At 42.4% G+C, this 259952-nt stretch overlaps 2 protein-coding genes across 2 annotated transcripts; one reads left to right on the top strand and one right to left on the bottom strand.

The window, feature by feature from the left end:
• Window positions 1–6888: 6888 nt before the first annotated feature.
• MRPS33 (mitochondrial ribosomal protein S33) lies at window positions 6889–9324 on the bottom strand. Its single transcript, XM_010218578.2, has 2 exons — window positions 9064–9324; window positions 6889–7174 (listed from the first exon to the last, which is right to left on the bottom strand). The coding sequence occupies exons 1-2, from the start codon at window positions 9276–9278 to the stop codon at window positions 7069–7071; spliced, it is 321 nt and encodes a 106-aa protein (XP_010216880.1). The 5' UTR covers window positions 9279–9324; the 3' UTR covers window positions 6889–7068.
• A 17347-nt stretch (window positions 9325–26671) lies between these two features.
• Window positions 26672–236506, top strand: TMEM178B (transmembrane protein 178B). Its single transcript, XM_088521648.1, has 4 exons — window positions 26672–27182; window positions 87587–87700; window positions 218351–218488; window positions 235964–236506. Exons 1-4 carry the CDS (start codon window positions 26801–26803, stop codon window positions 236212–236214), a joined length of 885 nt encoding a protein of 294 aa, XP_088377774.1. The 5' UTR covers window positions 26672–26800; the 3' UTR covers window positions 236215–236506.
• The last annotated feature ends 23446 nt before the right edge of the window (window positions 236507–259952 follow it).

Here is a 259952-nt window from a genome sequence, read left to right as displayed (position 1 = left end):
ATTAAATACTGCCCTAACTGTTTTTGTGGGAGGGGACTGGGCATTACCCTTCCACTTCATCTCCTCTTGTGGATGGCGCATTGACCCTCTTCTCATCGTGTTTCATCCTCAAAATCATCTGGTGTAGCAGATCGTTATATAAAAAGGTACCAAATCAAAGAGAGTCTTGCTTCTTTCAAAGATTAAACAAAATGTTATGTTAGCATACTATAAACTATGTTGTCTGGAAGTTATCTGCATTCTCTCTCTCTCTCTATTATTTTTACACTTCCTTGCTAAACATTTCCCTAAATCTGTCCTTGCCTTTCCAGCTTCTGTGCTACAGATTTCAAGATGAGCACACATCCCATCAGAGCCTTACAGGGAAACACTCACTTTCCTTAGCAGGCCTCAAATTTAAGAGGGCTAATATAATGCTAAGCAAGCTGGGGGAAGATCTGTGTCACATGAGCAAGTTCTTTCTTATGCTTGGAAACCCATCTGTGATTCCCACAGGGAAAAATAAAAAAAAATAATAAAAAAGGGAAGAAACCCAGGAGAGGAGGATGTGCTTTGTGCCTGAGCATCCCACCGTGTGGTAAAATTTCCTCAGACCGCGACAAGCCCGTCACTAGGAAGGTACAACCAGCCCAGCTTATGGGCAGACATAATTCCGGGGCAATACCCCACTCTGCTGGAATTTTGACAGTTGTTCTTCAGGGGTACATGGAGTAGGAAGTGTGGTCTTTTTAAATGAATGCTTATATTATAATACATGCATGTACGTCTTATTTGTGTGTTTAAGCATCAGTGTCTCATGCTGGCAGAGCCAGGATCACAGTATCCATCCTTGTCTTCCAGGCCTCGCAGCCGTGCTCCTTCCCAAGGGGCAGCCGGCCCGCCTGGCCCCTGCGGCAGGGCAGCTCTGAGCCCCATCACTGTATCCGCAGCCTCCCCTGAGCAGGCAGGTGGCCAAAGGCAACTCTCTGATGCAGTGTTCAGTGACCTTCAAAGTCTTTTGATGCTATGGACTGCTTGAAGCTTGCACTTATGCTAAAGGCCCTTGGACGTGACTATCCTTTTCTAATATGATATGACTCTCTCTCTAGAAGACACATTTGTTTTGGTAAATGAACACAACTGCTATTATTCCCCACTGGGAGAGGTCTGTGGGGCTCCAGTGTAGATCTCAGTTTTATCTTGTTTTTGAGTGGTTAGCGTGCTTAGTCAATGTCCAGCTCTCTATCCTCAGAGGGCATTAATATTGATTAATAAACTTGATTACACTATGAGAAAAAAAAATGAGCTTGAAACTGCGCAGAGATAGTTCACACCACTGACTGTATTGGTGTCAGAACAACAGGGCACTCTTGGAAAATATCACCATAAATAGGCAGAATGACTAGGTGGAAAAGCAGAAAAGGCCAAAGAGGCCAGAAGAGGCCAAAGAACTGTACTTTCTAGCTGTCAGTGGTAATGAGTGATCAGTGATAACTTCCTAGCTGTCAGTTGTGAGGTTCCCCAGCCTAATTATTACCTTGTGTTTTAAGCTGTTCATTTCAAAAGGATTTGTGAAGTTTAGAACTTGAGAACAGCACTCCTATACAACAAACTTGCGCCAAAGCAGAGACAAGACAGAGCGCCAAGAAATAACCACTGCCCTCTGCCTCGCAGTGCCTAGGCAGCAATAACGTCCCGCCGCGGCGCGGCAGGCGCTGCCTGCCCGAGTGACACTCACGCCGCCCCCGTCGCTGCCGGCTCTCCGAGCTGAACGTGCCGCTCTCAGCCAGCAGCTGAGCGCTGCATGTGCACAAAGCTCCCGTGCCCACAGACTGCACGTAACGCTAAGGAATAGCTGCTCAAACAGGAGCCAGGCCTGGTTTCTTTCATTAGGAAGCCAACGCAGACTCTGACATCTCAGAGAGGAAGAACATGATTATAAAGTATATAATAATCTTGTCTGTAAACTCGCTAGCTGCATCCTGAATTCCTACTCTCATGCTTTCCGGATGATCTCTGTCACTGCTTCCTGATCCCTTGGGAATATTCTGGTGCTACCAAGGCTGTCACACACGGCCCTGGTAGCCTGCAGTTTGAACCTTGGCTACGATGGCTGCCAGCAGTAAGTAAGAAAGCACCCCCAGAGCTCAGTACAGCCCCTGTCAGCATCATCAGCCCTCATCACAAGTGGATGAAGCTCTTCAAGCCATCTGCGATCCTCTAGTCAGTGGACTGCAATACCTGCTTCCAGCATAGCCTAACATGATCCCAGCAAGAGACATATTTTTGTTAATACCTAAGCATGCACTCCACACCCACTGTTCCTACCTGCACTCTTAAATTTGACCTAGCGCACCACTGTCAACAGCTCTGCTGGAGATGTTCTGCCCTGGCTGAGCTCACCATGGAGCCGCTCTGCTGAGAAGGGGCCACACACAGCTGTGTTGTGGACAAGCGCAGACAACGCATGTGGGAGAGGGGCCTGAGGGACACTGAGTATCACCAGGGAAGCTCCTACTGCGTAGCAGGAGACACAAGTCGTCTATGGAGATGTTGTCTCATTGTTCCGGTCCCAAAGACACTGCTTCTCAGTAAGAGGATTCAGTCTCTTTCCTCAGACCACGCATTCAAAGATAAATCAAGATAGACCAGTGGTGAGGTTCCTGAAGATCTGAACATGGCTTTGCTGAGTTTCTTGATTTGTATCACGTCGATCACTTGGATTTTAAAGCTGTATCAGTATTACATATTTGCATTTCAATCTTTAAGAAAAGGAGGATATGCAGCCATGCTTCTCACCACTTTAAACACCCTATAGCCATGCTCCGTTCTTACCGAGCCTTCTCAGGCTAATTCTTTTGGGGACTCTTTTCTACGCATATATCTATATGACTATTACACTTGAGGGAAAGGACAAGGAGATGTGAAGGAGAGAAAAGGATTAAAAGGTCTTCATGCCGCCCCAACTGTGTAGGCTCTGAAAGAGCCATTCTAAGGATCGGTCCCTACATATCATTTAATTCTTACCTCCAGAATTTATGACCAGGCTATTGTTTTCATTTCTACTTCCTCCTACATAATGCTCTCCCCTCGCCCCTCTTTTTTTTTTTTTTTTTTTATTAGAATCCTTGAGTTTTCCATTGCTGTTTGGGCATTTAGTGGAAGTTGTTTAAAGAAATGAAACTGCCTCTAAAAGAAGTTAAGCAGGACAAGTTTCTGCTCTCAAACATGCCTCAGTATCAAGATCACACACAGAGAGTCTCCTTGAAGATTTTTGTCTCCAGTACCCACTTCCAAGAGATCGTGTAAGTGCCACAGTAGAACAGTCACACAGAGCAATGGAGTTGAAAGAAATTTTAAAGAAATTAATGACATCCCTATAGCACCTGTTTTCTTTGGATATTATTCTTGCTGTTTTGAAAGCAAGAAAAAATACAAAATAGCCTTTCCCTCACCAAAGCACAGCCTTTCAAATCCACAGCTTTCAAATGAAGCTTTTCCAAGACATGTAGACATTGTTGATCATTATTTTTTAAGATGTTAAAATGGCCTTCAAACTCAGCCATAGAGGACTGCATATATAAAATCTCAAAAACATCTACAGTTAGAAAGATTTACTGATCCATTTCCTTTTTAGTTTCCACTCGAATCCAGGTACACCTAGCATTTGAGGTCTCTAACATCTGAAACAGAACAGGGAATAAAATAACTTACCGCAGGTTATTTCAAACGTTAATAATGTCATCAACTGTTTTATGAATGCAGCTTTCTGAAATAAAGCTCTGAAATACAGAGCAGCACAAGTCCTGCTACAGCCAAACTAAGCTGCTCTTTACACCAGGTTCTCCTGGGGTAAATCCACATCCTAAAAGCAGTTTACCTTCATGCCACTACTCATAAGTGATCATCACTCCACTTTTACTCTTGAGGAAGCACAAGCAAGATAAAGTATTTGTCTAAAATCATAGAGCAAGTCAATAATAGGTGCATTCTGCAGACCTCTGTAAACTTGGTGCCTTGCTCTAATAAACAAAATAGAATAAAACTTTTTCCACGTTGAGAAACTTGTTTTTTTTCAGGTTAATACTTTCCTGAGTATTTATATTTTATTTATATTTATATTTTAACACACTGGAGTATTTACCAGAAATACTCCTAATTATTTCTTCCCCCCAAATATGAATTCAGCCCAGTATCTATTAGTTTGTTAAACAACAGAGCATAGCATAATGCACTGTTACAGAGAGGGAAAGAAGTTAAGTGCCCATTTTCCCCTCTGCCTCAATTATGGAGTGGAGAAAAGCTGTATTTCCAGCAAGCAATGAGTTTTTCTAACACTAAAATGAACTCAAAACTGGCTGCATCTTCATTAGCTGAGGGTGAAAGGAAGCGAAGGGGAAGAAGTTATTCTGAGCAGGTATAATTCTAGAGGCGGAGTACTAATGCGAAAAAGATCATGGACAGTTAGATGAGGCAATATTGATCACACTGGTATTACATTAATAAAAGTTATAATTTTTCTTTAAAGTTACTTTGCCTCATCTCCTTTGCTTTTGTAAATACTGCAGAGAAAAGATGAAAGCCCCAAATTTGTTATCCTTGTCTGTTTTACACTTGCTTACTTCTCAAGAACTTCCACCAATTTCTCTTCTCTTCTTCTGTATTTTTTGGATATACTGCTGTAAGTGTCTCCCCAAAGTACATTCCCAGGGTGATGCTTTGATTCCAGGGCAGGTTTACTCTTTCAGGATATAGACAAAGAGGATCAATATAGATGAAGGCGAACAGGCCTCATCATTTTGATGACAGGAACATGTCAAAATCCGTATATAGCCAGGTGTCTCAGAACAAATAAAGTACAGAACCCTAAGTCTGAGTTGTCTAACATTTCACTTCTGAGCCCATATCTGTGCCTAGCACAGTAGGACACGTTTCAAGAAACAGAATACCTGTGGAGTTCACTGCCTTCAGTAAGCTCTGCGGCTGCTGTCCTTCTGCAGGAGGCTAAACGTGGACTCAGAAACATAACCGTGGCCAGTGCTATGTTCTATATATTGCTACACATACAAACAGGTCTATCCACACGACAAAGTTTAAGCTCATATGTATTTACTGAAACAGACCTTAAGCCACTTCTTGATCCACGCACACTTTCTCACTCTTGCTTGTTTGTAATGGTAAGGCTTGAAGTGTTTCCCAGGAACAAGAAAGATGCTTTTGATTTTTCCTCTTTAAATTGCAGTGAAATACTTTTATTGATCTTTGGTTTAATTTTAGAGGACAGCAAGTTGTGCTGGACAACTACAGACACCAGCCTGTCTACAGTAACTGCTGCAGTGATTCTACTGTAGCATTTCTGAATCAGTTTTAGCTCCACCGAACCAACTTATCTGACAACTCTATCTGCTCACAGCCATAGTGAGAAACAAAACGCCAGGCAGGAGCATCCCTCCTCCTCAGGCAATAGCCTCTGCTAGTCGGAGCCTGGGCCATGCCGCTCCCTCCTTGCTCCTCTTCCCAGCAGGAACACCTGTGGCCCAGGACCCCACATGCTCTGTACACTTCCCAGCACATCACGCTCACAACATTAAAACACCACAAGGACATTCCTGTGGGGTTGAGACAAAGTAGGAAGTTTCTAAAAGCATTTAAAATTAGAATGAAAAATTTACCATTACAGGACAGAGCAGCTGTGTATTTCACCAGCTCCTACGGCATTCAGGTGATTGTGGCAAGAACTTGGGCACTCCTCACAACACCAACACTGGAGATCCTCTAAATCCATCTCTCACAGAGCTTAGAAAATCTGGTATCAATAATCATTCAGCAAAGGGTATTGAGCAGGGATTACATAGCTCACCAGAAACACCATTACCAAGCACCTCCCGAGTTAATGGACATGGTGAAATAAAGCTGTTGAGCTGCTATGAATTAGTGTATATCTACTGATTTCAATGATCATACAGAACCCTTCAAATAACTCACGTAACAAGCTTGGTGTAGAAATAGCAGCAGCAGTTTGGTATCGGTACCTATTTCAGGATTCCTCTGTATGTGGTACCAAGCCTACCCCAAGCTAACTGTGCAAACACTCTGCTCCAGCCACTCTGCCTTCACGCCCACGAGCCTCTTCCCCTTAGGTAACAGAGGTGCAGTTTCAGAGCACATACGAGTGAGGTGCAGGCCTGGCCAGGCACCACGGCAGTCACATCCTGCGCTTCCTGTTCCCCAACAGGGACTCACGCTACATTACATGATACATTTACGTCATCACTGATCCTAAGGACACTGGAAGAGCCTAGCTCTAAAACCAAATACTGAATACCAGTGATACACAGGTCCTCACCTTAGGAAATACTTCATACACATCCTCCAGGCAATTAAATTGTATTTAAAAATCTTTTTACCATTGTACACTTAATTATTGTATTTTAATTAGCAGGAGTTACCTGGAAAACAGTTTGAGCCTGTATTCCAGCTTCCTCTGTTCCAATACCTAATTATTCAGGGCACAATACAACTTCTCTGGGCAAGAAATGAGTCATAAAGTGTTGTCCAGTGCAAAAGCAGAACACCTGCTTCTAACAGTAACACTAAGGCTAGCTGGAGTGAAATTCAGTACAAAGAGGCAAGAAGGCAACAACAGCACGAGAAAACCTTTTTTATATCACCATACACAAAGCAGTATTGATACTAATGTAAGGAAGTAGAACAGAGACTAAAAAAGAAACCTAATTTTGGCAAAAAAAAAAAAAAAAAAAAAAAGAGGATCAAGAAAAAAATAGATGGGGCAATGTATGCAACAAAAAATACATGATCGCTTTTATTTTTTGCTATTGTTGTTGCAACTTGAGAGGGCTCTCATGACAAACCAACATGCTGCAATGTACAGAGTATTTAGAAACTCACAAAGCAATAAAACCACATAGATCCAAGTGCACTCCCAAGGTAGAATCCATCATTTTACAGTGTTTCTCCACCTCCCACACACAGCTCACATGCAAAGCCCTCTCCAGCTGGGAACAGACAGCCTGAGTTACAGCTCTTCCCAGCATCTGCAGAGCAGTTCATTATTTTGTTGAAGTGACGTTATTTCTTCTTGAGAGCTCTCTTTCCTTCTCCCTTTTTTGGTTTTTCCTTCCCACGGAGCTTTTTCAACCGTTTCATCTCCTCTTTAAAGTCTTCATGCTCATCTCTAGATAAATAAGAAAGATTGGTAGGAAAACATTATTTCTTGACTTACCTACACGTGAAAGGTTCTTTGAACTGTATAACAATGAAAAAAAAAATCATCCTTTGCCTAACAGTAAAGCCCATATTGAACCTCACAGTATCCAGTGTTGCTGCTAACAATAATTGTGGACAGAATAATTTGCTCAGTACTTTCAGAATTAACAAGGTTGCTCTTTTCAGCAAATGTCAGGTATGCACATATATACGCATATTTTTTGCATTGTATTTATCGATCCATTGTGTTTAAATGAGCAGGAAAAATACAAGAAAAAAAAAAAAAACAGCAAGAGACAAGACAGAGAATTTCCCCCTTCTCATCTCTCTCAGCAGTCTGGCAATAGCGCATTGTGTTTCTGTGCTCAGTACCAAGTTCAAGTCATTGCCCCTTGTGGAGAGGGGCCCGCTGAGCTGTAACTGCAGCGCATGACTCTGCTCTCAGGTGACCACAGGAACGAAGCATGGAGACAGCCTCACCTACTTGTAGAATCTTAACGGAATAAGTCTAAGATGGAGAGGAGGATGAAGGGGCTGGAGGAGGCTCGATGATTTTCAAATAAATTCTATTTATAATCTGACCCTACACTTTTCAGCCCAAAGTTATTTTTAGAAAGTCATGTAACGGCATCCTAAGATGGCCTAAGATTGCTGCACTGCTATTTTTAAAACAGAGCTTTTGTAAAGAAGAAACAAAAAGCTCATAAGTTATCATCAGACTTTTTTTTTTAGCCTTCATTACATATTCCTGAACAGCAAAGCTGATCCACTACAAGCTCTCCGTACACAGAGCAGCTAGAAGAGGAATCTGAGGAGATTAAGAAGGGAAGAAGAAGAAAGAATATTATCAAGTAGGTGAGACTTTTTTGTGCCAATAGGCAGCTGTTCTAGGAAGTATTTGCATGCCCACCTAAACCAAGAACATCCCAGATGAACAGTCATCTGAAGCGTTATGAGACCTGCAAAAGAAACTGATCTGTTTTGACTTTACAGAGTTACCAGCCTTGCTTTTCAGGGATTTCTTCAGTGCCTGATAATTTCTGTATCACCCAAACCTACACCTCATTTGCTTTTAGTTTATTTGAAAGGCTTAAATAACCTCCAGCCTAACACACAGACTTTCTTTCTCTTCTGCATTTCAGTATTAATTGTCCAGTGATTCATGCATAAAGGGTCAGATCATCTTAATGCAATTTCTTTGTTAAGGTAATGTTACCTTTCCATCACACATTGATTTAATATTCTCAAAACTACAGACCCCTTTCTTGATGAAAAACTCTTTCCTCTTCCCTATAATGCTGGAATAAGTACTGCTTCTCAGGTAACTGACTGCCCACAATTACCACTGCAGTTTTTCTTACATAAAGGTCTATTCGTTCAAACAAATCCAAAGAAAAGTGACTTAGCGGTTGCTTATTTTGGTCATCTTGTCCTCAATGCAACAGTCAGTTGTATAGTTCCATTTCGTATTATGGATTGAACCTTTCCCATAAAGGTCTATTCGTTCAAACAAATCCAAAGAAAAGTGACTTAGCGGTTGCTTATTTTGGTCATCTTGTCCTCAATGCAACAGTCAGTTGTATAGTTCCATTTCGTATTATGGATTGAACCTTTCCCATAAAGGTCTATTCGTTCAAACAAATCCAAAGAAAAGTGACTTAGCGGTTGCTTATTTTGGTCATCTTGTCCTCTATGCAACAGTCAGTTGTATAGTTCCATTTCGTATTATGGATTGAACCTTTTCCAGTGTTTCCTCTTCTCTTTACGGAAGCAAAAACCCCCAAAACTGTAAGTTATCTCACATCCCTCCCCTCTCCCCACTCCAGTCCTGCTCCATCCCGCGAACCCAGTCATCACCTGTAAAGGCCAAAGTAGCGGAGTTTCTTCATGAGGGCATAGTAGGTGTTGTGAGGAGGATACCAGTTGTAGACCTCCTTCCGCTTGGCCAAAGGCTGCTCACTGAATAACTTCACTACTTTCATAGATTTACTGTCAGTTGGTCTGGCCACTTCTCCAAATATCTGAGCACTCAAACGGGCCATTCGTAGCGCGTAGCTGGAGACACCGGACATTTCCCAAGACAGATCTTCTGTGCACACACATAGACCTTCCTACAAATGGAAAAAAAACCACCACAACTTTTTAAGACAAATGAGTATTCCAAATTTTCCCAGGCTTAAGGCAATCAAAACAATTCATGGTACAAGGATCACGTGTTTGAAGTCCTACAGTCCTTGCATGAAATTGATCTAATTCTTAATACATAATCCTGCATATAAAGAATATATTTACACTAACCTACGTACAATTAGAGGCTTAACTAGAACAGTACAGGAAGCCATATGAACTAAAAAAATCTACACCAAATGGCATCTTATTATTGCTAGCTCATTAGTGGCTCCCACATAGCTTGCTCAAAACTGGCTTTGCACTCCAGTCACATAAATGACTGCAATATGAACTTTGCCAAAAAATAGGGCCTGCTGTCAAAGTCCTCTGGCTTCTTTACATGATCTTCACGGGCATGAGATAGACACCACTCAGCTATGCTGGGCAGGCGACCTGCAGATTTTGCTCATGAAAATTTCTTATCCTATTTTAAATATTTTATAAATGGAGGAGGCTTTCTTTCAGAGCTTTATTCATCTAGGGAAAAAAAAAAGGCTTGTTAACTGTATAAAGAAACAAAATAAAAGCAACAGTCTGTATCTCTGATGTTGGTTTTCAGCTCCCTGCCAAAAACTAGATGTGCCCAGTTCTGCTCCCTTAGCTAGCTCCACTGGGGAAGCCAGTGTAAGGAGAGAAGTAAAATCCTTTTCCACGAAAGATCCCTGCACAGGAGGGTCAGTAGTCTCCATCTTATGGATGCAATGGGCAAGGATAAGATCCACATAACCCTTTAAGTATTTTAGGCATTATGTTGCCTGTACTATGCCTGTTCAAATAAGTCACAAATCTTCCAACACAGTAAGTGAGGTTCTTTCACGTGCACCACTTATTTAAATATTAAAATTCTTGTTTTTGTAAGTATTGCACAGCTCATTCCAGAAACCCACAGCTGAATAAAGATGAGCATGAAATATTAAAGAGTATGGAGCAGGGATAAATATAATCAACAGGACACAGCTCAGTCAATTTTAGTAAGATAACAGGAACCCTGTAGTTTAGTAACATGAATCTGCAGTATTCATAACCTCACTTGTGTACTTCTATCCACTGGAGCCCTTTATGTACAACTGTCTACGCTAATTTACTTGTTAGCTGTTAGTAAAGCATTAGAAAAACAGAAAGAAAATCAAGTCTGAGAAAAATACAATTGTTCTGGGTGAAAGACAGTAACAGAGCAACAAAGGGAGGGCAAGGGATCACAAGATCTCAAGTTGCAGCAACAGGCCTAGTGTGAGGGGACAGAAGCTCTTAAATGATTCCAGAGAAGCTTCAGCTAGAGCACTCACTGTAAGGGAAGGATAAATCAACCTTGCTAAGTAAATTGCAAAACTGACAGTCCGAACCCCTCCACTGAGAGAAAAAGCAGTAAGTTTCCTCCATAACTTTTCAGCACAACATTGCAGCCAACCCTAACACAAAGTGTGCCTCTGTTACAGCCTTACAACAAGGGCGCCTTTAGCTCCTAGATGATGTAAACCAGCGCTCTCAGGGACCAGCTCTCCACCCTGAAGTGCCTAAGGGAACCCCATAAATAGCCCAATCCAAGGCTGGAGACCTCAGCTAACCCTTATCCACCTAAGGATATTTGAGAAATTAGAAGGGTGAAGACTGGAAGCTCCCAAGTGGCAGAGCTACGGAAAGCTTGTTTTACAACACCTAAGGCTCTGCAGAGGCTACCAGACAGGTTTCACACCGGGCACTTACAGCAGGGATATTATCAGAAGGCTATATCAGTAATCAGCGCACCTAAAAGCAAAAACCCCCCTCAGTGCGTCTTCCTCAGCCACCATCTAGTCCTTACTACTACTCAAAATCTGGTTCTCAACTCTTAGGCTGTATTTCTTTGTTCACTTCCGTTCAGACACAATGGCTTCTCTCAGCCCGTGTCTCTCTCAGCCCGCAGAACAACCCTCCTTCCCATCTGCACAGTTACTGGTGATTCTCCCGCAGCCAAACGGGCATAAGCAGCCTGGCCTAGGCCCGGGGAAGAGCGAGGGAGGGCGCCGAGGCACTGCCCTCCGCCAGGCCCCGGCTCCTCCAGCTCCGCCGCGGCACGGGGCGCCCCCAGCTCGGGGGACGCGGCGAGCGGCGCTCACGGACACTGCGCACGAGCTCGAGATCCCCCCGCACACACCGGCCCCGGGGAACCTCGTCCCGCGCCGCTCCGCGGCCCGACGCAACGGCAACGGCAACGGCAACGGCTACGGCTACGGCTACGGCAACGGCTACGGCGCCCGCTGCAGCGCATGCGCCCGCCTGAGGCGTCGCGGCGGTGACGCGGCGGCCGCGGAGGGGCGGGGCGGTGGCGGCCGTTGGCGGGGATTGCGCGGCGCCGCCAGGGGGTCTTTTCCACCCCGTCCCACTAGTCGGTTATAAGTGCGGTGCTTGGTGGCTCTCCCCGTTCCCGATAGTGTTTTTTTTTTTTTTTTTCCTGTCTCTTTTTCTGCCTCAGGTGGTCTGGCAGGCAGTAATAAGCGCGGGACTTGGTGGTGACCCCAGTTCCTGCAAACTTTCCGCGATGCCTTTTCTGCTCCTGCTGGTCCATCAGTCAGTTATAGGTGCAGTGCTTGGTGGTGATCCCCACTCCTGCTGAATTTCTGTGGGGTGGCCTTCTGCTCACGGCCTGTGCCTCTCCAGGCCAGCCCCACTGTTCACATGCCCACCTTGCACTCTCCATTTCGATCCTGTCATGCTGAATGACAATTTTTCAGTGGCTTAGAGCCCCTACTTCCCACCTGTCTGTGTGACCTGTTGCTTCTTCACTGTACTTACATTCCTTTTTTTGATACTCTGCAGCGTTTTGTCTAGGTGGTCCCAAACAGTATCAGTCTCTTGCCATCATCTCACAGCTACTTAGTCTGCCTACCTCCCTTGTAACCACTTGTGACAGTCTGTCAGCTAGTTCTAAGCCCACTTAATATGTCCTTTTCTGATGCTACATTATGCTAATTTTTAATCAGTGTCAGGAGGTACTAAATCAGACTCTGTGCAAACATCTGAGTAAATTACAATTATGTGATTACATTTATAAACCAAACGAGTAATGTCATCAAAGAATGAAATTGAGTTTGTCTGACGAGATCTATTTTCCAAAAAATAAGCTTACTGGCTAGCTTTATACATGTTGTTATTCCTCAGCCCTTCCTTGATTTAATTTCCTGTCACCTGGCTGTTGATCCCCCTGATGACCTAGAGACGCCAGATCATCTCATTTGCCCTTTTTGAACATTGGCATAATCTTCTATTATTTCCTTCATTTTCCAAGATTTATTAAAAATTAACAGCTTACCCAAGATCTCCTTAGCCAGCTCTCCAAGGACTGTTGCACGGAAGTTCCGTTGGCATCCTAATTGAAAAGTCTTTATTCTAGATGTTGCGTACCATCTTTGTTAGTTACTAAGGAACTGGAAAGCACTTCCTCATTACTAGATAATAAAGCGCCTCAATATCAAACAGAGAATGCTAACATTTCTGCCACTTCTGTACCCTTTTTTCTATGCAGTAGTAGGATCTTTCCTGCTCTTAATATACTTACCTCCCTCCCTTACAGTCCATGGTTGGTAGTCTTCATTTCTTATAACATTTTTCCCATATTTTTGCCTTTCCGTATTTTTAACTTTGGATCGTTTCTATTCACCTTACCGCTGAGCCATAATTGTCGCATCTTTAGCCAAAATGGTCCTTTTTTAAATTATGAAATCATAGCTTTTAGGCTATGTAGGGAACTCATAAGAATTCACAAATATTTCTCTCTCTATTTTTGTGTCGTTCTTTTCTCATCTAGGAGAGGGGAGAGACTTTCTGAAGCATCTCTGTGTATATGTGTTGGGACTGTCCTTTTTGGCTCTTAATTATTGTAATCAGGTTGTGATTGCTAGTTGCTAAGCAATCAGCATTTTCCTGTCCCATGATTAAATTGTTTGACATTATGAATTACAAAATACCTTTCCTGTATAGCCTGGAATAACTTCTGTCCCAGAAAATAAGTTTTGGAAACTACAAGGAGACCTGGCTGCTGGCTATATGGGTTTTTTCTCTTACAGCTCTTTTTGTGCATTAGAGGAATGACTAGTCTGACTAATGACCGGTAGCCACCTCTGCTCCATCCCGCCCCTCCTGAATTGGATTAATCAGGATAAGTTACTGTCTCTTCATCTCTAAAACAATGATGTGTTTTAATGTGGAACATTACCGTCTCACATTTTTAAATTGCCTTTTTTTTTTTCTTAAAAGGATTATGGCAGAATATTTTAATTTTCCAATTTGGTGAATTGCCCTGACTGTTTCAGTAATGTTAATTAGATCTCATTTCTCCTCTGCAGTGAAAATGTTCGGTTCTTGCATGTTACTGAGACTCAGAGATTTGGCATGCAAACCATTGAAAAATGTCCCTTTGGGTATGCATTGGCCTAGAAATGGACCCGAGAGCATGGTCTTCATGCCATTTCTGTTTCATGCAGCATTAGCACCTTGGTTTCTGTTTGTCTAAAATTGCTCTGCTCTGTTTCAAGTAAGAGGCATTGAACGGATTAGGTTAATGTAAGAATTATGGCTGTTCATAAATGCAGCAGTAGTCAAAGTGGCTCTGAATCACTGGGAAGCAGTCGCCATGCAAAGATTTTATTTTCAGAGATCACATGTTGTTGCCTCTGGCCTGCAAGCAAGAAAATAAACAAACAAGAACCAAAACCTGAAACATAACTGTCCATGTAGCAACTCCAACATGGCTTTTTTTTTTGCTTGGAAGTAGGCACACATATCTCATAGTTATAACTGTAGCAGGAGAGAGGAGGCCATGGCTGCTATGTTCCACTTGTTCATCCCTGGCTACCTTCGCACTAATGCAGAAAGATGGGATGGTTATTGAGATAGGATGTACAAAAAGTTAGACCTCCAGTTCCTGGAGCTAGAGGTATGTAGAGCGCTGTGCACAGTCACCTGTCTAATCAGGCCTTTGGCATGTTACTTATGGGGAACCTGGAAATGTATTTGTGGAGTCTTTGGGACAAATAAAATGAACGGCCTTGCTCTGAGCTTTTCACAGTCTAAGTTAGATTTCACACGATCAGGGGTGATAATAACTGGGAATGGAAAGAGGCAGCAGAGACTGACAATAGGCAAAGGATCTGTGATAAGCTGAATTTTATATATGTTCTTTAGAGCCTCCTGAGCTTTTTGTTCTAAATAGAGTGAAGAGTTTGGACATGTCAGCAATTATTTAGAATATCAGTGGCAGACAATTGAGGAAAAGAAGTGAAACCTTGGAAAAGAGTTAAAAGAGAGGGGAATGGCATGGAATTGAGAAACAAAGTAGGCATGTGGACTGCTGTGATGGGAAGAGATTGAGGGAGCAAAGACACATGCAAGGAGCACCTGCAGAGCAGCAAGCAGAGGAACACAATCCCTAACATTTTCTTACAATAAATGTTGATATTAGGGAACAAGATAGTCTTCATCTGAGTCAAGAAGGATCTTTTGTGCATGTGATAAAACTGCTTTGGCTGTCTTCTCCTATGTGTTTAGAATATATTTCTTACTCATTTTTAGATGATCATGATTAATCTATGAACTTCAATTGCGTTTTGTTACCCAGCAATTCATGCTGAGCCATGCATATGTCTAGCGGTGCAAATCCCTCTGGAGACAATGTGTTGTATTAAGAGGTTGACAGACTTTGGGTGGGCATTTGAAGGATATTCTGACTTTAAAATAACTCATCAAACCAGTGCCTCGGAGTGAAATCCACAAAGATGCAGCTATTAAATACTGCCACTCCAGCTATCTAACGCTGGAAACTCTTGGGAGAGAGATGCAGCATAAAAAAAAATAGAAATTATTTTCAAAGCCAGTTTGTGTCTTGAGCTCATTGCTTTCCCAGACAGTGGGGCACCTGAGGCCACTTTCTTGCCTCCTGGGCAAAGAGAGCAAGTGCTCTTCGTCTCTCTCCCTCTCCCCCGGTGCCCTCTCACTGATGCTTGCGATGGTATTGACAGTTCTCCAGAGGAGCTGCAGCATGACCATTTTTAATGGAAGATGAGCTGTTCTGCATAGCAGGGGGTGTATAAGGCTGAACAGGCAAGCGACGGGGGGGATGCAGTAAATCTGCACTCATCTACATGTTTGTCACTTACGCTGACTGATTTGTACTTCAACAGTAGGCCAGAATAAACTATCAGTAATAGATCTGAAATATTTAAGGCTGAAGAGAAGGAGTATTTCTGTGTGGTTAGATCAAGGGACTAGGAACAAGGATTGTTAAAGCTATTTGTAGCTCTGTTGCTCTTTCACTGGATGACCTTAAGTAAGTTAATTAACCTATATGCCATTTTACCGCTCTGTAAACTGGGGATAATAATGTCTCCTTCAGAAAGGGGTTGTGAGGAATAATTTGACTAGTAGAAAATGCTTCAGCTTCCCCTAGTGAAAAACATTCTACATGGAATATTAGTGCTACCTTATGAACAATATACATCGTATGCAGTGAAACTTTTAAGGACAACAGTAACAAAGGCACATCATGATGGCTGAAAAAAAGAATGCAGAGGGAAGGGGGATAAAAAGAAAAAAAAAATAAAATGATGGAATCAACTGAAAAGAGAAGAAATAATGGAGACATCTGGCTCACTGCTGATAAAAACTCTTGTGGTTTCTCTCCAATCCTCCTTTGCAGAACCCATCTGAAAGGACATCCATCAAGGTTTTCAAACTAAGGAAAAACAGCTGTCCATCTCTAGCTCTGTTTAACCAAGTGTAAGAAAAAGGAGTGAATAAAAAGTGTTCTAGGAATAAAATTATCAGAAAGGTAATAATCAAAGGAAAATACAGGGAGGTTAGGCAGTTTGTCTGAGTATCTCTTTATGGATTCTAAGGTGGTCTACTCTTAGCAAGCTGCTGTCTTGAATTTACATCTCTTGGCCTTAGCCTGTGGGCCCCCATGTTGGCATCTCTGGTGCGTCCTAGTGCCTACGTCTTCTCACCGTTCTCCTGTTTTAGAAACAATTCTCAATTCCCTTGAGAACTTTTGCTTTGAGTTGAGGGTTTTCTGCTCCAGTCCTGGAGGGGCCTTTACTATGCAGGGCCATGCGATGGGTGTAAGGCACAGACCACAATCTTACACAGCGCTCTAGACCACCACTGCTCTTTGCTTCAGAATTTGACTGTCTAGAGAGACATAATCAACCTCACGTGCATTTCTCAGCCTCGGTTTCTTCAGCCTTTAGAAGTATTCTTTGGTGTGGATTCAAATTTGCCGTTTAAATTTTATGCCTGTTAGTACTGAAATCCTTTTTCTGCTTTTGTCTTCCCTCGGAAATGTTATTGCTTAGTCCCTTTTCCTGCAAACAAGCAAGAGAATTATCTTTTCCCAGGTCAATCTCTTTAAGGTACCTACTGTGCAGAGCATGGTCATTAAGGCTTAGCATTCTTCTTTTTCTCCTGTTTGGTGGGTACATGCAAGAGGCCTATGCTAGAGCAAGAGAAGTAAATGTAGGTCTTCCATAGGCAGCAGTTCTCACACAAGTTGCGAAATGACTACTTTGTGCATGACCGATGCTCCAAATAATTGCCAAATGTAGATTACACTCTTCATTTCCTTGCTCTATAGTCTGCACAGGCTTCCAGAGGCACTGATATCTTCCCTTGCCAGTTGCTTGTCCTAAGTGGTTGAGGCTCCATCCCGCTTTGTCAATGGTCTGGTTACATTCAGCGCTAACACTGTATTCGAAGCATGGCTAAGTTTGCTGCTGTCTCTTAGAGAGTCCTCCTGCCTGGCTGGCTTACTGGAAGTGCAGAAGATGTGTCCTTCTTTCCTCAGTTAAACCGATGAGCTGATCTTTGAAATCCTGCTGCATCCTGCCTGGCTGCCATGGCCCCAGTCTGCCCCACTAATGGGTCGGTTCTGCTATGAAGAGCTTGGGAAATCTAAACTGTTGCTGTAAAGCATGCAAAGGTGCCCAGCTTCTGAAAGGTGCTCTAGAACAGAGACATCAAGCTGTAGGTTTCTTCAAATGCTTCATTTTCTGTGTCAGCCTTAGTGGTATGATATATTGGATTGTAATTTTCAATGAAAAATAACAATGGCATGAGAGACTAACTGCTGTTGTGATCTCAGCTCAGTGCTGACAGAAGAAAAAGAATCATTAAGGAGCTTCTCTCAACTTGTAGAAAGGCAGCACTAGTAGCGATTCTGCTTAAATTTATAGATTTTCTTTCTTCCTCTTTCCTTCATTCATTGTTAAAACTAACCAACCAATAATGATTGCATGGAAACTAGGTCTCCTTGCTTAGGAATTCATCTTTTCCTGCTGCTTATTTCCCACCTGGAGCTATAATCTTCTCATTGCAATCTAATCACTTCCTCAACAACCAGTTGTGATATGCCAGTGTTCAAATATTAGGTTGAAAATAAATTGCAGAAACAGATGAATTCTGAAGAACCAAGGCCTTTATTTTCATACAAAATATTTGTAATAAGGAGCTAAATGCAAAGCTGCTGGGAATAGCAGCCAACATGTCTAAATGTCATCCGCTTTTACTCATATGTGCGCTCACACACGTGCTCACACACACACATGAGTATTTACACCTTTTTTTGATTTTAAGTGAATTTACTCATCTAGGACTTCACAGGCAAATGAACTTCATGAAGATCTAAGTCTTGTTTCAGAGCCATGTTCCAAAGTGGAAGAATGTTTTTAGAAAATATGATTTTTCTAGGCAGGTACTATTTTTGGCTTTGCTTATTGTTTTCTTTCCAATCCCTCATGTGATGATTTTTCCTAATTTTCTGTGAATTCTGTTTTTAACTAATCCTTCTTATTCTTTTTTTGACTAACCAAAGAAACAAATTGAATTGGCAACTGGGAGCTGGCATACCACATTGGAAATGTGATGCATTCACTACCAGAAAAGCACGTTAGACTATATCTCTGTTTCTGAGTGGATTAGTTAACAAAACACTGTTGGTATAACCCAAGTCCAGAAGTCTCCATGGGAATGAACAAAGTGTTCTGAAATCTGTCAGTAACTTAATGGAGGTTGTGCAATGTGACCTGACACCTCTACCAAAATAACTGAACTACAGATGCACCTTTGTGTAACTAAATATTGATGTACTACAGCAAAGTATGAATTATTCAGGCCTTAATATATTGCCAATCTATGTAATAGATGTAGCTTTAAGAATAAAAGTACTTCTTACAAAATATACTCATTACTGGCAGCCAAGATGTCTGAGATTTGCTTCTGAGTCAGTATGCTTTGGCCCTAATATCTCATCTCTCCCATCCTGCATTTTTCTTGCTAGTTCTATAAAAAACTAGCAGGATTTATGAATTTTAATGAAAAAAAAGTATCTCCTGTTTTCTACTGAGCCCAATGATGGTGATGATGGAGAACCATCTTTTTCTATATCTGGCTTTGAGCAGCTGCAAAACCTTCCTGCTATTCAACTCTTTCATTCAAAGCAATGTCACCTTCATCACTGCAGTAGGCATTATTTATTTATTTATATATCTATTTTCCTGCAGCAGGATTTAGGATAGGAGACTGAGCAATGTAGCCATAAGGTAAAGTTGGGCAAACAGAGGTGCTTACACAGTGTGGTTTGCTGTAAACAGTCTTTCTAGCAAGGTATATGGGGAAAACAGATCCATGGGAAGGAGTTCATGCAGAAACCTTGTTCAGTTCAGGGGAGAAAAAGCTGTAGAATAGGAAGCTGTTGAGTTGTAAGCTACCATGTTGGCAAGACAATAAGCAGGAAGCATAAAATCTTTGTGCTATGGCCACTGAGAACAGCTCCCCTAGAATGAATCTCTCCCTGTGAAACGAAGGGCCTAAGATGTATTTTCTATTAGAGGGAGATGAATGCAGAAGAGCCATGGGAGCTAAAGATGGCTTGTGTCCTTTGACTGGGTTGTCTTGTAGCCCAGCAGAATTCCTTTCAACAGAGCCTTAGACATGTGCAATTTAGGCCTTTTCAATCTTTTCTTGTTGCTCCTCTGACTCTGGAAGAGCTTGAATATTTACTTACACAGGCCTCAGCAAGAGAGGGAGGGACAAGTCTGACTTTTCAGCGCCTCTTCAGTACTCATCTGTGAGCATGTGGCACATTTAGCTCCTATCACCTGGTTGAAAAAGGTAAAACTTATGGTGACACCCTTAAAAGTAGAGTGATAGGTTCCAAATTACTATGCAGTTTGCCACAGTTTCCATGAATATTCAGTCTGAGTATGGCTGGTACTACAGTAATATCTTCAGTTGACTAAATTTAACCAGCAGACTTTGTTTTCAGCAGCTTTTAACTTTGGGCTGACAATTCCTAAGTATGGTTCCTGCTTTGAGATGAAATTTGGGGGAAAATTTAATTATTATTTACATAAGAAAAGTTCATTCTTGTTTTGCCTGTGTTTAAAAATATTCTTAGATATGTTGTGAAGAGAAGCAGGAATTATCAAACACAGTTAGCTGGGTGCACAATGTAGCCTTAGGTGGTCCCCAGTGTTGTGCTTTTGGCAGGTGACAGATAAATAATAAGGAGTATAAGTTTTCACAGGAAGCTGCAATTTTAGTGGAAAGCCTCTAGTGAATTTTGGGGGATATACTGAGGTGCCTGTGTGAGATAATTTAGTTTTGGCCATTCCCTCAGGTTTTTTGAAGAAGATGATGTAGGGCCTGTTCACCTGCATGTGTTTCAGCTTTTTGCCTAGCAATTCATTTCCTTCCAAAGCAATTCTGTTCTCTTGGTGCTACACTCCATTGAGCTCCTGGCCCCCTGATTAATTCTTAGTTCATCTAGGCTTCTCCTTCTTCGCAGCTTTAAATCAGTAAATCAAGACATTAAGAAAATCACAAAATAAAAATTGCTTGTGAATTGCCATTCGTGTGTTGGGTTTATGAAGTAAGATCCATGATCATATCCTTTTTCTTACGCAAACCCTGTTTCCGTTCATGGTAGATGAAAGATAAAACAGTGCAGTCCTGAGATGGTGTACATTTAGTGCAGAATTTGGAAGCTGTTTACTAAGCCTAGCAGTGAAGTACGGGCAGAAGGAAAAAACATGCTCACACGATCAAGGCAGCTGAATGCCTTCTCAGAACATTTTCCCCTTCTTTGCCACAGCTGCTGTTGTGAAGCTGTGCAGATACAAAAAGCAGGATTTTACCAGCTGGTGCCAGTGTGGTCCCTATTTTCTGTGTGTCCAGTTTCAATCACTCAAGGTCTAATTTGTAGAAATACTGAAAACTGCATCCAGTCCAAGGCACCTGATGACTGCCCTCGGAGGAAGGAAAGCTCCCAATGCTCAAAACGTTCCAGTTATAAGCGTCATAAATTGAGTAAATATACTGGCATGTTTAAAATACTGTTTTTTTTTTTATCTTTGTTCCTCAGCAGGGAGCTGTGAAGATAAGTTCATTGATGTTTGTTAAAAAAAAAAAAAAGCCCCTCAAAAACCACAGTGAGAACACCACCATAGAAAAGCCCATGAGGAAATTAATCACTCTGTATTCAACATGAGATCTGGATGCTCTGCAGTTTAGTACATGCACCACACATTGGATGATAGGGGCAGAAGAGAATTTGAACAGCGGTCATTAAAGGAGCAACATTCATCCTTTGCCTTGGAAAAGACAGGAGGCCCATGGGAAAAAAAAAAAAGAAAAGATGGAAATAAAGATTGTATCTTAGCGTATACGCGCAAGGGAGGGATGCATTAATGTTGCACGGGTGGTCTTAAATCTATAATTCACCAACTTGCTTAGCTTTGCGATTGTGATCCAGGTAGGTTTTGTAGGGATACAGCAAAGGAAGGCCCCTGTAGGGGTTGGCGAGGGGACAGGGAGACGTGGAGCGCATGTGTGCAGCTAGACCCTTGGTGTGCACAGCTGGAGGTTAAGGTGTGCATGGTTGTGTGGCATATCTGTGTGTGTGTGTGCATGGCTAGTGTGTGCAGCTGCCTGGTGCTTCTTCTGAAAGTGCCCTTCTCTTGCAAAAGCAGAAGGAGCATTAGCAAGTCCCTAAGATGCCCCGTTTTTGTATGAGGGACTTTCACATGGATTTCTTTGGTCCGGATCTTCCTTTATGGATCCTCTGCTTCGTTCTGAATCACTTGAGCAATCCAAAATCAGTCCGAACTTCTTGGCCGAGCCCCTGGGGTGGTTTGTGGGAGGTGTCCGGAGATGCTTCTACGGGTAGGCAGCCTCTTTTCACCAGCCCGTTAGCTGTGTGCCTGCCGCGGTGAGGATTCATCCATGCCGGTGTCCAAGGTGCATGTGAAAGATAAAAAAGTATTAGTAGCTATAATTTGTTATATCTGTGTTTGGTTTGATCACTGTCTTGTGTTTGAAATCCTGTAATTAGAGCAGCGCGCTGCCTCCAGGGTCACTGCTGCGCCGAGTAATGCAACACCAGTAGGAGCTCTCTTGGCTTCGGGAAGAGCTACATTACAGAGAACGAAGGCTGGAACCCGGGTAAATTAAACAGCACCTCTTGGGAAATGAAGAGCACAAAGAGAGGAGGGAAATACCAAGGATCGTCTCTCCCTGACGAAGAGACAGAATCAGCGGCAGAGATGCCTGGAAATGGGAAGAGCCTGGTGCTGTGCGATCCCCTCCCCCACTAGGTGGCACTGAGCTCTCTTTCTTTACAAGAAAAAAAAATATGGTGGAGGTCATTTTAATGTGGAAAAAAAATGAAGAAAAACAAATTGTGGCTGGTCCTCCAGGAAGTCTGCTTGGCTCCTCCTTGCCGCCCTGCACCCCCCAGCATGTGCCTCAGCACCAGCCCTCGGTGCCCACGTTCGGCATCGGGCCAGGGGGGCTCGAGGATGCCAAGGCAGCTCAAAGGGTCCGTCGAGGAAATGGAGATGAGCCCGGTGCTCTCTGGAAGGTAACGTGTGAGGTGAGGTCTAGCAGGCAAAGCTGCTGCCTTGGCGCAACGCACGTCTCCGTGACGGAGGCGCTGGGCTCTGCTCGGCTGCCCGGTGCCTTTGGCACGCTGCGCCCAGGTGGCTCTGGCTTCCCCTCTGAAATCATAAATTCCCTCCCAGAAATTGTAGCACACAGAGAGGAGAGCCTCAGCTTGCATTTTAGTCTTCTACTCCATGTGCGTGTTCGGCTCCCAGTCCTTTTAAGAGCAGTGAATTAGCTCCCTTCCCCAAGACCCCCTCGCTTCGCTGTAGGCAAACGTTTCAGCACAGCATGCTGAAGTGCATGCTTTATTCATTCACTTATTTTTATATATATTTATTTTAATGTCTTTCTGCCAGAGAGCCACAGTGACTGCTTTTCTTCCCCCCTGTGGTGACACGGGGGTGGGGTGGGAGGAAACGAATTTAATAATGATCTGTTTGCGCTGGGAAGGGGCTGCCTATGCTAATCCCGGGAAGAGACAGAGGCGAGGATCCTAACGCCTGCTGCGAGCAATGGGCTGCCCCTCCTGGAAGGAGCCGGGTGCTGGCGATGATGAGGGAGAAAACGCTTAATTCTGCCAGTTGAAGCGGCGCTCCTCTGAAACCTGACGCGTCCTCCTGCATTTATGCATTTAAGGTGACTTGCGGGAGGATATGGCTTGCTATCTGCCTGAGCTACAAATGCAAGCAGGAAAATAGAAATGCATAGAGACTGCCACAGAGATGCCTTTTCTGAGAAAAAGGTAAAACCTGGATGTGCCTGGCTTCAGCCCCCGCTCAGGAATGACAGCAGGGAACAAGTGTCACTTCCCACAGTGCCAAAGTCCCCCTGCCATCCTAGGAGCGTGACAGAAAAAACCCTGGCACCTGGATCTCACCGGGTCCAACAATATCTTGTTTTTTTGTTGTTGTTGTTGTTTTTTTTGGCTATATTAGATGGCCATTCTACTATGGAATTAGAAAAGAGATGTAGACACTATAGTCTTACAGCATATCACTGTCCCCTGGCACATCTTTGTCCAACAACACCAGAAAAACAGATCTGGTAGCTGGATCCTCCATTTTGCCTTTCCCCTCAATTTTCCCATTCTTAAGTCTAAATGGTGGATAAGGTGGCAGATCCTCATGCACATGACCTCCTCACAGCCTCACAAAGGAGCAAGACAAACATTAAACCCTGCTTGGTTCCTGCTTTTTGTTGACTGGACAATCCCCTCAGTGCCAAAAATATGACTGGTGAAGTTTGCCTTGCTCCCTGTTCTCATCCTCTGACTTCAGGCTTGAAGATAAAAACTGGCAAAGGAAATGAGATGCGCTCATATCTCTGGACGGGAGCAACATAAAAGACCTATTCACGATCTTTTCTTTGTAGAGTCCAGCAGCTTGTTGACCACAAACCTTTAAATTTGGCCATGAACAGGTAAACCCCAGACAGATAACCAATGTGCCTGTGCCAAGCCCGCTACAAAATTGAATTCTTTTTCTACCTGTGCTTAACTGTTTTCTAAAAAATGTAGATTCTTAAAAATTTACCTTTTATATGAACAACAAAAGGAGTTTACTGTGAAAAAAAAAACTTTATCTAGTTGTTTCAATAAAACAACTTAATCTGGAGCTTTTTAGATTCTGTTAAGTTTTCATAACATTGACATTTTGCAAGATGTCAATGATCACCATATCCAGGATTTCATTGATCAAATTTCTTTTCAGCTGCTTAATCACGTTGGGGCAGGGGATAGACTGTCTAGTACATATAAAGACATATATGTCTTAACGGGAGAAATGCTCCTTCCTAGCTGAAAATCCCAAATTACTTGGGAGCTGAATTGGCCAGGTAAAATATAAGGAGATGTGTCACCCCGTTTGATGGTACAGTTCGGTTTGGCTTGGGGCCAAAAACTGATAGGATCCAGCAGTGTGATTTTTTTTCTGATGCACCTGTACCACTCCACAAGCAAATCTAGGTAATATTTTTGATACATGAAGAGCTCCTCTCTCTGCCATCTGTCCTCTCCACTGTAGCCAATACAATTATGTGGCTGGGGTTAAAGCTGCTGGAGTCCCTGTACTATGAATCTTTGGGCCAAGAAACATCTCCAACCCAGGACTTTCAGCATAGGCAGTAGGTATTTTCTGTGTAGAAGACACATTGGGACTCTGGGGCCAAAAGTTGGTAGGATCCACTGTGGATGGAGATTTTTGCAACACTCCTTCCTGGAGATATTTTAGGCTGTTTTTTTTTTTGGTGCAGCAGTTGTGCCTGTGTTGTTTCCTATTCATGCTGTGGTCTGTGGTGCGTGAGCGCCAAATACTACATGGGGCTAGTTAGATCCCTCTGCCTTCTCCCTGGTACTGTGGTACCAGCATGTGCTGAGATCCTGAGTTTTCTGATGCAAGGAAAATGATTATGCTGATTTCCCTGTTAAACAACTGCATTCGGAGACCAGGAGTCTTTTATTTTCTGGATCCTTCAGCATCCATGTTTTTTCTTTTCTTTCTTTTCTTTCTTTCTTTCTTTCTTTTTTTTTTTTTCTTTTTCCAAGCTCATGCATTGTGTTATGTGGCTGGGTGGGATTTTTTTGATGCAGTAAGAAGCAGCTATAGTTGTTCTGGATTTAGGTGACAGAATGTGAGAGACTGTGACAAGAAAAAAAATCATCAGGATCCAGTTAGATCCAGGTTTTACCATTTTCCCCTTTTAAGAAAGTAAGACTTCGACATTTCCTGTCTGTGAAGTGGTGCAGTTTATCTTTAAGGAGGCTAGAGAAATAAGAAATGAGTCTCACGTTGCATGGGTGACATCACTGGCTTTTGGCTCAGTGCTCTGTATTCTCTGTCTGTAGGCTTTAGCCAAGGCTGCAGGGCTCAGTGTTTGAACAAGGAAAGATTCCCAGGTGTACAGAAGATTGGATACGCTCTTATATGGGTTAAAAAATGGTGAAATGAGATTTTTAAAGCTTGCGGACCCCAGCTCGCCTTCTGTTGCTCTTGATCGCCACAAGATGGGTGAGTTATTCCAATTAGAGAGAAAGGGAGTGGAAATTTAAGGAGAGAAAAAAATGTCTGAATATAAATCTGCTGATGCTGGGGATAGGATTCACATGAAGCTGCTGAGCTAAAAATCTCAGCTGCGATGTGGAGATCAGGCCATATGGCAGAGAATGACCGAAAGCTGTTGACAACCGTTAGGGGCTGCTTTCCTCTCCCCCTGTAAGGTGTGTAGCTCTTTTTTTGTGTGTGTGTGCTGTTAGTTTGTTTTGGTTCGATTTCCTCCGACCTCCCCTCCCCATTCCTTAGCATCCTTTCAATCAGCCATAGCTCTGCCTGCCTGCCTTCATCTTGCAGATGGCTAACGTGCCTGCGTGTTAGGAAAGCTGTGCACAACACACTGAAGCGTCCGTGAAGAAGGAAGCCCTTCAGATAGCGGCGGAAGGGGGCGGAAAAGCCATGCCGGGGCTCAGGACTGCTTCCAGTGCTGCCTAGCGGGAGGCGCGCGGTCCGCGGCGGCTCCGGCGTCAGCTCCGGCTCCTTCCAGTGCCCGCTGGGACCAGGGAGGCTGCTGCGCTGCTGGAGGTGGGAGAGCCCAACCGCTGCCCCGTGAGCGATTCGGGGCTCGCGAGCCCGGGCTGCTCGAGGGAGGGGAGCGCTACGTTACGTTGCCTTGATGACAGCGCAGACAACGTCGCGAACCGAGTGAATGGCAAGGCTGGCAGGGAGAAGCCGAGGTGTTTTGGACAGCAAGATGTCAGTGACTGTGAGCAAAGTCTGCTGAGGGGGGACCCGCGCCCGCCTGAATTTCCCATTGCAGCCGGGGAGGTTGTGTGTTAGCCACGATCTCAAACGGCAGCGGCAACAACAACAGATTGCTCCCCCTCGTGCTCCCTCCCCTTCGACCCTGCTGTAAGCCCAAGCAAACGACTGTCCAGATGATGCTCGCGGTGAGCGGCTGACAAAGAACAGGCAATCCCAGACTCTTGCCACCGGGATAGTTGGCTTGAAGATTTCTCAACGTCCAACTTTTCTGTCCTGTGATGCTGCTGTGAACCTGCTCTCCAAAAGCTATCGCGTCTGTTGTTCCCGAGCTGGCCAGATGGGAAGAGATTAATGGACTGATCAAACAGCCGTAGCCTTCGCGTCTCTGGCGGGGGGTCTCACTTCAGTGCGCGGAGCCGCGTGGGCAGTGGAGCAGGACACCCCTGAGGAGGAGCTTCCCCGAGCCCGTCCCGACCCCACGCAGGGCCGCGTTTCTCCTCGCCAGGTCTCGGCCCCAAAGAAGGAGGCAGATGAGACGCCAGGACTGCCTCCAGGACAGAACTTTGTAGCGCTCGCGTGTCCCTCGGCAGCGTGGATGTGAGCCGCAGGAGTCGTGGATGTTTGAGGCCGCGGGAGTTGTGGATGTTTGAGGCAAACTCCATCAAGTGACACCAAGCAGCTGCCCCGGAGGTTTTCGCGTGGTCTCACGTCGAAGGGCTTTGTCCGTGGTGAGGATGTCCATGGTGTTTCTGTGAAGCTGAGGTATGGCTGCCGGAAGGTTACTGCTCTATGCTGGCCTCTCTTTAGCTTTGTGTGCCCTGGGCATGCTGGCCGTAGCAATCTGCTCTGACCACTGGTATGAAACTGATGCCAGGAAGCACAGGGAGAGGTGCAAGAGCATCACCGGTAAGAGAAACGATCCTGGCTTCATTTATAACTCCAACAACAACCTGCCTCTCAGGGCCAGCAGGTCTAGGTTGGACCGCTGGGAAGGGAAACTCCTCTTGGCAAGAAACAGGAGGCAGATCTTTGCCATGAGTCCGGTCGATGAGTGCAACAGACAGTACAATTCCACCAACATGGGGCTCTGGAGAAAGTGCCACCGACACGGATTCGACCAAGAGCTGGAGGAGCTGATTGCCAAAGGTAAGGGCTGCTTTTACCGAAGGGACACGCCAGGCCCGGCGGAGGCGCCGGGGCTGAGCAGAGCCGTGCGCGCCCGCAGACGGGGGCTGGTGTTGTAGCCAAGTCCCTCTCCTTGCGTTGGGGGACCGGGCTGGGCTGTGTGCTGCTTCCCAAACTGGTGCCAACGCAGTCTCCCATGGGATCTCTGCTGCTGCCACTTGGGGCTTGGGGTTTGGGTGAGAGGAGAAGCACCCCAGAATGTCTCTTTCATGTCTCTGTTTCTCCAAGCTTATTATAGTCTGTCCATCACCATGGTTTCAGGATGTTTTCCGCACTGATGTGAAGAGTCTTAATAAAGCAAACGATCAAATTTGTTCTAATGAAAAAGAAAAATTAGATTTTTTTTTAGCTTGACCCTGCTGATTCAGCCAATATATTGTCTCACTGGAGGTTACCTATGTCTGTATTTCATCGTTCCCTTAGCAAATGCCCCAGCAGTCCTGAATTACACCATTTGCAGTGTTCACATGCAGGCTGCTTCTTTCCTCAAATGGAGAGTAAACAAAGGGAAATGCTAAAAAGCAGGAGGGAACCCAGCTTGCTGTGTATGCAGAGACACATTTTAGAATATTTTTGATGTCTACAAAACATTACATGAATTTATCAGGAGTGTTAAAAAGGAATCATTTTCTCTCAGGGTGGAGATGCATCTCTGCCTGAAGCATCATTGTGCTATTCTTTCTCTTGCCTTTTGGTCCTTCTTTTCTTCCTCAAGATGACAATTAAAGAAGATGGTCAGTTTGCCTCAAATATTTTTTTAACCTAAAGTACAGGAAGAATATGCACAAAACCTCACGTAAAAAAATATATCGCAAGATGACAAGGGTTTCAGTAAAAGATGACAGCATCTTTGCTGCCCACATCATGGTTACTCCATACAACAAAATAACATTTTCCTCCCATGGTTCTTCTATTGCATTTAGATGATTCCCTAGCATTTTTTTTTCTGCCACAGTGAAATCACTGCTTCTAACACTGGGTTATCTTTAAAAATACTTGTTTTCTAAATGTATTCTCTGCCCCAAAGTCCCCTGATAACCTGCGTTAGTTCCTGCTTCAGAAATTGCATGCAGAATCACTGCTAAAGTCTAATTATTCTCAAGGGAGATGCTTTCACATGGGATTGCCGATGTATAGTTGAGTCTGAATGTTTTAGAAGTGAGCAGCAGAGGTTAGAGGTGCTGGATAGACCTAAGCTGCAATAACATGAAAGTGGTGCCGTGGGAGCCCCTTTCCCTTGGATCACTAGTTTGGATCTGGCCTGTGTTCCGAGTAACTATTAGTGTCCAGCTGCTGTTTCGCGACCTATGTGAAATGAACCAGTGGCTTCGGTGGCACGTGTAGCGGACAAGCGAACGTGCCCAGAGGCTGCCAGCGTGCGGGCGCCTCGCTGGGGTCCCGGAGCCCCGGGAGGGCTCTCGTGCAGTGGCCTCAGCGCCCTGGGAGCGCTCTGGAGTGCCCAGGTGAGGCTGGACCGCGCAGGGGAGGCCAGGCCGCGCAGCCACGTGCGCCTTGTGTGCTTTGGGCATAAACAAAGAAGCTCAACCTTGGCAGCGGACAAACATCTGAGCAGAGCTCACCTCTGGGACACGGAGTTGTAATTATCAGAGAGGCTTTTCTTCCTGCAGCGGGCGTGAGGGGCTCCGGCTGCCCGCCTGCTCCCGGCTTCAGGAGCGTCCGCTTCTCCTACTGGGAGCGGGTGAAATCGCCTGGCTCTGGGAGACGTGTGAGCACGATGCTTGGAGCGTTAGCGACAGTGAAAACGTGGGACCTCAAACCCAGGCAGCTAAGTGCAGGAGATGGTCTGCAAAAGACCCTGTTTTAATCTGAGCGTGTGCGTGCCAGTGTGCGCATGTGTGCACGTATGGTGGGCCGAGTCTGGATACACACGAGGGGACATGGAGCAGGTAGCGAGGGTCGCGTTGCTGAGCTCAGGTACGGGGTGCCTTCCTGCAGACATATTTCTGGACATATGTGTGTGCAGATGGCCACACAGCCACTTCTCAGTGTTGCTGCCCCAGAGGCAGAGGTGCAACTTGTGCACGTACAGGAGGTACGTGCAAATACCAATGTGCACAACTGCTTGCCACTGGTTTACAAAAACACATGTTAAATTCTTACCTGACTGTTTGCTTCTTTAGAGGTTTTTGGTGCACATTGGACAAACTTTTAAACTACACCTTGCAGGAAATGTTAAAGGAGAAAGATTCTTAATGGTAAATGCCACATTACAGTTCATTTGGTTGTTTGTTTTGGAGTGAGAATCTAGCTATACTGTAACTCTCAGCCATGATGAAGAGTCGCACATTAATATTAATCCCGTTGAGCTGTGTTTTTTTGCACCTCCAGATTAAAGCATAGAAAAGCAAATATAATGGCAATATAGTAATATAGAGCTTTGATTTGTTCAGAAGTGAAATTGGAGATAGCAGTACCGTAGGATTACCCATCCATTTTATAGAAACAGTTAGATAAAAAAGACTGAATTTTTTTCCAAAAAGAATGAATGAGTTTTTGCAAAAAAGTATTGTAAAATAATCATCAATTAAAATTCCTTGTGTGCTGGAGCTGTTGAATTAGGAATTTGATATGTGTGCATAAGAGCTAGCTTTACGTGGGTAATCAACCAGTTTCCACCTGAGGAGCAGATATTAACCTGCTTCTTTATGATGCACAGTTGACCAGGGAAAGTAGATTTGCCTTTGCTGTCAGCTGTAGAAAACAGCTGTGAGTTCAAACTGAAGCCTTTAAGTCCATTTTAACAGGACCACATCCCTCTTCTGGGTTTTATCCAACTGGAGACATGGCGGGGGGATAGTAATGGCAAGGGAAGGCATCTGGACAAAGCACGTCCTGGGCAAATGAGAAGAACTATGAATGTACCGTACCTGCGGTAATTAGATACCCCAAGGGGGTAAATATTCCTGCCCAGATGAAATTTCTTCCTGCTTAAAATAAGAGCTCCAGGGCAAGTATCATTAAAAAGACCTATCTTGAGGATGTCTTTGGAACATGGGCCTTTATCCTCGAACTCCTGCCAGCTGTTAATTTAATTTGAGACACCTCTTCCGGAACTGGATAAAGTGATACAGGTTCTGGCCCTAGATATTGCATATAATACTATATGTAACTGAATGTAATACTGCTAAGCTTTTTTCTTTTTTTCTTTTTTTTTTTCTTAAGCTAGATAGGATCTAAGTGATCCCTTTATTTTTGGACAGATCTACATTTTTCCCTAGGCAAAAACTTTCAATCCTGGGAACGGTAGATTTGTCTATGAAAAAATAACAAAACATAGTCATTAAGAGCCCAACTGCCTTTGCAAATATCCTGCAGTTATTGTGATTATGAACTGTGCTGAAATTAATGCAAGCCGCAGGCCATGCACTGTTGCAGGATCAGGCCTTATGATACTTTGCAATATTATGATAACAGTGATTTTAAAAGACAGTTATATTTCCAAAGATTCTGGGTCATTTCCTTAATTTTGTGTCTGTATTTCTTATTTTACTTTCTGGCCAGTACATCAAAACCTATGTTTGATTTTGCTAGAAAAGTTGGACATCTCTTACTTCAGCTTTCTTATTGATAGATATTACAAATACTAATGCATATAAAACTGCTTCTCTTCTTTAAAATTCTTGTATACGTTTTCTTAAATTCCAATAGAATCAAGGTGAAAATTTGAAAATTATACCATTAGATAAATAGAAAATGAATTAACACAGGCTTCACAATTAGGCATATTCAGGAAGAAGCAGGCAGACATACAACACCAGAGGCCTGAAGAATATTCTACAACTGCATTAAAATCAGGCAGTTAATTTGTTTGCTTTGTTATGATAAATGAAAGAAAATCAGAAAGAGGAATTACGGACAATTACTGGAGTCAATCATGCAACCCAGGACCCAGTCTTGCTAGCTTTTCCTCACCTGGATAATTCGTATTCCTGTGAATGGGCTAACTGGGTGGAAGTGAAAAAGGACCAAGGAGAAGGAGCTTAAAAGGTGGTTTGCTGGTCCTACCTTGGTGTTTGATCAAGTCTGTTAACATTGCTGGACCGGAGATGTTCACCAGAAATTGACTCTCGATCCCCAAAGCCCTGAACTGTCAGGAAACACTCGCTGTGCTCCTGATCAGCACAGGACCACGCTCCTTCCTGATCAGAGGTGGCTGTATGGTCTCCTTGATGAAGTAAATAGCTCTGCTGCTTAGTGCCCTTTGAATATACCCATCCCTACACGCTGCTAGAACTACTGTTTGTTGCTTTGTGCGACATTTCTAGCAAAAGCAGGTCTTCCCTCACCCTACCAAAAGAAAGAGGTACCACCACTAAGCACGTAGGGACTCAAAATACAGACCAGTACCAGTTTGCAGTGGTGAAAAGGAAGAGTTTATTTTCTGTTTCTGCAATCATCAGCTCCCCACTCCTTGTATGGGACTCACAGTGCCCCAAGAAGAGAAGTGCAACCCACCGAGTCAGCATCCATGTTGCTCAGACGATCTCCAGCACTAGCAGGAAGAGAAGCAGGAAAGGAGAAAAAAAAAATGAAAAAGGAAGGGATTGCATCATTTAATTATAAAGATACTATGAAGAATTTAATATGTAGAAGTTGCACAATAACCAGAGACCATTCCATTTAGACAATTGCTACTCAGAGGACCTTTCATCTCGATTTTGGAAGACTGCCAATGAAACCTGTCTGGGCTGGGTTCTACTGCCTGCCACTGGAATCCAGTTATTTAAAAAAAAAATTGCAAGGACCTTACTATTTCAGTCGCCCTCTTACCTCCTTTCTTCTCCCAAGATCCATGGAAGTAATAGAAAATCCTATTTTCTAAACATCATACTGTGAGTATATTTAGCCCATGCCACAAATGAAAAGAAAAGGAAATCTAATTCCCATACATCCTACCTCTGCGCCAAGTAATATGCAAGATTTCTGGGATGAAAGCACTCTCTGTTTAGATTTGTCAGATGCATGGCGCAATTGAGCAAAAAAGGCTTAACAAAACTACTCCAGCCGTCACTGGGGATTATTTATACGCAATTGGAAAAGTCTGGAGAGAGGCTACTTGCAGCTAGTTGTAGGAGCAAAAAGATTTATTTCCCTAAAAATGCTTGGAACACCTTACAATTATGTAGAACTGGCTTTTTAAATGCAATGGTTTTGCCATGTAAATAAAGACAGCCATTTTTTCATGCATTTTCCATAATTTTAGAGAATCCAAGTGCTTGTTTGTGTGTTTGAGATCCCCACCATTATGCAATGCACTCATAAAAAGGGCTTTACTGAAGGCTTGATTCTGATCATAGTGAAGTCAATGGTAAATGTTTTATTGAACATGGTGATGCAGCAGGTTCAGGCCTTTAGTTTTTCCTCTGAGGTTAAAATAGTCCCCGTAGAGAAGGACCAGCACAAGGCCTGTGCTCCACTCTGTCACAGCTAAGTTCTACTGGAAGGATTAAGTGCAATGTAAACAGTAGATAGACTTTAAATCAAGCCTTCTGCTAACAAGGTGTTTAGCCCTGCCCACCCTCAGTGACATTATTGTCCTCACTCCATCAGTGTAGATCAGAAGTCAAATAACTGCATGTTTCCGAGATACAGCGAAGACATTCTTTTCTTCAGAGATTTTCTGGTTCCCAAATCACTTAATTGAGGAAATCACTGGTGTCTCATGGATGTGAGTTCAAGGGGGATTTGGCCCATCCTTTTTTAAATAAGCAATTGTAATATTTTAATTGCATCAAACTTTAATGGCAATTCATTAAAAAGTATCTTTAAGAACCTGACACGTTCCTCTGACACATCTGAGATAATTAGTTCTATAATATATATATTCTAAAAATACTAAGAAGATGTATGTAATTTAACAGAGCTGCAACTGTTTTTAATCATGCTGTTTTAAAGGGCAAATTTCAATCAAGCTGTTGGCTTTCAAGCAAAATTGCCATGAAGACAAATGGAAATTTTGCTTGAGTAAAAATGATGGGATCGTGCCCTTCTCAACAGTAACTGGTATTTGCAGAGCTGCCTGCAAGACTGCATGCTTAATTCCTGGTCATTTAGTTGAGCATCCAAATCCTTTTAGAAATCGAAATATTGTTTTCTTTTCTGCTTCCTTTCTTTAAAATCTTTGTTAAATATATGGAAGAATTAATTTGAGCTCAGTTGTGTTCCATTTTCTGTAAAAATAAAGATATGTAAAGGAAGATTATTTATTTAAATAATTATGATCTGAACAGTTTTGTCATCTCCAGCAATGAAAATCCAAATTAATATTGCTTTTTCTCATTGAAAAAAAAATCTCTGTGCACTCAGAGTAAGTGGTGAACAGTTCCAGAATGGAAGGATTCATTAACTGTTGCATTGCCAGAAAATGTAGAGTAAAACTCCGTGTTTTGTAGATTCTGAAAAAATAATGATAATCATTTCTAATGTAAATTATCTAATGGCTCATTGCTAATTCAGTGTAGTTGGAACTTTTGAGTACATATTTGTCTCTCTAAGAGGAAAAGAAAGAAAATAGATGGTATTTTTCAGTTCTTAAGGCATAAATAAATAAATAATGTGTATTCCAATATCCAAATACCCTGAACAGGCCATTCAGAATAGAATCCACTTCAAAGAAAATAAAATTAACCAGTATATTTTCTTTGTACAAGAGAAATCAAACCATAAAATGGAAATTTGCCCATTTTATTTCTCATAAAGCCTAATTCCTCTGCAAATAAATATTCAGATCTGCCCAGCTGGGCCTGCTGAAATCATAATCCTTTGTAGACAGCTACCAAAATAGAAAAAAAAAAAAAGTTAGGGCAGGACTTGCAAAGCCAGAATTCAGTCCAAGTTCTGCCCTAGTCCTTCTGTATGACCTTAAATAAGTGACTTAGTCTCTTGTACCTTAGCTCAGTATCAGTATAGTAGGGATTTTGTTTATTATTATTAACACCAGTTATTGTTGTATCATAGGATTTACGAGCCTTAACCATGGGTCACTAATCCATGGATCACCTTGCTAGAACAAGTACAAATGCAGAACAAAAATGTCCCTGTCCTTTTGACATATTGTTGAACTAAATATTGGAGTGTAATGCAGCCTAATGAGAGAATACAAGGAGATGACACGAAGATTATTTTCAGCATGACTGACAGTAGTTTTAGGATACCAGCAGTCTGACCACGCTTCATAAGCACCATCAAACGGGAGATTCCTAGAAGATTTGGGGAAAAGCATAATGAATAAGAGGTGCCGATGTTTACAGGATGGTCTTCCAAAGACTGAGGGATGACATAGGCAAAATCATTGCCTGTGTCTGTCTGCTTAAAAACTGAATAAGTAGGTGGATGAGGATTGGCTTCTGTGGTTGAGTGGAGGAAGAAGTTGACATTTCTTTAATGAAGACAAGTAGATTATGCTAATGAGATAGAGACTGGGGCGGCAGTCTAAGGCTGCAAGGAGAAATGGCATGGTTAAAGTGACAGGTTAGGAAAATGATCTGTCTATCATCATCCATTCGGGATGCAAGGAGGGCAAGATCATATTTGTCAAGGTCAGAGAAGAGAATATTGTAATAAGAAAGACATGAGATGATGAGAGTCTGGGTGGAGAAAAGTCTGCTAACTTTAGACAGCATCTGGAGCTAAGGAGCTAAGGGCATAGTGAGAAACAAGGTTTTGACCAGAAAAATAAAGGTAGTTGCCTGTGATGATCAAGAGAGGAATTACTGAGGGAGACTTACTGTAAAGAATGAGGGACCAGAATACTGGAAACTCTATTTTAGCAAAGATAAACTCAATTTGATATCTGTATGTCTAAGAAATAATACCAGAAAGACAGCTCAAGTATAGGTACAGATATCAGGAGACAAATTTCTTTTAGAGAAATGAACCTGCGAGCTGCTTCACGGAGGTAGTAGTTGAATCGCTGTTTGCTGTTTACTGAGTAGTAAAGTATAGAATGAGAAAAGCCTCATGATCCTCACCAAAGGATGGCAAAGTGGGGAGAAGAAAAGTATCCTTTGGAGGACATGCAGAAGCAGCAGATTCAAAGGTAGAGAGATGGCAGTAATGTCGTGGCAACTGAGAAAAGCTACTGAAGGTAGCTGGCTTGCCACAGCAGGTGAGATGAGAATATTCAGGGTATATTGAGATTCATTTAGTATGTAGATAGAGACTTTGTCAGGAGCAATTTCAGTGGAAGGAGCTGCGCTAGCTTGGGAAGCTTATATAATAACTGGTGGGGGGCTCCAGACTACGTTTGTACCTGGTGCGTACAGAGAGATTTGTGATGAAACGGCATTGAGAAAAAGGAATGCTATTTAAAGAGGAAAATTAGTGCTTTAAGATAGAAGGATGGTTTAAGATGTGAATATTTTAAGATGAGAAGTGCAAGGATGTTTGTGTTATGAGAGCAACGACACAGTTGGGAGCGAGAGGTTGAGGAGAGGAGAGGACATCAGGGCTGGAGATGGGGTAAGATTGGCTCAGCGGCAAATGAAAGAAGTGAAGGGAGAGCACTGCCTAGGAGAGTTTTTTGTCTGTGGCAGAGAAGAACAGGAAAGGAGTTGTAGGAGGGGAAGAGGAAACAGAAGGCAAAGCTATTGGAAGAGGAGGTTGTAGTTAGTCAAATTTCTCATGGAAGAATGGGCTGGAATCCAGTGTAACAGCTGAAGTGGGGGCTGAGGAGGTGGGAGGGCCTGAGGACCGAGCCAAACGTGACAGAGAGGTGACTGCGTGAGCCTGCAAATTATCTGCACTGAGCTGGGGTAGCACAACTAGGGAAAGAGCAGAACCGAATCAGCGACTTGGCGCGGAAAGCTAGCGAGGGGCAGCAAGGCTCCACGTGGAGGTGCTGCACGGAGGGAGAGGTGGCCAGGGGTGGCTGGTGCTGGCCCTGCGGACTGCAAGCAGCAGGAAGCCCTGGGGTGGCTGAGGGACTCCAGGGGACCGTGGTGGCTGCTGCGTGTGCTGAGAGTCCCCGTGCTGGCCCCTTAGAGAGGATTTAACAGAAGGGCACAAAAACATGAGCTGAAGGCTGAGCTAGGTGACTACCATGGACTGTCATCTTTCCCTGCCTTCACACACTGAATCCACACTGGACAACTTCATGGAGGTGCCAGCGTGCTTCCTTCCAGCAAAAGTGCTTTGAACGATTGCACTACGATCTCACATTGAACCCATGGAACCACTGGTGCAAATAAACAAAAATTAACCACAAATTCAGGCTATTAAAGCAATGTGGTCGCTCAAATAAATGTCAGGCAAATCAGAGCGTCCTGGGCCAGGAGTAACCCCTTACTCTGGGGTTACTGGCACATGCAAAGTGCTGCCGTTCTGGGCTCGCAGTGTGATTTGGCCTCAGCAAGTGTCCTGCTATCTTTTGTACCCATCTCTGTTTGATGCCAGGGAAGGTGTAACCCCAACAGGAACATGCTGCGGTAGCTGAATGTGCTCTGGGGGGCTGCAGGAACAGCAGGTTTATGAATCATCTGGGTGATGCATAAAAGTGACAGCTGAATCGGAGCCCGGAGTGTCTCCCCAGTATTCCCAGCTGCTTTCCCTGGCAGCCATCCTCAGCCATCCTGCACTAGGTATGGATAGAAAAGTCAGCTTTCCTGTATTATTCTGTGTGGTGGTTCTCATTGTGGTAGATATTCTAGATACTTCTAGATATTTAATCACAGAGGACTTCCAGAGAGTGAAATTTTCCCTGCTGTACAGGGGGGAAATGAGATGTGAAGAGCCAGTGATTGGCCATGAGTCATCATGAGTCACAGATGAATCAAGAGATAAGTATTCAAGCGACCATTAGCAGATCCCCAACTTGAAGGTAGGGATCTGAAAAATCTGATCTCCCAAAATCTGAATTAGTAGCCTAACTACTTTAGTTTCCTCCCTCCCATAATTACAGTCAGTACTTATAGTAGTTATTTTTTTAGCAATGACATAAACTTTGACTTTGAAAGTTTTGCTTTTCCCACTTTGCCAGAATGGGACACAGAGGACATTTGCTCAACAATGGAAACACATCCACCGGGCCGAAAGTTCGCACTGGAAAGAAATTTCACATTGTTAGTCCCTGACTATGTGAGCTGGTATTTTGTTTTAAATTTCGTCCTTTTTCTATGCATGAGCCCCCAGTATTTCCCAGTTTTTCTTCTATGTTATTCCATAACATTTAAAGAAGTGAAAGGGAGATATGTTTTACTGATCAGAGACGCAAAAGTAACCAGCTAACAAGAACAGGAGAAACAGAAAAAAATTCAAATAGCTTAATGGCCTTAAATTGGAGAGCTGGATAATTTCCATCTCAGAGTACTCAGAGATGTGGTATGTGACATTGCAAGTCCAGTAAAAAAGATTTTCAATAAATCTATCTAATTAGGGTGCTGCATTAGGAATGAAAAGTAGCAAATCTATATTTAAAGGGGAAAAAGTTGTCTTGCTGCAGAGAACCTTTTAGTTTGATCATAATAATGCTGAACAGAGTTTTAAAAAGTTTTAAAGGAAAGAATAATTAAATGCACGGGGAAAAATGAGATATACATGCAATATGTGTTTTTCTACAGGGAGTGTGCCAAATTACCTAGATATATTTTGCTAGGAAGGTAATTGGTTTCCTATGCAAGGGAAGTGCAGTGGACCTAAATTATTGGGATTTTGGTTAAGGATTTTAAGCTCTACCCCTGAGGAAATTAGAATGTTAAGGCAATTAGTATGCAATTTACTGTGTATTTGAGCAACTGGCCAAAGGAAGGCAACAAATGTTGAAAGAGAAGGTATCAAGATGAAGGAGGGTCAACAACAGAGTTCACAAAGTACGGGACCAGACGTTTTAATGGGGCTGATACTGGGGCATGGTCTGTAAGAAGAGGTGATAGCTCTTATTTTGGCTGTGTGTGAACAGAAGGATTGAACTAATGACATTTCCTGCTGCCACAAAGTACAGCATCACCAAAAGAAAGGAGGACTGGAATGTGACATCAGAAGAACTGAGGACTGAAGAATAGAAAAGGGGTAAAATGTAATGCAATATAGCAGAGCTTGCAGTTAGGGACTAACAAACTATGTGAAATTTATTTGCAATGTGGAACTTTAGTGCTGTTGGATATGCCTGTATTGTTGAACAGATACCCTTTGTGTTGCATCCTGCGGTTCTGCTCCCTGGGCACCCAGACCATGGGAAGTTTTGAGTTCAAATAGCTTCCTTCCTGCCCAGGTATGGCAGCACATTTCTCTTCAAGGTGGGAATAGTGTATTCCTGTGTGTCACCCCAATGTGCAGCTGAGATCTGATCACAGAATACACCTCACTGCGTGTCCAATAGGGTGCCCCTGTCCTGAAATGTAGATACTGAGTGAAAGAGCCGCCATGGTGATCTGGCCATGAAAGGGCCAAGTGTGACTGAAGAACAGAACTGGCCAGATATTTCAAGTAGGGAGACGGAAATCCCAAAATTGTGGCACAAGGTGTTAATGAAACTGCCTCCATTTATAATCTCTGCTACGCTGAGAAAGATGAATTCAAGCCAAAGCAGAAAGAGAGTGAGGTTACTAGCGTGAGAATGAGAATAAAAATCTATTTTATAAATATGACTATTATCCAGAAAAAAATCAGGGCAAGCACAGGAGATGGAGAAGGTGTGTTTAAACTAAAAACACCACAAGCATGAAGAATACTCTGTGAGGACCATGGATAAATGTAGTCTGGAAGCTGGGCTGAAATGAGATTCTGGAAGGAGAAATCAAGGCACAGTACCTCTAAGATGAAGATGGGCTTATTTAGGAGAAGAGATTATATGATATAGTTGCCAAAAAAAAAAAGGCAAGAACATTTTCCTGCAACAAAATGAATATAGAGAGTTCTGTAAGTGCTGTGTCCCCACGAGGGTACTGTTGCAGCTATTTTTACTATTAATTCCTCCTTATCCCCAAATAAGAACATATTAAGCTCTGTCCCAGTCAGGATCTGATGGAAGGAGTGTTCACCACTAGAATATGGTCCGGTAGGAGAGAGGGAACCTGATACAAATCCAGCTCCTCCATCCCATCTGCTTTGCCTCGTTCATGTAGATCTGAACGGCACCTCGTTTCTCTGCAGGGACACCCCACATGTCCATGAAGGGCTGGGGATCAGGACTGTATGCACTTGATGCATATCTATCCTATCTGTACACATAATGCAGTTAACAGAGTCTTTGTTTCCTGGCTTCCTGCTCTTTTCATTTCTTAGTGCCTTAGCTGAACAGTAGTCCCGTTAAATTCTCCACCATCTGAATTCATAAGCCACGAAAATGAACAGTCTTTCACTTCTTTATTAAATAGTTTATATAAAATAAAATAGAAGCTATGGTATTTTCTTACTATATTTAAACATGCAGGATTGCTGGCAGCAACAGAATTATGCTCTTATTTGCACATATTTAAATTACCATGAGATGTGTATTTCAGTTCACAAAATGTTCAGCCATTTGGCTGGTGATGCTGCGTTGGTTTCATTATAGTAGAGAGGATTTTGTTGCAGGATACATGTGTTTATGAGATCTAAAAAAGATGACTTCTGGTTTTGTCCACTTGTGGAGCACGGCAACCGACCAAAATTCTCACAACAGTCTTGGGGAAAGGTCTTACAGGGGACACAAAGGCTCCACAGCAATAAAGCTAGGAGACCATCATCTGGAAAAGCCTATCAGGATGCAGTTCAGAAAAGGTGGAAGTCTGGCTCCATCTGTTAGTACTGGGAGAAGACAAGCTGGGATGCTGTGTGTGTCTGGAGTAATGGTGCGGGAGAGGGGAGTCCTTGCTTGAAATACTGAGTACCAAAGCTGGCCTCTGTGTTACCGAAAGAAACTATTTCCTAGCTTTGCAGCTGAGCAGCTGAAGAATGAGGATCGTATCTAAAGCTGATCAGATATGGAACTTTTGGTTTTTGTCTTTGCTGAGGAATGAAAATGATCTTAAGAAGAGCATCCCCAGTTCTGTACCTGGAGAACCGGAGAGGGTGGTGGCAAAGCCTGAAGGAGGGAGACCAGCGCTTGTTGGTGTTGCCTCTGCAGGTGTGTTGCATCCAGCTGTGGGAGCAGCTGGATGAGATGTCCTCTGCCAGTGAGCTGAGCTGTGTGAACGGGGGACAGCTCCTTTTTAGAAGCCTTGCATTCATGACAGAGGGTTACTGTACTTAGCCAGTGTGTACTGAGAAGCATTTGGAAAAAAGGAGGGAGAAACATGGTTCTTCTTCATGGTTCATATTTGTGGACTGTATGTCCTTTTTTTTTTTTTTTTTGTGAAAAAAAATCTTTGGTATCCAAGAGGAAAGAGAAATCCTTCATACCTGGGCACCTTGAGGACCCTCCAGCTCTCAAATGTAGCTCATTGATTCTGGTGGGATTTGAGGTAGTCACAAGCTCCCACGGGTGGCATGGATTCTGCAGGGATGGAGGCATGGAGGCATTACAGCACTGCATGGCATTAAGTGCTCCATAAGGTCAGTGTTTTCCAGTGAAGGAACTGGCCACAGAATGGGTGTTTGCAGTGTCTCAGCCTCAGGACTTGGAAACATCTGTTTGAGGAGGGCAATTTTTTTCAAATCTGGGAGAGATGTTTTTATCTCAGAGGTTTCATGGAGAAAAAGTGGAGCCACTTTTTTAAATGTCTTGAAGTGAAAGAGGGAGAGACTACTTGCATGTCAGAGTGGAGGAGAGATGAGCATCCACACAAGGTTTGGCTTCATGCTGAGAGGCAGGGATGGCTTCTTTCTTCCTCCTCAAACTTTCTCTCTTGTCTTCCAGCCAGAATTGTCCTTACTGCTCTCCCTCTCACAGTCTGTGCTCCACCAAAACCCAGTGGCACATCTTTCCTGCTCTCGTTCATCATTTGCTGTGACACAGCAGCTAATTGCCATTGACTTCAAATGAAGAAGCAACAACAGGGAGGGAGAAACCCATTAGTAGCAAAGTCTTATTTTCTTGTGCGTATCTGTAGGAACAGAAATACACAGAGAGAGATGAGAAGGAAGCATGTAAATAACCTTAGATAAGCAGAATTTATCTTAGCAGGGAGTTGCCCATGGTACTGAGATATTGGCAAGTCTTTGGGCCCAAGCTCAGCTTCCCTGAATGTCAGTTATGCTTTGAACCAAGGGGTTGTGATGTCCCAGCTGCACTGCAGAGTGGCATTGGGCAGACTTACTATGCTTAAATTGGATTATAGTTTTTGGCACTTACAGCATTAAGATGATTTGAAGGATATGTCTTCTATAAGGTTTCTCATTCCTTTGAATTTTGTTCATTTCATTTGAGAAGTTTCTGGATTTGCATTTTGAGTGTATAAGAAGGCCTGACTGCTGTGGTGAGATGGTTCATTATGTCTGTTACACTGAAAACCTGGTTGTCATCTTTGGCACCTGATTTCAGCACTCGTGTCCCTTCATTATGGGCTGAGACTGTTCGTGTGGCTCCTGAGAATGTTTCTCATCTTTAGGGTCCACATTTTCTAATTAGATCCAGCTGTCTAGCTCTCAGAGGGTGTAAACTGGCCAATTTATATCCATTCTGGTGGATGGTTCTAACTCTTAAGGGTCAGATATGAACACTTCTCCGTTCATTTCAGCATTCTGTTTCCAATTTCACTTTCTTGACTTTGAATTAGTGAAAAAACATGGTTTTGGTTTATATTAAAACTGCAGTTTAAGTTGCTTACTCCCCTGAGAGCAGGAGCATACCACCCTGCATTACATCAGAAGAGTTCTGGTCAACTTGAAGTTTTGGTAGTGAACTGGGGGAAGTTCATGGAGCCTGTTGTGTATGTCCTTGACCCTGTTGATGGACAGTATCATAAACAACGCTATCAGGGTCCACACAGTACTGCCTGTGTGGTGCAATTTCACAGCTGTTGCCTTTATCACAGAAACTACCCCTTAAGGCAGGTCAGTGCTCCTGAGTTGAAGCTTTCATGTGAGAAAGTTTTGCTATCCATCATTGTTATGACAATGACCTTCAAGGTAGACATCACAGTTTAGACATCTGCTGTAGACATATTTGAACCAGAGCGTAGAGGGAACATGTAAGAAATTGGATGTGGATGGAATAAATAGGTTAAGAGTCCTCTCTGCAGTCATTAGTTGTCTATCACCATCAGGCTGTTTCCTTTCAAAGGCTAGTACTAATTATTTTACCTTTGTTTCTAAGGGCCTGGGACCTGCAAAGTGACTCCTCTAGCATTTCAGTATATTGATATAAAGAATATGGAGATAATTTTCACATGAAACAAAAGACCCAGATGATACCTATCACAGATGCCAACCTCATTTCAAAGGATTTGGGAAGGCCATGATGTTTGTTTGATGCTCTTCTGTTCATACATTGTCTTTGTAGCTTTTTCATCTACTAATTGATGCATAGCTGTCTACACTGGTCTTTCAGCCATGTTCTAGTTTTATGATAGTTACTGTATTTTGTTTACTCATGCTTAACACAATTTCCATTAAAGGTTTAGAAAGGTAAAACATGGGTACATTTGTAGCTTTCACAGCTTTAGAGGTAACGTTATTGAAGTGAGCCAAGGGAAAACAGAGATGTGGTGTCTCACTGAAGACTCAGGCAGCCTGAAAGAAAAATGTATTGGCAAGGTCATCACTGAAATCTGCCGTTCATCTCACTGGAGCATCACAGTTAAAGCCAGACGTGACAATTCAGATTCAGTGATGAAGGGGGGTCACTGTGGGAATGAAACCACTGGGACTGAAAGCTTGGAGCTGTGGAGAAAAGAAAATGGAACAAAAAATTAGATGAGACTAACAAAGACAGAAGGGGAATAAAAGAGGAGGAAGAACATCATCAGTGAGCAAGGGCTGGAAGGGATGCAGATTTTTTCTTGAGATATGAAGGCAAAGATTTGGTCTTGAGTAAGTAATGAGATTATAGTGGGTACCTAAAGACAATGTTTCCTCTTTGGTTCTTAGCAAATTGTTGCACTGACAGCATGTTCATGGAACATGAGGGGAAGACCTCAGCTGTAGCCTTGCCTTTGAACCACATTTGTCCTGAGATTTTCTGTCAATTATGTTTTTGGGTGCTGCAAACATCCTTACTTTAGTATGGGCAGGGGAACAGTAGATATTTTTGCAAAGCTGTGAGCAACCTTGGGAATCTTTAAAGGGTCATTTGACCTGCTATTTATGTTCATGTGGAGCCTCCTTCAGAGCGAGTCTTCCAGCAGAGCATTTCTGATCAAGATTTCCTCCAGAAACCGAAGCAAGAACCAGAGTCCTTTGGAAAGCCCTTCATATAAATATCTTGTTTAGTTAGTCTAATAAAGGTATTACTAACAGCCCTGCTTTGAGGATTTATTGGGGGATTTCACTAAGACAGTGTTAGCAGTGGAATTATAGTCATTCTCTGGTAAGACCTTGTCAATGCGAGAGAAAATAACGTTGATCCAATCAGAGATATTTTACAGGATCAATGTAATATTCTTCTGCATAATCACAACTGAAGGATTATGGACCTGTACTGGGAGTGACAGAGGATCACTTGACAGATCACAGCCTCATCTGTTCTCATTGTTTTAACTGTTAAAGGATAGGCATTTCTTTGAAGTTTGCATATATCTTAAATAAACCAGAGCTTCTTCAGGCAACAGGCATTATTTACAGTCTATTGCTTTTAAACAATATTTTGAGCTACATGCATTTTTCAAAACGGAACTACAGTCTCATACTGAAGCGTCTTGGTATGACCTTGAGACAAGTCCCCCTGAAATCCAGGAAGAATATGTACAAGAAAAGGGAGAGGAAGCCCTGAGGGGGGCAGGGAGGAGGAGAAAATAAATCAATACACAGCATGAGCCGTATAGCCCAAACATCATAAGGGACCCTGAAAATGTTTGCGTAATTGAGCTTTTGGATAAACCAACAATTCCTCCAAGGAGATATGAGTGTTGCAGATCATTGTCAATTCAGGAGGCTCAAGAGTGTGCTATAGTCTGTTGGGAAAAATGTATAATAAAACAAGACTTTCTATTGGTTACATTAGTATCTTTGCATTTGTCAAGATTCCGGTAATGCCCCTGCTGCCTTAATGGCAGTTTTGTTGCACGTTGTGGAGATCAGGCCCTAATTCTTTTACTTTGCTGTGCTTATCCAGATACTCCCTCCTATTTCAGTGAGACTCGTTCTACTGAGGAAGAGGAGCAGTATGCTAGATAGCTTTACCACGTCTGACTGACTGTGTCCTTTGGATTTGCACATATATCTCAGTGAACAATAAAAAGGGAAAATTGTGGCCAAGCCAGGGAGCAATGGCTCAGCCCAGCTGATAATATCAAAGGCTGTTCAAACTCCAATCTTGTGGTTTCAGATGGCTCCAACTCCAAGGCTGCAGAAGTTATCCGGAGAAGAAAAAACAGCTGTTACATTTAAAATTAGGTGGCACGCAGCTCTGGTGAAAATACAGCAGGGATCAATCTGGTTCCCTTGGAGATGGGGAAGAGGAGACTTTATGATCTTAAAGGGCTTTTCCAACCATAGCGATTCTGATTCTAAGATAACTAGCCAGGTCCCTCCTGCCATCAGAGGTAGGATATAGCTTTCATCAAGCACACAGCTTTGCAGACCGTGGCTCGCGCTGGGCATCTCTATGGAGAAGTGAGAGGATGCAAGAGTCTGTGGGCATTAAACTCCTTCAGAAGAGCTCAGGTCAGAGGGCAAGTGTCCCCCAGCCCATGCTTACCATGGTCTTGCACCAAGAAGAAAGGGAAGAGGTTGCTGGGCCAGCATTGCCTGCATTCTCAGGACTACGAGCGGGTGACAGCCTCTGCGCAGCAATTAACCCAGCAAAGTCTCCCCTATGTCCTAGAAGCCTTGAGTTTGTCAGTGTAGATCTCCAGCCATCATTATAGGCCTTTTTATTTCAGCAAGAGCTGTGGGAACTTGCTGGACCCAGTTTGGGCTGCTTGGTGCCTCCTGCATGTGCAGCGACCCCCATAATGCTGCATCAGAGGTGGCCTTGCTGCTTGCGTGAGAGGCACCCCTGTGTTGGTGGGAGCAGTTTCAGGCAAGACAGGACAGACAGGCTTCCAAAATCCTTAATTCAGAGTAATCACGGTGCCTTTTCTTTTTCTTTTTTTTCTTTTTTTTTTTTTTTTTTTGCTACCTGGAATAATCAGTGATCAGATTGCTTCTTCAAAATGCAGCATTGAGAAGTAATCTGTTAGAGTAATCATTTACTGTATCAGCTCTAGCCACTAAAGCCCTTGGATGTATTTATATCCTCATAATTCATCGCTGCCTGTCAGTTGTTCTGTTGGTGAGCCTGTAGAAAATCCATATTAAAGGAACATTGAGGGTCTGACTTAGACCCAGAAAAGCATGGAAAATCAGAATAAATCCATGTTGATAGTCTGATCTTTGTTGCATAGTTCAGGGTGGACTGTTATCCTGATTTTCTCTCTTAACTCTCAGTCTCCTGGCTCTGGTGAGCATCCTTGGATGGTTGATGCTTCTGGACTGTGCATATTTCCATCTTAGTGGATACACAGGCATACAATGTATATGCCAGTATAATTTGCATTTTAAAGTAGCCTTAAATAAGCTCGCATGTCGGCAGCTGGGCATTCAGAGGATTATGTCCCTGGGAGATAGCCCAGGGCAAAGTGCTAAAGATCACATATAGTTTTTACTCTTTTCTTTCTCAAGCAAAAATGCTTTTAAGTCAGGAGAAAAAAAGTCAGCCTTACTGAAGTTGGAAGCAAATATTCCTTTGACTTCAATGGGACAAGGATTTTGCCAAGCATTAGTTTTGCTTTTGAAAGGACTCAGTGAAAAAGAGGAGGAAGGCCTTCTGGACTCTGCCTCCCAAGGGCTTCCGAATCACTCCTTCTTGCACAGGTTCATGGCCCTGTGAAATATTTCCCTGAGTTGAGCAGAAGGCTCGCCTAGAGAAAATGACCTACGTACAAGGCAAGTGACATGTAACGTTCCCTGTTAACTTTATATTTGTTTGTATAAAAAAAGCATGTCAACAGTTCACTCTTGTCCAGTTCCACTTGCCTATTTGGCTGGGATATGCATTCTTTTCCTGAAGAGGAAGGAAATGCTCTTCATTTTTATTCTTCACTATGCTCCTGACAAGTGACTTGATTTTGTAGCTCAACTGATAAATTTTCAGGTCTGCCTTTTGAGGTTGTTATTCTCAACCACTTCCCCCAAAAGTCCAAGGAAAAATAGTTGGAGGCTTTATATCAATTTCTATAGCCACCATTACAAATGAAAATGTTGTCTTTCCTTAAACTGTCTCATATGCCTCTAATATCTCTATTTCTGTAGAACGTTTTTCTCCTGTGAAAGCTGCAAATGATCATGTTCACTTGCAGACAGTGTCACAAATAAATAACACAGATCTTCCTTGATGCACTCCGTGTCGACCAAATCATTTCTGTCATCTTATGCTTGTTACTTTTTCTTCCCAGAAGGATTTGTAATCATTACGAGTCGCCTTGTATTTTAACTTGTACCTAAGCAAGCGAAGGCAAGTGCAAGGCTTTGGTAACAGCACAGTTCCCTGCAGCGGGCCCTACCACTGTCACTGCACAGGTAGGGTTGGGCCTTCCTGTTGACAGCTTTTTGGGGGAATTGATTCTCCATGCCGCGACGTTGGCTAGGGAAGCATACCATGATGGTCATGTCACGGAGATTTTTATGCCATCCCATCACAGCTATGTCTCTGCAAGACACCCATGTCTCTGCAAGAAAATGCACATCAGAGCTTATCCGGAAGAGAGGTATCATTATGATTCTCATGTATGCGTTATTAATTACCCCACTGAGACACCGATAGTGTTGTTCGTGCTATGATCTCTACAGCTTCCCTTCCCTCCTTCTTAAAGCCCCACTGGAATGTTATGATTTACTTTAAGCTGCTCCTGGTGCCCAGGTTTGAGAACTCCCATTCCAGGCAGCCAAAGTTGGCCACGTCCGCGCGCGCGGCCCTGCTGTTCTGTGGGCTTGTTCGGCAAAATGGCCGATGCGGGAACGCGGAGTGTAAATCAGGGAGAAGAGCGCTTAATTGAAGCTTTATCAACTGCCTGCAGAGGCTGACCTCCGAGCAGGAGGATGAGCCGCCGTTTGCAGGGGAGGGAGCCAGCAGCTTTCACTGATGACTAAGCCCGTGTGCTCGGGAAGGATTTACTTACAAAAGTCGCCTGCTTTACCCATGGGTGGCAGAGCACTGCATAGCTAGGGGTGGCTGGAATCATTCCCTTTAACTCATTTAAATCACACTTTGACAGCTCTATAGTTGCGTATGCAGGATTTAAATTAAAGCCAGGCCACTGGGTGCGTGGTTCGGCGCTGGGCTGGCGGCACGGTGGGGATGTCAGCGCGTAGGGCGACGCTGCGGCGCATCCCGGCCCACGTGACGTTTGTTCTCTGGGGCTCGGCGTGGAAACAGCAGATCGGGATCGTTTCTGTTTTGCGCCATCACCTCTCTGTCCTGTAGGTCTGTAACTGCATAGATGGAGACAGACAAATAAAAAATATTTCTAGGTATTTGCCTTTTTATAGCACTGAGCTATGCAAGTGTACTAAAGCAAATGAAGTCCTGAAGATTGAAGGCAAAAGGGGAAGTTCCAAATACCTACTGGAACTTACTGACAACATTTTACCTCATGCCTGCAAAAAAGCTGTGGTGCCAGATAAGAAAAAGAAGAGTATATTGTTTAAAACCACAAACACTTAGCTATGAAGGAAAATGAATATTGTGAGTGTGCATGTTCTCGGGTATGGTTAGAAGAAAGGTCAACACACTGAAACACAGAAAAAATGGAAACAAGGAACTGTAAAAAATAACTAGAAGACAAGCTCAAGATGGGAAAACTAGAGCTAATATGGGAAAGGTTTTGTAAGTCTATTAAGAAAAAGAAATTTGAAGTATATTATTACTGCATACTCTATAATAGGAAAGTATATTAATGATAGAAATACTAACAATAGTATTTGTCATTTGCCAAATGGAATGATAGAAAAATTAATAACATGGAAATCAAAGATAAGCTTAATAATTATTTTTATTCTGGATTTGGAAAAAAAAAGCTAGATCAGTTATTCTTACCATATGCTGACAACAAAGCAGAGTTAATAAAGTCAGTTATTTTAATTTAGTGAATCTGAATAATTTGTTACCCAGTGTTTTCAAAGAGCTGGCTAAGGAAATTTCCAGAGCTGATTCATATTAATGGTGATTTTCAAATGTTCTTAGGATTCTGAGGAAATACAAAAGAACTGAGAGAAAACTGATATTATTCAAACGCTTCAAAAGTATAAATATATCAACCCTAGAAAAATAATAACTACTGATATATGATTTGATTAATAAAGAATTAAAAGCAGGTATGCTAACTAATGCTAATCAACATGGATTTATAACAATAGACCTTGTTGAACTAATTTTTGTTGATAAAGGTCCTATTGTCAATCAAATATTCTCTGTCTTCTCTTAGGTACTTGATACCACATGCCATTTTGATTAATAAGCTTCAGAAATCAACATGACATGCATTAAATGGATTAATGGATTGGTTTCTAGCAGGCATTTATACAGGGTTTATTGTATGTGAGAGGTTAGGGTTAGACAAGCTGAATTCAAACCATATATAGGGCTAACCATTTCAGGGGGGAAAGCATTAACCCATGGAAAAACTTGTTCTCTGCTGGGGTGAATTCTCTACTGAAAGCTCTTTGAAAGAATAGATTGTATCTTTCCAGAATAGACAAATTCAGACACTTCTTTGGTGTTTGCTGCACATCTGAGTGAATAACCATAGATCTCCTTCTGAGTTTCTAGTTTATGATTTAACATTATGCAGAAGTTGTAGGTGAGTGCCTGATGCCAGGAGTTTAGACTTAGTGTCCAAGGGTTCTTCTGACTTGTCCAAACATACATCAAAACTTGTATTTTAGGTGCGTCGACATGTAAAGCCATTAACACGTCTACTTTAAAGCACATATTTTTTCCGCAGTTTTGATAACTGGTGGCACAACAGTGCAATAATTTGGGTGCACTCTTACCAGTGGGTCATATTCTGCTGCTATACTGGTATCAAACCAAGAGTGTTTTATTAACTTTAGCAGCATCATGCTGATTTTACTGCAGAGGAGCTCATGCCGAGTTTACCCTGGCAAGCCAGCACTCTCATTTCTCCCACAAGAGGAGACGTGGTGGGAGATGACAGAAGCAAGGAAGAATTTGTAAGAAAGACAGTGAGGAACAACAGGCATTTGAATACATAGTAGAAAATCAGCAAGTAGCATGACAAAAACTAGAAGCAATGGAAATGTGAAAACTTCATTTTAAACCATATTTTTGTGTACGTAAAAAGAAAAGGTTTGGATTTTTTTTTCCTATGCAAAAGAAGAGATATATTAGGAAAAAAAAAGTCAGAAGGGAGAAAGAGCATGTAAATAAAGAATGGGGAGATAAAAAAAGAGAAGAAAAACATGTTTGTAGGCTTTGTGACCTTCTGTTACACTTACTGAATTATTTATTCCGATATTTGCTGGTATCTTCCTGCCGGCCATTTAGTGTCACGATATAAATAAGAGCAGAACACCGTTGCCGCTGCTACTGGAGGGATTTTGATGTTGAGCTGCAGTGATGCACCTCCCCCCAGCACCCTGCCATTAGGCGATTATGAATTATATGCCGAGTGCCTCTAATAACTAAAGGAAAAGGGCTGCTCAGCACATTTGGAATGTAAATCCCATTTTTTCTCTTTTGTAGGTCATGAAATGCAGCCCTCTTCTAAACCCCTGTGCTCAGATCACGAGCTCCCGCTGTACACAAATTCCTCAGCCCATCCTCTGCAAGGGTGACATTTCACCCAGCGTTGAACCCCTCAGCATCCTGCAGGCTGGAGATAAGATTGCGGTTGTTATTTTTAACACCGGCGTGCTACATCACGTCCCTTAAAAATTCTTATGTAGACGTTATACCATGTGGGAAAGCAGACTATTGATAAGACGGGGATCAATACAGTATTTCAATTAAAAAGCAAGAACTTTGTTTATGCTTTTCACTAGCATGCAGACAGTCACAGAATGTGATTTCCGGGGAATCAGCACTTACTAGCCAAAACTTCAAAAATCCTTACACTTCTCAAGCGACCTGTAAAATTGTTTGCAGGGGAAGGTCTGTCAGGCCCCATCTCTGCCTACTGAGGTGTTGCATCTTCTCCCTTTAGTCCTTCTTGGCAGAGACAGGTCCCAGGCTGCGGCAGGAGGAGCTGTCAGCCTCTGGAGATGGTAGTGTTGGGCCTGTGCTTTGTGAGGAGTGACAGGAGAGAAGAATCAACTTCATTTTCAAACACGGATTATCTCAATTCTTTGCTTTATGATTGGGGGCATTCAGTTATAATGCAAATGGGCATTGTATGTATTGTATGTATTGCATGTATCTTGCAGCTGGGTATTTGTTGACTTTATGGTGCATGCAGTTCAGACTTCACACTTCATTTTGGAAGAGAGAGCAGGAAGGGAAGTAGTGCAAAAAAGGAAACATAAGTTAAAATGACTTAGGTTTTTTGCTGGAGATGTGCTTTTGGGAGAGGCAAGATTTTCCCCTGTGAAGAACTACACTTTTCTACACCACCTAAATCTCTCTTAAACCCTTAAAATACAGTTCTGAGGCTTACATGGTGCTGAGGTCTTCATGCTGGCCAGTTTCACCTTATCACGTTTACTCAAAATATTTGCAAGCCAGCAGAGAGTCACACTGCTGACATCCCAGGATAAGCTCAAAGATATTTCCTTGCTTTCAAATTAAGTTTTCTCTGCCAGTCACCCTGCTACCTCCCTTATCACCACTGGAGAAATGGCTGTCCTAAGGGACTCAAAATGGGCTATGGAGTCCCTCACCCGTAGGTTTTAATTTGACCTTGCTCACATTGCTAGTGACCAAATGTTATTACCGTAAGTGGCTTATGTGAAATGTATTGGTCTCAGACAATTATTAGCAGACAGTTGTCTGCATCACCAAACCACCATCCCAAATGGTGCTTTTTTGGGAAGTCTCAAGCAGCGCCAGGGTCAGTGCCGGTGGACTGAAACCTCAGCAAAAGTGCAGAGAACGGGCTTGAAGCTTGTGCTTATGTACGTTCAAAGGAAAGAAAATAACACAAGCTGTAAAATAGCTGCAAAAGCTATTTCAGCCCTGCATACATTAGAGCAGTCTCTGGGGCTGCTCTAAGTTGCACATGGGATGGCTGTGCTCCTCAGGGAGCCTCCAACCTCAGAAGACACCGAAGTGACCTGACGCCTTTCCAGCAGCCCCTGTCTCTACCTTTGCTGGTGTGGGGTGCAGATCAGGAGCCTTGACTGTGCACAGCACATCAGCCTTGACCTGTAGTCAAGCCTGTAGGCTCAGCATCGGTCCCTGCAGGCTACCACACTGCAGGCAAATAGAGCTGTTCTCTGGCAGCCCTTTCCAAGCCATAGAGCACCGTCACTCATGGTATTACTATAAAGAGGAACTTGGCCTGGTCGGGGAACAGGTGGGGAGAGAAGTAGGCCCAGAGCCATGGCCCGTGGGGAGGGAGGGTAGCCGGGTTCTTGTGCTTGAAGCTACAGGCAGCAGATTTACAGTCTAGGAAAGACTGGCAAAAATTGATCTGGAAAGCCAAAATATCACTTTTTTTTTTTTTTTTGAGAACCAAAGCACTGAAAGTAGAAATTCAGTTTGGATCAGCTGGAAGCTTCTGTCTTGGTAACCAAGATATTTCATTTTGATTTTGCTGTATTTATTCATTTATCCTGCTAAGAACATATTGTGCAGTGCCTGCTGCTAAATCCCCTGAGCGCTCCCTCCTCCAGCACTCCCTCCTCCCCAAGCCCAGGCAGTTGCACAGTGCCTGACACGTCTCTGTGCACGGCTATAGGGAAAGAGCAGTGGAAAGTGCCAAAACCTTAATCTTCTTGGAGGCTGACCCTTCGTCATTGCTTAAGCACCTCATTATAGTTTTCCTTTGCTCTGTGCCCGTGCTCTGGCAACTTCTGCAATTTTGTGTGTTAAAAGGTTGGATCCTGAAGTCAGGTAGCCCCATGCGAGCAGCTCTGTGCAGTGGCCTGTGAGCTCTTCATCTGAGGGACTGAGGGGTGCTGGTCACCTTGGGTGGCTCCACATGCTAGAAAACACCAGGCAGGCACAGGGCTCTGCTGCTCTTGCTGAGCGAGTTTTCAGAGTGCAGCTGTCTTCATTCCACCTGAACTTGGGTTCTGCAGTGACATATTTGTCCATGACAAATGGACAGGCTGCCCAGAGAGGTTGTGGAGTCTCCTTCTCTGGAGATCTTCAAAACCCGCTTGGATGCAGTCCTGTGCCACGTGCTCTAGGTGACCCTGCGTGTGCAGGGGGGTTGGACTAGATGACCTCTAGAGGTCCCTTCCAGCCTTAAGCATTCTGTGATTCTACGATTCTATGACCACCAGCACAAAGGTAGCTGCAGAGGGGGGTGGTACAGTGGCAGGGAGGCTTGCTGAAAGGGTCTGAAAGGGATTTTCCAAGCACATAACAGGAGCTGAAACAGAGTCTCTGAGCTGAACTCAGTGGCAGTAGGGCACAGATACACCCGGGGAGCATGTAGGAGCTGGAGCTTAAGCCAATGGTGCCTTTAGTGAGAGAAGGGTTTCAGCAAGCTGGAGGGATACAGGGAGCTGGTGAAGATGCTGCCTGTTTACAGTAAGCTCTGCTAATACAAGAAATAAGCGGCTTCCACCTTCCAGAAACACAACCTGAATAAAGCAGGTGAACCTCAAAGTGTTAATATTCACATCATGTTGATAATGTGCAGCAGATGTCTGGGAGCAGGCATCCAACTCTGGAAGAAGTAGCATGGTAAGGAAGGTTGCTGTCTCTAAGTATAAGATCTGAACAGAAAAAGAATTGCTGAGGCATTCTGGTTTCCTTATCTTACCAAGCAACTCAGGATATCTTGTCTGCAATCCCATAAAAATCTTGAATCAGAGCTAGAGATGTGTCCAGATAACTTGACTCCTAGTCTTAGGCTTTAGCTACAAAAACAACCGTCCTTCCTCGGTATTCTGAGTAATGATCCACTCAGACAAGAAATACAGAATCTTGTCTCCAGTGTTATAAATCTCAATAAAGGCTCATGTCAATGTAATGAGACATATAGAAAAGCAAACTATGACGTCTCTATTGACATAGGTGAATTACTGGCATTGCAGACCAGGTCAAAATATCTTTTCTTAACATGTAGATTTACCAGATTGGGGGAGAATCAAATATTCTTTTGATTTTTTTTTGTCAAATATTGTGCATATAGAATGAGAAAGGATGGAGGGAAACAAAGGGGTGAAAAAGTAATTGACTATTTTCCCCATTGTGGGAATAATGACAGTTTTTAACATTAAATTAAGCTTTCATGTTTTTAAGGATTTTTTTTTTAAGAAAAGATCAGCCCCACTAAAAATAATAAAAATATTAAAAGTCAGAACCTTTAATTACGATTTGATAGAAGCAATGTTTATCAATCTTGAATGAAATTTTCTGCCTTGACATTTTCAGAATAACTTTAAATTTTTTATTTGATTTTACCAAATTTCATTTTTCCTGATATTTGCATTTAGCCAGCTGTTATTATTGGATCATTCCTTACTAAAACAGTATCTTTACTTTTGCTGGCTTGGTCTTCCAAACTTTATTTTACATTAATTTTCCTTGTGGTTGAGAATTTATATTTTGGCTGTGAAAAAAAGGTAAAAATAATTTGAAAATTGAGTGCGTTACATTTTCATAATACTTTGCTATGAGCCTGTAAATATTTCATCCCACTTTGGTTCATCTAAAACATTCTCCAGCTCATTGACTCCTGCAGTGGGTCATGTAAACATCTTGACCTCTCTCTACTCCACTTAAAAACCCTATAAATAAATTTTAATGGTTTCTCTCCTCTACTGCTGTACCTTGTGTCACAGCTAACAATGTCACTGAAGAAAACTTGCAATTATCTCTTCTTTCTTTTCTTTTGCTTTCTTTTTCCTTTTGGCTGTAACTCATAAATTGCAAAGACAAGAAAATGCAAAAGGAAGGTCTTCATTCAAGTAAAGATAGGAGGCAGCTGCAGACAGAAAAGTGACTTTGGAAAAAATGACATCGCCAGGTTCCATATTTATTCTCTTCAGCAGTATCCAGATCAAATTTACTTAGTCTTCAAGGTGATGTTGCTAACCAGCCAGCCCTTAAACTCAACTTGGAATCTGAAAGTCAAGCTGTGTCCTTTCTGGCTCATGCATAATCATCCTTAATAAAGTTTCTACAGACGGGATTTAGCTGACAAGTTGATGTTTGCTATACACAGGACAAAAAAGATTAATCCAAGGCATTCATCCATAGCTAGGCTGACTCTTCATCATTAATTGGTTAAACACTTGCTATCTATAAAGCAAGCCAGAGCAGCATGATCCCGAGACAGCTGCAGAACAGTTCTCCTAAGATGGAGTCATTTTTAAGTCATGCTTTCCCCTACCACTACTGCACAGCGAACACCGTTCCAAGCTCCTTGGCGTGTGCATTTGTGTATCTAATGTACGTGAGTGACAGACTGACACAGTCTGTGACAGAAACTGTGCGATCTGTGCGGCAAGCTGCCATCTTCTGTCTCTTTGGGGTGAGGTAAGGACACAGCTTTGAGATCTCACCTCTCTTTTAATGAGTGTTAAGTCTTGCCTTAAATGTTATTTGAATCCACTTGTCATGTACTTAGCACACTTAGCAGTTGGGGAGGAGGAGGGAGCAGGGCTGGCGAAGCGTAACTGGATTGCTCTCTGCTTGGGGGATGCCGTGGTCCTTCCCCTTATCACACTCAACTTCTTTGCTTTCCTGGTGAAGGGATGAAGGCAACTGCAAGAAACCACAGGAGTTGTGTGGTGGGACTTAAAAGAGTAGTGATCCACACAATGTAGGGTAGGAAGTCCATCACACTTAGGGGAATCATTGCTTTGCAACTACAGCCCTAGAGTAGGACAATGGTGGCTGGTCTCTGCTCCCTCATCTGCTGTTAGACATCCCTTGGAGGCAGCTTCTCCTCCCTGAGAGTCCATTTACCCACCTGGGATTGGAGATGGAGATGCCTCCCTTGTAGGTCACTTGGAAATCTTCTAATAAAGAGTGCTTTATTAAAGCAAAGGGCATTTGCAATCTCTGTACTCTTTGTGTTGCTTGGTTTCTGATGGGAGGAATATGAGACCTTGCTGGATTCTCCTGCAGGGGTGCAGCTGAGGTTTACCCCGCTAGCAATGGCTTTTGGCTCTTGCCTTCAAATCCCATTGTCCGTCTGGGGCTCCTGTGTCTTTTTGGAAGCTGCCATGGCTTCCTTTGAATCACATCAGTGAATGACACCCGGTCTGTGCTGCTCATGGCAGCGTGCACCGTCTGCAGCCTGCGACGTGACAGTCTGGGATGGGGAAGCCTTTCTTCTCTGTCTCCTTACTCCTCTTCTTCCTGCTCCTTTCATTTTGCCTTTCTCTGCTCACTTCCTCTCTGCCCTTTCTCCTAGTCCTGTTTTTATTATCACTCTCACCCCTTCAAGTTAGCCAGCTATTTAACCCAGCCTTCATCCTCTGCCCATTTTGCATTGACCCTGTCACTATGCAAGCAGCACAGCGTGACTCGCAAGGGTCCCTATATTTGAAGTGCTAGAGATCTGGTGGTAAGCATCATATGGATGCTGTGATGAAAAACAAGTTTGTAAGAGATCAGCAAAGGATCATACCAATGAAAGGAGGGAAAACACACAACTCCCTCCAGTGCTTTGTCCTTGCATGTACGGGGTTACTGCAAGAAGGGCCACAAACCCAGAGTGGCACGTGACATTTAAACCAGATGAGAAGTGGAAGGCTTTTACAACTGTATGTCTTGGGTCAGGATGCAAATACCCTGCAGGTGCAAGTCTTTTAGTCCTGGAAAAGGAGCTGAGGAAAACATCCACCAGCAGACAGATAGTCGAGTGGAAGTAGAGGTCAAAAAGGCTGCTAGGGAACAGGTGGGTAAAACTGCAGCCCTTTCCAGTGGGGCCCTGCAGCCTCCAGCACCTCCACCTCAAGGAAAGAAAACCGTGTCAGTTCTGGCCTTGCACAACAATAACATTCAGGTAAACCAGTTTCTCAGGGAGCTTTGAGCCCCCGAGGGCAGCTGGCAAGTGCCAGCTATGAGCCCTTATTGCAAAGTGAGGTGGGGAAACTTTTAAAGCAGCTTGGAGGATCCTCTTCTCCATCCTCTGATTTGCACTCCATGGAGCTGGTGTGACTTCAAGTCCCCCATTTCAGCATGGTTTCCTCACTGCCTAATGGATTTCCTGACAGTCTCTCAGCAGGGCTTTGTACCAGGTGTCTCCCTACGAAGTCCCCTGTGGTGACTTCATTCCCCATGGAAACGCAGCTGTATTTGCTTTGAGGCTATACGGGCTCTACACAACAGCAGGTGCTGTTCCATCGTGGTCTCAGGACTTTGCAACTCTGGGATTTGCTATCCTGTGGCATTTTCCGTGCACACAGTAACTAAACAAGGATTTGGCAAAATGATTTTTTTCTTCGGGGACAAAATAGTGTGGAGACTTTGAAAAATAAGACAAAGTTTTATTTCCTGATTATTATAGTGTATTCTGATGCAGCTTCTATTGAGATTTTTTTGAGCCTGTGAGCTCTGTATCTGTCTACTTATGGAAAAAACATGATAAAAAAATTATTTGAAACTCATACCACTCAGAAGGGAAAAGGGCTGAAGGTGATCTTTAAGACTCAGGTTAGGACATTACATGTTAATTTGTAAAGCAGCATGCCTGCAAGAAGAGTGACAGCGTGGTTTTGAGATGTGATACGGTGCTCCGATATATACAGCTCAAGGTGGTAATAAATTAATTTTATATAGTTCTGAGGTATTCACACCTAAAACCATCATGTTCAGTTTTGTACACTTCACTATGAGCATCTCAACAAATTGAAAGCTGTTCAAAGAGCAACAAAACATATCAGGATGGCTTCAGAATTAATTTATGTGGAAAGATTTTAAGTACTAAATATGGCTAAGATGATTAAGGTAGAGATGTGCTAACAGACTACAAATATTTGGAGGGTGTTAATGCTAATAGAAGATGAACTTATGTGATTCAAAAGAGTAGATCATGAGAAATGACACACAAGGAAGTCACAAATTATCCTGAACACTACAAAGAATTCCTGCTGTTGATATACTTAGTACAAATTTTCTCTTTGAGTTATGCTGTCAGTAAAGTATCTGTAGAGCTGGGTAACAGGTCCTTAAGACCTCTGTAATACTGGGCAAAACTTTAGAGACTATACTGAAAGAGGTGGACTAGAGATTATCTATTCAGGTGTCAGGGAGAATTTACATCTACCACATTTTTTTCTGCACTATGAATTTCTTTTTGACAAGTTCTGCCAGATGAAAATAAGCCAAAGTAAAATGTTGACTGTCAGGAGATTATAAAGAAAGTGTAATGCCAATAATTTATATTAAGGAAAGTCACAGAAGCAAAGGTAGCCTTCCTCATTGGTATCATCAAAGAAGCCCTCTTATGCCAAAACACTTGTAGAAGCTTGTTATCCTTTTCACATTTGTGAACTCTTGGCCTGATAGAACAAGATGGTCACAAATATTTAAAATACCATCTTGAGGAAAGCATCGTTTGTTTAACCTGCTCTCTTATAGCCCAGCACATCTAATTTGCATATTAATTTAATGCTACATGGTTATAACTTCCATACTCTGTTCCCAGTGACTATACACACTTCAGAAATCTTGCTTACACAGAACAGTCTTGCAAATATTTTATTTAAATATCTAGTCTAAACACATTACAATCCAACAGGCTAACACATCATCAGCCAGTATTGCCTTATTACACAGCTAACAAGAAGAGATGTTTTCTTCTTCCTTAAAGGTGCAACTTTTTCTGTTGCACCACTTAGCTACCCCCATGACTGCCTATACCTCACAGAGGCTCTTTTCCATTCTACCTGCAGCATTACCTATAACAGACACCCTCCTATGCTCAATGGTGAGAGTAGTGTGCTCAGACCTGCGGGTCATGCAGCGCTGCAGAGCCTGTGGTGCTCCTCCTCAGTACCCAAAGGCTTCATGCAGACACTGTCGCTCACATGTCTTGGCTCCAAGTGGTTGCATGCATTTGTGTTTCTAGGCAGAGAAGGACTGAAACATCTAGTTTGGCTTTGCACGCTGACATCTTAATAAAATTCCTTTTGTTTTTTATTTTTCCCTCCTCTAAATGAATTCAGATTGCTCTTATCCTGTTAGCCTGAAGCAGTACAGAGGCCCATTTACACCAGAATGCAGCCCTTGGAGCCAGGACTGACCTTAGCTACCTTCCCCAAGGCTTGCTAAGTATTTTTGGAGAGCCTTTTCAGTGAGGGTGAAAGGTTTCTGGAGAGCTGTGAAAGAAGGTGAGAACAAAATGCCAAGGAGATAAGCGTAAAGTTTCTTCTGCTGAACTTACTTTTCTTAGAGGTTTTGATGGACTGAAACAAGGGAGAGACAAACACACCTCTACTCTGAGGTTTGTCGCATCTTCTGAGTTTTTGGGCACTTCTATCTTGCTTTTGCTTAACTTAATTTATTTTAGTTGCTGTTTACTAGCAAGGGAAAAAGATACATAAGGCCCTAGATGTTAATTGCTTCTGTCAAGTGAACCTTGTAAATAATCCTGAGAAAATTTATGGCTGGATTTGTTTGCCTTTATTAGTTTGAGGGTTTTCTTCAGGGAGAAATAAAACCCCACAACACATTTCCCTACAGTTTGGCTGCCAAAGGGCTCAATCCTGACCCTTTGAGCTTGCCACTGCACCAAGCTGCAGTAAGAAGCCTGGGCTGAGCCTCACCATAGCAGGATCATGGCCACCTCCACCTCCCATGGCAGGGAGCTGAAAGGACATCACCCAGCACTGCTCCTCAGCACCTTTCCAGAGCAGTATCCCAAATATTAAACCCACTCCTACAAAGTGCTGCTTGGCAGGGGGCTGCCTTGAGTGAGCCATGTGATGAGGTTGAATTGATTTGCTAGTAGATGTTCGCTGTAGGAACAATCTTACCTGTGTGGGATGATGAGCAGGAGTGTACTCAGCTGCAGCTGAAGTATGAGTTTTGCATGGCTCTAGCAATCTCAGTGGCCAGTCAGGAAGGCCCAGGAAGCAGCTTGAAATCCTGGTTAAACATAACCCAGGAGTCTCCAGCAAAGTCACCCCCAAGCTAGCAGGGCAGAATAAGGCAGGCCTTGAACAGTGAGGGATCTTGTATAGCTTTCAGTAACACTGTACTCCAGGTTTTTCTACTCTGTAGTAGTACTTCACCACGTCCACACCCACCGTGTACATCTAGGCTGTGGGCAGCTGAGTCCAATCAGATTGATACAGCCAGTAAATAAGTCACTGATGGCCAGCTGTGGTGAGGATATGGAGTTGCGTTTGTTAAGGTTGGGAAGCAAGGCTTTGAGTAGGATTTGTCAAAAGAGAGAACAATTTAGGGAATTAAACTTTGGGGACTATCTAATCCTCTTCTAATTTTGAGGAGACTAGTCAAACAGTAAGCCTATATCTTGGTTTACAGACTGATCTCTACCCTTATCAAAACATTCTATCTAACACAATGCTTGTTGCTGCCAATTGGAAACTGCCAGCGTGACTAGCACCTGCAGCAGCTCCTCCTCCCTCTTTAGTATATGTCTCTGCTCTTTTTGAAGGGGAAAAAAAAACCCCTGCTTTTCATGTAAAGCTCAAAAATTGACTATTTATATCAAGAGATTTTTTCTACATTAGCAAAATGACTCAAATCAAGCCAAAACACATATGATCTCACATCTCATCCCATCCAAGCAAAGCCTTCAAAGCAGAGAAAATCAACTAAGAGCAAAGCCATGTGTCTTAGTGTCTCTGTGAGACTTTTGCATTTTGAGAAGATGCATGAGGTTTTCATTTCCACCACCAAAAAGCCAAATGTATCCTAATGTCGCCAAGCTTGCATTCAACAAAGAAGCCTTTGATCTATCAAAGGACCATGATCTGACTGTGGTACCTCTATGTTATGAAGTTATTCTGTCTGTGTTGTTGTCTGATAATGACGCATGATTACTGCAAAATTCTCTAGTGAAGCCGCTGCATGAACAGTGAGGAGAAGTGTTTTGTGTACTGCTAGTCTACACTTATTTATGATAAGCAAGCAAGGAATTCATTAACACTATTAACAATGGTCCTAATTGGGGAAAATGGTTTGGAGAAAGCAAATTTCATTGACTTTTGCAGGTTATGTTATCATGTTATATTGTGCTATGTTCTTTTAATGTCTCTTTTTCTGGACTGGAGCCTTTAGTGTGAGGCTGGTGATGGGGCAGTGTGGGAGAAAAGAGGGTAAAAGTTTCCAAACAAATTTAGCAGTCTGTGCTACTTTGTCATCTTTGCCTTCCTTCAGCTTTGTGGTGTTCTTCATGCATTCTTCTTATCCGTATTTAGGCCTTTAACCAGTAAATACTTCTGCTTACTATTTAATACTTTTACATAGTCTTTTTTACTAGCATGTCACACTACTTATTGGAATGGTTCTTTAAAAATTTACTGGCTGGTCAAAGGAGCTCTACCTTGCTGAAATATAATTTTTCCGTTTATTACTTGTTCAGCAGTGCTGTATGTGTCAGCTTGCAGTTCCTAAAGTAATGGTTTTCTACCAGTGCTCTAGTGACTAATTCTAAGGGTCTGTGAAAGGTAATGATAAAAGCAAGGCTATTGTCTTTAGGCTTAAATTCATTATCTGGGCAGCCCGTACCTCTATTTGAGAAGCTTTATAGGTCCATGAGCTTAAATAGGTTGAAAACCACAACTCTGCCATTTTTCTTGCCTTCTGATGCTCTTACATTATCCAGGGAGTAACAGATAGCAAGAGCGGTAAGTCGGTCGCATGTTTCTGGAGCCAACTACCACCAGGAAGCTACTAATGGTAGATGCTTAATTGAATTGGCATTGTATGTATTATTAATGAAAATATTAAATGAACACTATGATAATACATATCATTGTGTGAGGGATTTTGGGGATCACTGGTATTTCATGCTAAATGTTCTAGAGAGAAATATTATAAGTGATGCAGGTACTAGCAAGGCCATTATTTTTTATGCAGGATGTATTAACGTTTTAATTATTAAGGTTTTAAAGTTTTTTTTTGTCTGTGTGCATTACCTGACAATGTTCACTCTGAATGTGCAGAAATTGTGAACGCAGCTCCAAATTTTTGAGATCTGAAAAAAATCACAAAGCCAACAATAAATATATATACACTTACATATGATTATTAACCCCTGGCAATATATTTAGGATATATTTTCAGCATTTGCTCCATGAGTATGATTGCTTAATTTCTGGAGCTGAGCCTGTCAAAATAAAGTCTAAATACTGTGAGCAGTAGTGGTAAAACCTAAAAAAAAAAAAAAAAAGAGTGGCAGAAAATCTAAAAACTGCTCTGCAGTTGTAGCTTGCTGCTCTTTAAGGATTATACTTCTGTCCCAAATATATTTTTACCTGGGATATACTGTTGGGATTGGCAGGAGCATCATTTACACTGCAGGAGCTGCCTTTAGAAAATAATGTAGCAAAGCCTATTCTGAAGAGTTAGGGAACAACCTGCTTTTGTATTTCATGAATGTAAATCTTGCCTATATCCAAAAGATCAGCCTGAGGCCTGTGTGTCTCCTAGAGCTTTATTTTGGAGGTTAAAATTTATTTCAAATGACATATAGTCCCTGGGATGGCAGCTTGCATGGAGGGTGAGAGGGGACATTATTAAGAAATTGCAGTAAAGTGAAGAGCTGTAAAATTTGTCTAGACAGAAGAAGGGAGAGACAAAAATAGAACCTTGAAACATGGGCAGGAAGGAACAAAAGATGGTGCTTGGGAAAATGCAAATGACTGCTTATACATTCAAAGCTAAAACATCAGGAAAGTGTTACCTAATAGTAAAGGAAAACTTTGAGGACAGACACCTGGAGTAAGAGAGGCTGAAAAATGGGAAATTGTACAACAATAGTCCCCCTTTCCAGGGAGTTCAAGATAAGTCCATTTTCTATTGTCTTTCAGTAACATGAAATTTCAGTAACATCTTCATGTACTCTTAAAGTTATTTCAATTGAAATTTCTGATTTTCTAATTGTTGAATTGAAAGTTTCAAAAAATGCCTCCATATTAGTATAAAGACAGTCATGGAAATGGGCACAAATGAAAAACGTGGAGAACTTTTGGGATCTGAAGAAAGTTGGTAGGTGTGTTGTGGTGCTGGTGTGTCTACCTGGTGCTTCTGGAAGGGGATGATCCCTGGTTTGTGATACATCACTACTCACATTTGTTGGTGAAGATGGTAAGAGGTGTTTTCAAGTCTACGCCAGAGTCCTTACAGTAGCCTTATTTTTTTTGTTTCAGGCCAGGGCTCTGTAATGTTCTCATTGCTGGTCAATAGAGTCCTCTCTAGGAATAATTCCTTTTAGTGAAAAATATTGAATGGTTGTAATCCAACTGGACAGATATTAAACTGATAGAATTTTGAAATGGAGCGTAGGTGTAGAAACAGGCACAGCATCAGAGCACCCCAAAACTATTGATGGCGATTGTCTGATTGCATAAAAGTATTCCAGTCTTGGAGCTATGTGATCAGAATAATAGTGGAGGGAAGGCAACATTGAAAATCAAGATGCTGAGAAAACTGGCTTAGGAGTAAAAATTTTTCAATATCTGGTGGCTGATAGACAATGAGATACGAACTGCCAGATCTACTTAATATCCCAAACCCAGCTTAAATCAGTAATTAGGAAATGTCAGACCTTAAAGTTCTCCATGGCTCTAGTTATTGAGGCAAGTTATTTACAGAAATGCATAGAAAGTAATTAATAATGAACTAAATATAAAAATTTTAGTTCAATATGGAACAGAATTGACTGTACTGATAAGCTGTGGAATTTGATTTTTGAGATAAATGGTAAACCCCAACTGCCTGAAGCTTTTAATTTGTGAAACTGTGTGAAACTCTGCTGCAGAAGATAGCTTTATATGTTTTTCCAAAACTCCAGAAGTGGAGTGTAGCAGCAGTCTGACAGGAGAAGAGGAGCACATGGCCGATTTTGCGCAACCCCCAACACTTGATGCAGAGTTTGTTGTGTGATCTTTGGGGTACCAGAAAGGCAGCAGCTTCTGAATAAATGCATATTTCCCAAATCTTGGAGTACTGTTGAGAAAACAAAAGTAAGAAACAGCGTCTATTTGTGAATATGAGAAAAATTATGTTTAAATTTGTGTGGTTTTATTTATTTATTTTAAATATTGCTGCAGCATAAGGATACGTGGAGAGACAGATTACAGCTTATATCTTGCCTGCTTCACTGAGTATAGGGAAGAAAAAAAGCAAGTTTCAAAGTGTGACTTAAGTTGTAAATACCAAATCTTGAATTTGAAGATAGATGATGTATTTTCTCTTCGCTGGTGGGGTGACTCCTGTGGCTAAATGTGAGCTGCAAACACACTCTTAAGAATGGATGCTGTATTTATTAGCCATTTAAACTGAGTGAGTTACATAAGGTGAAGGTTCATTACATAAGTTACACCATGAATTGCAAATGGCTTGCTTAGTTGTGGAAGTCATAGTTAAAAATATTTGTAGGCTAAGTGTTAGTGGAAACATTAATGATCATTTTGAATAATGAATAAATTTAAGGTTTTAGCCATCTGTTAGCAGACAACTAACAAAAGAAGAAAGGAAGAACTTGTCAAAGTTCTGTAAATTACTCGCTCTGCTCCTGATTACTGATTTAAACAGGGTGTGGGCTATTGAGTAAATCAGCAGTTCATATCTCATTGTCTAAATCCTGAGACATCTAGTCTTATAAATATTTTTTGTATCTGTATAATAACAATAAAAATAAATAGATGAATAAGGCTTGATGAAAACACACATGCATGCATACTCATGCATACAAATGAGTGCTAAAACTTGTTTATTTTCTTACCTGATTTCCTTGAGTATTTAGACAATAGTGCTATGCAGATAATTCTCCATAAAAATGCTGCTCTTTCTTTTTTTCCATACTGGGGGCGGTGGTCATTTCGGCAAACAGTACTTTCGCTGAGAAATGACTGGATAAAATTGTGTCTTTTTTTTTTTTTCTTCTTAGTAACTTCTAGTTTTTCCAATAGAATAGCTCATTCTTGTTCTGGACCAGAATTAGTTCTATTATATAGATGAGCGCTGTTTCTAATTAATTTCTGCTAATATGATTATGTTCAATAAAAATCTCACCTTCACTACAATGATGCGTAAAAATGACTTAAATATAAACCATCCTTTGAGTCCTTTCTGGTGGGGGGGGACATTGTATAAGATGTATTTAGTGGAAGTAAGGTGCTACAATGCCAAGGGTCCCTTTCCTGTTTTGCTGCAATGTGGTTGACTCAAATAGTAAAGCTGTAGTTCTGTGATCCTGAGGCTGGTTCTGCTCCATAGCTCTGGGGCTGGCTGTGCGCTTCCTTCCTCCACGCCAGCCTGCAGGAACTCATTCGAGGGACTGAGAGTCACTGTGGCAATAGCCTGTAGTCTGCCTCAGCTGCTTAGTAAGCTTTGAGTTACACTTTTATAGATGCTTAGGTCTTCCTTCTTTTCTTCCGGCTGAAACTTTTGGGATGATTGACAAATGCAGGAATGCAATGGGCCAAAGTATGATTTCTACAAGAAAAATAACTCTTGTGGGCCTGGGATGGCCCATAGTAAGTTGGTTCTGTGTCAACAGAGCAGCATAAAGTTGTCCTAATGTGAAATGGTCTCTACTTCTGTGTCTCTGATCACCAGTTTGATGTAGTTCTCAAATAGTTAAGTATCTTGCAGTTAAACTCTGGTAATTAATGAATGTTTGTCATTCTGGGGATGTTCCAAGGGAAGATATCTAATGTGCTTTATGGAGTAACAGGGCAAGATAGAGAAAATTAATTGTTTCTGTAATTGTTGGGTAGCTTCTCAGGAATGCGAGTTGCGTATTCCTGTGCACTGTGCACAGAGCATGGTACAATTGCTCATATTTTCATCTGAAGTGACTGAGGAACAGTTGCCCAAGCTGGCGGAGGGGTGTCCTCTCCAGGACCTGACTCCCTGTGAAAAACCTGTCGTGTTGGCACATCCGTGAGCCATTTCTGCTTTGAAAGGTGGAAATGGTCTTTGTGTTACTCAGAATTCAGAGCCAATGAAGCAATAGAAATATGGAGCAATGGAAATACTGAAAAGTGTGTATGTCAAAAATGTGTTGGGGGGGGGGGGAGGGGGAACAAGAAATAGAAGAGATTGGCCTTAGGGATGGGTGAGTGAATCCTCCTCATTCTTATAAACATTTGCTGCCAATCAGGGACCCTAAATCAGATCCACACAGAACTTGGACCCTGACTGTTACCTTGGATGAGATGGGCATGGAGATGGTGCAGAGCCAGTTCATCAGTGTGGCTCAAAGACCATCTGCACTACCCAGCTACCAAACGTAATTTTCCAAAATTCAGTCTGCACTGCAGTATTTTTAGAGTATTAGAGGGTAAGAAACATTAAATCGGTCAAATGTAGTGATTTTACTTCTAGGTGCTCTCTAATCACACCCGTGAATTCAGTTCCAAAATAAAATGATTTGTAAGTCTTCTTTTTTGGAACTGATACGGTTCCCACCCATCTTAACTAATTTATCTTACCCATTGTAAGAGAATTCAATTTCCCTTAATGTTGGCATTCCCTTCTGTCCTCTCTTGTAGTATTTTGCCTAGCTTTCATCTGAATGGAAACAAATCTTTAAAAAAAAATCAATACATTAAGCTAATGCAAATACATGAAACAGAATCACCGTTCCAGATCTATAACAGAGTGAAGGGAGAAGAAATTCATTACTAGGCAAAGTAATGTTAGGAGCATTTTTCACCTTTCAGGAGAAAATACTAATTAAAATATTATTTTGTGCTTTTCTCTACAAGGCAGTCTAACTGTAATGGCTGAACTGGACTAATGGTCTTCTGTGGTGGGAAAGGGTGGAAATGCGGGAATGAATGCTAGAGATGTCTCCTATGTTTACAAATGTTAAATGTAGGTGAAGAGTTTTTCTAGTAATGTAGCAGAGTCACTGTGAGAACTGGATCACTGGAGTACTGGGTCCAGTTCTGAGCTCCCCAGTACAGGAGAGGGTCCAGTGTAGAGTGATAAACATGATAAAGGGCCTGGAGCATTTGTCATATGAGGAAAGACTAAGAGAGCTGGGCCTGTTTAGCCTGGAGAAGAGAAGACCAAGGGATGATCTGATCAATATGTATAAATACCTGAGGGGAGAAAGTAGGGAGGATGAGGCTAAACTCTTCTCGGTGGAAGCCAATGATAGAACACGGGGTTATGCATACAAGTTAAAACACAGGCAATTCCATCTCCATGTGAGGAAGAACTTCTTACTGTGAGGGTGACAGAGCCATGGATCAGGCTTCCCAGAGAGGTTGTGGAGTCTCCTTCTCTGGAGATCTTCCAAACCCGCCTGGATGCCACCCTGTGCCACGTGCTCTAGGTGACCCTGCTGGAGCAAGGGAGGGTTGGGCTAGGTGATCTCTAGACGTCCCTTCCAACCTCAACCATTCTGTGATTCTGTGAACTGGGCCTGTTTAGCCTGGAGGAGGGAAGACTGAGAGGGAATCTGATCAACATGTACAAATACCTGAGGGGACAATCTAAAGAGGATGGGGCCAAGCTCTTCTCAGTAATGGCCAGTGACAGGACAAGGAGTAACGGGTATAAATTAAAAAACAGGACATTCCATCTCCATATGAGGAAGAACTTTTTGACTGTGAGGGTGACAGAGCCCTGGAACAGGCTGCCCAGAGAGGTTGTGGAGTCTCCTTCTTTGGAGATCTTCAAAACTTGCCTGGATGAGACGTGTGCTCCAGGTGTCCCTGCCTGAGCAGAGGGGTTGGACTAGATGATCTAAAAGTCCCTTCCAAGCTCAACCATTCTGTGGTTGTGAGTTAGAATTTGGTCCTTTACTGTTGCAGACAACTGCTTTGTGTAATTCCAGCTATAATAGTCTCAAGCTACATATGAAAAATAGGTAGGATTTTTGCCTTTTCTTCTCGTTTCCTACTGACAATTACTATTAGACCTGGATTCCTTTTAGATTTGGTCTTGTTCTTAATCTTCCTTGAATTCTTTTTCTGTAGATAATTCTCTTGTCCCATTGATGATTCTTCTTTTGCAGCTCTTGCCATCAGAATGAGCCTTTTCTGACTTTTTCTGCCTCATTTCAAAGTTCAGCAGAGAACATATTCATTCTTACATTTCTTTTTCATGTCCCTTAACTCTTTTCCCCATCTGGTGTTGCTTATTTTGACAGGGTATTTGGGGACTGAACATGAAAGGCATCTGTGGCCAAGGGAAGTCATGTTTTGTTACAGCTAGAGAAGATGGTTCTTTTTAATATGAGCAGGTGGAAGAATGGATGTACTTTAGGTATTAGTGTCTCAGTCCCTTCAGTCATAATTCTGATGCTAATTAAGATGCTAATATCAACAAATCCAAGGATCCTGTTTCCTCTGGCTGTAGTTGATGCATTTGTTTATATGCCATATTTAAATGGCATTGTAGTGACTTTCACTACTTTTGAAATCCAAGCAGATCACTTGCTTCAATTCACTTTCTACAGTGGGGGCTGCAGTGTAAACACCAATGTAGATGAGCCCTGAAATGGAGTCACTGCACCTATTCTAATCTGCGCAGGTCAGACAAAATACCCAGGTGTGTGCGCCGTAAGCACCAGGATAGTTCCTGGACTACGTACCCAGACAATAACTTCAGTCTAAGTTATTGACTGAATCATTTTGAGTGTCCCCAGAATTTTTGCATGTGTGTAGCTGGCGCAGTTCATGTTCTGTCAAGCGTGACTTTCCCCCTCGATGGTCAGTGTTGTCTTAACTATCTTGCTGCTTTTCTCCAACCACAGTATACTTTCATGGATCAGAAAAACAGAGAGGCTTATAAACCAAGGGAAATATAAACATCACACTACATCAAGAACTGGTACTTGGTGAGGAAGAGGACATGAAAAGAAGGAATATTAAAACCTGAAAACCTATAGCACTGCTTTTAAATATATGAAAGAAATGGGCAATCACCTTGAAATGGGATTGGACTTCTTACCAAAGTACCATAGGGAAAGAAACCGGGACAAGCCATGTCCACTCCCTGAAATGCCACTCAGCCATGGGCAGCTGTGTGATAGCTTTGTAATGTAGTGCTTTAGCTGTCTGTGGCCTGTGAGTTCTCTATTCGAAGCTTTAATTCTCACAGAATGAGATTTTGTTTTGTCTTCGTGGTTGATGGTTACCTAAGAAATACAAAAGGTTCTTCTTGGGGAAGAGGTTTAGTCGCGCCAGAGATACATATTGGAAATAAGAGCAACGTAGAGGGACAGCAAACTGCTAATGGTGCTGCCTTTTTTTTCTCCCTGCTCTCTTTAAAATAACACCCTTTGATCTCCAGATGAAGCAGCTAGCACAACAGTTCATGTTGATTCATATCACTCAATCATCAAACAATCCACTCTGCTTCTGTAAAGAACATTAGTTCAGCAGCCCTGACAGAGTGTCGATAGAAGTTAATTTTAACGGTAATTCAGAGCTTGCCTTTTTTTTTCCTCTCTTAAAAGGCTTTTATGCATATTTCGTATTGCTAATTCATTTCACAATAATCTCCTGTAAGTTAATGCCAAATAATGCAGTCCACACTAAACTTATTTTTCTGGAATAGGGAGATGCTATTTCCCTGTCCCTTATACTCATGACTTTAACAACCCATGACATCTGCTGGCTTATGTAGCTCAAAGAGGCTAAATGCAGAGCTAAGGAGCTGAAGGCAAAACCAGTGAAGGAGATGGCTGCATGTATGTTTTCATTCTTTCTTTCTTTTTCTTTTTTTTCTTTCTTTAACCTTGCAACCTTACGGCAAGCTACATTTTTCTCCGGTCAGGTAATTCATGTCCCAGGAGTTGTCTTATCTGACAAGACAGAGCATGGAGCCTCTGGCAGGAGCATACTTGCACTTCCCAGTTGCTTTCCCTCTGACTGAAGCAGCCTAGCAGAACCCTAACCCTAATACAAGACACTCTCGGATCCATCCATCCTGCTGTCTTTTATGTAGCGTGGCAGAGCAGTTCAGTGCCTGTGTCAACAGCTTGTAGGTCTTGCTCAGGACTATCTGACATCTCTGATGCAGCACAGCTGTCTTGCAGGAATCCCTCCATGCCTGCTGGTTGACAAGGCATGTTGCTTGTTCGCAGGGTACTCGAGTGAATATCCCTGTCCTTTCTAACAGTGCTTTGGGGATCCAGTAGTCATCAGCATTGTCCAGATAGAAGTAATGGACTATCCATCTGGGATAGTTTCTGGAAAAAAAAATCTCTTGCTAAATCTCCTGTTAAGTATCTGTCATGACAGATATTTGCTCCTCTCACAGAAGTGAGATGTCATCCTTCAGATGTGATGCACATGACAGCACTCTTAATTCACTTCCTGGGATGAGGAGTGGTTAAGAGAAAAGCATGCACAGCTTGGCACCTGGGGCAGCACCTGGCTCTCTCGTTCTGCAGTGCCAGTGGTGAGGAGCTACTGAGCTGTCTAGTGTTGAAATGCTTCAAGTGCTGCACTGCTTCCTGGGCTCATGTGAAATCACCTTGCAGTAAAGCCCTTTCCTGATTTTGCTGGACTTTCTCATGACAAGGGATTGGGACTACAAGTGATCAAAAACCTTGGAGTCAATTTACTAATTGGACAAAGCCCATTACTGAAAAGGCATGGGACTTCAGTTTCAAGATCAAATAACACGAGGGCACAGTGGCTCTCAAAGAAGGCTGCAGAGGCCGTCTGCAGCTTACAAGACCGTATACAACTTTCCCAGGGGACTCCAAGAATCTACTCTCAGTTCCTCTTAGGGTATGAGAAGCAGGATCCCCTAAACAACCAAGATGTTTTCAAACTGTGTTTCCTGCACTCATAACATGAAAAATAAAATTACAGGCTTGTCCTCAAGGGAAAACTCTCTTGTGGTTGGAAAGGTGTAGATATGGTTGAGTATAATGAGACTGCTTCTCTTGGTTATCTCTTTCCTCAGACCTTGAATATAAGTAATAGTAATGTATGCCACTGTTTTCCTTCGCTTTTTTCAACCCTGCCCCAGGTAAACATTTAGTTTATTAGGTGTAGTACTGGAAGCATGTAGAGGTACTTGAAACCTTTCTAAAATGGGAAAGCATTTGGGCTTGGGATGTTTTTTACTTTATGATTTTTACAGCACCTGGCCTAATGGGGACCTGTTCCAAGACTGAGACTCTTAGGCATTACCACATCACTGCTGAAATACAGTAGAAATATCAGTAAGTCTGGAGAAAATCTAAGTGGAAAATGAAGGCATTTTATTTCCTGCTCCTTTGTTTTGGTAATAACCTAAACGTTCTTAAATGCTAAGGTTTGTATAACGTGGGATTCTACTGGGAATATTTTTCTTTAAAAGTAATTTATTGGCATGTAATTTATTTTTTTGGCATGTAATTTCATAGCCACGTCCTTCTTCCATAGCTGAAAGGCTATGAATATTATTATATCTGTCCCTGCTTCGGACCAATTGGCTATTTGTAGGAAAGAAATTTTTTGGAGGCTGGGAAGTAATACCTAGAAATTTCTGGTTTGCAGGTGCTGGGGGCTTCTCCCTTTCTGGTTCCTTTTTGCTCTCACGGATTTTGGAAAAATCCTTATTAAATCTTTGGGATTCTATGTTGCTGAGGTAAATGTTCTTTAGTGTAATGCATTTTGAAGCACTGACATGCAGTCTTGGTCCTATGCATGCTTCTGGGAAAGACTTTTCTGTTGTGTTTTTGAGATCACATTCAAACATGTTCAAGTTGCTCCATTTTTGGCATCTCAAGATTGGAGTAGTTTACCAAAACTGTGTCCTTGTACCTAGAATGGTTATGCCTGTACTTAGCAGTTATTGGCTGCAGATACCATCCAAAAAGCTGTTTAAGGTGTAATACCCACCATACTTTCAAGTGAATTAGAGCTGTAAGAGAATGTTGTCAATAACAATCTACTGCAGAAGTGGCACTATTTTGTTTTTAATTCTTCTTTCCTCTTCTTTCAGAGCTGTGTGCTTCTAGGCCCCTTTTCTTGCTATCTCGTACACACTGGCTCATCTGCAAGTGCTGTAATCCCCATCCTGTTAACCCTGTAAACTCGGGTTCTCTTTCCTCTAGGCACTGTGCTACTCATAAGTTTCTGGAGGAGGCCATGATAGTGTTGCTTCTTTATTTACTTAATTCCAGCAAGAAAGTCTATTAAATGAAAATTCAGGGCAATAACTTTTTTTCAATATGTTTTGCATTTGCCTTCACTCACCGAGTTTCCAGTGTGATGTGGGACCATCTTTATTTTGGTTCTCCTTCTGAACTCTTCCCATCCTGGGAGTATTACTGCATTCCAGCCATGCACCTGCCACCTTAATCTCTTGTACCCTTTGAGTTGTGCTGGGTTTGCAAGTTCTTTGCTGTAAGTAATTTGAATATAGTTTGCTCACTGACCCTGTACTGCAATCTCCTCCTAGTGCTGCATTTGACTTTTACTCCAGTAGCTGGAAGCTCTTATAAGATCAGCTTGCAGCCTTCTTTCCTTACTATGACTTTTTGTCACAATTGTTGTAATTAAACCTGATATTGCAAAACCCCAGGAGATATGAACAAAGATAATGGCATATTTTTATATGTTTGGATGTTTTCCAAATAATATGTTTCCCATTAAGTTGACGTGTTCTCTTTGTACCCTTATCAGAATGGCTGACGGCCCACTTGGGGGTATGTTAAGAATCATCCTGGATCTTCTTCACCTCATACTATAGTGTGTGAGTTGAAGCTTCATGCCTTTAAAGCCTCTGAGATGCTGAACGCATCCCCTGAACAAAAAGGGAAGAAAACTTGTTGGTGTGTGGGGGGAGTTGGTTAGCATCTGCCCAGTCCTTTTCCTAAGCCATGCTGTGATTTTAGTATAGGAATTCCATATTGTAGTAAGCTGCTGGTCCCAACTTTGACATGGGAAACCAAAAGAGTATTCACTGTCCATTGTTTTTACTGCTTTACCTTTAAATAGGATATTTGGAGGGGAAAATAGGTATGCTGTCTCTTAAATAATTTGCAGCTACTTTAATGATGGAGTAAGGTTTGTGTTTAGACATACTGCAAATGATTGAGCTGTCTACAAGCTAGTGAGCAAAAATGGGAAATGAAGACCTGATTTTTGAGAACATGTAGCTTAATACAGGGCAGCTATACTGTCATTTTTAAATGTTTTGATACCTTACGAAAAAATATTGTGCATGTGGCATGGTACCGCTTCTGTAGTAATTAGAATAGTAAGAATAGAATTAATACAAAGCAACAGTTCATAATAAAACCACTTGATTTCAGAATTAAGTGCACAGATAAATAGGAGCCAGAAGCACATAGGATGCTGAATGAAAATTAAATAACTTCTAAAACCAAACATTACAGCTAAAGAATCATTCTGACATTGTAAACAGAATTAGCAATTAGACGGGAGTGGGGTGTACAAAGTGGGAACAGCAGAAGTCCTCCAGGGCATAGGTTCTGTTCAATATATTATGGAGCATTCTGATTAGGAGCACCTCTGTCCTGTCTGGTGCTATGAGGTGCTACTGACACAAGCATTTATTAGAACTTAGACTAAGAACAAAGATTAAAAAAAAACATGTTGACAATGTCTGATTCAAAGACCACTTCCTTAGTCCTTTTTCTTCATATGCAAAGCTATGATATAAACTGAGTGAAATCCCAGTGTGGACTTCAAGCAATCTTTTGTAGCTGGAAAACAGTGTTAAGAAGTGCTTTCCTTCTGCTCCCTTCCTTTCTGTATGTTGACATTTTCTGGAATATGGTTGACCTCTCTGTCGGAGTGAGAATCATAAAGCAAGTCCTTGAATCAGCAAGGACTGAACAACATTTAGGTCTATAAAGCTCCACTGAGAGCCTACTGAGCTTTTAAATGTAAGGGCTGTGGGACAAGATGAATAGTGACACATTTTCAGATGCATTTTGGAAAACACTTTATGCTGTCATGAATACAGTTCTGTTTGCTAATGGTTAACTGTGTGTTTTAAAGCATCTCTTTCTAGAAGGATTCCTAATTTTATGCACATCAGAATCTGTCTTGCCCTGGCCAGCCAGAAAGTGTCTTACATGGCAATAAGTGGGAGATTTTCATACTGCGACCCTCTAATGTGATATCATGCTTCAAGAAGTGGTAGATTACTGGCATCAAATGACAAGAGTGTTTACACTTTGTGTTTACACTTTGTTTTGCCGTTCTGTAATATAACCTGGCCTGGCTACCACTACTTTTGTTTTCTATATTAAATGGCATATCTTATGTCATAGAATAATGTCACAAACCTTGATGAAGCCTTATCTTGGCTAAAACACTTGGAAGTTAGTTGCCTCTGGAATGTGGCTGCAGTGATATCCATACAAGGGCAATTACCTTTCATTGGCTTTATCCATTCTGAAGCACTTGTATTGCTCATTTGATGCAGAGCATCTGTAGCAGTGTTGAGAAACTAGTCCTGAATTGCCAACCTAAACACACTTGTGAGTGCAGCCAGAACTTTCTGCTAGCAGCAAATGCTATGATAATTCACTTTTGGTGAATTACTAACAGGCGCACATTATCTAAGCCTTCTTGACACAGGGCATATGATGGCATTGCAAAGCTTGTTGGGTAGATAAGGGCACAAACTAGTCATTTGAAGAAATACTTTTTTTGATCACATCCTCCACCTTTCCATTTCAAATTCTTCAAAAATCATTTTGACCTGCAAAAAGAAACCACTTATGATTTCAGACAGTTGAAGAGAGATTAACAATATCAGTGTCTCTCGGGTCTTAAAATGACCAAGCTGTGCTTTGCCTTGTCTTGGATTTCATAGTGTATTTGCCAGATCTTTTTTCACCATCTTTACCTTCTGCTCCCTTCATCTCTAGTTGTACCATTCATTCACCAGTTAATACTTTATGCAAGAACAATTTGGAGAATGGCTTTATAGGGAAACAGCACAGTCATAACATGAAACTCCTTACCTTGGATTCCTTTTACAGACCTCCTTTATAATTTCATAATCTCTACTCACCAGGAAACAATTCCAGGGTTTATTTCAAGGTGACTTTAGTGTGTCCATCAGGCTGTGTTACATGAGTAGAGATTTAGTTCCTAGAGCCCATGGGACAAGAGATACTATCAGCCTGATGGAGAGACCATGCCCTTCTTGGGAATGATCTTATCTTCCAGTTTACTATGCATGTACATTTCACTGTAGGATTCTTTTTTTTCTTTCTTTTTTTTTTTTTTTTTTTTTGAGAATACTCTGCACTAAATGATGTCTGGAAGATGCCTCTCAACAACACTGCCCTAACACTTACTAGAATAACTAGAATTGGGACAGAACAAAGAATGGTAGTGAATTTTAGGGAATCCAGAAGGTAAGGACACTTACTATGAAAGAAGTCTTTGAATCAAAGAGAATATATTCAGTCTTTGGTTTGCAGTTTTAAAGACTTGGTAGACTCCTGAAGGGGGACAGGAACAGTCAGTCTGACTTATCAACAAAGAAGGTTACAGGCTCAGTGTGTAGTAGGTTGAAAGAGCAGATTATGGGCACAGTGCCAGGTTTCCTCCATACTCTATTCTTATGAATGGGGAAAAACACCTTGCTGAAAAGCTGATGCTGGATTGTTTCTACACCTCTTTCTTTGGTGTGCTAGTTGCCACCTATAGTTATTTTGGAAATGCCATTCCCTAATCCTCTAGTTTCCATAGCTATCTTTTGCTTAAAATGTGCAAAAGGGGATCCATACTAGCAGCGTTGTACTTTCTGAATGTTTTGTACAAACTAAGCCACCTTTTTCATGGCTATAATCATGAGTTTAGAAACTGTATCATAGTCTTGGCATATAAGCAAAATATATTTTTTTATGTGTCAGTTCTCAGGATGTTGGAAAAACAGGAAAGTTCTTCTAAAGACGAGTGTTTAGTCTGATTCCTGTGAGTACTTAACATGAAACCTGGAAAAACTTCATTCTCCTCTCTTTTACCCACTGCAACTTATGCTCAAGTGAAACCTGTGGAATTTCCCTCAAGAGCAGCTAGGGGACAAAATCATGCAAAAACATTGTCATACAGGCATATCGCATAATCAACAAATGTTTTTTGGGTAAGTGATCTTCTTGAGAGAGACTGCTTTAGGATACTGAGATTAAGTGTGATCTTCTGGGAGATGAGCTGAGACATTAATGCACATTGTAGTTCCCTAATGTGGACTGCAGAGCATATGAATGTTTTCTTGTAATGTTGTGATTTCAGCTATTTGAATGCTAGGTTGAAGTGCTGCAAGAACAGTTGCTGAGAATGTTCACCAGTTTGGTAATTTTGGAGCCAGCAGCTTATGTCCTCATCACTTTAGCAAAGAAGGAGGAGGACTTTGCATAGAAAGGCACATTTGCTTTGTGGACCAGCATATAAAAAGGCATCCTTAGATTTCACTGCGTGGGACTGCAAATTTCAATTGAACTTAGCAGTAGGGGAGGAGGAGTGAGGGATGGTCTGGGGGCCTGCTTCCTAAACATCCCTTTGAAATACTTTTCATAGCTTACTCGATTATATCAAGTTTCATAGCAGTATCTTGCAATAATTCTATTGGAGTTAGACGTACTTCGCTATAAAATCAATACTAACATGAGGGCAATCAGTCCTGACATACCAGTGTGGGAAGATCTGAACTGAGTTCAACAGGTAAAGGAATTGTGTGTAGGTACTAAGAAATAGGGAGAAAACTTAACCTGTAATCAGCTTTCTGACTGAAGCTGATAGTAATCATTGCTGTTGATAGAACTGCTATATGGAATCATATAGGTTCATAAAACAGTGATGGTAGCTTTCCATTGGGTGCTCCTAGAGAAACCTTTCCATGGCATTTTCCTTGGCTATGCAGCAGTGCTGAGATAATGCTTTGCTCTGTGAGCTCTTGGACTGCCAGTGAGGTCTTACTGGCACTTGCTGTCTCACTGACTTTTTATTGATCATTTAATTTCTGTCTCCAAACAAATAGGAGCAAATATTTTTCAGCCCTTTTAACCTCCTTAGTTTCTCATTTGTGCTCCGCTTGCTTCTCCCCTGTGGCCAGCCCAGTGCAAAGAGGTGGACAAAAAGATTAATAGAAGCAAGGAGATGCCTTCCTCTTCTCAAGTGCCCTGTGGCTTGGAGGCAGTTATTAATAGCTGAAATAAAAAAAAAAAAAGTGTTTCATAACCATCATCTTGCTCCAGCTTCCTTGCCAGCCCCCTTTTCTTGGTCCCTGGAGAGAAAGCGTGAGCTCATCATTTTCCAATGCAAATTCAGCTTTTGGTCTCATACTTGGATTCTCTTCTTACCATGGGTGGAATACTTATCCTTCTGCCAGCTGAATGCTTTAAGCAAGCTGCTGTTTGCTAGGATATGCACAGAGCATGTGGAGAGCAGGCCTGGCAAGAGCTGTTCAGGCACTTTCTCTTCCTCTACTCTGAAAATTTAACTGTCTGCTCGATGCATGCATAAGCCCCTGTACCTCTATCTTAACTCAGGTGGTAGTTGTAAAGGAAATTTAGACATTTCAGTGGACACAGAAGTGGAAATTAAAATGTAGGTGTTCTAGTCTGACGGAAGACAACTCTTTCAGAAGTCCTTGTGTAGAGTCTGATCAGCGAACAGCCCATATATGAAAAAGCTGGGAGGGGGTGTAGATCCATAAGCTTCGTGGATTGCCTCTATTACATGTGCCCTTTGGAATCTTTTTTTTTTTTTTTTTTTTCAGTCTTCTTGCATTTCTGGTGACCTAATGGATCACTACTGAAAAAGTGAGCTGACAGCTTTCGTGTCAGATGACATGGGAAGGATGGGAATGGCATATTATTATCTAGCAGCTTGTTTCTGTCTGGACATACGTATATATGACTTCCGCTGCTATTTGATTACACTGGATTTTTTTAAAGACTTTCTTGCAGGCTGACCGTTGTTTAGCAAATTTTCTTAAGATGGGATACCAAGAGTCTTTATTTGGAAATGAAATGAGCTTGACTGTAAAGGAAAAGTTGGAGAAAAGAGCAGAAAGGTATTACTCATCACTCCAAAGAAATCCTTGCTCACTTTCCTAATTAAAATCTGAGACATACATTTTGGTAATGTACTTGTTGGATACGTGCCATTTCAGGGATGGAATATTTATCTTACAAACATCTTATCTTTTCAGTGGCTGACAACTTACAGTGAATACAAGGGAGCTTTTCATTTAGGTAAAATGAAGGATCAGGTAATCTTAAGAGTATTCTGGAATTTGTGTTGGTCACTGTTTTCTGGTGGTCAGCAACACACCCACATGCAAAAAGCAAATGTTGGTAACACACTTTAGAGATCTAGCTATTGAAACATGCCTTAGTCACTGACTTGCTGGCATGCTTTTTGCATTTTACCCAGCTAGGAATTTATAAATGTATTTACAACCATACTATGTTAATACAGTTGACTGAATTGCCTTTTTAAGTAGAAAATTAGTTCTGAAGCAGATAATTTGGCAGGGAGCAGAACTACTTGTGAAACTTGATCTAACATGGCAGACAATTTCAGCTGGAAAAAAATATAGTTGAGAAAAGCGTCAGTGTTTCAGGACTCTCAAAATAAGCTTTTCTCATCTTTAACTGAAGATTTTCAAATTTTTGAAGTGTCAAAACCAGTTGCAGATATGTCTTGTTTTGTGCAAAACTTCTTGATCGATCTGGAGTCACTTTTTTCCTATTTTTGTTGAATCCTGCCCTACCCCTTCCCTCTCCCCACACCATTTTAAAAATTAACATTAAAAAAAACAACAACCACTCTCTACGTGTATTTATGAGCATGGCTAGCATGGGCATGTTAGGAAGCCAGGGGCCTCAGCACTTCCACCGCATCAGGAGTGAAGGAGTTGCAGCTCCACAGAAGCTGACTGAAGGTCTGTGTCTCTTGCTGTGGTACTGCTCATGGCATTGTGGTTGCTCCATACATTTTTCCAGCCTTGGAGATCAAGCTTCTAGGTGGATGGATGAAGAGTCTCTTCAGGCTGCTTTTCTAGACTTACGGTCACTTAGGGCTGAATTTCCTTTGGCAGCCCTAAGATGATTAACTGTAGAGACATAGCACTTAGCATGGGTTATATCTACATTTGCAAATAGTGTCGGACATGGGAGGTAGATTATAAAAATAAAAACAAAAATATATAAACAATTGGTGCTGAGGATCTGATCTGAATGTCAGATTCCTTCGGCACACTTTTGGCAGCATTACTTCAGACTAGCTGTGCTCTGGTCCTGTGAAATGAATTCCCATTAGCAGTTGGAGAACACAGAATCACAGAATGGTTGAGGTTGGAAGGGACCTCTAGAGATCATCTAGTCCAACCTCCCTGCTCAAGCAGGAAAACATCTAATTTCATTTTATTTATGAAGAATATGGACTGCTGCATGGTCTTACAGTACATGCTATGAACCAAAGCATGGTAAGTAAATGTGACATGATCACAGCAGCATTTTCAGAGGTGTACTCATGATGCAAGCTAAGCACTAGCATAGATATGCTTGTTCTCAACTGTATTTGATTCTTGGATCTGCAATTGGGGAAGGAGTTGTGTCACATCACTGAGATTGCAGGATCTTGTAAATGGTGTGAGAAAGCTGCTGCCTCCATTCTCTCGTAGAAATAGCAGCTAAGGGCTGCTACTTCTAGGAGATGCAGTAGCCAAATTTCCTTGCAGCCCTCAGCAAGCAGCAGCAGCAAGTACCAGAAGTTGTTCCACTTAATCTAGGACAAATAACAACAGAACCTGCTGTCAGAGCCAGCCAACTCAGGATGGTGCTGGAGCCAGCCAGGAACAAATATGATCTCCTGTTTGAAGTCTGGCCCATGCTGTGGCTGAAAAGCTATCTTGAGCTCCAGTAATTAGAACATTAGCTTCTATTTATGCATATGAGTTAATGAATATTCACCAGACATGTTGATTAAGGTGCTGTTATTTGCATATTATTTCTAGATTTTTTTTAGACCTTTACCCTTAGGTATTTTAGTATTCAGGGTTTTCATGTGGCATCAAGGGAAAACCTGATTAGATATTAGGAAAATATGCTCATAATCAAGGTGGTCAAATGTTGGGGCAGATTGTTCAGAGATGTGCATCTCTTTGTGAAGGCCTTGCCCGGTCAAGTTTTAAATGCCCTAAGCAATCTGAGCTGTCTTTAAATTTGGTCTTAACTTTGAAGCTGTCTGCTTTAAACAGGGGATTGGACCAGATGGCCTCTAGAGGGACCTTCCAACCAAAGTAATTCTACAATTCATGCAAAAGAATGCTCATACATTTCTGGCACTAAAATATTTATAGCTGGACAAAAATGTAACATACTTTCTCAGTTCATTTTACTCCAGAGGTAATGAAATAATCCTATTAAGTGTGTTGCAATACCTTCTAGTGAAGTCTTTGCCTTTATTACGAAAATATTGTCACTCATCATGAGTTCATTAACTAATCAACATATTGGATTGCAATTCTGTTGTAGTAGCTGGTCAAGATAGAGCCTAATTTCTCCTAGCTTTCTCCAGGGCTTAGTTTGACCAGTTAATGCATGCTGAAAATGTAACAACCTTGTCTATGCTAAGGATGCTTACACATGAGTTCTGGTGATTCATACAAAATGACTTAAGAGACTGGGGGCAGGACATACAGCTGAGGATAATCACTTCTTAAATTGTGCCAACCTAAATGGCCAGGACTGGTTTGAAGGCAGTATAAAATGTTAGCACAATTTAGCAATAAACTTTCTGCAGTGGAGAGGAGACTTTTAGAACTGAGCCCTAACAGGTGCATATACCACATGTAATTGGTTTGTGTAACCTGAGCCTGGCCTTAAATAGGATTACAGCCCCTGAAAACCTGACCGAAATGTTATGCTGAGAAAGACTTTAAATGATCTCTGTCCATATTCTACAAATGGTTTCATTGTCCTCAGAAAACCGGAGGCTAAATGATCACGCTGTGTCTTCTTTCTATTTAGTGTGGTTGTAGTCAGCCAGTGAGGGAGCAGTAACCAAACCATGGGTTTAAGGCAGTGTCTCATAGAGAAAGCAGTTTCTCAAAATGAATAGCAAATACATGAAGTTAATGCAGTTTGCAAGCCAGAGGCTAAGATTTTTTTTTCTTTTACTGGGAAATGTTTTTGTAGTAATTCTCAAAAACAGATTTGTAAAAATTAGAGCCAGCACAAATACAAAGGGTGAATTTTGTGGAATAAATTGTTTGCTATGAACAGTTCATCCGGAGGTATCTACAACACAGAGGAAGGAAAAGCTGCCTGGAGGTGGCCAAGTCTCAGAACATCTTTGTCAGTCTTTTAGAGGAAGCTCACAATATCAAATGCCTTGGCAGGTAACATAATAAAACAAATGATAGCTTTGCGCTTGGCTCCTTGTGAGAAATCATTGTAAGTACCACCGGAGAATGAGTATCAGATGGTTTCAGACCTTTGCGCATTAGAGAAACCAAGGCTTTCCTGTCATATCTGTGCTGGTCTGTTATGAAGTTTTGAATGACTGCCATAGTCCATCCAGAATAAATGAACTACTGTCTCTCCAAAGCTGTCTGAGTCCTGGTAGCTCTGACCTGAAGATTGCAGCAAAGAGTTTTAGTGGACGAGAAACTCTTGGGTACCTATGAGCCATGAAAGTTTACTCTCGGGAGCAAACGCAGGAGGAGGGATACCAGCTGTTTGATCTTCCTTTGCATTTGTTCACAGCCCTCTTCAGCTTGTGGTGGGAGAACAGTTTGGTCACCTGCATCACTAGCTAGTTTGAGGTCTCACTACTAAATCTCCCTCCTAGTTTTAGTTATACAGAGGGAGCAAAGTTTCACTGGCAACTGAGCTAAGATCCTTTGAAAAGGGAATAGAATGGAATTTCTCGAGATTTTTGGGTGATATTCCTGCTATAGCACAGTTCAAGAGTCTTTTTTGCCTTGTAATGAAGATGAGAGGGAAATACCATACAAGGTGATAGTTTGGAGCGGAACTTTAGCTACAGGAGGGGATCTGAGCAAGTAGCTGGATCTGTAAGAGGAATGGCATGGTCAATGCAGAGATTTAACTGCTCTGGATGATGCTAACTCTACTTTCCCTGTCTTCGTTTTACTTGGCATCTGAATTTTGCTGGAACAGGGATGCCAAACTCTGAGTTAAAGCTGCCTAATCCTTCCCAGTTTGAGAGCAGCTGTGCTGATGCTAGTGGAGCACCACGGAGTTTTGCTGTGAGCGTTTCTTGTTCCATCCTCCTGCTGATCTCTTTTCTGGCACTTCATCTGAGGACATCAGCCAGTTTTAGAACTTTGAGCAAAATTTTCCTTTTTGGGCAAGGAACACAGAATATACGGCACCTGTCAGTGGAGTAGCTCTGTGGTTACTTCATGTTTCTTGTGGGCAGCCATATGATACATTTGCTACTGCTGTGCATGCAAAAATACCTGCTCACTGATTTGCTCTACCAATACCGTTCCAAGTCAGTTGAGCTAAGTGCAGAGTTCACTAAGTTGCAGTTGGATTTGGTGTTTTCGAGATAGGATTGAAACCTGGAGGCACCTCCATAAGCTAGAGGACTGTCTAGGAGACCAGCAGTTCTGATCTCTGTCTGACTATCTCTGTTTTCCCTGGAGACTTCGGAACTGAATGCTTGAGGGGCTTGAAACTGGTTTTCTCAAAGCCATGTTTCCCTGCAGTGCAAATAAGGAAGTGTTACGAAGTTTGAGAACGCACTATAGACTCATCCTTTTGCTGATTTTTACTGGGAGACCCAGGCCAATGAAAGCCTTTTCTGTAAGTTTCAAAAGCTAATTCTCCCCTCTAGCCAAATATACGCTAATGAAATTGCATTAATTCACCAGAGTTGGTCTTCTCCATGTGTGAGAGCAGGTTTAGATCAGAAATGCGCACTTAAGTTCCAAGCAATAATTAACTTTATGTCAATTTGACCCACTGCCAATCTGAGGATCCCAGTAACAGGCTGCCTGCTTCAACCAAAAGCAATTGTGTAGATGAAGGCGATTGCATGTTCCTTTTGGCGGTCATTGGTTTTCTAGAGTCTGAAGTAACTTAAGTGCTGGAAATTAATAGAAGTCAGCTCTAAAATATCCTGAACTGCATTCCCTGGAGTGTATTACTTTGTGTTCACAGGAGAGTTTAATAGTCTAAAGCCAAAAGGGTCTATTAGATCAGGCAGGCCGACTTCTGGCATGTCATAGACAGTTACACTTAACCCATTTATCCCTTTAAGCCCAGTAGCTTGGATTAGACTGTACTATTGAGTCCTGTAACACTAAGATTCGTTAGAATTACCCATTTCAGCAGTGAGCCTGTGCTTGGTGCTTCAGAGGAGAATAAAAAACTTGGAGCGCTGTTTTCTGTCTAACCTGGGGGACTGTGTTGGACAAGGATCTGAAAAAAAAATCTCAGGTACAGGTGGATCTTCTGTACTGCTTCAGCACTCTGATCAGCCCTGTTTAGTGTGCCCTGTGGCCACCCTTGATACTTTAGAAAAAAGTAGTGGGAGAAACAGAAGGTGTCTACACTGAAAAATGCTTTCCCTATTGACACTTACAAGCTTTTGGCTGGAGTCATGATGCTAATTTGCTACTAGTCAGCATTTTGTGCAGAGGTGGAAACACTGTGTGGGGAAAAAATACTGTGGCTGGAAGGGAGATCATCGTGGATTTTACTATTCAAATATACTTGTACTTCAGCTACTGTTGAGGTAGTGCTGCTGCACTTGTACTCTTAGGTCTGGACAGACTTTAAACATCACTCTAATCCTCACTCAAAATCACCCCCTCTAATTCCTCAATCCTAACCCCTCACTCTAATCCCATAATCAGAATCCCTTGCTCTAATCCCTTGCTCTATAATTTGGATTGAGATACTGTGTTTTGAGGCTCTACCACATCTGCTTGTTTTACCAGCGTGTTACACTACACTACACTAAGCTATGGTACCTGGCTAGAACAGCAACCCCGTGCAGTGAGGCACACCACATGCTAAGTGTGCCTACAGCAAGTCGTGCTTTGGAGATAGATGTGTCCTATCACCTGACGTGCTGTTACAATCATGGATGACAGAGCTCAGTGCTCAACCCAGTAGCAGGTACTTTTCGGGAAACAACAGGCCATTTTTTTTGGAAACAACACCTAACCTAACCCCATTGCTACTTCTTCCAGTTTGGAGTGATGTTTGAAGGTGCAATACTGTAGATGGAAATCAGAATCAAGTTATAATCTGCACTTCTGTATACCTCCAGAAGCCATACAGTTTCAGTTGTCTCTTCCATTCCTTTAGTGGTTAAAAAAAGAGTCCAATAAAGGCACAGGTAACACTACAATGCTGCTATCTGGCAGCCAGATGTGAAGCTCAAGCATTCTGTAGTTTGCTTTTTTACAAACCAAGCCAAAAGAGCCGCTCTCCATAATCTATCAGCAATCCTGGTCAACAGGGGAGGTCCCAGATAAGGGAGAATTACAGACCTGTCAGCCTGACCTCAGTACTGGGCAAAGTTATGAAGCAGATCATCTTGAGGGTGATCACACAGCATGTGCATGACAACCAGGGGATCAGGCCCAACCAAAATGGGTTCATGAAAGGCAGGTCACCAACCTGATCTTCTATGACCAGGTGACCCACCTAGTGGCTGAGCGGAAGGCTGTGGATATGGTCTACGTAGGCTTCAGTAAGGCCTTTGACACAGTCTCCCACTGCCTTCTCCTGGAGAAGCTGGCAGCTCATGGCTTAGACAGGTGGACTCTTCTCTGGATGAGAAATTGGCTGGATGGCTGGACCCAGAGAGTGGTGGTGAATGGAGCTAAATCCAGCTGACAACCAGTTATAAGCAGTGATCCCCAGGGGCCAATGTTGTGGCCGGTCCTCTTTAATATCTTTGTCGATGACCTGGATGAGGGGATTGAGTGTGACCTCAGCAAGTTTGCAGATGATACCAAGCTAGGGGAAGAGTAGATCTACTTGAGGGTAGGAAGGCTCTGCAGAGGGATCTGGACAGGCTGGATTGAGGGGCTGAGACCAACTGCATGAGGTTCAACAAGGCCAAGTGCTGAGTCCTGCACTTGGGGCACAACAGCCCCCTGCAGCACTATAGGCTTGGGATAGTGGCTGGAGAGCTGTGCGGCAGGATAGGACTTGTGGGTGTTCAACAGCCAACTGAACATGAGCCAGCAGTGTGCCCAAGTGGCCAAGAAGGCCAACAGCATCCTGGCTGTTATCAGGAACAGTGCCCCAGCAGGACCAGGGAAGATCTTCCCTCTGTACTCGGCACTGGCGAGGCTGCACCTCGAATACTGTGTTCAGTTTTGGGCCCCTCACTATTAGAAAGATGTGGAAGTGCTGGAACATGTCCAAAGAAGGGCAACAAAGCTGGTGGTGAAGGGGCTGGAGCGCAGACCTTTTGAGGAGCAGTTGAGGGAGCTGGGATTATTTAGTCTGGAGAAGAGAGGCTCAGAGGAGACCTTATTGCTCTCTACAACTACCTGAAAGGAGGTTGTAGTGAAGCAGTGGTCGATCTCTTCTCCAGAATATCTACAGATAGGACAAGAGGAAATGGCCTCAAGTTGCGCCAGGTGAGGTTCAGGTTAGATATCAGGAAAAAAACTATTCAGGGAAAGAATGGTGAAGCATTGGAACAGATTGCCCAGGGAAATGGTGGAGTCACCGTCCCTGGCAGTGTTCAAGAAACATGTAGATGAGGCGATGAGGGGTATGGTTTAGCAGGCATGGTGTTATACGGTTGGACTCGATTATATGAAGTAGTGAAGAGTCCTCTGTGTTGCTAATAGGATTTATAGTAGGAATGGAAAGTTCTATAGACTTGGTTAGAAATTAGCCTCTTTACATGTCAGAGGAGGAGCTTTCTCTTGATTATTTTGTTCAAGAAATCCTATCCTGTAGGATATATATATATATGTGTGTGTAGGATTCTGTAGATTCTTATGTAGAATTTGAATACTCTGATAGGAATTTATATATATATATATATATATAGGTTATATCTCTTTCTTCCTTCTTTCTGTGCTATCTTATTTTGAATCTTGGCTCTCTGTTCCTGTCTCCTCTTCTAGATAAATCCTTTTTCTAGGCAGGTGTCCGATAATTTAAAGATTATTTTCTGACAAATAAGCATTTTCCATCTTCCTGCCAATGGTTCTGAATCATGAAAGCAGCTGAACAAAAGGAGGTAGGAAAACCAATATGAAGACATTAAGTTCATTACTGTGAAGGTTGCAATTTTGGGGGAGTGTGTGTGTGTGCGGGATTTAAAGCGCTCTTCATGTTGGGTTTCTTTTTTAAATACTATTCTTGGTTTGAAATTTTAATTCTGGGCGTACATTTGGTGCCCAGATGGTGCAGACTCACACAGAAGCCCATCACGCTGTCAGGGCAGGCGGATACATATGTAAATATTTTGCCTTTTTCCCCTATAATATTTGGCTTTGTCTAATCTAATTGCTGTCAAAGGCAGAATGTGAGGAACGCTCAAGAGAAGCAAACAATGAGGACCTTCAACGTGTGCACTGCCCTAAGTTTGGAAGACGCTAGCGGACTGGGATGTAACTAATAATTTAGTTGCTTTTTCCCCCTACACATTGCAAATTGATGGTGTATGCTCTAAATTCATGCTCAGTACTGTTTTACAAGCTGAGGCAGAAACCTGTATTTCTAGAGGTGTCAAAACATTTAATCCCTTGTAGCTTTAGAAGTAGGGCTCTTGACATTGTCTTTTCACTTTAGGATGACAGTGAGTGTTCTCTACCTGCCTCTTGGTATATCACTTTCTCATTCTTATTTATATATTTCATTGTTTCATTTAATTTATTCTATTGAGTGCCTCTCTTAATGTATTTTAATACATAAAAGCATTTCCAGCATAGTTGCCTTTCTGACCAGTAGTAGCTAGTACCAAACACTGTGGCCAACCACATTAAGGATGCCTGCTTATTTATTAAAGATCCAATCCGAAGTACCGTAACATTAATGCAGGACTGACTTTCATAATCTCTGAATGGGATCCTAACTGCTTAGTGAGTGTCTAACACAGCCAGTGTTAGTGAGGATGCTGGCAATGGGATCTAGGAAATCTTACTGTCTTTCCAGCAGTGAAAGACAGGTTGCACTCATAGGTTTCTGACCAGGTGCAAAACTTTGCCAGGATGGGATTTGTGGAAACCTCTGGCTATGCCAAACCCATTTGTTTAAAGACGTTAACTACAGAAATGGCAGCAGATCAGGGTTTAGTGGTAGAATTATTGCAGAGGAAGGAAAGTGGCTATGAAAGGAAAATGTAATGAACTGACCAGAAAACAGAGTATCAGCACATGATGCTTTTCTTTCATAGACTGCAGATGAAATCTTGTTTAAGAGGGAGAAAGGTTCCCAATTCCAGGCATTTGTGTTATAGACAGAGGTTCTTTGTTCAGGAGTGCCAAAACAGCCTGCTGTGAAAGTGTGTGGGTACCTTAGAGACACGTCGTAACCTGTCATGTATGCTGCTGTTAGTGCTGCTTCTCTGTGGCATGAAAGGGGGTCTGGAAAATCATTCTTTATAAATATAAATGATGTCTACTGTGCTGTGCTTTTATTACTGAAGGAAAGATCAAACATGTGTGCTTTGTGTATCTCCTGGAGTGCGGGCACTGAGATGCATTACTACAGGGTAAAATAGGATATGAATTTACAGTTTCTGCTAGATATATGCTAGTATCCATGCTGTTAGCTCACAGTCTAGGGAAAAAATTAAAGAAGGGGTAACTTATCTCATGTATATCTTGTGATAGCAGACACTTGGGCAGACACTGTGGAGACTTTAATGTGTCACAAGTTTGTATGAATTTACTGTACACGTAACTTGTGTCTGTGGGGCTGGTGTCTGCCATGGGCTGCAGACAGCATTGGCTGTCACAGTGGGTTGACAGTAGGGAGTGTTTTGCTCTCGGCCTTTGCTTTTGGTTGTTAAGTCCATCTGGTCTACAGCTGAGAAAACATGCTGCCTCCGTTTAACAGCACTTTCTCTCCTGTGCTTTTTGCCCTTCCCAGGAGCAATTGAGCGGTGCACGTACATCAAGTATCACTACTCCTCAGCAACCATTCCCAAGAACCTCACCTACAACATCACCAAGACAATCCGCCAGGATGAGTGGCATGCCTTGCGTAAGTGTTGCTGGGTTTTTTCTCCTTTCTTCTCATGTGTGGACTAATAGATGAGAACAGAGATTTTGGAAGGAGGCCCACTTAGAGCCCTTTTCTTGTACCATTAGTCTCTGTAGTAGTTTGACTGAATTGCTCTTAGGACCTAAGTTTTTGTGCTTTTGCACTGTTGAATAGAAAGTCTGTTGAAGCATGAGAAGGTGGTGGTGGGGAAGAAGCATTCATATGCAGAGATCAGTATTGAGTTAAATACAAAAATGAATAATAAAATCAATACCCTATTTTTTAATTCAATAGAATTCTGTGTATTTGAGTATATTTTTGAGTGCTTCATGCTGCTGCTGAGATTCCTGCTTCCAGCAGAATTCATTGGTGGCTTTTGCTGTAGAATATGTTGTCCTGCTGCCTGCAGCTCCTGAGTGAGAGTGGCATGAATTTCCTTTAAAGATCTAGCAAGAGATGTTGGTCCCTCTAAGGCACAAGGAAGTAACTTAGCCCTTAGTGATAACTCTAGCTGGTGGTCACCAACTAGTAGCACTTGCTGAAGCAACAAGATCTGACAGGGATGGAACTGCCTTGATATGTAGCTGGCCTTGAAGCTTTTCTTCCCTCTTATGGTCTTGGAGCTAGAGAAAGTTTTCACTAGTGAAGTGGAAGAGAGAGGATTTGAAAGGAAAGATGCCACTGCAAGTTCTGTTTGTTATTACACAGTCATGGAGACTGTCAGATGTCCTGAAGTCTCTGTCTCCATGTAAGCAATTAACAGCTCTTTGAAGTTGGCAGGAGTTGAGAGATGCTGATTCTGATGCAACTTCTTGAAAGGCAGTAGTGAGAAATAACTGCCCAAACTCTTCATGAGAAACAAGTAAGATCTTTGGTGTTTCCAAGGCTTTCAGCCCATGTTCCACTCCTGCTTTATGGCACTGTTGCTTTGAAATGTCCTTTTAAGCTCAGGAGGAGGAGATGTGATTATATAATTGACCTCTTGAGTTGCTAAAATCAGATCTGGTTTGAGACTTGGTCAGCGTGGTTGTAAGCCTGCCTGGTCAAACCTGGAATATTGAGTTTGCAGAAAGCTCATCTTATTTTAGGATTCATAGGACAGTAGAAGGTCTTTGGTTTATGCTCTTGGCTGTGTATATGAGCTTTGGATTTGCTGTCCCCACTGCCATGAGCAATGACAACTTTCCTGTACCTACCCTCTGCAAATCTCACTAGTTAATGTAGGAATTATTGTCTTAAATTCATCTTTATCTCAGCAATTACGCAGGTAAAGAGTGACCCTTCAGCTAAAGAGCCAGGCATATTGGCAATTACATTTCATCCCTCAGCGTGCACATTCCTCCATATAGCACCAAATTTGTGGGAGAGAGTGGCCAATGGAGCCTTCAGTAGTGCATTTGGTCGTCTCCAAAGTGGCAGTCTAGACACTGAGCTCACATTTACAATCTGATTTGGACGGAGGTATTTTCAAGGTGAGGTTGTTAATTTCCTCCCTGGGGAAGGTACACTGGACGTGTGGGTGTGCATGCAGATTTCTGACCCAGATTTTCTCACTATCATCTCATGAGTCAGAGAATTGTAGGTATATGTAGATAGAACTGAAGCGTGAATCTGGCTATCCCTGTAACGACAGGGAATGAGACAGCAAATACTTTGCTGAAGGTTTTTTTATTATTGTCTTCTGTCTAGAGCAGGTAGATGTTATGACTGTTTGATACATATAGGATTGGCCACTGGATGGTCTGGAGGCTGCCGCATTTGAGAACAAACTGAAGCTGTGTGGCTATTTCTGGTGTAGAGTTAAAGGTGGTTGTGGCTTGCTGTTTTCCTCTAAAACCTCTCAGTTCTGAAAGACAAGGGTAATAGCAATATTTTCAAATAGTGTTTTGGTTTTGGAAGAGGATGTTCTCACTTTAGAAAGCCTTTGGAATGGAGCACCAGCAGGGTACCACTGTGGGTTACCACTCTAAGTCTCATCAGAAAGTAATTTTAGTCCCTGTCCTATGGATGTATTTCTGTACCACCAGACTAGTTTCATTTAATGCTAGTGCTGAGGCATAATAGTGTTTATGAGTCAACAAGGTCAATATTTTCCTCTAAACAATTTCCTGTCCAGCATTTCCCTTTCAGTGAGTGTTTTTGCAGATGACAAAGGTGCTGGGCCCAGGCCTCCTGTCTTGCCCTGGGTAACCTCCTCGATCTGTAGTGTGAGAAGGAAAAGCCCTGGCAAGATGGAATCTTGGCATATTTCACAAGGGCGGGCTAGGTCCAGCTGGAGTATCTGGTCACGCTACTGAAGAATGCTGCTTCCAGGCTCGAGGCTAGCCATGCTCGGAAACACTTACGCTTCAGCCGAAGTCACTGTTGCCCTTCGACATCTCTTTATTTTCGTGGCGGTTATTTTGCTTGCTTAGTGCAGGAGAGCGAGCCGTTTGGGATAGGGAAGGTATGTTGCTGACTGATAGGCAGGACTGATGCTCCAGCACCTTCTTCTGACCTGCAGGAGTGAGTGAGGGGCAATTAATTTGAGGCTGAGGGACCCCCTGGCACCAGTCAGCTCAGGAAGGAGAGACTCCTCCAGTTGTGCTGTCAGCTGTGCTTGCACAACTCAGAGGAGTGGCTGGACTCAGAGAAATGGCTTGATCATTTTTGATTTTTGTCTCTTTTCATTCTATTTGACATTTTCAAGACGGACCCTTTACTCCGAATTGATTGCTTATGGCAGTGAAAGGCAGAGAAATAGGACTTCACTTGCTGCAATCACTTCCTCTCAACTATCTCTGGTTAAATAGGGATGGAGAGAAGGATGATTGTAGTGGTGCCAGCTCTGTCCTGTCAGGAGATAAATGTTCATCTAATTAGACAAAACGAACATCTACATGAAATGGGGAGGAAAAGGAAAGGAGATGGGAAAGAATGCTTTGTCCAACAACTTCTAGCATGAGGAACTGTCTCTTCATGGAAGAGGCCAGTATAGTGATATGATTGAGTTGCTGTGAGTCTATTTACCCTGGCACACTTTGGACCCAGCCTTGTGTGTGGCAACCATGTCCAGAGTTTTGGCTTCTGAAAAAAATGTTAAAAGCATTAGTGATGTTGCCAGAAACAGGGGTATAGTTTTTTTGTTTAATAAATCCTAAATAGGCTTTTTTCACCAGTGCCATGTGTTTAGTGCTATTCCGACAGTTTCACTGCCAATGTGCTAAAGACTTTTGTTCACAAAAGATGAATAAAGTAGTGGGTTGAGGTGTGTAATATGGGACAGGCATTGGGAGGAGCAAGAGGCATTTTTGGATGGCAGAGTAAGCATCTCAGTTAAATGCTTCTGCTTTAAGAAAAATTTCCGTAGAAAGGAAACTATGGTATTTTTTTCTCTTAACTCCACCTTCAGGAAACCATTGTCTGCTATATTGTGGTAAAGTATGTGAAAGGCTGTGCTTGCTTTGTAAGGCCATGGGCAAGGGGACTCTCTTCAGTCTAGCCTCTTCCAGGTTCCAGCAGTGCTGTTCCTCGGGGCTGCTTTGAAGAGCTGAACACTCAAAGCCTCCAGAGTATCTAGGCTGCAGGTTCGCTCCTTGCAGCAAAACCTGCCACCTGTTGGGTTTATGCAGTTCCAAACAGCTAGAAGTGTAGGAAGGCTGTCCCATTCTTCTACCAACAGGCTATTAGACACCCTAGGCGCTGCCTGCTGGGGCTTTTGAGACACTTCATTGTCTTGCTGGGAGGAAAACTAGGCATAGAAAATTATTTTATGAAGTCAGAAGTGCAGAAACGTGGAGGTCTGTGATGCTGTGAAACGATGAAAGGAGGGACTGTGGTACTATTTTTTAAAGTGATTTTATATATTTTTTTTTCTTTGCGTCTACCTTCTGTTTAGATGATATGTATCTTCATTCATTTTTACTGTTGAACATATTTGTATTTGCTGTTGGACTTCCGTGCGTCCATTCCTTTAAAATGATTTTTGACAAGAACACTTTTGCAGGTGCTACAGGACTCTGCTTAGACAAGACTCGGCCTGTTGCAGGCCAAGAGCTGCCCTGAGCCTCCAGCTGGGCTGAGGCCTGTTGGTGCCCATCCTCAGTCTTCCTCACTGTGGCTTTAATGAATGAAAGGGGACTGGTTCTCTGGGGTCTTCCCCGGTCGAGATAGGTGAAAAAAGTATTGCAGCATTAAAGCACTGGTAACAAGAAAGATGCTGGTATGTGTTGGAAAGAGGGACTTATTTTCTTGCTTGTGGAGAGCAAATCAAACCATTGCCTTTTCCCTTGCTCCTCCTGCTTTTTCCTCCTAACCGAAACAGGACTCATGCTGCATAATGCCCAGAGCCTCTCTATGCCAAAACTCTCTGACTTTTGAACTTTTACATGGAAGTCTCCAGATCCGAAGAGAGATGAAAAATTCTTCCTCTCCAAAAGCTTTTATTTTGGTGACTCACAAAGCCCATCATGCAACCTAGATATCTGTCTTGAGCCTGCTGTTTTCGTTTCCTCTCTCTATATTGCAAACCTGAATTTATACTTTGGATTAAACTTGGGCACAAAAGAGAAGGAATCTTCTGTTTGCATCCATTCTCTTCCAGCTCGCCATTGCCATCTAGGCCTCTGTCCTCCTCGGTGACGGGTGAGGACCTGCTTTGTGCCTGGGAACACGGAGCATGCGTTGGAGCTGGGCACAAAGTGACTGGAATTGCTATGGAAACTGATCTCCTCTTCCTGTGCAGTGTAGATGGAAATTATGTCAGCAGCCCGCTTTAAAGAGAACTGATTTGCAAATAAGGAGCTGATGCTTCCTGATAGGTGTGTAGAATTTTCTGGGTTTCAGAAACACTTCTTGTCTGGCACTGTATTATTATTATTTTTTTTTGTCTGTCTGCTGCCCCCCTGCTTGTCCTGTGGGATCACAGGTTGTTGGCACTGAATGTAGAGCTTTGATACGAGGAGCTGTATTGACAAGAGCAGAGGAACCAAGGCACTTTTGTGTGTTGATTGGAATAATAACATTGTCTCGCCTGTTGGAAACTACAGTAATCCTGGGTTTGTGGTGTTCTGTAAGCCATTTGCATGAAAAATGAATTGCAAAGTCAAGTAACAGCCAGGCATACTCTGAGAGGAAATGGAGGATTTCTACAAGAATTTAGAGAGAATGTTTAGAATGATTTAGAATGTTTTAATTTATACAGCCTCTTTTATGCTGAAATCTTGATGGATTTTATCATTCTTAACGGTCTAAACCTTGTAGTGCTCTAGGAGATTGAGTCATTTATTGTTACTAGGCTGCTTATTCATTTAGGCCTACAAAGCACTCAACTACCTGCTTATAACCGCTAAAGCTACTGGGGGAATTGGTAGAATCTTTTTGTAGTTCAGCTGTGGTGCTGATAGAAATGTCAGCAGCTACTCTTTCAGAAGAGGCAGAGTAGTAATGCCTTCCTTCCCATTTTACAGGCCTCCCAAGTCATCTCAGTACATGGAACAAGATGCTGAGATTTGCACAGAAGCCCAGATCATAGATTGACAATGCATTAGTAACACCAGTAGGCTCCTGGGCTTGACCCTGTCTGCTTTTATAAGTAACAATAAATATTTCATTGTTATATCTGTAGTAAGTGCTGACCCAAGAGAATTTTTGCCTTTTTTTTTTTCTAGGTACTACTCAAAGCGGCATTTGAAATAATCAACATCCCACTTTCCTTGCTCCTTCCTTCCACTGGCTCTCCCAGTATTCCCTGGGGTCTCCTTCCATTCCTGTCTTCCTCCAGAAGAAAAGCTGTTTCATTTTTAATTGGTTCCTTGACCCCCAGATGGAGGCGCACCCTGAAGTGTGACACTGTCCTGCTGATCAGTGCCATTTGGCTGACAATATGATGTCATCCCCTAATGCATTGGTTATTAAAGCAGGCAGAGCAACCATCCTGGGGGATAGTCAGGCAGCAGGTGCTCACATGCCTGGAGGTCTAATGTTGTTAGATCTCTGTAATATTAATCGTTCCCATAGCTAATGACCAGGTGGCAGTGACAGATCTTCTCATTTCCCTCTCTCTCTGCATTTCTGCTGTAGGATTTTCTTCATATCTTGCTTATTTCAAGCTAAGATTTAAAAACAATTTCTGGCATCAAACTCTAAGACATATTTTTGAAATCAGTAAGGGATTTTATTGCCTTCTGCTAAGCTTCCTCTTAAGATCTGCTAACATGGCGGTGACCTTAGCACCTGCACTAGTAAATAGCTTTCCCTGTTGCATGCTACATTTTCTTAAAAGAATGGGTGAGAAGAGATCAGGATCCCCCTAGTCCTAAATTGTGGCAGGGCTGTTTGAGCAGGAAGTACAGACAGGGTTTGGGAAGGGAGGAGACAGAATAGGGAAGATGATGAAACCAGATCTGGTCTGGCGAGCTGGTGAGCTGGACAGCCACTGCAATAAGACGCCCGAGGAGTAAGGATTGGGTATGGTAGACAGGAACAGGTTAAATGGGAAGGAGCATGCGTGGCCAAGCTCTCTGCTATGGTGTGCTGGTTAGTATGGAAGAAATTCCCTACAACCCAGCATACAAGTCTGGAGTCTAACTGTACATCCACTGCCAATGTATACCTAGAACTGAAGGTCTTATCCTGCTCCTTCAGCCAGCAGGACTGGTCCAGATGGATGATGGTACCCTTGTTACTGCTGCTGGTTCCCCAACCAGGTTATACGATGGGGTTCAGAGCTGAGACAGAAGAGTCTTACTGTGCTGATGAAGCACTTTTTCTTTCTGTTTTTTATTGCTGGATGTGTGGTTGCTGGCCTTGTTGCACAATATGCAAATCCTGATCTGAAGAGAATACTAACTTTGTGGGTTTTCTACGACATTTGTCATTATTGTGTTGAAATGATGCACATATACTAAGTCACAATACTCTTCTAAGGTGGAAGATTCATAATTTCCCTTTTAGGTCTGAGACTATTCTTATATTAAGTGAGATTTTTGGGATGTTCGGTTTGGGTGTCCAACTAGGATTTGGCTTCTACAGTACTTAGCATTAAATAGCCTTTTGCATGTTCAAAGCATGTCTCCCATCGACTTTCACAGTTGCTGTCTAAGTGCTCTATTCTCTGCAAATCATATTTCAGATGGCCACCCAACTCAAACTGGGCTCAGAAAATGAGGAAAACATGGGTAGGGACTGTCTCTGGTGAGTTTTCTTAGAACTGGCCAATTGTCACCAAAGACTTCGTGTTAAGTGTAGAGGAGAGTGCTCGTGTGAGAGGGAGAAGGACTGACTGTCAATCTGAGCTGCTACAGCTTTTAGCTAGAGGGCTGTGCAGGATCTCACCTTTCGCACCAGCACTCTCTAAGGGACCCATATTCTCACATTTTCTAATCTTGGCATACATGACACAACAGCCTTCAGAGAAACAGAAGTAAACAAAAAATATCAAACCACTTATATTTGAATACAGGATTGGCTTCATCTTGGCTTGTCCTTTTTTTTTCCCTCTCATTGTTATGTAGGAAAAAAAGGCATGTTTTTAATAATCATCTTTGAAAAGAGGCTAAGGGCATGTAGGGATCTGTCTGAGTGCAGGAGAGTTGAGAGCAAGTCCTCCTCAACAACACCAGCCTTACCTGAGATTTTTTTTTTTTTCAGAAGAGTATTGGACTTCCCTCTTGCGGTGTGGAGATGTTGACAAGTAAAACATACCACCACTAATCACTTCCAGTCATTCAACGAGTCAAAATATAGCTTTATTAATATGCATACAGCGCTGTCTCCCTTTTCCTTCTCGCTCTTGAGGGAGGCAGGGGGAGAGATGGGTGTTTTTCTATGTCTCTTGGCTAATCAAGAATGATGCCTTGTGCATTCTTAGGGTGAGAACACAGGAAAGAACAAACAGGATGATCTAATGGGTCTTTTCCACTCTGACTTTCATAATTTTTGATTTATATACCAATTTAATGCCTGATTTATGATGATTTATCTCCCTTGTTTGTTTATATCCCAGTCTGATGCCCCACCCCATGCTGTTAGCAAGATGAAAGCCATCCACTTAAATATTTCAAGGTGATTACATGCCACATACCACACACAGGCTTAGTAATGAGAAGTAAGTACTTCCTTGCTTCAGTGCAAGAAAGCCTTAAGTGGAACATTTTAGAAATGAGATTATTGCGATTTGTTCACAAAGCCATGCACCATCCACAAGGGAACATCACAGCAGCCAGCATGAGCTAGATGTCAACAAACTTTGAATCAAACAGCCTGGCTTTGGCCCCGACAAAAGCTTCAGGCTGAAACATGTAGGTGATTTTTATATGTTGATAGCTACTAGGCAGCTGGTGCCATTTTAATTAATGTTTTGTAGTGATGCTTATTGTGCGCTGAATTACAGAATAAACACGAGCTTCATGTGCACTATGGCATCTTCCTACTCAGTACTTTGAAAAGGCCTAAAATGTGTGAATATTAATATGTGAAAAGTGTGATGCAGCTCTACATGCTTGAATTCTTCTTAAAATGTTAACTGAGCCCTGATAATTTTCTCCATGTAACCCACTCTTACCTAGGAACCGCGCTGGAACCGCGCTGGCAGGGCTGAATGTAGTTCTGGCCCAGGAAGGCTGGATGCAACTGTGCAGGAATTGTCTTATGGCCCATCCCAAGACTTCTTAATTGGCCGGGTGAATCACAGTTTAGCTGTTCAAATTATTCCCTGCCCACCTCCAGGAACTGATTGTGCCGTTGGCGAGGGACTAGGAAATCGGGAGTATAAATCAGCTGTAGCTGTCTCCCTTGGGACTTCAGAGTTCAGTCTTTCAAATCTCATCTGGCTGCTCTGGATACAGGTTATTTTTAATGGAGCTTGAGCCTGCGTGTCCCTCTGCATCACTAGAATTATGACAGCTAATTTGAGTTTCTTCATTACTGGTGTGTGGAATTGCTGGATTTTCTCAGAAATACATAATTTTTATCATCTCTGCTTCCGTTCTTTGTCTCTGTCTAGGTTGCCCTTCGTGTCCCTGTTTATCTTCTTAGTTCCCCAAACTTGATTCTCACCTAGGTATTCTGAGAGAAGGAAATCAATGGAAGAATATCACTTACTGACATAAGAGGGACTTCTCTGCTATACATAACTAAGGCTCTAAATAATTCAAGAGGGTCCCCATCTCCTCTTTCCTCCCATAAGTCTGGGTTTATTAAAATTTTATGGAAGTGTGCGGAAAATCTCGCTGTCAAGAACTGAATGTCCAAAAGGAGACAGAGAAGTCCTAAAACTTTATTCGAATAAAGGGAGAGTCCACCGGGCATATCCCTGTGGGGTCTCTCCAATTGCTGGGGGACGCAGCCCCCCTTTTATCCTAATTTCCCGACCGAGGGACGCCCTCTCCTTTTCCCCATTGGCCAAGGTACTCAGGAGTTACAGCCTTCCCGCCCGCCTACACCGAACTGCGGCCTCCCGCCATCTGTTCTCACCTGAGCTCACCAACTCCTTTGTCCCCCTTGCTGAAGAATGTGGGGGAATTGCCCTATTTCCCTCCTTTGTAAAGGCCCCATCTCCTTGCAGATGGCTCTTTTTGTCCCACTCGGCTCATGGCTCCACTCAGTCTCCCCTCCCTTTGTCCTGCTCTTCAGCCAAACTGTGGAGAAACCCCCTTATTGATGAATACAGAAACTTGAGCATTCTGCTCAGAAGGGAACGGGGAGGTGGCTGAATTACTTTTATTTATTTATTTATTTATTTATTTTATCTCTAGTACAAACTTTAGCAATGTGTTAGCTCATTATTGGCTCTTCTTCACTCATCATAAGCTCATACTAAATTTTCCTTGTGGAATCCATTCTGTATTAAGTTACATCTTGCTCAAATATGCAATTATGATACCATTCCTTAACTCTCATGCCCAATTGTGTTGCTATAAGGGAAAAAAGTATTAACTGCCAGTGTAACGTTGAATCTCTTTTGCAATATTGGGAGAAAGTCAGTAGTGGCATGAATCCATATACACAAAGATACTAATCAGAAGAGAGTAATAGGATGGGGACTAAGACTTTGGATCTGCTTTATATTTGTACCAGAATAATAATTCTACTGAAACAAGAATAGACATTCTGAGATAAGAGTAACGTGAAATCATCATCTGGGTCTAAAATACTCCCTGGAATTTTCAGAAAAAAAAATTAAGTTGCTCTTTGAGATTTTAGGCATTTTTATATTTAGGCAGTACACTAGTAAAAATGAACAGATGTCAGATCTGCATGTGTTTCCTGTGTTAATGCTGCTGCTGCTAACTGGCATGGAGCATGTTCCATCCCAGCATCCTAAAACACTTTGGCAATGTGCTTCACTCAGTATCCTTCTGACAAAAAGAGGATGCAGAAAGAGGAATACGGCCCAAGTACAGCCATTTTATATGCAGAAAAAAGAGATACAGAGAAGTTAATTGACCTGCCGAATGTCATGTGGAGAATGAGTGGGAGCACCAGAAACAAAACTTGGGTCTTTGTTTTCCCACCGCTGTAAGTGCTAGACAATGCTGCCTCCTGTAGCGCTGGAGATCATGCAGCGTATCTCCTGGAGAGAAGAAGAAGAAGAAAAGAAGAAAGGCAACCTATTGCAAATCCTATATAATTTTTTTATCCTAAAGTTATTCAGGAAGTAAAAAAAAAGTGCAAGTAAAGGCTTGCTGGCCAAAGCCCATAATCCATTACCTACATTCGTGGTGATTTTTCTCTTAGAAATAATGGTCCCAAAACTTTAAAGGCTCATAGAGAATTAAGGCATACAAAAAGGGGTTTCTTCCACAACTTCTGAAATCAATATCTTATAAGATGTTTGTGGGTGGGCCTCTAGAATCAATAACTTCCAAAATTATTTTTCTTAGGCTATGTATAGGTGCTGATGGATTTTCTGCCATGTATGAATTAATTAGACTATAAACCAGTGTCCCCACTGATTGTCATGACAACAGATTCTCAGAGCAAGAATAACATACTTGTACTCAGTTACCTGCAAGTAATCTGCACTGTCATTTTATTTGAAAAGTAATCAAATGAGTGCATTTTGAGAAGTAATCCTTACCAGGCCTATTACATAGCCATAAAATTGGGAAAAGAAAAGCACACAATGGAAGACTAGCCAAATAATTTCCAAATAGTCCTCTTGATACCGCCTAGGGAGGACAAAGGCAGCAGACAATCTCTCCTCCATGGCAAATCCACCCTGGCCAGCAGAGCTGCCATAGCCAGCTCTGCATGCACGCCAGGCCACCAGGGATGAGGAATTGATTAAGTGACATCCCTAGGCCTGCACCTTCACTGCTAGCTGTGAACTGTCTGCTGCTGGTCTATGTTAGAGCTACCCTTGATTTGCTCCAGCGTGAGTCTAGGTTGAACTGGCCTTTGGGCCTTATCAAGGATATCTGTACACCTCACTGAACTCAACATACCTGCACACTGATTATTTGTGATATATTTTATTGTCATTTAGGTCTCTGCATGAAAGCAGAATTTTTATTCCATTAACAGCCCTGATTTGCTATGCTTAACCCTCCACTGCAGTGCAGGCTCTCTATCCTGACCTCTTAGTTTGAAATGGAAAACTCTGACATCACTTCCAGGAAGGATCAGATGGATTTTCATGAGGAAGGAGATGAGGATTTTTTTTTAAGAAGGAAAAATTCTGAGTTCTCTATAACATGGAACAGGTGCTGAGAAATGCAAAAGCTACTTTATGTGTGGTAAGGTTTCAGCATAGTCCTCCCAAGGTTTTCTAGGAGGCATCAGTGGCTCTGTAGAGAGCTGCATCGACATCTCTGTTAGGTGAAGCTCTTCCACAGAGCAAGAATATTGCAGGCACTCTGAAAATCTGTGGGACATCTGTGCAGATATGTTAGATTACCTCATCTCTCTCTCTACTGCTCCTACCAGTAGAGATTCATAGGATTCTGTGATTAATAGTTCTGGCCTTGGCTTCCCCATCTCACTATAGCTATCTTACTGGATTTATGAGGAATTTCTTGTAGTCTTTTTCTCACAGAACAGGAGGGCTGGTCTGTTGCTGTATCAAAACAATGATAAAATGATGTTCATTGGTCTCTGTAGAACAGAGGTTTGGAAGATAGCATATCAAGAAAAATCACATGTGGAGTAGGATAAATATTCAGGAAAGGATATAGTGGATGCCCTGCTAAGGTCCAGGATCCACAGTAAGAGCTGGAAGGCCACAAATCTGGTGGTGCAACCCCCAGAAAAGAAATGCATCAACTGAAGGAGATCCACGGGGGTTGGGGCAACGGAACAACGGGAACTAATCTGCAGGTGGCAATTGCCTGTGCTTGAGTGCAAAGTGGCAGAAGGAGCTTCAGTCAAAGAGGACATAGGTGGGCTGCTCTGGCCCAAGTTATGTGTAGAGGGTTCTGGCACAGCAGTCTTGCCTTGGTGGGCCGGGGAGGAACAGGTTTGGGGCAGAGTGCCAGCTGTGTTGTGACAGCTGCCTTCTTCATTTTCTGATGTTGATAGGAAAAGATGTCTGGTGGGTGGTTGTCTGGTGACGTGTCTGGCAGCTGGAGGAATATCACTGCTCTCAGAGTCTTTCAGTGCTGTATTGTAAGCAAGAGCAGGAAAAAACAACATGCATACCTGGGAAGAATCAGAGAGGGAGAACAGAGAATCGTGGAAAAAGCTGCTGGGGAAAATAAAAATGTGATGCCTAGATTTTTTTTTTTTTTTGGTATAGAGACACCCCCTTCTCCTCTATTTATTGTGTACCAGTAAAGATTCATTAGATTCTTGTGGATCTTGACCAAACTCCTGATGCCGCTGGCACCACTGAAACAATAGCTAGAAGCTGTTGCCTCTGTCACTTTCTTCTTGTAGTGAAGCTGGATAGCAAATGATGCTGGCATGAGTTTGCCAGTACTCACTCATTGCCTTTCTTCAATGTACTTTTCAGTCTGTGTGTGCCAAGCTCTTGGCACAACCCTGATAAGCGACAGAAAAGGTTGAGCAAACAAAGCGAGCCTTTCCACTAATCAATGTAGATCAATCTCTTCATTTTGACAAACTGCAAAACAGAAACAGCAATTAAAAGTATGTTTGACGACAATGGTTAGTGGACAGTTCCCAAAACCAGGGTTCATGTAGGGGACTTCTCGATAAAGATGTATTTGTACCAGCCTTATCAGAGCGGTGATGCTAGCACGGGCACTAGGATCACACAAGCCGGTAGTTGTGCCTCAAGGCATGTGCCTATGGATCCTGGCTATTTCACTGCAGTTAGGTGTGTTGCTTTGTGGTCCACTGCACTGCCATAAAGCTTAGGGTTTTTGTCTGCCTTACGTTGCAGCATCAGGGGCAAAACTTTAGGGGGCATAAGCAGAAGGCAACTATACTTACACGCTGGTCAGCCTCCGGCATGCTGGGTTGTACCAGCGCACAAGGTGACTGTGCATCAGCTGCATGGACTTTTACAGAAGTCTGGAAATGTGGTGAATAGTCCATCTGTGTGCCGTTGAATCATGAAGTCAACTGTGCGGGCCATAGCCATATGAGTGCACTGTCCTCCAGCAAACCTTGCCTTGGAGACACAGCTTCAAGGCAGCAAGAACTAGGCTGTGTGTGAGATTGGCAGGGCTGTTCCGACTGCACACAAGTGCTGTGTGCTGAAAGACTTCCTCACTTTGGATCTGAATATCAAAGCCGAATGATTTTAAATGATGTTCCAGTGTCCGGTACTGCCAAGGAAGTAGTTATCTTGGTAGGTTCACTGACTGCTTATCACCTCAAGCTAAGAAGAGAGGCTCTTGTAGATGCTGGTCTATAAAGCTGCTGTATAAACCTATCTTTACATGAATGCCTGGGAAATATAGCCGGTGCCACATGACAGCAAGCAGCCTAAGTGGAATATTGCTGCTAGGAAATATCAATAACTGATGCTTGATTCTCTTTCCTTTCATGAAGTGAAGAAAGGAGTGAGAAACTGCTCTTCAGTTGCCTTGAATTCAATGTGTTGTTTTCATTTTTTAGCTCATCGATAACAGTAAATGGGACTCAGCTAGATGTGACGATTCTGGTGGGCCTCTGGTGTGAATGAGCAGACACGAGGAGCAGAATATTGGCTCCTGCAATAAGATGAGTTTTTTCCTTAGTTGAAAAAAAAAAGGTGAAATAATGTATTGCTTGTGAAGGCAAGAGACGTGACAGCACTGACTATAACCAGGTGTTCTGCAGGCAAGCACTGGGCAGTTTTCCCAGTTACAGCTCTGCCAGTGTGCTTAATCACCATGTACAAACTGTTGTTCTAGTGATAGTTGCTCCCTTGTTGGTACGGTGCAATCCCTTGTCTTTAGACAGCTTTGCCACTGGGTCTCCAGCCTTTCCCTGCAACACTGCCCTGCTTTTCCTGAAATGTAGCACAACCCTGGCTGCTAGTGGGTATCCAAGGGCTGCCGGGCATGTCAGGACTGTGTCGGTCTGGTGTTATGTGCAACTGGAGGATGTCAGACCGAGCAAACTAGTGTCCATTTGTAAAATACAAGTTCAGTTCATGGCCCCAATATTTAGGTCATTGACTCTAGTCAACCGTTAGTTTGGGGCATGTGTCATGCATTTAAGTACTTCAAACCCTATAGTTCTGCGGGAGACATTTTGTTTGCCCATGTTGGAAAGTACTAACGGGACCCCACAGGAATAGCCCTAAAGGGAGAGGTTGCTTGATGGAGGAGAGGAAGAAAAGGGCTGTGAAAAGGGAGGTCTGAGAGTATATGGAGCAACATCACATGGAAACCACAGGAGGTGGCAAAATCTCCGTGTTGCACCAAGCACACAAAATTGCAGCATCTTGGGGCAAACTAACAAGCCCTGAGCCGACGGGCCCGCTGTCCTGCTCTACAGTGCCGCAGCCAAGCTGAAGTGACTGCTTCTCCTCCCTCTTCAGGGAAATGGCAAGCTGGGCTGGGGAAAGGTGCCAGCAAGCAAAGAGAATAGAGAAAATTTGATGCTGAATGCATTCATCACCCTCTATTCTAGGGTCAGTTGCTGTTGTTTTATATGTATTTAATGGAATGTTATTTTTAGGCTTCCAAATCCATACATGGAAATTATTTTCAAGTGCTGCAGCTTTCATCCTGTATTAAAAAAAGGCTCATCTTGATAGTACATTTATTGCATTATTTTTGTGATTTCTTTTGTCCTTTCTTCCTCCTTCTTCAAAAGTATTATTCTGTTTCGCTCCCCTCTTTTGGCTGATGTTACTGGAGAGACAACAAAAAAAGAACTATTTAATGTATTAACTTGTTGCTTTACTGCTCTGTTGTGGAATCATGGGAGAAATGCTGGTGGCTTAAGAAGAGGTTTAGCAGGCAGCCCACCCACTTTCTTGTGATTTCCCTTCAAAGAAGGGCCTGACAAAGAAGAGTTGTTCTGTTGCGGATTCACTGCCTTCAAAGCAAGTGCCCTACAGATACGACTCTGTGATTAATCCTCAGAACTGGCACATAAAGCTTACGCCGTGCCAGTGTTACTAATGTTAATGGGAGCCAGACAGCTTACTCCCAGTACACTGCTTTAAAGAGCAATAATTTACCCAGAAGAGTCCTGAGGTGAAAGTGTACTTGTCTACTAATCCTTTTGTAAATCCCCTTGGCTATGGTGGTGGTATTGCTTTCCATCCCCTTATAAGCTGTGACATTTTGGTGAGCCCTAGGCCTTGAAATGAGATGCAGGATGGTAATTTTTCCATGTTCTTGAACACTTCTGTGCTAGGAGCAGGTGCATGTCCTGGAATTCCAGGATGCATTTATGAAGGAGAGGCAAAAAGTTCATATGCATGTTTTGCACTCTCTCTTGCACAGGCAAAATTTGGAGAAAAATATATGACCTTTAGGCAGCCATCTGAAAATACACTGAGGCAGCTGCCCTCTTAGCTTTGGCAGAAAGCAAAGCTCTAATTTGGAACATAGTTTTGACCTCAGTGAGAGATATTTTTATTTATAAAACCATGCGCTTTTTCTGAAGGGAAACAAATTGAGGTACCTGATTTTCCTGGATGCCTGATATGAAATGTACTTCAGAGGACTTGGTGGTCAGTAGGAGGGGACTCAGCATTCTCAGCAGTCTGGGTAAGCATGTCAGCACCTGGCTCTTTGTATCTGTGGCTTTACTTTCTCACGTAGGAACTTGCCTGGCAAAGGTGTCCTTCTGGCAGGTTTTTGCTGCATTTGTTATTTGTCTGTTATAGTTAAATTCTGTGAAGAGACTGCTTTTTCAGTAGATGGGAGTACTTTGGACAAATAGTAACCAAGTTGTTCAGAAAAAGGTGTGCTCAAAATTTTGCTGCAGAATTGGATTCCTTTTGTTGTGTGATAGTGCTCCAAGGTCAGGAGAACTATGATAGAAGTTACCATCATGTTGGTTTCTAAAAGCACTTAGATAACTTAGGGCCCCAAATGACCTGAAAGTCATTGAGGCTAATCTTGAAAATTGCATGCTTAGTTTCCAAAGTGGATGAACCAGCATAAAAACTGATGGGTGCAAAGTCGCCTGGTGATGCTGCTGTGAATTAGTTTTGGGAGAGCTGTGACAAATGGCAGCCAAAGTCTCAGGACCTCCTGAATGCTAAGTTTGTCTTTTGAGATTTATAGTCACAATCTCTGCTACATCTGTAGCTAGTATCATAAAACATGGGATTGCTTCAGAAATGGTCCTTCTTGATATAATGACCTTGCAGCACTAGCTTGCTTGAGTAGCAATGTGGGGAGAGGGTCATTCTCCAGTGAGAGTTTTCTTCCCCTCCCAACTTCCAATAAATGTTATGAATTGTCTTCATCTTTCCTGATATTCTTCTTTCTTCTCAAGTACATCAACTTTTTATTCTTTCCCATTTTAAAATAGCCAGCAATCCATACTTACATCCCCGTTGTTTCTGCTTATAACCATAGGCTAATACTCCCAGCTGATTTTGCCTTATGTTTTTTAATAGCTGTGGGGCTGGTGGCAGGTATCCCAGTGAGAGAATTTTCAGTTATTTAAAGAGTGGGATCTCTCAGATGCATGCGTTCACTTCCTTGCTTCTAGCTGTGGTGATGGCCAAAGAGAAAAGATTGAGGTTTCTTTGATTTTTGAGAGGTGACTCGTGGCAAGCTGACTTCTCAGTAGGATGAATGTTAGCAGCAGGAGAGTGCTGGGTTAATTCCCAGGATCAGGGCCTTTTCAGGCTGGAGCAAGGCAGACAACATTCAGCTTCAAGCAGATCATCCCCTCGTTTGCTTGCTGTGGGATCTCAGGGGGATGTGGGAGGCAGAGGGCACAGGAACAACGTCCACAGGCAGCAGCTCGTGCTGGGGCACCGCGACTGATGCCATGAGCAGCCAGCCTGGTTTTGGCTCTGAGAGCAGAAGGGCTAGCAAACAGAGACTGCTAATGTTTCAGACTGGGCTGTGGGGCATAATTCTAGGCCTTTTCCCCATTTTCAGCCGTGAAACGTAACCTTTTCCAGGCGAGACACAGACCTCTTAGTGAGGGTCAGTAAGACAAAACTCTCAGCTCCGAATGGAGCAGAGTTACACCATAGGCAAAGTCTTGTTTATTTGGCCAATGTAGACTTCATAGCCTTGTTGAGTTCACATGCATATTTTCCAGGGCCAAGTTGGATGTTTGATTGTATTGTCATTGAGTCACCAATTATTGTATAAAAATATAGTTCTTGAAAATCTTTTATGTGGAGGAGAGCATTAGTGAAATCTGGTATACCCAGAATTTTTAGGAAAAAATGACTTTATTTTCAAAACTCCCAATAGACCAAACATAGGAAAAACAAGCTGTCTTTCAAGTGAAGATCGAAGACTGGAATTACACACAATAGTGTATATATGGAATTAATTGATTTTTAGAGTCCATGTGTATAGAGGAAACCATAGTCATACATTGTCCCTCTCCCTCTCTCCACTGTAGCTCAAGCCAATACTGAGAGTTTGTTTTTTTCCACTATTGGCTTCTAACCCATAGCAATTAGAGAAACAAACAGTTTCCTTCATAAAATGCAGATAACTCCCTAACAGGTTTTAGAAGTTACCAAGGAAAAGTCACAACAGCTAGACACTAAAATCCTTCTTTAGACAGTCGTTGTAGATCCATCCTATAAATAGTCAATGCGGCTATTAAATTCTCATACAGCGTTTCTTTAGCCGTGTTCCTGCGCTTGCTTTAGCTTCATTCTAATATCTCTAATGCTCAGATATCTAGGGATATATATATGTATATGAATATATGTATGTGTTTTTATTGAACATGACTGAACATGAACTCAGTCAGGAAATTGCTACCGCAAAGGCAGTAATAGGACAGTTCTTGTGAACTTGATATTTTATGTGAACGAAGTATCCCTGTGCGCCTGGTCTTTGCTCCTTCTCTTTCCTGCAATGTCCTGGTGCTGCGTCAGCCCCACGATGTCGCGGCTGCCCCTGGCCTGGCTGTGCTGCGGGCAGCGGCATCCCTGCCCTCGCATGGACCCCCGTGGGCTTCCCACTCAAGCTCCTGAGCTAACTTAAACTACTTTGTTTTTCACCAGTTTAATTACAAGACAAATCTGTGAGCAGGATATTGTCCTACCTGCAGAATACAGCGTCATTGTGCTGCCCCTATCCCCCTGTCTTTAATTTTCTGGTCTTGCAGGCACCGCTTAGGGTGCATTTGTTCTTGCCCAGGCTGACTCAAGTCCTTCCCACCCTCTTTTGGCAGCTCTCAGGCTTTGAGTGCACGTCACTGGCTTTTGAGCTGCTGAAAGTCCAACACTGCAGTGTCATGATACCCTGCAAAGCGGACGGTAAAGCAAAGCGTGACTGGAATTTGAATATATTGCAAATTATTTCTTGGGCAGGAAAATTTGTCTGAGTTCATGAACCTCTAATGCAAAGGAGCAATAACCATAGGGAGAGTTTTTGAAGCATACTTCCTTCCAAGTCTAACAGTATAGTTATCTGCATGATAAAATTAATCTTTTTAGTCTTTTGGTGTCATTTCCTTAGCCTTGTACTAGTTTTACTACAGGGGTAGATTGACTACCTTCTACTTGCTGAAGAAAATAAAAACTAGATAGTTATAATTCTAGTTGAATCATTTACAGAATAAAATTCAGACACAGCTGTCATACAGTTCCAGTATCTAAGGAATATCAGCATTATGAACTGAATGTTATTAGCATATTTATTAACAGCAGTACACAGACAATTCATTCTTCATGTTCTTACACCTCTGTTTTGATGTTGTTAATATTGAAAAGATCATGTATTTTTCAGATTATATTAAAAACATCGATGACCAGGATTGAGTTAGCATGTTGTTACTGTGTGTGGTGTATCCCCTTGCACTCCCTTAGGGACAAATTCAAGACATTACTTCTTTAATACCCCTTAAATCTGTGGCAAGGTGGATGTTCTCAGCTAGTATTGATTATTGCTGTTGATTCTTGCAAATTTCAAAATTGCTATATTAAACAGTGGATGTAAAATGTAAATCTTAGCTTGTAAATGCTGATATCGACAACTAATTTTTCACCTTCATATTTTCAATAACACAAACATACTCCCTAGTGCAAAACAAATGGCATGTGCTGCGCTTTATAAATCTGTGTCATGAGCAAATTGTTTTCATAATCACTGTGGATTTTGTTCACTGCTAGAATTAAGACATAATGGCACAAGCTACGCAAATACCCCTGGTTCCAGCTGTGGCTTCTCACCAACAAATGAGACTATTTCAGGCAGCAGCAGAACCATACTGATGAGTAAACATGCTGATTCAGTGAGTCTTTGGGAAGCCCTCGGCAGCAGAGAGATGATAGATTTTTGCTCAAAAAAGGCTGTGTTTCCCACGGATTCTCTGGGGGAGGAGGCAGCTGTTCTTCTCAGGACCTGCCTCCCACTCTTTCCAAAAAGTGTCAATGTGTTTAGTTAGTGGTGTTGTTCAAGGTGTAGTGTGAGTCACTGATTGGTCAAGAATATCTTAGTGACATGGTTCAATAAATGCTACATAGGGATCTTGGCATGGAAGCCTTCTCAGTGTGAACACAACATTCAAGGAAGGTTCTGCTTCCCGAGTTATTGTTCTCAACTGTGGAGCACCAGAGCAAGCCATGTCATGCCTAATCAAAAGGAGGGAAGTTTCTGAAGGGAGGCTGATCTAATTTCCATGGTAATTATTTCCCATCTCTACCATCTTAAATGGCCTGTTTATACCAGAAGAGGAATAAGGGTGATGCTCCGTGCTTGGTTTGAGAGACCCTCCAGTAATAAAGACTGTGTCTTTTTCAGAAATTTCACTCACACAGGATGGTGAAGAGGGAGGATGTGTCAGAAAGTTGGCAGGATTTTGAGGATCGTTCTTGTTGCTCCACTGAGCTCATGTGCGAATTTTAATTTTCTGGGATGAAAGTTTATTTTTGGTTTTTAAAACATGCTAGGTCTCATTTTCTAACCGCTTGTTCCATTTGTGGTCATATTAGATGGGATTCAGCCTTGAAAAAAGCAGGTACAATGGAAGCAAGTGGGTCCATTTTGTGTAACAGCACATCTGCCACAGGGAACTAGAGTCATGCTGTGGATAGAAGGAAGGAGATTGGGCAGCCTACGTACGTATTTGAGATTGCTAGCCACAGTCCTCCAGGGGACAGTCAGAAGTTTTCTTGGCTGGTACATTATCCTGGAGGAGAAGAGGAATTGATATTTACTAGACTTTGCACTGGGGAGATCTTTAGCTGATTGCTGTTAACTTAATTATTGGCTTCTTTGTTAACTCTTTGCTAACTGAAGACAGAATTTCTTTTTTACCTTAAAATCCATGAAGAATTAATGAGTGCAGGAAGCAATAGCTCTTAGCCAGGGAGTACCCAAAGGAATAATTTGTAATAACAGTCTTCTTCAGGACACTTGGTTTAAACAGAGTTCTTGCAGGCAATATCAAAGTTATTTTATTTTGAAGTAGTGAAGTAACTAGAGACAAATTTAGGAGTATAGCTCCTTATCCACTGAGATCTATTCAAGTCCAGAAATAGAAGGCTTGGGGTGTTCTTCAGAACAGTCTAGCTGAAGCCATTTCGTTTTAGGCCCTATCTCAGCAGTCCTGGGCACAGAATGGTGTTGCCCATCACCGAGTGGCAGAAGCCTTATAACATATGAATAAACTCTTCTTCACTCTTCAGTGATCTGCGTAGGTTGCGTTTGTCAACCTATCCCTGTGCCACAAAATGCCGGAGAATTCCCCACTCTGCTCTTCAGGACTCCATTTCCATCCTACGAGGAGGATGGATTGTAGTTGCAGCCTACCTGTAGGATAGCATATGATTTCTCATAGTGTGAAAAAAGGACTGCCCTGACAACCAAGGATATTCAGACTGCTTTTAGGAGTGGAGATGCCACCTCCAGAGGAGGAGTTTGGCTTCCACTAAACTTGCCTGAACTCATCCTTGAGACTGATGCTGTTTCTTCTTTTGTATCACTGTGCTGTCGCATCTTTTAAGCCCTCAAAACAAACAAACTTTAAAAGGTTGAGGGGCCTACCGGCAGGACACTGGGTAGCATGACCCAAGTTTCACAATTTTAGTCCTTTGTGCTCTGCTCATCGCAATACTGCTGCTGATATTCTGTTGTTTGAGCAACAACTCAGAATGCTCTAACTCTTCTCTCCATGTTATGTGATGTAATGACCTGACTTGAAATGTAGCTACTGAATCAATCCCTTTGAGTATCACAAGGTTCAGCTTCCATTCCTAGGAGGGATTTGTCTTTGCAGTTATCCTTGCTTAGACTCTCAGCCTTACATACGTGTACCACACATGCATACATGTGGGACTGAGAGCAAACTCACCACATCACCCATGTGCGTGTTATTATACAATTACTAATGCTAGCTACTGTCTGCACTGAAAAAACTAGGAGGTCAATGCGACTGAATAACCTATGAACTTGATCAGATTTGAGATTGTCAACACATTTACACTGACACCTTTGCACATTTTCACAAGGGACCTCTAATGTGTGTCTTAATGTTGGCATACCAATGTCGTTAGTGAAATTGCAACATTACCGAGCTGCTGTTTCTGTCTGACTACAGACTAATGGCCTCTGTGGAGAGAGCTGAGAGGTCTGTTCTCTTTCCGTAAGCCCCCCAACCATTTCACACAGCTCCTGATACAGCTGGCACCTTGCAGCAGCCTTGAAAGAGAGGCCAGGAGCTGAATTAATCATGAGACCGTGCTAGTCTCAGCCTGTTGGGTAATCTCTCTCCTGGCCCCAGCTGAGATGCTTTCCTTCTCATTTTAAGTGTGCTTGGAAGCTATCACTTCCTGAGCTGTTTCCCCAGTGTGCATAAACTGGGGGCCTCAATATGGCTAAGGTTCACCTGCACTAAACTTCACAAGCAACAGGTGCTTGACAGTGTTCCTCAGCATCATCTTGTTCTTTTTGCCAGTGTTAATACTGCTGGGAATAACTTATCCTCATTCTGCTGGCCCACAGAAGGAAGTGACTGTGCTGCCTTCTAATATAAGCAGCATGAGGGAGTAGGGGATGGGATAACTTTCCTTAAAGGAGGAACTGCTGAAGCTGGTTCTGAAGAGGTGCTTGAGCCTGTCGCTGAAGTGCAGAGGACAGGCTTGAGCTGCACTGCACTTAACTTATTTTGGGGTATTTTTCCAACAAAAGCAGATTCCAGAGGGAAGACTGAGTTTTGGTTACGCAATTGGTGTTTCAGAGCAGGACAGGAAATACAACTGGTTGTAAAAAATGTGCTATCTGAGTACAACTTCAAATAGGGGCTGGATAGGGGTAGATGAAGGCTGGCTTTTGAAAATGAGAATTTTTCAGATACTCTGCTTTGTAATCCTCTTAAAATTTGGTTTGATCAGGGCAAACAGGTTTGAGGTATGTCACATATATTGGATTTGGCCAATGTGCAGGATATGCTTATATGCAGAATCTTGAAACATCTGTGCTTGATGAGGCTTTTGAAATAATGGGGAGTTAGGTAAAAGTGCCATGATATGAAGGCATTACCCATCTTTTCATTTCTCTGTAACTAGAAAGCATGTCATCTGTTTGAAAGTTTTTGGCATGTGTTCAGATTAGCACCACTTAAAAGACATACTCAAAAAATCAGTAAAAAATGTTCAATTCAAGTCTATTCAGCGTGATCGGTTTCTTGGCATCTTACAATAAGATGTGAGATCCTTCTGGCATTTTGCCAGCTGCAAAGAGCTGCTGTTCTGCAATCCCTGCATCACTCCCTACACATTTGCTGGAGCTAGGATTGTCCTACAGGAGATAGAAAACTTGGTGCATTTTCAGTACTCTGCAGATGAGTACTGAAATCAAGTACTTTGCATCTTTGTGACTGGCATAATCCCTCTACAGATGGTGTCTCCAATATTGACTCATGCTTTTTGATAAAGGATACCTATTTTTGGCATGCCATTACTTCCCTTATAATATTTTATTATTGCCATTTTTTTTTGTAATCAGATAGGCTTTTTTCTTTAAACACAGAGATGAATTCCTTCCCACTGTGACTTTAATACTTCCCACTGTGATTTCACAGCCAAACCTAATTTACTGTTGTTGAATGCCAGTAGTTACAAAAGATACACAGAGAAAGAGTGACTAAGTGTGGCAAGACTAGATTAGCAGGGCAGTATTTTCACGTTGAACTAGATGTCCTTCTGAGGACCAGTGGAAGTGGATACCTTAATGCTTGCCTCTGTGGTCCACTGCAGCCTTGCAGTAAAACTGTTCAGAGGATATTAGCTTGGAAAATCTTGCTGAGAAACTTGCCTCCTAAAGTCTACAGTATTTCTATTGCTTTTTTAAGGAGCAGGCTCCAGGAAGAACAGCAGAATAGCTTCTTGTTTTATATTTACACCTGCTTTGTAGAGCAGAAAAAATAACTCGGCGAGAAACTGCAGGCAGGTTTGGAATTGATTGTGAAGGGCCCAAGACTGGTACGTCGCACATCTTCCAAGGGTGTTTTGAGGCTCAAGGTCATCAGTGAGGCCATTCATTAATGGAGAGCTTTTACAACGCAGTGCCTCTTTAGAGACTTGACATGTGAGTACACTTTGCTGCGGTGAGATGTCCACAGTGCAGTTAAACAGAGCAAACGCTCTTAGCACTTGAGCACAGAAACCTGACATGACTGCATCTGAACAAACTACAGCACATCCTTGGCTGGGATGTGTGTGTGGGCAAGTGTTTGCTTCAGTGACTATTTTTGACCTATTTTGTGAATAAATAGGATTTATGCCTCTAGAGCTTTCAATCTGGCATCTTTCTGTAGCACTATATTAACAGGGAGAGGAAAACAATTATTAATAAAGATGCTTGAAGAGAAAAAATCTTCTGCCACAGCTTTTGAAATGCCATATTTAAGTTGATTCTGTGTGAAATGCACCTCTAAGATTACCTTTATCCTGTAAACAAAATCACAATTCATAAAAATTTGGTATTAGGTTTTTATTCCTTGGATTCCATACAGGTAGTTAGCAATGAAATATAGGATGAAAGAAACCTTAAAGGGAAGCTGTAAACAGAAAAGTCTCTGTAGAAGAGCATCAGTGTTCCCTTCCTGTTCTGTTTTTTTCCTATTGAGTTTACCTAGGATATCATCTAATTGCGAAGTCTTTAAAAAAGTCTTTGTTCTGAAATACAAGGCAAGTTTTTTTTCTGATTTATGCAGAAAAAAGATAGAGATACCAGTTAGAGGTTACTGATAGTTTCTTTCATGTGCAAGGTAGAGTAGAGTTCAGTTTATTCATTTTTGTGTGTTCGCACAGTAGAACAAGCCTTGTTTGCATTAATAAGTCAAGGGGGTATTATCACATCATGTACGAGAGGAAAACATGAACTGGAGACCCTTGTTTAAATGAAGCAAGTAATGAATGCTCCAAGTATGATTAATAAGAGTGATCGGAGAACTCTTCTTTCATTAAAAATCCTGACAAGAAAATAATGTTCGTGCTTCCAGAGGACAATGTTGGCACTTCCCAGCAATTTTCTTAATACTCAGGCAAAAAGTTTTTCGGTCTTCATCCCTTATAAATACAAGCTGCTAAAATCTCCCAAATTGCAGACATGCTGAAAAGTCTTTAGCTTTTATTTCTCCAACAAAAACTGTTTTTTTCCTAAGGAAAGTGAATGCTTTCCACATCGCTTTTTGTCAGAAATCTAATTATCTATTTAAAAAGATGTTTCAACAGAAATTTTTTGACAATCTCTGATGAGTAATGTTGAGTTAAAAGGCTCCCATTTTAAAACATAATCATTTTCTGACAGTACTTCCCGGCAAGCTGTAATAGCAAGTATAAACAATCACACACTCTGCAGAACTAACAGTGGCTGCACATATATTTTTGAGGATAAAAAAAAATCAGCCTTTTTCTGGGTCTGGGTTTTAAGGTGGTCAGGTTGATGCAGTGTCAGCCTGAATCCAGGGTTGCATGCCCGTTGCATGACGGGGTATGGTGCAGGATCCCCTAGGCAAGACTGGTGCCGTTATTTCAGGTGGTACAGCACAGTGAAAAGACCAGTGGGTACCTGAGTTTGTCTGGAGGTGACAGAAGTGCCTCCATGTGCCAACGTGCCTGCTCCAGTGAGCCCACCAGCCCCTAAGCCCCTGTGTCTTGCTGCATTAGACATCTCTGCATGAGGCCACCCATGTTTAATGAGGAACTTTAGCTTGAGTTTCTTCACGTATGGGATAGATGTGTGCTTAAATCATCTCCATTTCAGCTGCATCTAGATTACCAGGTGTCAGGCCTGTCACAGCACTTAGATCCCTCTTCTAGGTTACTTCCTTCCCTTTTCCCACGGGATATAGCAATCCATTCCTCCCACTAAGCTTCCCCACACACAGGCTAATAGAATGCTATTAATGTCACTTTTCCCTAGAGAATTAGGAGGAATGATGATTTGGGAATCAGGGACTCCTGCTTTCTCATCCTAGCACTGACACTGCTCTTCAGTGACTCTTACCAGCTCAGTTACTGTCTGTGACTGAGTGTTTTTAACCTTAACATTGAAATGATAACACTTCCCTACCTGACAGGCTGAAGGCGAGGAGTGTTTGCGAGGATTAGTTACCTAAGGGCAATAGTGGGCCAAGCATTATTAATAATGCAAAGCCAGAAATGCTCTGAAACAAAGTTCCTAGTTTTTTCTTTGAAGGGGAGATTTTCCAGAACAGTGTGAAGATCCTTCTTTCTGGTGAGGTGGATTAACTAGCATCTTATGGCATTAAAGCAGCACATGAAACAGTGGGAGAGTGGCGGCCCTTGACGTTTCCTATACCTTGGGTCACTCTGTAGTGTTCAGCACATTAGTGAATGAGAGTACATGACTTCTGCCCATGAGTTGCACCTGCCAAAAGCTTCCAAAGTTGTTTTCTTAATTTAGTCTGTCCAGGTTTTGCTCAGATAATTACTTACATCCTTCTTTTTTAATACAGTTTCTCCTGGCAGTGAACATGTAAGAGAGGAAAACACTTGTCTTTCTGTGTCTGTATAGGGTGAGCAGAGATAAGAGCAGGGAAGGACAGCAAAGGACAGAAGAATCTACTGAGTATGGGCAGTGAGATAGAGAGGGAAGGAAAGAGCAAAAAAGAGACAAAAAGACAGAGATTCAGTGGCATAAGCTAAAAATAATCAGCAAAGGAGTGAAAAATGGTTGTGAAGGATGGGAATGTCAAAGTACAGGGGAAGGCAAGGGAGAGTGAAAGTCGGAGAATAAAAGGAAGAAACGAGAAAGAAAATGAGTTTATTATCTCTCTTTTATCTGACAGTATTGAAAGTGGTGTAAAATTTGCCTGATGGAGAAGCAGCAATTACCCTGTTCCATGCCAGCCTCTGCTTAAAATGTGCTAAAGAAGTGAATCTGATTTCTGATCCAAGAAGGACTGCTCTCTGCTCTATCATCATTTGTGCCTGAAAACAGTTTCTGTGGCTTCTTTGCTGGTTCTCCACTGTCCAAACTGTGCTCCTAGCATTTCCGTCATCTTGACACTATTGGAGAGGACAGTTTAGGCACCAGTTTAGATGCCTAAACTAAGATTTCAGTGAAATGCTTACTGCAGAACCTAAATACACTGCACTTTCCAGAATTGCATGAAGTTCCCATTGAAGTTAAGGCTCTGCTTATGAAGTTAGTATGATGTGATAGGTCCCATCCTGCATTGAAGGGGGACCTATATGATCTCAAGCTTGCCCGGACCTGGAAAAAAGCTGCAATTCTTCGACATACTGTGTCAGAGTCACAGGGTTACTGTCACCCAGTTATAAACCTGTGAGAGCTGTACATTGCATAACATATAGGTGCAGTATGCAAAGTGCGACAGTGGACAGCATCCTGTGTCAAAGACTCCAGCACTAAACTAAGAGCAGACTCAGGCTTTGCTGCTTTCGTGTTTCCCTGTGGACCTTACTGTTTTACTGAAAAGCTCCCCCAAAAGAAGAGGGAAAATTGGAGCTGCAAGTATAGAGGTGGAAGCAAGGGCTTGGTTGTAGGTCATCCTATATGAATGTGATCTGAGTATAACTACTCTTGATAGAGTGGTGGTTTCAGGATATAATCGTGTTAGGTCTTGTAGGGAGAGATAATGTCTTTAGAAGAACCTCAGAGAAGTGTTTGTCTCATCTCTTCCATTTATATCAGTTGCTCTACTAAAAAACATGGCAATGTGATAGCTACTGAATGGGAAAATAAGGAAAGAGGCCTTGCTTTTTTTTTTCCCCTTACACACAACACAATCTCTAAAGAACAAGAATAAAACTAATAGAAAATTGCTAGTGTGTTCTTTGGTCTAATTTCTTATCTACATTCAACTAACATGCAGTGATGGTAAAAATGGAACATTCCTGACTGAAGTTCTGACTATGGTTTTGACAGCATAGAGCAGAGTGCAGCTGGGGGGTGGAAAGCTCTGAACATGGGTTTTGTGGCACAGGTGGAGTCTTGGGTCCTTGGAATGTAAAGGGTGCTCTAAAGCACCTGTATAACCTTGACCGTAGAATAGCCAATATGGAGTTGAGTCAGATTTGTAGCAGTAAAACAGATTTTGCTTTGGCTTTTTTTGTTGATATTACACATTCTCTCATATTTGTGAATGTTCATGTAAACAAAGTATCATTTCTAAGTGCTTTCACCTTTTGCCATTATGCCATGGTATGTATGTGGGGCAGGCTCACATTATACACGTGTCTTTTAAAGTCTTTTCCATTGCGCATGGTTTCCGATAGGTGTTAAATTAACCTGGCTTTAGTGCATTACGGAAGCACCTGCGCAATGTTGGATAATGCCTTCTTTGCTGTGGGAATTGTTTTGTTGTTGTTGTTGTTTGTTTTTATTTTTTATTATTTTTTTTTCAATTAGCAGATGCTTCCTCTGGTAGGTTTGAAGCTGGAAAAGATGACACAAGGTAGGTCCTACATAAGCAGAGAAAATTACTCTTTCAACATTTCTTGGCAGCAGGTGTGGGTTAGATACACACGGATGTCCCTTCACAGATGCAGAGGTGATATTAAACTGAAGAATAATGTGATATCAATTAAACATGCATGTCAACTGGCTTCTGTTCAGTAATTTTTGAGTGTATTCCAGAGTCATAAAAAGAATGTTTGACACTAAATAAAAATTTTAAAAAAACAGCCTACAGAATAGTATTTCCTCTCCTAGCAAAAATATGTTTTACTTTTCCTTCAGAATTACTTGCATAGACCCAAATAGTCAACATTGTGTCTCAAAGACTAAGTGCCTTTAGTCATAATGAAATTACATGGTGAAAGTCAGATAACTTCTGCAGCCATGCAGAGCTCAGGGCAAGAGCTTTGTGCCACTGGGATGGGAAATCTCCTGCTTTCTTCAATGGGACAAACTCTTCCCTAAAGCTTTCAGAAGGTTCTGAGATAAGAGTTTGTAAGGTACTTTTAGACGTAGGAGAACTATTTTAAGTCCTTTTTGCAGTTTTAATGGCTCCCTCTGAGTCCTCTGTGGTTAAACTTGTAACCAAGACACCTGGTGTTACAAGCTGAAAAAAATATGAATAACATGGTCCTAGCAGCACTTTAGAAAGCTCTTTGAATTATTTCAAAAGACTTCTCTGTAACATATGTAGCTTATAGAGAATATATGCTAGTATAAAGTTTTGGAAGTAGGCCATGAAGCCTAATTAATATGGAATAGAGATATTGTGCAGTTCCTGGTTTTTCGCTTAGCAAGGCCTGCAATGCACACATTCTATCTGGAGCAGTCTGTCTGTGGTCCTCTCCTTCCTGCTTCTACACCATCTCCTTCATGGTGCCAGTACAAAATCTTTGGGGGTCTATGCAGCAATCTGATCTCCCTTACAACAGCCCAAGGGGAAGAAAAAGGATTATTCTTCAACAGAGTCAAGTTTATCACTGGTACTGCAGTCTGGGTGATATGCAATAGGGGCAATAGTGTAACAGCAGGAGAATGTGGTTTTGGGGTGTCAGGGCAGGTTGTGTAGGCCTGTGAATTTGTGTTTAACGCTGCCACTTTTACTTTTCCCTTGTTACTGAAGTATGTGATCCTGGTGAGCAAGGGAGAATGTATGAAGACCCTTACACAAATGCTACAGTTCTAAGTTAAATGAATTTTTGAGCCCAAATTATGGAATCACTTTCAACCCAGTAAACCATCACACTTGCTTTCATTCCTACTAGGCCAGAAGGATGCAAAAAGATTCAGTTTAGCCTTCTGCGAACCCTCTGCCAGACAGACAATACGTTCATTTCACCTCTCCTTAAGGCTATGTCTGTAGCACACTTTCTTTCGTGCCTATTAAATGTGTAGGGACATATTTACTCGAGGTGTTTTCCAGGTCATATCTTTCGACCTTCACAAGGGGCAAAGCCACGATGCCTACTTGGGGGAAGGCACTGCAGTCAATCCGACACCATGTCCCATCCCATTTGTAATGAACAAGAAGCTGGTTAAGGTTGCAGAAGGTCACTGTCCTATAGGTCATACGCGTGTATAGGTCCTTGGCAGCTAATGTGTGCCTTGTGCATCTCCACGATGTATAGTCTGTGTGTGTGTACCACATATAAGACACACTGCTGACAAATCCGTACATATTCCATACTGTCTATTTTCTCTGGAGAGTCATCTGAACTCTTTGAAAGACATTGAAATAAGTCTGACTTAACTTAATCTTTCTACGATGTTCCCACATCTCTGTCCGGCTTTGAAATAATTGTGTGTGTGTGCACATATATAATGTATTTGCATGCATACATATTTGTTAATATAGCATACATATATGTTAATATAAATTATGGGGAAATGCATGTAATAAAAGATCAGGTTCTGTGCTGTATGTCAAGAGGAAGGTTTAATTTATTGTTTCACTCTATAAATTTTAGGCTATTGCTAAGTGTTTATAGAGAGCCCTGGGCCTGGTTTGGGTACCTTTTAAGACTTCTGTACATTCTGGCAATATTTTCTTTATTCTCACTCTTCCTTTGGTGATTTTTATAGTTTTCAAAAAGAAAGAGAATGACTCTAATGGACGTCATTACAACTTTCCCTTCTCCCACCTCTGGCTGCAGGCCAGATAAGACTCGGAGGCTGTATGGATTTCTTTGCTAACCTCCTGATGGCTGCTTGTGCCCGTGAGGTACATGGGTGTTATATATCTATCCCAAAACACAACTGAGGAAAACCTTGTGCCTGAAGCTTATTCTGTGTGAGATCTGGTGTACGTTTTTTTAATCTGGTAAGTTCAAGATCATGTGGAGCCCCTCAGGTAATATGTAGGAGGGTATGTGTGTACTGTTGTCTGCATCTTGACCTTTCTGTCAGTCCCATTCCCCTAATGATTTTCAAATTCTCGCTCTCTGTATATCCGTCATATGTGTAAAAGGGACAAAAACAACTGAAGATCCTTTAAAATGGTAGTACAGGATTTTCCTTTTCAACCATATAGTGGAGGAACCATTATTTCATATTTCAGCCATTATTTCATATTTCATATTTATTCCATCTTTTCAAGCTTTTTTTGAGGCTGAGTTATGAGCTCCTAGAGAGGGTCCAGCATAGAGTGACAAAGATGATTAAAGGACCGGAGCATTTGTCGTATGAGGAAAGGCTAAGTGAGCTGGGCCTGTTTAGCCTGGAGAAGAGAAGGGAGAGGAGATTTGATCAACATGTTCAAGTACCTGAGGGGTGATTGTAGGGAGGATGGGGGCTAAACTCTTCTCTGTGGTGGCCAGTGACAGGACAAGGGGTAACGGGTGCAAATTGAAACATAGGAAATTTAATCTCCATGTGAGGAAGAACTTTCCTGTGAGGGTGACAGAGCACTAGATGAGGCTGCCCAGAGAGGTTGTGGAGTCTCCCTCTCTGGAGATCTTCCAAACCCACCTGGACACCACCCTGTGCCATGTGCTCTGGGTGTCCCTGCTGGAGCAGGGGGGTTGGACTAGATGATCTCTAGAGGTCCCTTCCAACTTTAACCGTTCTGTTACTCTGTGCATAAATACACTTTCACCAGCACACAGAATTTTATGACAGATGTTGAAACAATATATACATGAATATATTAAGGAAAACAAAGTTAGGAGTGGAGAATATGTATATGAGAAGGTTAAAACATGAACAGTGGCTCTTTTGTAGAGTCAGGTGAGCTTGCTTCACAGCCCTGCTTGTGCTGAGCATGGACAAAAAAAAATGTAGCATCGGCCTAGAAATGTAGTATCTGCATATATGTATGCATATGCAAAAAAAGGATGAAACTGGAGGAAAAGCATGTGATCTTTGTCCTTTTGTGGAGAATTAGTAGCCTGGTCCTGGGTAACTGAACCAAATTACTGTGCTTTCCAAACTTTGCAGTCTACCTTCACTGATCATGTAACTTCAGCTAATGTCACCTTCAATCCTTCATATGGAAGTCTGTCCATCCAGCCAAAGGATGCAGTGCAAGGACTGATGCTGGATAGGTAGATTGACAGTTCAGCCAGTAAGACCTGTGAGGCTATCACTTTGAGTAGAGCTGCACGCGCCATTAGCTAGTTATGAGACTCAGAATTCAAGTTTTTGTATTAAGGTCAAATGAAGTCTCTTGGGCCATGTTAATATAGGGGCTAGCATCATCCAGTCGCTTAAAGCAACAGAGCATGACCAAAGCATATGTGCAAGCCCGGTTCCTCTACACCCATTTATCTAACCTTGCTCTTAAGGGGAATTCTAGTAAATCTTTGGGATCACCACTGAATCCTAAAAATATCTGTTACTGAATTAAGTTTAATCAGAGGTACAAGACTGCTTCCTTATGCTTTTGCATAGTTGCGTTACCAGATACTTGAGGGGTATTTGTGTGACATCTTTTGTTTCCTGTTTGTGTTGTTTTATTATTAACTGTCTGCTGGATCTTTAGAAATGTGGATAAGGAAGATGCTGATCTGAAAGACTTTGTGCCTGTCTCTGTGTATGGGTGCATTTCTAGGACTCTGGAGTTTGCACCTGGGTTGTAGTCAGCAGTGAGTGCAGGGTTGCTTTGAATGCAGTGCCACACTGCAGCACAAAATTGTTTACTGTAAATTTTTTACTGTAGATGGGCAGAGGCGAGCGGTGAGCTGAGCCTTACTTATCGTTTGGGATAAATACAGCCTTCTCCATGCAGCCTGATTTTTTTCCCCACTGTTGCCTGAATTATTATCATTGGCATTGGCCCTTTGGGATCAATGTGTGATGTGGAAGGCCACAAGGTTTGGGTGGTAAAAGGTGGCCTGTGCCTGGTGAGCTGTGCTAGCTGTGGAGATGGGATCTTTCTGAAGGGAGCTGTCTACCCAGCCTGATGCTACTGCCTGTGGCAAAGGTTAGCGTTGTCTCGCTGCTCACCCACACCAGCTTTCTGTAGACAGTAGTTTGTGCAGCCGCTCAGGCCCCAGCACAAATGCACTGCAGAGAGCTCCATTTTGACATCTGTTTGTTAATTAAATTTCAGAAAGGATTTTTACCTGGTGTGAGTCATGCAAAAATGCCACGAGATGGCACTGCGCTAGCTTACTGCAAGTGGCAGCAAAGATGCTGTCCCGAAGGAAAGATCTGTGCACTTCAATCCTCTGTGGTGCAGGTGCAAGGCCTTCCTACCCCTCAGGCCCCACGGTACTTGCAGGTCTCTTTACATGTTTCAAGTGAAAGACCACCTTCGTGTTTCCCCTGGGAGCTAGCAATAAATCTGCTCTTCATCATGTTGTTCTCCTGGGGCGCACACCAGGCAGAAGGGAGAGTTTGTGAAGAGGAACTGGTAAGTGGCAAAGAGTGCTCAGGATATCAGCTTGTGGCTACCATACCATGCTGGCAGTAGAGTTGGTTCTCCTCCTCTTTGTGGTGCCCAACCTCATCAATGTCTCTTCCAGCTTCTTGGATGCTTCTGGTTTTAAGTGATTACAGTCCCTTAGCAGTAATCAGCACAAGGTGTCCCAGGGCTGTCCAGAGCTACACGCTCTCATTTGATGGGCTCCAACGCTTGTCCGATTCACAGCCCAAGCTCCCTTACCCCGTGGAGCAAACCAGGGGCCCATTGCTGAACACAGCATTGGAGCACCACCAGCATGACAGCAGAGCAGGGTGATGACCAAGCAGCGCGTGTCTGCTGCGCCATGTGCGTGCCCTGCCACACCATCTGTTAGCATCGCCAAGGGCTAATCTGTTAGGTTTCCAGGCCTTCTAATGAGATGACTGTATTAGTTCTGGAAAATATAAGTCACTTGATTTTTAATAGAGGTCAACTGATTTTTTTTTCTTTTTTCTTTTCAGTTCTGAAGTAATTTTTAAAGCTGAGAACTGTCCTTCAGCTTCCCAGGGAGCAAAAAATCGAGTTTGGACTCCCTACCACTTTGAGAGGTTAACAGGATTTTCTCCATTTCATAGATACAGAGGTTGAGCTACAAAAGTTCCATGATTTGCTCAAGGGCATCCAGATAATCTCAATCCTTTAACACTACCCATTTAAAAAAATGACCTGCACATACTCTACAGATATGTTTATCAGTAAATGCATTGATGCAAGGAGTAGGACTGCCACATTCATGCTCTCAGTTCAACAGATGATTCCCATTCTCTATTCTATCTTTTTCCCATTTTTCCTCTCTTCCTCTTGTGTTGTATTCCATCCTTCTATCTCTTTATAGTTCTTCTGTTTTTCCATACCTGCCCTATGTCTTTTTTGTCTTTCATTTTCTCCCCCTCTCTCACTCAGCATTTACTTCTTTCCCTTCCTGCAGATGGTTGTTCCTGTGCCACGAGCAATGGGAGAGACTCCCAGGCTGGCTCATTTTGCAAGCAGCTGCTTTCACTCATTCTCCAAACCCCTTTTTCCCATTTTGGGAATAGCAGCATGGACAGAAGTCTAATGGAAGGTAGCTGCTAGGTCTCAAGATGCATCGTTCACAGAGCAGAAGGATGCCAGGGGGAAGAGGTTGCAGAAAAACAGAAGATACAGAAGTCGCTTTTTACTGCTGATTTATTGTTCGTAGAGGAAGAGAAGGAAAAGTATCAATTTCCCTGTTCTTCACTTAGTCCCTTTTTGGTCACCATGGATATTTTTCTTTTTGTATGCTGACTGATTCTGCATACGTCAGTTGATGTGTTGCTAATAGCTGCCATGACCAGTGTCTCCCCTCCAGCCTGTGCTTTTGTTTTCTGTATTTTGATTTTAACTGGCTGCACCCCATTTCGCTTCAGTGTTCTGCAGTGTTTCTCTCATTCTGAGAGCTGAGCCTAGTAGAAGAGAAGCGAGCAGAGTTTCCCTGGCCCAGAAGTTGCGTGTGGGCCCTCGCAAGCATGTGGCTTTCAGACCTGCTGAGAGCCCTCTAAACCCCTGGCTCTCCCTTCCCAACTTCTCTTTGGGTTTAGAGGAAGGCAGATGAAGGCAGGAGCCTAGAATGAAACTAGGAGTCAGGGACTACGGAGTTTGTAAAGTAGTGCGTTGTGTGGCCTTGTAGTCTTTCTCTTGGATTTTTCAACCACGGCCTTGGCACCTCAGTTTGGCCTCTGCAGCCCTCAGGAAAAAACAAAAAAAAAAAGTAAATGAGCCCTTTTAATAGCTCTTTTTGGTGAAAAGAGCAAGCACAGCCTTCCAAAGACTGGTAGCTTTAGATAGGCAGAAAATGACCTCCCAAAGAATGAAGAAAAAAAAATGTGTGATGAACATCCCACATGTTTCCCTTTGCTTGATTCTATCTTAAACTTAATTTCATCAGCAGTGAGAATGTTTTTCTCTTGGGTCAATTTATAGAGTACTAATACTTAGCACTTAGGTTGCCAAGGCAGTTTGCAAACAGTAATTAAAAAGTCCCAATGAAGAGGAGAAGCATAAACTGTATTTTGTAACTAAAGAAACTGAGTCACATATGTTTTAGCCATTATGCACAAGATCATACAACAAATCAATTATAGAACTAGTAGAAATTAAAAGCTAATGTGACTGCAGGACTCATGCCAGCTCCTCTGTGACCAAAACAAGATGCATTTTTGGTCCCTAGCTGCCAGCTCTGGAATATGGCACTTGACATTCTCTTTCTCTGTCTCTCTCATCATGCTAAAAACTCAGAGGAGCTTCTGGAAATGTTAGCTCTCGCCTCTGTCTTCTCTTGTCTTTTTGCTTCTCCCTATGAGTTCTGTCAGCCCATATCTCCGTTTCTCAGGGAGGGATCGTTACGCAGCCGTATTTAGACAAGCCCAGTCATAGCAGCCAATAGCTGTTTCCTTCTAGTCTCCTTGTAGTCGAGCTGCAGTGTGCTGGATTTATTCTGTTTCAATACCCTGCCCATTTATCTCTGCATCCTGCATTGTGTAGGTGCCTCTTGCTTGGCACCTTTTCACTGTTTGTTAATTTCTGAGTGTGATGGTCAGAGTTTATGTGATGACCCGTGCCATGGTGCACTGGTCAGGAGCTGCACGTCTTTCAAAGCCAGCAGTGTTACAAAATCTGTGTTGCACCAGACTGGCATCCTGCCCACGGGTGGAATAGGCAGCTGGCCGGGATGGGGCTGCACTGCTGGGTTTCCTGCAGAGGGGATGGGGAGGTCTTGATGATGCTCCTGCCTCTGCAGTCATGGCATTGGGCATGGCATTGGTGACAGCACCAGGCTGGTGACCCCTCCGGGCCATGTGCTCCAGCACATCCTGAAGCAAAGCAGCTGCTTTGCTCTGTGAAGCTGCCTGCCAAGCTGAGTCCTGGCCAGACTGTGTGAATTCAGATACCCACCTCCTAACCTCCTTTCACCTCTCCTGGCTGCTGCCAGCTCCTTTTTTGCCATCTCCTGAACATCTCCTGCTTTCTCCCAGCCCTCTTCACCCCTCTAGAGGACACTGGCCCTGCTGTCCACTCCTGAACCTGCTCTGTCACTGATAAAAACTTCAATTTTACCTACAAAGCTGAGAAGTCTTGAGCTAGCTCTGGTCTTCTGTATCTCCAGCCATCCACTCTTCCCATCCTGTGTTGTGTATGTGCAGCTCATATGCACCAAGGCCTGCACAGATGAGGAGCACAGAGCGAGCTGTGGGAGCAGTCTCTGCCCCGAACCCTTCTGTTTTGGTCTCCTGACAGCGCAGGATCAGCAGCCGGCTGTGTTTGCTAGAGTGCCGTCCTCGTGACCTGGCTTCCTCTCCTGACTTCTGAGCCACATGTAAGGTCCTTGGGGAAAGCAAGGTCATTAGCTGACTACTGTTTGGAAAGGATGGAGTTTGTTTAAGCTACCCCTTGCAAGTGCCTAGGGTTTTAGTAATGGGTATGCAAAATAGATCAAAAGCAAAAACCTCCTTCAAAAAGCCGTTAAGGTCTAGGAGAGTGTTTCCTGCATTGTAGACAAAATGCAGACATTCGGAAGTATAATTTGATAATTAGAATTAAGAATCTGAAAAGGTTTGAACTGCTTAAGCATAGGTACTGGCCCAAATCCTATTCTTTATCCTATGCTTTTTATGTCTTTATGCTTCTTGCTGCCACCTGATCAAGTTCTGCAGCCGAAGGTCACCTCAGTATCTGCTGTCTTGGGCAGCAACAGCCTTTTGGCTTCTCTGTGTCTGATCTTTCCTGATGCTGTAAAGGACAAGGCGGAACTTCAGTAGGTGTCACTGGGTCACACCTCTGCATCCCTGCTTTCAGACTTTGGTGCTAACTCCTAGGGACCACTGGCAACTAGTGTAATAATGTAAATTGTAACAACATTCAAGCTACCAAGCTTATTAGAGACACTCATAGTCCTAAGCAGTTGCAGAAATATCAGGAATGTGAGTTGTGATCTTTCCTAAGGACATCTGTGCATGTGCAAAATTCTGCTCTTGGGAGGACTAAGCATGTGATCCAGTAGGCTGGAAAACTCCTTGGAAGGGCTCAGGGCATATCAGCTGTTATATGCAACTGTACAGAAAAGGATGCAGAATTGTTGGAAAGGGTTTACTTTCCTTCAAATGATATATAAATGCCAATATTAAGAGGTCTGCTTACAACCTCTTTTCCCATATCTCAACCCAAACTTCACAGAACCACAGAAACAGACAAATTAAAAACCCTTCCACTAGTTGTTCTTTTGCTCATTCTAGACTTGTGATAAATATAACAATTCACATTTTCTCAAGTCATTATAATACCTTCCAGAAAAAAATCCAGATTTCCCAGAGGAGGGAGAGGAGAGGGAGAGGGAGAAGAGGGGAGAGGGAGAGGAGAGAGGAGAGGAGAGGAGAGGAGAGGAGAGGAGAGGAGAGGAGAGGAGAGGAGAGGAGAGGAGAGGAGAGGAGAGGAGAGGAAAGAAGGAAACTTCTCATAGTTCATAGAGATTAAAAAAAAAAAACACTCAAACCCAAGTTTGTTATTCCTTTACAGGTCACCTTCAAGGTTCCTGAGCTATGATGAAAGGTATTTCTTTGCACTTGATAAGAATAATGTGTTTGTATTTGTTGCATGGGCAGAATAAAATTTATGAAGTTCTTAGCTATTTATTTCCTGGGGCTTGTGTTGACTTGGATCATAGGAGATCTATGGCCTGGCTAACACCTTGTTCTCTGGTTTCACAGCCTTTTAGGAAAGTCACTAGTCTTCCTATCTGTGAAGAAAATCATGAAAATGTGCCCAGCAGCGTGCACCTGAGTCTGCAGACAGCCTGAAACCCTAGCTGAGGATGGGGCAGTTGCATGCAGTGATCAGTTACTCTAATTTCAGGAGTAACATAGTGAATTATCAGTGCTGCTGTTTCCAAGATTTGTTGCTGCTGTTATTTCTCCTCCTATGGCGGGGAGTAGAAATGTTGTTTATATTGGCTGGGGTGTTAGGAGCACCTATCACCCTAGGGAGGAAGGTTCCCATGCAGAGGCTGGTCTTGCTTATTCCTTCATATGGGTGCCATCCTCAAAACTCTCCCAAGGGATGCCCAGCAGAGCGGGTATGAAAGTGATCTGAACAGCTGCACAATCTCTGGCTGATGTTTCATTTTGTTGCCTCATTAGATTAGTACTTTGTTCCAAGGAGATGAATCGTGTATTTTATGAGTGATGCTTTAGAAAATTGCTTTTTTTTTTCTCCAAGTTTCTATCCATGTTTTACTTGTTGAATTAATATTTCATTGTCGGTTGCAACATTAACTGTTTCTTAAGTCAGAAATTCTCTGCTGTGCGGATTTCTCAGTCTTAAAACAGTCTGTTATTATTTAACTTGATTTTTGTTGGTATGTAAGCATAGAGGCAGTGGTACTTTAAAAATGAAATAGTAATTCAGTTTAAGAATTGAATCTTCCAGTGTAAACTAGTAATTTCTGGAAGCGACTTTGTACTTGTAAATGCTTTGGAATTGGCACAAGAAAAACCCGTTAGTGAAGGTGTATGTTTTATGAAAGATCCATTACTCCAGTATCTTTCCCTGGGTGAAGAGGAAGGATTTGCAGATAATAATAGGTCTTAAAAATATATGCCTTGTCGATCTGTTTTGGACAATTATATTAGGTTTTCAGATACTGGCAATTTGTTCAACATTTTACTGTTCTTCATTCTTAAAAGCTGCCTGTTATACAAATAAATGTCAAAATCTATAGTTTCTACTTACCGGCTTTTATAAAGCATTCATCATGGTGATAGTCAGGTGTTGTGCATGGATTACCAAACAAGGACGCTATCCTGGAGGAGACAGCATGGCTTGTTATGCTGGGCATGAAAGGACATGGCATAACTGGGATAGGGAATGGACACAGATAATGCAAAAATGTAAATGTAAAGTGCAACTAATTAATACTGAGCAGCTCGGGACTCTGGCTACCCCACAGGCGGGGGAATGTCCGCGCTTGCCGTGCATCCTGGTGCCGTGACCCGGTACCGTGGAGGTGAGCCTAGCACCGCCAGAGCCTCTTTGCCCCTCGACATCAGGATGTTTCTCCTCTGCGAGGAGGAAGGAACAGCAGCGCCTGCAACAGGGAGCAAAAAGCTCTTATTGCTGCGGTGTAACTGCCTGGCTGGCCCCAGAGGGACGATTTTCCTCCTTGTGTGCACAGACCGGGAGACTGCCTGGGATCCTCGGAGTGGAGAGTGGAGGCAGATGCGCGGCACAGAGTCGGGTTGCAGTTTCAGTGGTTTCTTGTTAAAGAAAAAGCTTGAAGTCTTTAATAGCTCTTGTTTCCTATGAGCAGGAATGGAGCTTCTCCTGTAATTGTACCAGCAGGAAAAGATTTCCTGGGGAACAGAGAAAAGTGGTTATGCTGGCAGTAATGCACGCCCAGGCAGGGGGCTGCAATGCACAGTCCCCTCACACAACAACTTCCTCATGTTCCTGGACACCCTTTTACGCTTGGGCAGTATCAGTACTGTGAATTTAGACCCATGGTCTACGCTTTAAGCCAGGCCTAAGAAGAACTTATATTCTTAAATAGTATTACTAAACATTTTTATAACTTGTCAGTGTTGTTCTGCTATGAAGAAATTGGAATTTTATTTATTTATATCTGTTTATTTGCTTTAACAAGTGAGCTCAAGCACAGTTTCCGATAAGATCCTAGTTGCATCACCAGCCAGGAGGAGGTTTGCAGCCCAAGTCAGGCCTGGATGGGGCGGCAGCTCTGACTTTGGGAGCTTTATGTCAGGTGCTCCCCTCTACTGGCTGCTTCCTGCAAAGGCTTTGCAGATGGGCTCCTGCTTTTGGATCACTGAAACTGCTTCTTCTGATTACACCATAGCGGAAGCACCCTGCAGTATTCTGGGCATTTATCTGACTGAAAGTTTTGAGGACAGGAAAAAAAAAATAAAAAATCTGTCAAGAGATGCCTTGGTGTGTAAAATAAACGTTTTTGTTAACTTCATTTTTAGATGGCAATTCCTGCAAGCATTGTTTTATTGAATGATTTTTCAAAAAATGTCAAAATTTAATCTCCAAATGAAAATTTCATTTTAAAACTTTCTCTTAATATCTGGTCTTGGAAGATTTTCAAATGCAGATATTACAGTTACCAGTAAAATTAAAATTGTTAAGCTTCATCCAGTTCTAGCAAGAATACTGATTTCTGTGTATGTTTGCAACTTTGCAACATGGGTAATGTCACGTGCTCTGCCTTCAGGGGGCTGAATTCAGTGGTAGAAGTTCCTTCCAGTTTAGTATTCCCGAGATGCAAGTAATGATGACGCAGATACTATCTGGATGAATGGTTATGTTCTTAAATGTTAGGCTGTCCTTTTGAGTTCACATCATCTTGTTTTATTTTCACTGTAGAACAGCAATGCAGCATGCAGTGGAGGTGCTAGCAATGAAAGAGTTAACAAAAAATAACAAATAAAAAACACAGAAGCCCAGCCCCAGCGTGGTTGAAAGGTCTTGTGAAACAAGGTCTTGTTTGACGTGGTTTCTGACCTTCGGCTTTTGCGTTCTCTCCTCTCCCCTCCTCCTCCTCTGTCCAGTTCTTCATGAAGATGTTGGGACTGGATCAATAGGCTGAGGGCAGGAGGCTGCCTAGGTCCCTTGATTCTGGATGGGATTGCCTGCGATGATGGAGTGAACCCTGGTTCTGTATTAAAGGCTGCTGCTAATCCTTCTTCCCTATTAAGGCTCTGACACCAAGGAACAAACTTATTTCCTTGTGTTTTGACAGAAGATGAACAATTGCATTTGCAGAAGCAATTTGGGAGAGCAAGGAAGCTGTCAGCACAACTGGAGGTGCCTCTCTGTGTGTGTTCCCGGGGGAAGCGGTGCCTGTGGAAGGCATCATCTGCTCTGTGGTCTGGGGCAAAGGACAGTGCCCGGAGGTCACTAGCTAGATTCCTCTTTCTAGGTAGTCAGGGGTGATGCGGCAGGTTTACCTGGTGGCTGACAGCAAGTTTATCTTCAGGGAAAATGCCCAAGGCAGACACTGATCCCTGGCTGCCCTGTGCCATGTGTGGTCACTTGCATCTCTGCCAAAGGGCCTTCAAAACGCCTCCGTTTCGACGAGGTGGCGGGCTGCAATCACTGTGCACTCGTGGAAATGGCCCTGCAAGGTGCCAGGAGGCAGCCTGCTTTTCTCTCTAAACGAACCACTTAGCATTTGGTTACCCAAGAAAGGGCTCCACAAGGCTCAGTGAGAAATGAGACATGAAAACCAGAGCTCAGATGTAGCGCCGGTTGCAAGCGTGGTTGTGCAGCTCCTGGAGCTGCTGAGTGAGTAGCACGCGCGATGCCTCCCTTGTCCTCAGCTTGGTCTCCTATTTGCCTTACAGTGGTGCATGACTTTGGCTGTTCAGTTTGAAGCCTGAGATGTTCCTTCCTCATTTTGGCTGCAGGTGATGTTGTGGCTGTTTCGTACTCAGAAAGGGTACAAGAAAGGCACGAGGGGCTTCAGGGAGCTCAGGCAGGGGAACTGAGTGCATGGCTAAGCTCAAATTCTTACTGTTTGCAAATGACTTTAGGATTCCAGGCTGAAAGCTGTTATTTAGGTATGAAATACGTTCTGTTGCAAAGCAACAATAACAAAAAATTAATTGTATGCTGTTTGGGCAATCAGTTTCTCTTAGGAATACAAATAAGGATCACAGTTTTTCACATTATTTGAAAGAGGTAGTTCATAGCAGCATGAAAGAAAACTATCTTAGGAAATTCAAGCACCGTCATCTACAGAGAAAATATTTCAGTTCTTAGCCTTTTATCTTTCCTTTTCAGTTCTGAGTTTCTTCCCCCTGTGCCCTGCAGACCGTATCCCAGTGATACTGTAGTCTGCAGCCATGCTTGCCTGGAGAAATGCCCCCCTTCCCAATACCCAAGCTTTTGTTTTCTCACATCAGTGGGTCTATATTAAGGAGTGGGTGGTAGAGGGAAGGATATTATTTGACAGCTAGTATTGTAAATGCTGTCTCATACGGTTTGTATATGGGAACAGTAATAGCTACTGCTGCTGTGGTTTCGTTGCTGCAGGGAAAATGTAATAAATAGGAATTTCAGAGGAAGATCTGATGATGAAGGGTCCAGAAATCTCATTTGTTTCTTTTCTGCTGCCACTGTTAAATCTCTTTTCTCATCTTAATGGAATAAAATACAGTTTTACACAGATCCTGGCATGCTACAGGTGCACTATAGGAAGGGTGTACTCGTTTGCCTTAAAACTCATCCTTATGGTCCTCTGTGGAAAATAATATGTTTCATAATGACTTGCATTTCAAGATCTCAAAGCACACTTAAGCGACTAACTACTCACCCTTATGCTGTCATATGGCAAGTTTACACTGCTGTTCTCCTTCAATAGGTGAAGAAGGTGAGCTGCTCCATGACCACATGTAAGTCAGTAGCAAAATGAAGAAGAATGTACACTTTTTCTGACCTTGCTTGCTCCATCCACTAGACTGTACTTTCTCCCTGAAACACCAACAGTCTCTGCATGTGTCGTGCTTGTTCCTTTGCTCAGAGCTTCATGTTCTCCCTCTTTGCCTCTTTCTTTTTCAAGGCACCTAAGCATGTCAAAGACATATATTAAGGAACGAGCCTGTAAGGGAATAAGATACAGCTTCTTTGCTTATTAAAATAAAAGAATGCATTTAGTGTGTGTACTCTGGGAGTAGAAGAAGGAAAAAAAGATAGTGCTCTCACTGCTCTGCTTATGTACCCTGTGTTTCCTGGACACCCTTGGAGGAAGCTGCTTCCTGGACATGTTCCCATGTGATACAGTTATCATATGGGATAAAAGGACACAAATCCACTGTTTTATTATAATATTTTCCATTTATGCATTATTCGATTAGCCAGAAAGTTGTGCCAGGCAGCTTGGAGCTGTGCTAGGTGCCCTCTTGAATTGATGACCTTTTGTCAAACTTGTCCATCACCACAGACCATATATTTTTAAGTACATGTGGAAAGGACCAGTGAGGCTTCTTGGCTGGTTAAGAGCCCTGTGTGTGTCATGAGCAGCGTCATTTTCTCCAGGGTTACCTGGCCTCTTTACCAGTGCCAAGACACTTCTATGTAAGTTTTTAGTGAAGCATTTCTGCAGAGAGAAGAGGAAGCAAAAGGCTCTTCCTTGAGCCTTAACACAGCTCGGACTCAGGCAGATGGTGAGGAGGTATTTTCCTCTTACTCCTGGGATGAATTGTGAAATTTGCATGTTTAAGGACCGTTCACATTCAAATTGGACTCTGGGGAGTTGTCTGCCAGAATTTAACCTTCCTCTCCTCAGTGCCAAATGTACCTATGTGCTCTGCCTGATCTTTCTATAGACTTTTAATATAACCTGTGTCATATGCCTACATGTCTCTGTATCAATCTCATAACCACAATATCTTTTTCACTCCACTCCCTAGTTTCTTGAATCCGATCAGTCATTCTGCCAAATCTCATAAATATTTCTACATGAGCCAATGTGTGTGTTTTAATAAGCAAATCCCTCTGCAGTTCTGGTCTCTTTCTAAGCGATTTTTTCCTATAAACCACCTGCATTTGCTGGCTGAGGGTATCCTGCTGCCTCTGTGGCTAGATCCTCTATTCCTAGCAGCATGGGATGTTAGTAAAGTAAATTAGTGGTCAGTATAATCTAATTTCTATTTAAGCCAGTCAAGACAAATTCTGTTTCTTTGACCAGAGTGAAACAGATTACCAAGGGACTTTTCCAAGTTTTTTTTGTCAGAAGTCCCAAACTCTGTATGATGGGCTCTGTGCCCAAGGAGGCCCGTCCTCGGCTTCTGCTCAGGTTTATCTTGCAGTGGCTCTGGCTGGTTTGTCCCCAGTGCGCAGCCTGAACCATGGCTCATCCACTGGGCTGCAGCATTCGAACCTGGGAAAACCCTATGGCTGAGACAGCTGTGATCTGACTAGTCTCATCCTCTCGCTGATGTGCAGCCCCTTCTGTTGGTTTTGGTTTATTTTACTGTAATTTTAGGGCTTGACTGCCTCTGCTGACAAGTCTGAAGGATTGCAGCTGCTGTTTTTCGCATTGTGACTGACTATTTTCAAATCTCCGATCTGCTCCTGGATCCTCATTTGCTTCTTCCCATGTTTACACTGGGAGAAGTCTAACTCAGTGCAGGAGTGCTGAGTGCATCTCTGCAAGGCTCTTCCGCGGCACCTGTGCCAAATATCTGCTCAGCCCTAGCCTGTGACTTATCTCAGTGAATGGCTGTGGATGCAGCAGGGTTAACAAGGAGTGGGCTTGCCCTGTGCATACACAGGACATGGAGGCCCAGATGGTGTGCTTAATTGCTCTGGCCAGTCCTGGCACCATCCTGCTCTAGAGGGAATTAAATGAGGAATGGCGTGTCAGGGGCTGTTCCTCCCCAACATCCCCAGAGCACTTCAGTTGTACCCGCCGCTCGACGCATTAGCCCCATCTCAAACATCCCCAGGACAAAGTGGCTTTGGTGCAGCCGCTACCCTTGAGGTTCCCAGCTGGGCTTTGACATGTCCCATGTGGCATCTGGATGGCACTGGGAGAGCCCCATTACAAGTGGCTCCAGGGCACAGTTTGTTTGCAAAAGCAGTTAAATTCTGCTCAGGTGCATGGCTATGCTGCTTCCAGCAGATAGAGCCCCTAATGCCTGAACACGCTCTCCTGGTGGTTTTCTTGGCTAGGTACCTGGAGCTGGGCAGAGCTTATAGGGCTGATCCATATTTGCAGCCAAAAGGGAAGACCCAAACCATATCCACGAATGTGCAGCCTGTGCTTTCACGTGTGTTCCCCTGAACATCAGAGGAATGCACATGACCCTGTGGCAAGATGTGGACCTACAGTGGGTTGTGCAGCTCAGCCTGTGCACTGGTCCTATCCCCACTTGGATTTGCTCTTGCCTTGCAGCACCAGGCCTGGCAACCAGCTGTCAGGAGGAAACCTGCAATTTCTTGTTCTTGTAGCAGAGTGGTGGCTGGCACACATACTCATAGATGTACTTGCTGCATTCCCTCTACCCATAACTAGATGGAGTTTTAAGTGGCAGAAATGCTAGAGAAAGAACATTTTTAGTAGGGGCTGCTGGAGCTAGAAATACACTTGAGATTATTGAGGTAGTTGAAATTTTAAAGCCCTATGTTCAGACAGGCCTAGGAAGGCAGTCTCCATTCGGGGCTAAAATTTGTCAAACAGTTTCTGCCCTGAAATAAAGGCTTTTTTTTTTTTTTCTTTTCATATTCCATCCTGTCAAATGACAGCTGAGCTAATTTAGTTATTTTTGAGGAAAATAGTAGGGTGGGGAGGGTGCAAAGTCTTTTAGGTGGTGGTGGTGGTGATTTTCTTAAAGTGTTTTTCAGCAGGAGCAGCAGATATTTGAAAGCTGTGATTTAGGGTGGAAATGCTCCTCACTGAAGAATGTATGGCCTTTTTTTTTTTTTTTCCCGGGGAAAATAGGGTTTGATTTGGCCATATATTAGCACTGAAAACCACGTACCGAGGTTGTACTGTGGAATGTTTTTTGCTAGGTTTAAGTGTGCATCTCAGGAATGAGGTGTTCGGGAGCGAATAACTCCACTCTGCAGTCAACTGGGTAGGCCTCCAAAGGGCTTTAAAACAGCATGGACTGCTTTCATATGGCTTGAAAACCTTCAGGTAAGGAAAGTGTATCCCAAAGTGCCTGCTGTTCTACCAGTCAAAATGCCTCTGTAGCCTGGGGGAATACGCTCAGCTCTAAAAGTCAGGAGGGCACAAATCCTATTTCCAGATCCGCGCTTCATAATTTTCTGTACTTCACAGCTCCTATTTAGTGAGTCTGGCTTGTGCTGAACTGGCTATTTGAATTTGAGGGCTGTAGTTCATTATAGAAACAGCCTCCACTGAGAAACAGTCTATGGCTGTGATCCAAAGGTAACTGTTTTTTATTTGACCAGCTTAAGAGTTTTAGCAAATCACACGCTGAACATGTAGAGCAGAGACACATTAACGCAACCACTGAGAATGGTCGTGCTCAGGAAAGGTGCCTTTTCTGCAGTTACATGCAGGCTGAAGTCCCTTGTGTCCTCAGAAGAGCCACCAAATAGCAGGGACCCACCTTTCAAAACTAAAATGTGGACACAAGTGGCAGCATCCGGGTGTTGTTTAGCAAAGGAGGTTGAGATTGGAGTGGTCTGTGTTTTGAGTAGATTCTCTTCTCCTTGATATTTCTTTTTAAAAAGGCAAGCAGATTTTAAGAAAAACACCATAAGAAACTAAATAGCAAAGCAGACATTTTGCATTTGAATCTGAAGGGCTGAACTGTTGTTCTGTGCCATATATGTGCTCGGAGGCTCCCTGTTGAGCCTGTTGAGCAGCAGGGAAGCAGGATGCAGCGTGTTGCTCCAGGCAAATGTCGTTGATGGCTTCTCCCTCGGCTCCCTGGGCAGCTGGATCTGCTCTCACCCCGATCAGGACAGGCAGGAGGGCTGGGAGAGGTGCATAGGAGCAGGTGGCCTCCGTCCCCATCAGCTGGAGGCCCGGGGGCACTTTGCAGCTAGCCCTGGAAGGCGATAATCATGAGCAGGATAATGGCTTGTTTCGGGTTAATAGATCCTGACAGCCTAATTTCCCCTGGTGAAAATAAAAGGGAATAAATCTTACAAATAGTGTAAAATCAATAGCCAGCTGTGAAGGTGCCGACAAGAAAACCCTATCCACGGTGCATTTTTTTTTCCCCTGAATTGCGCATTTCACACTGCAAATGGATGGGTTCCCTGTATCCCTGCTAGGGCTTGGTAATCTCCTTTCTGTCATGCCTGTGTCTTCACTGCTTGCATTTTCCTTGCTGGCCTTTGAGAAGAAAAACATATTGGGCTGGTGGGAGAGGAATGCTGCTTTGCTCAGGGAAAATTCCCAGTGCTCCTCATTCCTGAGAGGTTCAAGGTTTGTACTGTCCTCTTCTCGGACAACTGCATGACTGGTCTTGCTGTGAGTCTGTATTTGTAAACAGCTAGATAATGGGGTCTTGTCCCTCCTAAATAACCCAGCCATTAAAAGGAATAAAAGTTTGGTTTTTTGTTTCCTGCATCCAGGCATTCTTGGATAGAGGCAAATGAACTTATTTCCACAGTCACTGCTAAGTCCCTTCTTATTTCTTACTGCTGCTGGGTAGCAGTCTGCCTTGCCTCTGCAACCAGGTCCTGTCCTGGGCCTCAGATGCCTGCCTCTGCCACGGGTGTCCTATGTGGTGCTGACAACATTGCTTGGCCCCGGTATTTCTTGTCAGATGGCCCGTTTCCTTCATTTTTCCTTTTCTATGCTTTCACCACTTAATTCTTGCACCATGTGCACTTTGCGGGCCAGGCTTGCTCTCTGGTATGTGTGCAGACACGGCGTCCATTCGATGCCCATCCCTTCTGGCCTTGCATGCCGTGCCGAAGCACTCTGAGGGAAGTCTGAAAGCGCTTCTCCCCCGCTACATCTGCCATTTTACAGTGCTGATGACCTGATGCAGCACCTTTCCCTCTCTGGTTACCAGCCAGAGGCTCGAGGGGGAGGCACTTTGCATAATGAACAACTCAAAGCCTTGACCTGCATTTCCAAGAAGCGGAGACATGGCTCTTCCTAGTTTATCACACAAGTAGGGGCTAAAATTACTTTCAGACAGGCTCGTCATCCTTCGCTGTAGTCTCTTTCTTTCCTCAAAAGGAAAAGAGAGTCTCCTTCCCATCTCTCCCGTGGGGAATTCTGCTGATTTCAAGTGATACCAAATGCAGAACAACACTAATAAATTTATGCACAGACGCCTAATTTAAATAGCAAAGGCAGATAGTTGAGGGTTCCTTGTAACACCCTCCTTTTTTGTGTGTGGAAAAAAAAATCAAAAAAGGAGATGCACTAGAGCTCCACCTCTTCACTGTGCAGGATAAACAAAAATAAGCATGCTGCAGGCACTCCGTGTTTACAGAGAGGAGGCCTGACATGAGGCCAAGCAGAGAATCCCCTGCTGACTCCTATTCACAGTGTGTGTTTTCCTCTGCAGGAGTAACTAATGAAATAAACATAATATTTAATAATAATGATAATAGCTGGCACACATAGGGTGTTGGGTTTTTTTTGGGCGGGGGATCGAAGATTATAGAGCTCCCTTCTTACTTGTGTATTTATATTTGAAGAAATGGAGGCCGGAGACAGCACGATATTTTCCAGAAGTCATCTGTTAGATTAGTGCCAGCCCTGGGAATTGGGATCGTCACTGATGAGCTTCAGCAATAATAAGTAGCTGTTACAGTGACATTTTTGGGGAGGAAGGAGCGGGTATCAGGTAGGTCTGGTCCCTTGCAGCAAGGAGCGGGCCTCCTAGCTAGAACTGGTGCCTTTGGGCTGGGCAAGCAGTGGGAAAAGGTCACCCTTGTGCCATGCAATTTGTGTCTCAGTGGAAGAGGCAGAAGGAAAATAGATATCCACAAAATGACATGGATCCCTCAGCTTCTCAAATCTCAGGCTGTGAGTGAGACCTGCACCATTGGTGAACACTATGTTCAGTGTCTGAACACTGTGCATGGCACACACTGGCCTTGTCCATGTCTAGTGCATGGGATCCAAAAGCAGAGGAGAGGCCTTGACTGTGCTGCTGAAGTGTGGGATGCAGGTGCTGGGAAGGGACAGCTTGAGGCGGAAACGGAGAGCGAGTCTCGCGCTCGCTATGTGAAACTTGGCAGATGTGTTAAGTCGTTTGTCATAAGTCATTCGGCAGGTCAGCAGCAGAGCCAGGAACAGAATCCAAGTCTCCTGGACTCCCAGGCCAGCACCATATCTCACAAACCATATTGCCACTCTTAAATTACTTCAGAACTTCTATGCAACGTGCTGTGGGATCTTGCACTCTGCTACCCCACCAGCTCTTTGACATGGCCAAGCAGGTGCTCTTTCATTATTGCGGCGTATTTGGAAATCTGTGACAGGTCAATCCGAAACTCTTTGTGTGAGAGTTAAAAATGAGTTTCCTGAGTTGTGAGGGTCTTTTGCTACTGTAGGCAAAGGCAGAACTGTGGTGCTAGAGATAAAATGAGTTACACTGAAGGTGTAGATTTCAAGGTGTCTTTCATATCAAAAAAAAAAAAGTTAAATGTAAATCAGGCAGTCTTATATATTTATTTGTCTATGATTTAGGAACTGCAGTATAAATACACAGTGCTTTACGGTCACCTGAAAAAAAATATCTAGGAAGCTTCTCCCCGTGTTCTGACTCATACATTATGCTCCATAACAATGAAGAGTCGTGCAGACCTCTCCAGGGTGGAAATTGGGCCTGGGAGGCTTTGTAAAACTAGGGCCTGAGCCAAACTCTTCTGAAGTCAATCTTTGTCAAGAATGGCGAAGCACTGGAACAGGCTGCCCAGGGAAGCGGCGGAGTCACCATCCCTGGCAGTGCTCAAGAAATGTGTAGATAAGGCACTTGGGGACATGGTTTAGTGGGGATGGTGGTGATGGGTTTATTTATGGTCGGACTTGGTGATCTTGAAGGTCTTGTCCAACCATAATGATTCTATGACTCTACTGGGGTTTCATTCACACCCCAAGTGTGTTTTTTTCCCCTCCTCCCTCCCGGTTATGTTCTAGCTGTAGCTCTGGGTGAAATCTCAGCCCGACTCTCTGGATTATTTCCCCAGGCCACCTGGTAGTCGTGCTCCCTGTCTCACCTCCTCGGGGAGGACTGCCTTCATACGAGGGATCTCCTCCGACGTGATGCTGCTTTCCATGCACTGCCTTTTCTCTTTAAACTTCCCATGAATGTTCTCGGGGAAACCAGCCCGCAGCCAAGTGCAGGGTGCGACGTTCATAATTGTGGTGGTAATTTAAAGAGGCTTGAAGTTTTGCTGTATCAATAGAGTGCAATAACCTAGAGCATGAACTGTGGTACCTCCAAAACTGCAGGGAGCGCAATCTGGAGCGTGTTGATTTTTCTGCAAGCAGCACGCATTGCGCTCGGCGACTTTTCCATTCGAGCCGTGGGATTTGGGGCGATGGCTGGTATTGACTGCTCTGCTGCAAGCGGCAGAGGTTGAGTGCACCCCGTGGGCAAGCTGCTGAGCTGCAGCTCCCCCGCCGTGCTAAAGTCACCCCCGACGCCGCCAGCAGCGGGACAAAGCCTGGCACTTTCAGGGCTGCCTCGCTGCTTCCTGTTCTTCACAAAAATAATAGGGATTCACAGATTTCAGGTTGGGATAACTATATGCTACTTCTAAATCTCCTCAGGACCTCAGGGATGAAATGAATTTTGTATGTGTAGGACACTGCTATTATTGTTTCTAATAGGAAAAGAAGCTCAGGGCTGCAAGCAAAATAAGCAGAAATAAATGCTAAAACACCAAGAGAAGCTAAAACAGTGCTCCTGGCATGGGACATATCATCGGATTTTGCTTTCTTGAAGATTATCTTTTACATTTTAAATGAATATTTTTCTCGTTCTGGTATTTATTGATTATTTATTATTTAAGCATACTTAATATATCCTGAAATTAAACTGACTTCTAGCCTCACCAAGGGCTGGCACCAAATTACATGGACAAAAAGCCTGAAGAAGAGGCAGTGTCAGTACAAAAAGCAGCATTCCCCATTGCAGCAGACACAGGTCAGGCTGGTGGTCTCTGTGCTGACAGCAGCTGTCCTGGGGACTGACTTTGCTCAAGACTCACATGTCTTTCCTCCTGCCCTCTGCTAGTGTTAGTCTGAGTGCTCACACTGGCAACACATGGAGATCCACCACAGCCATCTTGTGGTTTGGAGACAGATGGGTGTCCATGCTGAAGCAGTTCCGAGAAGGTTCAATGGTGACACCTAACTTGAAACCTGTGGGGCTATTGCCCCTTCAATAAGTCATTTGGTGTCCTGTGATTTTACTCAGTGGAGCATGAAATCCTGTCAGATTTAATGTGTGCACTGGCCAACTCCTTTTTAGGACTCACGATATTGCAATCGCTTTATGTTGTGGAGCAACTCAGCGAGCTGTAGAAGCACAATGCATAGTAGTGCCTGGTCTTCACCTTTCTTTTCCAGCTATACTTTCCAACCTTTGTCCTTGATTTAAGCGTTTAGGTTAAGAATCAGGATTTGCAGATGCCTGTTTGGTGTGGCTGCTTTGCCCTAAGCACTGCCTTCAGAAAGCAAAGCTGAACGAAAAAGGAACGGGATTTGATCCCATATAGTGATGCTGTGAGAACGGGAAACACTTCACCGCTATTCCAGAGGGCACTTTGGCAGAGCCACAACCATCTGTCATCATGGAGCTGGAGCAGACACCATTTCCCAGCTCGTTCCTCTTTCCTTTGGTGGTAGATCCAGGCAGATGGGGAAGGATAGGGCTGCAATGGTTTCCCTGCTTAGCGGGAGCCCTGGGGTGTGCTGCTGGGTGCACCTTCACCACAGTGAAAATGCAGAGAGAGTAGAGTGAGGATGTATTTTTATACCCTTTGCATAGCTACTAGGAAGTATATTTAAAAGCAGTGTGTGTCCCTACTTCGATCCAGGATTGAGCATTCTCCACCTGGCAAATCTTTTCCCTTGTAAAGTCTATTGCTCCTCTTGGCTGTACAGTGAAGCCCAATGAGCCCCATCCTGAGAGCTGCCTAGCTGCAGGCCGGTGCCGGGAGTCCCGGCAGATGGGCGAGCGTGCAGCGCGCACGTGGAGCTCGCATAAACCGGCACGTTGCGAGAGGCACAGATCGCCCTCTGTGCAGATACGTGCTGGGCTGCGCAAAGGAGCAAAGGGGAGAAACCCGCAGGAGAACAGTGAAGCGCTCAGCAACCAATATTCATAAAGCTCTAAGAGCTGGGAGAGGGAGAGACTACTGTCTCTTCTAGGGGAAACAAAAATAAACAGTAAATAGTGGTTACAAAAAGACTATTGTTCATTAATGTTGCAGACTATTCAAAGAAAGGGGGAAACTTCTGTTTTGAAACCCATGTGACTGAACATAAACTTTAAATCTCCAGGCACTTGGAGGCTCTGGAGATGTTTGGATTCTGAGTTTGAAGCTATGCTTTAGAACTGAGATGCAGATTCAAATCCCTGGGTGCTTGGTAGAGTCTGAAATTTGGAGTGAACCTTATAGCTTAGAAGCTTCCCTGCACATTTGCAAATGTTTTTCCTGTTTTTTTTTTTTTTTTTTTTAATGTGATCTATCAGTGATTCTACTTCTCTCCCAATGGTTCTCCAACAGACTTGGCCACATACTTTGCACTGTATTTAGGAAAAGTCAGAATAAAAACTTGCACTAACAAAGGTGTGAGAAGAGCTCTGGAAAAGCACATGAATTTTTAATAGTATGTTAAGAGGGAGCTCATGAGACTGTTCCCTCACCACATAGCCACAAAACTGAAGGTCATGCAGATTTTTTACTGGTTACCTCCAATGCTTAATGCAAATTGCTATTACTACAGCCCTGATGAAATACTGTAGCAAAACATCCTAGTGATGGTGCATGTGAGCAAATCAAAGCTAAATAGCCCTGATATAGTGACAATGGAACAGCAGGTCCATGTTCATTCTCCACTCTTCAATATGCAAATTTGACCTATGTATGTTAGAAGACCCTAAGACAAATGTCTTTAACATGAAGCTAAACTTGATTGTGCAGAAGTCAGGCCAGGATCTCCTTTTCCTTCTCGTCTTGCTCCATAGTTCGTTTTATGATTGGCTGTCTGAAGCATCTGACAGCAGCACAGTTAAGGACCAGGGAACTAGTGACCTCAGTGGAGACAGCAAATCATAAAGAAGAAACTGCAGGTCATTCATTTGCAAATGACTGAGAACAGAGACAGTTTGTTTTTATTTATCACAAATCTTTATTTTCCTGATTGTCCTCACTTTTGTCAGAGATTTTCTTTTGATCACTGTCTCTAGCCTATCATTCTATCCATGGTCTGGGGTGGTGTTTAATGCCCTATTTCAATGGCTGGTCTGGATAACTTTGCTATAACCTAAATTGACAGGAATCAAAATACACTATATTAATGTTCAACTAATCTAAAATGCTCTTTCCCTAAATACTTTGCAGCAAATCTTTATGACACCTTTTAAAGATACTCTTCAAAATATGTTTTTCTCTTTTGAATTAGTCTGGGAATTATAATACTAATAATTTATGAGCAGGAGTTGTGGAGTGGTAGTAAAAATATTCAGCAGAATTTTGCAAAACTTAACTTTGGTTCATGCTTATTCCACTTCTATACTTTATGTAGGTTTTTGCCAGTAAATATGATTTTGGTACCTGTTGACAAAATTTATTTTGTCTTGAGAGGCAACACAATTTCTCGATAGACGCAAATAACAGAGTTCCATTTCTTTCCAATTATTGTCGTCAAAATTCTTCATGTTTCTTATTAGCAATTACATTCATCTTGTTCAGGGAACTGAGGTTCATGTGGGAATAATGTGATCAATCACATAAGCGCAACACTTGGGTAAAAAAGTCTTTTAATGAGCACTTCAGGTCAGATATGCTGGAACTAAACCTTTGTTCATCAGCATTGAATAGCAAGCTTGTTTTTAGAAGTTAGTCTTTCTGAACTGTAAAGAGATTACCAACTCCTAAATAAATTGTTTATTTTGAATAAGTCACTTCCCTTACATCCTCCTACATACCCTCAAGTATGAGTACCCTCAAGTCAAAGGGATACAAATATCCAGTGTCGTCAGTGGTCATTGCTTAATGTTGTTAGTGATTTCAGTGGATTTTGTGGGTTGTTTCCTCCTCCCTTCCATCATTTCACCTCTTTGAAAGCCCATTTTGTACTCTATGCCCTGCATAAAGTAAGCAATATCAGCTGAAGTGGACCTTGTTACTTACATAGACTTTATAAGCCCTAATACTGTTATAATGAACAGAAGTCATTGCTTTTGACTTATGCCATAAAAATGTGTCTTTTTTCACCCCTAAAGATAGTGATATTCCCATCCATATAGTAGATGATAACTAAGATATCTGGGTAGCCATGAATCAGTAATGTCAGATGGGTTAGGCCAACACGTGGCATCCCTGAGCACCTCCCCAGCTGGCATGCAGGGCTTTGTGGTGGTTATTAAGATTATCACCTTCTGAGCCAGGGTTTAGTTCTGACCTGTTGGGTCTTCAGATGTCCCCTGAAGAGTTCATATCAGGGATTGATAGCAATACCTGCAGCAGTGGTGGCAAATGTGGTGGGATGGGAGAGCAGCAAATCTTAACAGCTACATTACCACAAGCAGAGCTGATGATTGATAAAAATCCCCTCACAGACTCCCACCTGGCTTCTGTTTGGTTTCCAAGAAGTAAGCTGAGCCAACATGACTTTAAACCTTTTCTCGGGATAGATTTCTGTACTGTCTTTTTCTTTGCCTCCCCTAGAGTGCTTTACTTACAAGTGTCAAAATCAGAAAAGCACTGGAAACATTTCTCTCTCTCATTTTCCTCCTTCCTTTGGCATGTTTCTTGCATTTTGGGTTCCCTCATACTGCGGGGATCCCTCCTGTTTTTCTGTACATGATCTCTCTCCTCTGCAGTGGAGCATCTGTCGCATCCTTTATCTTTCTTCTGAGTGGGTGATGAGCAAAATTTACTTTTAAAATTTGCTGTCTTTCTTGACGGTAACATCTTGGACAGCATGGTTGACTGATCAAGTTGCCTCACCAGCTTGCTTGTTTTTTAATTACCAGCTTATCAAAGTGGATTTTTTTTTCCTGATTTGACTGACATTTTGGCTTAAAGTGTTTCTTCTAGCAGAAAATTACCAAGGTTTATGCCTCTTCTTTTTTCAACCCAGTCTTGCTAGTCTTATAATTTCGTTTAAAGACAGAGATCTAAGACAAAAGGCAAGCAAGCCTCTCGCACACAAGCTGTTTGCAGTCTGAAAGCAAGTCTCCCATATCAAGCAGAGCTCAGAGACAAGGAAAGCAGATCTTCACTGTTGTTACTAATAACGATCGACTCCCTTGAGCAAAGGAGAGGCCATGCCAGCCAGAATGAGCCTGGAGGCCAAGGGGAAGCAGGAAGAGAGAGACTTGTTTCCTTTTCTATTTTGCAGTGGACAACCGTTTTTTTTTAGGATAATGATATAGCAGGATGCCTTCCGGCCTTGCTTTCCTTTCTTGCTTCATCTGATTTTAATCAGTGATGGCTAATATAAGTGCTGGCCCTTTTCTTCAGAATGGTCCAGCTGGGCATGCCGTGGTTAACGTGAAGGGATGGAACGGAACAAATAAATTGCCTAATTGCTGCCGATGGCTGCCGGAGCGCTCCGAGCACCGGGAGCCGTGTGTGCGTCCGTCCCTCATTTCTGCAGGAATAGCTGGCTTCATTCATCAGCTGCTTTGTACCTGATGAAAGGAGGAGGGTCTCAAAGAAGACCTCAAACAGGCACTGAGATTTGTGGCAATGTTTTTGCTTGGAGGCCTTCTTTGAGCCATTAGAAGTCAAAGAATAGCAGTGTGCAGGGTTAGTAGAACAGCTAAACCTTTGTTCTGCATTTTCAGGAGCAAAAAGGAGGGCATTGCCCTTAACCTTATTTTCTATTCCTAGCCAGCGATTTTGTTAACTCTTAACATTTTCAGTGTGCATTTGCCGCAGCATCCATCTTCCTCACAGCTCATTTTTCAAACTCCGTGAAATAAAAGGCTGGGAAGGGGGGAGAGAGATTTTAATTTGTAGCCGAGGGGAAAGTATTATCTCTAAGATGAGTTTGGAGAAAGTAAGAATATAAAATGAGCTAGCTTTGTAAGGGTGCTGACTGCTTATAAATTACCCTTTTCTCTTCTGGTGCTCTTTGACATGTAAAGAGCTTTGCCCTAGAAGTGTGCACATGCCTCTAGTAGTGAGCACATACTGAAGTAGGAAGGCGCTGAGGCTGCAGGTACATGTCTTCTCCTCCTCCTTGTGCTGAAACTGTGTGAGGAGAGAGCTGAGAATCTCTGTTTCTAGTATACTGCTTTCCCTTTCATCTCTTGCCTTGCTTTGTGATGAGTTTAGGGTAGACCTTGTGTCCCCACACACCAAGCCTTGTGCTTCTCTGCAGACTGAGGACAACACAGGCAACGTTTCTGTCTCCCACCAGGTTGCTTTGCCAGCCTAAGTGCAAGATAAAAGGTGAGAAGCTAATTTGGTTTTCAGAGCTGATTTCGTTAGTGGGTGATAGCAATTGTTTCAAATGGCTGCACTATTTTCTATTTATGTGTTTTGCTTATTTATTTTTTGTGACATGGACTTCAGTTTGTTGCAAGACCAATAACTCTTTCCTCACAGTCTACCAGAAAATGATCAAATTGAAAGAACTTTCATTTCACATTGTGATGATTTGAATTTTCTGGTGACCTAAGATAAAAACCTTGTTCTCCCATTACCATTCAGCTGATTTATGCTGTCCTTTGTTCTTGCGTCATCTTCATGGTTAGAATTCACAGATAAAGATTTTCTTTATGTGAGGTGATGATGTGGATGCAGAAAGGTTGCAGGGGAAATGCTGAGGTTGAGTTCACCTTCTGCTGTCTGTAACAGAGAAAACAAGCAAGTCGAAAGAATAAATAGATTATAAGGAACGAAAACAAGACTGAACTGGAAAGCCTGGGGATGGATTTGAGATATTCCAGGCCTGTGTGGGACTTTGAGCATGGTTTGGTATAGGCTTATCTTTAGTGCTCATAAAGCAAATATTAATATCATGACATTTGTAAACGCAAAGGGCTTAGCAGCCACAAAGGACATACATTTTGAGTTTTGGGGACTGAATTTCTTCCACCTCACACTGTAGGACAATTTCATACCTATTAAGTTCAGGGCAATATATATACAAAGCTCTGTTAAATCAGCATTCCCTGTTCCTCCACTGCAGGCATTTTACACCTGCTTCATACTCACAATGTGGGGTGCAAATCACTATCCAAGAACAAGGCAATCAAGCCTGGTACCACTTGAGAATTACTTCAGTAATTCACAGTTTATTTTGTAGGTGTTCATGGAAGCGTACAGGATTTTACTTAGCACCTTAAGACTCTCTAATCGCAATGTGTGACTCCCTGGCCAAGCTGTCTGCTTTTAGCCTTGAGAAGCTGCGAGTCCATATCCCGTTTGGGGATGGCCTTCAGTGAGAACACGCCACAAAGTCTGTTTTCCTCCGTGTGAAATGAAGGACTAAATTTCCTACATGCCGCTATTCTTATCAGCACAAGCCATGCTGCAGAGGACTACAGCATTTCAATGGCTCTTTGTAGTGAGGAAGAAAAATGCACAACGTTGGATTTTTCCAGCAGTGAGGAGAGCTTTGCTCCACGCAAAGGCAAGGGGCGTGCTTTGAACTCTCTATCCCTTTGCTGGCGGAGCAGTCGTCCCCTCCTGCTCCCGTGCAGCTCTTTCGAGCGGACATTGCGCCGAACGCGGTGGGATGAGAGTATTTGCCTGCCTGCCTGCATTCCTGTGGTGGCCCTGGAGATGCTGAGCGGCAACGTGGATCAGTTGGCAGAAAGGAAGCAGTTAATTAGCCTCTTTTATGCCAATGTCAATATGTTTCTATTACAATCACGGGTCCGTGTTGGTACCCTCAGGTGGCTAATTTACATGAAATTTCTTGTGTGCGTTAAGCTTTAAACAACATCCAGGGTAGCCTAGTGAAAAAGATTGTTGATGGCTTTTATATGAAAGATTGGAAATTCAGCCCCTGTTGGGACTGTTTTCAGCAACAACACAAAAAAATATTAATACTTGTCTTTTCTTTCCCTCTGAATAAACAAATCCTTATCACTGTTTTTCCCCTAAACAAAAAGAAATGATCCAAAGCATTTAAGACATACAAAGCCAAGATGTGCTATTTATAAAAACAGCCAAGGTAGATAAAGAATGATTTATGATACTCACAGAGCACCTTTCAGCTAGCTGGATCACACGACATTTTGCAAACTGATTTTATACACTCTCTGTGTGTGTGAGATAAATGAAGAAAAGTGTAACTTTTTCTGGAACTAAAAGTAAGCCATATTAAGAAAACAATTGTTTAAGAGATATTCACAACCATTTCCATGAGTTGGAGGCAAAACAACTGAACAGTAGGTAAGATAAATGTACTGTAGTTGAATAGGTCTTGAAGCAGCACTAAAAGCTTTAATTTAGGGAGCTACAATGTGTTGTGTTTGTAGTGATGGATGTCTGGCACTTCGGGTGTACCCTGTGCTAAGCCTCTGCTACCCAGAAGTTAGTGGAGTTGCACTGATTTATGTGGACCAGAAATTCTGGTGTTTCTGCATTAACGTTATTTGGACTAAATGAATCCCTGCAAAATGCAACCTCTAGGTTTTTTGGCAGGAGTGGGAAACTTTTTTTTTCTTTTTGGATAGAATTTCCCTCCTATAGTTACTGCTCCCGCTGTTCATTACCTAATTTTTGTAGTACCAAACAACGCTACTTTATCTCTTTCCAGTGACATCCTACTTTGCTGATCTTGATGTGATGTTGTGATCCCTTACTGAAAGAAGCAGCAATTCTTAATGTAAGGGACGTTGCCATTGGATGTTTTCCCTTGAAACTTTCACTGTGGGCCCTCCATTCTGAATGCGATAGTTAGAAATCCAAGGTGTTGGCTGGACTTGCCATTATTTCTCCATATTTAGGTTTTCTTCTAGCCTTGGAGAAGCATCAGCCCTTCTCCCAGGAACGGTTCTTTTGCTGGAATTAAGGATTGAGGATCTCGTATCACTGAAACTGTTGCTACAGATCCAACTGCCATATCTCCCTGCAATGTTGCAGATCCTCCTGTTTCCTCACTGTGTGAGCTTCAACAGAGCACGGCTTGACTTTGGAAAGGTGTCTGCAAATTGTTTCTCTGCTTCTGCATGATTTGGTCATCTGCAGCAGGGTAAGGACCATTTATGGCCACAGAAGAATGTGGAAGCCTTGGATTTTCTATGCTATGATGATTCAGGGACAGCAGGTGTGTGGTTTACCCTCTCTCTGAGTGTCCTTTGGGTAAGGTGACAGTCTGGGAAACCTCTCATCCTCTTGAACCTGAAAGTATTACTGCCTGCAGTGGTTGAGGGTTCTTGTTTCAGTTCCTGTTGCAAGCCTAAAAGCAAGGTTCTACGTACAGGCGGCTGCATCTCCTGCATAGACTGGTTAGTAATACCTGCAAGCAATCCTGGGAATGGCTGCGCTTTTAATACACCCATTCTGCGGGCTGAATAATGGAGACTGAGTAAGGCTGGACGGGGCATGAAAAGATTATATGGAAATCAATTGCAGAAAGGAGATGAGCACCTGAGAATCCCAACTCAATTCCAGTAACTGCTGGACTGGATCATAGTTAGAGATGTGAGGTAGTTTGCTACCTCATATCATTTAATAGTTGCTTTATGATCAAGTAATCCAGCTAAGGAACTCAATATTGCACATGAGCTAGGAAAAAATGCACAGACATGGGCTAAGCGTCTTTTATCTTAAGTGTGGCGTCATTAAAATCCATGGTGCTTTTAGTGAAAATGTGTCTGTTTTAGTATGTTAACTGATTATCCTGGAAATGGAGAAGACACGTAGAGGGTTATCAGGATCCTAGGATATTCAGTTCTCAAAGTGTTGAGAAACAACTGATACATCTACCTTTTTTTATGCAAAGCATTTGAGAGATGTGTCTTCCATTGGTCTTAAGAGATATAATCTTGAATAAATGAAAGATGAGAGATGATCAGTTGTACTGTTCATCTGTTTGTTCATTGATTAAAATGACCTCATAAATAAAGTGTGGGAAATTTTGCTAAATAAATGTGAAATAATATTAATAATCTTTCTTTTCCAGTCCATAGGTTGTGCATTCATATGTATCTGAATATTGCTGAAAGTAAAGGCATGACTTGCAATTTCGTACAGAGAAAGGCAGTTAGATATGCTTTCTGTTCACCTCCAAGTGTGGATGGATCTTTCCTCTTAATGCATAGATGAGTGATGGCCATAGTGCATGAAACTGTGTCCAATGACACTCCCACTGCCAGTTAATAGTTTCATTGCTTAGGTGCAGTGTAGTTGTCTTGGAGGTCACATTGAGATCTCTTGAGTAGCTTCTGCCAGTACTGTTAAAACTTGAGCAGAGGACAGAAAGAATGAATTTGTCTCCAAATTAATGAGGAGCCATTGATGTGCCCAATGACCTGATATAGCTAATAATAGGTAAGTAGGTTCATTTTACATTCACTGAAGCTTTTTGTAGTTATATGCCTTGACTTCTATGCATAACTAGTTGTCACAGTCAAATCTTGATATCATGGATGCCTGAATAGCCAGATGCATCTGAGATGGGATGCATTCTTTACAATGGAAAAAGGATATAGGTTACATTTTTCCTGGCATCATTATTTCAGTATTCAGTGACTCTAAGATATAAAAAATGCGTATTTTTAAACCCCGACGAGTTCCCAAACTTGTCCTCTACACAGCTCAAACCTTTGTGCTGTCAGAAGGGAGAGGTCTATGAAGGGGATTGAATGGCTGAAGGACAAGAAGGCAAGGCTGGCTATTGTGATAGACTGTGAGATCATATCACTTTAAAATGCTGGTAGAAGATACGCAGTGTCAGAGAAAGAAAACTCTTTGTGTGTCCTTTGTGCAAGCTTGTGTTGATGAAGCTAGGAATAATGCTATTTATGTTAATTATACAGATGATAATGCACCTTGAAGTTGTCTGTGTTTCATATTGTTGTTTTGTTAGCAACACCATTAGGCTGGGAAGCAGGAATAGACATAAAGGGGCTGTAAAAGTGGAAGAAAAAAATTATCCACAGTGGCCATTTTTCTTTGGTCTGACAAGAGAGACTCTAGGCCCTTTTGGAGTAGTTTGAATAAACAGGGGTTGGGTTCCTTTAGTCACAAATATCTAAAACATATGTCTAAAGTAAGAATAACCAAAGGAAGGTAATGTTTGCAGAAAGACAGAATATCTCTTATTAGATCAACTGGTACAGCTGGAAAAATAAACAAGTTTTTGATGCTCAAAACATGTTTTTCTGTTTCTTCCAACTATCCCTATAAACCTTGCTTCAAGGATGGTCCTGCTCACTCTTGGAACCTGCACCCAAAAGACAGAGCAGATGAGGGCAGATGGCATGCCCGTCCTCCAGGGATGTGGCAGCTCCTGTCCCTAGACTGTGCCGTAGCCTGAAGGTGACAAAACACCATCCAGCAACCTGACACAACATAGGTGATACTGGAGGCTGGGTTTCTGCCAGACTCATTTGTCTCGCTTTGGAGAGGGAGGCTGTTGTCTAGTTGGCACTGTGGGGTACGGGCTTCTGTGGTCCCACGATACTTGTCAGTACAAGATTCGCTCACTAAACCAGACATTCATCATTTCTATCACAGGAGGCGTCTAATGCAACCTCCTTTCTCATCCAGCCGGGAGAAGTCACAGATGGTGGCCTTGATTAACTGCTCTTTTCAGGACTAGCCCATGAAGCCCTTCTAGATACTGTGATTATCTTCATGAACTACAGTTTGGGCTTTGATACATCATTTGGTAGGCTCTGATAGAAAATTTTGACCTTAGATTTCTCAAAATCAGTTTCTTGATCCCCACGTAGCTTATTTTTTGAACTATGCCCAAGATTGAATCCCACAAAATTCCTTCTCCTGTTGTTTTCAGACCATATCTCCTTCAGAATTAAGGATATTTCACTGTAAGGCCAGGATCATCCTCCATAGTTCTGCGATGCGATCAAAGTTGATTAATATGAAAATATACCATCAAGAAAGCAAGGAGTAGAAGATTAAACGAAATACCAACACAGCTCCTTGAGGCAAGCAACACTTTGGCAGTGTGAGAACATGTCCAGCCCTTTACTTCCCACAGGTCATCATTAGTTTTCCAAAGACCTTCAGCAGGAAACAAGAATTTTTGTTTAAAAAAAGTCAAGTATATGTGGCAAGTCAAATAATACTTAGAAACTGCCATGTTCCCACTACTCATATCTGGTTCCTGTCAGAAGCAAGACCCAACACATAAGAAGGGGCTGGGGGACTGGCAAAATGAAGGCAGAATATCCCTGAAAGCAGGCAGTGTAAAAGGGTCTACTCAGGATAAAAATCATAGGCCTGAGATCTGATATTATACCACAGAGCTGTTCCGTTCCAGCAAATAATTTGTCTCGTTATTTAAAGGTAATAGTAAAATAAATGTATTTGCTTTGTTACTTAAAATAACATTAGAAGATTAAAACTGAAGATTAAAAAAATAGTTTTCATTTATCAGTATTCATAATGTTTGACTGCTATGTATTTTCCTCTGTTAATGAGGTACTAGTGAGCTTCATTTTTGTCTACATAATCATTTTCCGCTCAGTTTCAATTTTAGATTTTATGCTGTATCGTAGAGATGCAATTGCCAGAGTTGATTGTAGTTTATATTTAAAATGCCTCCACTGTTATGTTTCTTTTTTAATTAAAATATAACTTTGTGGAAGCATTTCTGTTGGGCTTGAGCATTGAAAAAGTTTTACATAACTGAAATTATAGATGAAATGTGACCGTCAGTGTTCTACTAGTTTTGGAAATCATTTATTTTGTAATAAATTCCAGTAACACTAGTAAATAAAATTAAAAGTTGTGCCAGCAGAAGTCAAGAAGAAATCTTAAAGTTTGATCTGTATATTGGAAGATTACAAAGCATCCATTTGGATTTGCTCAACAAAATACTTTGCTTCTATTAAACAAAGAAAAGGGATTCTGGGCAGTATTGAGATCAATACAGCCAATTCCACAAGTACTTGAGAAGCCACTGCTTGCAGCTGAGCATTGCTGGCAACAGTCTGTAATTAATTGCCCAGTTTGAGAGCTTAGAAGTGGCTAATAACTTTCACCTTTAATTGACCCTGCATATTTCTAGCCACTAGAAACAAAACCTTATGGGTGAACTCTAGTTTTGACCGTGTGTATATATTGCAGTATTCATTAATGTCTTACATATATATTCACTATTGCAATACTGACTGTAGTGTAACAGATGCATGTTGCTATTGCCAAGTCTGTCCCAATTTATAACACAGGTGCTTGCTTATTCCTCTTGCTTTGGCAAAGAGTTTCACATTAGATTGGTATGTGATATAATTTGTTGTTCAGGACTGTTCCTCCTCTGTTTCAAGAGCGATAAGTATGTGGAAAAAGAAAATCTCCTGAGTATAGAAAGAATTCCCAAAAGCTACAAGAAAATAATTTAATAAGTAAGTGCTGGATGACAGCCTAGGTCTTTTTCCTCTTCTGTGGAATAAATTAAAAATATGTGCATGGAAGTCTCACGCTTATTATGCTAATTTGAGAGGAAGATAAAATTCATTATTTTGAGCAACATATTCTACATTCAGCAAATACTATGCACTAAAGGGACATTTGAGAACTATTTTTCTGTTGTAGGAAGGACAGTCTTGGTCTTATCATAGATGATCCTGTGTGGTTTTTGAGGGTGTGCGTCTTGCTAAGACACTGTAGGTTTAACGGTAGGGGACTAAACTGAGATACACTTGCGGCTCAGTTTTAGAATATCTGTTGCCTGTCTACTCCTCATTAAATATCTACTGATTAATCTACTTCATGTACGTAGGTAAAAAACTGAGGTCAGCAAGCTGATAAAAAGCTGGGTATTTTTATGACTTTGCATTGCTAATATGGAATGAAAGATTTAGAAACAGAAGGTATGAACAAATATTAAGCCATGAATGTGAAAAACTGCCTCAAAGCTGTGCTAGGAAAGCATGAGAAAGATGTACCCTTAGCCTCTTGTGGAAGAGGTATCAACCATGCTCACCAATTACAGAATTTTGAGTAGGAATGGAGAAAAAAGAAGTCAAGGATTTTCTTTGGTGTAAAATGTGATTTGGGCTGTTTGTTTTGTTTTCCGGGAAATGTATGCTTCCCTAAAAGAATTTATCTATGTTTACAAATCATTAGCCAAAACCAAGAACATATAAACAAATATTTCATCCAAAGATTAAATATTTTAGGTCTTGAGGTTTTAGTGTTTTCACAGAATTTTTCATTAATTGAAATTCTTGATGAAAAACAGTTTTCATAGAATCATAGAATTATAGAATGCTTAAGGTTGGAAGGGACCTCTAGAGATCATCTAGTCCAACCCCCCTGCACACGCAGGGACACCTAGAGCACGTGGCCCAGGACTGCATCCAAGCGGGTTTTGAAGATCTCCAGAGAAGGAGACTCTACAACCTCTCTGGGCAGCCTGTTCCAGTGCTCTGTCACCCTCACTGTTAAGAAATTTTTCCTTAAGTTCCTATGGAATTTTTGGTGTTTCAGTTTCCGGCCATTTCCTCTAGTCCTATCAGTGGCCACCACTGAAAAGAGACCATCACCGTCCTCTGCACTCCCTCCCTTGAGGTATTTATATACACTGATTAGATCCCCTCTCAGCCTTCTCTTCTCCAGGCTGAAGAGGCCCAGCTCCCTCAGCCTCTCCTCATAGGGCAGATGTTCCAGGCCCCTGATCATCCTAGTTTTTTTTGTTCATGATTAAAATAGTCATAGAAAACAGCATGTTCTAGTCTGCTGCAAAGTTGTAGAATTTGGAGGCCGAAGCATTTAGTGAGGAGCTTCACCTTGATCAAGGTGATGTGTCTGTGAAATGCCACTTTGAGGAGTTTCTTGAAAAAGGATTGGTTGTATGAGGGCACTGCCAGGCTAGGTCAGGAGACTGTGCATACAAATACTGCTGAGCTACAAGAAAGTTGGCAGCTCTTTGGGATGCCAGTTCAAACCATCTGCAGGGCGGACATCACAGAGCTCCCTGGGGAAGGGAGTGAGAACGTGCAGATTCCCATGTGAATTGCAGCATGGCAACCAAGATCAAAGTGCTAGAGAGTGAAATATCCATGGGACCAGGTGCTGCCAGGTTTGTCTCCTTTCCAGTCTTCCTTCCTTCATGGAAGGAAACTCCAACCCTCTCACTGTTGAGGGGCTTAGTCCTAGGTCTTCCTGCCTCAGTTCTTCCATGAAGTTAAAAGCCTGGCAATGCACCCAACTAAAAAATGCGTTTTCTAAGCTCAAATATGTCTTGATACTAGCCCAGGATAGACCGTTTCTAGTGACTATGGAATGTCCTGTGTGTATATTCCTGGATATCTGGAAGGATATGGCTGGATATACAGAGCTACAGTTACCCTCTTTCTCCCACAGGTTTGCAGGAGCGAGGCACCAAAAGGACTTCTTAGGAGGCAGAGCGGGGCTGGCTGGAAGAGCACACTTCATTTCCCAAGGTCTTGGGATTGAATTTCAGCCAAGGGAGCACTCTCTGTGTCAGCTGGATTGTTTTGATTAGTGGTTATGAATATTGTCCTGTGCTTTTAACACAGGCAGGAAACTGGATGTTTCTTTTTTGCTGAGCTACTCCTGTGCATTCATGACCAGTAGGGAGGACAAGGTGCATGCTGTGGTGGCAATCATGACAAATCTCTGTGCTCTACAGTTGTAATTTAGTCACATTTCTATGTCCGTAAGGGTGCATGAGATTATGCTTTCTGCATGCGTGCTTATTTGGAAGACCATGCCATGCCTCCATGAGATGCAATGGGAAATTTGCAGGCCCGAGAGGGGACTCAGAGAGAGCTTCATGCCTGGTTTGTTGTGTTTCCAATTGCTGTCAGCAGTCTGCCATGAACTGTGACAGTTCTGAGCTGAAACCCCATCGCACAATGGGCCTGTCCACTCCCGTACCCATCACTTCCCTCATCCCACCATACCAATGGCTCTCTGACCTACTGCCTGGAAAAAGGGAGCCCTTCTCTAAACAGTGACATTTGGGACCATAGCAAGCCTGGAAAATCTTACTGTAGGGCTGCTTTTTGGTGTAAGCCCTTTTTTAAAATCAGATAGGTTGATATGGTTGCAAGGATAACTCAAACCGGCTAGTATCTGTAAGCCATTGCAGATTGGAGAAGGACTGGTGAATCTCCATTTCATTAAGATAAATTTTTAGATGCCTATGGACTTTTAGGTGCTTTCCCATCAGTGCTGTTCCCAGAAATGTTAAGGATCAACTGAGGCTCATGAGAAAAATGGCTCTTCTGTTAAGCTAACCATGCTGACCAAGGGTATGGGCACAGGTCACGCTGGTGAACCCTGCTTTGATGTTACCCAAGATCTCTGTCCTGAGGATGAAGGAAACAGTCTTTTAAAAAGTGCTGAACATCTCTTCAGAGAGGCTGAGCACTCTCCTCTTCCGTTCTTGGCTCTGAGGATGCTCAAGGACTTTCAGGAGGCACTCAGCAGCTTGCAGAATTAGATGGAGAAGAGGAGTGAATGTCAGCATGGTGCTGTCCCCAAGCAACAAAATTGTTTAAAAAGAATAGAGTGTGTCTGATTCTTGCTGTTTCCAATTGTAGATATATATATATAGATATAGATATATATATTCTAGTCTAATTGTGAGTGGCAGCTGAGAAACACTCAAATACCTGTTTTCTAATACAGCTACTTCATCAGGAGAGTAGAAAAAAATTGTAATGAAGCCTGTTAAAAGGCAACATTTCTGTTACTTTTTTTTTCTTCATAAATATTCTCTCCTTTCTTTGCCCTTTGACTAGTTCTATTAACAGGGAGTCGTTAGCTGTGACTGAGGCTTGAACCTCATAAAACATTTTGTGGTCATCAGATGCATTATTGGGAGAATTTGCAGACATGGATACTCTTGACATTTGCATCTGTTCCATCTAATTATTCCTAAATTGAAATCACAAGCCCCTCTCTGTCACAACAAAGTGTTTTCCTGTGGAACTGGCTGCATTATCACAAGCAGGAGTTTACAGCTTCAGCCAGAAAATGGCTATTAGACACTGATGAAATTTTGTTTTTTCTTTCATTGCCATCTCTCCAGTGATGATAAATAAGTTTAAGAGATCATATATGAAAATGTGTATGATGGTGAGCCTATATAATGTATAAAAAGGGATTTTTTTTTGATAAACAGTGTTTTATTGAGGTAGGAATATAGTGACTGAGACATTATTCATCCCTTTGAATAACTGATAAATATTCCTTATTCATTCATAAGGGAGGTAGAAAGGTATTCCTCTGCCAGCAGGGTGTAAGCCAAGGGAAAGACCTAGTCTTTGGAGAAGCTTCATGCTTGGAGGCTCCCAAAGCAACGTGATAGACAGGGCACCCTCCCTCTCTTGGTGAGGCCCAGGAACTCTGTCAGAGGAGAAAACTTTACTACTAACCTCCTGGGCTCCACTTTTCCAGGGATCAGGTAGCAGCGAGGAGAAGGGTAGTGACACAGCAATAGCTGTTGGTTTGGAATTGCTAGTGGGAAGAGCAGTCTTTTCAATAGCTAGTTCTGTTCTTCCTCTTTTCTACTTCCCCCACCACGCCTTTTCAGTGATTTTTTTAACTCATTTTTTATTTTGATGTGTCTCCAGGGCCTGATAAGTAATATCTGCTGCAACGATTGCTTTAGTGAGGTAAATATCTGTCCAACAGGAATGAGCTGAAATCAACAGCTCATTTCACAAAGGACAGTAAATATCCAGTAAATGCTAACAGATTTTGATCGGCTCTCAAGTAGAGAAGAAATGACAAACTAGAAGTGAATATTTCTTAAGTGACATGTTATTTTATCGTGCTCACTCTTTTTCTGCATCTGTTCCTTCCTTCCCCTATGGAGTGTGGGGCACTTCACCAAAATCAGACCTGTCACCCCAAGATGTTGAGGAAAGGTAGAAACTGATCTCATTCTTTGTTACAGCAGATTGGTTTTAGGGATTTAGGCATAAATCTACAAAATGACCAGCAGCTTACCTGAAAGGAAGAGCTAGTCCATGTCTCATTAAAAAAAAAAAAAAACAAGAAACAAGGTTGCTTTCTTATTGCAATTATTTACAGACTGCTGATTCACTGCCATGTTTTAATTTTTATTCCCTCCCCCCACACACACCGTTGCAAATATGTTATAGAAAAACTGCAAATTACAGGAGGTCTAATTAGAAAGCTTTAAGGGAAAGATGACAAAGAGTCATTCACCATGGAGACAGAAGTTGCTTGCTGGTTTATAGCCAGCTAAACAATGCCAGGGACTCTGGTAAGCTATTCCTGAGGAGAGTAGGAGTTAGCCTCCTCGGAAAGCGGAGAGCCGGAATGCAGCACGTCACAGAGCAGCAGAGCCCTCTGCTCTCTGAGGTGCTGGGCACAGGGATGTGGGAATACACTGGCTCCATCCCAGGTCTGCTTTATAATCTGATACAGCACCCGATTCAGGCAGGACCCTGCAAAGATAGTGGCAAAAACAGCTTTTGCTTTCAGGGGCTGTTGTTAGGTCACAAGCGAAAATGAGTCTCCGGTGTAGACCTGGTCGTCAGAGATGCTTGTGAGAAAACAAATCTGAATGTAGATTATAAAATATTTACAGTTCTGCTATTGGAAGGGTTTTTTTGTTTGTTTATTTTTTTATCTTCAGCTCCGAAATCCGAATGTTTATTCTCAATTCATATTCCTTCAGCCTTGTGGAACTGGACAGAGAAAGGATATTTGGTTCAGGGCTATTTTTACATGAAAGATGTTTGTCACTAGCAGAAAATTTGGCATGATAGGCAGCTTCTGCATAAGGCAGTCTAGGGACAGGAATAGCAGAAAGCACTGCAGATGAAGACTGAGATACATTGACAGTGATCTATTATTGCATATAGAAAGATCGCATGGTGCATGACTAAAGCATGTAGCATATGCTTTTTTTCCATTTCAGAGATGTACCATTCTGAAGGTTTCAGACTTTTCCTTTTGGCAGAAAGCTTTCCAAATCCTACCACATCTTGGGTTTTGAGAGCCGTGTAGTAACTCCTGTTCACAGATTTGTCAGCTATGGTGTGTCTATTAACATTGCCAGGGAATGTCATGCATGACAACATCACACCCAGCGCAGCTGCACAGCAGGGCTGCACACAAGGTGTCAGATCAGCCAAAATATTGTGCAAGACACTTCCTCAGAGCCAAAGAAGGTAGGGAGACTTTTACTAACATTTTGGTTAAGACTGTGCTCAAGCTAGGAACCAATCTGATCTGTGAAAACCTGCCTGAATAGTTGAGAGAGGGAGTAAATTTGTCAGGTCTGAAACATCTATTGTGAAAGCACTTTGGTTTGACTCAATCTAAATTTATACCTTTCTGCTCAAAGTACCCATCCTCTCTTTAGAAGTAGGTTTTGATTTGCATTTGAGAGTAATCATCAAGCTTTAACTGATTGAGAGCAGAACTCAGTGAGAATTAAGTAAAAGGGTTCTTACGGGAGCCAGATGAAGCTTGGGTTATGTTTCAATTAAGGGACATATATCAGCTTAGTTGATGGAATAAGTTGGCTCTATTTTCAAAACAACAGCGAAAAAAGTGATAGTTTGCCATTCTGAATTGCTGAACAAGTGTCATTAACATACAAGAGAACAGCTTTGATAATATCTGCACTCAACTTTTCACTTCAAAAGCTTGTACCTATCCATTATTTGTTCCAGGCAACTGTAGATAAAATTTTACTCAATATAACAATAAGCCTTGGAGAAATATTTTGTCATTAAAAAAATGAAAAATATTTTAGTTGATGAAATGAAAACTAGGACAACGATGTTCCTTGATCACTAGGATATCATAAAAATGTGAGACAATTATGGAAGAACTGGGATATGCATATTTCTTAACAAAAGCTTTGTGTCCTTCTTGAAGGGAGCAAAGGACAACTTTTCTGAGTATGTCTAGACTAAGCTTCGGTTCACTTTGGTTTGTGCTTTTGGTGCAGAGCCAAAACAAAGTTTTGGTGCCATTTCCTCTGTTATCAAAGGACAACAGAAGTGGCTCAAAATTTTAGTAGCATAGGCAAAACTGAGTATTTTAATTCCCAGAAACTCAAATGTGTGTTATGATTTCTCTCTGCATTGGTGAGCTTTCCGGAGTTCTAGAACTTATGGAAATTCAGAAGTCAAAGCAATTCTTTGGGGCTGGAGACTGTCTCAGGAACAGTTTGCACAAAGCCACGTGAACTATGCTGTCTGAGCCTCCTACACATGTCCTTACATACACACATAGTCTTGCATCGTGCTTGTTTCACACAGTCTGCATCCAGCTGTGTGCAGGTGATTGCTAGAATACCCTTAAGTGTGATGATACAGCCTAGAGCAGACAGCATGGAAAAGGTTATTGTACAACTTGACCTTGCAAAAGAAAATTCCTTGCTGATGTTTGTCTTCATAAGGAGCATACAGAAAGGCTAAACCAAAGTCCCAGATTTGGTGGTCTGCAGGATGGTGCCCTAAACACAGGCAGATGCATCACATTTGGTAAAGGTGCCATGTTTCGCAAGTGGCAGCAAGTGCATGGAGATAGGGGAAGGTAAAAGCTTAGGGTAAATCAGGGCATGGATGTCAAAAAATTCTTTTCAAGCATATCTATGGTCTACAAGATGTGAGGTACAAAGTGGTGGAAGGATTGCTTTTGTATAATTAGGCTGCCATGCCAAGAAGAGTCCTGTAAACTCACGTCTACAGAATAGTAGTTGGTGGCAAAACTCTCCCAGTGCTTTTCAGTCAGGAAGTCCCTCTGGGATGAATGATCCTACTATCAAATCAACGGAAACTGCTACTTGTTGAGCTGATGAAAACATGGCTTTCTTCTTAGCGTTTTTATCTTTTCCACAAATGCTTTGTTCGGGTCTTGGTAAGGTGGAGACAGTGCTCTGTGGGAAGGAGTCTGCTTCCCCCTGGGGGTTACACGCAAACTCATCCTCCAAGTTGGAGGGCATTGTCAGAGGAGAGTTTCTGAACTGAAAATTTTCCCATCCAAATCTCCTCACAGATTAGAAATCTGCAGCGCGTTTGTCCACGTTCCTGGTGTGCGATATGCTGTAGGAGAGCACTTGAGCCAGGTAATTAAACATGTCAGCTCTTTATCCAGGAGAGTATTATATTAAATTATGTACAGTAAATATTTTTGGAAGGTGGAATTCTAGAGAGAACTTATTGATTTATGGCAAAGGGCCAGGCTGCTGATGGGGCTGGCAGACGTGTTCAGCATCCAGGGTGAGTCTGGGTTACGGCGCGCGCGCTTGGGAGAGGCAGCGAGCCGGGTGTATCGGAGCAGAGGGAGGCTGCTCTGCGCTCCGCCACGCTCCCTCTTTTTTTTTTTTTTGCAAGAGCGCAGAGAAAAAGTTGCGAGCGCCCCTTGCCTTTCCGTGCGCCTGCTGGATCGATAACGGCGCCGCAGAAATGCTCCATCAGCACTCCTGTCGCAGCTGCTCTTGTAAATGGCAACATTAGCAGGACTACCCAGCCGTAGCGAGCGAGAACGGCAGCGTGGTGAGGGCGGAGAAGGATGTCAGCAATATGGATGGCCTTGCCAGTGCTGTCAAGGACTGGCGGCGATAAACGGGCAGCTGGAGACGTCATTCCAGCTGCCCCGGGAGGCCGGGGTCAGGCATTCATCATGCCTCTCTATTCTGGCTGGGGAGATGCTGTACGTGAGACATGGGAGGTGTGCTTCTCCATGTCACCTTCTGCAAGGGCTCCCCGGTGCACTTGGCTTTGAGGTCCTTGGGGCTCCCAGTGCTGCTCAGAGCTCACCTTGGTCATCTGCAATATCATCAGCAAATAATCTAGCAGAAGCAGTGCTAGGTTGCCTGAGAATGGGTTAGACGGGGTTTCCCATTTGTCATATCTTTATTTTATTGCCTAGGGGTTGTTTGCAAGTATGTGTTTTGGTAGTGGGCTTAGCAGCACAGAAACGCCTGCATGATGCTGTAGGAAGGGGACATTGAGTTTGTCTGCATGCGGCCACTGTGCACTCAGCATAACGATGCCAAGCGCAGAGCTGTGCCATCACAACACAGGGAATTACAGCTGTGTGTGCTGGGGTCAGGTGCAGGAATGCAAATCTATTATTGCATAAGCATGCAAAGTACTTGTTGGAATATTTATTGTTTGCTGAAATGAGATATATGTTTTAGAAAAGAGAATATATGCACATATAGATATGTAAACAGACCTGACCCATTAAGGTTTCCGTTATAGGGAAAAAAATAACATACACATATTTACAGTGTGGTGTGTATATCTGTGTTTCTGCACATGTTCTTGTATTTTTCTAATACGTATATAAGGATGGTTGCGTTGGGCATCCTACTTTGTGTTGTGGATTTGTACAAAATATTATGCATACAGATGCATAATATATGAATTATGAATATGTGCATATGAATATATTTTTCTAAGGTCATTTTCATTTTCTTTTCTGCTGGGGAAATTAATAATTTTTCTGATAGCTTCCCAAAGGAAGAGAAAGATCCGGTGTAGTATAGTGTATGGCATTATGTTCTCTGCAGGGAGCCATCAGTTTGTTATTTAAAGATGGCTCTTAATTTTTCAATGTAAGGTCATTTCATGTCTAAATGATGAAACTCCATTTCACCCACAAACATTTTAAAGTGCCCAATGCCTCTCCTCAGCTGGAAAAGCACCTCATTGGGTCTTTCTGTGGCCATCACAAGAAAAAGAAGAGGACAAGCAGGTAGCCCACCTCAATACCCTTTCAGTGGATGTCATGTGTATCCAGCCTGGCTCCTCTCTGCTTGAAAATGTTGAGAGATTTGGTGCAGAGAAATGCCCACCTGTTTTTGAAAGCGTTTCTTACATTTTCCAAAATTAAGCTGAAGCTTTACAAGGGCACACTTTTCAAGACATTTTTCAGTATTATCTGCTCATGTTTGAAAAAATAATCAATAACAGAGTAGGTGTGAAAAGTAATGCACACAAATCTTGAGCATGTTCTCACTTGCATAAACAAATGATGGCTGGATATGCATTGAGTCCCAAGTTTGCATGCACAATTACCATCTTCCAGCAGCAAAGGAACATGCACGAAAATCCTGCAGTTTAGAGCATAATGTGAAGTTTCATCTCCCAAAGTCTGAAGTGTTGCATGGAAAAAGTCCTGGTCTTGTAGAATGAGCGTAGCCCAGCACAGGAGGTGAGTATGTCTTGTGTTCTTATTTAAGCTGTTGACTTCACTGGAGTCATGCCAGGCTAGGCCAGATGTGCAGAATTGGCTCCGGGTCACTAATAAGGGCTCTGTCACTGGAGCGCCAACTTTGCAGTAGGCTTATTGACACTGCTGGCACTTTTCTAATGGAAAAAAAAAAAAAAAAGGTTATGATGCAGTTAAACCCTCTTTAATTTGGAAGTGATTATAATCAGTGGAGAAAATCCTGTTAATTAGGCAATTATATACTCCACTTCTCTTCCAGCCTCCCTGTTTCTTCATTCCCCACCTTGTTTTCTACTTTGGAAATCAGAAGAACAGATATATTAATCTTGGCTTCTAATTCTAAATTCATCTCCCGGGTCAGTCTCATTCCAGTTAGCTCACCTCTCCCTTTGGCAGCAGGATGATTTAAAACCCTGCACCTCCATATGACTGTGATTATTTAAAAGTGAAGGGTGACACTGTGTGTGTTTGCGTGTGTTCCTGCCTTTCACTGCACTCTCTCAAGACATCTCAAGTGTCTCTTATAATAAAGCCTTGCAAGATAAATTGACTTCTTACTGTTTCCATTGCAGCTTGAGGATGTCTTTGAACGAAAGCTGTATGGACCAAACATCCAAAGCTTCCTACTTTTAAGGGTATTAAGTGGTATCCTAGATGTCAGTCAAAACCCTGTTATGTGGTCAGGTGTACCTGAGTGGAGTATGCACAAGCGTAACTGTATAGAGGAGGAATTAGATCTTGCAGCTCTCCGCTGTCTTTTGCATTCTTGGTGTCCACTTTCACCCCTACACTGTTCTACTTTCTAAGGGGGCATCACCACCCTTGCCTGAAATGTGCATGCATTGCCTCCCTGGTTGTCTTCTCTTTAAAGCTGTTGGGTACCCCTGGGGCTTCATGCAGTGACCTCTGAGCTAAGGGATTTTAGTTCTTCTAAAGCTTTTCCAAAATGCTCTTGCAGTCTCTGCTGTGCCAGTGGCTTGTGAAACAGAGACCAGACTGGTAATCAAAATGAGTAGTTATGCATGCTTGTTAGAGAAGCAGGCCATCAAGACAGTACTTAAGGGGAGATTAAAGTATATCATCAATATAAATAGATACATGCTAGACTGGAAAGAGGAAAGGGAGGGGAGCGCAGAGAATCTGCAATAATGCAGCGTTCGGGTTTCAACCCTTCCCCACGCCAGACGTGGGATGACGCAGGGCGGTGGAACAGGAGTGGGTCGGGAGAGTGGAAACAGAGAGGAAGCGAGGGGAAGGCAGGTGGAAGCTGGAGAAGGCTCCGTGGGACCTGTGGAAGTGGAGTAGGAGTGGTTCTGACATGTGCAAACAAGTTCTGGAAAGCGGGGGGTAAGCGGAAGTGGAGCAAGAGTGGGCCGGGCCCACAGTCGCTCAGAGAAGACATTTGTATTTCCATCAGTTTTCCTCTCTTTTGGTGTGGAGAGCAGTAAATCCAGAGGTGATGGGAGGGTGCAGGGAGCAGCTGAGGGCAGCTTATGGCTCAGAAAGGAGGGAGGGGAAGAAACATTTCAGAACCATTTAAACACGTTGTTCCCAGCATCGGGATGTCACCAGGTACCGCGTTTCTTGACAGCAGTGCAGTACAGCATCATGCATGGTGACGGCCCTGAAAACATTTGTTTTGCAGTTTTCAGTCTTCTGCTGCCTGGGGTGGTTCCCCAGTCATTTGGATGGTTAAAGCAAGTTGGCCTGAGGCTTTCCCTTCTCCAGATGGGTACAGCATTGCCATCCTCCCATACAATAAATAGGGATGGAGGGTGGGATGTAAAACAGCTTGTCTGGGAGCCAGGGCAGGCCTATATTTATCTTCTGACACCTCCCTAACACCGACTGAACGTTGGCAAGAGGCTCCAAAACCTATGACAAGGGTTAAGAGGACCGGTGAGATTATAAAAGGCAAAACAGAAATGAGAGGGCAGGGGAGGGCGATGAGAAGCAACAGCACAGCTTAGCTACCCTTGTCTCTCCCAGAACTCTTTCAGACAGAGTGAGATATTGAGCCACACAGGAAGGTTTGTTTTGGATATTGGACTAATGCTGTTTCCTTATATTTATATTCATGAGTACCCTGTGGTGACAGAGGTGTTTGGAAAACACTGAGCCATTTAGCCATTTATCTTTATGTCTTTACAGCCTTCAGTGAAGCTTATTGTCAAATAAGAGGAAATCAGAAAAAGAATTGGCAGAATTTTTAGTTTGGGATAAAATATTCAGTGAATTTAGTTCATTTCTGTTTGCATTCCGATTCTGATTATGGATCAGACATTCTTTGCAGGTGTTTGGCAAGTATTTTAGGACTGTTTGCTCATAAGGTCCTGCTGTCTGCTGAATGAGTGACTTGTCATTGGACCAGGTTATTCAGGGAGTGCTCTTCTCTTTGAGCAGGCATCTGAAACACTTTTTGACAGAAGAAATGCAAAGTGAGGATAGAGAATAACAAATGTATCAATCTGGACAACGTAAAAATCGGAAAAGAGGATGGCAGTGGGGAGGAAGGGGAAGGAAGGTAGCCCGCGCTTCCCTTGCTTTCCTGAAAGCGGCGGCTGCTTTTGACCCCTGGCTGCATCGCTGCGTCAGAGCCGGTGGGAGCGCAAGGATGCTGCTGCTGGGCTGCGGTTGCCATGGAGACTGGTGGAGAGAGGAGGGAGGCGAAGCCGGCGCGAGACGGCGACCACGGCTTCGGAATTAAAAGCTGGATATTCCTGCCCTTCACACTCCCGTAACCCGCTTCCCCCCGGTTCCTGCTCCTCCTGGGCCGTGGGTGCAGCGGACGTGACGGGAAGCGGCTGGAGGCAGCTCTTTCCTCCTGCCGCAGAGGGGTTATTTCCACACCTTTGCAGTCCAAAAAAACAAAGATGGCTTTTATTGTTGTTGTTAATGTCTCACGCTTTGTCCAAAAAAAAAAAAAAAAAAAAAGACAGCAGTGTGAAATTTCTTTTTCCATGCACCCCTCCCCAAAACTCTCCACCCCCCCACAGAGACTAGAAGGAAGTATCATTGTTCTAATTTAACTATCGCTTTCAGCTCTGGTGGGTGGGTGGTGGTGGGTGAGAACAGAATTTCTAATTTCTTTGCCGTCAAAAATGAGTCCGTTGATCTGGAGCTGACTGAAAACCTCCTGCCTGACTCTTCCTCTTGCGTGCGCTTGGGGGAAGAGGAGAGAGGAAGGGGGAAGAGGGCGCTTTTATCCTTTCCCTCTTCTTTGGCTTTATTCTGAATTTCCGTCTATTTGAGACATGTTCTTGATGTTCATTTAAAAGAGCATGTGTTAGATATGTGTGCGGCTCCTGTCGTCTGCTGTCATGGTCGGGAGGAATGAGGATTTGCAAAAACAACAGGCAAAAGGTCAAAGTGGCCTTTCAGTGTTCCTTAGAACTTCTGCTTTCTTCTTGCACTTAGGCTTCAATCCTGTTACATTTTTGCGGTCACTCTACACTTACTCCTTTATCACAGGCTGTGCTAGACTGGTCCTTGAGACCTGAATGCCGAATCTGAGGGGCCCCCCACCCCAAATACCATGCTCAGCTATCTTCTCATTAGTGTTCAGCTTGATGGAGAAGAGGATTTGAAGCCTCAGCCTAGACCAGGCCCAAACAGAGAGACTTTCTACCCGTAATAATTCACTTCAGCAAAATATACTCTTGTTCTGACCCACACCTACTCCTTTCCACAAGGGTAGCTGAGTGGTAGCATATCCTGTGCTATGTAAATATATGTCACTTTAATCTTATTATGGGTCCTAAATCTAACGAACCATTTAGGAGACAAGAAAGTGGAGTGCTAGGAAGGTAGAATGTAGAACAGAAGCAGAAGTCTTCTAATTTTTCCCTGTTATTCCAGCCCCATATGTGTCTGTAATTTTTCTCTTACAACATGTTTTGATGGGATTTCCTCTACAGTCCTAGTGAAAAATCTTATTTGGATTGGGAAATTACTTCCTTAGTGTTTTTGAAATTTTTGTTTGTTTGTTTACATTCCTTAGTCTGCCTCTTGCTCTAAATCCCCAGGGATCCCTGCCCCAATCTTCTCTCTATAATCTGTCTGCAGCTGAAGGACAATAACCAAGTGGTGACATTTGGTGTCCAATCCTCCCCATGTTCCTCCTTTGCACTTCAGTGATGGTTGAGAACGTATCTCCCAGGGCTGGGACCCAGTCATGGAATTAATATCCTTAAAATCTAAATTTAAGTATCTTTAAAAGACAGAGATGCATTTGTCATTACATCTGTACCTGAGAAGAGTTAGGAAGAAGCAGAATAGGTTTCAGATGAATTAATTTTCCTTTTCTCCAGGAGACCTCCCCATTGCGGATCCTTCCCAAGATACTGCTGAGCCTTTATTAAGATAGAGAAGATCATTCACACACCTGTAAGAATCCAAAAAGCGGATAAGCATCAGTCTTCTTGCCACCCTGTTCTGCTGCTGCCCCTTCTGTTTGGGCTGGTCAGTGATTTCACCCTAGTGAAATAAATATTCTTCTACACTGGTGAGTGGTAGCTGTAATTACCCTGCCTTGACTCACCTCCTGCTTTTAAATGCAAGTCTTCCTCTGGCTTCCTCCCAGAGGTCCTTCAATAACTGTTTCTCCATAATAAAGACTGACGAAGGAGCGAGATTGATGTCTGACATGATAACTCCATCACTCACCTTTGATGATCTATTAAATCAACCTTTGATATCTTCTGATCTGCTTCTTGCTGTAAAGAACCTTTGCAGCAGTGGAACTGCTTGCTGCCTCCGTTAGTTTGCAAATAGCCTGTACGTGTGGAGGTCAGTATGGTGTGGAGTTCTTTGGCTTAGCAGGTGGCCTGCGCCACTGAGCCCATTTTGATTTTTGAAGGCTTTAAGTCAGGAATTGCTGGAAGACTTAAAAAACAAACAAAATCAAAAGCACCCCTCCCTACTTTTCTGTCCTCCCCTTGAAAGGGGAAGAGAGGGAATGAAACAGTGACTGTCCTGTTCTTACCCTTTGCTTGCCTTCCTTGCTCTATTGCTCCAAGTCCTTCACTTCCCCTCACGTCTCTGCTGTGCCTTTCTGCAAGGATGGGGCACACTTTTTGAAAGTCACTGTCATCTGAAGATAGGCTACTGGCTTGCACTCATAACTGTGAGATAAATGCCTTTGGGTAGCGTCCCTGGAACAGAGATACCTTTGCAGCACTGATGAGCTTGACAGCAAAGAACTCACTGTTCTGTTTGTTTGTTTTGTTTATTTATTTATTTGCTTTCTGAGAGATAAATTCTGCCTTCACTTCTGCACCATTTCTGTATCTCTCTACCACTCCTGGAGAAGTTTGGGTTCAGCGTGGCACGTTGCCATATGGTGTTTGTGGTCTGGAGCCCTGAACGCAGTCATGTGGGAAGGCTCCCATTTCTCCTTATGAACTGCATTCCTGGCAGAGCTCATCCTCATCTCTGTTGTGGCAAGATGAAGGATCAAAATGCAGGAGCCTGTTTCTGTAGAAGCTCCCGAAGCAGTGCCCTGGGAGCACTCTCCCAAACGGCTGGGAGCATTGACTGTATGTAGTTCAATTCGTTGACACATTATAGGCACTAAATGACCTTTTCACCACTCAGGGATAAAAGTATCTCTTTTTTTGGGGAAGTACATCATGATAGTATTTAGTGCTCATTACATTAGCTAGGGAGCGGAGGTGATATCACCTGTATGCTGCAGTGAGGTAGCCAGACGAAAGACCTCGTTGAGAATGTAATAAATTTGGCAAAGATTTTCACTTAGAGTAACTGCTTCTGTGCTCCACTCCTGGGTCTGGTGGAGATGTTGTCATTCACATTGGGTAAGGATGTGTGTTTGCGAGACAGATTAATGATCTTTTGGGCTGAGAATGAAATTCTCAGACTCGTTATACTCAGCTAAAGTGTGAATTCAGGTTCCCAGGGGCTAGTGTCCTGACTCACAGGGCCATCTCTTCTCTATAAAATAGCTGTTGATGACAATTCCCCACTAAATCCATCCCTCTTCAGAGAAGAATACTTATCAACTTGTAGTGAAGCATTTAACTTGTCAAGTAAATAAGTTGTATTGACTGGAAAATAGTTTGATGTTGTTTTTTAGTGATTGTGCTGTGCCATGAGAAGTAATTTCTGTTCGAGTTGTGACATTTCCTGCAATATTTATAAAAATGTGGAAACATCCATGAGCTTCACCTTAAAATCTGAAAACTACTGTATTGTAAGGGGAAAATGGCAAGCTGTTAAGGTTGTCCTTGTGTTTTGAAAGGCCCTTTGCCTATACTGTGTTGGACTTACTTAGTCTTTTTGATCAAAAAACTCCTAAAATTAATGGACTTAAAACTAAGTATCATGAATTTGCTTCAGTGTAAACAGGACAGGATTTCCTTTGCTATTTCCATCATCCTCCTTCTTTAGCTGTATTTCTGAATAGAGCCAATTACAAAGGACTGACTCACCGACTCTATCGCAACTCAGGTTTATGCTGCTGTTGCTACCATTTAAGTGAATCAGGCTCAGTGAATATATCAGACCTGCTCTTGTTCTCCCTCCTACCCAGCTCCTTTTTCTTCATTTTTGTATGCCATGCTTGCTCTTTCACTCTTTCTACCTCACCTTCTCTCATTCAGTGCTCTGTCTATGGCCTTTCCTGTTCTGTTCTCTTTTGCAAAGCCTTTTTCATCCCTTGGGGCTGCCTATTGCACGTCACAGGAGTTTAACATTTCAATACTTCATCTGGGTTGCAGTTGGCTTTCATTTGTGATTATTTTTACAAGACTGTGGTGAATATCGTTCATCACACTCTACAAGAAAGCTGTGCAGGCATCAGGACAGAAATTACCCAGCTTGGGTCAATCCCATATCAAGCCCCCTTTGCAGGACAGGGGAGATAGGGTTCACAGTAGGACATGGAAAACCTTTCTTATTATTTCCCACACAATCCTTCAGTGTGTTTTCAAAAAGCCTTGTCTTGCATAGCATCTTCCCATGCTTCTTTTTGATAGTCTCACTCTCCACCACATGTATTTATTCTACCTTCATATCAAGGCTGTGTGTGGTACCAGCTTATTCTGAATCATGATTTTATTTGTAGGAGCGCTGCCAGCACAGGCCAATATTTGTTGTTTTGGCCATGGATTCTAGGTTATAGAAGCACATTAGCAGCACTGGCTGGTAGGTCTGTTGCAAGTCTGTGATGTGTGGTTTCTTAAGGAAGTTTCTCTGGCGTGCTCTGCCTGTCTTCAGGAGGAAAAGGGCAGGACATACCCCTCTTCACCTTCTTGCCTCTACTTTGGGCTGTTTGTCAGGACTGCAAGATGCGCAGGCAGACTGGAGTTGGCCATGCTTGTTTTGGTCCAGTCAGAATAGGAAAGCAGTATATTCCATCTACAGTCCCTCCAGTAAATATATGTATATATGCATGTGTATATATATATGTGTGTGTGTGTGTGTGTATACGCACATGTATATATGTATATACACACACAACACAGGAGGAGACCAGAGCCAGCAGCATAAAACTGCCTTTGTATTACATACCTAGCACTTTAAAGAGAACACAATATGATATTCATAACCACATGCTCAAATTACAGTAGAAATTTCTGTTAGCCTCATGTAGTATGTGTTTGGCTATCTACCTGAGCTGGACTACAGTGGTACTTGCCATTCATATCTTGGACTAGGTGCAATTCATAACATCAGTCATTTCTCAGCTATTGCACTGCAGATGTTCTCAGTCTCCTTCACGTTGTAAACCATATGTTAATGCAGAGAGTGGCTTGTGGACTCCTCCTTCCAATTTGGCATCCTATGTTTGTTCAAGAGTATGTTATTTCCTTATGACAACAGCAGCAATTGCCTATCAAAAATATATATAATTTTAAGGATCATGCAATACGTTTTAAGGCAGGCAGCATGTGCACTATGTGAACAGGCAGCTCTTCGCAAACAAAAAGAGCTGATGGTCAGCAAGAATCGCCAGGTTTTTAGCGTGTATCTGGGGAGCCTGTATACCTGAGTTTGATATGCAGTATCACAGTGTCACGGCAATGTCTTTGGGGAGGAAAACCTTCCTCAAAAGCCAGGAACAAAACTGGTATCACTATACCACACTAGCAGTGAGAAAAGAACTGGAACACTGCAGTGGAGAAGTCCCCAGGCCAGAGGTACAAATGCTATGATTGCAATTCTTAACTACTTAAGCTTGGCGATATCTGGGGGCCTAGCTTTGAGAGAAAGTCCGGATTCTCTTTTGAATTAGCCTGTCCTGAAAAAGAATTAACTGTTTTGAAGTGGATACAGTTAAAATAGTCAGGGGAACAGTACTGAAAGCTTACTCTACTGGTTGCACGGATGTGTTAATGCTAATGGCATCCTGAAAACCCAATTATCTTGTTTAACGAGAGTTTCGGGTATGGAAAACCATGTATAGCTTCCACACTCAAAAAATGGAACCAGCTCCAGACGCAGCTTGAGTGCCTTTGATCAGTCTTGTCAGTGTGTCCTGCCTAGTACAGTACAGGTTACCCACAGGTGAGCAGGTGCTTAGGCATGTGCAGATGTGGAGAAGAAGGAAGCCTAGTAACGGATATCCCTCTCACAGGGCAGGACTCCCCAGAACAGTCAGACTAGAACAACTGCCCAAAAGGAGCATGGCGAGTCTTGGGAAGGAAGCTAGGCCTGACCTTGTCCTGCAGAGTGAACTTCTGTGCTTGAAGGTTTCTTGGCTGCTCCACCAGCAGAGAGATATTTTGTGTGAAAAGACTTTTCTACACAACTGGTTCGGTGTAAAACCTTTGTTTTCAGCTATCTCGGTTCACAGCTTAGGTTCCATGCAAGCAGCCAGCGTTGCTCTGGAAGCAGGATGGTGCATTTATGTGTTGCTGTATGCCTGGTAGTAAGCTGGCTTGATCTACACAGAGCTTGTTTCTCTACGCAGTTGTCCAGGATGTTCACAAATCCAGTGGTGTATACAGTAAAAGTAGACCATGCCTTTCTAATGCGCTTGTCAGCTGGTGAGCACAGAATTTCCCTACTGGTGACTCTTGAGTTCATTCCTCAAGCGTTTGGTATAGCCTTGCTCGTGTATTTCCTTAGGGTCTCTCTTTTCTTAATCTTGTGGCATGGCACGATCCTCACGCTCATGAGCTCGGAGGAATGAATTCCTGTTCTTTGAAAACAACGTGTTAATGATAGTATGTGTGTGCATTATGTATAGCTGTTTGGCAGCTGAAAAATTTAGGGTCTTGATTTGGAAATTACTCTTTTACATCTGTGTACAGAAATAATTCAAGTTTACTTATTACAGGGTTTACAAAGTGCTGGACCAACCGATGCGCCCTTAAGTACTGCTTTATTTTTTTTTTCCCTACTGTGGGTCACCCATAACTAACCAAATTAACAGTTTGTGATAGAATGTATTTACAAAACTGGAATCAAAGTAGCTGTAAATGACTTAATGCTTTAAGAGAGCTAGAACATGCTGGAATTTTTCAGTATTATCTAAGAAAAATCACAAATTTTGTCTTTGGAGTCTGGTTCATTCTAATGGGACACAGCAGGATAACTTCAATGAGACTTTTGAGACCAGTTTCACAATCAGAGACTTTCATCTCTGAAGACCTAAACTGTAAAGATAAAAGCAGTTGTTTTAATGCCCCCACGGGGCATGATGCCGTTATGCTAATTTGCACCATAGGACCAAAGTCTCTGTTTCTTTAATAACGATGTCTTAGACCAGTGACTTAGCAACTGCTTTTTGAGGTGTACTTAGTGAAGCAGGAATTGGAATAAAGCAAAGGAAATTAAGTTTGTCAGCTCATCTGTGAGTGGTGACTGTCACTTCTTTTTGCGCACATTTACCCCCACAGAGGTGGAGGAACTTGGAAGAGAAGTAGTCAAAATGGAAAATTGAGTGCTACTTACATGTGCTTTACAGACTCCTCTTGTCAGGCTTGTCAGTGGCAGAAGACTGATTTATTCCCTCCTCTATTTTACTTCAGGCAATATAATCATCATCACTGTGACCATGATGTGTCAATTTTGTCTCCTTTATTCTTCATCAGCTGCAGCACACTGACCATGGTCACTAACACCAACATATTTATGGTTTCCTCCCAACACATTGTGTGGGACCCAATGGCATTTGGAGGAATTCTCTAATTTCTGAGGGATTGCTGACCATTTCACCTGTCTGCTTGCAGCAGCACTGAGCCCTAGAGAAAATGAAGGTTCTGTTGGCTCCAGTGAGGTTGATTGATAGTAACATTTCTGGAATGAAACAGGAGCTCTAACAGGTTTCCTTCTTTTTTTTCCCCCATCATTTCCTTTCATTATATGTGCTAAAAAGCATGAGTAGGTGTACCCAGTTTTTCTGTTGCTGGGTGTTGTTCCATTAGCTGCAAGTGCTTATGTGACTGAAATCTCCCCATGTATTCCTGTAGAGAGAAGTGGACAATGAGGTTGGTCTTTGTAACCATACAACCAGGATACAGTTGAGTTGTTGTCTTGTAGGTGCATACTTAAACCTCATATTTTAGGCACAAGGGACACAGTTAAAATGGAAGGATTATAGTCCATAGCCACCAAATCTAGTTCAGGGCTACCTAGAGTTGCAAGGAGCTATTATAAGGCCATAAGCACAATGGAAAAACTACCAATCAAGCCTTCCTCACTGCACACTGCATTTTTATTGGGCCCAATAGAAGGGAGCACTTTAATGCTCCCTAGTTATATCATCACTGACTTTTTCGAATATTGATTTCTTTCCCTTGCAGTTTTATTTGGGATTTGCTTAGTGGTCACTTGCCTTGTTGTCCAGTACTTAGCTCAGGTCTTTTGCAGGAAGACAGATGCCAGCGATGCTGACATACAGACTGTATCTGCTGCCTCATGTTTCGGCTGGCAGTGTGAGCAGCATAACTGAGGACTGAATGGTGTGGAGAAGGCATTTAGCTCATGAGCTTCAGTGCTGGCCTCTCCAGTTCAGGGTGCAAGCACAGCAGTGTGGAAAAAGCGATAGTGTTGACGGCTGAGGCGCAGGGAACAACCCAGGAGCAGGCTTCCCCGGGCCTGGAGGCAGATGCAGCCACGCTTACGCCAGTTCTGACCAACATTTGCTGCCATGGATGTTCACCCATGGTGAATGCCCACTGGACACTTACATAAGATGTAGCCTACATCTCAGTTCAGACTGGTTTCTTGTTGTGTTCCCTGTGAACAGGCAGATCAGCTTCTTGCCTGCCTCTCTGAAGCTACCTTTAACACATCAGAAAACTCTGCTGTATTTTCCTTTGGCTTTCATGAAGCTAAACACGCTAGATTCTCTCCAACTCTGACCTCCTCGGTCATGTTTTCCAGACGTTTGTTCATTCTGTTGTCTTTGTCTGTTCCCTGTCATCTGTAGATGGGAGACTTCTATCTTCTGTCAGTGTGGCGCTTTTCGCCAGCATTATCTCATTTGAAGTAAAACGCTCATGTAAAGCAGCACTGTCACCCGCGGCATCTGTACACTTTTGCTAAGAGACTGAGGGTCATTACTGTCACCTAATGAATATTGGTTTTAACCCAGATAGTATCAGCCCCTCCTTGCTGTGCTTTGCTCACTGTGTTCATCATCAGAACGGGAGATAAACAAGGTCTCCAGTGAATAAGCTTCTTGGCTCTGTTCTTACGGACTCCTGGGAGATGATGATTTATCTTCCATGTGATATTGAGGACTAGCATCTGTGAAAGCTGAAATGACATGAACAACAGAAGGGCAAATTTATCACTGCATAGTTACCTCTTGCTGTGTAAGCTGCATTTGGGAATACCAAGGCAGGAGGCTGGAATTAAAAAAAGCAAAATTAACTTAGTACTAGGGCTCTTAGGTGTATAGAGCTAGTTCCTAAAGAGACCTAGAGGCTTCTAAATCATAACCCAGGATAAAACAGAGTGCATCTAAACTCACTGCTCTCAGCTAGACTGTTGGTATTACCTTTTGCTTCTTTGGCAGTTTTTTATTTGAGGATGTGGACCTATAACTAATGCAAATAACAGTGTTAATAAAAGGTGCCCAAATGTTTCTTTACCAAGCCTTTATTGGAATTTGTCAGAGTATGAGCTATGACTGGCTGTCCCTTGTCATTCATATGCTACAATTATGAAGTGTTGTTATTTTGGACCTAGAGAAAAGCTACATAAGACTACATAGTTTAGGATAAGGGAGCAGTGCTGGAGTAAAAGATAAAGCAGACACAGGATCTGGCTGCTTTAGCATAATGTTGCTTTGTGAAAAAGTTTGCTGTGCCTTGCTGGGTACGTGTGTGGAAGCAGAGAGCAAGAACTTGATTCATGAAGAGAAGGCAGCAGAGGAGGAAATGAAGGAATTAGCACCCCATTCCAGATGTACTCCTGCTACAACCTTCTGTTTTAAAGTCAGTGGATTTTATGCTAAGCAGGAATGTGATCCACGTAGACTTAAAAAGAAAAAAGTTGCTGATAGGGGAAAAAAAGAGAGAAGCTAATAGGAATAGAGAAGAGGTTATCATTTCCCATCATGAAAAGGAGGAATGAAAAATAATCTTTAAGAAAGAGCTCAGTTTGTGAAACTGCTCACTTGCAAGACAGATTTAATTCCTTACACACGTGGATGGTTTCTGTCCCCTCAGTAACTTGGTCCACATGTTCCAGATGGCCAGAGTCAATGCCTTATATTTTGGGTCATCCAGTTCATTCAGGGGCATTCAGGCAGTAGAGGCTGATACTTCCTCTTGAGCAGAATGTCTTTTTTTTCTGACATAGAACTTAATCTCTCAAAAGATCTGAAAAATAAAGATTTGCAAGGACTCCTATGCCAGGGGAGAGTTCAGTAGTGCCAAGGCTTGTGGAAAAGGAAAAGGCAGCGGAGAAACCACCGTAACAAAGATGTCAGGCCTAAAACTCTTGGGTGGTTGTGGTCTTTCTTCCATCAGCCAATGCCAGAGCTGCTGTCACTGTACTTTAGCCATATGTGATTCTTCATGGAGGTACTGAAAAGTTTCTCCTTCTGAGGAAAGGTTCCTCTTTCTAGGGCCCTGGGAGCAGCTCTGAGGTTGTGTGCTGCTTGGGATGGCCAGCGGAGAGGAGCCCCCAAAGGGAATGGCACATGCCAGACCTCTGCAGGGCCCTTGCTGCTGCCATGTGCCCTTGGGTGCCCCAGGCTGAGAAGGAGAGGTGGGAATGGGGCACTGTTGTAGTGGCTGTCCTCTCTACCCTGTCCTTGGCTGCCTCTGGCTCCTCAATTGCAATTCCTTTCCATGCTTCTGGTATCGAGGAGGTCATGCAGCCCAAGGTGATGAGAGCGGTGTGCTTATCTCAGGGTCTCACCACTTTGCAGCCAGTAATGCATTTGTAATGAAGTGCTACTAGCTCCTGCATTGAAGCAAAACTGCTTATCTGTGTTTTGTAGCTCTCGTTCAGCTAAGGCATCTCTGGCTCAGTTAGCAAGGAGCCTGTGCTTCCAGGAGCAGGAGGGCCTGGGCTCTCTTCCCAATGACTTCGTGCAGTTTTGTGGTCCTGGTGTGCGTAGCATGACAGATAACAATGATGCCCTGGTGTGTACACACACACACACACAGAGAGAGAGAGAGAGAGAGAATTTCAGCTCCAGCTGCTTCCCTTTGGGCTGGTATGAAGGTTTAATAAGCGAGTCTTCCCCTTCAGAAAGTGCTATTGCAGCAAGGGCAAAAATCCCATGCAGCCGGTTTGGCCATGGTTCGCATGGCGGCTGTGCTCGCTGCCCTGACAAGTCTGCTTGCCTCGTCTGACAATCTGGGAACAAACAGAAATGACATAGAAGAGAATTGAATCCCCCAAGTGAACTATCTGGTCTCAATCCATCTTTTTTTTTTTTTTTTTAGTGTGTGACAAACCCAGCAGATCAGTGCCGGGTGCTAGGTCAAGCTCCTCAATCACGGGAAAAACCAGGCTCTGAGGCTTCCCGGACATGCACGCCCATGTGCTGGGTCAGTCTCTTGTGGCCCTCCCCTTTCATGAGAAACTTTTACTGTTACTGACAGACATGAGGAAGGAAAAAAAATACTCTTTAATTTTGTTTCTATTTTCTTTTATCTTTTTCACCCATTCTCTTCCCCAGGCTTGAAAGAAAATCACGAGGAGGAATAGAGATTGCTAGTAACTAATTTGTGCAACAGTATTTTGTTTTTAAAATCTCTGCCTATGTCTTGCCTTGATTATTACCCAAGCAGGTGTTTTCTGTTACTTAACAGCCTCATTGAAGAAGTCACAAAGAAGACTCGTTCATTTGTTTCACCAAGAAATAAGTGGAGGTACACAAATAGAGTGGTATTTTAAAATAAAATAGCTGGCTCTTTCTCTCTTGCACCTTCTCTCTACTTTGTAGTTTGTACATTCCTAATACAATCTCTTCTTTCCTCACTTTTCTTAGATATATCTGAGATCGCTAACAACCCAATGTTTTATTTTCATTTGAAGGCCTCTATAAAACTGTATCTTACAATATACGGTGTTGCTCTTGTGTGACTGTTTATAATCTGTTTTATGGACCTTAAAGTCATTCGGTCCTCTTATTCCCTTAAGACAGGCATTGAAATTAAATTGCATGAATTGCATGCAAGGGTTTACTTTTTTGGAATTTGTTTATGGAAAGCTTGTTTATTCTTTGCATCTGTTTTTTTTTATTTGGTTTTGTTTTTACTCAGAAAATGTAAGACTGTTGCTCTCTGTTCCCCTAGACTTCTCTGTTTCTCTAGATTTCATTCCCACGCAGGAGGAGATGGGACTGTGTCAGTCAGCAGGACAATGCAGGGAAGAGTATATGATGCCCTTGTTCATGTTTTCTCTGTTTGCAAGTTATCCTTGCAATAAAAAATAAATAAATAAATAAATAAATAAATGAAACTGTAGCCATATACTCTCTGGAAACGATGTGCAACCTTCTTAGTGCATGAAACAGCTCATATCATCCTGCTCACTGGGCATTAAACAATACAGTGCGCGGTACATCCCTTGTCATACACTGCAAACTAAACAAAAGGCCTCAGGGTCCCAGCTATGGCAGAGATGTAGCTATAATGACTTTTTAAGGATGTGCAATGAATGGAAATGGAACCCGTTTAACTCCTTAGCTCCTGGGCAGCTTGCTGCTTATGTTGGTGTCTGCTTCTGTCTTTCGAACTGCTTCCCAGCTTACATAGCTTTAGCTGTTACTGTTGTTTTTGCTGCTGCTCAGATGAGGAACCTTTTCCACATTTATTGCTATCCACATATTGCAATCTATACATTTTCAAGGTGTTCTGAGAATGTACTCCTTTTTAACTCCCTAATTGTTTATTGTAAGTGCCAACCTTTTTTTTTTCTTAAACCAGATTTTTCTTCCCTCAAATATCTCTACAGGTGGCTTGCAATTTTGTTGTTCAAAATAGGAGGGCTTTTGTGTAATTCCATATTTAGACAAGAACATGTTTGTTGAGTGAAATACAGGAATGAGAGACAGTTGGATTTTGCTTCAGATTTTGCTCATGCTTTATGCTTAAATACAGCATTTCTCCTTTTTTTAGGTACTGTTCAATCCTGCAGTACGTAAGAGGAATTCTGCTGTGTTGAAAACTTACGTATCTTGTAGCTGTGTTTAGTGTTGCCATGCCATTTTCTGATCTGCCAGCTGGGGATAAGAATGCTTGCCTGCTAACAGGGAAATGTTACAATTTACCAGTCCAATAATTAGAAATCTGCAGTCAGCTATGCAAGAGGATTGTCTTAAAAAGCAGGCCTTTTTTTTTTTCTTAAATGGAAACTGTTTTTCAATTGCTTTCAGATTTTTTAATCATAAAATTTGACTTTCACCAATCCCCACCCAATTAGAGCTGAGAATCTAGCATAACAGATGACTCCCCAAAATAAGGGCTTTTGAGAAGACAGAATAGAGCAAATTATAAAATTGAAAGAGATGATAACACTGACATTGTGGAGATAGGGCCTTATTTGTTAGTATTTGTAAACTGTTTTGAGATCCTTGTATGACAAGAGCTATAAAAAGAAGTATTCTGTACCATGTGCATCACCAAACAATGAACCACATGTCTTTTCAAAGTGCGTGTGAAGTGGGAACGTGGGGCAATGAAGTATTTCCATCCCTGCTCTCTAATGATCCCTGAGCAGGTGCTCATGTCCTAGCTGCCTGCACACAGCTCGCTTTCTTGTCACACTAACTCTATCCCGCCACTGTATTTTCAATTAACTGCATCAGGATTTAAGGGTTCTCAAGAAAGAAGAAAAGTGACTAAGATAAATAGTTATTGTTCATGTTTCAAATATTATATTCACATTTAAATTCAAGTTGTGTGATGGGGATTGTCAGTACTTTAGCACTCTGAACAGCCTTCTACCCATAAGGCGTATGCTGTATCTTGAGATATGTCTTCCAAACTTCTGCTGCCACTAGTGAGATTTACAGATAAAACTCAAAAACTCACTGTCCATCAACCAGTAAGCACTGGGTCTTCTTTGCATAGATCATGATACAAATTCCTTTGACTTCTACAGTGGAACATCTGCCAGGCATATTTTGTCCACTCAGTGGCTGAAGGGCTGTTGAGCCCATAATCCTGTATTCGAATTTTGGGGGAAGCTTGCCTGTTTTCTTTTGAGCAGAACCATATGCCGAAGGGCAAAGAGCAATGGACTTGCAAAGACTTTGGGCTGGGCATTCTCCCTGGGCTGCAGTCGCTGCAGTTCGTACATGTGGCCTCACTCCCTTAAAATACCAGCTAGGGTCATCCTGGCATGGCGTCTGCTTGGACATCAGTGTGAGCTGCAAAGCCTACAAGAAGCCAAGGGATCTTTTTTTAGTTAACCCATACTGGGCTTCTGTAGGTAGGTAGTAGCACTACCCATATTAAGTCTGATATGTCCTCATGAGCGTAGACGTACCAAGCTCTTAAGGGAGGAAAATGGCTGTTGTTAATACACACAGGTGGCTTCTGAAAATTACCTTATATTATTGCAGATTGAAATACAGTATTAGCAGAGAAGGAAAATCTTTTTCCCTCCATTCTTTTACATGCAGATATTCAGGCAGTTCCCCTCCCCTTCCCTCTAGTACTCTCCTCTGTTCATTTTCATGCCAGGTCACTTCTTGCCAAAAATCCCATCTGCTCATCAGTGGCATTCCAGAGCAGGAGGTGCTCTGGGGACTTGGTGCTGATTAATAGCCTCAACATCATTCTGCAGGCTGTGTGAAAAAGGAGGGGGAGAGTGAGACAGTGCCAATCAGGGCTTAACTAGCAAGGCCTCTCTAGGGCCCAGTGATCACGGCAGCAGTTGCCCCCTGTGAGGTCTCTTACGAGGAGGTTTTTAGCATGCAGGTTTCATACAGTTTTGTTTAAAGAACAAGCGATAAAGTTGTTCTTTCTTGTTGGGTCCACACCTGGCAAACACAACTTGAGAGCAACTGGAGGTCAAACCTGAGGGGGATTAGCTATGTTGATAGAAAAAAAAAATGCAAGTATGGCATGGATCGAAGCGCAGAAGGAGCACTGCAGGATGTGACTATTGCACAAGTTGGGGAAAAGTCGGCGTGCCTGCATATAGGTGAGGGTGGCTGGAAACACCAGGTGAATCTCATCAGCTTGTCCTATGGAAACCAACAGAAGTGCCCTTTCCTGCTTTCTCTTGAGGATCTTTTGCACTTGGTCTTTGTTTTTTGTCTAAGATTTACAGAAAACAAAATAATGAATTTTGGTTATGTATCACTCAGCCTGGACTCTGGGTGTGATTCAAGTTATCTGATTCATTGCACCAATTAGTCTTTGTTAATTTTGAGTTTGTTTTTGTTCAGTCCCAGCTGGAGTTGGCAGGGCTGTCGACAGGAAACATATCATCAAGTTTGGGATTTTTCATTTATGAATTTTAAAACAATCAGATTTTCAAACTTCTGCCCATACTGACTGCTACTGCTTTGCTTCTGTATAATCACTTCGCTTCATCAATGTTGCCTTGTGTTCCACTCACTTCTGTTTTGGTTCCCTTTTTGGTGTTTCGTGGCTTACTAACTTCTGTCTGTTTCCCCTTGCCTTAAATGCCCGCTGTTGCTCTGCTTTTGTGTGTCACACAATCACAGAATCAAAACTATGAGAAATGAAAAACATGTTTGGTATGAGGCAGGTCTCTGGGTATTACATGGTTCAGGATTGTTTCCTCAAATATGGCCAGGAAATTCAGGAGCTTAGTCACAGACAATAGTCTTGTCTGCTATATATATTCATATAAATCCATATTGAAGCAAGGAAGCTTTCATGTGGTTCGGAAGCAGACTGCAGGGTCGGAACATCTTCCATGCAGATCACCCTCTTTGCTCTTTCGCTCATTGTCATAACATTGCTCCCAAATATTATCTTAAGTCCACCCACTTGAAAATATGTGGATATGAAAACACATTAATGCAGACAGATATGCACAAACTTGCATCCAGCTGAAGAATTTCGCCTATCCTCCACCACCCCTTGCTTGTCGGATGCGCTCACTATGTGCTCGTTAGGTGGTCACCTTGCAGGTGGAGAACTTGGAGGTCTGTGTCAGGTGCTATTGGGCAGTGGGCTCCTGGTCCTAGACCAGCACCTTCTGTCTTTCTGTTGTACAAAGGATACTTAATGCCTTTTTATTCCTTATTTAGTCAGACGATTAGGCTTTTCCAGCGTTCCCTTTTTAAGTAAATTAGGTTAGGTGATAAGTCCTTCTCTTTCTTAATCATTTTATTGAGTGGCCCTCAATTACATACATTCCTGAGAGTAAGGTGTCCAGACCTGAAAATAATGCTCATCTCTCTGTGATTCTGTTTTCTTTCCTCGTCTTTTTTCCATCTCTGTTTCATTTTTCACCCCCTCCTCTCATTTTGTCTCCTCGGATTCCTTCCTTGACCTGAATGAGGAGTGGGGAGAGATTTTGTGCAGCCATGTCAGTGTGTCCAAGCCAGGAGATTCAAGAGCTTAGCCACAGACTTGCAGTATTAACTGGAAGGGAAGAAGACACAGAGGGAAATAGAGACAAAGGTTTCAGTTTGCTGAGCCTCTCCGGGTATATCTCTACCTGCCTTATATTCCTCTGTTTTCCCTGTATGCCAAGTGTTGCTTTCTCTCTTTTCTCTTTGTTACCTTTATATACTCCTTTTCCAATCAATTTCTTCTCCTTTAACACTAACTTGCCCCTTGTTTTTGTTCTTTTCATCTTACCTCTATTCTTGCTTCAGTCCCCTCAGGGTCACCTTACTCAACCTTCCTCTATTCTTTCTTAACTCCCCCTTACCCTGCCTAATCTCCCTATTTACTTCCTATGAGGTTTCAAAATACGCTTGTTCTTTTAAATTCTTTGTTCTATAGCAATTTCATTCTTCATTTGCTCCAGGAAAAATGTAATCAGGCTTAATATGGGGAGATTTGAGGGACAGAATCTGAATCCATTGCACATATTTATAGTAGTGTGTATATATAATATGCAAGGGGAAGACAGCTTGTTAATAGAAATTGCTAATAGTCACTTCTGGTGCTGAAACATCTCTCTGAAGCGATATATCTGGAAAAAGACCACATCACTTGGAATGATAGATCTCTATTGCCTGTTTAGTGGAGAGTGACTGGAATGAGTTGGAGGACAAGACTTGGCAAGTTCTGAATTGAGTCATGTTGTTCTTAAAGGTTGTGGCGGAGGTGTGTTTTAATGAGAAGATCAGTACAGATTATGCATTATTAATTCATTAATGTGACCTTGATGTGGTAGAGGTAAGTTTAGTCCACCTACTGAAAGCGGATAGTGAGTGAGGGGGTGATGGCAAGGGAGTAAAGGCAGTAGCTGGCTGTGTGGGTGCTTATCTGTCTTTCTGGCTGTGGATAACACCTATTGCTGCCATCATATCTACTCCAGTATTCATCACCCCTCACCTTAAAATGAAGAGAGAAAAGGTACAATGTCAGAAAAATGCCATAAAACACTAAGTTATCTACACATACAGATTAGTTTGCTCTCGCTCAGCAAGGTGATCCAGGGCAAATACAGTCTTTTTTTTTTTTTAATTTTTCCCTCTCATACTTTCTCATCCTTGCTGCCAAATTTTTCAGGAAGATGCATTTATTGGGAAATTGTTGCTGTTGTTTGTATTCGCTACTTCCTCTGAAATAAAAATTAAACTGAAAATGAATGTGTCTCTGGGGGGAGGGTGTGCTCCACTTGTAAGGCCAATGTTTATTTTTCCACCCTTGCTTTTTTTCCCCTTGAGGTGTTTTACAGGCATTATACTTCCTTCAGAGCTTAGGGAGAACATGAAGTTCTTCTTCACTAAGACTAACCTTTCCTATGCAAATTTATTAGCACCAAAATAAGAAAAAAAGAAATATCAGATTAATGTTGCATAACTAGTTACATGGTAACTTAATAGGCAAGATTACCCTGTGACCACAGAATAGTTAGAGGTGCTCATGAACTCTCAATTTCATTTTATTGTTTTGTTCTCTTAAATATCTTCAATGTAATCTCTGTTATGGCAGAAAAAAAATATGAGAACACAACAATGTCATGAGCAGGAGTTAATATATAATTACAGAAAAATCTCTTGTTTTTAATTAACAAGACTATGGTAGGAAAAGCACTCTATTATATGCACGAGCCAGTATTAGCAAATGGAAATGACCTTCTCATTCTGTTAAAATCAAATTCCCAGAATTTCTCATGAATCATGTAAATGAATACTGATCAAGTTCAAATTGGGCTGAGTGTGGAGGCAGATGAACTCAGGTGCTGAGGGGCAGCTGCTGGGATACCCTCTCCTGGAATCCCCAGTTGCATCCTAAGGAAAACAGCTCGGAGGACCTAATGTACTCAATTGTCAGAGAATGTTAAAATGGCAGATTTCTTTAAACACTATGACACAGCACCCAAACCAAAAGCAGTTTTGGGAAAAAGGCTGTACTGATTCTCTAGCCCACAAGCTAATTTGAAACTGCTTTACACAAGTGAAGTAAAAAGTAAAAAACAAACACACTGTAGAGATTCTCTTCTGTGTCTCTCACCCCTTTTCTTCCTGCAAACTGTCAATTTGGGAAATTGCTTGCCTTTTCTTTCTTTAGACATATTTTTGGCTTTGCAAAAGATGCAAAGTAGGCAGCAAATACCCTTTAGCTCAGAAGAGCTGAAGAGGGGAAGCTCCTTTGAGCTCACCTCACAGCTGTCCTCTGAGCACTGCCAGGTGAGATCCTGAGTTTCAGAGGTGCTAGGCCCCAAACTCCTCATGTGTATCCAAATGGCCTGATGTGGTCAGGAGTCTTCCTGTGTAGAAATTCAAAGCTTCTACGTGAGGGTCCACTTCTGAATGTCGTGTTACTCTCTGGCCATTGAATGGCTTCTCAGTTCCAAAAATAATAATTTGAAAATCATTCTAGGACAGTAGGTATGACTCCAAGCAACTTATAAAACCACCAAGTTTGCAATGATTTGGGGAATGTTGCACGTGGCCCTGATTATTCATGAGACTCTTCATAGTGTATGCTGTAGGTTTGTTTGCCGCCTTCGTCTTTAATTTCATTGAAATTTCTATTTCCTGCCTGTCATTCTGTCTCCTACATGCTTCTCTTCTACCCTGCCTAGTGCAGAAGCCTTGAATATGAACTTGAACAGACTGTGTCATTGCCTAAGCAGCATTGCTCTCAGCTTTGCTCCATGTTTAATGATTTAAATCCTGTGTCTTCATATACAGTGGATAAATAGATGGAGATGCCAAATCCAGCCAGCTGCAGAAGGCAGCGCTGATCCCCACGGAAAAGAATGCTGCACTTCCCAGTTTTGGCAAGAAACAATTTGCTGTACATCTCTATATAGCTAAATCACTGACACTTCAATAGACAGATGCGAAAGCATGTGCATGCGCACATGCACACCCTTCCAGGACTTGACAGTCCATGCTGTCAGGAGATTAAATTATACTAGTGGAAAATGGTGTGAGGGAAATAGCGTGAGACAGATTTCTCAGATATTGACCAGCTTTTGGAGAGACATGTTAGTGTTAATTCTCTGTTCTTTCACTCCATTTTTTTCCTCGGTAGCAGTTAAATGCAAAACGTAATGAAGTCAGCATTTTGGGGTTGAGATGCCTGGAGCAGTAGCAGTGAAAGGTAAGACACTTAGATTAGTCCTCAGCTCATGAGAGTTGCTAGGGTTCTGGCATTCAGAAATGCTGAGCAGTCCACACGGTAGGGGAAATCGATGGGAGCTGTGGGTCTTCAGCCTCTCTGAAATTTTGGCTCTAAATGCACTGCTTATATATTGAGGATTTTTTTTTGGCGGGGGAAGGGAGGAAAGGGAGGGACAGAAGGTAGGACGGAGTCTGCCCCCTGGTAAACAAGGTAGCTTTCCAAACTTGTTCTGCATTTCTTCCAATCTCTTCCCTTTTTACTCATGCAGACTTTCCCTTCTCTCTTCTGTTCTGTCTCTTTGGCATAGTTGGAGTGTTTCATATCAGCTAGCTTTTACTGTCTGAAAGTTAGGCATCTAATCTTGGCTGTTTGTTGTGGCTATCTTGATAGCCACCCTGAGACAACTCTTTGGTATGGAAAAATCCATCCTTTGGAAGTACCCCTCTTTCTTCTCCCTGATTATAGTAGAAACACGGCAAAAGGATTAGATGAGAAGCCTACCCTGAAGTCACCAGGAGTTAGGGGAGATGAATCCTGCACATTATCTTTTCTGTGTGTCCATTTCAAAGGCTGGAGCACTGTGTAGTCCCAGACAAGTTCATGCATCGGGTCCTCAAAGATGCTGAATCTCTGCCAGAGGGTAGTGACTTGTTCCAGTTTCCTTATAATTGTGGGAGCCAAATTACTGCCCTACAGAGCAACATACCATGCTGGAGGCTCTGTGGGAATGTCTGGCTGCACGCATGGCTCTGTGGATATTGAAAGGTATTGAATGCCTGTCCTATCGCACTGCTTTCAGCAAGGATTGTGGGGAACGGATTGATTAGAGGTCACAGGCAAAGAAGGCAGAATGGCAGAATAAGGAAAAAAAGTAGAGGAAGGAAAGTACAGAATAGGAAAACGAGAGGGGTGGAAAGTTAAGAGGGAAGAAGGAAAAAAGATGACAGAAATGAGCAAAAAGAATTGGGGTAGGGGTAGATAAAATGAAAGTGGGATTCAGAGATTAGGGAGGAAAGCAGAGAGAGGGAATATATGAGGGAAAAAGAATGAGAATGAGGATGGGTAGAGCAGAGAAGAGAAATGTTTATTAAGAGTTAATTTTCTTCCCACTGGAATAGCTCTGTTAGGAAAAAACAGTCATTTAATAGAGAGCATGTCAGCTTGAAATAACACACAAAAATTAATATTGCACTGTGTATGATTTGCTAAATTCTGTCCCCTGGGGGACATCTTCTGGTGGAAACAAACTTTGGGTTTGTCAGAGTGAGGCTTTCTCTTTGAAGGTAGTTTTGTTCTTTCATTGTGTCACGGACCTGGCAGTGATTCATACGCTGACGAAAGCTCACCCTGGGGAGAGGCAGAGGTGAGAGGTCTTCCCTCATAGCGTGCCCATGTGCTGGGCTGGGAGGAGCAGGGATGTAGTAAGGAATCTGTGCAGATTAATTCTTCTGAAGAGAGGTATCTACAAGGGACTGTTAAGAACAGAAGGAAGGAAGTTAGAAAATGAAAGGGAGCAAAAGAGATGAGCTGTAAAGGAGAAGTTATACATCAGAGCAGGGAGGGAAGGATGCCCCCTTCCCTTCCTATCTTTTCATTGGTGAATTCCCTTCTGAGATTTGTTCTTTTGCTTCTCCAGTTTCCTTGTCATTTCCTCATGTTCAGCTCTCTCATATGCTTCCCCTTTTACCTCTTTCCCCCTGTGTTCTGCTTTAGTCCAAAACCTTTTCCTTACCCATTGTCTTTCCCTTCACATCCTTGCTGTCGTTTCACAGAATCTCTGCACGCAGGCTCTCCCTTTCTGTCCTTCTCCCTTTTGCTCAAGCCCCTTTTTCTTGTTCATTTATCCTCTTTCCCTGGGCTAGTCTTCATGGTCCAGCTATTATATGCTTTTGTTCTAGTGTTCTCCAAAATCAGCATCCTGGTATTATGTAGACATGTATATAATATAATGTGTAGAACTATTTATATCATGTTATATTTCATTTTTTTATATATATATATATATAATGCATGTTGTTTTATATTGTTCTAAACCAGAGGTAATTAATCTGTCCTTGGGTATAAGATGAAGCCTGGGTGCTATGTGAGCTGCCTGCTTTGAAGTGAAGATTCAGATTCAGATTCAATCATAGTGCTTCTCCAGGATCCTCTCACAAGACTCCCTTCATGGCCAGAAAAAGAAAAAAAATCCTGTTATGTCCTGATTTGGCCAAAGTCTTGGCTGAAGGACAAAATTTAGTCCCACCTCTTGCCCAGTAGTTTTCATATTAGCATCTTAGCATATTAGCACCTGTTCTCATGTCCAGCAACAGATAAAACTCTTCTTGTCTTGAATTATACTTGTCAAAAGTACATAGCTGAATTTGCATTTGAGATAACTGTATTTACTGTATGTACATATGGCTTGTTTCTTGGCATTTACAGTACTTTTCTGTACAGTAGGAGTAAAGTACATTTATGTCACTCTAGTTTGGAGAGCTTAGTATAGGCAGGAAGCAAGACCATAAATGTAAGATCCTTTTCTGCTCTGGCTTTCTAAGGAAACAGGGTTACTAACGGTGGATGTTGATATGTGCTTGTTAGTGGCTCTTCTTTCTCTTAAGCAAGTTTTGGTCTTACTGGCCAAACCGATTAGAGATTCCCTTAAGGAGAAGGGTGCTGCAGGGGCCACATCTTACTGGACTTGAGAAAATCTCCTTAGGAGAGTTACCCCAAGATGCACATCTACTGCTGGCCGAGGCCCATTAGTTCCTCTGATCATGGGACTCCTTGTTAGCATCCCACTGAGCTCTCCGCCGTGGCTCCTGTTTCCCACTCATCTGCCTTGGATGACCCTCAGGGATGACCCTTGCCAATGCTTCCAGGTGTTTTTTTCCAAAGGGGAGGGTGATCCGCCACTGTGCTGTGTGGGTACAGATCCAGCCCTATATTTAGCCGAGTCAAAAAATATTCCACTTTTAAACAGACACAATTCAGAAGTGATCTGTTTGCTTTATATGATTGCTCCTCTCTTCCAATCTCAGCAAATTTCCCCTTGGATATTTTACATTTATTTCCGCATTGACAATAAGATGTAGAATTGTATTCTGTTTACTCTTGATCCATGTAGAAGCTCACTCTGAATACTCCTGCTGGAGGATGATTCCCCATTCATTGTTCCTTTTTGAGTTTCCTCCGTTAGTACTCAATTTGTTGAATAGATGCTTTATTGTTAATGTATAAGGCAATTTTAAATCAGAATGATATGAGGCATTGTACTGCAAGCTCTACAAAAGCCAAAATTTGTTATAGGTGTTCATTTGCCTTTATCAAGCAAGTTTGTAATTTAATTAAAGCATGGAATTGTATTGCTTTCGAAAGACTTTTTCACCATAATGTAATGTTGTCTGGCATTAACTATATTGATATCCATTAATTATTTAACAGTTTAATCCTAAATCAGCATTTCTGTGATCTTTCCTGGGATTTTTGTTATACTAAGAAGAAACCTTCTTTATTCTCCTATTCTTTTTGAATATTGACTCAACATTAGCAGTCTCCCAATTGTATTGAGTTTCCTCAGTGTTCTAAAATTTATTAAAAATTAACACTGAAAGGCCAGGGATCTCTTTATTCAGCTTTTTAGGAGCTGTCTGGTAGGTAGGTATACCTTCTTTTTGCCATGTTTTTTTTTATAAAAGACCTACTAGAGGTAATGGCCACAAACTGAAGCACCAAAAGCTCCACAGGAACTTAAGGAAAAAAATTTTAACAGTGAGGGTGACAGAGCCCTGGAACAGGCTGCCCAGAGAGGTTGTGGAGTCTCCTTCTCTGGCGATCTTCAAAACCCGCTTGGACGCAGTCCTGTGCCACGTGCTCTAGGTGACCCTGCGTGTGCAGGGGGGTTGGACTAGATGACCTCTAGAGGTCCCTTCCAACCTTAAGCATTCTGTGATTCTACGATTCTATGATAAGCTGTCTGGCCTGCAAACCTTGTCTGTAATGGAATGTATCATTTCCTACCCAGAATAAGTATATTAAATGATATATTAAATAATGTTTTTTGAACTCTTTAACTCTTTTTTTTTGCCTCATCATTAGCAATTTTACAATTTTAACTACTATTACATTTTAGTTTTCTTCAGATTTCTTTTTGTTCCTGAAGTATTTTAAGAAACATGCATATTGTCAATCTTATCTGAGTGAAACATTTTTCCCTGTCTTTAGCTTCCCTTATCAGCTTCTTACATCCTATAACATTCATTCATGTTGACTGCTACCTGTAACTGCCTCCTTACATTTTGCCATATGCTACTTTTATTTCTAATTGCTGTTTTATTTGCCATCAGACTGAGTCTTGTTTCCTCAACCAAAGTTGTACACTTTCTTGACTGTGAGACTCCAGCATTTTGAGGTAGTTAATTACCTCTTCTTAAAGTACTTCCAATTTTCATTCATGTTATCTGTTTAATCTTTGATCCCTATCAGCTTCACTAAAAATTTCCTCAAATGTTGTCTCTTGAGGCCTGAGGAGGGTGTGTGTATGCATTTATAAATTTTATGTACAAATGTGGGTATGTATATGTATGTCTTACCAGTAGGTGCTGACCTTTTGTTGCCCTTATTGAATATAATTGGGTCTTGATAGTGAGTTTCCAGGCAACTGTCATTTTTCAATCCAGTGATTAATTTATCTTCTCATAGAAAGAGAGGGGAGAAATATGATCTCATGATTTACCTTTTCTTCACCATTTTGTATTTGCACACCATTCTCTCCTCATGTGTGAGGTTTGTTCTTCTCAACCTAGACGTTCCCTGTCTTTTCAATATGTTTGTTTTTGTTTTTTTCCACAGTATTTGCAGTCTTCCAACTTCTTTTTGCCATGCTTTTTTAAAAAAAAAAATACTGAATTCTCCACATGGAGGATTGTCATGGATTTCTATGATACATTAATATTCTCAATGTTCTTTTTTGCTCTTTCCTCCTTGCATCTTGATTTAGTTTGCACTGAAGATTGCCTCTATAACACATTAGACTGTCCACAGAGTTCATGGATAATTTAGAGATGTGTGCAGCTGGTTCAAAAGATTCCTCCTGATATGTGGTATTTGTCAGCACCACCTTTCATTTGTCATCCTTGCACTCATTCACTTAGCTTTGGCAGGTTCAGCTGAAAGTTTTTATCATCTTCACTCTTGATTAAACTAAATAAATGGCATCATCTGAAGATTTAGTCATATCTCTCTCCACTCCTGTTCCCAGATCTTTGCTAAACATGTTAATGTTAGCGTTCAACAAATATCACAGATCTTTTTGCTGTGCAGTGTCCTTGCTATTTCAAAGACAGAAAAGAAAAATTTAGAGATTCTGAAATATGTTTAGAAACAGCTTCAAATGGCTGTTTGACATTGACATTATTCCCATTGTTGGAAGTCCAGAAAATTTGTTTTTAAAATCCTTTGATAGGAATCATTCTGACGACCTATTGTTTGCTGGCTGGGATAGTGTGCAAATCCCCCCAGCTGCAGTTGCTATAAGCCTTGCTCTTCTTCACTTCATTTTCTCTTTAGAGATATGTCCTCCCTTCTCTTAACAGTTAATTTCAGGGGAGATTTGATAACAATGAGATAAACAGTGTCAGATCAACCAAGAGGACTTTTCTGTTAATAAACTGAAGAGACGCTCTCACAGCAGGTCATCAAATATCGATTTGTCATTATGGAGAATATGGCCCGAATTCAGCTCTCAGTTATCTGTCTTGAGCAAAGCCACATTAAGATAGCTGGGAGTAGGATTTAGCTAAAGATGCAGCTTTCCTTTTCACATGTGGCTGCCCTGAAGTAAGTGAGGAAGAAGGAGCCTCCATGCATGATGCCTGATTATCTGCGGTGCCCAGCGCTCTCCCCTTTGCATCGTGGCTGTTTCTCAGCACGTCAGGGCTGCACTGATTTGCTAAGTGGTGCTGGAGTGATGGATGCAAGTGTGAATTGTCATTCAGAGAGAAAAGCACTTGCTTTTAGTCTTCATTCTTTCTTTGCTTGGATTTATGTGGGCAATCGTCAGCAGGATGTTTTTTGGATCTGAAACTGGGTCTGCAGAGGGCTTTCTTGGCTGAAAGCTGCGACATGTATTTAATCAATCACTGTTATAAACAGTGGACATCTATGCAAGCTAGGCCCTAAAGATCAGTATATGACATTAAAAGGGACTTTAAAATGTTCAATTTGAGGGAAGTGTGTTCTTTATGGAAATGAAGACTGTATGTTTCCATTCCACATCTGGAGTATTGTGTCCAGTTCTGGGCTCCACAGTACAAGAGGGATGTGGAGCTGCTGGAGAGAGTCCAGCGCAGGGCTACAAGGATGATCAGGGGCCTGGAACAGGAGAGGTTGAGGGAGCTGGGCCTGTTCAGCCTGGAGAAGAGAAGGCTGAGAGGGGATCTGATCAGTGTCTATAAGTACCTCAAGGGAGGGAGTGCAGAGGACGGTGATGGTCTCTTTTCAGTGGTGGCCACTGATAGGACTAGAGGAAATGGCCGGAAACTGAAACACCAAAAATTCCATAGGAACTTAAGGAAAAATTTCTTGACAGTGAGGGTGACAGAGCCCTGAACAGGCTGTCCAGAGAGGTTGTGGAATCTCCTTCTCTGGAGATCTTCAAAACCCGCTTGGACGCAGTCCTGTGCCACGTGCTCTAGGTGACCCTGTGTGTGCAGGGGGTTTGGACTAGATGATCTCTAGAGGTCCCTTCCAACCTTAAGCTTCTATGATTCTATGATTCTGTGTAAGTAACTTTAAATAGTCTGCAGAGTATCCCAGCGGATTGCTCTGCACAAAGAATGGGAAAAGATAAGCAAAGAAAAGTGAAAAGAGTACCCCCTGGCATATCTCTGCCTGCTTTCAAAGCAGTCAGCCAGTAAGGCCATCAGTTCTGATGAGCTGATAAACAAATCTATCAAATTTGCAAAGTCTGTTGGAGTCCCAGGCTGGCTAATGGTAGATGGAGGTAGGGGTTACAGCAGGATGAAATTTGCTATAGCTGGGAGCTGAAATACAGTAATAATATAGTAATAAATACATTGCTGCTCCAACAGAGAGAGCAGAACTACTGGGGCTGCATGAAATTTGGGTATAAAGGGGGCAACAGTGGGAAATCTGGAGGGTATTTAGCATAAGGCAGCAGGAGATATCCAGGAGCTTAGGAGATGTGGCAAATGGAGGAGGTTGTAGTCTGCGAAGCACAGTAGTCTAAACTCAGATTATACATTACATTTAAAATGAAAATGATACACATTTTGGATAATTTGCTATAATTTTATCATAGTGTTTAGTAACTAGATGAAATACTTGGCCTCTCTCTGGAGTAATAGCCTCTTTAATTTACCATATGCTGAACATACAAGCATATACACGTGTTGTATCAGCTATTCTCTTTTTGTTTTTATGGGGAGTTAATTTTAAGTCAGGCAGGCTTTGGGTGATATAGTGTCACCTTAAAATTTTGTAAGGTATACTTCAGATATGAAATATCTCTGTACCCAGTCTATGTGCTTTGACAAAACCTTAACATACCTATGTGTGTGGGTTTGCTTATCAGTGAATTAAAAGGAGCCGAATTACACTGTTCAGAGACCACTCACAGGGTCTCAAATACAAGAATGTTTGGCACCAAAGACATTTTAAACTTCTCTCTTTATATCTCTAAACTTAAACATACATAAAACACCTGAAGAGGGATGTGATGCGAGTACTTGGTGCTTGGTAATTCTGACAGGAAGAATCAACCACGGTTCCTGTGTGCACACAATTATGGAGACAGTTTCACGGATACGAGCAAACTCATGTTGATGACTCGGGTGAAAAGACAGAGCAAGAAAGAAGTGGACAAAGTGACATTTCAATTACATCAGTGCTTAAAAAAAAATAAGGAAGTAGATGGAAAGGGATAGAGAAAACAAAACAAAACAAAGAGTCCCAGGAGCACCATGGCGTTAATCTAACCTTCAGCATGACTGAAAACTCCACAGGCAGGTGAGCAGAATTATTGATGTTTGAAGTAATTACTTCAGCAGGCGCTGCTATCAAAATTCATAGTGATTGATTTCCCACTAGTCAGCTTATCTTGCAGAGAACAAGTACACTGGAAAGCAGCTTATAACCCCTTCCTAATAAGCCGTGGCACATCACTGGAGCAAATGGCGTCAGGCTCTTTTTGTTTTGCATTCCCTGCTTTTAAAGGTTGAATTGCTCAAAAATTTAAGATGCCAGGCTCTGTTTTGTTCTCTAGATGGCCTAAGAATAGAGAGATCTGTTTTCCCCATGCAACCCACCCTTGTCCTCCCAGTGTTAAATGAAGGATACTTTCAAGCTGAATCTCTTTCAGTGGTAAACAAGGAAAAGCTGGATCTGAACACACAGTCCAGATACTTTTTTTAAAAAAGAGTCATCTCAAATATGGAATATTTTCTCCAGGCTGACTGGGAGCTGATTAAGTCAGGGCACTGGAGGGTATTACTGAGGTGGTTATTCTCAAGTCTCACTGATGATGTTACATACACACTGTGAATCAATTTATGAATCAACTTCACTCCCTATTTCTATAAGCTGTAAGCCCAGTATTGGGTTGGGAACTCTTTTTTTTTTTTTTTAATATCAGGTTGGATGAGGGATCAGGCTCTGCTCAGGTTATGGTAATCCAAAGATCTAGAAGACACAACCTACCCAATAACAGTTAGGTGCAACACTGAAGGACAGCAGTGTTATGATAAGAATATGATTTAACATAAGAATATGTTAGAATATGTTAAATCATATAACATATGGCCCAGGTATCCCAAGGGATGTTACAGAACAAAGACTTTTACTGTCCATGACACTGCAGAAAATTTTCAGGCAAACATAACTCCACCCAGCCTTTGGACAAGAGTACCTGGCTTACTGAAAAGGCCTGTCAAAGCTGAGTAGGAGAGCTATCTCCACACTATTTTTTAAAAAGCAGCTGTGGCCTGGAGAACAATAGTAAAGGGTTGAAAGTCTAGCACAAAATGCAGCATCAAGAAGAACTTGAATTTTTACCTCTGCCTCTCCTCCAGCATCAGATGATGGGCAGTCCTTTAGTCCTGCAGATCAAAACAGAGGAGAAAATTAAATGAGGGTCAAGCAAGAAAAGGCTGAACTATCAGTCTCCTTGATTTTCATCAGTCTGTTTCAGCAGGCACATCATCTGAAAGTGTTTTCCCTTTTCCGTTTGGCTTGTTTCCTGTGCAGAGAGAGCCAGAACACTTCCTTGTACTGATAGTTGTTTCACCCAACCATCTGCCAGGGTGCATTCTCATGGGAGACAAATGGTACTATTTATCAGGAAGCAAAAGGATTATTTGCCAGAACAGTTCTATGGAGAAAAGTGGAGGGAAGAGGAAGGTGAAAGGTGCATTTTGTGCAAATGGTAGGAACAGGAGCTGGGTAAGATCATTTCTTAGGAAGTAAGTAAGTGAGTTTCTCTTTCCAAATTCCAGTGGTCATCTACTCATGAGCATTATATCAGGGAAGAGTGGTGAAGGGAGGAGGAAGAGTTAGGAGTTGAACCTCCACAGAGGATTTGAATGATAACATTTTTATGATTTTGGGAGATCTGTACTAGAAAAGATTGATAGAGTGATATGACAGCAATATCACGCTTCCAGAGGTACATGATCTACCACAACATACCCACTATGAAGCTCTGATGCAACCACACCACTGCCGTATGTTCAATACTAATCTTGTGCCCTGCTCTGTGCCACCCTTTGAGGCACAGCTTGGTCCAACTTGGTGCAAAGAGACCTGCACAGGCCCCTTCCTGCCCTCCTTCCTAGCACCAGACATCTTCTCAGGGCTGGAGCAGCTGCTCTACCCCAGCCATTGGGAAGGGCTGCTGGTGAGTCTTTCTTCTCCTTCCTCAGCAGAGATGCATCAGAACTGAACTGCCCTGTGCCTGAGGTCCTGGTGTCCAGGAAGGTGAAGGGAGATGGAGGGATTTTTCAGGAGGAAGGAGGCAATGACCAACAGTTAGGTTTGCTTGGGATGAGTCCTGCCCTCTTGGCAGCATCAGAGTGGCTGTGAGGAATGAGTTGGTAATCTCACTTGTCATGTGAGATGTAACAGTGTCATGATGCATAGATCTGCCATACTTCTTCTCTGACGCCAGCCTTGTGAGAAGTCCAGGGCTTCTCCTGTTGCCCACCTGCACTGCTAGAGCAGTGAGCAGGGGATGGAAAGCTTCGTACACTGCTTTAGTAGAAGAGCCCTCAGCAAGTGGTAATCCTATGATGGACCGTGCCAATACTGTGTCCTGGCAATCCAGGACAGTCTGCGACAGAGATGGTTCAAGACAACCCTTTCCTCTCTTGACTGTGCCTGGTGGACTCTGGTGGCAGCAGAGACTTCACCAGTTCCTGCTTGTGCCTTCATTTTCATGGGTTTCTTTGCTTACACACTTTTGATCTGCAAATGTCTCAGGCATAGCTGATGTGTTATTATGCAAGCCTCTGCTGCTTCATGGGCGTTGCACCATGGTCTGCAAAACAATACGTCAACCCTGTTTTTATTAACTTTACCCAATAGGCTTCTTTGTTTTTTTTGTTGTTGTTTGTTTGTTTTCATTTTTGTTTTTCTTTTTTAATTTAATTTTATTTATCCTTTGGGTTTCCAGTGCAGTGGGCTCCAGTGGAGACTGAATTCCCTCATGGCCTTTCTGGCTTGTAAAGTTGTGCTTCTATTTCAGTGTCTGGCTCCCTAGTCAATGCGTGGTGATCATCATTGTCCATGGGAGTTTGGCAAAGGTGGCGGAGCAGATGGTCACAGTAATGCAGTGAGGTTATATGAAAGTGGGATCTGATGGGGACATGTTTGTCTTGGATACACAGAGATAACTGGACCTAGATACAGCCAAAGATGAAGATCCAACTGCTTTACTTCGCAGCAACCCTCCTTGGTGCCCCCAGACCTTCAACATCTTGTCTGAATGTTTCTATCCCTTTCCACTTTTCTATCTGGATGCATGCCTGCATGGCTCGGTTTGCTGATTCCTGCACAGTCGGAAGGTGAAGTGCAGAATGCAAACCGGATGGTTTCCCCGTGGGGCTGGAAAGCCTCCCTCTCTCTGTAATTGTTTCTGACGTTTCACCTGTCACATCCTGAGCTGCTTCTGGGGGGTGATAAAATGTTTGGATCTCTGAATGTGCAACCAGTACACTGTGTTCCCTGTTGACAAGAGATCAAAGATGTCAGGACTCTGGAAAAGACAAAACGGGAGGCTGAAAAGAAAGAGGAGAAAATAAGAGAGAAAAAGAAAGACAAAGGAGAAAGAAAGGAAAAGGAGAAGAAAGTCAAGTAGAAATAGGAACAATTGCCTAGAGACAGGTGGACAGATGCCTAGCAAACCAGATAGACAGACGGTTATGGTAGAAAGACAGCGTGTCTTTCTTGCTGTTCTTAGGCCGTAATTATCAGCTATTTAGGCAGTAAGCCCAGGCAAACCAGTTATTATCAGTATTCAACAGCTCTGAGGTGAAGCCCAAAGCAATTAATGCCCTTTGAGAACTCGGGACTAACTACAATGAGCACTGATTTTAAGAAGTGTGTGTGCGGAGGGATGGATTAGAGCTTTTTCATTATGTAAGGAAGGGGAGGGGGACTCTGCTGTTGAGGAAATCCCTGTGGATGAGCAGAATAGGTACAAACTCCAGCAGAGCAAAAACCTGCAAGCAGGCAGTGACTGTTGCTGATGGCTTCTCTACAAGCAGCTGCTTTTCCTTGGAGGAGAAAATGCTATTTAAACTGAGAAAGCAGAGTACTCAGAAACACATACCTAAGAAAGCTGGGGAAGAAAAATGCTGTACGAAGGGCAGGATGACCTCATTGCTGTTTAGTTCGTCTGCTATAACCACAGCATCTGAGCAAGCCTCATAATGTGGGAGGGAAGAATGGAGAGAGCTAGGGAAGCCCTCTTTCCTGGATGGACAGCTGAAATGCAGGAGCAGGACTCACCTGTCCTGAGCATTAATTCCTGGCCTTCATCAGGAAACCATCATCCAACTGGTCCTAGGAGGCACTTGGAGTCACATTGAAAGGCTGAGGCCATGTGGATTTTTCATGGAAATAAAGAAGAGTGTCCCAAAGGAGACCTTTGAAAGAAAGTTTTGGAAGACTGCAGTCTGCGGTCTCCAATTTCAACATTAATAGCTCTATGTGTGTGTATGTAGGCACACAGATATACCTATGTGTCTAGGGCTCAAGTGGCATAAAATACTCTAGCTCCACTGAACTCCTGGGGCTGTGCTGAGCTACCTTTATTCAGGGTCTAACCCCTTACTTCTGAAACAGACTTCTGGTGTTCATAACATACAGCAGGGCTTGTTTGATGACTCAACATCTGAGTCAGAAACTTTATCAAAATATGTAGTCCAAAGCACCAGTAGTGCCATCAAGACAGACTTCAACTCAGGTTTCCTGAGGGAGCCACTCATCGCTGTTTGGCTTGCGAAATAACAGGTGAGTGACTGAGATGGGAGCTGGATGGAGAGTGCCTGCTTACTAAGTTGCAATACTTTCCTCCAGACCTCGAGTGTGGTTGGGGGTGAGCAGTGGAGTCAGCAGCGTATGAGTCAAGAGACACAAATTAATAGTGTATTTTGGTATTTCTAATTAGCCCCTCAGGCGCAGCACAAAGTCTGCCTGGAAAACTCAAGCGTGTGAATTGCTGCTGTGCTGTGAAAGCTGTTCTGACAGAGCCAAGGAAGGTGTTTCAAAGAAGCTGCATATGTGAAATGGCTGTTAATCCCCCTTAAAGCCCCCGTGTTTTTGTTACATTCTCTTAGAAAACACCTTCCTTTATGCTTGGAGCTGTGTGTTTTTTACATAAACCCGCTCTCCGAGGTTTGAGAGCACAGGAGTAGTCAGTGTGCAGTAACAATGGCAGGGAAGAAAGAAAAGGAGCAAGAGAGAAAATCCATTTCCCTGGGATCTGAAAACAGACCAAGAAGCAGAAAAGGGCACTGAGTGAATGGGAGCTGGCAGCAGCAGCTGCAGCAAAGGGGACTCCTTCATCCCCCAGCAGTGAGACTGTGCAGGGAAAGGCAGGTGCTGTGGGGGAAAAGAAAATGGGGAGAAGAATATTTCTTGTGCTAGTGCAGGCTTCACAGTTTTCACACATGCAAGCAAAGCATCTGGGCTGAAGAGGTCACTTCTGCTCTGGGGGAGCTTCCAGGAGGCCCAGACCTGTTTGGTGTGTGGCCACTGCATAGCTAATTCATGCCTCATGAAATTGTCTGAGTGAGACGTACCGACGGGGCCGTGCAGGGAGACACTGCCGTGTTGAAACGGGGTAATTGAGGTAAGCGTTTGAGCTCTGTGACCCACTTATTTGTTTTTTCAACAGCAGCTCCTCTCAAGACCTACACAGTCACCAAGGAGAGCTTTAAAGCTGACTAAGTGAGTGCTGCTGAGATTTGTTTTTCTCTTAGATCTAGATGCGTTAATAAGAGCCAAGCAAATTGGGGAGTGTTAAACATAGTTCCTTCTGCCACCAGCTAGAACCACAGCCGCACTTTCTGGGCTGCACAGCGACTTGTCAAAAGCCCTTAGGCTACACAAACTGTTAGAGATGCTTGAAAATGGAGTGTTTTCCCTCACCGTTATTTTTTTTTCTTTTAAATCACATCCATTGTTTTTCTCCAGATATTTTGAACACAGCTAGATATTCTTAGGGTTTGATTGCTTATTTTCGCTTTTGCTTTAGTTCCTGGCATGGTGTCAGCACACCAGTCGTGATTTATTAGGTCCATGCTGTTGCCCAACCAGTAGAACAGCCCAGTGTATTTTCTTGGGACTACTCCTACATTAAATGGAGTCTTGTCCTGCACAGCAGGTGCATGTGAGTGTTTTATTTCTCCTTTTGAAGCAACTTGCCTTAGTCACTTTGAGTAAGAGTGTATAACAAGGTGGCAGTTTGATTTTTCTGACATCATAGTTCCTGTAATTGTTACTTTGGGTTTTTCAGTCCAGCGGTGAAGGAGCTTTCTTTAAAGAAAATAGGAATTTAAATGTCAGAGGACAGAAGACCCATTTAAAGTGTTTGGAAGTGTGATGCCCTCTGGGTGCCTCAGCTGACCTTCTGAAACAAGCTGAGGCTGTTCAGGGTTAATCCCATGTAGATTTGTGCTGAGTCTACTGCGTGAGGAGATGGGATTTGGGAAGTTTATTGAATGCTGTGAGAATGCTTATGTGTTATAGACATGATAAATGAGCTGACAGGTTGCGTCTCTTCTGTCAACTTTGTGTCTTGATTTACAGAGCTTTCAGTGTCCTAGGACTTCATAGCAACTTAATTCCAGATCATGCAGAATTTGCCTAATTTATGATTTAATTCACAACTCTTCCCAGGTATGTTGAGAATAAGAATGGATAAGAGGATGGGAAAAAGACTTAACTGAGAAATAAAGATAACCATTTCCCCCAACTTCTGCTAAGGGCTTTTAAAAATAATTGTTTAAAGAACAACTTGGGACTATGTCTCTGTTTAGCGGGGCAGGGAATCACTCCAAACGCTGTCTCTGCCAGCTCTTTGACATCTCTGTGCCTTTTTCCTTCAGCGTGGCCCAGCGTAGCTTATTTGGAGGAGGAGAATGGAAAGTCTCGGTAGCACCACTCAGAGCTCTGCTTTCCGTCCATCCTTCCCTCCCGCCGCCTCCTCCCCTCTCGCTCTGCCTCTTTGTGCTGCATGTTCCCTTTTCTAAAAGTAATTTCATGGCTCTTGCACTTAAGATTCCATCAGGAAGTCGAGGCTTTGATCAGGCAGACAGACGCCCTGCTGGGATTTCATAGGCAAATCACAATTCCCTTAATTAAGACTATGTGTCTTTATATCACTAAACTGATTCCAGCTGGGACCCTGCTCGTTTTACATCCAGATTTACCTAGGCGATGGATTCTCACCCCCTGTGACTCCAGAGAAACAAGAAACATTTAATGACATTCAGTCTCAGCTTCTGCCCCCCAAGCTGCTTCTCCCCACTGGGGCAGCAGTTGGTGTGGGCTGGGAACTAAATCTCTCCCTCGCTCTTGGTTGCACTCTCATCCAGATCAGGAGGTACTGCAGCGAGAGGGATTTGCTCTGTTTCTCTGCAGTACTTAGGAGATGGGAATCGGTGTTACAAAAGGGATTGAACTTGCTTATGTTTTTTTTAGAAGTGATATTTTAACTGAGAATCAAGAAGATGCCAAAATTCAAAATTCAGCACAGATTTTTTTTCTTCTCCTTTTCAGTTTTTTTCTCTGCCTGTCAATTAGAGATGAAACAGGTTAAGAGAGCGCATTTATGGTAATCTCGGGTCCTGTGTGGGAAGGACTTTGGTGACATTTCTGCTTTGCTGGGCTTGCTTGTTGAATTAGTCATGCCAAGACAAAAACATTTCTCCAGAGACAAAATATGGTCTTAGTGACTCCTGACCTTAAAGTGTGTGGTTTGCTCTGGCCAAAGAGATAACACGTTTGGGGAGAAGAGAGGATGCTAATGTGAGAAGTCGCTTTTCCTTCAGCCATCTGTATTTTCCCTTCCTCCTCCTTGATTTGCTCCTCTGTGCTGGATGGTGCCCCACACCTTGTCTAGGGAGAGGAAATGGCAATGGGCTAGTGGCACCACCGCAGCTCTGCCTGCGAGCCTGGCTGCGTGGAGGTGACATTGAGCCCCCCCTGCAGAGGCGGTCCCCTCCGCATGCTCTGCGTGCTCCCCCGAGTGACAAAACCTGCCTGCTGAACAACATCAACTAGTGCTGCAGCACACGGGCAGCTGTGCGCTACCCCTGCAGTTGTGCTTGATCCTAAGAAACAGCCAGTAAGCAGGGCAGCTTTCACATCTTGCAAAACCCTTCGGGCATTTCCTGAAGCTGAACCATCCACCTCTTAAGTGACTCCAAAGTCTCGACTCGTGAAACATCCTCTTCCACTAATGGCTTCACCTTCAGATTTATCATATGGTATTCTTTGCTTGAAAATACCTATCTGGTTATATACCAGCAGAGCTTGAATTCCTGTCTCAGGGATGCGGTGGCTCTGTAATGGGCCATAGCAGAGCTTCCTTTTAACGGGGCTTTGCTTTCAAGGGATGGCATAATTCCAGCCATTTGTTCCGGCAAGAAGAGGTGTGGTTCAGTCAAACTGACTGCAAGCTGAGCTGAAAACTTCATTAGCTCTTCATATACTAATAAAAAATGTTCATTAAGAAATCTTAATAGGACTTTGCACTTAGATTGGTCTTTGATTTGAAGATGCCAAAGCTCTTCATAATAAAATTGCTGGTTATTACTCCATGGTAAGACTAGATAAGATCAAAAGGGGTTTAAGGTCATTGTTTTGATTGGAAGACTGAACAAATCTATGCCAAATGTACAGAATGTACATTCTGTGACTAGAAAATGAGTTTTCTGAGCCTTCATAAATAACCTGATAATTAGATTTTTAGTAGAAATTAATTTAAAAGCTTACACTTAGAGTTAACATCTATGTTTGTCTTGTCTCGAATCTTCTTCATGGAATGATAGAGACACATCAAACAAATGTATTTAAAATTAATTGAAACCTTGCTCAGAGAAACTCTGTGAAGAAGTTATGGATGCAATTAAGCTAAGCTGCTAGCAGTTGCTCTCTCTAGGTGCTGTGGTTACAGAGGTGTTTGCCATGCACTGAGGTGCAGGGACACAAAGGGTCTCCAGCAGTTGCCACCATTCAACCAGGGCTTATGGCAGCCAGCGGGCTGGTGGCGCTGGAGACATCCCTGCCCTGCTGGAAGAGGTGTCCGTTGTCCACGACGTGACAGGAGCCAGCAACCCACTGTGGCTGAAAGTTGGCTGGGATGAAGGCCACTGCCAGGGCTCTGCTGCTGCAAGAAGGGCATCGGAAGCACCGATACGCTAAGACTTAGCTGAGGATGTTCTCTCCTTGACATCCTGTCATGGCATGCTCATTTCTAGAGCCCCCTAGACCAAAACACTGGTTGAAGCTGAAAGGCCAAAGCCGCCAGAATGCTTTACGCTGTTTTATGCTGCAGTGAGACAGCAAACATGTCCAGAAAAGGTTCAATTAGAAAGCATGATGTGTCAGATGATGGGATTCTCTCTGGCTTTCCTATATAATTTGTCATGTGTGATTAAAAAAAAAAAACACTAATAAAAACAAAAGCACAGTAAGAAAATTGCTAGGCAAAACATTATGTTCAAATTGAGTTAAGTTACAAGTGTCAATATCGTAAGGATTAAAGAAAAAAGAAAAAAAGAGCAACACCAAACATTCTATTCAGCTATTCATGGCTGGGGTTGCGCACAAGACACAAGAGAAAGCAATGACATTAAGGTAAGACATGCAGAGATAATATGTCTAAGGTGTCTTGTCCCAGTCCTGTAGAGATGCCACACAGGGAATAAATGAAAAATCAATAGTGTTGCATTTTACAAATAATTTAAATCTCATCTGGAGCCATAAAGACTGGTGTCACTCTTGGCCATAGTCAATAGTAATTATTGCATCTGACCACTGGCTTTCCTAATGTTTTCTGTTGACCTCGTGAGGGATCCGATACCTGACTACAGATCTCTCAAAAATTGCTATGAGGGTGTCAAGATGTGTCTGAAAGAGAGAGGGAGGGGTAGGGGAGAAAGGAAATGGGAGAATTATAGGGGACAGGAAGAAAGGGAAGGAAGGCAATCATTAAGAAATGAGAAGTGAGGGGTGATAAAACAGATTGGGGTGAGGGACAGATAGGGTAAAGGATGGATATGCACAGGAATCTAGGGACACAGAGAAAGAGATGGGAGGAAAGTCAAGCATATAGCTGGAGCAGGGCAGGTTAACAGCTGGAAGGAGGAGGAGGATATATCTTCTTAAAATACAAATAATTTCATGCCTTGGAGGTGGGCATGGCTTTCTAGCCGGATAGGCTTCCATTAATTAAAAAAAAAAAAGAAAGGGAGAACAGACTCCTGGACCCTGATAAAATCCCATCTTCTGGTGACTATTTTGCAGGATAGACTAGTTGAAGAGGTGTATCATTGTCGTCTGAGCCGCAGCCATTTGCCTTCTGCTCCATTGCAAGCACCTAATGAAACAGGGAAGATAAATTGTGACTGTAGCCTAGCAGAGTGCAGCAGAAGTGAATTCAGGCACCTGTCTGCATTCACTTTCTGATACAGCATGCGTTTTCTGAATTTTTTCTTATTTCACATATATGAGGACCACACGACTGGGAAGCAAGCTGTTTTTTTTCCCAGTCAAAAGATGTTTTCTCCATCTACTACAAGCATATTTACTGCTTCTGTCTCCTGTTCTGCATGGGACTGACGTGTGTGTTTTGATATGCAATCTTGTCATTACTTTCCCCTATTTCATGATGAGATTAAAGAGGTTAACTAAATTAGGAATCTCTGAAATACAGCTTTCTCAAGATGTGTGACTGTTAGCAATGCGCAGTGGGCATTCCCCTCCACTTCTTCCTTCTCCTTCACACATGTACCCATCACTGCTTCAAATACTGCATCAAATCTGGGGAGACCCATTAGGAAGTGAGTAAACCAGTCTGTACAGAAAAACTGGAAAGCTTCTTAAAAGTGAGAAAATATGTTACAAGGATTTTAGATCCTTGATCGGTTGAATCATTCCTGTGTAGGCATAAAATGAAACCATATGTCATTTTGGAAACAAAATATTTGAAAATCAATTTCTTTTTTACTTGGCTTCCAAGTTTAGCCTCCTTGTCCTTGTCAATGATAATACTAGCTCTGTGCTAGTATTGAATGGTGATTCAGGTGCTGCGTTGATGGACAGAGCTGTTCAAATAAATGCCTTTTTGGTTGGAAAGGTAAACTGAATAAAACAGCATGGTGGAAAGGCTGCAGGTGGCTTTTAGAAGTTTTTCAGCAAAATGAACAATAATTTACTTTACAGCAGCCAAGAGAATTTTGGCTGAAACGAAACATTTTGCTTGTCTCGTTTAACCCTTTCAAATCCTTTCTTATATTCTTCTTTAAGGACAGTTTGTAAAATGCGGTTTGAAATGAAAAGTCAAAAAGTTGTATTGTAAGAAAATGCCCATGTGAAACATTTCAGTGTTCTTATATGAAGCATATCAAAGTTTTTAAAGGGATACTTAATTCCCCCCCACCCCAGAGCATAGAAGCACATGATTTATGGAGCAATTTTTGGTCATTTGACTACCCAGTTATTCCAATGTGCTTGTGTGTAATTAAACTTAATGTGGCACATATGGGACTTGCTCTAGATTTACACAAGGTAAAGAATCTGACTCCAGTTACAGGGATATTTCTTTTTGTCTCAGTAAAACTAGAGGGTATTTCACAGCAAGTTCTTATTCAGCAGCTTTGTGAAACTGTGTTGTTGAACATGGTATTTATTAGAGATGTGCACAAGTACCTAATGTTGTGAACATTATGCATACGTACATGGAAGTCACATTCAGGTTGCAAAACATTTATAATATTCTTTTCTTTCTCCATCTGTTTTTCCTCATGCCTCTGAACATGCAGCCAGTCCTGCACCCTGGCTGGCTGATGAAGCAGTTTGCTTAAGGTTGGGTAGCACCTTTTCTCTAGCTATGCGCTCTTCAGGCTGCAGAGGCCGTGTGCATGGGGACTTCAGTTTCTGGGTGGCAGCAACTATAGTCAACAGTTTGGACTGGCAGTTGGAAAATACATGGTGTAAAGGAATGTATCTACAATACGTTGGTGGATTGGGCTTGTATTTTATTTTATTTTATTTTATTTTATTTTATTTTATTTTATTTTATTTTATTGTTAGGTAAAGGCTCAAACTTAGATAATCTTGTAGAAGGTGTAGTAGGATCTTCAGGTGTAAGGACCCATCTATTCTCTTTGCTCTGCAGCAATCATTCCCTGCAGAGATCGCAAGTCGTGTTTCATGTCCTCACATTGCACAGTGGGACCCTGGGTCATAGCAGCCTGGAAGTAGAGTTTACCACCTTTACATGCAGGACCTTGCTCTGCATCAACAGCACTTTCTGTCTTCCTAGGCAAAGATGTAGGGTGCTTTCTATGTAAAGGTGGCAAGTTTTGCAAGGGCACATGCAGCTGCAAGATTTATTATCTGCCTGTGCTGTCAATCATCAGGCCTATGCAGCTGCTTAAACTCTACAAAACTCTGAATGAGCAGACCTGAAGAGCAAGCTTTGGATGAACCCTTATGCACTATTTGTGTCACCCGCATTGCTAAAACAAGGCAGAGGCCCTCTCTGACTTATGCAGTGTGTGGGAGAGCATTACCTGCTTGCAGAGCAGTGGCCAAAGAATGAGCAAGTCCCACTGTTTTTATCTGATGAGACCAGATAAGACCACATGCCAGGTTGGATCCTATCAGTCACTTCTGATAAAGCACTAGGTTGCCAGAAGCAGTCGGGGCTAAATATGGTATGATGGCTTTGGAAGTAACTTCCTGCTGTCTCTTAACATCTGACAGGTGAATGACTTCAGATTAAGCACCCCATGGTGAAACCCAACAGGCTCCCTGTCACAGCTGCTGGCCTTCCTACACTTTTGACCTCCATCATCCTCCCAATCCCATCAAGTGTAACCCCTTACAAATGTCATGCTGGTAGCAGCCAATTATATCCTGGAATCGCATGAAACGCCCACGCATGGTCCAGCCGTGGCTCCAGTCTCCTACCTATCAAGTGACATGACTTGGGAAAGGTCTTGGGCTTATCGCTCCCTGTGAGCGCGGCTAATACAGTGATCTCACAGCTACCCTACTATTATTTCTTCATCACGTAAACACTTAGGGAAAATGTCTCAAAATAGTACATTAAAGCTTTTTCTTCAGGCTTACCATTCCCAGGCTGTGCAAAGGCTCAACTTCCTGCTTTCAGTGTTAGTCTATCATCTCCACCAACAGCTGCTCTCTAGTGACTCCTATTTTCTTTTCCCTGGGTAATGTTTTGAAGTTTCTCAGAGCTCCTTTGGGCTCCACATTTGTCTCCATGTTCCTGGAGCTGGGAGGTTCATGGTCCATTGCCTTGCATTTGTATGATGGGTTATTCTTATATAGGATCAGCATCCTGCCTTCCTGCCTGCCCTGGCCCTGTCAAGTTAGAGCCTCTCTATGAAGAGTCATATAGAAAATTCAAATAAATTGTTATATACAAATAGTTATTTTGCATCACTGCTCAGGCTATGTGCAACAGTTATGTCATTATTAAATTTGGCTATTAAAATACTCACATACAGTGATGCCACCTCCATCTCTTTCTCCATCAAAATATTAGTAAACCATGGTGGAAGCTGCACTTTTCTATTTTCAGCCAAAATATCTATTTTAGTGAAATTAGAATCAGAAAGGAAAGGAGCGAGGAGTGATGGCAGGGCACCACTTGCTTCATCACATAACAATAACCAGTGACTAGAAGCAGAAACCAGACAAATCCAAATAAGAGAATAGGCAATTTAACCACCAGAACAAACCAGTAAAATGGTACATTTTTCTTAGTTCATCTTGTCACATCAAGATTGGATGTCTTCCTGGAAGATGAATTTTGGCTAAATATTATTTTATTCAATATAGATGTATTTGAAGATGTATGGTGCGTGATACACAGTCAGACTAGCTGATCCAACCTGTGAAGTGCCAGTTCAGAGATACCTTGCAAAGTGAATTAAAAGGTATGCCACAAAATAGTGAAAGAAAATAGTTGTTTCCCTACAGTGGAGCACACTGGCAGAAATTTTGGAAAAATCCTTCTTAGACCAACTGCCAAGTCCTGCAGCATCTGATGCTAACCAGATTTTTTTATTTATTTATTTCACAGATTGAATCTCATTTCCCTTCTGCTGGGGAAGCCTTTCTCTAAATTTGTCATGTGAGGAGAATCCATTGGGAAGCATCTCAAGCTAGACTGGATTTAATGGAAGCCTAAGGCTCATTTTCTGAGTGCATATTTTCTGGGGTACATCCAGCTGTGGATGTGCTTTTCATTTTTGTTGTGCCTGACATCTGTGCAGCGGGCTTTTGGTTGGTTGCTTGTCAGTTTTCTGCTCCTTCCCCCAAGCTGCTTTGGCTGCTCACCCAGCTTTTTACCAAATTGCAAATTTTTATTCCTTCTGCTTTCTGCAGGCCCATATGTGGAACTGTCAAAATGTCACTGGCATCAATTGTGAGAGGTTAGTGCCACGTTGCAGTCAGCGAGCTTATTAACAGCGAAATGATTGGGTTTTGGAGAGGGGGAAGGAAGGACAAAAAGAATCTATTTTCCAGGCACCTGCTTCTCCTGTAAACATTTTGTCCTGTCTCCTAAATTTTCAGAAAGTTATTACCATCTGTGTAGGAAAAAAAAATTGCTAGAGGCCCCAAGAAAAACAAGTGCTGCTCCCTGTGAGGTCCTGGGAAATGGGACATGGGGAGGTGGAAAGGCAGGGACAGCAAGCTGGCCACATCCATTCCTGTGTTGGATGAGAGAAGGCATTCACGCTTGGTGCTGAGAGACAAGATCACACAGCCAGGCATGGGGGAGTCCAGCACCAACCTGGGAAAATGCGACTGTTGATTCCATCATTTGAGTTTGGCCCAAGAAGCTGGCCAAGAGTTTGACTATGAAATTTGGTTATCTTCTAATTTACAGGTGCCTGTAAAGAGATGAGAGGTACCCTTTTGCTTTTTTCTTTCTATTTGTGCTTTTCCAGATTTAATCAGATTGTATACCAAGTCACCAGTGAATATTTTCTATATCCTACTGCAACTCAGAACCAGTTTTTATCTATCTAAAACATTTTTATAGCTTCTGGTAACACTATTTCAGAGCACCTTGTTTACAGTCTTTTATGAATGTATCCTCACAATAGCTGTGTGAGAAGAGATTATCCTAGTTATGCTATTGAAGCACAAAAAGCCTGATTTTTTTGCAAAATAAGTCTATGAGACAGCAGGAGTAGAACCTGGATTGTATAGAATCTATGGTAGAGTTGTGATCATGGAATCATCTTTCCTGTGCCTTACATTTGTCCTTTGACTTTTTTTACCTTGTTATTTTAAAGTCAGTGTCAGTATCAGGCGGGAAGCTCTGGAAACATTTCTTGGAGGTACGAAAGGAGGAGGAGCACCCAGACCCTACCAAAAATACAAATCCTTGTTGTCCCGCCACCCTGTAGAGAAAGCCAAAGGGTAACCTAGGTGCTTGTCTGTTGGGTTTGTATGGAAAGCAAATAGTCCATAGAACTGTTGGACAGTAGTTCATGGTCAGCGCCAGCCTGACCTAGATTCAGACCGATGACCTAACGGTGAAAACCACCAGCATCCAACGCTGAGCCTTGGGGACACCAGTCCTCAGGCATTCCTGAGCCTTCCCTTTCTGACACGACAGAAAAGGCCCATGAGGTGGGTGATGATGTACTGCTGGGGGGTAACACACACCTCTGACCTCTTTTTGTAGGAATGATCTTGAAAATGAGGCAGAAGAAAGAAAAGGGAGAGAATATAAATAGTTGGATTGGGCTGGGAATGGGTCAGTGGAGCCGCAGTCCTTTGTGCAAGGGAACTAGAGCGAACGCTGCACACAGGCTTCACGTCACTCCCCCTGTGCTGCCAATGGGTGAAATTTAATCTCATCCCTGGCGACAAAAAGACAAGGGTCGGGCAGAGCTGTGGGAGACCCCTTTCTATTCCTGTGTCAGGAGCTCCCCACCACCGCCACTGCCTTGGCCTCTCCTCTGTGTGCAACCAACAGCCACCGCCTGGGAGCCTTGGGCTGTAGATCACCAGCTTCAAAATGGCATGTGGCAAGGCAGAGAGGAGCCTGCGAGCACCTGGAGGCAGAGAGGACATGAGTATATTGCTTTTCTTCATCTCAAGATTTCCATGGCACTGGGTATGTGTGGTGTGGCATCATAGAATCATTATGCTTGGAAAAGACGTTCAAGATCATGTAGTCCAACCGTAAACCCATCACTAACCCGTGTCCCTAAGCGCCTCATGTGCTCATTCCTTGAGCACTGCCAGGATGGGGACTCCACCGCTTCCCTGGGCAGCTTGTTCCAGCGCTTCACCACTCTTTCCACTTCAGGCTTGTCCTTTCTCCTCTTCACTGCTTTGACCGCGTGCAAGGAAGGAGCGGGGTACAAAGCACCCGGTCTGCATCTCCCTTCAGCGTGGGGCTTAAAAGGGGCCCCCTGAGGGCCAACAAGTGAGAAGAGCTGGAGGGAGAGTGGTGGCACTGAAACCTGGGTTTGGGGAAATGGAGCAGCCACCCTCCAGCTCCTTCTTGTGCCAAGCAGAATTTTAATGTGCTTTCAATTTCTCTTTTTAGCATGCATAAAGAAAGAAATTAATCATCATTTATAGGAGAAGTTCTTTTCAGACAAATGGAGAAGCATTCAATGCTGATATATATTTTCCCCTCTTTTAAATGGTATCTATTTAAATGCAGATTTTGTGGTTTCCTATGTGGAGCTTGGAAGAAACGCCTTTCAATTTAAATGTTAATAGAAGAGTAAACTTCAAAATCAAAATTTCTGCATAAGAGAGAGTGTTTTCTCACAGCATTAAATGTCTTTCTGAACTTCCTCCCTCCTTCTCCACCATCCTCTTTCCTCTCTTCCCAACCCCCAGCCCCACCTCTCTTGTGTTAAATAGTCTTTTTTAAAAATAAGAATACACATTTCAGAGTTCCTGAATTAAAATATTTAATGTGGGGGTCTGTGGAATTAGTGTGTTTGAGCAGAGTGCCTGGGTGCTGATAAAGCAGAGATATCATCCCTCCACCTCCAGCCTTTTTGGTCCCAGCCATTTATCAAACGTGCTGCTCTGAATGTTTTATGATGGGATTATTCTCCGGCATGTGCTGCACTGCTGGCTGGGGCAGAGGCTGAGAGGGAACAAAAACCTTTAGGATAATATTGTAGTCAATCTTGAAAGTGAGTAAGGTTCTGGTGATGGGGTGAGATGGGCAAAGGAGGGAATTCGGCTGCAGAGAGAATAACAGAAGAGTTAAAATGAGTGTTTTGCTAAGCAAATGTCTTTCTGTCTTAACCTCCCTGTCCTTCCTGTGGTCCATTCCTGCATATGTCCAATTTCATTTATCTTCTGGAGGAGCTTAACGGTAAATCTGCATTTTACCAAAGACTCTTAACACTGCTTCATTTTGGATTTTTGCATACAATTACATTTCTTGCCTTTTGTCACACTCCATTTGTCATCTTTAATACAAATTTTATTTTAATTTTCTTCATCTATCCCTTCTGCTCTCCTTTTGTTTCTGTCCTTTCATTTCTCCTTAGTGAAATAAAAGATAAGAGAGGAAAACTCTGCTTCCATGTCCTCTTCTGCTTCCTTCCAGCCCTGCTGAGCCCTGGTTGCCTTTGTAGGAAGCGATTCAATTGATTATACTTGAAGGGAGAGTCTAACATTAAACTTGAAGGAAGTTCCCTGTGTTTAGCAAAGGATGCCCTTCCAAACACAAAATCCCATCCCACTGATAGCCAACACCATGATGTGATAGCACCTCTTTTTCCTTTGCCCTCCTGTAACTCCACTTAACTTCCAGTACTGCTGCATCAGCCAGGTGCTGTAGTATCATCTATATGGTAGATGGTTGGAGTATAAAAATACACAGCATGACAGAGCAGAGCGTGCTCCCCGTGGAAACGGCCATTTGTAAGCTGGACAATAAAACTAGCTACAGCAATAGTCATTGGATATGTAAAGCTTTCTGTCTGTATACCACAGTTTATGTCCTCACTTTAGGTCCATTGCTATCTGAATTCTCCTTAGGAAAAAAAAAAAAAAAAAAAAAAAAGCCGGTTTGCTTTCCTAGCATCCCAGGAGATGGGGGCGAGTGTGATTTTCAGAGGAAAGCTTTGGATGATCCAACCTTCTCGCATATTTCCAGGCCCACTCCACTCTTCACGCTGGATGCCCAACCTTTTGGAGGGAGGAGAAAGGCAGGGTGCTGGGGAGAGAACTTCCCCTGGATGTTGAACCTGGGTGTTCCCAGGTGCCTGTGACCCTCTGACAGGATGCGTGGTGAAGCTCGCCCTGATACCCTGCACTGCATTTCTCCCCTGCCTCTTCGGTGATTAAATAGAAAGCCCTAATGTTCAGGGCTGTCAGTGTGGCACTTCCCAACAGCGTGGAAATCACTTTACAGCAATGGATGTCATCTTTGCTCTGAAATCCAGAGCATAATTTCAGCAGCAAAATTTCCATTCAAAAAGCTGGGCTTTCCATCTGGCGCTTCATGCTGCAGCCAGGGCTGAAGGATCTGGGAACAGAGTTTTGGTGCTTTTTGTCCTTCAGAAATAATCCCTCTGGCCAGATTAATGTGGAACTGCAGGACTGTGTTGTGGTGCCTCCTTCACCTACTTATGATATGGCATCTCAAAGGAGAGATGGTTTAAAAGGAGAGCTAGTCAGTATAAACGTGGGTAAATCTCCAAAACCCTTCAAGGGAGCAGGAAGGATGAAAATAAACTAAGAAAAAAAAAAAAGAAAAAAAATTAAAAAGTGTAGCTCTGATCTGATAAGATCCTGCTTTTTATCCTGAAATGGAGCAGAAGCCATTTTATTGCATGGCTTCTTTAACACCTCTATAATCCTCGAAAGCTGTATAGTGAAAAGCGCTTGGCATATCTAGAACTGGAACACATTTCCTTCATGTGACTTCACCCAGAAGGCGTAGGAATATGAAGAAGGATGGCCAAAATGTAGATGACTCAAGCCTTCTTCCCTGTTTCTAGGGAATGAGGGGAGGAGAGGAGGGGCAGAAGGGTTGATTGGGCAAATTAAAAAATGTTCTGTGCTAGGAAAGTAGCTTGGAAATGTTCCTAGGTAGTCACATTTTGCAGTGATAAAAGCCCAAATAATAAATCTGGAGAAAGAATAAAAGATCAGCTCCTGAACATAATTGGATAAGTAGAAATTGGATAAGTAGAAATGATCAACATGCTTTTTGAGGGGAAAAAAAAAAAAAGGAGAGGAGAGGAGGGGAGGGGAGAGGAGGGGAGGGGAGAGGAGGGGAGGGGAGAGGAGGGGAGGGGAGAGGAGGGGAGGGGAGGGGAGAGGAGAGGAGAGGAGAGGAGAGGAGAGGAGAGGAGAGGAGAGGAGAGGAGAGAAGAGAAGAGAAGAGAAGAGAAGAGAAGAGAAGAGAAGAGAAGAGAAGAGAAGAGAAGAGAAGAGAAGAGAAGAGAAGAGAAGAGAAGAGAAGAGGGAAAAAAGGAAAAGAAAAGAGAAAAGAAAAGAAAAGAAAAAAGAAAAGAAAAGAAAAGAAAAGAAAAGAAAAGAAAAGAAAAGAAAAGAAAAGAAAAGAAAAGAAAAGAAAAGAAAAGAAAAGAAAAAAGAAAAGAAAAGAAAAGAAAAGAAAAGAGAAAAGAGGGAAAGGAAAGGAAAGGAAAGGAAAGGAAAGGAAAGGAAAGGAAAGGAAAGGAAAGGGAAAGGGAAAGGGAAAGGGAAAGGGAAAGAAAAACCTCCTCTCCCAAATTAGAGGATACAATGCAGTAGGATAGAACAGAAGAGATTAATGCATTGGCATTCCGCTACACTGGCCCACTACATTGAGGGCTTAAGGGCAAATCTTTTGTTTCCTTCCACATCTGTTGTTACTCAGAGCTGAGTAAGAGCACAGTAGATTATAACAAATCATTTTTCCTCCTTGGCCAAACTTTCATTTTTAGCAGAAGGGGAAGTGGGACTGGAGCAAAAGGTGGAACTGTTCTACTTAATGATATTTAAAGTTCTTTCCCACAAGACCTAATATAAAGCTTCTGCCTTCTACACTAAAACTATACCTCAGATTGCAACTGCATCTAATGTGTTAAACTTCTGCTGCACAAATATTTCCTTTCTGCATCAGTCTCTCTAATATCCGTATCGTGAAGTCTATTGAACACAAATCCGCATTTTCAGCCTCAGATGAAACTCTGTTTTACTTATCTTTTTTCTCCCTCCTCGCCAATTTCTCAAACTTTGTTTCCATCTTTCCCTACTGCCTTCTCAAATATAACTTTTATTATCTAGGCATTCTCTTTTATCTGCTCCCTGCTCTACAGAGCAAAAGGCAAGAGTAAAATCAGGACTTGATATTCAGTACCCAGATGTTGTTTTCAGCCACTGTAGAGTTTTCTTAGGCCTCTGTACTTTTCCCTAACAGGATAAATTCTGACGAATTGCTTTTGACACCAGCACATGTGACTGAACACAGTGTGTGACTTGATCTGGGGCACCCCTTTCTCTCTAGTACCTTATGAGAAGATTCTGTGAAGACAAGAAGCTGGACAATTATGTGGAGTTTGTTGTCCTTCAGCAAAAATGCCTGCATGTATCATCCTTGTAGAGGAGAGGGCTCTCCATTCACCCCTGATGGACAGCTCACCTATCTCTCTCAAGTTGCTGGGATCGCTGATGAAAGAAGACAGGCTTAAATGCCAACAGTGTACAGCTGGTACCAACTTTTTTTTTTTTTTTTTTTTTTGGTGGTTTCTGTTTTAAATAACCGTGGGAACACTTACACACTCTGGTGGATGAAATCCAGACAGATCATCCCTCCTGACAAGATTAAATCATGGCAGGATGTCCATCCTACATCTCATCTCACATAACACATTGACTAGCATGGAGCACATCCAGGAACAAGGATTTGTGATGTCTCATATCAGCATTTACATATAGGGGAATTCTTACATGCTGTTAACCAAATACTTAGCACTTCTGCATGCAATCAACAGCTCTAGTCCAAAGAAGGTGGTTGGATTATCTGGTTTTACGTAAAGGTATGCATGTACCTTACCAACTTCATTGCACTTCTTGTGAAATGAAAACTCACTTAAATCCTCCAGAGCACTAGCACTTGTTTGAGATGATCTGCTGCTGCTGCTCTTTCTCTCATTTATAAAAGGATTGTATTTTAATGTATGTGTCTGTGACCTATATTCCTGATTCACTCTATGATACAGAGTACTTGTGCATTGATATAATCTACTGTTACTTTTGCTGAAGTGGGTTTTATTCATTGCATTTGCATTAGATAGTCTTTAAACTGGAAACTGGGTTTCCAGGAGAGTCAGGGAATGGCATTTGGGAGATTTTAACTAAGCCTCAGATAGACTGATACATGTTTCTTTTTTTAGCTCTTTATTCGTGTATTGGGAAAAAAAAATAAAAGCTGATACTCAACTTTGCCAAACTTATTCAAAATACAGTCTTAAGCTCTGTAGAGAGAATCATAAGATCCAGAAGGTGCCACTCAAAATGATCTGCATTAACAGTCACTTGTTCAGTGTAACTGGGAGCTGCTAGACTTGGTATTCAGTAAGAGATTGATATGGAAGTTCTTTTTTTAAACATATATCCAGTTTTACATCTTGACCTCCTCATGCTGTGAAATGAGGCAAGAAAAGGCAGTCAGATACCTCTGTGCCGATTGTTCTTCTAAGACAAGTCATTTAAAGAAACTCATTGGAAGTTGGTGAACTGTATTCTTGGATTTTGTACAGTTCTTAGACCTTGTTAGAAGCAAGCAAAATGTAGAAAAATATTCATAGATGTTTCATAGATGTTTCATTCATAGATGTTTCCAATTTTTGCTTGGAAAAAAAATATGAGAAAGGAGTGATTTAGACTCTTTTCAAGTATAAATCTAACTAAATCCACATTGTTAAAGAGCGATGAGACTGAATTTAATACAGGAGGTTAAAGATCAAAGAAGTGACCTGTTATGAAGGATTATGTCACCTCAATCTCTTTTGTGCTTATTTTGATAGTAAATCTTGATTTTTGGCCATAGAATGGTCCAGAAATTTAGTTCTAGTTTCTTCTTTTTTCTTTCTTTTTTCTTTCTTTTTGCTGGGACATCCCAAGATAGAATGGAGCTCTACCCAGAATGTCATCTAAAGCGTTCTAGATATGCATTTTGTAGCTTTTAGTGCATATGGACCTTTTTTTTTTATTGGGGAGATAAGGAAGGGAGATATAGGATCAACTATCTGACCTATAATGCAGCAGTATTGAAGTTTTTGTTGATCTGATAAGGAATACTGCAGTTGAATCTGGTAACCCTTGAAAACAAGCAGTTCTGAAAGCAAGAGGAGTGCCTTGTGGATAAGATGCTGGTCAGAAATCCAGGTAATATAAATTCAACTACAGTTTCCTCCATAAATATTTTGTGCAGCTATGGGCAGGTTCTTTATTCTCATCTTGTCTTGGTTTCCCCATCTTTCACAGAAGGCTCATATTTTCCTTCCTGCACATGTTGTGAAAGAAAACTTCAATATTTTTGAAGTATTAAACTCCTCTATGGAAAGAAAGATAGAGAGATATCAACAAGACGATCAAGCTTTGCTTTCGAGAGATGACTTGCAATTTCAAAGAAGAGGACAGAACATCAGAAGTCAAAAAGGCATACTGAAATCTTCAGAAAGCAACGCTGTTTCAGAACATGTTATGTTTGCAGCTGCGGGGGTGTGAAACAGCTTCCACAATGTGACAAACAGTATGAAATCCTGTATTTCTCATAGCAAAGATAGATAGACAGATATCAGGGTGAGACGAAGGGCAGGGGCCTTAGCAAACTGGCAGTGAGAACTTTCTACTACTTGGTTGCTTGGGAAGGAATATATCTTAATGAGCTGTTCTGCCCTTTGTTAATTTCAGAACACTTTAAGATTTAATATTCCTTATTTTAGCTGAAGGCTGAAATACTGTTAGAAAATGCATATTTTTTATAAGAATATTCTAAAGAAGTTGTCTAAAATGGCAATATCTGTCTTACCTTTAATGGTTCATGAGGCTTACTGGTTTAAAACTTACTATTTCAGTTTTAGTCATGGAAATTTTATTATTTCATCCTTCATCCTTCTCCCATGTTGTTAATGAAGAGATTTGTTGTTCACAGTTTATGTAAGCATGATGCCTGAATTCTTGGACTGGTGATCCACCTTGTCTTTTAGTTCAGGTTGAATTCCCTGCCAATTCCATGCAGCAGCAGCAGCAGCTATAGCAGTGCCAGGCATGGGAAGTCTTCCCAAAGTGAACAAGACATGTCATTCGCACATCCATTTAGTCCATTTATGGGTTAAAGAAAATGGGATGAAGTTGCGTCTAAATCATGATCCCTCTAGATTGCATGAGTAAAAAGTTAATATTGTACTCACTCTCATGAAGTCGGATTCCTCCCTCGGATGATAGGGGTGACTACTATACTTCTAGCCAGATAGGCATGACATTGAAAATCAAATTCCATCTTACAGAACAAGCAAAATGATTCCTTCCTTAATTGTACTATGCAGCCATATACATTTGGTTTAGTTTACTGCATGTTGGAGAAGGGAGAGTATTTCTGCTGTTTGTGCATATCACTACAGCATGAGGAATCAGGATAATTACCCAGAAGAGGATTGGCTGTAGAACTGGATGCATTCAGTGCACATGAGTGAGCATCTTTACTGTTGCAGCACAAATTTAGCTGTGTAAAATTCAAAAATACACTTTTCTGGTGTAGTCACTTCTTCAGTTGGTTGGGATGGTCATGCCATGATCCTGATCATTCTGTAGTTATTCAGAGAGGTTTCTAAGGGGAAAAAAAAAAAAAGACAGATTGGAGAATCCTGCATTACATAACCTAGAAAACAATCAAAAACATTGAGAAAATAAAAAGAAAAAAAAAAACAGGAACAAAACCCAGAGCTTGTTCAAATACCATAAAGTGGAGTTACATGCCAAGACATGACCCTTTTTTACTCTTGCAGGATGTAATCAGGTAAGTCCACCAGGGCTGGTCAAATACAAACTCATCAATTAGAACAAATGAGCTATTGTTTACTTATACGGCATCCTTCACTCCTAAATAAGCAGAAAACATAACTTACATGTTGTCTTAAATTTGCAATACAAATCTTTGCTTCTCAGCTGTTCTTTTCTGCTCAAGTACCATGTCAACAGAACACCATAAAAAGAATCTATGAGTTTGTCTTCAGTAGAAGTAGGCTCCTATTCTGTGTCCTTCTCCTCACTAAATAGCCTGAAGGGACTGCAATATACTACATATATTAAGTGTTTTCCCACAAAAGAATCACTTTGAATAGGCTCATTCCCAGCACTGACATCAGCCTCCTACAGGTTCTGATGGCTGAGGAGCTCTTTTGAACAAGCACAGGCTGTTCATGAAACCTGCTTTACAACTCTCTTTCCCTCTATGGCCGTTTTCAAGGTCTGATCTCCATGGCGGTTGTGTTAGGGCAGAAGCCAAGATGGTTTTGAAGAGAAGATTTTTATTTCTTTTTTTATTTCTTTCAGATGAGGGCTAATGGAGAGGCTTGTGAGGAGCAGATTTGCAATTGGTGTAAGGAATGGCAACCTTTAATGGAGCCTACCAAAGTCATAAGAGATAGGATTTCCTTAAGAACCACCTTTAATTTTTAATTTTCTGTGTGGTATTCAGTATCAGTCAGAGATTAGCTTTCTGTTTTTTTCCAAGAGATAACATAAGCTCAGAATTAAGATGCTGATGGATTTTTCTGTGGTGTTAGGGAATTTCAAGTCCCATCAGGAGGAGAGGTCAAGTGAAGCAACAATCTCAAATATTGGATCTAGAAATCTTGTTCATGCTATTGGAACCATTCAGTTCCATGGAAAAACTAGCACTAAATTTAGAGGGGCAGAAACTATTCCTTAGTTTGATATATAGGACGTGGCAATGCTTATGATTCCCTCTGGATCCTAGGATTGAGATTGGCTGCATCATCTAATTACTGGGATGGGTCTGAGGATCAATTTCCACAGCAAATCCTGATGGAGCTACTACCATCCTGTAGACAAATAAATCTATTTAAATTCAGCTCATTAAAAGCTGGTTGTTAGGCTATATTTCCATTAGGAAGAGCAAAACACTGTTACCCAGAGTCAGTAGTCACAAAGTAGAATAGTTTTATGGAGCTGAGACAGACAGCTCTGCAGCGGTTCTGAAAGAAGTGTTTTGCTGGTATTGACAACAACACACAAAACAGTAAATATTTTATACTTTTATCTGTCTTCCAACTTAAGCCCAGGGCTTCATGGACTAGAAAGTAGCAAGATACTCTGCCATCAAAGATGCTTACTCACATTTACTACTTGCTGTAGAAAGCACTCTGAGAAACTCCCTAGGAACAGGTAGTAGGCTGCTTGTGGGAAGTACGAGTTTCTGAAGGAAATATTTATATGGTTTTTTGTTCTTTTTTTTTTTTTTTTTTGTCTTCACCAGACTTCCCTGAATGTATTGAGATGCTTCGAGGGGTGTTTTTGTTTGTTTGTTTGTTTTTGGTGGGATAGTCACAAAACCTAAATAAAAAGAGGTATTCTAGAATGTGTGTCTTTTTAAAAGCACAATGGTCACTGGTGGGCTGAGGCCCCAGTAATTGTTATCATACAGCTAGAAGGGTTTTTGTCCTTGTAAAAATTATTGATTATCTACCGGAAGTTACTGTAATTTCAGGGCAAGGGCTGTGTTCTATGACTCAATTTTGCATAAAAAGTGCTATAATGAACACAACCATGTGAAAACTGTCTTTAACCAAATCAAATTATCCTGTGCTAACACATACTACAGACCTGCAGAGTTTTAGGATCCTGGATAAAGAGTTTAATGAACCTCTGATAATGATAATTATCATTGTAACAAATTTTACTGAATATGCACTCCTGTTATTGGCAATTCTTTTGATGCATTGTGGAAAAAAGAGGAGATGATAGAAAAAGGCAGAAATTTGAGTCAGCCTGAGAAATAGACAAAGGCCAGCCAAGGAGAAAAGCTGCCATACAAACTGGTGGCTGATTCACTGTTTTCAAATCTTCTTTCCCAGTCATAAGCATTCTGTTTCTTGAAAGAAAATGAAATAACTGCTATGCAAATACAATTTATTTCAAGCAGGAAAAAAGTGTTTGAAGAGCTGACTTGGCTGGAATGATCTCTGCATATATATTCTTGATGTATCGATGCTTAAGCTTTGTACACATACATGATGGGTAATGGGGGCTCAAATGTTAGTGAAGATGCCACCATCTGTCCCATTATTTGAGAGTGTCAAGATGCTCTTCAGCTCTAGAAGACCCTGCTATTTTGTTTTACAAGTGGTCTCCCTTGTTCAGATTTCACATCAGAAACAGCTGGGTTTTATGTTTCCTTTTTTTTTTCTTTTTTTTGTTTTTTTACCAGTACAGTCTGGAGGAGGACTCCCATCTTGTTTTGAAGATCAATGCTATGCACAGCAAAGGTTTAACATGGGGTTCCTTCTGTTAGACTTCTGTTAGGGATCTTTTTTTCTTTATTTATGAAATAAATACAGCTTGGCCCCATATCACATGTACTTATCAGTATCCACTTGCAGTGTATCAAATGCTTCAGTCCAGCCTATGCCCTTCTCCTATTCTCAGTGTTCCCTGGAGCACTCAACTACTGTCTCAACAAAAATCAGGTGACAAAGTCACCACTTGCTTGCAAAAGAGGGCAAGAAATTGTCCTGTGCCCTGTTGTGTATCTACAGCACGTTATTGTCTCTGACACAAGAATATCCATGTGCCTCACCATCCCTAAGGTACTTCATTTCACAGACAGCAGTGCTGGGAACTATACCCATGACTGAACAGATGGGAAACTGAGGCCAGTGAGGAGCTAAGGGTCTTGTCCAAGAACATACAGGGAGACTCTTGGAGAGTGGAGAAATGAATCCAGAGTCACACATGCGCTGGAGCAAAGTGCAAAGATATCACACGACAATTTGAGGAGCTGTACCTATTGGGTGCAGTGGAGTGATGTGTGTAGACATGAAGGTAGGAGGTAAATACAGGTTGTGCTAGTACTAAGGTGATCAGGTGTAGCGTTGCAGTGACGCCACTGTGCAATTTCTAATTCTGCACCGAGTGCCATTGCACGGTGAAACTGTCAATGGCTCTCTCCCTCAGTTTGCGTCTTAATCTAAGGATTATCTTTCTTCTGAACCCTCTTTGTACAAATCACCTTGAGCCAACATGCACTGAAGACCTTGCAGAGTGGTAGAGTTTTGGGTTAAGAATTCTCTGAACCTCTGATGACAACAATTTTTCACTGTTCACGAGTGCCCTGTTGTTCTCTTCCTCTTTGCAGATCTGCGCAGGATGACAGCTGGCTTCATGGGCATGGCCGTGGCCATCATCCTCTTCGGCTGGATTATCGGGGTGCTGGGGTGCTGTTGGGATCGAGGCCTTATGCAGTATGTGGCAGGGCTTCTCTTCCTCATGGGAGGTAGGAATGTTGTTTTGTGAATAAATGTGTTGTCTTTGCCGTGTCGTTTTCATGATCTCTCTTTCTATGTGTATCTCTTTTTCCGTGTGTTTGGAAATCTATTTTCATAGCTGTTTGAGATGATCTAGTCTTGGTTTCATTCTGAACTCGTTCTGGTGTACATCAAGGATAATGCAATTACATGTTACTTTTATGATAAAACAGTGCCTGTAAGACACAGGTCTAGAAAAGACCTTCTGATCTTTTAGTCCAGTCCCCTGTTGTCACAAGTAACACTATCATATAATCCTCTCACCCTTAAACTGTTATTTCCTGCTGATGAGCTGCCAGTTTATAGCGGAGATGCTGGTTATTAGTCCCTAGACTTTGCAGTCTGTGCTTTTGAGTTTTTCCCATTTCTACAACACCAGCCGTCAAGGTCATCCAATATTTTCTGTGTAGCATTCCAACCATTCTTGCTACAGATGCCATCCAACCTTCACAGAGAGCTGTATTATGGCATGATATAGCTAAAAGGGTGAAATACAGAAAAGCACGTGTAGTTCCAAAAGAGTTAAAGACTTGAGTAACAAGTATTTATGTTCCAGAACTTTTGGTACTAGTGAGATAGACATGAAGTTCTTTCAGCGCCCACAAGCACATTTGAAGTGTATTAGTACCTTGTGCAAGCACACATCAGTCCATGTATGGATATCTGTAAATGATGGTGGGTGTTCGGTATTTTATGGGCAATGGGTCTGCCAAACTAGCTTGGTATTTCTTATGTAATCAAAAGCCTGGCTGTATGGGGGCTGTGGCAGTGTAACATGCTCAGATGTCAGTGTGATATTTAACTTACTACAGTACAACATTCGGTTTAAAACATTAGGACTATGCTAAGTAAATATGACAAGCTATTAAATTTGTTAGAAATTCACTAAGTCTTGTTTATTAATTGGAAATTATCAATATGTATCAGGGAGTTTTTAGTGCAGCTGCACAGATCAGTTCTTGCTTAGTGTCATTTAATGTTTTGTCAGTGATTTGAAAGATGCCTAATAAAAGTTTTCAGGTGAAGCAAGATTTGGTATAACCATGCACAATGAGATGGGTCATTCCTAGCTTAAAAAGAGACATCTGGACCTTTTGGTATGTTCAGATAATACCTGTTTCAGTAGAGGCAGTTTCAAGGCCATGCAACTGGGAACAAAGTCAGTTATACTTGCAGAAGAGGAGGGTATCTTGAATGGAGCAACACTGGGAAGGTCTCTGGGATCACAGCTGATGATAATCGATCTGCATGGGAGCTCTCTACATAATGCAGCAGGTAAATCTGCCCATTCATCCCTTGGATGCTTTGATGGGAGTATGCAATAAGAGTATGAGGTGCCATTGTCTCTGGGCTAAGCAAAACTATTTCTGGACATTTTGGTCTCATGTCCATAATTAAATCTGATTTTGAAAGACTGGGAAAGATTTGGACAAGAACTGCAAGAACTGGAAGACAAGAAAAACACAGTTTGCTAAAAAGAAAAAAGGATTGAAACTGTTTAACAGAAGGTCTGTAATTGACTTGAACACAGTGTGGAAGTACCTAGGCAAGGAGAACCCATCTGATAGTAGCACGCTCTTGGACTGGGCAGACAAAATAATAACGAGATCCAGCAGTTAGAAGCTGCAAGTAACAGAGATGAGAGGCACCAGATTATTTTATCTGCCAAATTCTGCCAAGATGTGTAATATTCTTCATGAAGATGTGCTGGGGTGAGATCAAACATATTTTCTGCACCAGCAAAGACACGTGGCTCAGGGTTACAAAAGTTTATTCTCTCTGTTGCTTGGCACAAGTCTGTAGCAACTGCTACACATTTCCTGATTTTATTTTTATCAGCAAATTTTCATAAAATGACAGCTACAAATTTAAACAGTCAGTTAATAAAATTCTTATTTAGAGCCATCTAATCTAAAACACTGCAAGTAGTAATGCTTGCCTACCCTTTATCTTACACAGTTGTTCCTTCTAGAGAGGTCTTCTACAAGCCGTTTTTGCTGGACAGAGTTTGAATGAAAAGCTGTTTACTTCTGTAAATACATAATTGACGTCAAGATATCACCCCCTCAGTTCTCAAAATGTGTAGAGCCAGAATGCCTCTTCATTTTATTTAGTTATCTTTTGGTCCAATAGTGGGAATAATACCTGTGGAAGCTTACAACATTTGACTTTATTGCAGCTGACATGATACTTTGTTAAATTAATAGCTGCGGCCAGTCTGAAATTTAACTTTCCCTTCCATTTGCAGTGCTGCTTGTTTCAGATCCGTTTGTGGCATTCCTTCTGCCTTAATTTCTGGTCAAACAGGTCTTCTGTAACTACCTCAGGATGAAATATTTCTGGCTCATGATCTCAATGAGTTTTGTCCTTTATTGCCATAATTCTTTGAACAGGAAATCTCAGTGGAGCACTGAGACGAATGCTGTGATAATCTGACAATGCCAAACCTTTTTCTCATGGACCTCTGGTTCTTCGTTGTATTTACTGAATAGTCTTCTTGCCAGTCCATGTGCCAGTGCCTAATAGGACTTGCTGTGGTGTGCTTGAGCTAATTTCTCAAGCAAATTGTTGAAATAAGTCATTTGTGAAATGCAGACCATTATCTGGTATTAGCTCATCTGGAATCCAGGGCAAGGAAACTGTGATTTTGAGTTATCACAGTGTTATTCAGCGTATCTTGTAAAACATTTTGAAAAGTGTTTATAGTTCATCTTTCCTGTTCAATCTAAATGTATCTGTATCAACAGCAATCACAGACTTCTTGTAGATTTATGCATACTTTTCTATATTTATTACATAATTCATACCTCAATTCCTTATCTTGCATGACAGCACATTTCACAGAATCACAGAATGGTTAAGGTTGGAAGGGGCCTCTAGAGATCATCTAGTCCAACCTCCTCTGCTCGAGCAGGGACGCCTAGAGCGCATGGCACAAGGTGGCATCCAGGCGGGTTTTGAAGATCTCCAGAGAAGGAGACTCCACAACCTCTCTGGGCAGCCTGTTCCAGGGCTCTGTCACCCTCACAGGAAAGAAGTTCTTTCTCACATGGAGATGAAACTTCCTGTGTTTCAACTTATACCTGTTACCCCTCATCCTGTCACTGGCCACTACAGAGAAGAGCCTGGCCCCATCCTTCCTACAATCACCCCTCAGGTACTTGAACATGTTGATCAAATCTCCTCTCAGCCTTCTTTTCTCCAGACTAAACAGGCCCAGCTCGCTTAGTCTTTCCCCATATGACAAATGCTCTAGTCCCTTAATCGTCTTCGTGGCTCTCTGCTGGACCCACTCTAGAAGCCCCACGTCCTTCTTGTGCTGGGGAGCCCAGAACTGCACCCAATACTCCAGGTGCGGCCTCTCCAGAGCTGAGCAGAGGGGGAGGATCCCCTCCCTCGACCGGCTGGCAACGCTCCCCCTGATGCAGGCCAGGATCCCATTGACCTTCTTGGCCATGAGGGCACATTGCTGCCTCATGGTTAACCTATTGTCAACCAGGACTCCCAAATCCCTCTCCGCAGAGCTGCTTTCCAGCAGGTCAACCCCTAATCTGTGCTGGTGCCTGAGGTTACTCCTCCTCATGTGCAGGATCCTGCACTTGTTTTTGTTGAACCTCATGAGGTTCGTTTCCTCCCAACTCTCCATCCTGTCTAGGTCTCTCCGAATGGCAGCACAGCCCTCTGGAGCGTCGGGCACTTCTCCTGGTTTGGTATCATCTGCAAACAGCTGAGGGTGCACTCTGTGCACTCGTCCAAGTCATTGATGAACAAGTCGAACAGCACTGCTCTCAGTACTGACCCCTGCGGGACTTCACTGGCCACAGGCCTCCAACCAGGCCCCATTTATCACCACCCTTTGGGCTCTGCCATCCAGCCAGTCCTCAATCCACTTCACAGTCCACTCATCCAGTCCACACTTCCTAAGCTTTCCTATGAGGGTGTTAAGGGAGAGTGTGTCGAAAGCCTTGCTGACCACTGTAGGATTTTTCTTAGTCCTCCATCTTGCACAGTACCAGATGGATACAGCAAGTTATGTTTAGCATTTCTAGCTTCATTTTGTATATTGGTGCTATTAGACAGTCTCCTGTACGTGGAGTTGCACTATCTGTTGTAATTTCATTTCAGTATTGCCATCTTGCTTTTATCATGTAAGGTGGAAAAGTTTCTCTTTCGGAGAATTTCTCCATTTGGAATTGCACACTTAAGCTTTCCTAAGACTAACTCATCTTATTGCATTTTATTTTAGACTGTTTAATTCCATTATAGAAGTGGGTCATGCTCAAATTATACATACTCGAAGCAAAATCTCTCGCAGCTCATTCCTTTTTCTCTCCATAAAAAATACTGAAAATCTGTGTGCTGGCAAAAGTTCCATACTAGCCATGTCATTCAGTAATTTTGCAATTTTATAATCATTTCAGTAACCTTAAAGGCATCCGAAACACTGCTCCCAAATGTCAGAAACCTGTGGCAAAACTGCTGCTTTCATGCCCATCAAGCATTTAAGGATATCCTAAAAGGAATTCACTTAAGCATATACCAGAAGAAATGTATAAGGGCATTTTACACATTGTTTTTGGACCAACACATGTTTGCTTTGCTTTATAAAGCCTAGGTATGACCTCTTCATCAAATTTTATGGCACTGAAACATTCCTTTTAAATGTATTCAAATCTTTGATTTGCTTTGTTTTATTATCATAGCAAGCCTGAAAGTTCATGTAGCCAGTGTGTTTTTTTCCTTAGTAGTATCTACTGTTATTGTTGGGCCAAGGTTAAGTTTCACTGGCCCCAGCACTGAGGAGTTAGGATGCTATGAAGTGGCAGATTGGCAACTCCACCAGGCAAATGCTTCATTGCAACTCTCCTTTTTTTGTAGCTTATGAAGCTACTCAAGAATAGTTTCTGTATTGTGATAGGCAGACAAGCTATATATCCAACTAGAAAGTCCTCCTCTGCTCAGCTCAGTGCATCTCCCAGCTGAACAGCTGTTCTGTGTCCCAGCTGGACGTATCTAGTGGTGCTTCTCGCATCTCGTTCAAGTACTTGCTTCAGCACAAAATTGTCCCTGACCAAACTGCATCCCTAGCAAAAGTTGCATGCTTTCCTTTGTAAACATATTAAAAGACTCACAAAGAATGCCATTTTATCATCCTTATCAGAGTGCTGTTCATCAGCTGCACATTCATGTCTTTTCCTATTGTAAGTCCGTGTAATTTGTAAAGAGAGTACATTTCTGTGAAGTTAGGTTTTTTACTGCCTGCCTAACAAGGCAACCCTTCAGGGAGAGACTTATGCATTGTTTTATTTTGTTTCACATATACTTCAAATAAAGGTAATATATCATTTCTGCATTTGTTTACCTGTTCTCTTTACTCTTTTGTCTCGTCTCTGCCAGTTCTGTCTTGTGACATACGCTTTAGGATCACTCTGGGGTTTTTCCTAATTTGTTGACACTTTCCTTAGAGAAGCATACCATTTTACGAGCCTTGCAACTATTCTGTATGTTGCTTGCCATAACCTTGCTTTGAGCCAATTATAAGTTTTACCATTAATAATTCAGTCTCTAATTAGTCTATTTGGAAATCGTTCCAGCTGCTAAGTGCCCTTACTCATGTCATTTAGCAGATCTGTAAGAAAATGATCTGTAGTCTTGTGTAGAATTATTTCCTGTTATTTCCTGGTGACACTTTTGCATGAAATATTGGTTTTGGGGAGTTGTGTGTGAGGATGAAATCTCCTTTTGTACTGAAGGGCCTTAAAGCCCTGCTGTCCTGCTATATACAGTAAAGCAATGGACATATTCCTCTCTGATGTTTCTTTTCTGGCATTTGCTTCTAAGAACATTTGGAAGTTCTTTCATCCTTTCCTCTTCCCTTTCCCCTCCAGTAATGGTTTGCCAGTCGGAGGGATTCGAGCACCATTTGGCAGCTCCATATCTACTGCTGACTTAGGTTTTTCCTTTCCCATCTAAGACTGCTGTAAAGAGTTTGCTCTTTGCAGCCTGCCCAAATTCACAGGGCTTAGGCTGGACTTAAAAAAGCTCTGAACACTTTCCCACAACAGAGGTTAATGCCTATTTTTTTACAGTGCTGCCTGCTATGGCAGTGATAAGCAGACAGGAAAGACGTGTGAGCGGGAAGAAAAAGAAAAGTTATGCAGGTCGCTGGCACAATTTAATGCTTTATTTCAGATATGCGAGAAAGACTGTTTATTAAAGAAATAAAAAACAACCCACTTATGAATGTATGAGTGCGTTCTCCTCCATCTGCTTTGTATTCTAATCCACAGAGAAACAGTCTTTCATAAACCATTCTCATTCTACTGCCTTATCAGGAATATTTTGTTCCAAGTGCTCTTTCATTCACTCCGTGGACCAACTCTGCCAACAAACCACTTCCTTACCCCACCGCTCAGAGCCTGGCCTGAACTTTTACACCCTTGCCTTGCCCAGTCCATGTTCCTGCTGCCCTTGGCCTGTTGCAGGGAGCCGGAGGGACTGAGGATGCACGTGGGCAGTGAACCTGGGCTGCTTGGGTTGACATGTGCCTGAGCCCAGCAGTTTCCAAAAGGCTCTACAGTCATCACTACAGCACACCAAATCATCCTGCATGGGACAGTTCTGCTGGTCATACGTCTTCATCCTCTTTCTCTCGCCACCTCCGTGGAGAGACTCGTCTTTAAAATTCCCCAAAGCATGAGCTGTGCTTCATGTGCCCGCGCTGTGCATATGCTAGCAGATGACAACCGAAGCATCTGTGTATTTGCAGCCATGGATCATTACCAGCTGTTGAGTCATTTGCGACCCAAATTTAACTCACTGTACTTTGAAAATAGCACATATGGGTAGAAAATAAGAGTGTTTATTCTACGCAACTGTGGTCCTGCCATCTCAAAATAATCATTCCACTGCTGAATAATTTAAGAAGCACAAATGTAACAATTTAGAACAGCAAGTGTAGGCAAAGCTCCCTGATTGACGTCTCCTAGGCGGTTACGAAGTTTCTTCATAGCAGCTGCCAAGAGCAGGCAAAGAGAAAAATAAATAAAAAGAGAATCAAGATGACAATTCTTGGAGTTCATCTTGAGCTACCCTAGGTCTAACTGGACCCCTAGGATTAGTATTTATCAGTGATGATCAATGCCTCTACTCACTGCTCAGGGTGCCCACTCCGGATGAAGTGGTCAGTCTCTTCATCCAGTTCAGATGGAAGCTACATTTTGTGATCACAGTTATTTTTTTTCCTTTTCACAGCATTACTCTTCAAAAATTCTTTTTTTAATACTTCCCACAAAGTAGGGAGCTTTAGAAAGTTTAGAGCTTTAGAAAGTTTATTTTTTTCATATTCAATGGCAAAGGCAAATGCCCATGTGGGTACACTGACGTATGCATGCAGAGCCCAAGCAACAAGTGATCTTTACTATCTGAGCAGTGAAGCTTGGCATACCTATCGTCATCACTATAAAAGACAATATCTTTTTTTTCAGTATGAAAATTATTTATAATACAAAAAGAAGACACAAAGCACTAGCACTGTGCAAGCATAGTAAGATAGCAGTTGGCCTTCACTGACGTAAGCAGTCAGCCTATGTTCAGAAATACCATATCCTTCTCAGTTTCAGGATTTCTTGGTCCCTCTTTTCAAATCACTGTTCTCTACTCAGGCTGTGGTGTCCTTTGCAGACGATATTGTAAGTTGTGATCTCTGGTCCCTCTGTAGACTCTGTTCCTTTGGCCTAAGGAATCGGGCTTGTTTCCTTATACATGCCTAAACCTGGACACTGGTAAGAACATACACATGGCTAGGATTCAGGATGCTTCTTTATCCCAAGTAACTATGACTGAGCTTCTTTTGGCTACTAATCCCACCTTGCTTTTAAATGTTGTTATCTTATTTCTTCTTTCACTCCAAAAATAAACTTCTAGGAAATCATCCACACAGACATACACATCCCTCACCATCTTTCTGGTGTTTTAAAATTATTTTGAGGTGTCCTGTTCAGCATTTCCAAGGTAGAAAACAGTTGCTTGGTGTTCTGAGTGTCAAGGTGATGGTATAAGGTTTGCAATATATTACGCTTAAAAGGCAGAGCCAGGGTAGCATGTTACGTCTGTACTTCTCTATGCTTCCTGCAAACACTCTTTGCATTTATTTATTAATGCTAGCACTCATTCTGAATATGAAGTAGGAAACTCTCTGAAAACATGATAGATTTCGTACTTTTAATGTACGGGGTTCTGTATGTCACTGCATAACTTCCACTGAAATCAAAGGTACTTTTATAATTTCAAGTTGTAATAGTCCTCAAGGGGAATCATAACATATCTTTGCAGCTCTTGCAGTGTAAGTTCACAAACAGACCTGTATTATCCATCTCATGGAAGCATACTGTTTTCTCTAGATGCCTTTCTTTTTTTTTTGGCAGTTCCTCAAGAATTGCACTGATTGGTTAGTCAATACCAATGGGCTCATCCTAAAAAGCAGAACCTAAGAGCTGACACAGGAGGATAGGAGGTGAGGATAAGGTGGCTTTTTCCTAACAGTAGAAGAGCTGTGTGGCAGGGGATAGTCATTTAGATTTTTTTTTTTCTTCCTGTGGGAGTTATAGCACAACTAGAGAATTCATTGTCAACTCCATAACATTTGATATCTGTGGAAACATTATCAGCTGACTTCAAAGTCAAACTTCAAATGTGCTTTGCACTCACAGTCTGCAGGGAAAATACCTTCATAAACAATTCTGGGAAACTTGTGCCAGATCACAGGAGAACATTGGCATTTAGGAGAAAGAGAGGGAAGGCTTCATATGAGGTGCAGAGATCTGACAGTCTGGAGCAGAAGACAGGGCAAGTAGTGTATGTGCAAAGCAACTCATTGGTTTTTAGTCTTAACTCAAATTGATCTCCTTCCCTGAACTTGGCCTATAAGACACTAAGAAGTAATGTAATTCCTCACTTGCCGGAATAGAAGGTACTGATAGACGGATAGATGCCTTCTAGAGTCATGAAGGCATAACTCTATGAAGGCATCATGAATGAAGGCATGACTCTATGAATGCCTTCATATGAAGGCATTTTCTAGTTAGAAAATCTAGCCTAGTCTATGAAGAGCACACAAACTAGTTTGCTTCCCAGAGGTGTCAGTAGGTCTCATGGGAGGCTGACAGGAGAAACAAAATAGATGGATCCAACAGGAATACAAAAGACTTTCCCACTCACTGTCCTGAAAAACAAGTTGTGTGATATTTTAATATACTGTCGTTGGTCCTTATCCCTTGATAATGCCACCAAGTCTTTGATCTGTTGCTGGCTTCTGAAGTCCGATGGCAAATCACTTCAAGGACAGAAGGTGACTGTCTTGGTGGGCATAAAACTCGACTGGTGGAAATAAAACTTGCATTCATTATTGAGTTGTTATTTAAAATATATATAGATATATGCATATATACGGAGTCATTCTGCATGTCTAGCGTCCATGAGGAAAGAAGAGTATATGGGCAGCAGAAGGAAGAGCTATACTGCAATGATGTTCTAGACAGAAAGACTCCTGTATGGAGAGAGCAGTGAGCAGATTTGTATGTGTAGCAGATCTGATTAAATGCAAAGATTGAGGTAATGCTTCACGATTCACCTTCGTGGGTGTTTGGATTGTCATCTTAGATCAACAATGTTCGCCTTGTACAAATCACTGTTGTGCTTGCATGGACTAACCTTCCCAGACAAAGCAGTTCCATGGACTGCTGGAAACTTCACAGATAAGCAGCTAGACCAGGCAGAAAGAAGATGAGTGGGCAGTCTACCCAACTCGGGCCTGATCTGGCTCTTTCAAGAGTGACAGGAATTAGTCATGTCTAGTACTTGTGTGAAATAGAATTGCTGCAGATGTTGTATTTGCTCTGCAACAAGAAATATTTCGACATGCTGCATGCTGTATGATCCTCAGTAGTTGCATTGCTTAGGTTATACAAAAGGAATTTTTCTGTTCCTGTCAGGGTAGCTCTGGGGAACAGTAACGGACCTCAGAGCCTTGTGCTGCAAGGATAGTTCACATCCAGTCTAACAAAATGAAAGCCAGTACAACCAAATTGGTCACGTTGAGAAAATGAATTTACATGCCTCTCTCTGACTTTTAAGGGGAAAATGTCCAAATCACCCCCAACATCCCAAGCTCTAGTTGTCCTCTTTAGTAGTGCATTTGGCAAAGAAAAGGAGGATTAAAAAAGGCAGGCAGGTGGGTAACTGCACTTTCATCCCTGAAAATACTCCCTCTAAGTCCCTATTTTTAGTAGTATACACACTGCCAGGGTGCAAGGAGGTTACATTGACTCTCACTTGAGTCTTGAAGAATATAAGTCTGAAGGCTTTTCAGCAGCTTGAAACTCCCTACAAAAGAGAGCTTCCAGAAGCAAAGCTTTTTAAGAGACATTTCATATTCTGGAAGAAAAGGCTCTGCTTAGAGAGAGGCAGAACTGCTCTGGTTACTAAAAGGCCAAGTGGTGCTGGGGTTTGCTGGGCCATGGGAGAATCTCTGTGGTAAAGCAAACCCAACCCTGCTCGCATAAATTTCCCTTCGGCTCTGGTAGATAACTGGAGTGGAGGGTGAGCTATAGTTTGATACCAAACTTGCCTGTCTGATCATCTAGCAAATCTGAGATCTCATAGAATCTTTTGAGCTGGCTCCAGGCTCCAGTGCCTCTTCTTCATTGGGTCTGTTGGTCTCAGAGCATTAAGGTGCTCTGACAGGGCAATCCTGAGATGTCCATACTACAGAACACGAAATAAACCTGCCGGCAGCCTCTGCTTGTTACCAAACACAGTGTCTGTGAGTGGGGCAGTGGGATGATTTCACTAATCTTCCATCAGAGTGTTTCTTCATTTTGACATTAAGAGAGCCTCTTCTGTTGTCTCCCCTCTAGTCCCAGTAAAATAGTAAGTAACACTGTGACAACTGGTGCAGTATTTGCTGCCATGTCAATTGTGGCTGCAAATTCACGAGTCAATGTGTTTCTTTGATGGCTGTAGTCAAGTCCCTTTAACCTTGTTACACTCTTTTTGACAGGTCATAGGGAGCGCCACTGCTGAAGTAATCAGAGGATTATTTAACTCTCAGGCTTCAAACAATTCCTGGTTTTCTCTGTAGCCCATTTTTTCCAAAATACAGCTTACTCCTAGTTTATAAGATAACCTTTTCCTGTGTGCTCGCTCCCAGCAGGTGTTCCTGGCTTCAGTGGTGCATGGCAGAGGTGCCCACTGCTGGGGCCGTCCCCATGCACCGAGGAGTATGGTAACAGAAATGCCACCATGTGCAGGGGTGGAGAGCACTGCAATGTGCAGCATACTCTGTGGCTGTCACTTGTGCCAGCACTGTAAATTGAAGATCATCACTGCTGTGATATGGTTGCATATATTATGCTGATTTACATGAGCCAAAGGATCGTGTTCATTATTTGCGGTTGTGACGGGGCATCCCTAGTCCTCTGGTGCCATAACACATTGCGGCTCGTGCAGCTGTCATCCAGTAGACAGGCATCATTGCTGAAGTGATACAGAGCAGGGTGTCCAGCTCTGGGTGCCACAGATTTATTTTGGGATACAAGACCAATGCAAGTAGCATTCTGGCAGTAGGTGTAATACAACAGCATCGCATGGTTATAGACCCTGCAGTTTATTCTGGTTATGAGTATTAAAAAGAAATGTTTTTAATTCCTAGGTGGGTTTATGGTCTCCTCAGGACACAGCACAGAATCTCCATTACCCAGTCAGTCTTCTCTTTCCATTCCCACTTTCTAAAAAGGGCAATTTTCCCTTGCTATTCTGCAACCCATTGGTGATGCTGCAAGCTGCTGTAATGGTATATAATTAAGTAATAATTTATATTCTGTGCATGTATGCAGAGCGCAATAATGTGTTCTCAAGAGCCGTGTGCTGCTGAGGCGTTTAATCCATGCACAGAAGGAGTTTACTGCAAAGCTGCTCCATCCAAAAGGCTTTTGTCATCACTGAGTTGGGAAAGAATTTGGTTCTTTCTTTAATAATTTCATTATATGGTGGTGATATAATTTAAATAGCTGACGGTACACTCTCCACCTTAGGATCAGCCCTCATTTTATTTGTTTGTTCGATGTACCTTGAAAACAATAAAAGCTGGTGGGGCAGAGAGAAACTGAGAATAATGTTGCTTCACTCATGATATGTTTTTTTTCCACAACCGTATAATAAAAATAAAATGATGATAATTAAGTAATTAGCATTGCTTCCAAAGAAATTAGTGGCCACAAATTGCCATCAATGGCAGCCGCTAGAAATACTTTCAAAGGAGGAGGCTTATATTTATCTAAGAACTGCTTAGTTTCGGAGGACATCTTAAAATCCATACCTCTGTGTTTCTCTTTTTATCTACTAGTGTTTATAAGTAATACTTGACATTTCTGCCTCTAAAAAAAAGAAAAAAAAGGGAAAAGAATCTGTTTTTTGGGTTTGTTTACTTCACACATCTGACAGCACAGTTCACTCATGAGTCATTTCTGCCTGTCGTTGGGGGAAGGGAGAGAATCCGTGTCATTCAATGAGACACAAAAGGTTTTTGAATAAAAACCAAGAAAAGTGACTTGTATTGCCACAGAGCCTCAGAGGCTCTGAGGGAGGCTTAGTGCCAGGAACATTTTAATTTCTTCTTTTTGACCTCAAGTTGCTAGCATCTCTTTAAGGTATAGCATGCTGGACAGTGCTACTTCTTTCCTTTCTCTTCCTGAAGGAGTGGTTTTGGACATTCCTATAAATTAAACCATTTTTACCCCTCCAGGCATGATACAAACCTGACCACAGGGGTGACCTTGGACATTTCCATGCCCAGAAAAGCAGGTAGCCACAATCACCTTTGCTGGTGGTGGAGGGGACTGCACCTTCCCACTTGAAGGCTGAATGTGATTGCACAATCGGCCATCTCCACCGCTAGCACAAAGGACAGGGATGTTTGGATGGATGACATTCCTGATGGAGGGGTCTGTTCACCTACCAGCACCACAAGGGGCTTTGAGCCCAGTTCCTGCTCACTGGGCTAGGGAAAGAGAGCTACTGGAGGATACAGGGCACATCCCAATCCCACAGGGATGTGATTAAGACCCAAAGAGTTCTTCCCGGTGTGAAGGAAGACAGACCTTCACTTGCAGTGTGTCTAAGAAAGCGTCTCTTCTTGCCTTGCAAAACTCTGTGGATAAGGTATTCTTTATGGATGGTCTGGGTCTGCCCGTGTTGGAATCAGTTCAGCACAGCAAATTCGCTTGCAAACACCCCAGCTCTACACCTGACAAGCTGCAAGCAGAGGCTTTCTAGCCAGGCTGATCAGAAAGGAAAGGGCTTATTGTTGAAAAAACAAAGGAATCCTGGCAGCAGAGGCCCATTGCTCAGCTTGATATTGTCATGCATAAAAATAGCTATAGCAAAGGGCTCTTTCTTCTAACCCGCTCTGATGTAAGTGTTGACCAGTGATGACATTACCTTTCCCCGCTACCCCTGCTCTGCTCATGCCCGCTGCTGTGTGCATCCCAGCACGTTGCCCCGTGCCTTGGATGAAGGGCAGGGGCCAGACCCCGCGGCAGCAGTGGCTCTGCCCACCTCGGCCGTGTCCCAGCCCTGCCTCTGCCCTGTCCAGCCCCCAAAGTGGCAGGGCAGGCATGAGCTCAGCTCACCAGAGGCTCTTCCCACTGACTCCTACCAACCTGAGCATCCTCTGTGTAGTCTTATGCTAGGGAGCAATGTGGTGTGGCTTTGCCATTTGTAGCGCTGGGGCAGAATAAAAAAGATCTAAAAGACCATCTCTGCCCTAACAATCTTCCGTTCTAAATGGAAGGTATGTTCAGTGTAATGTTTAATTTTCTTCTTCTGTAGCATATAACAAGGGAAAGCATAACATAACCATGTGGTATTTAATGGCTCCAGTGCTCTGAGCTTATTGCTGTTGATCATCAATCCTTTAGCAAGGCAGGCATTTTCAAGAGCAGACAGAGAGAAAGGGCTCGTGGCTGATGAGGGAGGTCAAGGCAGAGGTTTGACTGTACATCAAATCGCGGTTTCTGTGGTACAGGCAGGGCTCTACATGGAGTTTTATCCATCAACTGACTGAAGCATTTTGCAACAACACGTGAATTTCTTTTGTCAAAAACGCCACTGTTGCCTTGTCTCATTTATTCATTAGTGTTTCACTTAGCATGGCAACACACAAATGCGTCACAAGGAATGTAGCGTATTCTGCTCTCCCCCCGTGCTGGAGGAGATGGCCTATATCTCTTCCTTCCAGCTCACATACTATCACATCCCCAGTGAGCTCTTATTGTATCCCATCATGTGTTCCAATCCCAGGAAGCAAGTATCAAGCCTCAGATCACCAGAGATCAGGTCCAGTTGGCTGGTCAGGAAAGGGCTAGGGAACGCACTTTTGGCAAACATAAAAGTTTGATGCTGCTGCCTGTGGAACTGTTAATGGGAGTATGTAACTGTTTGCAAGATCCTGGAAAATTTTGGTGGTTCAGTCCTTCTTCCGGAGAAGAGTAATCTCAGGATTGTACCATGTCCATAATGTAGGCAAAACCACCCTAACCTTAACCCTAAATGTCTAACCATAGTGCTAACCCTAACCCTCCCCCTCACCCTAGCCCTAACTCTAAATGTCTAACCCCAACCCTAATTTAACCCTCACCCTAATCCCAAAACCTAATTCTAACCCCTATCCTAAATGTCTAACCCTACCCCTAACTGAAAACCCTAACCCTAAATGTCTAACCCTAATCCTAACCCTCGTTGTCACCCTAAAACTAAACCCTAACCTTAATTTAACCCTAACCTTCGCCCTATCCCTAATCCTAACCCTAACCTTCCTCGTGCTATCCCAGCTACCCAGACTGGGAGAGGCTATATTTCCAAGGGCCAGTTCAGTATCTGGGCCACTTCCAAGCACAGTTCTTTCATTATGATGACCAACAATTTAGCAGAATCATCTTTTTATCACAATTGCCAATTCATTAGGAAAATCTACTAATTAGTCATAAGGTGATAACAACATTTGTTTTTTTTATCAGTAACCATCATGGCATGAGGTGCTGAAATTAATTGAAAGTGTGAGTTTTCTTTTTTGCTTAAATACAAACAGCATATGGGATTCATGTAATGGCAATAAAAATTCCTCTAGGTGGCATAAAATGGCATTTTTTTATGTCTCCCATATATAGTGCTAGGAAGAGTGCTAAACCTGTGCCCATAACACAGTATGAGGCATCCTGTGAAGCGGTCAGGATCCATGCTATGTATGCTCTAGTGTTCTGCATAACTCTCAGGATTTATCATCCTGGGATTGCCACACTCTCCAGCTAAGTGACAGCACAGGAGAAGCCTCTTTCAGAGAAGTTTCTTGCTCACAATTTGTTTCAGTCTCCACTGTGATTTTTCAGTCTTCAGTAATGTTCACTTATTATGGGGCAGAATGCCCCCAGAAAGGCTGGTTGCCAGTGTTCTGGCCCTGCGCAAACAGAAAGAGTAAGCAACTCTTCACGTTGAAGCATTTATAATCCAAATGGCCAAGACAAAGCATGGAAAAGCAAGGACAATATTTGAAATTTCCAGTTATTTCCTTCCCTTTTGTACTTAGGAAACACAGCTTCTGTCTGGCCACACAGATTTTCCCACCCACCCTTCTCAACAATTTTGTTTCTCCAAGAGCTGAAATTACTACATTCACACTAGCAAAGAAAGGCCTTTAACATCATTTTTCTAACTACAGCCCTTTGAAGCAAGGCACAAGGCTTGGTTTAGAGCACAGTGACTATGATGGACCCTTTCTTCCTAACCTCACAATGTGCTAGACTTGCTGACATGCCAAAGAGACGTAATTATGTTCTTGCAAGGCAGCTTCAAGTTACTGGATAACTGAAGTGAGAGAGTAAAACATAGAAGGGGAATGGTGATTTCTAATCAAACAGCCTTGATTTCTCAGTATGGGACTGTGGGATAGAGCCCCTGCATTCCTCCTGCTCTCTGCTTTGAAATGGTGCGGGACTTTTCTGAAGACAGATCCAGAGCCCAGGATCTCACAAGGCAGTTTCAAAAGTCCAGATCATTGATCATTGGCTGCTGGTGTGGGCAGTCTTTATTTATATAGTTATAGCGCCTACTGCAATAGCTCTCTGGTACTGACTGGTATCCTAGGACACTATCCTCATAGGAGTATTTAGGAAAAGTCTGGGACATGCGGAACTGTATACAACAGTTAGGGGAGTATATAGCGTTAGGGGAGGCATTCAGCAGTCTCATGTTCCCTGTCTTTTACAACAGCAAATATCTGTAGGCGGCAGTCTACAAATACATAGGAAGAGAAATGATGTAAATAGACAAGGAAGACTGCGGTCAGAGGAGATCGCTGAGAATGACTTGATGGTGGTTTCGCAACAGGTCTGTGATAGAGATTTGCTTGGCTATCCTGAATTTTTATGATGCGCCTGTAAACCAAAGATACTGGGTATAGCAGGAAGACCACACATTTCTGGACTGTTTTGTTTTTGTTTCTTGGAACAGACATGTAGACTCTGTAACTGTCTATTATTGTGTATACGTGGCAACTGTGAAGCTTCAGAAGCTCCAAGTTTAACTTAATGATGGACCTGGGCGTCAGAGATTAAAATTAGATTCATTTCAGCTGACTAAGGTTCAGCCTTATCTGATTCTTGTGACTTTCCATAATGCTACTGGGCAGAATTATGAAGCCTGTCCTCACCGTGTCCTCAGAAAGAAATAGAATGTTTCTGCAGAGATGGAAAAGTGAAACAGAATATTTTGGAGATTTTCACAAGTGAAGAGGGTACCTGGGTTAGGAATAGAGTTACGCAGAGGGCAGAATCTAAGTTTTGTGAGGGATATAAGATTTTGACATTGTCATTTAAAAAGGAGAGATATTTTGAAAGAATTACGATTTTGATGTAGGAAAAGTCTGAAAAAAATGTCTCCAAGTCGTTTGAAATATATGTTTCAACAAAAGCAGAGTATGTCAAATATTTTGTAATGTTTCCATCTATACAATGTGTCATTCAAAAACTAAGATGAAATGGAAATTAAAGCACAACATTTGCTTCCATGTTTGTGGAACTAAAGCAAAGTTCCAGCAAAACCAATGGTTTCATGAAGCAATCTGGTTCCCAAGGAAGGGCTCGTAATGACAAGTGTTCCTGTTTTGGTTTCTCTACCCAACTCTATTCGTGTTCAGGTCACTGGTGGCACTCAGTTCTTTCCCTGGGCTGCTGCTAGACTGAGCCCCTTTCTGTATGAACATCTTCCTTTAGGCATTTCCTTACCGATTGTACTGGCTCTTTTTCACATGACCTCAAGAGCAGTATTTCTGTCTTTCTAACTTTTCTTTCTTTTTCTCTTCCTTCCTTCCCCCCTTTCCCATTCTTCTCCAGGAACCTTCTGCATCATTTCACTGTGCACATGCGTGGCTGGAATCAACTTCGAGCTCTCCCGCTACCCCCGCTACCTGTATGGACTTCCCGACGACATCAGCCATGGCTATGGCTGGTCCATGTTCTGTGCGTGGGGGGGCCTGGGCCTCACTCTTATCTCTGGCTTCTTCTGCACTCTGGCCCCTTCTGTCCAACCTGTCCCCAGGACCAACACCCCCAAATCTAGACCTGAGAATGGGACAGTGTGCTAAAACGAATAGCAAACAAATGCATATATATATATATATGTCTATGTATACCTATACATGCATATATATGTATATATAATTATATATATATATATAATCTCAAATTAATGCCAGTGCCAAGGTAGAGCTGAGTCCATGTGGCACTCACATCTCCACCGGACTCTGTGTTGCTTCGTTCTTTCTCACAGAGATGGGAAAACTTTTCGCTCACATGGCTCTTCCATCCAGCTCATAACTTCAGCATCATAATCTAAAGGTCGAACGAACATATCATTGCACCTATCTACTGCCACTTGGGAAGGGGAAAAGGGGGTCTCTGTGGGGATCTGGAACCAGAATCTGTACAGGACGTGGAGGGTGGGGGTCGGGGGGAGGACAAAAAGCCAGTCCATTGCTGCCAGAATGGAAAATGCAAAGAACAAGCAAAGAAATAAATTGACCATTTGAGCCACCTCTAGAATGTACCTCCTCAAAGCCGTTATCAGAAAGCCACCCACTTTCTTTTTCTTTCGTAAAACAAAATGAGAAAAGCCTGACCTGTTGTTCGTTTTATGTTTTTTTCCTGCTTAAATGGACAGAACGTGGAGAAAAAGAAAAAAGCATTATCTCTTTACCTGCCAAACTTTAGAAGAAGCAAACAAATGAAAATAAGAACAGGATCTAATGAAATGAAAAAGAAAGCAACAAAAACAAACCCATGAGGACATTTCAGCGGACTCTCCGACAATGTGGTTTTAATCTTCCAGCTGCCTTACATCCAGGCTTACAACTGAGGCTGAACTGCTATTGTAAATGCAGTAGAAGGCCTTCTGAAAATGCTGTGATACATGTGTGTATAGCTCTTTCTTCCCTCTTCTTCTTTTTTTTTTAATGAAAAAGAAAAATTTTAAACCTTGCAATGTGATTGTCCACTAAACCATCCATGCAGTTTTTGTGGCCCAAGACTGAAGCACCACAACTGCAAAAGTGTGAGGAAAACTGTCAGTTCTGAGACAGCATGTCTCCTTTGGTGGATTTCTGAAATATTTTTTATATTCATGGAGCATCTGAGAGCTCAGGATGGTGGATCCAAGGGAAGACCGACCAGGGAGGTGGGGGGAGCCCTGGCAGTTGTTCTTCCTGGGTATTTACTGGAGTGGGATTTGATTGAGTTTCCATTTTGGATATTTAAAACAACTGGGCAAAAGCCATTGCCAAGGACCAAAGGGGAGCTATTCGATGTAAGGGAGAAATAAGAGATGTCCCGTGTTGTGTGCATGTATGCCAAATAAGACCTTCCCACATCTTGTCTTTGGAAACTGCCCCAGTTCATTGGACATCTCCACTCTCCATCTGGGAAAACTGTCTCTACACGTGGAAAAGAAAGGCTCAGGTGCAGAGAATGGAGATGCTTTTCCCATGAGTTCAAGTGTTGTACAATATAGTTGCGACTCTGCCAATGAGGCTCTTTCTTTTTTGGTCTTTCTGTTCTTCCTGCTGCTCCTCTTCCCGTTGTCCCCTTTTCCTTTAACTCTGCTCTTCCCATTGTTCAGGTCCATGGGCCCCAGAACAGCTATGTCTCTATAGGGGGTTAAGGGCATTAAGAGAAGCAAAGCATTTCACCTGTCAGGGCAGCAGTTCCTTTCAGAACTGTGGCTCAGGGCAAGATGGGGAGAAAGTGCCAAGGGTGCAACCAAAGTAGGTCTGAAGAGGCAACTACTGAACTGCCATGTGCAGCAGCAATGGTTCCACCAACAGGTTAGGAAAGACAGGGAAAAAAAAAGACCTTCCCAAATCCAGCCCAATGTGCTGTTAATTCAGGGATAGTCCCAACAATCATCCACTGCAACTGCACAGAACTTACTGGGAGAGGAAGCAAAACATCAAAGCAGTATCTGCTGCACAAAAACGAAAGCATTAATCTCCAGACACTGCCATTTACACAGTTGATAAGGAACAGTATTTTGCCCTGTTTAAAAAAAAAAAGGTCAAAAACCACAATAACCAGCAAATTGTTGTTATGCAATACAACTGCATAGCCAGCCACTCCACCGTCCAGCTCTGCTTCCCCTCCCTGTTACGCCTTGGAAGATGCTGTGGTGATGTTGCTTTAGCAATTGTGCCCAAAGAAATAAAAATTTGGGAGGACATTTCAGATTACCGTAATTTGGTTTTCTTTTATTTTAGCTCAACTACTTGGGTTTTCCTTTGGCTGGTTTACAAATTCCCAAATCATGCCAATGCCTCCTGCCAAGTCAGTGTGTAGCCACTGAAATGCCACCCCTGGCAAGTGAAGTTTTGTAATTTCATTCTCCGTTAATTCTTACTGGAGAAAATATTTATTTATTCATGTTGAAAATTGCAGCCTTTCAAAGATCCTTCCTTTTAAAATATATTTGTTTCTCTCTCGTGCTCTTTTTTTTGGGATGCCAGGGGGGCAATGTTTTCAAATACTATCTTTTTGAAAAGCTTTGAAACTGAATGTGCAAGTGCCTATGAGGGAAGGAGGTGAATGAGTTGCCATTGGTCAGAAGAAATAAAGTAAAATAAGAACAGTTCTTGAAAAACTAAATAAAAAGTGAAAGCAGTAAACAAGTAATTAAAAAATTAAAAAAATCTTTCTAAAAAGTGACATTTTTCAAAGTATGAAAAAAAATTGTGAAACAAATTCTCATGAAGATATTAACTTTTTAGAAAAAGGACATTTGTTTCATTGAAACATCTTTAAACATATGCTTTCTTCTTCTTCTGCAGTTTTGAGTGTGATAGGAAAGATGTTTCACATGAACACTTATATCTGAAGAGACCTGGGTAAGCTAAAGGGCACAGAGGTACCTACCTGGAGCCCACCATCAGATCTTGTGGCTTGGAAAGCAGTATGACAGCTCCCATGACAGCGTACAGTCATGTGTGATCTATGGCAACTCATGGGGTGTATTCTTTTACTGATGCAGTTTTGGAATAGGTATGGCAGTAATATTGAAATGGAAATCATTTTGCTGTCCCATGGACTCTCAAATCTTTTTCTTCTGCAGCTGGCAAGAAAATAGTACTGCCTCGGTGACGTATTCCCTAAGATGTTGCATATGAGCTTGTGTGTTTGTCTGTGTGTAGTGATGGCAGAAAGGGATTACATTATTTTTCTTTGCAATAGAGCAGTGTTAACTCTGAATCTTTAGCCCAGTTCTGTGACTTTCTATTTGCTATAGTTTATGTTCTCCAGGGCCTGCCCTAGGAGTGGGAACACGAGTGGGTCTGAAGCGAGGGGGTAAGCATTTGAAGTAGCAGATGATGATACATTCTTAATGTCAAACTGCCTCCCCAAAGGAACCATTTGTCCAAACACCAGTTCTCTTATCTTCTCCTGAAGTATATGCAACCCACCCCAGGAATATTCCAAATCCCCCCTATCCTGCTCACAGATCTAGAAGGAGCCGGAGAGCGCTGCGTTCTTTGCAAACAGGCCTCTGACCCCGCTACGCTTTCTGTTGCCTCAGACTGACCTTTACAGGATGGATTCCCAATGCATCCAGATCCAAGTTTGCAATACCTTGTGTCTCAGTCTATCCTGGGCCAAGGTTGAATCCCATCTAGTTGCATTTCTGCATTTTTGGAAGGCTTTGAAATATGTTTCTGAATACAGATTCAAGCTTTTTAACTAGTGTCTGGTTTCTAGTTTGAGCAGTAGTTAGAAATTTGTTAGCTGTGATCCCAGCATTAAGGGGCTTGGCCCTGTCCCTCAGATCTGATCTGGTCAAGTGTTTAAGCGTGTGCTTTACTTCGAGCATGTGACTAATCCCGTGAACCTCAGTAGACTATTCATATGCTTAAAGTCAAGAATGTGCTTTGCTGGATAATGTTCAGCTTCCTGCAGAGTCGGCGCCCCGTTCTTCTTTCCCTAGCTTGTCTGCATAGATGCGCAACGCTTTTGTCCTAGCCTGATGTGTCCATGGGCATCCGGACTCTGGCTCCGGAGGGGCTGACCACGCTGGGGGTCCGTATTTGCCCAGCTCCCTCACACACGTGGCCTTTCATGTTGCATCCTTGAGACAGCACATTTCTGCGTTGCGGCCACCCGCAGAGGAACTCGCCTGCGGTGGACGCAGAGCTCGTGAGACGCCCGTCCCAGTGCAGCAGGCTGAACTGGCTCCACGCGCTGCAAGGTGCAGGCTGCAGTTTTATTTATAGTGAATCTCCGGTTACTGTATAGTGAAGTTGTCCTGTGACTGCAGTGAGTTAGCTGCAAAGGGGGTTCTGCTGTCCATCCCTGCTGGGGACGTTGTGTATGTGAGGGGGCTACATGGCAGGAATCCATGTGCTCTGTATCTTATGTACTGTATATGCCACTTTCTTCAAGATAAAGCTGTTCGTGTGTTAAAACTCCTGACTCATTCTGGCCACCTGTATATACCATCGCTCCCTTCTCCCTTTCTGCAAACACACAACTGATCTACCCTGATCTAAATAGTACAGTCCCTCAAGTTGTATTTCTAGGGGTGTTTTTTCTCATTCTCCGGGGACATTCACAAGTGGATCACAAACCACCAGCGACCAGAGCAGTTTCTTCAAAATTTTGCTTTTGAAAAATACTTTCTCCTTTTTTTTTTTTTTTTTACATTATTCCAACAGTAGTAACAAATGAAGAAGATACTCACAGTCCTCCAAGCAGAGGACCATCATCCTTCCAAGAAAGAATCACAAGAGTGTGGCTCTTCGGCTTCCCTGCAGGTGTGAGACATTTGGAACCACTTGTAGCTATGGCATGTTAGCTGCGTGGTTCATTGGATGACGAGCAAAACAACATTAATGAGGGAGAGGATTGGTATGCAGGGGCTATGTTCCATGTTCCAGGCATTAGTGGAGGACAGTGCCTCCCTGGCTGTCTATTTACTCGCCATGCAGCACCTCTGAATCTGGCTCATCCCAGGAGCCCCACTGACAGGCAGAGCTCAGAAGAAAATAACTGTAATCCGTCCTTAATTCTTGAGTGCCAAGCTAACTGCCAGGAGTGAAATGGAGAGGAAATAACATGTTACCAAGTATAGCTTAAATAAAGATATACATTATTTGAGCTCTTTCTTCTGTGTGTCTCTGCATAGGCCTACAAGGGCTATCGGAGTGCCCATTCACACAAATCAGCCCTGTCTACCAACACTAGATTTACTTGTCCCTAGATTTCACACTCTTTCATGGCCCATACTATCTGCATGCCAAAGAGTACTCATCCAGTCATTTAGAGAAAAATCAAGGTGGAAAACGAAGACATCTCTGAACGATTGCCAGGCATGAGTGAGAAACAAAGAGTTAAACAGTGCATGAAGCCCAAATGGCATGTAAAGATTAGTGACAGAAAAATCTCTAAGATCGGGAGCTGAGTTTCAAACAAGCCTAGAGTTTGATTGTAAACTCCAGACTATCTGTAAGCTTGTGATTCTGACAGTATGAGCTGGAAATCTCATAAAAATAGGACTTAGCTCACAACTTTCAGCCCCACAGTTTCCAGCCAGGAAGATAATGTGCCCAATCCAAATTCTGTTGAAGTCCACAGACAGCTTAAACTTGGCTCCAGTGAGTTTTGGATCAGGAAACATCTCTTGAAATATTTTAGTCCTGTCTTGGTCAGAAATGAAAATGAAATGCATGCCCATGCACTTGAGACATCAAATATTTAGCTCTAGAAAGAGACAGTCATCAGATGTCAGTTTAACTTTTCTTTTCTCTGATCTGTGGTCTAATAATCACTAATACCCAATCTGCTAGCCTTCTTCAGAGCCATGGCTAAAGATTGCAGCACTTTATAAAAAAGCAACCTACTCCTGGTGCCAGTGGGCTTTGACAAGCTTCCTGTTGACATCGGTGGGAGAAGTGGAGCATGCTATGATGCTGTCAATTTAATTGCAATATGCCTTGCACGTCTTTAGGATTTAACTTGGAGAAAGAGCCTAGACAACTGCCTGATATAAGCCACAAGAGGGAAATGAAATGCTGGTCACCTTTAGCAAAGCACTTCAGAAGCATCGGATCAATTGTCCTTCCTTGACTTGGAATCAAAATAACTGAGACACAGATAGGTTATCTCCACGGGAAGGTGGGGAAGTGGGAAAACAAACAAACAAAAACAAACAAAACAGCAGCTATTGCTGTTAGTCAGCACTGATAGACCTTGGAAGGCTTATGTGAGGACGATCCAGTGTTGCCCACAGCATCAGCATCTTGTACTGTCAGTCTCTTCTAGGATTGTATGTTTATATTTTTCCTTTCCTGATAAACACTCCTGCAGAATGGCAGAGAACAATTTCAGAAGTTTTCAGATGTAGGGCTTAGTCACATCAATGCCCTCACTCCCCTTCTATCTTAAACACACAAACACACAACCCTCCCATGTGGTGTGGGTGCTAATATCTTGTAAATATGTGGATTTTAAAGAGAGAAACTGCGTGGCAGGGTGCAGCATAGAGGTTTGTTTTCTATTCTTTTATGCTTAACTCAGGAGTTGCAATGCAATCCAGATGACATCTGTGTCCATGCTAGGCTGACGTGTGCGTTGTGCCAAAGGAATGCAGGGGAGCACAGCAGGATTGGGTTGAATTAGGCATTCCCCACTAAAACGTATTGGACATTTACAAAAGGTTTGCCAGTATTTGACTTATGCCTCATAACTTCACCCCAGAGATGCAGGGAAAGGAACCAGGTCAGATGCAGATACGTGTTTCTTTCCACCTGTTCTGCCTTTGGGCAAATACAGCCAGCAAAAAGAGAGGGGGTGAACAGCTCAGGGCAGCAATATCTCAAGCCAACCTGGCAAGACTCTCCAGAGATGATTCTCAGTGCTCTCAAATACAGCGTTTCTGCATAACCACTCTGTGTCCAGCCAGGCCTGAGCTATCAATTCTACCTCTGAAAACACAGTTGCATCCATGAGTCCTTGCTACCTTCTAATGCCACCAATCCTGGTACTAGCTGCTTGTGTGAGCCTGTGATGCTGTCAGGAAGCCCATCAGAGGGACGATCTTGGTATTAGCAAATGCTTGCAGAGCTTCGTGGAAGCAGCTGTTACGAGGTATTTTCTCCAGGACTGAAGGGCTGACACAGATGGCCGGGTTTTTACACTAATCACAAGAGGGAAAAATGCCCATCTCAGCTCCAGCGCTCCAGTCCCGGTGGCAGTGAGCCATCCCGGCAGTGACAGGGCTCAGGAGGCTCCCTGTCAAAGTCCTGCCTTTAAAGTGGCCTTGTTACCTTGCCAGCTGGGCAGAAATACCCAAGCAGCAATAGCCATTCTGCACTAGATCAGATAAAAGAGGAAAGCCTTCAAAAAGCTGTTTTTCCCCAAGTTTCAATGTGATTTAGACTCTAAAAAGCATGAATCAGGTTAGAAGTAGTCTCCTGGGACCAGGTGCACAAAAAAAAAAAAATAATAAAAAGCCTAAGCATCTAAATCCCATTTAGAAACAGAACAGGAATAAAACACTAAATGCCTTTGATGCCTACAGAATTTTTCAAGAAACATGTGTGTTCCTAATTTGCTTAAGCTTTTGTGACGTTTTTTCTCAAAAATAGTTTTCATCTGACTGTAGAGCAGAAGGCTGCATTTTTATGAAGAGTTTTTCATTAACAGTAGAGATCATAAGAAAAAAGTTCAAGCAATCAGAACAACAAAACAAAAGTGCAGTCTTAGACTATTCAGTATGAGTGTGTTGAATCATTTATAACTCCCAGGCACCAACAATAATCACAGACATCTAATTTAAACTCTTACTATTTTTACTTAGCAATCTTCATCACTTAAGTGTTTATATTCATGTATTAGTTGTTTGATCATTTACAAAAAAAAATCCCCATACTTGTGTAAAATAACAGATTTGGGACTTTAGAATATATTTTTCTGCAGTAACTTAAATTATTTTAAAACATTTTGAGGATTATTATGGCAGACTTTACAATTTTCAAAGCTGTAATGTGCACCTAAAAATGGGCTTGAACTTTCAGTTCTTTCTCAAGTAAAAATCCCTTTGATTGCAATTGATAAGAATCAATGGGAAAATTGTTTCATTAAGAGCTGTGAGATTTGCCCCTATTTATGCATATATGTGATGAGAGGAGTTTGGGAAGGGGGCTCTAATCATGTATCAGCCCGCTTACGGATCTTTTCATAGACACTGGAACAGAATCACTGCAAAGTCACTCCAGCTTCATGCCAATCTGTCTGTAAAAAGCAACTATTATAATTGTATGTAACTGGAATAATGCAGTGATAAGTCTAGTCCATAGACAAATAGACATATACATGTAAATATGTATATAAGTGTATATAGATGTATAAATTTATGAAAAATGTCCGTAGATTCATGATTGCCTGAAATAGCCTGATAGTGATGTACAGAATTTCAGGCAAGGAACTGTTTTTTTTTTTTTTTTTTTTTTTTCACAGTCCTCATATATCTCAGATTTAAATCAAAGCAAAATAAATACTAATATTTCCCAGAAAATCACAATTCTGCCATTGTATCAGCCTAGGAGGTGTACCACACAAGAGTCAGCAGCGTGCACATCCACACACATATATCCAGTCACAGGACTGGGTCTTAAGGGCTTTTCTAAAGGAAGAAAAAGGTATCGAAAAAGCCATGACAGAATTTGTACCCCACATCAGCTCTCTAAATTCCTCTATTAGGAAGCTCTCTGTGTGGATGTTCTTCTGCCCTAGGCATGTGTTTGTGACGTATTTGTGTGAAGTCAAAGTACACAAAAGCCTTCATTTTCTGACCTTCATTCATCCCCATTAACCTTAGGTGCTTAACTAACTGAGCTGTCTGTGTTAATGAGATCATCTCCCTTGGTTTCTTGTATAGCTAATGAAGACAGACAGTCACTGTAGAACCGCGAATGGTTAATCTGAGAGTTAAGTCAGCTCCAGGAGTTTCCCTCCATAGAGGGACCTCTCACCTATCTTGGGCAAAATGGTGAAGATTGCCCAAGGCAATCTCAGGATGATTCAGGGAGGAAGCACAGAAGAACATCAAAACAGGCAACACAGATGCTGCGCTGTGCTTAAGATTCACTGTCTGGCCTGGCATGCCACAAGCAAGGGTCAACCATGGAAGAGTTTTGGAGCAAAAGCAGATGTTGATGGTAGCAATGTGACTGTGAGGGATAGGGCTTGCCCTGATCCCTAGAAAAAGCATTTGAGATGAGTTACTCAAGGTGACCACCTACAGACCTCTCATTCTTGGTCTGAGTCTGGTCCATCTGAATTCTTCACACTTTGCGGCTAGTCCTGGGGCAGTGCTGAAGCAGTCCAGAGTGAATTTATGTCCTGATAGTTTGAATAGATAACCTATTTGAAGGTCACTTTCTTGCTCCAGTCACAAACTGGCCTGAGAAAAAGTCATCTACCTGGCAGTAAGAATTGAAAAAAAATCCCCTTTGGGGTGCGGTTTGAGTAGCTGCATATTCGTTTTATTATTATTATTATTATTTTCGCTATTAATGAATGATTTACAGTTTACATGAAGATTAAAGAGATGGCAATTGCATCCCATATTGTTGAGATTACAGTTGTCCTCAGAAAACTGAACCCTGAAGTCAACAAGAGAATGGATACGATCGTATTATTTAGAAAACGATTCTGAAAATTCTGATGACAGGTCTCCTTCTCATGCTAGTACTCACTGAAAGCCAGAATCTGGAATTGCATATTGATACCATGTTGGTCTAGAAGTAGCAGCAAATTATTTCAGCATGATAACTTGGAAGCTCTTGTATATTCCCATATTATATGTGAATAACGCAAACAATCAAAGGAATGAAACAGTTAAACTAATTTCTGCAAAGTCTATGGCTAAGTGAACTTCAGTCACTGTGGCACCATATGGTCACTAGTATTTGTTTCCACAGTTAAAGTTAAGTCCTCACCCGTCTCTCAGAACTATTTTATTCTTTAAAATACTCTCAAGGTTATGTCAAGAGGGACTTCAGATGACCTGCAGGACCTATAAAATAAAGAATCAATACTGTGTTCCAATACTTGGGGAAACACTTTTGCTAGAAAATGGCAGATAAAACTGAGTTCCAGAGGCAAATATTTTTAGTGCAGTGCTTCTTTGTTCAAATATTACTGTTTCATCCTGATATTCCTCTCCTGTTATTTTTCTCTTTTTTGAGGAGTCACATATGAATCTCTTTCTCCTTTTCCTCTTCTGTGTGGCAGTATAGAGAGGCTTCCTTTAGATACTTCTCAATACTGACACTTGCGTATGTGACTGCTTTAATACTCCAGATGCCTTTGAAATGAAGGCTTTATGGGCAAATTTGTTAAGTGAGGAAGGACTTGAGAATAAATCAAGTCTAAGGATGCAGGACCATTTTCCATAAGACTTTTGAGAGTTTTCCTAAAATGTCATCATTGTCCTTCCTTCTTTCTTCTCTAAGAGAAATAGGGAAGGCCCTAGGATGTTAAACTCTTGAAGGTTGTCTGTTAGCTGTAAGGCTCACTGTTCTCATGAGGGGTTTGCCTGCTTTTCAGAGATTTACTGTCAAAGGAAAGATCCTTTTAAAAAGTGGTGAAGCCAATATGCAGCATTACTTGGGAGGAAGGCTCTAAAGGGTAAGTGTCTCCCAATCCAGCTTAATTTGCCACTCTTTATGACAATCCCATGCGCCTAGTCCTTCCCATTGCCCCACCAGCCCCACAGTTAACACAGACAGAGGCTGGCTAAGTAACCGTTTCTAGATCTTTTTCTGCTCGGATGTTTTTCCACTTTCACTTCCAACAAGTGTCTCGTTTTCTCATGAAAGCTGTAATCACTGCTCCAAGATTGCTCTGACCCTACCCCAGGGAACAGCCCCTTCGTGGGACTGCAGGGACACTTGGGCACCAAGTACAATCCCAAGCTATGGGCAGGAGTTGAGGCACACACAGCATGCAGGACCACCCAGCAGCCGAAAATTAAAGCATCACTTAACCTTGCAAAGTCCCACCATGCTGCCCATGACCCGGGAGGCCGCTATAGCCTCCTCTGAGTCAGGCTCCTGTCTCATGTTTGTAACATTTGTGTTTTACAAATATGAGTCACGTTTGACCTGTCTGAGGCAGGTAGGTCTTACAGCCAATTAAAAGAAAAGAAACTCAAAAGTGGGGAAAAGACCTGATGTTTAGTGCTCTGATGCCTAAAATATCAACATTGCACCTCAAAAGTTCTGCTAGCTGCAAGTGGAGTCTTCTGTTTTGAAAATCTGGGCTGTAGCTGGCTTGTCCAAACCTGCAATGTTTGTAAAGGTTTAGGACAGCCAGGAGACCTTGACTTTATCAGGGCACAGCTACCAAGCTTTGATCCCCCAAAGCACACAGCACTTGCTTAATTTCCAGCATGAGTGTCCCATTAATGATGCTTAAAGATAGGCACATGCCTAAATGCTTTCCTAGACTGAGAACTACGTTAAAATATATTAAACTTTAGCATATTTGAAATCAAAAAATGGGTCCATCTCTGATTTCATTTCTGGCATGGTCAAAGACATTTGAATTATGTACACGGTCCTGGTTTGTATGAAGTAGCTCAACCAAGCGGAGCGTTTTTTAGCCAATCAGCAAAATTTCATTAGTTTCATACAATAATATCCAGTGGTCAGAAGGAATCAAAGGTGGCAGCTACTGTGAGGTTCTACTTGTTGTTTCTTGCAATGGCAAGAAGCAAAGTGGCTTCTGTGGCCATTGGTGCTAACAATAAAATAACAATAAATGATTATTGCGTTCGGTTGTCATGGTAAGATGTGACTGTGTTGGCTAATTTCACAAGTAATGCTACAACTTGTATGTATTGCACTTTTCATTTCTTCTTGTAAGTTATTGCAGAAGAGATGAGCAGAAGTTGTTTAAACATAAAACAAACCCAAATTTACTGTTCCAGTAATTCAAGGTGCTAATCTGCAGACATGCATGTGTTTATGTACATGCACTGGTGTTTGCAGGACACCAGGGTAATTTTAGTGGCAGGGTTGAGATCAGGGAACTACTATGGGAAGTTGACAAATTCCTCTAACTTTAAACAGATAAAAATCACAGATAGCATCACAGGACTTTGCCGAGAAAATGGCTACATCTTTCTATTTTCCTTTTATTTATTTTTCTGGTTTTATTCAAATTGTCACAGAATACTGTATTTCCATCAATTAAAATCTCATCTGGTAACTATCTAAACAACTTGTTCATGAAAAAAAAAAAGCTGTCAATTGTGGAATGTAAACTGATTAAACAAATAATAAAAAAACCCAACATGTTGTGTGTTTTAAGCGGATGTGTCTGCTTATGTCAGGAGTGGGGATGGACGCCTCTCACCGCCCCCAACCCTAATAAAAACAATGAAGGCCGAGGAGCGTCCCTTGGAGATGGGTGGCCTCAGATGCATGGGTGCTAGAAATGCTCTCTTTAAAATGCTAATAATAATGACTAGATGTCTTCTGGAATATTATAAACACAAATAGTATCTTGACCTGACTATGAGAAGGTTTTCTGTCCATTGCAGAAGAGATTCCTGCTGGAGCTTTGAGGCATAGACATAATTCTGTTATGACCTTTTGGAATCACTTCATATGTAAAAAACTGTGATGTAATTGGAAATTTGTAGAGATACTTAAATAATTTCCTGACTCTGCTCCCCAGCAAATAAACCAACAAACAGTAATGTGAAATACATTCCTCCTCATTTTCAGCGTTTCTTTATCCCTCAGAATGCGAGTGCTGTGCACTGAACTAGTTGCTGAGGACCAAGAAGTCTAAATTAGAAGACCTGAAGCACTCAGGAGTAAGGTGTTGGCAGTGAAAGCTCCTGTGACAAAACCACCCATGTGGAAGGTCTCATCCCTTGGGCACATCCAGTCTTGAGTCCCCTTGGGCTTTGGGGAGCCTGCCCTGCTCAACACTCACTTGATATTATCATATTCTCCTTTCACTTGCTTCCTGTTGCCCACAGTGACAAACTGGACATAGGTTTTCTCCACTGTTTTGACTGCCCAACTGGAGTTAGGCTGCAGGTGTCCCAGGAGGAATGCCCAAAGGTCAGGGGACTTGTAACAAATGCAAAGACTTAAAAATTATTCCAAACATATAACAAGAAACAAAGAGATGAATAGACAAAACTGGCTTCAGCTGTCCTAGTAGAAGGAAAGCAGAAGAGACAATCAAAAAGAAAAGCAAAACATTTAAATGTTGTCAGTCAATGAGTTTTCAACTAATTAAACTAAAATTAAACTTTTCCTTAAAATTCAAGCAAGAGAAGTATTTAGAAGTGATAGGCTCTTTCCTGTTACCAAAAAGGTACCTGCTAAAACATCAAGGGCAGTTAGGAACCAAATGAAGGCTATGAAAGGAGAAGGGGGAATTTTCAGTCAAATACTCATCTCTACTCTCATAAATTCCTTTTTGCCAACACCCGGGGAAATGAGAAATCAGTTCAGTATCACTGGAACTGTATGAAACTTGAAGGATGTGCACATTTGTGCCACATTTAGAGTGACATGACTTGGAGAACCATGCAAAACAGAGAGAAGGAAAGGGCTGTTCAGTTGTTACTGAAGGCAGCAAGCCCCCAAGGTAGATGAAGTATGAGATGGCTGCACAGGGATGGAGCATGGGCACGGGGCTCAGCTGTGCAATGTTTTTATCAGGAGGAAGGAACACGAATGCGAAAAGGGACCATAAAAAAGCCAGCTGCTTCTTGAAAGCAATGGCATGCGGGCAAGAGCAAGAAGGCTGCTGCAGCACGAGGGGGTTTTAGCCAGCGAAGGGCAGTGTGGGACAGCTTCTGCTATGGAAAGCAGGCAGCCGACTTCAGGAAAGATTTGTGCCTACAAATCCAGATGCGAGGTAGCCACATGAGATAGGAGTTTTAACCATGAGATGCACCTGGGTTGCTGCAGGCTCACTGTTACTTGCTTGGAAAAGGAGTGACTGTTTTAGGAGGGAAAAATGAGTATTTTGCAGATTAGGTTGAGGAAAGAGAAATCTACCCAACAGTTTTCTCTGCAAAATGGTGGGATGTGAGCAGGCTGACTACAACAACTCGAGTTCTTCAGAGCAGCAAATCCCCTTATGCAGCCCCCCCGCTACTGCTTTGCATCCAGACAGGAGCAAGGACCCACTTGTGCTGGAAGGCAGCCGCTCCACCTCCACGGCAGTGCAATCTCCTTGTCAGAAGCACGGGATAACAGAAACAGGCTGGGACTGGACTGGGGTAAAGATGCTGGAAATGAAATGCTTTCATAGCCACACACTCATTATGCCGTTACATTACTGGGCTCCTCCCCAGGGGCCATCTGAAAAGTCAAGGCTGAGCTCTCCTGCTGCTGCGGCCACCCTGACCCCCATCCTGCAAGCTGCACTCACTGAAATCCCCTTGCCCTCTCCGTGCAGGGGGAGCAGGGCCTTGCGAATCCGCCCGGAATGAAAGCCGAAGAACTCTGCCATCTTGGCCAGGATGTTTATCAGCCTGCTGCTGATGCCAAGCAGGCCAGCGAGCCCATCTCTGCACGGTGTCAATCCTGCATCACTCCTTTGACATTGGGAGACGGATACTCAGATTATAGCACAGCCCATCCATAGAGATTGAGTGCCAGCTCCTCCTGTCAGAAGGGCAGTAAGTAAAGCTGGTGAATTTTGGCTGGAAAGATACAAGGTGGAACCACAGGGCCTAGCCCTGCAAGCCAGATACGCTCTTTGCACTTGGTGCTGGTGCAGCATCTGCTAGTGCCCACACAGATTCTCAGACACAGAGGGAGAAATAAAACCCACCATAAGGATGCTTACACACCCATACACTTTTACTCAGCATAAAAAGCAGAGTCAGTTAAGGGGTGAGAGAAGGGAATAAAACTCAGAGCCACAGTAGGCACATGGAGTTGGCCATACACGTTTGATACCGCTAGGCACAGAAAACCGCTAAGTACCTCAATGCCTCCTGATGACTACATAAATTTTAAATGAGTGCAGACATCTATGTGCACATGCAGACACACACGCAGCCTCTGCTGGTAGGTAAAACATAAAACAAAATTGAATTTCCATCTTCACAGCAAGACAGGTTTTCTCCTTTTCTGGTGTGTTTCCTCAGCAGCTTCCTACAAACTTATCAGAGAGAAAAGGATGTTGAAAATGACACCAGTTGTTATGCGAATTGAACAAAGTCTAGATTTTCAGTTTCACGATCAATGTGTCTCTGACAGTCCATGGTTGCTGCTTCATTTAACCTAGCTCATTTCCTTTGAGGATTTTCTACCCATTGAGTTTGTGACAAAAATACCATGTGCTGAGGCTTATAAGGAGCTTTCAGACAGAGCAAGTAACTCCTGAGTTCTCCCTTTCTTTCCTTAGGTCAGATGGATGTTACACACTGTCTTGCATTTCTGTGCTCTTCTTAGGAACCACTTCTCACAATTAGAGGTCAAAATATTTATGAAACTTCTAATGTTCCAACAGATTCTTTTGCAAATACCCTGGGAATTCAAAGCTTGATGGGGACACATGGACAGAATTTTCATTTCCTTAAGAAACCAGGCTAAAAATACATGTTCAGAGTTCAGCTTTTCCCATGCGGATGCACACTTTCCCAGGAGGCCCTGTGAATGCAGTGAACGCAGGTGGCAGCAGCTCTGTGTCCTCAGAGACCCCTTTTCTATCACAGTGCTTACTGCCATTCCTGCTAAAGGTGCATTCTGTCAGCTTTGCAATTGCTGAGATCTTTGCTCTGGGTCTTGAGCCCTGAATGGAAATCAGGCAGGGAGGATAATACAGAAACATGCACACCCAGACTGGAGGTAGGATCTGAATGCTCCTGAGCTAAATGTGGGAACTTAAAAACATACTTGCAGACACGGGAGGACGCCCTGAGGGAAGATGCGTCTCAGTATGGGGAGCCAGCCAACCTTGCCTCCCAACTCCAGCTGTAATAGTGACATCCTGAATTCCCTTGCAACCCTCCTGCCTGCCTTGGTTCACCTACCAATAAGAAGGAATAGCAGGCTACCGACTGCAAAAGCTTGTTGTGAAGGCTATGAAGGTATTGCAGATACAGATACTCTCAGGTGTTGTTCAGTGATGGTGTTACTAGTCTAGGTGACATAGTTCCAGTCAGTATAAAGCAGTCTATGCCCCAGCTTTTTGCCATATTGCCAAATATGGCACATTACAACAAATTAATTCCCCAGCCTTGCAATGTCTCTGCAGATCTAGATGTGAATCTCACGTTTATTAGCAATTCATCTTTTCTTGAACACTGAGTGTGTTTATGCAGCCCAGAGGCTCACAGGACTCTACAAGGGGCAGGATATGGAAGGTCATGCAATAGGTTCGATGACTGACATGTGCTGGGAGACAGCAGGACAGACAGGGAGAAATGCTTTTCCCTAGCCAATATCGAAGTACTCTGGCAAAGTTCAGTCTCTGGGAGGTTTTCTTACCCTGTGTTGTGGTTGGCTCTTGATTGTCCTGTCAGACCTTTGCTGGCAAGCACTTAAATTGAGAAAGTTCACCCCATAAAATCTACAGAAGAAGAGGATAGAAAAATGAAAAGCAATATATTTTTCTTTTAGCACTCTCTCATTTTCTCCTGAAGTGTCAGCACCTTAAATAAAAAGCCTTTTATTGCCTTCTCGCTATCTGCGTTCAGTCACAAATAGCATATGCTGTAGCAAACAAGCAAAGGTCTCAGCTAGCAAGCTTTACCCTGAAGGGTGTCACCTCTGTATGGAGTCCTTTATTCTCCTTCCCATCTCATTTCTCCTTTGCTGTCACATACACTCCTGCTGGTTCTGAAAACACTCTCCTTTTGCTTGTAGAGATCAGCGTATGTGGAGGGCAAACCCTGTTCCCAAAGGTTTGCTATTTAGCTTCCACCCCACAAAAAGGGTGGCCAAGAGGAAGCAGATTGCTAATTTCCAGATTCTCATGGTTGGCTTAGCAGTTTGCAAACCATACTGAAAGCTCTCAAGGTATCTTTGTCCCTGCTTCTTTCTGCATCCTCAAAGGAGATGGGCTAGAAAGGATTTTCATACAAATTCACCTCTCTGGGGAGCCTCCATTTTGTAGGGTAAGAGTGTCAGAGACCAGAAATTCCTCTTAGAAAAAGAAATATCTCCTCTCCTCACTGCCCTGGGCACAGTAAAGGTGTCCTGTTTTTAGGCAGGAGGAGGAGGAATTGGGATCCTGCATGGGATCTGCACCCACTCAGGTCCCTAGGCTTGCAGACACTCCTAGCAGCATAGCAAATTCTAAATCAAAAATGTAAGTCATAACACTGGGGCAGGATATTATCCTAAAACTTCCCATTTTGTTCTTTATGGATTCAGCAGAGTTTTGTCTTTGTAAAGTGTTTGTTTTCTCTTTGTCTACCTTACTGAGTATCGCAACTGACTACCTTGGTATTCCTACCATATTTGCAGTAGCAACACTGAATTATCAATGTGGTAAATGCAAACTTGCCTATTAAAAAGAAAAAGGACTTCAATTACTTGGGCGAATATAAAGTAGAAAAGAGCTGGTCCAGCTGGTAATGGTAATGATAATGACTAGTAACCTCTCTCAAATTTGCCTTAAATCCAAACACACTCTCTGACGTTGTTCTCCCTAGCATAGTAATTTGCACATACATACATGCACGTAACATATTAACCACTCGATCATTTAATGACACCTACTTCATTTCAAGTGGTGAATTTTCCCCATAGACATTGACAAAGTGTGCCAAAGTGTTCACAAATTCATCTGTGATATGCAGAATTTACTTTCAGGCCAAAATGAACATTCAGTGTAGAAACGGAGTGGATAAAAATAGTGATGTTGGATGAGGATATTTTTGATATGCCCAGAGAGGAAATGCTCATGAATGTTTCCATCAGGTGTGCGATGTGACCACAAAATGTTCCAAATGCATTTTCATGAATTTTGCAGCTGAAAAAAAAAAAAAAAACCTTACATTTGTCAGCATTTATTTCACCAATGAGACAAAAGATGATCTGTTGTTGGACTAAACAGCATGGATTAAAGCTAAGGACAGGAACTGTTTTGGTACATGTTCAGGTGTCTTTCTGCAGGTATAATAGAGCTGAATATACCTTGGCTCGTGCCATCATTTGCATGCTTTATAGCTGAGCAAGATCTTGGAAATCTAGCTCTCAGCTCTTCATGAACACATTTCCATTTACTTCCATGAGCTGAGGATCAGGCTCCAATCTTTTAAACATGAATGGCTCCAAACTCCTCTGTGTTTCTGTTCTGCTGAAAACAACCTCAAGAGCGGCTACCTGTCTAGGGGAAAGTGACAGTTTCTAAACCCATTCAAGATGATCCTGATGTCACCAAAGCTTTTGATGGGCCCAAGAGATGCAGGATCACTGTCAGACCGTCACAAGGGGAACACTGCTGACCATTTCTGGGCCCAGCTGTGCCGTTTTGTGGTAACTGAGCCACAGAAAATGGCCAGAATGTAGAAGAGAGCCCTGCAATTAAAATAGGATATTCTTGAGTTATTTATATCTTTCTCAGAAAATAATGTGAGGAGATCTACAAGAATAACCTGCTCTGGATTTATCCATCACTCATCATGCGATTCAGATTTAATTTGAGTGTTCCCTTTGTATATATTTTTATTGTTCTGTTTGCTTAATGAGTGTTGCATTTGTAGTAATCAGATTATTGGTAATACGAAACAGATTTGTAGAATGATGAGAAGATAATTAGATGATATCTTGAGGGTGATTTGTGTTTAAGGCACAGTAACTATGTCAAGGAGTAAATAAACTCTGTGAGAAAATATATCAATTACTATTAGCCTAAGATACAATTATTACCAAATTAATAGGATATACACTTCATTACAGGGAAATGTGTGGTGACTGAAGCTTGGTTCAGTCTGTCTAGCCTGCTTGTGAGTCTAGGAGAAAGTCCTGCTCAGAGTGCAGGCTGCCCAAGAGCTGCAGCCCTGACAGCAGTGGATGCAGCAGTGGAGCAGGCAGGAACCAGGTAGGGTTCATCTTTGGAGGATGTAGCGCACTTCCTTGATTTGCTCTGCTAGTTCCATGTTCAGAGGGTGTTCTGGCTTCCAAGGGCTCCACCTGATATCTTGACCAGTTGCAGTCACTCGTGTGTACCCATAACAAAAGCCTGGTGGCCCAATGACAACAGGGGTGCTTCACTATCAAACCCACATTGTCTTTTCTAAACCAAGGCTTATGCTTCAGAATCAACATGAGTACAAGCAATCTGTTGCTGGCCCTTGGACCAAAGAAGATGATTTTGAGTAACCATGACCTGACAATTCAGGCTGCCCAGTTCTCCTGAACGAAACAGCCAACTCGTGGCCCTTTTGCACACTCCTTTCTTGGACGCAGAGATGATTATGAATCTAATCACGTGCTAGAGGTGACAATCTGAAGGGAATACATGGCTGTCTGTGTCTACCATTTCGATAAAGTGATAGCAGCAAGCATAAGTACACCCAAACACACACACAGATGTCTAGCTTTTCCTGTCAGCCACATGAACCATCCACATGGCCTGTATTTTCAGAATGTATGTCAAGTTTCACCAATTTCTTCAATGACTTTAATTGTCTGTGTAATGTTTCAGGCTCTTTGTTTAGATGTTCAGTCCCTGAGGGATCTTTAATATGCCTTTAACTCCTATCTAATAATGAAATATCTTCCGTAATTTTTCATAGAAATTGGTAATATGATTATGCTCTGCTAATAGTGTTACTTATTTTCTCCATGCTCTCATCCTCAGCTATATCTGTGGCAATCACAGGCCATATTTTATTCAAAGAAGGCAGAGATATTTCATTGGTTGTTTTCCTAAAGCAGACTGCCACAGAGAAAATCTACATCTAAGCTGCAACTACTGCATTTACACACAGGTAGCTGGAAGCGGGCCCAGCGCCCAAGCTGTCTGCCAAGGATGCATTTACCTGAAAGCAGTATTTGCCTTCTCAGGAGGAACTGGCTTCACTGCTTTAGTGAGTGTTACATGGCCAATTTCAGCAAACACTGTTTTCTGTGAATTAAAGCTCAAACCTCTTCATTTTCTAGAACACACCGACATCAAGTTTTCGATGGTGTCTGTGACACAGAAGTCATCATTTTCCAGCCTGAAGCAGTTTTGCAACATCACTAATAGGGTCCTTGGAGGCAAAAGTGCATAACTTGACTCTTGCACTTTGAGTCATTGGAACAGAGTTCCCTAATCAACTCCCTCAGCTTCTCAGACTTTATATTAATATTGACACTGCAAATTTATTAGACACTGTGGTGAAGCAGTGCTTTCGGTAGTTGCTACAAGCAGTTAGGCTAGATGCAAGCATCTCTACACTATTCATCTTTCCAAGGAATCATTATACCTTTTCCCTGTTTATGTAGACAGGCCCTTACCTATGATCTCACCTATGATCTATTCATTTGACTTTCTATGTAAATGCCATTTATTTATATATCATTTTCATTATCTAGAATGTATGTATTCATTTGCTTAGCTTTGTCCTGACAGTCCTGGCACTAGAAGATATTCTTTTTCCTTGCACAAATGAGTATGTTCATGCATGTTCCAATTATCCTCCAGCCAGTGACTCCATTAAGATCCCCCGTTTGCCTCTGATTTAAGGACATCTTTCCTATGGATAAGAAATTCAGGGAGGAATTTGCCAGTTTTGTTCACATACCTCTTTGTGTTAATAAGCTTATCACAGTCCCTTCAAAGTTTTCCCTATTTACTTTCCACTATGTATGATTCTGCTGTAAGAGACTTCTGGAAGTATTTTTGGCAACGCATTTTGTTCTGTTTTAACAGTTAAAAGTATAATTATCCTATTTACTTGCTGTTTGATCATCCATTCAACTTTGACTATGTTGTACATTTTTGTTTCATAATGTAAGGTTACCCTTGTTTTCTTCATCCCTCCTGTATAGACCAGTACCGCATTGCTTTTTGTAAAGCAATGGACATTATTCAGATTTATCTTAATTGCTACAGCATGCATAATTCCATAAGCTGTTTATATATATATGACTTCTCAGTTTTTCTTGTTTCTAGAATTTTGGATGCTCCACATCTGTAATGAGGAGAATTCTTTATAAGCTTCAGCGTGTACCTGGTGGTTTTTGTTGCTTGGCAAATTCTATGTTCTCTTTTAATTCTTAATTATAAATCTTCTGTTAATGGTTTAACTGCTTCATCCTTGCAGTCATTGTATTTTCTTAATTTACTTTACTCCAGCTACCTTATGATATTCAGGATTGCAATTACTTTTCCCATCTGTTCTTAAATAGGGAAAACGAGATTCAATTAAGCAAAGATGCCATATAAATTGAGACAATAATGTCTATGCATTTGGAGGGACAGCTAACAAGTAGTAGGTAATAACTGTAGCTAAAACTACTTTTATTTAATATAAAATACAACACTGTTCTAATCTAGCCTAGTCAAGGCTCAGGTCCTTACACTGCCCTCAGCATGTTCTCATTGTAAACCCTTAAAGCAGCATATTAAGTGAAAAGAATGTCTAAACAACACTAAAAGGAAAGTCACAGCCTTGAACTGACACCAGTTCACAATGTGAAATGACTTCACAGAAAATACACAGTATGTAGTGAGAGAATGAAATTAAAAAGCAATGACTGTGTCATAATTAGCATATAATTTAATGACACAAGATCAACAATAACATTTTTTAAAAACCATATCACTTAGTAACCTTCTGGGAGATAAAACTAAAAAAAAACAAACTAGACACAGAAATTATTGAAAATACATTGGCTGAAAATCCTCCCGAGTTTATATAAAGAACATGTTTGAAAAAACTCTCAAATGCCTTCCAGAACATAAGGAAATAGTAAATAAAAACAACAGAGAGATATTTAACTCTCTGTTAAAGACATCTGAGAGTGGAAGGCCCCATTTTTTTCTAGTCCACAGAGTAAAAAGATGACTTTTCAAATAATGGACTTTCAAAAAAATTGAAAGATAAGAAATATTGAAAAAAACAGATCATTAGATTTTCTTCTAATTTAATTAATTAAAAAAAAAGTCATAGCTATGCATTCACCAACATCTGAAAACATTCAGACTCTATTTTATAGACAGCTAAAATGGCCTGTAAGAATTTATATGCAAAATACCCTGTCAATATTAGATAGGATTTATCTTTTGGCACAGGCTGAACTAGATCAATTTGTAGTAACTCAGCAGTATGAGGCTTCTCTTAAGTGGCTGTGTCTTGTGCTCCAAAATCCAGGTCAGATTAATCTTTTAGCTTCTGCAGTGGCAAAGACACTTTGCTGGTGAAGAGGAATGGGAGTGGTTCTTCATTACGGTGATGGATTTACTCATCTCTCCTTTAACCGCGACTGATTGTATTGTCCCCCACTGCCATCAAAGGACAAGAATAAAGGAACTTGGCCCTGGCTTTGGAAGAAGTGAAACTTTGAGCAAACACAAACACTTTGTGCTTGGTGTGCTATCTAAGATGTCAGCCAGATGTGTTCTGCGGGCCACCATGATACAAAACAAAATGAAAACAAAAACATTTAACAGGAAACCAAGTGGGAATCTCTCTTTCAGATTGTGACTGTTGCTCTTCGATTACAATTGCCCAAGGCTCCATTCCATCTGTCCCATAGATTAGTATGTCACAGCCTCTATGAAAAATAAATCATGACTGCTGATATATTAGTAGTTTTCAGGGGCTGTTATGAATGTAATATCAGCTGGCTATAAGACGTAACCAGGATGGTGTATAACAGCAGCTGTATTTTTGGGTAGATACTGTTTTAATATAAACTGAGTAAAGCTGTATGGAAAATCATATTCCTGGGAACAATGAAATCAAGAAACAGTGTAAAAGCCTGGATTTTATACCCTCCCTCATCCAGCTGTGAAGCAGGGATAAATGGAGAGAACACCTTCCTTCCTTCCTTCCTTCCTTCCTTCCTTCCTTCCTTCCTTCCTTCCTTCCTTCCTTCCTTCCTTCCTTCCTTCCTTCCTTCCTTCCTTCCTTCCTTCCTTCCTTCCTTCCTTCCTCTTTCTTTCTTCCTCTTTTTTCTCTTTCTTTCTTTTTCTTCCTTTCTTTCTTTCTTTCTTTCTTTCTTTCTTTCTTTCTTTCTTTCTTTCTTTCTTTCTTTCTTTCTTTCTTTCTTTCTTTCTTTCTTTCTTTCTTTCTTTCTTTCTTTCTTTCTTTCTTTCTTCTTTCTCTTTCTTTCTTTCTTTCTTTCTTTCTTTCTTTCTTTCTTTCTTTCTTTCTTCTCTTTCTTTCTTCTCTTTCTCTTCTTCTCTCTTTCTCTCTTTTTCTTTCTCTCCTTCTCTCTTTCTCTCTTTCTCTTTCTTTCTCTTTCTTTTTTCTCTCTTTTTCTCTTTCTCTCTTTCTCTCTTTCTCTCTCTCCTTCTTTGTTTCTTTCTCTCTTTCTTTCTCTCTTTCATTGAACAATGAATACAGTTTTAATTTATCCACCTTAAAGTTCTCTATGCAGAAGTGGAAAAGGTCTGCCTGCAAATTTAAGCCCAGGAGAAGCTATCCATTACCACAGTGTTGGATGACAGTAACCTCACTTCCAAATGAATATTGCTTAGAAAACCATTCAGATCCCAAGAGCACTTCTGCATTTGTGCTGTTACTCTCTCTCTCTCTCCCTCCTTGTATTAAACTACTTTCCATGAAGAGTCCCTTAATATGTAGCAGCACCATAGTAATAACATCAGTTCAGCGATGAACTGATGTCCTCTTTGT

The sequence above is a fragment of the Tinamus guttatus genome, unplaced genomic scaffold, assembly GCF_059628265.1.
Source record: "Tinamus guttatus ecotype Peru unplaced genomic scaffold, ASM5962826v1 Tinamus_guttatus_pri_ptg000125l, whole genome shotgun sequence".
Lineage (NCBI taxonomy): Eukaryota > Metazoa > Chordata > Aves > Tinamiformes > Tinamidae > Tinamus > Tinamus guttatus.
The sequence above is the reverse complement of the archived record's forward strand: the minus strand, read 5'-3'. Positions and strand labels throughout refer to the sequence as shown.

Excerpts from the sequence above, each read along its gene's own strand:
- TMEM178B (XM_088521648.1), top strand. The coding sequence starts at position 26,801 with ATGGCTGCCGGAAGGTTACTGCTCTATGCTGGCCTCTCTTTAGCTTTG. Across the intron at positions 27,183-87,586 it reads GGAGGAGCTGATTGCCAAAG|GAGCAATTGAGCGGTGCACG; the intron begins GTAAGGGCTGCT and ends TGCCCTTCCCAG. Across the intron at positions 87,701-218,350 it reads GGATGAGTGGCATGCCTTGC|ATCTGCGCAGGATGACAGCT; the intron begins GTAAGTGTTGCT and ends TCCTCTTTGCAG.
- MRPS33 (XM_010218578.2), bottom strand. The coding sequence starts at position 9,278 with ATGTCCGGTGTCTCCAGCTACGCGCTACGAATGGCCCGTTTGAGTGCT. Across the intron at positions 7,175-9,063 it reads CGCTACTTTGGCCTTTACAG|AGATGAGCATGAAGACTTTA; the intron begins GTGATGACTGGG and ends TTATTTATCTAG.